Source organism: Amblyraja radiata, chromosome 31, assembly GCF_010909765.2.
Source record: "Amblyraja radiata isolate CabotCenter1 chromosome 31, sAmbRad1.1.pri, whole genome shotgun sequence".
In the NCBI taxonomy this organism is placed as follows: Eukaryota; Metazoa; Chordata; class Chondrichthyes; order Rajiformes; family Rajidae; genus Amblyraja; species Amblyraja radiata.
In genome coordinates, this window is record NC_045986.1 from 15,788,863 (window position 1) to 16,052,063 (window position 263,201).

At 43.4% G+C, this 263,201-nt stretch overlaps 4 protein-coding genes across 5 annotated transcripts; 2 read left to right on the forward strand and 2 right to left on the reverse strand.

The window, feature by feature from the left end:
* Window positions 1–1,317: 1,317 nt before the first annotated feature.
* On the reverse strand, window positions 1,318–19,812 carry ccdc27 (coiled-coil domain containing 27). Its single transcript, XM_033048000.1, has 12 exons — window positions 19,349–19,812; window positions 19,028–19,229; window positions 17,444–17,492; window positions 14,945–15,096; window positions 13,770–13,931; window positions 11,132–11,359; window positions 10,240–10,510; window positions 7,125–7,255; window positions 5,779–5,856; window positions 4,519–4,731; window positions 3,494–3,598; window positions 1,318–1,545 (listed from the first exon to the last, which is right to left on the reverse strand). The coding sequence occupies exons 2-12, from the start codon at window positions 19,160–19,162 to the stop codon at window positions 1,441–1,443; spliced, it is 1,629 nt and encodes a 542-aa protein (XP_032903891.1). The 5' UTR covers window positions 19,163–19,229; window positions 19,349–19,812; the 3' UTR covers window positions 1,318–1,440.
* A 7,180-nt stretch (window positions 19,813–26,992) lies between these two features.
* On the forward strand, window positions 26,993–50,349 carry LOC116990424. Its single transcript, XM_033048078.1, has 13 exons — window positions 26,993–27,588; window positions 28,559–28,696; window positions 31,092–31,272; window positions 33,576–33,823; window positions 36,899–37,073; window positions 38,515–38,615; window positions 39,617–39,706; window positions 42,672–42,800; window positions 43,726–43,848; window positions 44,689–44,853; window positions 47,543–47,710; window positions 49,209–49,369; window positions 50,154–50,349. The coding sequence occupies exons 1-13, from the start codon at window positions 27,495–27,497 to the stop codon at window positions 50,214–50,216; spliced, it is 1,836 nt and encodes a 611-aa protein (XP_032903969.1). The 5' UTR covers window positions 26,993–27,494; the 3' UTR covers window positions 50,217–50,349.
* Window positions 50,350–54,294: 3,945 nt separating this feature from the next.
* On the reverse strand, window positions 54,295–83,419 carry gabrd (gamma-aminobutyric acid type A receptor subunit delta). 2 transcript variants are annotated; one of them, XM_033048017.1, is made up of 9 exons: window positions 83,072–83,419; window positions 69,683–69,795; window positions 69,224–69,291; window positions 65,147–65,367; window positions 63,946–64,028; window positions 63,255–63,389; window positions 59,229–59,381; window positions 57,673–57,884; window positions 54,295–54,828 (listed from the first exon to the last, which is right to left on the reverse strand). In XM_033048017.1, the coding sequence occupies exons 1-9, from the start codon at window positions 83,140–83,142 to the stop codon at window positions 54,529–54,531; spliced, it is 1,356 nt and encodes a 451-aa protein (XP_032903908.1). In that variant the 5' UTR covers window positions 83,143–83,419; the 3' UTR covers window positions 54,295–54,528. The 2 variants fall into 2 exon arrangements, with proteins under 2 accessions (XP_032903908.1, XP_032903907.1); XM_033048016.1 differs by having other exon boundaries at window positions 59,229–59,384.
* A 13,833-nt stretch (window positions 83,420–97,252) lies between these two features.
* On the forward strand, window positions 97,253–229,370 carry cfap74 (cilia and flagella associated protein 74). The gene is made up of 39 exons (XM_033047890.1): window positions 97,253–97,514; window positions 101,633–101,728; window positions 110,737–110,824; window positions 113,612–113,755; window positions 124,133–124,231; window positions 124,751–124,855; window positions 127,381–127,551; window positions 135,068–135,178; window positions 135,782–135,884; window positions 137,674–137,834; window positions 142,558–142,774; window positions 143,965–144,123; window positions 146,140–146,310; window positions 151,703–151,821; window positions 154,274–154,340; window positions 156,609–156,698; window positions 158,049–158,195; window positions 161,584–161,623; window positions 162,985–163,043; window positions 166,953–167,075; window positions 169,662–169,783; window positions 176,978–177,106; window positions 184,611–184,698; window positions 186,948–187,121; window positions 188,919–189,052; window positions 193,253–193,529; window positions 198,199–198,351; window positions 201,466–201,587; window positions 202,621–202,755; window positions 205,286–205,395; window positions 207,150–207,205; window positions 209,864–209,983; window positions 210,513–210,665; window positions 217,877–218,006; window positions 220,032–220,186; window positions 222,356–222,485; window positions 224,557–224,684; window positions 227,746–227,880; window positions 229,046–229,370. The coding sequence occupies exons 2-39, from the start codon at window positions 101,650–101,652 to the stop codon at window positions 229,142–229,144; spliced, it is 4,803 nt and encodes a 1,600-aa protein (XP_032903781.1). The 5' UTR covers window positions 97,253–97,514; window positions 101,633–101,649; the 3' UTR covers window positions 229,145–229,370.
* Window positions 229,371–263,201: the final 33,831 nt, after the last annotated feature.

Genomic DNA, 263,201 nt, shown 5'->3' on the forward strand with positions numbered 1-263,201 from the left:
GTACTGACAACATCCTCGTAAATCTACTCTACACCCTTTTAAAGTTAACAACATCTTTCCATTGTTGCATCCTTTGGCACAGTGGTCAAAACTGAACACAATGCTCCAAACACAACTGTAAAATAAAATCCCAACCTATACTCAATACACTGACTAATGAGGACCAACGTACCTAAAGATTTCTTCACCACGCTATCTACCTATGACACCACTTTCAGGGAACTATGCATATGCGCTCCTAGATCCCTCTGCTCTACAACACTCCCCAGTGCCCTGCCATTCACCGTGAAGATCTGCCCTGACTTGACTTCCCAAAATCCAACACCTCACAGTTATCTGCATCAAACTCCATTAACCATTCCTCAGCCCACTCGCCCGCCCAGTTAATCAAGATCCTGCCGTCATTTTTGATAACCATCTTGGCTATCTATGATGTCACCGACTCTAGTGCCATTTGCAAACTTACTAATTGTGACTTGTACTTTCTCATCCAAATTATTGCTATCAACCACAAACAGCAATGAACAGAGATCCCCGAGGCACACATTAGTCACAGGCCTCCAGTTGGAAAAACAACCTTCCACCATCACCCTCTACTTCCTTCCATTCCTTGCAGTCAGTTAGGTCTTCCTGAATCCCATGTGATTTAACCTCCCAGAACTTCTCAAATGCTTTGCCTCAGTCCATATAGACAATGTCTACAGCTTTGCCCTCATCGACCCCTTGTTCCTTTTGTGCTGAATTCTAAACTGCAGTCTGCAGACATTACTCTTTTGAGCTACTTTATAGGGCTTCTGTTTGGAACTAACACTATTCTCAGTTTAATGCTTGAAGAAGGGTCCCGACCCGAAACGTCATCTATCCATTTTCTCCAGAGATGCTGCCTGATCCGCTGAGTTGCTCCAGTATTTTGTGACTGTTCTCAGTTTTGTTTGATGGTCATTGTTGGGTTGCTTTTCCTTCTGTGTTTTTACACCAGAAAGAAATACACAACTGCAGAGGTTGGCCCATCTGTATTAATACATTTATCGGCAGTTAGTCGATAGTCCTATGTGTCAGAGGTGACAGATAGACATGATCGAAGGATACAAAATTATGAGAATATAGATAGGGTAGACAGTCAGCACCTATTTCCAAGTATGATAATAGATGATGTTTCAGGTCGAGACCCTTCTTCAGACTGGGTCTCAACCCGAAACGTCATCTATGCCTTTTCTCCAGAGATGCTGCCTGACCCACTGAGTTACTCCAGCATTTTGTGTCTATCTTCCATAACAACTGTGTCCACTTCAAATAAAATAATTACAGAAAGCATTGAAAGTTTCAAATAAATGCCACCTTTTATTCTCTTCTTATTTCTTGTTGCTCCGAGTTCATTAATACCCAATGCGATGTTGGGCTTGAGAGAGAGGGAGGGGTGGGTACCTCTGGTAACAGATGTCACAGAGTCATATGGGATTCATCAGTGCTGGAGAAGAGAGGGCGGACCGCTATTTCATGTGCAATCAATAGTCCGTAAAATTCAAGCCGTTCGTCTAGTAATGTCTGAAAAGGGAAACAAGTTAATTATTAATTGTCTCAGGACCATTATCTATTTCCCTTTCCAATTACTCAAAATATTTTTGGAATACAGAGCACAAATCAAGCATTTGCCCTGGATGGAGTGGCTCTGAATGCTTTTCTGACAACGAGCATTTCAGGCATGCCAAGTTACAGAATCAGCAAAGTAAATCAAAAGAATTGGCAGAGTTCAAAGGACTGACAACTCGAAAACAGTGTGAATGTAACCTCATGCACAGGCAAGACAATGCACCCAGGGTGGTGTAACTGAAGCTGAGGACGTTACTGACGCTGGAGACATTTGAGACTGCAGATGCTGGAATCCTGAGCTGGATACAAACTGCTGGAGATGTCACTGACAATTCCCCTCCACAGATGCTGCCTGGCCTGCTGAGTTCCTCCAGCACTTTGTTTGTAACTTAGAATGTAGGTGAAACATGGAGAGAGGAATGTCTCAGAGGATAGAAACAACAAGCTGGAGTAACTCTGCAGGACAGGCAGCATCTCTGGAGAAAAGGAATGTCTGAGTCTGAGAGGATATGGTTCACTCTCCAGACGATCTGGACACATCCTCTACACTTCCAATTCATCCCACCTTTCCCCCCCGCTCAGTCATTCCACCAGCCTTTCCCCCTCTCAGGTTGTTCCACTGGAGTAAATGAAAACAATTTTCCCGTGTTCAGGACTCTTTTCTCCAGCTGTTGCTCACAGCACCATCCAGGTCTGAGTCTGAATCCTGCAGGTTTTGCAACTAACGGAGAGTTGGAATACAGCACTGTTGATTCCTTAACCTGAAGAGGGTGCAGAAAAGATTTACAAGAGATATTGCCAGGTCTCGAGGGCCTGAGCTACAGGGAGAGGTTGAGCAGCCAAGACTTTATTCATTGGATTGCATGGGGACAAGAACGGAACTCACTATCAAAACATGGAGGGGACAGTGACACAATTTTTTGGCGGCCGCGCGCACACACACACGCGCGCGAGGCTTCGGAGGCTCAATCCAGCGCTAAATGCAGCTCAATCGAAGCCTCGCCGGGTTAACTACAGCCCTCTCACCGGGTTAACTACAGCACTGCCTGGACTGATGGGATACTAGCGCTGCTTCTCCGCGCTGGTTTAGCGGCAGGGGAAAGAGGGGGATATTACTTGGAATTGGGCAATTCAATGTTCATACCATTGGGTTGTAGGCTACCCATGCTGACTATGAGGTGCTGTTCCTCCAGTGTAGGTGTGTGGTCTCACTCCAGCAATGAGGGAGGCCCAGGCCAAAAAGGTCGGTCTGGGAATGGGAGTGTGCTCCACCAGTACTCTGGTCTGCAGCCTCTGCACCTTTTGTTTCTTGTGTTAATATCAATCAAACCTACTGCCTTTTCCCCACCAAAGCCTGATCCTCTGCAGCTCCCCATCAACTCCATCGACATTTTACAATGCCTTGGGAAAGCAGCCAACATAATAGCATAACAATCAAGGACCATTTTCACCCCAGTCATTCCCTCTTCTCCCCTCTAGGCAGAGGGGACAACAGCCTGTAAGCAGGCACCACCAGATTCAGGAATAACATCTCACACCACTGTTATCAGACTATTGAACAGTCCTCCCATAAACCATGGTGTGGTCATGATCTTCCAACCTATGTCATGTGAACCGTACACTTTTTCTCTGTAACTGTAATGCTGCAATGCTGTCACATTATATTCGACACTCAGGTGTTTTTCTCCTTCCTCTACCTGTTGTACTCATGCATGGTTTGATTGCACTTGTGCATGGTATGATTTGACTGGACAACACGCAAATGAAAGCCTTTTGATGTATCCCATGACAACAATAAATCAATACCAATATCAATAATGATAAATCTGTTTGTATTGCTGGCATTTAATATCGCCAGAGCCAAATGAAATGTGTCGTGGACTTAGCATCATTTAATTCTTACCTTGAATGCTTTAAGAGTATCATCATCGGTGATCTCTCTGTTAGGTTGTTCAACGCCAGGTGCACTGTAGATAACTTGCACAATTCTACTGATGAATCTTTCCAGCTGCAAGGAAGCATATTCCTAAATGTACATTTATATAGCACTTTTATAGATTGTTGAAAAACGTCCCAAAGTGTTTCACAGGAGCATTACCAGACAACAGTCAACACAAGAAATGACAGTCGCCGGCAGTTGCCTAAAAAATCGCCGTGGGACAGGCCCATAAAGATGATTTTACGATCTTCCCATCTACATCTGTAGTTTTGTTTATTGGTTATTAGGTGTAATAATATTTTCTGTACTCTTTTCTCTGTTGCCCTACTTGTGCATAGTATGACTGGCTGGATACATTCTTCCCTGCATCTTTATACAGGTGACAATAAGTCAAGCTTATTGCCATATGTTAGTAAGTTAGTTAGTTCTGTTTATTGTCACGTGTACAGTGCGGACAAGGGCAACGAAAATCTTGCTTACAGCAGCATCACAGGCACATAGTGTAGGCAATCGCTGCCTTAAAAAGGCTGCCAGCATAATCAGAAACCCACACCACCCTGGCCACACCCTGCCATCGGGAAGAAGTTACAGGAGCCTGAAAACTGTAATGTCCAGGTTCAGGAACAGCTTCTTCCCTACAGCCATCAGGCTATTAAACACTTCAACCTCAAATAACCTCTGAACTACAAAGACTATTATTGTATTATTGCACTGTTGTTTGTTCTATAATTTTGTGAGTATGTGTATATTTACACGCACTGAACTTTCTTTTTCCTTCGTGTTTATTATGTTGCTTACAGTGTAATATGTTTACATATTCTGTTGTGCTGCTGCAAGTAAGAATTTCATTGTTCTATCTGTGACATATGACAATAAAACACTCTTGACTCTCTTGACTCAATGCACAGAAACATGAATTGTACGTAAACTGCATATAATTTCAATAATACATCAATAGCATTGGGTCTGTAAGGGGAGCATGCACGTACCCTGGTGTTGGTTGCTTGCAGGGTCACTTGATGCTCCTGGAGGTTGCGTTGGAGGTTACGGTTCTCTGTCTTGACGGTGTTGTACTCATCCTGTAGCTGCCTGGTCCTTGCCTCTTCCACAGTGGAGCGAAGCTGTAGGTTTCCCGTCTGCTCCCTCAGCTTCACCACTGCCTCCGTTTGCTCCGTTGACCCTGCCTCCAGTTTGACCACCAGCTACGGGTAAGTCAGAAGTTAACTTTTAAAATGATGGAGGTGTCTCTTGCCCATGTCGGCTGTCCATCCCACGTACCACAACTAGGGACTCTCACCCAGTCACTGTTTACAACCAAGGCAATAGTTGTGGTTTCGATGTGATGGAAGCCCCTCTCTCTTGGTACTTCCTGATCACCTTTGAAAAGTTCTGCCCAGATCCCTCAGCAACGACTTGGATAACTAAAGAATTGACAAAAACACCCAGCATGGATAGGATAGGTTCCTGGCAACAACTCCACAGACTCCTGGGAATCTCTGGCTCAACACCACTCAGAGTGGACGAGCATTGATCCATGGGGCCGTTAGTAAATAAAATTATGTGAAGCAGGCAGTCTGAAAATTGTTTCCCAGGATGAAAATGTCAAAGACTAGAAGACATAGCTTTAAGGTGCGAGGGCAAGGTTTAAAGGGAGGCAAGTTTTTTTTTAAGCATTGGTTGGTGTTTGCGGGAACACAATGCCAGGGGTGGTGGTGGAAGCAGATACAACCGTGGCATTGAAGAGGCTTTTAAATGGGCTCATGGATATGCTGGAACGGAAGGATGTGGTGCACGTGCAGGCAGAAGGGATTGATTTAACGTGATGATAGTCGTCACCGACACTGTGGGCCAAAGGGCCTATTCCTGTGCTGTACCGTTTTATTTCTATGTTTTATGTTCTATAATTGGATGGATTTCTGCTGCCTTGGGCTTCAGTCTGGTAAATATATCCAGCATCAAATAACAAAGTGGTTGAGGTCATGCGGAGCAGTAACCTGGTGGCTCTACCCTCGGGGTTAATCGACATCACAAACACGGGCTTGGACCCTGGACTCTACCAGGCAATTCCCAATCCCAGCCGTCCCTGGGGTTGGCCATTCCTGCACTGAGCTCCCAAGTCAACGAGTAATCGTCGGAGTGACCATCACTGTGCAGCCGTAATCACCGATAGCACTGGACTTCAGGAGCTGTGGATATTGTTGGTGTTCCCCACAAGACTGTGAGGGAGTGAAAGGTTTGCAGGAGCTTACCTCCCTGAGCCTGACGTTTTCATTCTGCAGGTCTGTCACCACCCTAAGCTGATTATTTGCCTCCCGCAGACTGGAAAACTGTATGTGGGTTAAAAACGTATTCACTGTTGAAGATCAAATCCCAAACATTTGAATGATTAAAAGATACATCTTGAGAAACTGGCCCTTCGGCCCGCCGAGTCCACACTAAGCACTCATTCACACTAGTTCAATGTTACCCCACTTTCTCATCCACTCCCCAGGGGCAATTTATAGAGAGCCAATTAACCTACAAACCTACAAGTCTTTGCGATGTGTGAGGAAACCCAAGCACCCAAAGGAAACTCACACGATCACAGGGAAAACATGCAAATTCCACACAGGTCAGGATCGATCTGACGCTCTAAGGCAGCAACTTTATCAGCTGCATCACTGTGCCGCTCAAAATTTCAATCGCTCAGATAATTTGTAAATATATTCAGAGAGTCATAAAGTTTTACAGCTTTTGATCTACTTAATTATTATCCCTGCTTATACTCTTCCCATTTGCCTGCATGGGGTTTGTATCCCTCTATGCCTTTCCTAGCCAAGGACTTGTCCATATGCATTTTAAATGTTGTGATTGTATCCTCCTCCACCACCTACTGTGGCAGATTGTTCCAAGTAACCACCACCTTCTGTGTGAAAAACTTGCCTCTTAGAACTACTTTAACCTTCTCCCCTCTCACCTTTAACTCTGCTCTCCACTTCTAGGCCCCTAATGACTGTGACTTTCTACCCAATCTTATACCCTCATTTTTTAACAAACCTCTATAAGATCATCCGTCAGCCTCCTACAGTGGAAATAAACGCAGCCTATCCAATCTCTCCTTTCAGATAAAGCCCTCAATTCTAGGAAATATCCTGGTGAATCACTTCTGCACTGGGGTGGGAGATTGCAACCTTCACGTGGTCCACCCTGTTTCGACTAATGCAATCAACCCGACGTGTACAAACAAATAGATGGAGTGTTTTGGTGTCTACAACTTTAGGCTGTGCATGCCATACGCAAGAAGAAGACTTCTGCACTGTTACCACAAACTGCCTGTAGTGTAGTGACCAGAACTGTACAAACATTCAGATTGCAGCCTGACCAATGTTTTGTATAGCTGCAACATGACATGCCAACTCCTATACTCAAAGGGGGGGGGGGGGGGGGGGGGGGGGGGTGGGGGGAAGGGTGGAAAGAGAGTATTGATCTTGGGGGAGGTTGTGGGTGGTGAGGTTGAGGATGGGATGTTAGGAGGTTGTTCTATCACAAGTTTGTCGACATGATGCCTGGCTTGTTGGCAGCATGAGAACTTAGCACCAGGAGTGACATTCCCCACCTTGCTGGACATGTCCTGTAGCTGAGAACATCTCTCCCTCAGCTCCTTCTGCAGCCTTGCCACTGTCGCCTCTGTGTTCTTCAGCTTATCTTCAGCTAGTGACATTTTTCTGTTCAGCATTATGACTGTCCCTGCAACAAAGTTGCATTTCATTAAAATTGTTCCGATAACACCTTCATCAGCCTGTGGTAGAAGGAGCCGATGGCATCGCGCTGGGCCAGGCTGCTCCTGCTCCACCGTGCTCCCAGAACGCTGGGCCTTAAAGTGGGAAAATAGGAAATTACATCTTGCCTTTGGCCAAGAACAGACATTTCAGAGTCTTGGAAGTGACAAGATGACGCTGGAACATGGCGACTCCCTGTGTGCCGCAAAGTGCAAAGTGCTTCATGGTATCTCTGTACACGTGATAATAATAAACTAATTAATTCTTTTAGAGGCAGACACACACAGAAATAAGAGACATATCAAACTCTGATTCAGAAGTCAATTGACTTCAAATTTCAGGAGATTAACATGCATATTTAATACATCGTTAATTTTGAATGCATATGAGGAATTCCAACCACTCAATTACCCAGCTGATCTATCAAATCTACTAAATGGGTAACTTCTTTCCCATTTATAAGTTCTGGGCCTTTCACTGCGTGTTTCTTGGACTCTGTGTTCTTTGTGTGGATGACATCTCCTCTGTGCAGAAATGTCCCAAGAGGACATAACACTTCAGCACATCAACACTTCAGGCACATGTACATCAATCATTCAAGACCAGCCAGACACGTCATCAATATCATAGGATCTGCCGTGATCTGATAAGCTGCATCCGAGGCTGCAGGTTACTCCAGTCTGAATCCAACATGTTAAAGACACAAAATAATTAGAAAACGCTGGGAACACTCAACAGGTCAGACAACAGCTGGAAGATGCTGAGCCAGAGGTCAGGATGCGCTTCACATCTGATCCCTCACCTTCATTTAAATTGGGTCATAACTTTAATTAAATGGGGAGTAAAGCATTATTATTTATTTCAATATATATTTATATTTTAATTAATGAATAGAACTTTTGCATGCTTAATATTTGCAATTTTAATATTTTTGGTTCGTCATAAAGTCATACAGCACAGAAGCAGACCCTTCAGCCCAACTCGTCCATGCTGACAAAGGTACCCCATCTAAGGTCCCATTGCCCACATTTGGCTCAAATACCTCTAAACCTTTCCTATTCTGGTCCAAATTGCTTTTAAATGCTGTTATTGCTTCAAGTGTTTAATTGCCTCCAACTGTCTCTGATCATCAGTGATGGTTGGGGACAGTGAGATGGTCTGTGACAATTCGAGCCCTTACATGGTCGATCAGATGGAGTTTGACCATCAGATGGTCCCCGGCCACTGGGTCCATCGATTAGCTACACTGGCCTCTGGCAGTGTTTAACAGCAAGCGGCAGGATGCTGCTGCTGCAAAAGCCCAGTTAGTTTACAGTTTAGTTTAGTTTATTGTCACCTATACTGAGGTACAGTGAAAAGCTTTATCCAGTCAGCGGAAAGACAATACATGATTACAATCGAGCCATTTATTGTGTATAGATACATGATAATGGAATAACATTTAGTGCAATGTCAAGCCAACAAAGTCCGATTAAGGATAGTCCGAGGTCATTCATGAGGCAGATAGTAGTTCAGGACTGCTCTCTAGTTGTGGTAGAATGATTCAATTGCCTGATAATAGCTGGGAAGAAATGGTCCCAGAATCTGGAGGTGTGCGTTTTCATACTTCTATACCTTTTGCCTGATGGGAGAGGGGGAGAAGAGGGAGTGGTCCTTGATTGTGCTGCTGGCCTCGCCGAAGCAGCGGGAGGTATAAATGGAGTGAATGGAAGGGAGGTTGGTTTGTGTGATGGTCTGGGCTGCGTCCACAATTCTCTGCAATTTCATGCGGTCTTGGTTGGAGCTATTTCTAAACCACACTGTGATGCATCCTGATAAAATGGTTTCTATGGTGCACCTGTGGAAGTTGGCGAGAGTTATAGGGGACATGCCGAACTTCCCCTATGGATGTTGGATGTTGGTATTGGTTTATTTTGTCCCATGTACAGAGATACAATAAAAAACTTTATCCAATCAATTCATACCAAACATAGAACGTAGCATAGTGCGGTACAGAAAAAGGACCTTAAGCTCATAATGTCCGTGTTAAACAAGATACCGAGTTAAACTCATCTTTTCTGCCTGCATCTGATCCATATCACTTCATTCCCTGCATATCCTTGTGCCTATCTAAAAGCTTCTTAAATGCCAATATTGTATCTGCCTCTATCCCTGGTAGCATGTTTCAGGAACCCACCACCCTTTGTGTAAAAAGCTTGCCCTGCACATTTCCTTTAAAGTTTGTTCCTCTCACCTTAAAGCTATGCCCTTTGGTCTTTGACATTTCTACCCTGGGAGAAAGGTTCTGTCTATCTCATAATTTTATATATTTCTATCAATTAATGTGCTTTATTAATTAATGTATAAATTAGAGTGTTTTATTGTCATATGTACCAAATCGATACAATTATATTCTTACTATAATGGATATGCAGGGAATGGAGGGATATGGATGACGTGCACGCAGATAATATTTGGTCTTGGCATCGTGTTTGGCACGGACATTGTGGGCCAAAGGACCTATTCCTGTGCTGTACTGTTCTATGTTTTATATTCCATCAGGTCTCCCCTCAACTTCCTGCATTCCAGAGAAATCAATTCAAATCTGTCAACCATTCCTTGTAGCCAATACCCTTTGATCCAAGCAGAACAATGACTACAATCAAGCCGCACACAAATATAACAGGTAGTGCAAAGAAAAATCCCCAGAGCGCAGAATACAGTGTTACAGCATTATAATGTTACAGATGCAGAGAAATTGCGGTACATGAATGTGTGCAAGGACCGCAATGAGGTGGGCTGGGCGACCGGGACTGCACTCTATGGGAGGACCATATCGTGGTTTGATGATAGTTGTTGATGTTGGGAGGGTGTGGGCTGGTTGCACAGGTTGGAATCATTGCGGCCTCTTTTTGTCTCTCCACGGATGCTGCCTGACCTGCCTTATACTTGCTGTACTCCCCATCCCGTTACCTGTCGACATGTTGTAGTTCTCTTCCAGTTCTGTCACTGCCTTCTCCAGCTCCTCATTCCTAATCTGCAGCATCTCCACCTTCCCATCATCTGTTGGGAGGGACAACAACTCCTCATCTGCCCATTTTTCCGAGCTGGGGGATTTGGTTGGCTCAGACGAGATGTGCACTTGGGACTCTGTATAATCAACCACATCTTCTCCAACACTCGATGCTCTTTCTTCGTCTTGAATGTTTTCCTCACTTGCGTTCCCCTCTGGTGGTGTGGCAGGCTAAGGAGATTAACAAGTAATGTTATATCAGTATATTTGTATGGGACATTACTTCCTGGACTTTAGGACATTATCCAGTACATGCGGGAAGGATGGAGAGGCTTTGGAGAGGGAGCAGAAGAGGTTTTCCAAAATGCTAATGTAAGCTATAGAAGTGGAGAGAAATACAACTTTTAAAATTCATTTGGACAGATATATGGATGCAAAGGGTTTAGAGGGATATGGGCTAAATGCAGGCAAATGTGACAGGTTAGCATGGACAAGGTGGACCAAAGGACCTGTTTCCATGTTGAATAGCTCTGTGACTAGTTACGTGGCTATTAAACTTTCCGTGACATGCTGAGTCCGACGGTGGTAATGTCCATGTTAGAGCTGTGAAACCTTCTCCTTCTTGGTCTGCTGTAGACAGGACCCCAACCATCTCCTTGCCTCCCGATGTGACCAGTGCCCTTCACCCTTCCACCTCACCAGCCCCAGCCTCTGCCTGATCAGCTGTTAATTCCCACAAGTTCCCACATGTACCCATTCTCACCTCACCTTCCCCACCCCCGTGGGAGGGGGTTGAGGAGGACAGCTGCAGACCAGGGATGACCCTGCCTCGTCATACCAGACACTGCCTACCTCGACGACTGCTTCAAATTCCTGCTGCCTCCCCGAGTCTTCATCCTTCACCACGTCCAGGATGGCGATGCTGACGTCATCTCTCAGAAGTCTGATTTGCAATCCCAGTTGCCAAATCTGGTCCCTTAAATCAGCGATGATCAGGTCTTTCTGTTTACTCTCACCTTTAATCTCGTTCAGTACGTCCAACTCCGACTGCCTGTGCATGTGCTCATGCATCGAATGTACCTCGAATAATTAAGATAAGAGTGAGATGGAAGAAATTGTGGAGCAGGAAACATTTGAGGACACTCGGATTTGGCATTGTTTATAGCCTAGGGATACAAGAGACTGAAGGAGCGTCATGTTCTTTTGTTGTAACATGGCCAGCTCACAGGCAGGTCTATGTCTTTCTTTTGTCTGGTGTGATTATGCTACCCCCCCCCCCCCCCCCCCCCCCCCCCCCCCCCCCCCGGTGTCTGTAACCTTCAACCACCCACACCCTCAACCCCATCCAAGTCCAACTGTTTAACTCCACTTACACATGCCCCCCCCCCCCCCCCCCAACCCTGTTAGTTCCCCTTAGAATCTTATATATTTCATTGAGATCACACCTCATTCTTCCAGACGCCACCTGAGTATGGGGCCCAAAGTGCACAACCTTTAACCCTAGGAAGCAATCCAGTGAGCCTTCCTGCACTACCTGCATACATTAAAACGTCACTTCTTTTATACTCCACACAACTTATAAAGAAGGCCAATATTCCATTAGCCTGTCTAATTCCGTGCTGTATCTGCTTGCTCACTTTCATACATAAGGGCCCTGATCCCTTTTATCTTGATATTTTGTAATTGTTTTAAATAATGATTAAAAAAAAATTTCTTCCTTCCAAAGTGGACACCCTCACATATCCCCACATTATACCCCTTTGCCACCATCTCAAAAATCAACCGCTAGAGGTCTACGGCAGCCTGGGGCTTTTCTGGACCGGGCAATGCTCATAAGAACTAGAGTGCAGACTGGAGTCTGAAAATGGTGCCAAATATGCCGACTTTTGCTTCGGTAAGGCATTACTCTATTGGACTGTTTGTAAGAAAAAAATGTCACTTTGCATTTGGACCTGGGACCATAAAGAACAATTGAACCATTGAAGAGTCAAGAATGTTTAATTATTATATGTACTGGCAATGAAACAATGACATTTGTACTTGTTGCAGCTTCACAGGCCGATTAATGCAATAAATAGCACACAAATTAATACATAATCATCAACAACATTAAATTAATACCATAATTAAACCATAATACTAAGTAACCATAATAATGTAAAACTGATTTCTATAGTGTCACCCTGGACACAATCCACAGACAATCTTGTTGGTGAGGTTGATATTAGAGTTGTTTAGCGTTCAAGAGTTTCATGGTTGCTCAAAGAAGCTTTTTTTTGCATATGGTGGTCATGGTTTGCTTGCCCATCCATGTTCCTCAGTAGGCACAGTACAATCTGATGACCCACCTATCCGTGCACCATTGACCACATGACACACTGTCTCTTCACCCAACTTATTCATGTAAGTTATTCATATAAAAGCAGATTACTTGTAGTTAATCAAGGGGAAGACAGTTTGTTCGGGGCTGGATGTCAGATTGACCTGGTGACTATACTCGTCCAATGGGAAGGGGGATGGGATGGTGAAGAGGAGTTGGTGGGACAGAGGAGATGGCAAGAAGAAAGAGGAAGCAGGGAAGAACTCGACCTGGAAAGGAGATGGGAGAGGCACAAGAGGAAAAGAGGTGGGGAGGGGGGTGGGAAGTTAAGTTAGAGAGAAGGAGTGCAGCAGTGAGGGTTGAGGAGAAAGAGAGGACGAGTGAAGAGGAGGTGAGGAGGGAGGTAATGTGAGAGAGGAGCATCAAAACAGGGGTTATTAAACAAAAAAGAATTATTGGGTACCTGCAGAATTTTCTGTTAAATGAAGAACATGGTTGAACATAAACACGCCCTTAGGCCCATAATGTCCCTGTTGAATATGATGCCAAGCTAACCTAATCTCTTCTGCTTGCACGATCCACATCCATTCATATGCCTACGTAAAAGCTTCTTAAATTCACTACTTGTATCTGCCTCCACCACCATACCTGGCAGCACATGCCAGGCACTTATGCTATCTATGCCTCTCATAATTTTATATGCTTCTGTCAGGTCTCCCTTCATCCTCCAATGCTCCAGAGAAAATAACCCAGGTTTGTCCATCCTCCCCTAAAGACAATGCCCTCTAATCCAGGCAGAATCCTGGTAAACGTCTTCTGCACCCTCTCAAACCCTCCGCATCTTTCCTAAAATTGGACCACCAGAATGCTCGTTGCTTTCAGTCATTAACGATAATCGGGCATGGTAGCAGATACTAAGGAGAGGTTTTTACAGAATTCTGGACTATTTAATCTAATTTAAAGTCCACCGTTGCCATGGAGGAATTTGAAGCCAGAACTTGAATTGTAAATCGAAGTCACTAAGTCACTTGAATGGTAATTTAAACGCTTCACTGTGAATTGAATTTATGTCTGTAGCTGTGCAGGTTGAAGTGGTGAAGTTTTATGCTGCATTCAGCAGACATTGTGAACCATTTTATTTTTGGTCATTCATTGAATATTATGTCTCACCTGTGAATTGTAAATGTCGGCAATAGCTGATTGATTGAGCTGTATTGATAAATGCTCAATCTCGTTCTGCAGCGTTTCAATCTGAAGATCCTTTCTTGCAGACTCAGCTTCGATGTCCGCGATATGCTCGGACTGCTCCTCCAACAGAAATGCACACTTCTCCTGTGATCCCCAAAACAAAACCAGATCAAGTTCTGGGTGAGGGGTAAACTATTTCATCGTTACTTCATTCACTGTAACTACAGGAGGTTTAAAACTAGATAACAAACTAAAGCATCAACTTCAACTCTATTAATTATTAAAAATTGCAAATAATTAATTGGGGGATCAGCATACCCACAACGGAGATGTGTAACATGTCCAACCTGTCCTTGACTTGAGTTTGTGCCAAGTGTCTGACTGGAAATTTATTACCACTGCATTTGTATGGTTAATGTTCCCAGATAGTTTATAAAATTGCAGTTTATTTTCATAGAACAGTATAGCCCAGGAAAAGGCCCTTCGGCCCACGGTGTCTGTGCTGAACCTGATGCCAAGTTAAACTTACCACCCTCTGCTTGCACATGATCCATATCCCTCTATTCCCCGTAATGTCCATGTGCTTATCTAATAGCCTCTTAAATACCGCTATTGTAACTGCCTTCACCGCCGCACCTGGATGGTGTTCTAGACACCCACTATCCTTTGTGCATAAAACAGGAACCCCCTCCCTCCTCCCCCCTCCCCCCACAGTGGGACACTCCACACAGGCAGTGCCTGAGATCAGGAATCCAGCTGACCTTGCAGTCTGACCCTCTTGTTCCTGCATTCACACCGGAATCGTGTCACGTACAATTATGACATAAGAACCTTGGACAGGTACATGGATAGGAAAGGTTTTGGGGTATATGGGCCAGGTGCAGGCAAGCTTGGTTAGGCAACTCGTTCAGCATGGACAAGTTGGGCCGAAGGACCTGTTTCCATGCTGTATAGCTCTGTGATTGTAAGACTTGCCGGTAATTCCTCAACATGAGATGCCTACAACTTTATCAGCATGAACATGATCCCTTTTGTCCAAGGATATAAATTCTAGCACTACATTCCCAAATGTGCCTTGTTTTTGGCCCTTGGTAACTTTGGATCCAATGTAACAAGTTCCTCAATCTTATTGAGATTTAACTAAAGGCTGTGATTACCTTTTCATGCATCATGGAAATGTGCAAAGGAAGATTCTCTTTGGAAATTCCCTGGAAATTTTCATTGCTCCAGTCTGTTTGTATCGAGTTTGGGATCGCTGAGTAACCCACGCGGGACAGTATAGTTAAATCTGTGGCTGCGGACAACATGACTGTTGTAGAAGAGAAAACACATTAAATAATTAATTGGAACATATTGCTGTTTCTAAAAATTATCCCGTACAGTTGGAGGTTCTTGGGATTTTGCACAGTTCATTTTGAACAAGACAAACAGTAGCTCCAGCACCATTTTTGTTTCAGTTTGAGGAGTTCCGATGTTAGACCTTCTAATTCTTACCTTTCACCCAGGATGGCATGGGCGGAATTCATATTCAGAACATTGAACCTTGTGTCCCGACACTTCACATCACTTTGCATCATTAATCACAAGGTTCTCTCACATTGGAACTCTCTCGTTCTTTGGCTTTAATTTCAAACGCCTCTCCCGTGGACTACAGCTAAAACATCTCCACATTAAAGGCCGTCTATTCTTCAATAACGGGGTTTGCCTGCCAAGTTTGGTTTCCAGTTGAGCCAGGCCAGCTCTGTTCTTTGCCCATTTAAATTGGCCCATCTCCAACTTACTGTGTTTTTTCCCCATAGAGTGGTCTATCTCCTTTTCTATAGCTGTTCTAAACAATAGCATGATCCATATTCAGTAAATGTTCCCCCACTGGCACTTGCTTCACCTTTCCTGGATCATTTTCTAGAACTAAATTCAATAATGGCACCTTCAAAGGAGCAGAACCACTCAGATCAGGAAACTCCTCCCCCCCCCCACCACCTCATGTTATTGCTATTCCAGTCTGTATATATATGGTGTAAATTTAGCCTATGTATTATTCACATCTCTGCAACTTTCCTGAAAATTTGCTACTCCGTTTCCTTCCCACTAATCGTCAGTCTACCAAAAATTCATAATCAAGCTTCAACATTCTTTCTTCCAAGCAGATAGATTGTCCTTGATCATTCGAGGACACAATCCCTCTTCAGCATTCTATTCAAGCTGCTTCATGAGAAGAATTTATCAAAAGAGACAAAATAATTTATCGAAAGCGACATAAGAGATTCAGATTCATATTATTCAGATCCAGATGAGTGTATTGTCATTTTCACCAGGGTGCAGTTAAATTACTTGTTCACATGAAGCTCACAAAGGTATACACAGTAATGTTAAATACAATTGATGATACAAATTAATGATAAATAATTCTGAAAGTGCAAGAAAATTCTGAAGTGCAATCAAACATAGAACAATGCAGCACAGGTATGGTCAATCTATACAATGTCTGTACCGAAAATGATGCTGTTAAACTTATCTCCTTTGCCTGCTCATGATTCATATCCGTCCATTACCTTCATATCCTTGTGCCTATCAAAAAGTATCTTAAACACCACTATCGTAACTGCCCCCACCAACAGTCTAGGCACCCATCACCCTTTGTGTTAAACCTTGCTCTGGACATCTCCTTTAAACTTTCCCCTTCCCACCTTAAACCTATAGTCTTTTACTTTTCCCCAATGGAAAAAGGGCTCTGATTGTCTACCCTGTCTATACCTGCAATGGGGTGATCAAGACTGGACACAATACTACAAATGTGGCCTAACCAAAGTCACAGAATAACCAAAAGAGGTAGAGTTAAGAGTAAGAGTATGTGGTAGCATCACCAGGAAGGAATCATGAGAGAGGTGATTGGTTTAGAGTTTGATAGCAGTGGGGAAGAAGCTATTCTTAATTCTGGACATCCAGGCTTTCAAGTTCCTGTATCGTCATCGTAAACATCATAAATATAATTCTAGGATTCACAATTTGCTTTATTCCAATTACACTATATAATGTGCAGCAAAACATAGAATGTTGGAGTAACTCAGTGGGTCAGGCAGCATCAGTTTTCAGTCTGAAGAAATGTCCGACCCAAAACGTCACCTATCCATTTCATCCATAGATGCTGCCCGACCATTGAGTTCCTCCAGCACTTTGTGTTTTGCTCAAGATTCCGGCGTTTGCAGTTCCTTGTGTCGACACCATATAATATGATCTGTAAACTTCTCTGTACTCTGACATAAGGATGTACCATGAGCTCTCAGTATCAGGTTTGAACTCTTGCCTGGGATGCAATGTTCAGACTGGTCACTCTATCCTCAGTCTGATTGCGGCTTCTTGCTTCTTACCAACTTGTGACAACTGTTTTTGGCACTGTTGGTCAAATTTAGATTGACGTCCCCACAAATCTCGTTCTTTGGATAATGACTGCAAGCAAAGACATCGATCACATGCATCTGAACTGAGGAAGATTTTCTATTCAGAGTTGAAAGATTGAGGCAATGTCCTGGTCCACCAATATATTCCCTCTACCTCTCACATAACAGGGTGACATTTCGTAACCATGACTGACAGGTGTGCACTTTGCATTGGCATTGATAATATCATTTCAAGCGAAAAATCTCCCGAACTCTTACCAGCGGGCATACCACCCTTCGTAGGAGGGTTTAGCATCATCCTTTTACCCTGAAAAAAACAGAGCATTCTCAGTGTGATCAACTGAAATCAATTCCCATTCCAACTTGCCCACTAGACTGAAGAAAAATATGAAGAACTATACTGCCACGTGGCCACTGGACCTGAATCGTGGAAATCCATGATCCAATAGCACCATGGGAGCACCTTCACCAGAAAGACTACCCCCCCCCCCCCCCCCCCCCCCCCCCCCCCCCCTTCTCCTGGACACTAAGGGACAGTCAGTGATGGCCCTGTAGATTATGCCCACATAGTGAGAAAAAACATTGATATCTTTCCACCAACTAACAGCCAACTAATAGAGAAAGTATCAATCTTAGTTGCCTGGATTTATCAATGATCATTTGACTGGAATTTTGGTGAACTTGACTTGTTATGGTGAAAACAAATAACCAGTCCCCGCATTCGAGGAATTTTGATGCTATAAATAAGTAGGAAATAAGAAGGCATTGTCTCAAGGAGCATAGAAACATGGTTAATGGATGCACAGAGCATAGAACAGAGCAGCACATGAACAGGCCATTCAGCGCACGGTATCTGCACCAGCCATAATGTCCAATGAAACGAATCCCATCTGCTGTGTCCATAGTCTATAACCCTTCCGTTCCCTGCCCATTCTGATCCTTTTCACTAAGCCAATTATGTATCCAATTGGTTACCTTATCCTGGATAACACTTGATCTAACCTGACATGTGGGACCTTATCAAAGGCCTCACTAAAGTCCAAGGAGACAACTTCTACTGCCCTGCCTTTGTCAGTTCTCTTCAAGCTAATTTGTGAGATGCGGTTTCCGTGCATAAAGCCATGCTGACTATTCCTAACAAGTCCTCATCTTGGGGTGGTGATGGTGGATGAAGATAAGATAGTGCATTTTAGACACTTCTGGATAGACACTTGGATATGTAGACAATGGAGGGATATGGATTATGTGCAGACATTTAAAAGTTGGCATTATGTTCAGCACACACATTGTGGGTCAACGGGCCTGTTCTTGTGCTGTCCATGTTCTATGCAACCATTTTCATGCACTCTCCAATAAATATATTACGTTATTCATTAACAGTTGGTAATTAAGAGTCAACCACATCGCCATGGTCACATACAGGCTAGACCTGGTGAGATATAAGTTTCCTTCCCCGAAGTACCTTTGTGAACCAGTTGGGTCATTTAATTATTATCCTGCCATTGCATTGGTCACTCCACTTTTTATATTTCAAATTTATATATTCAAATTTTAAATAGCCTTTTTTGCCAAGTGGGACTTGACCTTATTGCTCTGAATCAGTGGCCTGGGACTCTGGCTGCTGGTCCAGTTACAAGGTTACTGATTGCTTTAACTAGTGAACGAACAATGGATGCTGTTTACCTGAGGGAAAATGCCATAAGGAGAAAAAGACAATATGATTATTGGAGTGTCATGGGCAAAATGCAGGCAAGTCGGACGTGGAGATGAGCATTTTGGTTGACATGGATAAGTTGGGCCGAAGGATCTGTTTCCATTCTGTATGACTCATGGTAGGCTTACCTTCCTTACAGAAATTGGATCTTCAAGTTTCTTGGTGCCTTTACGAATGGCCTTAATCTGCAACACATCACATTTCTTCACAGTGGTCTTTTCTGGTGGGTGTTCCCTTTTTTGGAGCTCCAAAAATCCCTTCATCTTCGCAAGGATCAGCAGTCTTTTCTTCCCCAGCTGCAGAGTAATTTACCCCGAAACAATGATGAACCTACAAAAAAGTCAGCAGACCCTCAATGATTCAATGATACTTAATTGCCACATGTACCTAGGCACAGTGAAATGCTTTGTTTTTCATACAACCCAGTAAAATTGTGCAGCAGACCTCACCTAAGTAGTACACAAGAGTTGCCACATTTCTGGTGCCGACAAAGTTAGAAAAAGTTAATCGAACAGTTTTATCTTTGCTCACAGCGGTGAACCGGGCCTTCCGTTCAACGTGGCAGCAGGCGGCCACCCGCCAGGTATTACCATCATTGGGAAATGCTCATTTCTGAGCTGGAAAATTGTAGATTCAAATAATTCCTTGGAGGCTTGGGCACTGGTGCAGTACCAAGCAAATGTTGCTTTGTCAGAAGCGGTCTTTAGAGAGGTGAGAAACAAGTATGGATGGGGCACCCCAGTATGTATTGAAGGTGTGGGTTTGTGAACATTAGAAGTGCACTTCACATGCCCTTCCAATAGTGGTCATTCCTGCACATACTCTTCTATCTTCTGAATGAGACAATAGACTTACCCTCTTTCCAGTCAACTAGTGTAGAAGAGAGACAAAGGGAACTGCAGATGCTGGAATCCTGAGTGAAAGAAAAACACATTGCAGAACAAACACGCTGGGTCAAACAGCATCCGTGGGGTAGAAAAGGAATGGTTGACGTTTCGGATCAACACTGTGTATCAGGCTGGAAAATCATGCAAGGTCTTGACCCACTGAGTTCCTCCAGCAGTTTGCTTTTTCTCTCAAGTGGTGTAGAGGATGCATGGTACTACAATGAGGAACATCGGGGGAGCTCTCCCAGAAAATGGACAATCACCAGTATTTTTTAAAACAATGGAGATGATATGACCATGGTTCATTCTTGTGTGGGTTTTGCCATGTTCAATCTTGCAGCTGCCCTTCCTACACCACCAATAACAGTTCAGAAATACTTATTTGGCCACAGAATGCTTTCACATAAGAAAAATGTAGAACTATAACAAAGAAGTACATGGGAGGTTGTGTCTTATACATCTGATTGAGTTTTTAGAAGAAGGTTGATGAGGCAAGGCCATTGACGTCATCTATAGATTTCAGCAAGGTCTTTGGTAAGGTTCTGCATGGCAGGCTGTGCTGGAAGGTTAGATTGCAGTAAATCTAGGGAGAGCTAGCAAACAGGTACAGAATTGGGTTGATAGAAAGAATGAAAGGGTGGTGGTGGAATGTTGTTTTTCAGACTGGAGAACTCTGACTAGTGGTGTGACTCATGGATCGGTGTTGGGCACATTGCTGTTTGTGATTTATATCAACAATGTGGATGAGAATGCACAAGGCATAATTGGTAAGTTTGCAGATGACACTCTGAAGTAGTTGGTATTGCAGACAGTGAAGATGGTTATCAAAAATTAACAATTTTCAATCAAGATCTAGATCCATTGAGTAAGTGGGCTGTGGAATGGCTAATGGCGTTTAATACAGATAAGTGGAAGTAGTTGCACTTTCAGAATTCAGAGCAGGATGGGACTTTCAAAATAAACAGCAGGGCCCAAGGGAGTGTTGTAGAGCAGAGTGGTCTAGGTTTTTGGTGCATTGGCTTTCATCAGTCAGGGAATTGAGCATAGAAGTTAGGATTTTATGTTGATTATACAACATAAGGGAGAATAAGAAGGGATGAGACTTAAGACTTTTGCCTTCCATTACAGTGAGGAGGTGCCTGGTGAACTCACTGTGGTGGATGTTAATTTGTGTTTAATGTGTGTTTTTGTCATTTTTACTATATGTAGGACTGCAAGGGAACAAAATTTCGTTCAGACCACAAGGTCTGAATGACAATAAAGGCTACTTTACTTTAGTTTACTTTATATTGGTGAAGGTAGACAAAACTGCTGGAGAAACTCAGCGTGTGAGGCAGCATCTATGGAGTGAAGGATGCTGCTGTAGCGACACCTGGTGGTGGCTCTGTGTAATCGAACCCTTGCGATTGGCTGGAGAAGTCAAATGAGCGCGGGTGTTTATGCACGGGCTTTTTGATGTAACGGGTCATTCTAGCGCCACGTGTGTAGAACCAACATCATTGTATTTGGCTGTCTTTAGCTACTCGGGTAACTTCTTTATTTTCATTTCCGAAATAAAGAATTTTTGCATACCCACTGTCTCGACTCGCCTAACTGGTAACCTCGACGCATCCAACTGCATTTTTGGCTTCAACATGCAAGCCGCAGCCATCCCCGACGCCCAGCAAAACGCTGTGGGCCTCAAGCTGCCCGTGTTCTGGGCAGAGCAGCCACAGGAGGTCTGGTTTGCACACATAGAGGCTCAGTTCCACCTGCGGAACATCGTAGTCGACTACTAAGCATTTCCACGTGGTCGGGGCTCTCAACCAGGAGACGGCCTCGCGGTTACTGCCGTACTTACAGAACCCACCGGCGCTCGCGAAGTACGACGGCCTCAAGGCCCTGCTCCTCCGTACATTTGGGCTTAGCCGCTGAGACCATGCCGCCTGCCTCCTGCACTTGAACGGACTGGGCGACCGCAAGCCGTCCACCCTGATGAGCGAGATGCTCGCCTTGATGGGCGGCCATCGCTCGTGCCTCCTGTTCGAGCAAGCATTTCTTGAACAAATGCCAGATGACATCGGCTTGATGCTCGCCGGGTCCGACTTCACCGACCCCATGCAGCTCGCAGAACGGGCCGACGAGTTATGGCTCGCGAAGCAACAGAACGGCGGGTCTATAAACCGGGTACCCGTGCCCGCACACCAACCGCCTCGCAGATGCTGTGGAGACGCTCCGCCCACCGCTACCGTCGCAGAGCCCTGGAGACCAGGAAAAGCGCCAGTGGTATTTTGCTGAGGCCCGCCGATGCCGGCCACACTGCACGTTTTTGGGAAACGCCTCGACCGATCATCAGTAAAGGCGATCGTGATCAGCCCAAACATCCGCCTCAATTTGCGCGACCGCCACTCTGGACTACGTTTCCTCGTTGACTCCGGGGCCATCGTGAGCATCCTTCCCCTGACTGGGCTGGACACCTGGGCTGGTAAGCGGGGCCCTGTGCTCATGGCTGTCAACCGCAGTACGATTTGCACCTACGCACGCAGACGCTCTCCGTATCCTTTGACTCCCGCTTATACGAATGGACCTTTACCGTCGTGGACGTCTCGCAACAGCTCCTGGGCGCCAATTTCCTCCGGGCCTTTGCCCTCCTGGTCGACGTGCGGGGTAGGCACATGATTCCATTGGCGGGCCACGGACACGCGGCCCCGCGACCCTCGGCACGCCCCAGCCCGCAGCAGAGCGCGGTGGCTGAGGTTGAGGCCCCCTATGCCTCCCTCCTTGCAGAGTTCCTGGAGCTCCTCACCCCCCGTTTCCGCATGGCGGCCCCCAAGCATGGGGTCGTGCATCATATCCCCACCGTGGGACCCAGTGCACACCCGGGCGCGCCGGCTTCCACCAGACAAGCTGCGCATCGCCAGGAAGGCGTTCCAGCTAATGGAGGACATGGGGATTGTGCTGCGCTCGGACAGCCCGTGGGCATCCCCGTCACACATGGTCCCCAAGATATCTGGGGGGTGGAGACCATGTGGGGATTACAGGCGCCTGAACGCCATTACAACCACGGACCGCTACCCTGTTCCACACATACAAGACTTTTCAGCCCATCTGGAGGGCGCTACCTTTTTTTCCAAGTTAGACCTGGTCCGCGGTTACAATCAAATCCCTGTGCACCCGGACGATGTACCAAAGACCGCAACCATCACGGTTCGGGCTTTTTGCGTGGCTTTGTATGCCTTTTGGTGTAAAAAATGCCGCACAGGTGTTCCAAAGGCTCATGGACATGGTCGGTAGGGGTTTGCACTTCGTTTACATTTACCTCAATGGCATCCTGGTTGCGAGCCGCTCTCAGCAGGAGCACCTGGCGCACCTGCGGACTCTGTTCCAGCGGCTCCAGGACCATGGACTTATCATCAACCCCTCCAAATGCCAGTTTGGCCTCCGCACCATTTCATTCCTGGGGCACAGTGTCACATCTCAGGGCGCCACCCCATTACCCTCTAAAGTGGAGGCCATCCGGCAGTTTCCCCGGCCTCGCACGGTGAAAGGGCTACAGGAGTTTGTCGGGATGGTCAACTTCTACCACCGCTTCGTGCCGGCGGCGGCCAGAATCATGCGCCCCCCCTCCCAGTGCCTCACAGGCAAGCCACGGGAGCTCGTATCGTCCACCGAGGCGGAGGCCGTGTTCGAGGGCTCGAAAGCGGCGCTAGCGGGAGCCACCATGTTGGTACACACGCAGGCCTCAACCTCGACGGCTCTCATGGTGGATGCCTCCGACACGGCTGTGGGCAGGGTGTTGGAACAGCTCATTGACGTCCGCTTTTTTGCATACCCACCGTCTCGACTTGCCAAACTGCCTCACCCGCTGAGTTTCTCCAGCATTTTTGTCTACCTTCGATTTTTCCAGCAGCTGCAATTCTTTCTTAAACATAATATTGGTGAGATCGTATCTGGCGTATTGTATTCAATTTTGGTCACCCTGCCATACGATTATGCTGGATTTGATTTGTCAAGACAGGGATTGCAGGGAGGATTTACGAAAATGTTGTCATAACTCGAAGACGTACTATAGGGAGAGGTTGGGCAGGCTAGGACTTTATTCATAGGAGTGCAGGAGGCTGATGAATGATCATACAGAAATGTATAAAATCATGAGGGGAATAAATAGGGTGAATCCATATAATCTCTTCCCAGGGTAGGTGAATTATGAACCAGAGGGCATAGGTTTAAAGTGAGAGGATAAAGATTTAATAGGAATCCAAGGGGCAATTTTTTCATACAGAGGGTGGTGGGTATATGGAATGAGCTGGTAGAGGAGGTATACATAATAGTACTTAAAAGAACCGTGGACAGGCACAAAAGGTGTGGACCTATATATCTGTGAGACCAAACGCAGGCTCAGCCATCGTTTTGCTGTACACCTTCACTCAGCCACCTAGGCCTACGCAATCCCCCGTTTGCCCTCCCATTCCCACACTGACCTTTCAATCCTGGGCCTCCTCCATTGTCAGAGTGAGGCTCAATGCAAATTGGAGGAACAGCACCTCATATTTCGCTTGTACCGCTCACAACCCAGCGGTATGAATATTGATTTCTCTCATTTCAAGTAACGCTTGCTCCCCTCTCTCTCTCTGTCCCTTCCCAACCTAGTTCTCAGACTAGTTTCACTATCCTCCTGATTCATTTACTGATTGTGTGCCTCGTTGTCACCTTCCCCTCATCCATGAACCATACATTTCCTTGATGCATTAACTGCTTTGATCCATCGTTTTCACACCTAACCCCTTCATATCTCTATGTCTCCCTCTCCCCTGACTCTCAGTTTGAAGAGGGGTCTCGACCCGAAACATCACCCGGATTCCCTCTCTCCAGGGATGCTGCCTGTTGCTCCAGCATTTGTGACCATCTTACATGTAACGTTGAGTGGGATATGAGCATGGCACGGGCAAATGGGACCAGCTGAGGTGGGACATCTTGGTTGCTATGGACAGCTGAGGTGGGACATCTTGGTTGCTATGGACCAAAGGGCCTGATTCCATGCTGTGTGACTATGATTCTAAATTCCGAAGATAGATTTTTTGACCTCCGTACAATATTAACGCGTGTTGTTTTTCTCGATGACTGCCCCTTTAATGCCAATGTACTCACTCACTGAAGTCGCTGCCGCCTGGAGCCAGAGCACCGCTCACCGCAGCCCGGCCTGATGGACAGAGCGGGCGGCCAATCGGAACGCAGAGATTAGGGGGCGGGTCCAACTGGCAGGGACGAGGACCAATCAGAAAAGGAGGGAATCAAGGGAGCGGGCTTCCGGTTCTGCCCACTTACCCGGTCACAAAGGAAACCATAGCGACGCGCGGTAACCCGGCAACGACAGCGGCCGGCGGGCATGCATGCGCGCATGCGCGTGGTCTGGCTGTGGAGGTTGGCCAGATGTGCAGGTTGACCTCAGGTGTACAGGCGGACCTCCAGGTGTGCATGTGGACCTCTGGTGTACAGATGGACGTCTAGGTGTACAGGTTTATCTCCAAATGTATAGGTTTGACCTCCAGGTCTACAGGTGGATCACTATGGGTGTACAGGGTTGACCTATGGGTGTACAGGGTTGACCACCAGATGTACAGGTTGACCTCCAGATGTACAGGTTTGACCTCTGTATGTACTGATGGACCTCCATGTGTACAGGTGAACCTCCAGGTGCACAGGTGAACCTCCCGGTGGACCTCTAGGTGTACAGGTTAGCCTCCAGTTCAGGTGGGCACTCCAGATATTTGGGTTAACGTGGGCACTCCAGACAGAGCTGTAATGGAATGCAGCATCCACTGAGTCCATGGATGGAGTGTCACCTTGTGTGTCCAGGAACCTTGTTGGCCACTGACTGAGAAACCTCATTGGTCTGAGTCATGGTGTTCCTTGATCCAACTCATTGAGTTATTATTTTCTAGAATATAGACATTGTTGCGAAGGCCTGCGGTTATTGCCCGTCCCAAATGGATCTTCAGAAGGTGGAAGTGAGTGGCTTTTTAAAATCTCTCCAGTTCTTCTGCTGCATTTATAAAATTATGAGAGGCATAGATTAGGTAGTCAGAAATTTTTCCCAGGGTGGCAATGCCAAAGACTAGCAGATATAGTTTGTTAGGTGCGAGGGACAAAGTTTAAAGGAGGTGTGTGGGACAATTGTTATTTTTTACACAGAGAGTAGTGGGTGCAAGGAACTTGCTGCCAGGGGTGGTGGTGGAGGCAGATATGATAGTGGTGTTTAAGAGGCTTTTAGATAGGCCTATGGATATGCAAGGAATGGAGGGGGAAGAGTGGTCACATGCAGCCAGAGCTGATTATGCAGCATGTTTTGTCACAGACATTGGGAGCTGAAGAGCATCTTCCTGTGCTGTACTGTTCTGATCTACATTTGAAATTTCATCTGAAATAAAATGGACACTAAAAGTATAACCGAATGAAAGTAAAATGGTGGAAGCATAATTGAGTTTGTTGAAATTAATGATATAACAAAACAAAATACGCTCTTTGTTTTGCTGTGTATTAGCCTCCACATTTTTAAGGAATTTTCAAGGTTCTGTCAGGAAAAGTGTGAGAGGGAAATTGTCAGTTTGAGCAAAATGTTTTTGCCTGAAATTGTGGTAGTTTAAACAGAAATCTGCGTACTGGAAGCACAATCCTCCCAGTGCTACCCTTATTTGTATTAGTGGGAGATCACTGTTGGTTCATCTAATCTCCATTCTTGATATAAATTATGACTTTCCTATCACCTATTGCCAACTGGAGACCATTCAATCCCTATGTTGCAATTAGTATAATACCTAATACGTAGTTAACTAGATACTAGGCAGTCCCACACTTTGTCAATGGTTTTGAGTCTGAAGAAGGGTCTCGACCCAAAACGTCACCCATTCCTTGTCTCCAGAGATGCTGCCTGTCCCGCTGAGTTACTCCAGCATTTTGTGTCTATTGTCAATGGTAGTGTTGGAGATAACCAAACTTGTACTTTAAATTAGTGCAAAGTGATCTTTTGTCTCCACTTGAGATCTGATCTCACCTGAGTGCATGTTGTACCTGCTGCATCACTCAGCACTGAACTCGGGTTACTCTGGGTTCGGGTTTTTACATTGGATGCGAGTCCATAACCCTTTAACCCAGGTGAGAGCATCTGTCACAGCAGATGCATTAGAACGGATGGTTTGCTTTTAGATCAACGCCAATGAATAACCAATGGTAACACGGGACTCACTTCATTCTTTAACTAAAACTCAGAACTTCAGCATAATTGAAGCAAAGCCAGCGATCCTGTGGGCGGTTCAGTTGGGAGACAGGAATGGGTCAGTGTGGAGGCAAGGGGGGAGGGACGGTTAGTGTGGAGGGGTGGAGATGAGAGAGGGAGAGTCAGTGTGGAATGGGGAAGGGTCAGGAGTGAGGGTCAGTGTGGAATGAGTGAGTGAATGAGGTTCATCATAGAGGGAGGGGTTCAGTCTGGAAGTGTCAGTTGGAAGGAGAGGGGATCAGTTTGGATGAGGGAGAAGGGGGTCGAATGGAGGACAAATGGAGGGGAGGTCAATGTGAGCGATAGGGTCCCAGGTCTCCGCCGAGGTCCCCCCGGGTCCCCGTGGGTTCCAGGGACAGACGTTCGGCGGCCGGTCTGTGACGCGGGGAAACGGGCTCCGAATGGTGGTGGCTTTGGAAATCAACGGCAGCGGAGCCGGAGCCGCACACCCCGGCCATGCCCAGCCCCGGGCTCTCCGCCCGCTCCTGCCTGCGCCTCTCTCTCCTCCTGCTCTTTCTGGGCACAGACGCCCCCGACCTCGACCCGCAAGGTGAGCGGACCGGGAGCCGGGTGACTGGGCGCTCGCCGCCCCTTGAACTCCTAGATAGGGTCCCGGCCCCTTCCTCCCTACCCCCCGGCTCAGCTCAGCTCCGCCCGGCTGCCCTAGTCCGCTCGGTGAAGGGACTGGGACTGGGCTGACTGATGTCCCCGGGTTTCATCCTTGCGAAGAGCCGACCCGAGGAAACAGTCTGGTGGGGTGCGGAGTTTTTTTTAGCGTTATAGAGTGAAACAGCGTGGAAACAGGCCCTCCGGGCCAACTTGCCCATATCGGCCAACATGTCTCATCTACATTGGCCAACATGTCTACATCTACATGTCTCACCTGCCTGCGCTTGGTCCACATCCCTCAAAACCTATCCTATCCATGTACCTGTCTAACTGTTTCTTAAATGATGGGATAGTCCCAGCCTCAATTACCTCCTCTGGCAGCTTGTTCTATACACCCACCACCCTTTGTGTGAAAATGTTACCCCTCTGGATTCCTATTAAATCTTTTCCCCTTCACCTTGAACCTATGTCCTCTAGTCTGGGCAAGAGACTCTTTCATTCATCGAGTTACACAGCATGGTAACAGGCCCTTCGGCCCAACCTATCCATGCTGACCAAGATACCCCATCTATTCTAGTCTCACTCGTGCCTGGTCCACATCCCTCTAAACCTTTCCTATACATGTACCTGTCCAACTGTTTCGTGAATGTTGTTATAAGTACCTGCCTCAAATACCTCCTGCGGTAGCTCAAAAACTTAGCGATATGTTTTGCATGTGCGAAGCATATGAATATTGTTGTTGTAATATGTTTGCTGCAATATGTCCTAAGAGGGATGTGAGAGGTGCCAGAGAAATGAAAGTCTTCTGTCTGATGGAACTGTAGGAGTGAAATGTTGGATATTCTGATAAGGTTTACAGGTTTGCACAATTGCGGGAATGAAAATCTAATTACACTAGCTTTGTTTTACAGATCCGTACCAGAATGAATGCAATTACAGGAAGATTTTTTGCCACGAGAAAGCGAATTGTAGGCTGGACGAGGTGACCCAGCTATTTTACTGTCAATGTCTGCCTGGATATACTGGTGATGGAATTAACAACTGCCAGGGTAAGTCTCTTAGTCTATAAAACAAGTAAAGGCCCTTTGGCCCACAATGTCCATCCCGAACATAATGCCGTGATCTATATTCCCTCCATTCCCCGCGTATCATGTGCGTATCTAAAAGTCTCTTGAACACCAGTGTTGTATCTGCCTCCACCACCACCCTTGGCAGTGCATTCCAAGAACCCATCACTCTCTCACACAAAACTTGCCCTGCACATCTCCTTTAAACTTTCCTCCTCTGACCTTATTGCTATTCCCTTTACTTTTTGTAATTACACCCTGGGGGAAAAAGGTTCTGATTGTCTACCCTATCTATGCCTCTCATAATTATATATGTTTCTGTCAGGTCTCATCAACCTTCAATTCTTCAGGAAAAAAAATTACCTTGGTCCAACCCCTCCTTATAGTTAATGCCCTCCAATCCAGCATCGTGGCCCCTCTTGAAAGCTCCTCATCCCTCCTTCTATCGGATCATATCGTAATGGGGTGACCAGAACTGTACGCAATACTGTAAATGAAACCAAGCAGACCATAGTCCTTCTTTACCACTCAATCGACTTACATTGCCACTTTCAGGACAAAATTGCAATTTCAGTTTAGTTTATTGTCACATGTACCGAGGTTTAGTGAAAAGCTTTTTGGTGCATGCTAACCAGTCAGTAGAAAGACAATACATGATTACAATCAATCCATTTACAGTGTATAGATACATGATAAGGGAATAAAGTTTAGTGCAAGGTGTTGTGGTAGCGCTGGTACTGAGATAGTTTGTGCATTGACTACCTTGCATCCACACCAAGCATTTATGGATCTACAACAGCCCATGTTGGCTAAAGAAAGATTTGTACAGAAGTTTTCATGACTTCTGTATGTTATTGTTGGAGTCTTACGAGACTGCGGATGTTGGAATCTGGAGCAAAAATGAAACTGCTGGTGGCACTCAGTGTGTCTGGCAACATATGGGATTTTTATGTTGTTACAATTGAAACTGGGTTGTGACATGAGAATCAAGTTCGTGACGAAGTGAAGTCATGTTATCTAGAGAGCGGGAACAGATGCAGAATGAGAACTATTGAAAGAGAACTACGACACAAAGTGCTGTCTCCGTTCTTTATCTTGGACATGGACTTCAAGGCAACGCACAAAATGTTACAGGGATGATTATTTTGGTCACAGCTCTGGGCGGCTGTTCTCTCCCCCTCCAGAGGATATTCAAGGTTCAAGAGGAATAACTTTAAAACAAGAGAGGAGATGTGCAGAGCAAGTTTTTTTTTACAAAGAGTGTGTGGGTGCCTGGAAAATGCTGCCAGGGGTGGTGGTGGAGACAGATATGATAGTGGCATTTAAGAGGCTTTTAGATAGGCACATGGAAATGCAGGGAATGGAGGGATATCAGAGGAGATTAGTTTAAGTTGGCATGTTCTAATGAAATTCCTACTTGCTGCAGCTTTACAGGCACATTCATGCAACAGCACAACAAAGAAATATACAAATTATCAATGATTGCAGGCAAACTAGACCATGATTGTGCAAGATAAAGTACATAGTGTAAACTTAGTAGTACAAAGTTTAGAATTGTTCATTGTCGAGATAGGGTTGTGGTCAGGGTTGCAGAATGGTTGAGGGGAAGAAGCTGTTCTTGCACCTGGAGGTCACAGTTCTCAGGCACCTGAACCTTCTTCTCGATGGTAGCAGCGAGATGAGAGCATGAACAGGGTATTGTGGGTCTTTGACATTAGCCGTCTTCTTGTAGATTCCTTTGGTGGGGAGGTCAATATCAGACTGGACAACGCCCGTCACATTCTGCAGCCTCTTTCGCTCTTGAGCGTTGGAATTACTGAACCAGGCCGTGATGCAACCAGGTGGTGTTCAAGTCCCACTCTAAACTCAAGACGATAACCCAGGCTCAGGCAATGCTGCACCGTTGCTGTAGAAACAAGGAACTGCAGCTGTTAGTGTACAAAAAAAAGTGTTGAGTGCTGGCGTCCTCATCTCATCTAAAAACCAGCACACCACTAGTCTAAAGAAGGGTTTCGACCCGAAACATCACCTATCCATGTTCTCCAAGGGTGCTGCCTGACCAGCTGAGTTACTCCAATATTTTGTGTCTCTCTCTCCACAGGTGCTGCCGGACCTGCTGGTATTTCCAAGATTTCCTGTTTTATCTACTGACTTTGACCCTGAATCCATAAGACCATTAGCAGAGGGGCAGAAATGTGCCTTCAGCCCGTCGAGTCCGTTCCATTAATCAATAGTGGCTGATCTACCCCAGAGTAGATTCCAGAATAATAAAGCCAGCAAATCTGTCCCTTGTTAATGTTAGTGTAAGGAATGCAAGTGGCATGGTGCCCAACAGTTGAACCTCAGTGTTTGCTTTTGTTTTTGTTTTTGTCTGCAGAACCTTTGGGGCTGATCTCGGTGTCTGATCTGAAAAGCTGCAGCAGCACAGAACTCCAAACCTGCCTGATAACAAAACCCGTTGGAGGAAATGTCACCTTCAGTGTCTCTGCCTCCGGTTACGAACTGGAGCACATTGCTTGGTTTAAATTTTATGCTTCTCAAGGACCAATTTTTCACAGGTATACAGGCTGGAAAAGAGCAGGTGAATAAACCACAAATTTATACCAACTTGTATTTATCATAGGAGACACAAGGAACTGCAGACACTGGCATCTTGAGCAAAACACAAAGTACTGGAGGTAACTCAACAGGTCGGGCAGCATCTTCAGAGGGAATAGACAGGAGATTGTTTTGAATCTGAAGAAGAGTCTCAACCTGAAGCATCATCTGTCCATTCCCTCCACAGATGCTGCCTGACCTGCTGAGTTCCTCCAGCACTTTTTGTTTTGCACTTGACTTACCCCATTGGACAGGATCTCCGATTATAGTCACTGCATGCTATTTTGCAAAGTCTACTCTATCTTTGCCAATGGGCCTGTGATTTATGATGATCTCCATACACTTCTGAAAATTAAAAAAAATGTAAATCTGCAATAATCTGAAAGAAAAAACTACAGATGCTAAAAATATGAAATAGGAACACTCAGCAGGTCAGGCAGCATCAATGGAGGGAATTAGAATGAATATTTTGGGTTGTTGACCTTTCAAAACTGATTTGTGTATCTTCTAACTGGAATATTGAGATGTCACGATCAGAATAATATATTTTCCAGGCGTTATATCTTTAATTTGTAACATTAGCCTTTGCTAATGTTACAAATTAATGCGTTTCTGTAGTTTTTCATGTGCTCTTTAGCTTCTGGTTTGGAAACTGTCATTCTTAAACTCTTGTGTAGAGAAAATAATCTCCCATGAAACTGACACAAATGCTGCCCCCACCATTCAGAAGCTTGAACTATTCAATGATGCCAAATTTAAAACTGCGCTCTTTGCCCAATGCCCAGTGACAAAACAGATACTTGCCTTCAAAACACAAGGAACTGCAGTTGCTGAAATCGTGAACAAATCACAAAGTTCTGGAGGAACTCAGCAGATCAGGCAGCGCCTGTGGAGAGAATGGATAGGAGACGTTTTGGGTCTGAACAAGGGTCCCGACCCAAAACACTGCATTTCCATTCCCTCCGCAGTTTCTGCCTGACCTGCTGAATTTTTCCAGCACTTCGTGTTTTGCTCAGGATATTCATCTTGATTTATCTATTTTATAGCCATGCGCATTCAGGCACGATGTTGAACAATATGTTGAATTTTGGATGCGTGGCTGAGATGTCCTGGGTGTGGGCGAGGAAGGGGGGGGGGGGGGCGAGGGAGGGGTGTGGGGGTGGAGGGTTCCAGAGAGAGTTGTGGCTGCTGGTGTATTTTTAAGTGCACGTTAATGCAGAATGGATTGGGACACGCCCTGCTGCAAAACTGGGGATAGCGAGCTCACTTCAAACCTCAGGGAGCACAAGGACCTGTCAGCAAGGTCGGCTACACCTCCCTGCATTTGGAACCAAGCCCATCCCTAGAGCTCTCTGACCACACGCGGCAGAGCCAAATAGTTTGCCTTACACAGACTGACCTCTGTTCTGCTGACCAGTAACCAGGGGCTTGGGAACTGAAGCTCAGCTACAACAGGACATATGGGGCTGGAGACGAAGCCTGTGCTTTGGGTGCTGTGCCATTGCCCCAGGCACACATTACTTCCTGGTGCAGGCTATGGGTGCTGGGCCTAAGACATGAATGACGATCATTCTACATCTGGGTTAAATTCCACCTCTTGGTGGTCGGCTGGAAAGATGAAACAAAAAGGTTACCCGAAACAAAGAGATAGTTGCAGCAGAGGTAACGATGGTGGGAACAACGGGGGAGAAGTGAAAACGGTGGCCTAAATATCCCTTGAGGCCTGTTCCATCTTAGAACAGTGTGTTTGGATCTTGTATGCTGCTCAAAGGGGTGGAGAGGGAGAAAGAACGGGAAAAAGGGAGAGAAACGGGGGCAGAGAGAGAGAGAGAGAGAGAGAGAGAGAGAAGTTGGGGTAGAGAGAGAGAGAGAGAAAAAGGGGTAGAGAGAGAGAGAGAAGGGGGGCAGAGAGGGAAGGGGGCAGAGAGAGAGAGATAGAGATGGGGCAGAGAGAGAGAGAGATGGGGCAGAGAGAGAGAGAAAGGGGCCAAAGAGAGGGAGTAAGAAAGAGGTATAGTGAAAGATAGGGCAGAGATTCAGGTGAAAGGTACAAGGTGAGAGCAAGTAAAAAATAAGGTTTTAACGTTTCCCTTTGTCGGTGACAGAATTGGCGGCTGAAATGAAGGTTTAATGGGTTAAATGGTTAAAGAAAAGGTAATAGAGAATGTGGGACTGATCAGAGTTACCCAGCCAGCGTTAACTGGTGGGGACCAATGCTTTGTTTCTTGGATGCACATTTGATGCTGACCATCTTCTCCCACAGTTATAGGAGAAGGCTAACTCCGCCTGCTGAGCTTCTTCCTGGGATTCTTCTCAAGAACCACAACCTAGCCCTGGAACTGGTCAATATCAGTGAGGATGATTTCTACCCCAACAAGTTTTGGGTCGAATTTGAAGCTGAGATTTCCAAACGGGTGGACAGTTCCATAGAGGCGTATGATGACCTCCCTTTTGAGTTACTAAATCCATCACGGGTCCGCTACTACTTCATTCTGGACAGCCCTTCAATTGGTAAGAACAATTCTGTCTCTTCCCACCGGGCAACACACGTAGATAGATTGTAAATAAGGTGTATGGTATGCTTGCCTTCATTGGTCGGGACATTGAACATAAGAGTCAGTAAGTAATATTGCAGCTTTATAGGTTTTGGTTTGGCCTCATTTGAAGTATTGTGCATAGTTCTGGTCAACCCATTAGGAATGTCGTGCAAGCTATGGAGAGTGTGCAGAGGAGGTTTACCAGACTGTTGCTGGGATTAGAGAGCAGTAGCTTTGAAGAGAGGTTGGACAAATGTCTGAAAAAGGAGCTCGACCCTTTTTCACACAGAGAGTGGTGAATCTCTGGAACTCTCTGCCACAGAAGGTAGTTGAGGCCAGTTCATTGGCTATATTTAAGAGGGAGTTAGATGTGGCCCTTGTGGCTAAAGGGATCAGGGGGTATGGAGAGAAGGCAGGTACAGGATACTGAGTTGGATGATCAGCCATGATCATATTGAATGGCGCTGCAGGCTCGAAGGGCCGAATGGCGGTGAAGGAGGGGACAGGAGTGGTTGAAGAGAAGAGGGGATGAGGTGCAAGGAAAGGCCTGTGTTACATGGATCATTTCCTAAGCCAGAATGGAACAGCATGTCAAGTATGGGTTTCTGCTTCTAAGATGATCATAAGATTTGATTATCAATCAAGTATCGTGGTAGAATTCAAACCTACAGCAATCCCAGTGTTTTCACATTTTAATCATTCTGTTGAACCGATTGAGCTCAGATGAGGAAGAACAGATCCATTGCCTTGCGTACAAAGGAATGTTTCTGAGGGAGTGAAGGAAGTCATCATGATTTTGTTTCAATTAATTCCGTTTTGTTAAATGTTTAATTTAAGTATCCTTATGTTTCTGGGATTTAGATTATGATTATTTTACTTTTAGACTTTAGAGATACAGCGTGGAAACAGGTCACTCGGCCCACCGAGTCCGCGTCGACCTGCGATCACCCCGTACACTAGCACTATCCTACACACTAGGGACAATGTACAATTTACAGAAGCCAATTAACATACAAACTTGTACGTCTTTGGAGTGTGGGAGGAAACCAGAGCACCCGGGGACAACCCACATGGTCACAGGGAGAACATGCTAATTCCGTACAGACAGCACCCGTAGTCGGGATCGAAACCGGGTCTCTGGCGCTGTAAGGCAGCAACTCTACCGCTGCACCACTGTGCATTTTTACTTATTTTTACTTATATTTTGCTGTCTTAAACATTCAGAGATATTTAAAGCATTTGGCAGGTTTGATAGCTGGTTAATCTTGGGTAGGAGGGAGGTTGTGGGCAAGCGTTGTGGCACACGTGTCCATACTGCATGGTTGAAGGGCTTGTCACTGATCAGGGCTTTGACATTTGGGATCTGGCAGGCTCAGCTGTTTGAGCTTACACCGGAGTTCGGCAAGGCAGTTTCAGACTCTCTTTATAGTTCAGTGGTGAGCAAGGCTGGTTGTGCTCTGGGAGGAACCTGTGAGCCAGTATTTTGCATTGTTGACAATGTTATCCTTTCTTATGTTACTGAGAGGAAGAAGAGAGCTTTAAATATCACATACATCAAATAAAATTGAAAATGGTTAGCAAGGTCTTTTTTACCACATGACTGTCAGGAAATAGGCTAGGAGATTTCAAGTTCGGCCCAACTTGCCCCATCTACACTAGTCCCACCTGCCTGCATTTGCTCCATACCTCTCCAAATCTACCCATCCACGTACCTGTCCAAATGTTTTTGGAACGTTGTGATAGTCCCTGCCTCACCGACCTCCTCTGGCAGCTCCTTCCATACACCCACTGTGTGAAAAAAGTTGCCCCTCAATAGGTTCCTATTAAATCTTTTCCCCCTCACCTTTAAGCCTATGTCCTCTGGTTCTTGATTCCAAGAGTCACCAAAAAATGCAGATGCTGGAAGAATTGCAACAGCCAGCAAAACAAGCGAACAAGGCCAACTTCATAAATTTACCGTAAAACACAAAGTGCTGGAGAGGCTCAGCGGGTCAGGCAGCATCTGCGGAAGCAACGGATAGGTGATATTTCAGGTCAGGACCCTTCTTCAAACTCATGGCACAAGGAAGGTTCCGAACCCAAACCCTCACCTGAGTCTGAAGAAAGATCCCGACTCAAAAGCATTGTCTGTCCGCTCCCTCCACAGATGCTGCCTGTCCCGCTGAGTTGCTCCAGCACTTTGTGTTTTACTCAGGAATCCAGCATCTGCAATTCCTTGTCTCTGTAAAAATTTACTACTGAACAGGACATTGTCCTGACCCATTATCTCTGTTAGACTCAAAGTGCTGGAGTAACTCAGCGGGACAGGCAGCATCTCTGGAGAAAGAGGATGGGTGACGTTTTGTGTTGGGTCCCTTCTTCAGCCTGACATTAGGCTACCATTCAAGTCCAAGAGTGTTAGAGTCTTAACTTGGCCATGAGGACCCGTTGCCCTGGTGACAGCACTGGGTCGGAGTCCAGTTTAGTTTAGGGATACAGGATGGAAACATGCCCTTCGGTCACTGGTATTTAGAATGATGAGAGGGGATCTGATAGAAACTTAAAATTCTTAAGGGATTGGACAGGCTAGATGCAGAAAAAATGTTCCCGATGTTGGGGGAGTCCAGAACCAGGGGTCACAGTTTAAGAATAAGGGGCAGGCTCTTTAGGACTGAGATGAGGAAAAACTTTTTTCACCCATGGAGTTGTGAATCTGCGGAATTCTCTGCCACAGAAGGTAGTTGAGGCCAGTTCATTGGCTATATTTAAGAGGGAGTTAGATGTGGCCCTTGTGGCTAAAGGGATCAGGGGGTATGTTGAGAAGGCAGGGATGGGATACTGAGTTGGATGATCAGCCATGATCATATCGAATGGCGGTGCAGGCTCGAAGGGCCGAGTGGCCTACTCCTGCACCTATTTTCTATGATTCTATGTTTCTAAGGCAATTGGATAAAGTTTATTTACATCTCTCTCATTGAGAAATGGATATATTTGGATATAATAGTGTGAAATATTTGGCAGGACGGGTGTCTTATTTGCCATTAATGAGGGTTTACTTTTTGTCCTTTAGATATTGGACAGTATTTAACAGGAGATATGGTCCGAATGCATATTTCACCCTACTTTGCGATATCGGATACAGCATTTGTTCGCTGGTCACAGGAGTCGTCTAAACTTTCACAGTTTAAAGCGAATGTCAGTGTTTTAGCTGAAGGTGCGGAGGGCATTACAATCAATGGGATCAGGTAAGAGCTAACTGAAGATATTAAAAGCTGGATCAAGATGTACAAATCTATTGGAAACCTTTTATTTAAATCTGCAGCATTCAATTCAAAACAAACTCCAAACTCATTCTGAAAACTCTTGTTTTGTGAATGCTGATTGTTGAACATGTCTGGGTGATCTTTTTCTTGCAGTATGAGCTTTTAAAAACTTTTAGTTTAGTTTAGAGCATGGATAGAGTGTGGAAACAAGCCCTTCGGCCCACCGAGTCCGTGCCGGCCAACAATCACCACACACTAGCACTATCCTACACACACTAGGGACAATTTATAATTTTACTGAAGCCAATTAACTTACAAACCTGTACGTCTTTGGAGTGTGGGAGGAAACCGGAGCACCCGGAGAAAATCACGGGGAGAACGTAAAACTCCGTACAGACTGCACCCGTAGTCAGGATCAAACCCGTGTCTCTGGTGCTGTATGGCAGCAACTCTACCGCTACCGATGTCAAAAATCGTAATACATTATGGCTGTGATTCAGTCCATGAACAGAGCTGTTCTTTATTGTGCTCCCATCAGGATCTTAGTCAAACTAAATGTAAAGGTTGTCACAAAAAAAGCAGAATGCCTTATGCCCATAACTATTGGGTTGCTGTATAATCACACCTTAAATCAGACTCTAGGCTGCTGGGGACACCTCTTGCATGCTGTAAGTAAAGAAGAATTCAAGGGGTTGGCTAACTGGAGATTGTGATTTAGCCTGACCAAATGTTTAATGTCATTTAATGTGGAAAGTGTGAAATTTCCCATAAAGCGGGCATCTGTTAAATAGTGGGAAGAGTTGGATCGAGAGTCAAGAGAATGATACTTTATGAATTATATTTTATCACATGTGACCTGTCACAGTGAGATTCTTTGTTTAGCATGCCATTCACAAAGTATGCAAAGAATCGCCACGTACCGAGCACCGGAAAAATTACAAAGTGTTCAATGTATGATTGTCATATGCACCGGACATAGAACAATGAAATTCTTACCTGTTGCTGCTTAACAAGTCTGTAAATGCAGTAGCACATAGGTAATTACATAATAATTAATAATACAATAAACTAATAACTCTAATACAGGGTAACCATAACAGTGCAAAATTGAAGCCCATAGTGGAACCAAAGACACAGTCCACAATGGTTACTGTGGTGCAGCGTTCAGGATGGTGGCTGGGAAGAAGCTGTTCTTGAACCTGGTGGTCATGGTTTTCCAGCTCCTGTACCATCCTCCTGATGGTAGAGGCAATCATGACCTCGCTCTACCCTTGTATTCAGGTTCAACTGCTGGAGACAAGTATCTTAATCACTTGTTCTTCAGTGAAATACATGTGACAACCTAACAGTATATTATCGCATTTACAATGCTCAACCTATTGCGAACGTTCTACTCCATATATTGTTTATTTACACTTTTCAGGGACGATGAATTTGGCAATGTCCGTACAGTTGTTTATGACTTTACAGAGCAAGTCCCCGGGAAGGTTATGATAGCGCAAAGGCTGTTTAATATCAGAAAAGGTATGGACAACTGGCCGTTCCTGATCATTTCCCTCATTGACGAGGCTGTGCACAGTGTGTGATGTATGCAACCATTGCAACAAGGGGTTAATTGTAGCCTTGTATCGTTAACTTTAGACTTTTAGGCTTTAGAGGTACAGCACGGAAACAGGCCCTTCGGCCCACCAAGTACTGGCCCACCAACGATCAGCCCATCCACTAGCACTATCCTAGAATTAACCCACAAACCTGTACGTCTTTGGAGTGTGGAAGGTAACCAAATCACCCGGAGAAAACCCACATAGTCACAGGCTGAACGTACAAACTCCGTACAGACAGCCCCCAAAGTCAGCATCGAACCTGGGTTTCTGGCGCTATAAGGCAGCAACTATATACTGATGCACCACTGTGCCGCCCCGATGTTGCGTTGCAATTCCTTTCATTGCAATCTTCTGTACATGTTGTAATGATTTAGGCACACAGCTTATGTTAATCTGTGCGGTAATCGATGAGTCTTCCAGACCCAACCAGTCCAGCCCTCACCTGGCCCCCTCCTGGCTCGATCAGCCTCCTGACCCAGAACTCTGCCAACGTGTCACCTTCAACCATCACCCCCATGCCTGCTAACCTACTTTCCCATGCTTGGTTTTTAACTCTCCCCCTTCCTACCCCTGTATCTCCTTCACTCCTACAACCATCTGAGTCATCCACACTCCCCTCCTGACCTTCCCATGGTTCAATCACTCCACCACTGGTTGTATCTTCAGCCGCCCAGACCTTCAGCTCTGGAATTCTCTCCCTGAACCTCGCCCCTCTTTCACAAGGCTTGATTCTCTGCCCTGCAACTCTAGGTTGATGCTTCTGAACGAGTGAAGGCGGGATCGTAAACCAGTGAGAAAAACAAAAACGTTTTCTGCAGTGTTCATTTTAATTTAGTTCCATGTGGCTTGTTTCATAACGAATAATGTAGCTTTCCATAGATGTGATATTACAGATATTCTTACTCTTTTGATGGTCCGCAGACATAACGAAGACGTGTGTGGGGAGCATTAGAAGCATCCACAGCTGTAAATGTAACAAGGGCTTTGAAGGAAATGGTGTTCACTGCATGGGTGAGTATCTGCAGGAGTTATATTAGATGGTATGAGAGAATTATATAGCGTGGTAGGTTTTGTGCTGGGCCCGACTGTTTTAATCCTCCTATCTTGCTCTTTCCTCACCACTCTACAGTTTTATATACCCTTCCCGTTTTTACCCATTCTTTTCACGTCAAGAGGCAAGAGAGTCAATCTTCTCTGCACTCGTTCCAGCTTAATGGCATAGTTCCTACAGCAGGATGACCAAAACTGAACGCAATGCTTGAAATGTGGTCTCACGAGTGTCTTGGACAACTGTAACATAACGTCCGAGCTTCTATACTCAATACCCTGACAGACAAAGGCCAGCGTGCTTCACCAACGTGGCCACTCAGCGTGGACGCAGCCCAGACCATCACGCAAAACCAGCCTCCCTTCTATTGACTCCACTTACACTTCATGCTGACTCAGCCCAGTCCACCAGCACAATCAAGGATGAGTCTCACTCCCTCTTCTCCCCTCTCCCATCAGGCAAGAGGTACAGAAGTGTGAAAATGCACACCTCCAGATTCAGGGACAATTTCTTCTCGGCTGCAATCAGGCAACCGGTCATCCTATCACCAACCAGAGAGTGGTCCTGACCTACCGTCTACCTCATTGGAGACCCTCAGACTATCTTTAATTGGGTTTTACTGGACTTTATCTTGCACTAAACGTTATTCCCTTCATCCTGTATCAGTACATTGTGGACGGCTTGACTGTAATCATGTATAGTCTTTTCACTGACTGGATAGCATGAAACAAAAAGCTTTTCACTTTAACTCGGTACTAGTGACAATAGTAAACAAAACTAAATTAACTAGGCTAGTGTTAGGAGCGTTGTGCCTGTTGTTGGAACTGATGCCTGTTGGCCTGTGATTCAGTTATACTTGTTGTGGACGAGATGCATAGGTCATGTCAACACCATGAATCCCTCAGGGGTATGATGCCGTACCTGTCCCCAGACATATCAACATCTCCAAGGAGTCTAACGTCCATTGTAGGAATCCCTGACTTCAATATTCCTGTAATGTTTCCTGATGTCCTGCCGGGCATTCGGCACACGTTAACTTTATATTTTGCCTCATTCACAACACCCTCCCAAGAAACCCTCCCAAAGACCACCACTCTCTACCCTCTCCCTCTGCATGGAATCCCCCCCCCCCCCCCCCCGCCCCACCCCCACAACCCATGGCAACCCCACTCAATAGCCGGCCAGCCTTCTCCACGCTACCCCTCTGCCCCCCTTGCACGGCACCCACCCAACAGCTATCTCTCTGCACCATCCCCTCTCCCTATCACTCCCACACAACGACCAGCTCTCTGCAACCACTGCCCCCCCCATTCTCCCATCCCACTCCTACCAACAGGTAGTTCTCACTATGCCCCCCCCCCCCCCACAATCCATGGCACTCCGACCCAATGGCCAGTCCGCTTCTCCCCCCCCTCCCCCTCTCATGGCACTCCCACCCAACAGCTAGCCCTCTATAACCCTCTCCTCCACTCTCTTCTCATGGGCTTTCACCAGCACCGTTGACTACTACCTGGTTCCCATCCCCATAGTTTCCCCTCAGGCAGAGTAGTTGCTTTTGCAGCAGCTTTCAGAAGGTCGGCTGTTCGATTTCCCCTCCCTCCCTCCCTCCCTCCCTCCCTCCCTCCCTCCCACTGCTGAGCAGCCTCAGAAACTTTCCCTGAGTTTAATTGTCACCTGACGGACTGATTTCTGGAGTGGATAATTTTCCATAGTCTGGGGTGGACTAGCTCACCAGTGCCGATGCAAAGTGAAACTGCTGTGCAGAAAACAGCCGCCAGATGGTGAAAACAAACCTACTTTTGCTTGCTGTTATTACCGTGAATTGCAATTGCACCGAGATTATCGCACCAAAGCACAGACACAGGCAGTGTGTGTCCTGCTGTTACTGCCCAGGCGAGCCCCTTCCCACCTGCCTCCACCCAGACCCATCTTGTATCCTCAGCCCTCTCCACCCTCATATCAATCGCACGTTTAATTTTAAAATCAGCTCTTCACATCCTCACTGGACATACACACGAGAGTTGGTGAACATAGATCACACAACAGTGTCAAGGGGTGGCATGGTGGATCAGTGTTAGAGTTGGTGCCTCACAGCGCCAGAGACCCAGGTTCGATGCTGCCTACCAGTGCTGCCTGTACGGAATTTTGTACATTTTCCCTGCGACCGTGTGGGTTTTATCCGGGATGCTCCAGTTTCCTCCCGCACTCCAAAGACGTAAAGGTTTTTAGGTTAATTGGCTTCTGTAAGTCGTAAAAAAGATTGTCCCTAGTGTGTGTGTAGGTTAGTGTACGGGGTGATCGCTGGTCGGCGCGGACTCGGTGGGCCGAAGGACCTGTTCCATCCTGTACGTCTAAAGACATGTAAAGTCGCAGTACGGCGCAGGAACAGGCCCTTCAGCCCACAATGTCTGACCCAAACATGATGCCTAGGTAAACTAATCTCCTCTGTCTGCAACTGATCTATGTACTGCCATTCTCTGCATATCCATTAGTCTATTTGAAAGCCTTTTAAGCGGCACTGTCGTCTATGCCTCCTCCACCACCCCTGGCGGCATCTTCCAGTCACCCACCACTCTGTGTAAAAATCAACATGACACCAACATCTGCTTTAAACTTTGTCCCTCGGGCGTTAAAATGACAGAGTCCTGGGAAAGACACAAGACTCCTGCCACAACGGAATGGACTCAACGTTGAGTTTTTCACCTGAAATCGATGTATTTATTTTGAGCCAAAAAGCATTGCAGGAAGTGAAACTGAGTTGGAGAGCAGTTTCCATCTCATTAACTGTTGGAACAGGCTTGAGGGGCTGAATTGCCTGCTAGCTGAACTTGTGATAACTGCTGTAATTCCATGTATAGAATGCATTAGTGAAGTTATCGTGGTTTGAGTTTGAATGTAATTTTGCATTTTTCTTCCTGTATCTTTGAGATATTAATGAATGCTCAGGAAACCTGAGCTCCAACTGCCTCCCGGGCGCTACATGCATTAACATCTACGGCTCGTACAAGTGTCAGTGTGAGAAGGGATTCGATGGAGACGGCATAACTTCCTGCATCGGTGAGGATTCTCATGGGCCTGTTGAAATAGTCACCCTGTCAGTTGTGCCTCGGGTCTGAGCTGATAAGGTGTAGTGCAGCTACAATGTTTTCTCCCCCTCAGTGGGTGGGAAGCATTCCTCGATTCAGTAGTAATCTGTGGTGGAGTGGCTTGGTCCTCTGAGGTTAGGGAAGGGTTAAATCGCAGAGAGATTCCCAATTCCAACTCGGCACAGACAACGAATGCCTCCATTCACTGCATTCTATCGCCCATCCCTTTGTCAGTAGGTCACAGCCTGATGAACAACAGTCCCAGTTTCTCATGTCCCGTGGTTTAACTTAAAAAAAAAAAAAAAAAAATTCTGACGCGGGCTCAGTGTCTACTCACTGTGTGCTCATACCAATTTATACAGTCTGTACGGAGTTTGTACGTTCGCTCTGTAACCACATGGCTGTTCCTCGCACATTCCAAAGACCCATGCCGAACGGCCTGCTTCCAAGCTGTATCTCGAAAACCGAAACTACAGTTTCAAGTTTTAATTGTTTTGTCATTCAGTGGGAATAAAATATTGCAAAGGTATTCAGAATTAGCTGATATGCTTCAAAGTCGAGCCTCGGAAGGTAAGAGGCTATGGACTATTTTTTAGCCTTGATATGGGAAGGGGTGATATCAATGGCCTCCAGATAATGAACGAAAAAAACCTTTTCCTCTCCCTCCATATAAACCACAGCCATATTGGCCAGGGGATGCATGTTGGTGAAGACCAACTCTCGTGGCCATCTCTCCTGGAGACACTCAGCAGCAACCGGTTCATAGGTCAGTGGCAATAAAATTAGAACCAGCATTTTTGTCCACCTTCGATTTTCCAGCATCTGCAGTTCCTTCTTAAACAGTAAATTCTCCATTCTGCATTAAGTGCTGGTTGATTGCTCTGTCCTTTCCACAGACAAAGATGAGTGTGTCACGGAGCAAACCGCCTGCAGCCCCAGCGCCTTCTGCATCAACACCCTGGGCTCCTTCCAGTGCGTTTGCCAGTCTGGACATATCGGTGATGGAGTTCACTGCGTGGGTAAGGAACGCTTTGCCAGTCCCGGAGCTTGTTAATTGCCACGTGTTTGGGTCACTGATCAATGCGGAGATCGTTTAGCCCGTTGGAAGGAGAAAGGGTAGACGAGGCACCACTCCCCACCTTGGCTCCGAGTGGAATCTCACTCAGCCCGATGGTTGAAGGTAACCGGCGAGTTGGAAAGACCTTGCAGAAATAAACTGCAGCATTGTCCCCAGTGAATCTACAGCACGACGGCACAGCTGATAGAGCTGCTGACTCACAGCGCCATCTGGGTTCGATCCTGACCACGGGTGCTAATCCGTATAGAGTTTGCACGTTCTCCCTGTAACCACATGAGTTTGTCCCGGCACATCTCCTTTTAAACTTGGCAACCCTCACTTTAAAGCTGTGCCCACCAACCTCTGCAGGCAAGCGAACTATATGTCTTCTTTACCGCTCAGACCTGCCTGCGACACAGAATCAATGAAGTCTGATTTCTCCACCTTATTCTCTAACCGGTTGAGTTTTGCTTCAGTTACAAAGACGGTTCACTGCATATTTTATTATTAAATGCCTCTAATTTGGAATGATCCATTTTGGGTACAACCACCAGGGGCGATTTCACTCCCTCTGGTTTACTGCTTCTACTTCTTAAAGCTTAATGAGATATTCTAGGCATTTTTAAACTAAGTATCTAGATGTGCACTTATTCTCCAAGGTTTAATAGGCTGTGGAGCATGTGCTGGTAAATGGGATTAGCACCGAGGGTCGGCATGGAATCGGTGGGCCGAAGGGCCTGCTTCTGCGTCCGGACACTGTGAATGCGATGAATAGGAATAGATCTTTCTGTTTATCTGACAGCCACCAGCATCTGGACACCCTGGTCCCCGTGGTCAGTCTGCACGGCATCCTGCGGGTTGCAGAACAAAATGCGGATTCGTATGTGCACGCACCCGGAGAGTGGAATGCGCTGCGAGGGACCCTCGGCTGAGCTGGTGGAATGCGGGATGCTCCGCCCGTGCCCAGGTACGCCACATCGGAATGCCCCTCCCCACGGCAACAGTGCCTTCCTCATAAAATGCTTCCCCACAGCACCACCAGGGCATGCTACTCAGCCACACTGGGGCAGCCGACCAACAGCTTGACCAAAGATAGACACAAAAAGCTGGAGTAACCCAGCGGGTCGGACAGCATGACCAGTCAGCAAGGACTTTACATGGCGAACAAAGGGACAGGGAGGACATTCTTAGGCTCAGGATCTCAGCAGCTGATCTTTGTGGGGGTGAATACAAGTGGAGATGGTGAAGGGCTGGAACAGCAGAGATGTCGGAGGTCGGAGTGGCTGGAGGGGCAAAGCGATGAAATGTTTAAACTCAGCACCTGGCTTGCCTGGGAGTTGGTGCGGGGCAGTGAGTGCCGAGGGTGGTGGCTGAACAGCTCTCAGTTGGGAAACGGGCTGCAGAGTTGTGTTTGGACAAATCTAGGCTTGGTGGAATGAGGGAGGGCAGCAAGTTGAGTGCTGGGACAGTCACCTGGTGGAAAGCAGGACACGGGCAAGAGGCAAGGGTTCCTCCATCCAATTGAGCTGAGGTAGGGATGAGATCAGATGCGGTTAAGAGGTGGGACTGGGTAGCCTTGGCATGCAGGGGCCCAATGCTGGGGTCACGGTTGTGAACAGTCTGGTTCAGTTCCAGAGGTCGAAGGAGAGGGATGGTGGAGGCCTGGGAGGAGGTAATGATGGGGGCAAAGGACAGTGGCTTGGCCAAGGCTCAAACTCAGTCTCTGATCACTGCTGACCAAAGGTCTACACTGGTACCACTAGGATTTTCCCACTTTTTTAATTTTATTTTATTTTTATTGACACGTGCACTGAGGTACAGTGTAAAGCTTTTTTGTTGCGGCCATCCAGTCAGCGGAAAGACCACATGATTACAATCAAGCCAACCAACACCGTAAGTAGGTTTATTGGCCGAGTATTCACACAAGGAATTTGCCTTGGTGCTCCGCCCACAAGTAACAACATGACATACAGTGACAGTTACGAATGACTCAGAAAACACTAAACATTAATAATAATAAAACATTAATGATGAAACACCATTGATCAAGCATGTGAACCAGCTACAGGATAAAGGGGACAGCATTTAGTGCAAAGTAATGTCTGATGTAAGATAGTCTGAGGGTCTCCAATGAGGTAGGTGGTTGCTCAGGACCGCTCTCTAGTTGCTATTAGTATGGTTCAGTTGCCTGGTAACAGCTGGGAAGAAACTGCCTCTGAATCTGGAGGTGTGCGTTTTACCTCTTGTCTGATCGCAGAGGGATGAAAAGGGAGTGTCCGGTGTGAGACTTGTCCTTGATTATTCTGGTGGCCAAGAGATGCCGCTGAAGGCGTGCAGAAATTGCCCCCCCCCCCCCCCCCCCCCCCACTTGGACCGAAGAAATCGAGGGAGGAAGTTACATTTCTGAGTTTTAGCAAAGGTAGCCGGGAGAGGGGATAATGGGGCTGCAAGTAGCAGTGTTGGAATCAATACAGGGAGCTGTTTGTTGATTAGCGATGTGCAGTGATTTAATGGAAGAGTCTCCTTGTCCTGTCACTTATAGGGCTGCACAGGATTTATCAACGGACTTGGTTCTTCTGCAGCTGCGTTTCTCAATGCAGAATCTAGAACAAGATGTTTGTGCGATCCCAGTTCTAAATATACTGTAGATGTTTTCTATATTTAACTTAGCTCAATTCACTGCAGCTTAAGGTCTGATTTTTAAGGGTGATCTACATGAGCAACCTTGGCTCAGATGCAAACACCTACACCGTTGCACAAGGACAAGTCTGAGTCCACAGAGGCTTGTTTACCGGGAACAGGAGTACCAGAACCCCAGGACCCCAGGACCCATGCCCTATGAACCCAAATATCGCCAGTGTTCAACCATTGACTGCTGAACTTTGACCAACTCTCCGGGTGATGGGTCAACATTCAAGCTTTGTCGACCCAATGACCCACAGAAGCAGCTCCACATTTGAAAGTGGCGGGAGAGAATGTTGGGGGTAAAGCTGTGTCTGTGCGTGCTTTGGGGGAAAAAGGGTTTTTGCCTAAATTGTGATTGTGAGTTCCCAGAAATATGATGTGAAATGCAGAGACCACCGGCCTTGGGCACTGACATCAAACAGCAAGCATGTCATGTGTAGTGCAAGCTGAACAAAGTCCTCCTGTACACCAGGCACCAATGTGGGCTGTGGCTTGCTTCAGAATGAGATCTATTTACTTGCCAGAGATGTCAAGGTGTTGAACTTCCTACACATGGGTCCCCGAGTAATGTGCTCGGCATTCACTGATGGTCCAGTTCTCATAGAGTCATACAGCGTGGAAGAAGGCCCTTTGGCCCAACTTGCCCACGCCAACCAACATGCCCCATCTACACTCGTCCCACCTGCCCGCGCTTGGCCCATAATCCTCTAAACCTTTCCTATCCATGTACCTGTCCAAATGTCTCTTAAACGTTATGATAGTACCTGCCCCAACTACCATTTTCTGGCAGCTCGTTCCATACACCCACCACCCTTTGTGTAAAAGAAAGTTACCCCTCTGGTTGCTATTTAATCTCTTCCCCCCCCAACCTCAGTTGTGAACAATGCTGTGAATCCCTCCCCCCCCCCCCCCCCCCCCGTGTGGACACTGCTGGGCGGTTCTGCCGAATGTCACGTTTCTGTGCCCCACAGTGAACGGGAAGTGGTCGGACTGGTCTCCGTGGTCCCCCTGCACGTCCTCCTGCTCCGGCATCAAGAAACGGGTCCGCGTCTGTGACAACCCCACTCCCAGCAACGGTGGCCTCCTCTGCACTGGTTCCTTCGAGCAGGCCATGCCCTGTGAAAGCCCGGACTGCCCAGGTAAGCTGGCAACCTCCTCCGCCCGGCGGAGCCCCGTGTACGAATGGCCTCAACGGGCCCTTTGGCCCACCGATTCCACGTCGACCAGCGATCCCCGCACACTAACACTATCCTACACACTGGGGACAATTTACAATTGTACCAAGCCAGTTGACCTAGGTGCATCTTTGGAGTATGGAAGGAAACCAGAGCACCTGGGAAAAACCACGCAGATCACTGGGAGAATGTACAAACTCCGTACAGACACTGCCCACAGTCAGGGTCAAAAGGCAGCAACTCTACTGCTGCACCACCGTGCAGCCTTTAGTTGCCCTCGGGCTAAGGAAGGCTGCACAAGTCTACATGGGTGCCAGTGACCTGCTGGACAAGTGAACACAGAGCTGATGGGGGAGGGGGCAGGGGTGAGGATGGCTGTGAGTAGCCCGGAGTCAGAAATCTTAACAACACCCTCTATCCGATTGCGTGATCGATGGATGAACCATTTCTGTGCCCGCGGTGTAAGGGATAGGCAGGAAAACCCATGGCGGTTCCCCTGTACATGTGGAGAGAGAGCCGCAGTGTCAGAGCTGCCAGCACCCGGCTGAGTTGTAACACTCCCTCGCCGGTGGTGGGTGGAAGAGCTCTCTGGCTGCTAGTCGCTCAGCGGAATGTGACACGATGCCCAACATCACTGTGTAATGGACACAAAGTGCTGGAGTACCTCAGCGGGTCAGGCAGCATCTCTGGAGAAAAAGGATGGGTTACGTTTCAAGCCGCGACCCGTCTTCAGACCTTTCGGGTCTCGGCCCATAACGTCACCCATTCTTTGTCTCCAGAGATGCTGCCTGACCCGCTGAGGTACTCCAGCACTTTGTATCTATCTTCGGTATAAACCTGTGTCTGCCGTTCCTTCCCAACGTCACTTTAGCCAACTTCACTCTAAACAATCTATCAGCTCCTCGCTGCTCATTCTGGGATCTTGTTCTGTCAAGTCAGCCACTGCCTTACAGGCCTTACAACAATGGCTCCTCATCAAACGGCTGAGACAACAGTGATCTGCTCTGGGAAGTCTGAAAGGCTTTAAAAGGAGTTGGAGATTCAAAGACGCTCCTTTCTCGTGAATAATGCCCCTGTCCCACTTAGGAAACCTGAATGGAAACCTCTGGAGACTTTGCGCCCCACCCAAGGTTTCCGTGCGGTTCCCGGAGGTTTTTGTCAGTCTCCCTACCTGCTTCCACTACCTGCAACCTCTGGCAACCTCCGGGAACCACACAGAAACCTTGGGTGGGGCGCAACGTCTCCAGAGGTTTCCGTTCAGGTTTCCTAAGTGGGACAGGGGCTTTAGTGTAAAACGAGTGACAGTGGTCTGGTGATACAATCATATGCCTGTGTGCAGGATCAGAATCCTCTTCTCCCACCCCTCAGCCCCCCAGCTCTGGTCTCTGGAAACAGCGCAGGGATAAGAGGCAACGCTCCTGATCGAGCACCTTTGATGTTTCTTGTTGCTCTTTGGTTTCAGTCACTGGGTTCTGGGCACCGTGGACACCGTGGAGCCCTTGCCCGGTCAGCTGTGGCATTGCATTCATGAAACGTTCACGGTTCTGCAACGCCGTGTTTTCCAAGAAAGCTACGACTTATTGCCAGGGGCATAATCAAGAGGAAAGGTCGTGCGGCTTTCCGGTAAGGGCCGGCTGCCAATGTTCTGCAGAAGTGTTCCAGCTTGAAACATCCATTCCTGTCCATTTCCCTCCACAGATGCTGCCTGACCCGCTGAGATCCTCCAGCAGTTTGTTTTTATTAATGATCCGCTCGTTCATTCAGTCCAAACGCATTTGGCGCAGGTGTGGTGTGACTGAGATGTGCACTAAAAACCACAGTGAGCATCTAGCAGGCACAGGGTGATGGCTCGTCCTTCACCAGGCACCAAGACCTGATGTGGAAGGAGAGGTTGTGGTGGCGCAATAGAGAGTAACAGCATCTTCAGACTCTCGTGTTGCTACCTTCCATCTTCCAGCCTCTGTCCATTCCTTCCCCCCTGCACACTAACATTATCCTACGCACACACACTGGGGATAATTTACATTTACACCAAGCCAATTAACCTACAAACCTGCACGTTTTTGGAGCGTGGGAGATGAAAAAAACGAAGATCTCGGTGAAAACCCACACAGGCCAAGGGGAAAACATACAAACTCCAGCATCCGTGGTCAGGGTCGAACCCGGGTCTCTGGTGCTGTAAGGCAGTAGCTCTACTGCCGCCCTTGATGCAATGTCTCGATCCAGAACATTGACTGTCCCTCACCCTCCACAGCTCCTTAGTTTTTGTGACATTCAAGAGGAGGCTGTTGTCCTGACACCAGAGTGCCAGATCAGCCACCTCCTCCCGGTAGGCTTTCCCATCGTTGTCGGAGTTCAGGCTATATAGTTTTATGTTCTTTTTCTGATTTTGTTTCTCTTTAAACAGGTTGATTACTGCAAATATCTGACCCAACCTACAGACTCTGTCTTAACAGGAAAATGGACGTAAGGGTGTGTTCACACACTGTTCAGCATTGCCGACCATCTGCTGGTATTTCATATACCTCCAGGGTACAGCACTGCATCCCAGGCTGGATTTTTGTAAATGTATTGTTTATATATTAAACGGCCGCAGTCTTGAAGCATTCTGACTTCTCATTGTTAAGTATTCTGATTCAGATTATTATCTAATAAAAGAGTGAAGATTTGAACCTTTTGTCTCTGTGCGAACTGCTCTCTTAAATTAAGGATTAATCTTGGACCAGTAGAATCATAGTGTCATACAGTGTGGAAACAGGCCCTTCGGCCCAACTTGCCCACACCGTTAATTTGACTCATCTACACTAGTCCCACCTGCCTGCGTTTGGCCCATATCGCTCGAAAAATATCATATCCATGTACCTGACTAAATGTTTTTTAAATGTCGTCATAATACCGTGATAGTCCAGTCAGGATCTTTTCCAGACGGTGCAAATGTCAAAGACTAGAGGGCATAACTTTAAGGTGAGAGGGCAATGTTTAAAGGAGATGTGCTGGAAATGTTGTTTTCCACAGAGAGTGGATGGTGTCTCGATTGCCCTGCCAGCAGTGGTGGTGGAGGCAGATACAATTGTGGTGTTTAAAAGGCTTTTGGATGGGCACTTGGATATGCAGGGAATGGAGAGATATGAATCATTTAGTTTAGTTTAGAGATACAGCACGGAAACAGGCCCTTTGGCCCACCGAGTCCGCGCTGACCAGCGGTCCCCGCACATTGACAGTACCCAACACACACTAGGGACAATTTTGCATATTTTATACCAAGCCGATTAATCTACAAACCTGTACGTCTTTGGAGTGTAGGTGGAAACCAAAGATCTTGGCGAAAACCCACGCATGTCACAGGGTGAACGTACAAATGTCGTACAGACAAATACCCGTAGTCAGGATCAAACCCGTGTCCCTGGTGCTGTAAGGCAGCTCTACCGTTACACAACCGCGCTGCCCTCATGTGTAGGAAGAGATTAGCTGCATCATGTTTGGCATTGACACTGTGGGCCAGAGGGGCTGTTTCTGTGCTGTGCTCCATGTTCTTGTGACCAGATTAAGTTTTCCAGCCAATTTATAGTCTGGATTGGGACAATATTCCAGAGCCATTAATGAGGAGGTGAAAGCAGAATCTATGGAAAATCATTGGACAATCCAACAGTGGCTTTATGAAAGGGAAAACTATTTGATAAATTATTTGCGATTGTATTGAAGAAGGTAAATAAAAGGGAGCCAGATCTGGATTATTTACCATTATTTACAATGTATAAGTGACTTGGATGTAGGGGTTCCAGCGAACTGCACATGGCAGAAGGCCCCGGTGAACCACAGCCATACCCCGACAGCAGGGCCGGCTCGCCCGCTGCGGAACCGGCAGAGGGAAGTCGCCTGGCCTCTGCCCACCCTCGATGACAGGGAACCTGAGAGGATGTGGAGGAAGTCGGCGACGGCGGCAGGTGCTGGACAAAGGGCCGGTAAGAAGGAACCTTAGGTCCTTTAAACTCGGCAGAGGTTTTGAATTAAGTCGTGAAAGTGGGACAGGCCCTTCAGTGGGCTGTTTATAGGTACTAAGTACTTATTGTACATATGTATGGTAATAATCTCACTGATCACTATGCAAAAAAAAGTTTCACTACCTTGGTACACATGATAATAAAGGAACCAATGAACCTCATTGGACAGTGCGTACTATAAACAACTTTGCAGATTAAAGCATGATAGGGAGATCAGCAAATTGTGAGGACTCAAATAGTCTACAAAGGGATAAAGATAGGTTAGGTGAACGGGCAAAATGTTGGCTGATGAAGTATCATGGGGAAACAGGCAAGGTTGTCCATTTCGGGAGGAAGGTTGAAAAAAGCAAATTATTTAAAATTCCTCCAAAATCTCTTTCATATAAAAGGAATGAGATTCCAAAATGGGATCTGGGAGTCAGTGCACAAAACGCAAAGGAATGGCGTGCAGATACTGTAAGTAAGTAGGGAAGGATATTGGAAAGTTAACCTTCATTGTGAGGGGTGTAGAGTTACTGGGGAAGTTCTGATGCAACTACCAAGACCCTGCCTGGAGTACAGTTTTGGTCTCTGCATTTAAGGAAGGATAGAGTTGGAGACAGTGCAGAAAAATGTCTCTGGGGATGAAGGGGTGGATGTGTGAAGAGAGGTTGTGTATGTTGGACCTCCAATACTTATTGGAGTTTTAAAAAAAAAAGGGAAATTATGTTGAGATATGCAAAATTGCTGAGAGCACGTCTCGCCTTCGGTGGGTATTAGAATGAGGAGCATGGTTTCAAATTAAGGGGTTGCCCATTTCAAATTGAATTGAGACAGAGAAATGTATTTTTAGTCGATTGTGGTTCTTTGAAAATGTCTACCCAGAGTTGTGGAGGCGGTCATTGAATGTTTCAAGGCTGAGCTTGACAGAGATTCAAACTTCAAACAAGGGATGTAGGGAGCGTGTGTGAAAGTGGTGCTGAAGCCAAGGGTGGGATGAATGGTGGAGCATCCTCCAGGAGGTGATTAGACAGTCGAGTGCAACACTAATCAGAGTGGAACCCGTTAAAGGTTTAGTTTAGTTTAGGCATTCAGCATGGAAACAGGCCCTTCGGCCCCCAACAACCATTGATCACCCCGTTCACACTAGTTCTAGGTTATCCCACTTTCGCATCCACGCACTGCACATTTGGGAACATTTCTTATGCAGATTTACCCACAAACCTGCACATATGTGGGAGGAAACCAGAGCACCCAGAGGAAACTGACACAGTCATTACCTGAGGTCAGGATGGAACCTGGGTATCTGCCGCTGTGGGGCAGCAGCTCTGCCAACTATGCCATTGAGATGGTTCATTTAACCTAATGGTGTTGAATAACACGTGAACAGGTTTTACTTTTATGATGGATCTGGATTAATTTGGGTGGCAAATCTTAAAATTAAATTATGTCCACGAGTTATCCAACACCATTAAGTAGGTATGTTGCAAAGCCTACCTGAAGCGTCGTTGAAGATCTGCTGCTGAGGGTGTGCGCGATTTTGGCGCCGTTTAGAGGGGGCGGGTTTAAAACGCGATTTTCTCTAAGCTGTTCCAATCGAAAATGTTCAGCCTAGTTAATTATTAACGGGAAATCGCTGGAAGACCCCGTCGCAAAAGCTATTATTAGGTTTAAAGGCCTTGAATAATAGTTATAGTAGTTTAAAAATCAATCTCTAAACCCGCGACCGCCAGCAACCGCAGGGTCTCATAAAGCAAACAACTGAAGTTAGGTTGTATATTTTTACATTAAAAAGGGCTTCTAAAGATCCCTTTATACTAAGTTTAATATTGCGAGTAGCTCAATTTGGGCCCATTATATCCCGCAGTATTTTTCTGGGCATTTGGGGCACAAATCTACCGCAATGTGAACGTTCTAAACCAGCGCGTTCCACAGGGACCCACTGGAAAGCTGATTTAAATGGGCATTTATTTACAGCAATTAAACACTAAATTCCTTCCATTTGGCCTATAAATTAATGTAAATGAGATTTAAAAATCATGTTTTATTGTGAATTATTTGTGAATATTATTTGGACATTTAGGCTATTTAAAAATGTTAATCATTTATTAAGAAATGGATAGATGTTTAGATCTAGTAATTGAAGTCTGAAATTAGCTACAATTAGGTAACTAACTAATTATATGCTTTAATTTCAGGTCATCCAAGTAAGATTATTTTATATTTGTTTCAGAATGCTTCAATCTATGATAACTGAAAATTTCATTCAGTTCTCTTAATTTTTAAGAAAGTTATGGGCTTTTGACTGTTCACGATCACAGCTTTTTTGTTATGTCCATAGAAAATCAATAGGGAACAAGATGCTCATTTCCCAGTATGAAAATGGCCATAACTTTTTAAATACTTGAGATATGAAAGTGAATTAGGTGTCAAATTAAACTTATTTTTATGCTTTATCTGATGGGATAAATTACAGACTTGATTTTTAAAATCTCAAAATTTTGTAACATTGCTACATTAAGTTAAGTGAGCTTTATTATTTCCAAGAACAGACTGTTTGCACCAACGCATTGGATAATTTGATGGTTTAATTCATTTTAAAACATCAAAGGCTGAAACTAATATTCAATGATTTTCAGTACTCAGTCGCTTCAGTCAATAATCACACATTTGTTCATATTTATCAAATTTCCACGACATCCAGAGGCTCTCCGGAGGTTTATCATCACACACGTTCACTGTTCACATGTTGCTGGAGTTCCTGTACAATGTTATAACGGCCTGCTTTACTTTCCACATCGCTTACATGGTGTAGGCAACCCAGTAAATGACATTGACTGCAGCGAAAGCTGCTGGGAAGACGGCTCGTGCGTAGATGTCAATGGTGTCGGAGTCGATCGGCTTGAATATGGACTTCAGCGACAGCTTCTTGTTCAGCGCCGTGCCGCGTGTATGCACTCGTGCCTTTCCGTTCTCAACCTCATCTCCGTGGAGAACCCTGTTGGCCCGGTGCAGTCTGTTAGACATCAGCAGCTCATGGTTCAGCCCTGCCGCTGACAGAGAGAACAGGACGATGGCGTGTTTCCCAGTTGTCTTAAACGCCTGCAATAAAAAGAGAGATGCGCATCTTTCTCAAGTCTTTCATGCCCAAGATGCCGCAAGATGTGTCACTGTCATAATGTAGCCGTCCCCATGGGCTAATATAGCACAGCAAACTCACTCAGAGAGTTGTGGACTTTAGCCCAGACCATCATGCAAACAAACCTCCCTTCCATCCACTCCACCTAAAAGTCACACTGCCTCTGCAAGGCTAGCAGCATAATCAAGGACAGTTCTCACCCCAGTCCTTCATCGAAACATAGAAAATAGGTGCAGGAGTAGGCCATTCGGCCCTTCGAGCCTGCACCGCCATTCAATATGATCATGGCTGATCATCCAACTCAGTATCCTGTACCTGCTTTCTCTCCATACCCCCTGATCCCTTTAGCCACAAGGGCCACATCTAATTCCCTCTTAAATATAGCCAATGAACTGGCCTCAACTACCTTCTGTGGCAGAGAGTTCCAGAGATTCACCACTCTCTTTGTGAAAAATGTTTTTCTCATCTCGGTCCTAAAATATTTCCCCTTTATCCTTAAACTGTGACCCCTTGTCCTGGACTTCATCAGGGCAAGAGGTACAGAAGTGTGAAAATGCATACCTCCAGATTCAGGAACAGTTTCTTCCCAGTTGTTAACAGGCAACTGAACCATCCTATCAACAACTGGAGTATGGCCTGTCCTACCATCTACCTCATTGGAGATCCTTGGGCTATCTTTATCTTGCACTCAACTCATTCCCTTTATCATGTATCTGTACACTGTGCACAGCTTGATTGTAATCGTATATAGTCTTTTTGCTGACTGGATAGCACGCAACAAAAAACCTTTTCACTTTACCTCGGTACCTGCGACAATAACAAACTAAACACAAGCACCACACAGTAAGGACCAGAAAGCTGCTGATTGGGGAGAACAAATATTGAGCCCAGGGCAACGTTCCCTTTGCTCCTCTTCAACACATGCCCTGAATTTAATTCACCAGGGAGAGCAGGCACAGCTCATTTTAACATCATATCCGTGACGGCACTTCTGATAGCGAAGTACTCCCTCGGCACTGTACGATGGACATAGAGCAGTACAGCACAAGAACAGGCCCTTCAGCCCACAATGTCTGTGCTGAAGATTATGTCAAGACCATCTCTTATCTACCTGCATATAATCCATATCCCTTCATTCCCTGCATATGCATTGGCCTATCCAAAAGCCTCTTAAATGCCACTATTGTATCTGTATAAAACTTCACCCCTGGCAGTGTGTTCCAGGCACTCACTACCCTCTGCACTCCTCTTTTAAACTCTCACCCTCTCACACCTCTCACCTTAAAGCTACCGTATGCCCTCTGGTATTTGAGTTATTTAATCTTGGGAAGACGAGTTCTGACTGTCCCCCCAATGTGAATCAGCTGGTGCAACTGAATAATGTCAGCGCTGGAGTTTAGTTGGAATCTCTGGAATGGGACTTGAATGCACAAAGCTGCAATGGAGGGACAAGAGGTCGTGTCACAGCTCAGTCCACATGTGGAGGCAGAATTGCCTCAAGAACATCCAGCACATGTACCACAAGATCCCCTTCACACTGCACTGACAATGTCGACCATCAGTAATGACCAGTCTTCCCCAGTGACTCAGCCTGGTCATTGCCTGTTGCAGCTGAATCACACCAACCACAGAGGGTTCAGAGCCATCCCCTCAATGGGCTGTCTTCATTTTGCAGTTTGAAGTCCCTTCGTCATCCATAATGAAAATATGGGAAACGATCAACAGTACAGCACAGGAACAGGCCCTTCGACCCACAATGTCCGTGCCAAACAATGTGCCACGTTACATTAATCTCCTCTGCTTGCACGTGATCTATATCCCTCCATTCCCGGCACATCCATGAACCTATCTAAACATCTCTTAAACACCACTATCCTATTTGCCTCCATTATCCCTCATAGCAGCACGTTCCAGGCACCCACTATTCTCTGTGTAAAAAAACTTGCCCGACGCATTCCCTTTAAACATTACCCCCCTCTAACTTAAAGTTATGCCCTCTTGTGTTTTGACATTTCCACCCTGAGAAAAAGGTTCTGACTGTCTATCCTTATCTACCCCTCTCATAATTTTTAACTTCTATCAGGTCTCCCTTTAGCCCCTGAAACTCCAGAGAAAACAATCCAAGTTTGTAAAGCCTATCCTTATAGGAAACAATGGCAAGGGTTCCACCCCTCAGCAATTATCCTTTATCCCTAGAGAAATAACCTGCCCAGGAACATGAGCAGCATGTTGCCTTTTGCAACTTACCGGTACTTTCACAGGTAGAGAGCAGGCAGGTGAGCTTACAACCCAGTGGTATGAATATTGATTTCTCTAACTTCTAGTAACCTTTCCCACTCTCTCTCCGTCCCTCCCCCACTCTAGTCGTCCTACTCGTTTCTCTGTCGTCCTGCTTAGTTTCACTGTTTGTATCCATCCGTTATCAGCTTCTCCACAGCCAACAATGGACCATTGTGGGCTCCACCTTTCACCATCATCGTTGCTGGCTTTGATTTGTTCTTTTCATACCTTTCATTCATTTGTTCTTTGTACCTTTTCATACCTCTAGTTTCCCTCTCCCCTGACTCAGTCTGAAGAAGGGTCTCAACCTGAAACGTCACCTATTCCTTTTCTCCAGAGATGCTGCCTGACCCGCTGAGTTACTCCAGCATTTTGTGTCTATCTTAGATGAGCAAGGCAGTTAGACTCCACACCTTCAGGTGAAGAGTTTTATTTTAAGCAAGATTTGATTTCATACTCCACGACAATAAATGTTCACAGCACATTTCATCCTAAGTTGTTGAACGCTCTGTAAAAATATCACCCACCTGTCCAGCTGTTTTATGTGCTTTAATTTTTGCGCGTTGCTTTCTCATGTAATCTGCGTTGAAGTGGGCAAAGGCATACTCAATGAGGGCAGCAAAGACAAAGACGTAACAGATCCAGAAGTACACGTCCAGCGCTTTAATCGCGGACGCCCGGGGTAAGGATTTCCTCGCACTGATCATCAACGTTGTCATGGTCAGCACTGTGGTGATACCTGAAGTAAAGGCACAGGTTGAGTTACAGAGTGACAGTCACAGTGCACGGAAGCAGGCCCTTCAGCCCAACATGTCCATGCTAACCATGATGCACCGTCTGTGCTAATCGCGTTTGCTTGTGTTTGGCCCATATCCCTTTAAACCTTTCCTATTCATGTATTGTCCAAAAGTCTTTTAACCTGTTCATTGCCAAGATTTTTTTTCACTTCTATACTGTGACCCAAGTATACTCGGGGGTTGGCAGTGAACAGATTAAATGTTGTTGTAGTACTGGCCCCAAATTGGCCGCTTGTTCCATACACCCTGTGTGGAAATGCTGCTCCTCAGATTCCTATGAAATATTTCCCCTCTCGGTTTATGCCCACTAGTTCTCGATTCCCGTACCCTGGGCCAAAGTGCTTTCACCCTTCCACTGCCACAGTTTCAGTACACAGGGGAGTCCGGGGTTCTGGAAATTTAATGGCTCAGTTGAAGGATACTTTATTGTCACATGTACCTGGGTACAGTGAAATACTTTGTTTTGCATTCAACCTGATAAGATCATACAGCAGACCTCACCTAGGCAGTCGCCACGTTTCTGGAGCTGGGAAAGTTACAAAGGTTCACCAGACAGTCCTATCTTCTGCCTGCCGCCGCATGTGGCAGCAGGTGGCACCTAACCCTCCCCCCCACGGAAATCCCTTCATTCTTGGTGTGATCCGGCATGTCCCACCTCTGCTATTAGGTAGGAAAGTGGAGCTAAGGCCAGATATCAGAGAAGCAACAATCTTACTGAATGGTGTAGCAGACTCAAGGGGCCGAGAAACCTGCTCCTACACATTTCTTACATTTTTATCTTGGTCGTGGAAAATTATTTTTCACTATTCAAATAGCAAACCTGTAGCCCACCCAAAATACTGCACGAGGTAAACTCTCAAACTTCTGCCCCCAATTCTCTGCTATGCCACAACACAAATGTATAAACTATATGGTCTATGTTTCGTATAGAGGTTTCACAAGCAGTTGTACACCAGGTCCAAAGTGTCCTGGGTAGCTACGCTGGGTGACTCCAAAAGGAAGAACTCAGCGGGTCAGGCAGTATCTGTATGGGAATAGACAGATGACTGAAGGGGTGTCCCGACCCATAATGTCATCTGCCCATTCACTCCACAGAAGCCGGCCAGCCGGCACGCTGAGTTACTTTGTGTTTTGCTCAGGATTCCAGCATCTGCAGTCTCTTTGTGACTTTAAGCATTGGCTCATGGTCTGCAGGGCTGTGGAGATGTCTGCAGGGCTGGGAACTGAATGAAGGTGAAGTGGTAACCTGGCTTTGGAAGGCAAGCATGGAGCTTTGGGTACATCACCTAAGGAGACTCTTGCAGGCACAGCTGACTGACTGATCCAGAAGGACACCCAGGACATCGCCACAAGGAGGATGGAAGGCATGTAGGATTGGATGATGTAAACACCTCTGTTCCTCCTCAAACGGAAACGAAGACTTAGGCGTGGGAATTGGCCTGCTGGAGAAATACAAGAGAGGTTGAGAGTTTGAATGAATCATTTGTGTGAGGATTGATCACCACACGCCCCAGCACAGCTACCTTGTGCCTTTGCTTCTCTGAAGGTGCCAGCCTAATTTCCACTATCAGTATGCGGACATAGGTGCAGCGCAGAGACCACGGCCAAGGGAGTCTCTGCTATGACAGGGCCGGGCAATAGGCAGCAGCTGGGGAAAGGAATGACGGAATTGCACCCAGACCCCGGCATTCACCACTGGACGGGGGGGGGGGGACACACACACACACACACACACACACACACACACACACACACACACACACACACACACACACACACACACACACACACACACACACACACACACACACACACACACACACACACACACACACACACACACACACACACACACACACACACACACACACACACGCGCTTCTACCAATGCGGCTAAAACAGAGATCAAAATGGAAACCTCCCACGTGAAGGTTTTATAATGAGCTTTATTTTTAGAAAGACAAATAGATCAGCATGCTTTACTTAAATATTAAACTGGGGCCCGTTCTGTTTCCACTGCACTGGTCAGGATTTATCTTTCATTCAACATCACCGATCTTTTTTGATCATTGTCGTCCTGTCAGTTGTTGGGGCTTCTCCTGCATAAAATGGCTGCTCCTTTCCAACATTCCCACAGTGACCACAGAGCTATTTAATGGCTGTAAAGCAATTTGGAACATTTGAACGGAGCATAAAAGGTGCTATAAAAGTGCAAGTCTTTCTTTGAGCTCCAAGCCTTCATTGATAAATGATCACTACATCAATCTACACGCCGCACACACAATGTAACAGTGAGGGTGGACCTGCAAGACGAAGGCTTGGCAAGAACAAGAATTACCAGTGCGCCACTGTACCATGAGCCCACCACAGAAAACCATTACTGCTCATCATCAAATTGAACATCTCTGTGTGAACCAGATGTTCAGTGGATGGAATGGCTGGTGAACAGAATTCACAATGCATGTGGCAACCTTCGAATAAAAGATCAAGCATGAAGGCTACTTTATCCTTTGTGCTCCCTGAATCTGACTGTTGATATTTTAACTCAATACTTTACTTCCTCTGGTTTAGCTGGTCAATGTTTTGAGAGGCAGAGTTCAATGATCTGCAGTAAGGATAAAAACTCGACAAAGAACAGAAAATATCCAAAACATCCCCAATAACACTGAAAGCATCAAATTTGATGTCCAACTTCAAGGGTGTTTTCACTGACCCCCAAATGTTAGCAATTAAGAAATCAAATTCTATTATGTGGATATGCCGACCTTAGGACAACCCAGTGGCATTGCCTCACAGCACCAGTGGCCCCCGTTCGATCGTAACTAACCTGGCTTGCAAACATTCTCTTAATCACTTGTTGCGTTAGAAAAACACCCAGGTCCCTTTGAACATCGACACAAGCGAATCTGTCTTTAGCAAAGGCTATTCCCTCTCTTATGTTCATGAGAGGCGAAGGAATTAGAGAGAAATGTAGCAACAGAGTTAACAGGAGCTGGATGCAATAGGAACTATTTAACAGTAAAACTACTGCCGATGATCACTGCTGATTTATATATTTACAGTTTCAGCATGATCTTGGCAATATTAGTAAATCTGAGTCTGAAGAAGGGTCCCGACCCAAAATGTCACCTATTCATGTTCTCATACAGAGATGATGCCTGACCTGCTGAGTTATTTCAGCAATTTGTGTCTTTTTTTTGTAAACCAGCTTCTGCAGTTCCTTGTGTTTCCAATATCAGCAATTACTGCCCACCTCTTACAGTGCTTCAGAAGGTGGTACGGAGTGGCTATCGCAGTAACAGAGAATTAATTCAACTGGCATGGTCCGGATTTTATCCAGACTCAATTCAAACAATGACATGCGCGATGATGATGATGTGCCTGATATTTTGAAGCAGGCATATCTGCATGGAGTGCAGGGCATCTGCCTCAGTTTAATGTTTCATCTGAAATACGACAGCGTTGAGAGTGCCGATCTCTGCCAGTACCACAAGGTGGACTCCATTGCTCACTCAACTAACACTCAAAACCAATAGCATTCTGCTCTGATGAAGGGTCTCGACCTGAAACGTCACCTATCCATTTTCTCCAGAGATGCTGCCTGACCTGCAGAGTAACTCCAGCATTTTGTGTCTATCTTTGGTATAAACCTACATCTGAAGTTCGTTTTTATTACATATTAGCATGCTAGTCAGAGGCCAGACCACTGCCAATCAAGGGAACATCAAAATAAGAATACAAACAGTGAGAACATGAAAGGGACATTTTCGGACTATCGTGGGAAGAGTTATTTGGTGTTGCCAAAGAGAACTTGCTGTAACACCTGTGTAGTTTTTTTTAATACTCATTTGGCACTTTGGCCCAAAATTTGTTGGTTCTGGATCCAAATCCAAAAGCGAGACATGGGGCAGGAGATGAGTGAGGGTGATAATGTGTGTGGACAGCACAAACCAACACTGTCGTTGATTCCTCTTTTATTTTCAGTGGGGAATGATCAACTCTTCAAGGTGACTGCTGCTCTTGTCAGCAGGCAGAGAGGCTTTGTTTTGCCCGTGATGTGCACAGAATTTAAAGCTTCAGGCAATTCTCAGGAGGAAAGAAGGCAACAAGATTCAAAGTCAGAGCTGGAACAGATCATCTCTGAGTTACGGTAAGTTTGGGAAAGGAAGTATAAGTTGTGGCAATTGAAAAATATGCATCAAAAGAACTTTATCATCGTTGCTGAACCCACATGTAGAAAGATCACACAAAATAGCTCGCGCACTTGGCAACATCATTTAGTGTTATTAAAATTCCAATTGCTAACAACCTGTAGTCAGTAGTTAATCTTGTCCTTCAAATTCCACAAACCTTATGCCCCAAGCTTCTAATGAACTGTTGTTCCACATAGTTTAGTTTAGAGATATAGCATGGAAACCAGTCCTTCGGCCCACCGAGTCTGCGACCATACACTAGTTCTATCCTACACACTAGGAATAATTTACAGAAGCTAATTAACCTTCAAACCTGCACATCTTTGGAATGTGGGAGGAAACCGTAGCAACCGGAGAAAACCCACGCAGTCATAGGGAGAACGTACAAATTCCGTTACAAGCAGCACCCGTAGTCAGGATTGAATCCGGGTCTCTGGCACTGTAAGGCAGCAAAGGTACACAAAATTGCTGGAGGAACTCAGCGGGTGCAGCAGCATCTATGGAGCGAAGGAAATAGGCGACGTTTCGGGCCGAAACCCTTCTTCAGACCCTTCTTCAGTCTGAAGAAGGGTTTCGGCCCGAAACGTCGCCTATTTCCTTCGCTCCATAGATGCTGCTGCACCCGCTGAGTTCCTCCAGCAATTTTGTGTACCTTCGATATTCCAGCATCTGCAGTTCCCTTTTGAACACTGTAAGGCAGCAACTCTGCACCTGCGTCATTGTGGTGGCAAAGAAACATAACATTCTGACAGGGTTCCTGGTCCTAATTCTTATGTTATTATGAGCAAAACACAAAGTGCTGAAGTAACTTAGTATCTGTGGAGAGAAAGGATAAGCAATGTTTTGAATTGGGACCCTTCTTTAGATTGAAGTCCCAAAAACTGTTTCTGTTTTGCTCAAGATTCCAGCATCTGCTGTAACTTGTGTATTTTATGTTATTTTGTTAGAGTCACATTTAATCTATAAGCTAAATATAATACGCATTTAATAAAATGCCTGCAGCAAAGATCACAGAGAATGGCAAGGCCAGTGGCCACAATGTCCAAGTGGTTCTCATGCTAAAGACATTTTCACGAGTGGACTTTGCTGAGCTGCTGAAATATCGCATTTGCCACTTACCTGACTTGAAATTCATTTCAGTGACAAAGTAGTAATGGGTTATTGTAAACTGAGCCAGTTGGATTTCGTCCAATCCATGGATCTGGTCCTGATTGTCTGACCACTTATAGACAATATCTTCTGCTGAATAGCCATCTGGAAAAATAAGCATCAAATAAGTTCATGTCTACTCTGCCATTCAATCGTGGCTGATCTATCTTTGCCTCTCAACCCCATTCTCCTGCCTTCTCCCCATAACCTTTGATGCCCGTACTAATCAAGAATCTGGCTTTGTGGAATCTGGATAGGTGACCATTCAGGTCGGGACCCTTCTTTAGACTGAAACATCACACATCCATGTTCTCCAAAGATGCTGCCTGACCTGGTCATGTTCGTAAGTTAAAGGAGCAGAATTAAGCTCATCGGCCCATCAAGTCTACTCTGCCATAGAGATGGGACTGGATAGGAAACACCATTCCCAATACTGTTTAGAAGGGAAAATGCATTGTGACAGCGCCGTGCGTAGGTCTCCTTCCAAATCTTCATCCCATTCCTTCAGTATTCCTGGGACTAAATCATAGATTTCTATGATCTAAAGAAACATTAAATCGTGCAACTCGCCCAAAACAATTCCCATTCAGCATATTGAGACAATTTTGCAGAAACATTAATTCAGAAACAAGTACTATTGCTGAGTTATAAATAAACTCACAGCTCTCAAGGTCCAGCTTGCATTCTTGCTCATCCATCGGGTATTTGGTGAGATCCATGTCACAAGCAACCGTGGATGTAATTCTACCAAAGAAAAGGCAGATTAGACAGTGGATTCTAACCAGTGCTTCATTACAACCACTGCAATGGGATTTTAGAAAATTTGATTCAAATATCAAATTTCAAAAGGTGGTGTCCTAAAACCGAATGTGAAACTGCAATGTACAAGCTTCTACCAGTAGCAATCACCTATTAATTAAAAAGGGACGACAGATGGCACAATGGGCTAAGTGTTCGGCTGACTACCGGAAGGTGGCCGGTTCGAATCCCGCTTGGAGTGCATACTGTCGTTGTGTCCTTGGGCAAGACACTTCACCCACCTTTGCCTGTGTGTGAATGTGTGTGAATGTGTGTGAGTGATTGGTGGTGGTCGGAGGGGCCGTAGGCGCAGAATGGCAGCCACGCTTCCGTCAGTCTGCCCCAGGGCAGCTGTGGCTACAGAAGTAGCTTACCACCACCGAGTGTGACTGAGGAGTGAATGAATAATGCGATGTAAAGCGCCTTGAGTATTAGAAAGGCGCTATATAAATCCCATCCATTATTATTATTATTATTAATTATTTTGTCTGAGCAGCAGTTAAATTGAGTGGACAATGGGAGAAGGGAATTGAAACTGTCCCTCATCAGCACAATAACACTTAATATATTACATAATTAAAAACTTCCTGTTGCAAAGCAGTAAATGATCCCCAGAATGGCAATGGGGACACATTTTTGTAACTTGTAAGTTACAAATAGAACATGAGCTAATAACTTTCACACTACAGCACTCATCCTACATCAGAATTGCTACCAGGGAGCCTTGTTTATGAAATGCAGCCACTTGTGGCACATTCTTGAAATCACATTCACAGGGAATGTGCTGAAACACATTATGTTTTGGTGTGAATTTGTTAATTCACCCTTAAAACTTATTATTGATTTAAAAAAAAAAAGATTCGACAGGTTTATAGATACAGCACGGAAATGGGCTGTATGGGAGGAAACTGGATCATCTGAGAAAACCCACGTGGTCACGGGGAGAACGTACAAACTCCATACAGACAGCACCTGTAGTCAGGATTGAACCCAGGTCACTGGTGCTGTAAGGCAGCAACTCTACCACTGCATCACTGTGCCGCCCCTATATCACTATGGCATACCTGATGCTGTACAGTATGCCTCCATCGGGCTGGAGCCTAATGAGTTTGTTTTCCACCGTCACGTCATGAAACCAGGCTGACTTTGCATTCACAATGTAGGTGTCGGGCAACCACAGCTTGTCCACAAAGCGACTGTCCAAACCCAGGGTCTTGTTTGTGTGGTTGTAAGAGAGACGATCGTCTCTCCAGATCTGGCGCAAGAATACCGTCATTGTGTACTCCTGGGAAAGAGCAGAGTGAAATACTTCAGAAGAGCATTCCTTATCTCAGCCTGGTGCTACACTTTATTACTGCCAGGTCTTAAGAAATTAAGCCACACCTATGAACTTCTGCATGGCGTTGTAGAGTTATAGAGTCACAAAGCACGATAACAGGATCTTCGGCCCAACTTGACCAAGATGCCCCATCGATGTTAGTCCCACCCGCTCATGTTTGGCTCATATCTCTCTAAACCTTTCCTATCCATGTACGTATCTAAATGTATTTTAAATGTTGTTATAGTACCTGCCTCAACTATCTCCTCTGTCAACTTATTCCATATGCCCACCATATATGTTTTATATATTCTCCTTAACACTTGTTCCAGCTATATATATCCATGTGAAGGACCCCAAGGTTGGCATGAACAAGATGGGCCAAAGGGCTTGTTTCCAAGCTGTGACACTAATCTGTTCCACAGAAAGAAGCACTGCACAAGGACAAATGTTTCCTCTCTGAACTTTGCACGTCACAGATAAAATAAACTTTAAATTGCTTGTATTCTTACCATGGAATCACTATGGTCAAACTCCATGATGCAGTTAGGGACAATTTTAACCTATGTAGGGAACCCAAGACTGAACCAAGGCTAAATGTCAAGACTGATTGAGGGGGTAACACATGGAATTGCAGAAGCTGGACTTGAGGAAAACATAAAGTGCTGGAAGGCATTTAAAGACTGCATGGATGAACTACAACAATTGTTCATCCCAGTTTGGCAAAAAAATAAATCAGGGAAGGTAGTGCATCCATGGATAACAAGGGAAATCAGGAATAGTATCAAATCAAAAGATGAAGCGTACAAATTAGCCAGAAAAAGCAGCCTACCAGAGGACTGGGAGAAATTCAGAGACCAGCAGAGGAGGACAAAGGGCTTAATTAGGAAAGGGAAAATAGATTATGAAAGAAAACTGGCAGGGAACATAAAAACTGACTGCAAAAGCTTTTATAGATATGTGAAGAGAAAAAGATTAGTTAAAACAAATGTAGGTACCTTGCAGTCAGAAACGGGTGAATTGATCATGGGGAACAAGGACATGGCAGACCAATTGAATAACTACTTTGGTTCTGTCTTCACTAAGGAAGACATAAATAATCTGCCAGAAATAGCAGGGGACCGGGGGTCAAATGAGATGAAGGAACTGAGTGAAACCCAGGTTAGCCGGGAAGTGGTGTTAGGTAAATTGAATGGATTAAAGGCCGATAAATCCCCAGGCCCAGATAGGCTGCATCCCAGAGTACTTAAGGAAGTAGCCCCAGAAATAGTGGATGCATTAGTGATAATTTTTCAAAACTCTTTAGATTCTGGAGTAGTTCCTGAGGATTGGAGGGTAGCTAATGTAACACCACTTTTTAAAAAGGGAGGGAGAGAGAAAACGGGGAATTACAGACCAGTTAGTCTAACGTCGGTAGTGGGGAAACTGCTAGAATCAGTTATTAAAGATGGGATAGCAGCACATTTGGAAAGTGGTGAAATCATTGGACAAAGTCAGCATGGATTTATGAAGGGTAAATCATGTCTGACGAATCTTATAGAATTTTTTGAGGATGTAACTAGTAGAGTGGATAGGGGAGAACCAGTGGATGTGTTATATCTGGACTTTCAGAAGGCTTTCGACAAGGTCCCACATAAGAGATTAGTATATAAACTTAAAGCACACGGTATTGGGGGTTCAGTATTGATGTGGATAGAGAACTGGCTGGCAGACAGGAAGCAAAGAGTAGGAGTAAACGGGTCCTTTTCACAATGGCAGGCAGTGACTAGTGGGGTACCGCAAGGCTCAGTTCTGGGACCCCAGCTATTTACGATATATATTAATGATTTGGACGAGGGAATTGAATGCAACATCTCCAAGTTTGCGGATGACACGAAGTTGGGGGGCAGTGTTAGCTGTGAGGAGGCTGCAAGGTGACTTGGATAGGCTGGGTGAGTGGGCAAATGCATGGCAGATGCAGTATAATGTGGATAAATGTGAGGTTATCCACTTTGGTGGCAAAAACAGGAAAGTAGATTATTATCTGAATGGTGGCCGATTAGGAAAGGGGGAGATGCAACGAGACCTGGGTGTCATGGTACACCAGTTATTAAAAGTAGGCATGCAGGTGCAGCAGGCAGTGAAGAAGGCGAATGGTATGTTAGCATTCATAGCAAAATGATTTGAGTATAGGAGCAGGGAGGTTCTACTACAGTTGTACAGGGTCTTGGTGAGACCACACCTGGAGTATTTCGTACAGTTTTGGTCTCCTAATCTGAGGAAAGACATTCTTGCCATAGAGGGAGTACAGAGAAGGTTCACCAGACTGATTCCTGGGATGTCAGGACTTTCATATGAAGAAAGACTGGATAGACTCGGTTTGTACTCGCTAGAATTTAGAAGATTGAGGGGGGATCTTATAGAAACGTACAAAATTCTTAAGGGGTTGGACAGCCTAGATGCAGGAAGATTGTTCCCGATGTTGGGGAAGTCCAGAACAAGGGGTCACAGTTTAAGGATAAAGGGGAAATCTTTTAGGACCGAGATGAGGAAAACGTTTTTCACACAGAGAGTGGTGAATCTGTGGAATTCTCTCCCGCAGAATGTAGTTGAGGCCAGTTCATTGGCTATATTTAAGAGGGAGTTAGATGTGGCCCTTGTGGCTAAAGGGATCAGGGGGTATGGAGAGAAGGCAGGTACAGGATACTGAGTTGGATGATCAGCCATGATCATATTGAATGGCGGTGCAGGCTCGAAGGGCCGAATGGCCTACTCCTGCACCTATTTTCTATGTTTCTATGGAGGAACTCAGCAGGCCAGGCAGCATCCGTGAGGGGAATGGACAGACAAAGTGTCGGGTTGGGACCCTTCTTCATACTGATGAATGGTCCCACTGAATTCTGACGAGTTAGAGACTGAGACTAAAAAAATAATCTGCGTCGGTGCTTTAAGGGATGACAGTTGGCCAGAATACGAGGAGTACAATCTCATCCCAAAACCAGAAGACAGACCGAGTTTGTGTGTTTCCAGGTGTAGTGATGTCTACCCTCCAGCAGTACTCGTCTCATTATGTGGAAGCAGCTGTTTCATCAGCTGTTTTATTAGAATGCCATTTCCCCACCAACACAGTTTATATTGAAACTGAAGCATGGTCTATATTATAAGCAGAAATCCAGCCATTATTCATTCTGTGACTGATCATTTAAATGCAGTTTGCTGGGTTTTCATTCCCATCTCCAGAGGCTGAACAATTATCTGCGTCTCGTTTGTCTTTGATAAATAAAAACTGTAATACGTGTATCAGCAAATCATAGCCATTCAAACTGCTGTGAGCTGGTTGTGTAACATTTATTTTAGACGCATATTAGGATGAATGGCCTGTTACAGAGAGAATATTTATGTTGTTTCCCAGCAGGTAACGAGTCCTTTAACGATGCAGCATGCCACAGCGTGAAGCAAGGATTCAGGAGGATCTGAGACATATTTACTTTCATCTGCCTGCCATGTGTATGGGAAACTAATAATGTCTGCCCTGGTCCTATCATTAACTTCTTCATTTCTTGCCTGATATCTTATTTAGGATAAAGTTGAAACTATATATTACCTAAATTCAGATGCAGCTTAGACATAAGACATCAGGTCACCCACAGAGATGAGCCATTAATACTGGGGCTGAAATATTTGTGTTGCACACTTGCTGTTTGTTCGTTCACAATGGCAGAGACTTGTTGCCTTGCATATTCTGCTTCATTATATAATGTTAGTCACCACATGCCAGGCAGAGAATGAACTAAAACTAAATTTAACTTAAAACCGTTTTTGTTAAAACAGAGAAAAGTATTACCATGTTAGCCTCTGATATATGGTCAATGCTGGCTACTTCTATCGCCAATGCCACGTTCAAAGGAGGCCCTGTATAGAAGAAATGCATCACCAAATAAAAGATTAATTATGGATTTTATTCAAATAAATATTAAACACACAGAATGAAACCTACAGAAACTTGCTGTGCTACAACACTAGAGCAAACTGAAAAAAACAGAATACCAGTGAGAATTAGGGTGAACGGGCATACAGAATCAAATGGTAAATATTAAACCTGTACGACAGTGATTACGATGGTTTTATTGTTATCATCTGGGTTCAGTGGCGTAACTGGCAATATTCCACAGTATTGGTCACCCCAACCAACCTTGCTCTTTACTTGTAGTTCACGATTGTTTCCCATTGGTGTTTTTGCTGCTTTATAAACCATAGGAATCAATTATTCTAGTTACCGTTGGCCATGTGGATATGGACTTACCTCCTATTCCTGGTCGGAAATTCCGAGCGTATCCCTTCATCAATTCATCCAGATTTGGCAACCAGGATATTTGTATATCAGTGGTTATGTACTCCCCAAGATCATCCATTGCCCTGTGAACAAATAAATGTACTGAGTAAATTCCAATTCAAAGTATGGCTCCAACATTAATGGCTCATTTGGTAAGGCAGGGTGTGGCTGAGACACAGGTCAGTTAGGTTATGGGTACAGAGCCATACAGGGGAGGTTGATTTCAGTGAAACGGGAGCATTATTTCTGGCCTCACTGCCCCTGAAAACCAGAATTGAGAAAGTCTCCATAATTACTTTCAATTCTGTTATCCTGACTCACCATTCACCCCTGTGTTCATTTACCAATGTTGGTTGCCAATAAAGCGGGCTGTCAATTTAAACAAAGCCTTGATCTTTGACTCTTGCCTGCTTTCGTAATCTCCTCCAGAAAGAACTGCAGATGCTAATTTAACTCGAAGTTAGACACAAAATGCTGGAGTAACTCAGCGGGACAGGCAGCATCTCTGGAGAGAAGGAATGGGTGACGTTTAGGGTCGAGACCCTTCTTCAGATTCTTAGAAGAATGAGTGGTGATCTTTCTAAAATATAACTTCCTCTGAGGATTAGATTGGAGAAATGCTCATGGGAATCTAGGTCTAGAGAACATGGTGTCAATTATATGGTTGTGCCCATTTAAGTGCAATGACGCAGAATTCCTCTCTCATCGCATTGCGAATCTTTGAAATACACTTCAACAGGGAGCTGCTGAGGGTAAGAGTCCTTGGGTATATTTAAGTCTGATGGATAGATTTCAGAACAATAAGATAATCAAACTTTTGGGGAAAAGGGCAGTAAAGTGGATTTTCAGATAAAGGGGTGAAGAGTGACCTTACTGAGGTGTCCTAGGGCATAAGCATTCCAAAACTGGAGGACATAGGTTTCAGATGATAGGGAAGAGATTTGAAAGGGACCGCAGGGGCTATCTTTTCCACTCATAGGGAAGACATATCTGAAATGAGCTGCCAGAGGTGGCTATAGAAGTGGACGCAATTACGACTTTTAAAAGACATTCGGACAGATATATGAATAGAAAGGATTTAGAGGGATATGGGTCAAATGCAAGCAGATAGAATTAGTCCAATGTGCCAAATTGGCTGGCATGGACAAGATGGGCCAAAGGGCCTGTCTCCAAGATTTAGAGCTCTATGATAATAAATTGTTTTTTATAGAGTGTTTTCTATAAACTGAGAGGCTGGTGTGAAGTGGGACACTTTCCGATGTTGAGCAACTGTGTAAAAATATCTTGAATCCAATGTCCAGGCCAGGACTGACACCATAATTGAACTTGAGGCGTCTTCTTGGAGGACGTAGCTTTACGCTGCTTCACTTGTAAGTCAGTGGGACTTCAGAACCCGGTTTAAACTTTACTTCTGGTGGGAACTTGGAAGTTTCAGGTTTAATAACTAATAAACCCATGCAGTGAAGATTCCCCCAATAAAGGCTCATTCACTATGATTTATACAAAAAATAGTGTGAAAATGTATGCAATGTTGACAATAGCATCAATGATAAATATTGATACAAAGCAATATCCAGTCTAAGAAAAGGAAAATTTAAGGAAAATTAAAGATTAAAGTTACACAACATGAACCTTAGATTAAATCAGTTCCTCCAACTTATTGCGGACTCCCCCTTGCCTGTCGGGGATGTTGACTATTTTTTGATGATTAGTCATCCGAGAACTCCTACCTGCTTTATTCTAAATTCAGTAACACTGTTTACCGCAATGAAAAGATAAGCATGTTTCAAGGTGGACAGTGTCGCAGGGGAGGTCAATCCCGTTCCAGACAATCCTTCTACTGCAGTTTCCACAGCTGTCAAATGTCAGAAAGATTAGAGCCCCCTAGCAGTGAGGCAGCAAGCAACTGTGAAATGTCATCGGGCTAGAGATACACCATACAAACCGCACTAACACAGACTGTACAGACCACACTAACACAAACTGTGCAGACTTGCACTAACACAAACTAACACACACTGTACAGACCTCGTGAACACTGTGCCGCTGAGTTACTCCAGCATTTTGTGCTAATCTTCAGTGTAAATGAGCATCGGAAGTTCCTTCCTACACTAACACAAACTGGGCAGTCAACACTAACACACACTGTACAGACTACATTAACACAAACTGTGCAGACCACACTAACACACACTACAGACCACACCAACACGAACTGTACAGACTGCACTAACACAAATTGCAGCTAACACTAACACAATCTGTGCGGACCACATTAACACACACTGTACAGTTACCCCTTCAACATTGATTTTGAAAGAAAAGAAAATGAGAAATGAGTAAAGGGGTAATGGTGACATTTTTTAATTCATTTTTTTCACAGCATTTATGATCCATCCCTAATTACCCTTGTATATAGTTAACATTCACCCACTTTGATGGGTCTGCAATCCACAGAGACACACTCTGTAGAATTCCTGAGCTGCTCTCGAGGGACATAGAGGCACCAAACGGATTTTACAACAATTTGGTATTTTCGTACTGGGACCAGTTTCTTTTCTAATACTTGGTAGACAAAAATGCTGGAGAAACTCTTGGGTGAGGCAGCATCTATGGAGCGAAGGAAATAGGCAACGTTTCGGGTCGAGACCCTTCTTCAGAAGGGTCTCAACCCGAAACGCTGCTATTTCCTTCACTTCATAGATGCTGCCTCACCAGCTGAGTTTCTCCAGCATTTTTGTCTACCTTTGATTTTCCAGCATCTGCAGTTCCTTCTTAAACATCTTTTCTAATACATAAATTCTCTAAAAATGGCAAACACTCCAGTTGTCTAACAGTGATGACCAGTGCACCATATGTCAGCAGCATGTGGTGACACCCACTTTAATTGAATAACAATCTCCCAGAGCGGCTGACTACAGGGAGATTAAATGGGAAACAGCAATTGACATTATAAAATAGTAACCATTAGATGTAATAACAAGTATTATTTTCAATTAACATGCTTGCAGGGATCTTCTTTAGTAGATTAGTTGATTGCAGCAAAATGAGTAAAGGCTAAATACAGAAGGAGATTTACAATGCTTTACCTGATAACAAATGATAGCCTTGGACTATCTTTGATCGGACATTACTGGACTTTATCTTGCACTAACCGTTATTAACTTTCTCATGTATCTGTACACTTTGGATGGCTTGATTAAACATGTATGGTCTTTCCACTGACTGGTTAGCATGCAACTTAGCTTTTCACTGCACCTAACAAATACAACAAACTAAACTCAAATCAATTATGCAATATCTTTAATGTAGTAAAAACATTCCAAGGTACTTTGCAAGAACACAGAACAGGCCCTTTGGCCCACAATGTCCATGCCAAACATGATGCCAAGTTCAACTAATCTCCTCTGCTGCTGGTGATCCATATCTCTCCATTGCCTGCATATCCTCATGCCAATCTAAAATTCTCCTAAATGCCATTATTGTATCTGTTTCCACTACCAACCCTGGCAGCACGTTCCAGGCACCCACCATTCTCAGTGTAAAAAAACTTGCCCTGCACATTTCTATTAAACGTTGCCCTTCTCAACTTACAGTACCGCTCTCTGGTCCTCGGGAAAAAGGGAGTGTTATTAAACAAATGGGCAGATGACCAAAACATTTAGTTACATAAGATAGTTTATCAATAACCTTCCTTCAGGTGGGGGAAAAAAATGTGGAGAACCACAGAGATATGGAATTGGATTTTCAGCGGGATGTTGGGGTGGAAAACGGATGAATTAAGTGGCAGAATTGGAGGTATGGAGATCATGGAAACTTGTGGAGCTGAAGAAATTGTAGAGAGTTTTTTTTGAATAATTTTTTTATTTAGAGAATTTATTTAGAGATACAGCACGGAAACAGGCCCTTTGGCCCACCAATCAACACATTAACACTGGCCTATACATACAAGGGATAATTTTACATTTATACCAAGCCAATTAACCTAGAAAACCTGTACGTCTTTGGAGTGTGGGAGGAAACTGAAGATCTTGGAAAAAACCCATGCGGTCACAGGGAGAACGTACAAATAAGAACCTAGAGTCAGTGTTGGAGCCATTTATGATTAGGCTAGCTACTGTTGGCATATTATATTATTTTGTCTAGATATGTCTTATAGTATTATTTTGGACACTTGGGGGCAGTCATTAGATGCACAGAGGGGTGTATATATATATGGGCATAGTGGACAGGGAGTGGCAGATCAGGCACAGGGGTGGAGAGTATACAGTTTTCACCAGGCTGGGAAGAACAGCTAGCTACAACTTGTATGCAGAATAAGGATTGCCTGGTACATTCATCTCTTTGTTTGTACAACTACTTCAATAAAGAACTAATTAAACTGGAAATAACAACTGGAAAATCTGTTCTATTTGGTCTGCTAAAGATTATTCCCACTTACCTGTGTAGTAATGGCAACGGAATGGTGGGCACTGGAAGTCAGAAATTTGCCATTACAGTCAGGATCGAACCCGGGTCTCTGGCGCTGTAAGGCAGTAGCTCTACCGCTAGGCCACCGTGCCGCCCCAAGATAGGGAGGGGTAGGCCCACACAGTCTTGTAAACAATCATGAGAATTTTAAAATGAGCTTTTGCTAATCAGGATATAATAATAATAATAAATTTTATATTTAATGGGCGCCTTTCATACAAAATCTCAAGGACACCTTACATAGTAAGTATAGTTCAGGTCAATCACAGGGTTTGGAGGCTGGTGGGATCAACGTGCTGCCTTATGTTTTACATGTAAGCAAGTCATGTGGTTAATTTAATGACTACTTCAAGTTTAGAACATGAGCATCGGGTAAAGGAGCACCTGGCTGTCAGGACAGAGTAAATACTCTTATTTGAAGTCTCTGTATCCTATAACAGTTATAAGTGAAACCTGCCAAGCCCCCTGCAGTATCTATCATCATCCATTTGACCAGGCGGGTGAGCAAGGCTTGGTGTGAGTTTGGACATAGTCAACCATGTTACAGATTACTTATTTTTTTACTAGAATGTAGAATGAAGGAGGCCCGTCAAAACCATGCTGAACTGTTAAGTCCAGAGGTAACAAGGTCATGGGTCAAAGGTTCAGGCAGGGGCAGAAAACGTTGACCTTGCTGAACTAGAAAACAGGTAGCTTCAGGGATGGCGTGGTTATAAGGTCTAGAACTAAACGTGGGGTTAAATATGGTGCAAAAGATTTTAACAATCTGATTTAACCTCAAAATATGTTCCCTGAGATTGAGGTTGGATCTGGCAGAATAATGTGGGGTTAGTAGGAGGGTAGTGATTAGGTTTGTGATCAGAAATGAGTCCTTGGGCAGGGAGAGAGGCAATCAATGAAGAGTAGGCACATCTCAACAGATCCATTCTGGAGCCATGTACCAATTGCCTCGGGAGTGACTTAAAATAGGACAACGTGGACTAATTTCTAAGTATTTATGTCAAGTTCAGATTATATTTTTATCATCTTGTGATAGGTTGAAGAGTTAATCTAAATCAAATTTGGTAACAAATTCTTACAATCTGCTTCCGCCAGCTGATGACACAAGGACAACGAGGTACAGATTTCATGCTGAGGGGCGAACTTATAGGAAGAGATGAGGGAAAGAACTGTACTGCCAAAAAGAGAGGTGGTCATGGAGACAAACAAATATTATAAAATAATGTATTTTTAAAATTCATTCTTTATGAGGACATCGCTGCAAAACAACATTATGCATTACAGCTTTATTGCCTGTGTAAAGTCACCAATGGAACATTCTCCTCCCATGGCAAAAGCTGCACACATTACTGATTGGACCTCAGGTTGCAAATCCTTACACAGAAATGTTCCATAGCATAATGTACTGTGTCTGGTTCCTTCGATAGTACAGCAGCCTGTCTCTTCCACAGAACAGGTCACCCTGGAAGGCATTGGTTTTAATACTTATCCTTATAGTTTAATCATTTTTAGACTCGTAGAGTCCTACAATGTGGAGGCAAGTAGTCCATTCTGATCATCGAACACCCATTTACTCTAATCCTACACTAATCCAATTTTATCCTCCTCAGTTTCGCATCGACTCTCCCCAGAGTCTACCGCCCACCTTCACACCACGGCATCTCACAGTGGCTGATTAGATTACCGGCCCACACAACTTTGGGATGTAAAGGAAAAGCAGAATACCCTGAAGAAGCACACATGGTCAGGGAGAATGTGCAAATTCACAAATATAGGGCTGAATGTCAGGACCCGAATCTGGGTCACAGGAGCTGTACCTCTGTCCTGCACACGCACTTGACATTACAATATTTTAAAGTGTGCCATTTTATTTCCCAGAGTAGGTACTTCTTAGCTGTATTTCCAATTATATTGTGACAGTTCATGGTTTATTAATTTAGCTTATAGCTTTCTTAGATCCTTTAAAAAAAAGTGTGGACCCTTTTAAAACTGGCAGATAAATTATTACTGACTAAAAATTCACAAAAATTACTGCATTTCAATAAACAAGCTTGTGAAGTAATAATTGACTGCTGATTCAGTCCTGATGTTCCAGCCAAAGCAGCATTGCATACACAGTCACCTAACTGAAAACAGCCTAATCTGAAATGTAATCAAAGCTAATCAGCAATGAATCAATGGCTTAAGTGAGACACAGGAGCGATGGAAGAACAGGCACAGCTTTCAAACACCTTATGCTGTCCTATGGTCATGATTTGCCTCTTTGGTGAAGGAGGACAAGGTTGGGCGAAAGAGAAAGGGCATCAGGAGAGGGAAGATTAGAGTCATAGAGTCAAAGCGTCATTCAGAATGGATACAGGCCTTTTGGCCCAACTTTCCCATGCCGACCACGATGCCCCTTCTACACCAGTCCCATTTGCCAGTCTTTGACCCATATACCTCTAAACTTTTCCTGTCCAAAAGCCTTTTAAATATTGTTATAGTACCTGCCTCAGCTATCTCCTCTGGCAGCACGTTCCATATACCGACCACCCTCTAATTGAAAAGATTGCCCCTCAGGTTCCTATTAAATCTTTTCCCTCTCCCCTAAAACGTCTGCCCTGGTTCTTGATTCCCCTACTCTGGGTAAAAGATTCTGTGCATTTACCCCATTTATTCCCCTCATGATCTTATACACCACTATAAGATTACCCCTCATCCTCCTGTGCTCCCAGGTATAAAGTTCTGGTCTGCCCAACCTCAGTTGCTCAAATGCTGGCAGTCTCACAACACCACAGACCCAAGTTCAATCCTGATCGCGGGTGCTGTCAGTGCAGAGTTTGCATATTTTCTCTGTGACCGTGTGGGTTTCCTCCGTTTGCTCCAGTTTCCACCCACATCCCAAAGACATGCAGGTTCGTAGGTTAATTGGGTTGTGTTAAAAATGTCCCTAATGTGAGGGGAGTGGATGAGAAAGTGAAATAACATAGAACTAGTGTGAACAGGTGATCGAAGTTTGGTGTGCACTCATTGGGCTGAAGGGCATGCTTCCATGTTGTATCTCGAAACTAAACTAAACATCCTCGTAAAAGAGGACCTTAGAAAAAAGGGAGCCGTACGATAGATTCAGTTATTCACCTGGGTGCAATGAAATTCCTTGTCACATGTTCACAGATCACACAATATGCATAATAATGATAGATACAACAATGAATGCAATGACAATGGCATAAAGGGCCTGTCCCACTTAGGCGATTTTTTCGGTGACTGTCATACTAGCAATGTTACAAAATTTTGAGATTTTAAAAATCAAGTCTGTGATTTATCCCATCAGATAAAGCATAAAAAGAAGTTTAATTTGACACCTAATTCACTTTCATATCTCAAGTATTTAAAAAGTTATGGCCATTTTCATACTGGGAAATGAGCATCTTGTTCCCTATTGATTTTCTATGGACATAACAAAAAAGCTGTGATCGTGAACAGTCAAAAGCCCATAACTTTCTTAAAAATTAAGAGAACTGAATGAAATTTTCAGTTATCATAGATTGAAGCATTCTGAAACAAATATAAAATAATCTTACTTGGATGACCTGAAATTAAAGCATATAATTAGTTAGTTACCTAATTGTAGCTAATTTCAGACTTCAATTACTAGAACTAAACATCTATCCATTTCTTAATAAATGATTAACATTTTTAAATAGCCTAAATGTCCAAATAATATTCACAAATAATTCACAATAAAACATGATTTTTAAATCTCATTTACATTAATTTATAGGCCAAATGGAAGGAATTTAGTGTTTAATTGCTGTAAATAAATGCCCATTTAAATCAGCTTTCCAGTGGGTCCCTGTGGAACGCGCTGGTTTAGAACGTTCACATTGCGGTAGATTTGTGCCTCAAATGCCGAGAAAAATACTGCGCGATATAATGGGCCCAAATTGAGCTACTCGCAATATTAAACTTAGTATAAATGGATCTTTAGAAGCCCTTTTTAATGTAAAAATATACAACCTAACTTCTGCTATTTGCTTTATGAGACCCTGCGGTTGCTGGCGGTCGCGGGTTTAGAGATTGATTTTTAAACTACTATAACTATTATTCAAGGCCTTTAAACCTAATAATAGCTTTTGCGACGGGGTCTTCCAGCGATTTTTCGTTAATAATTAACTAGGCTGAACATTTTCGATTGGAACAGCTTAGAGAAAATCGCGTTTTAAACCCGCCCCCTCTAAACGGCGCCAAAATCGCGCACACCCTCAGCAGCAGATCTTCAACGACGCTTCAGGTAGGCTTTGCAACATACCTAGTCATAGTCATAGCAGGTCGCCAAAAAAACGGCGACTGGACCCCCCGACGACAATGTCTACGACAAGCTACAACAACCTACTACCTAGTTGACGGCAAGCTATGGCAAGCTACCGACAACTGGCGACTCATTAGGACGTCCACCTACGACCACACGTACAACAACCTACGTCCATCCGCGACAAGCTACAACAACTTAAGACAATTCAGTCGCTGGTACCTGTCGCCCGTTGACGTACGTTGATGTAGGTAGTTGCCGATAGAATTCACCGAAGTCAACACCAGCGACAACTTGCGTCACCTGGCGACAACCTACGTCATCCAGGCGACAACCTGCGACAGCACCGACGTCAGGAGAAGTCAAGCTACGCTCATTGGCGTCAAGCCCACTATCGCCAAAATGTTTTGAACATTTCAAAATCCAGCGGTGACCAGAAAAACGCTACGACTCTTTGGGTGACTGAGGAGACATACAAGCGACACCCTGGCGACCATGTGGCTGCAGCCTAGTCGCCTGTTGTCGCCTAAGTGGGACAGGCCCTTAACAGTAGAATGGTGCAAAGATTTTAATGCAATCTAAAGTAATGCACAACAACAATCTCAAAGCGCAATAACAGAATAACCAAATGAGGTAGAGTTAAGAGTAAGAGTATGGGGCAGCACCTCCAGGAAGGGAGTGTGGAAGAGATGAATGGTTCAGGAGTCTGATAGCAGTGGGAAAGAAGCTGTACCAAAAATGTGGACAACTGTGTGTTTAACCTCCTGTATCTTCTCCCAGAAGGTAGAACAGAGAAAATGGAATGGCCAGGGCTGCAGGCATCCTTGACGATCCAGTCCTCTAAATGCAACAGGATTAAGATGGACTGGATGGAGAAAACTGACGAGCCTGTGATGGACTGGGATGTGTTCACCGGGCTCTGCAGATTCAGGCAGTCAAAAACAGACCAGTTGCCATACCAGGCTATGATGTGTTCTGTCAGATACGTTCTACAATGCATCTGTAGAGGTTTGAGAGAATCCTCATGGGCATGCTGAATCTTCTCAGATGCCTAAGAAAGTAAATATACTGCTGTCTTTTCTTGATCACTGCATCAGTGTGAAGGGACCAGGTTGGGTTGCTAGTGCGAAGGATGCCTAGAAATTTGACGCTGTTGACCATATCTACAGCAGCTCTGTTGATGAAGACAGGGTTGTGTTCACTCCCCTGCTTTGTTAGATCAACAAACAACTTTTTCATTTCACTGATATTAAGGGCTAAGTTACTGTTCTGAAGCATGAAGCAAAGTTCCCAATCCTTTTCCTATACTCCGTCTCACTATTGATATTGAACTAGCCAACAGCAGTGGTATCATCGGTGAAATTAAAGATCGAGCTAGTGTCGTACTTGGCCACCCACTCATAGATCTACAGGTAGAGCAGGGAGTGAACTTAATGAAATACAGAAGATAACTCAAGGTTTAATCAATAAAAGTCAGGCAAGTTAGGTTCAACAACTTCCCTATCCCTGAGAGAGAAAGGAATAGAGTTGGAGGTCATCGAATTAACTGGAAGTGGAGGCACATAAAGAGGAAGGCACCTAGGTTGTATAGAAATATGAGAATCTTGTCTAGCGTACATTGAGGAGCCAAAAGGTATATTGTGAATCATTTGATGGAGTGCTCCTATTCATGAAAACCAAATTATCCCAAAGTGAGATTCATCCTTTTTTTGCAGGCTAAACAGGAGCTGTGTGAACTGTCAGAACCCAACAAGAAAATAAAACATGAAATTGAGGAGTGGTTTATACTCTATATCATGGAGTACAGCTTTACCCACAGATCTCACAGCTGTCATTATCATTGCAATACTCACTGCTGTAAAAGTAAGTCACCTCCGAAAGACCATTCTCCATGGCAGCTACTGTACCGGACCACAAAGGCCAGTAAGGAGGTGAAGGAGAACAGAATGGAGATGGAGACCATAGGGAGGGGGCATAGTTTTCTTACGTGTCTGGGACTATACACTTAAGAAACCAAAGCGGTACTGTGAGGTGCAAACTCATCAAGGGGCCTGTGATCACAGGATCTAGTGCAATGGTGCATAATGTTGCCGTGATGTCAGTGACACTAATGGGCACAGAAGAGTTAGACTAGTAGAGGCTGTAGGCAAAACTTTAATATTCCAATGGGTGGTCCTTGTGTCTCTTGGCCTTCTGTAGCTGGGTTATGCTCCTGGACAAGAGCCAATTTCTGTCATTAAATAAGTGAATGGTCGCTGTACAATAGACAACCTCATTGCTTAGAATGTAGAAATGTATAGCACGGGTACAGGTCCTTCGGCCCACAATGTCTGTGCCGAACATTATGCCACAATAAGCTAGTTTCATCTGCCTTCACATGATCCATACCCTGCCCCATTCCCAGCATGTCCATGTGCCTATCTAAAGACCTCTTAAATGACACCAGGTGAGATGTGTGTTTGACATGAGGCAACATGTCAGGCACACTAGAAAAGTTGCATTTGGATGTGCAGGCCAATTTCCTGATAGTTATTAATATAATGTGCAAAATTGTGCATATATGCAGTCATGCAAAACAAAATGAGACCAATCTCTTTGCTAATGCAAATAGAAATATATATATACCCTGTAACTGCGAGTCCCCTTTGATCTCTCCTGACATTGTTTACATGGGATTGAGAATCGTTGTGCCAATGTTGTGGGCACATGCAGAGCTATGTACTCTCAGCACTCCTGGAGGCTGCTCCATCCACTGTTGATGTGGGCTGTGTTTCGGGCATCCCTGTGGAAGCACATGTGCCTGCAGCACACCTTAACCACATGCATAATACCCAGAGCTCAATTTTGAGCTTAATTCTGATCTTCCTTGGATCCATAACACTCAAAAAAACGTACCTGAAGGAATTCCGGCCACTCTATGAATGGAGAAATTACTGCAAAAGGTTAATCTGCCATTTAAAAAAATGTCATAAGCAAAACACAGACTTTGAATGGGGCCTTTGCAATAGTAGACAGATGAAATCGGATCTTTGTCAACTAAAATTTGATTTAATGGTTGAATGTACTTTTGTCCTTGGGTTTTGATGAAGAATTATGAATGGTTCTTCCATAAGCTAAGGTACAATCCTAATTCTCCAACCTCCGCGTTGCAGACATTGGACTCTGAAACGGTTACGCTACAATGCGGAGAAATATATCCTGCACTCCATATCTTTCTCTTTGCTCTATCTTTTGTACTTGAGTTTGGCTTGATTATATTCATGTGTAGTATTATCTGATTTGATTAGATATCTGGCAAACAAAAGCTTTCCATTGTACCTGACAATGATAAACCTAAATCTGAGCATCCCTGGTATACAGGATTGGCACAGAGTGAGGAGATCTGATCATTCATTGGAGCCATAGTTTGAAGATATAACAATCAATGATTTTGCTCTAAGGGTATGGAGATAAGGTTTTAAAACTGAGAATTAATTTCTGAATATGACAAAGACAAGCATCTGATACTCATCTGAGCTGCTCAGTGATTGTTGCATTAAGTCCAAGCAGTCGGTTAGATGCATTATAGTTTGTTTAAACATTAACCATTAAGTGTTTAAAATTAAAATATTCAGAATGCTGACTCCATGGCGAAATCTCAACAGAGAAAATTCAATGTTCTCTGCTGAATTTTGATGATAAAACCAAAATCTAGGCTGCAGTGGAAACAAAACTACGCAGTGGGATGCAACAGTGACCCCCTTTTCCAGCTTAAACGTGTAGATTATGTTAAAAATATCTCCATTGGAAAGTGATAGATCTGCAGGAAAGAGATTAAACGGAGATGTATTCGGAAGACGAAAATGGGTCAAGCGTAATGCGGAAGGGTTAACAAATGTTTGCAAATTGTAAAAGAGAGATTCAATTGGAATAATCCGGGTTTTTTTCACAGCTCTTTGACAAGGCGCAGCTCGGAATCTCAGGATGTACCCGCATCCAACATGCCCAGGTAAAGGAGAGATGGGGCCACAAGGAACTGCAGGTGATGGAATGTTGTGCAAAACAAAAAGTGCTGGAGGAACTCAGCGGGTCGGGTGGGAAATAGACAGACGACGTCTCGGGTCGGGACTCTTCTTCAGAATGATTTGGGAGAGATGGGGTTGTGTGTGCGGGAATGTACACACACTCTGACACTAACGAGAACATGGAATTAGACGCCCCTGTGCGTGGGCTTGTTGCAAAGCTGATTAATTTTGCAGACGCCAGGAACTACAGATATGGGAATCTTGAGCAAAATAAAAAGGGATAACATGCTGGAGGAACTCAGGACGTCAGAAAGCATCTGTGAAGAACACGCTGAAGAAGGGTCCCGACCCGAAACGCCGCCTATCCATGTCCTCCAGAGATGCTGCCTGACCCAGCACTTTGTGTTTCTTTTAATGTAATCGTGCATATGAACAATGAGTTGCCGAGACAATATTTGCATGATTTACCCGCGCGCTCACACTCTTCTCGGAATTAACTCCTTGCCTTTCACTACTAAAAGTTGCTCGGTTCAGCGAATGGATGGGAAGTGGACCGACCTTGTCGGGATGAACGCGAGAACAATCGTGACTTACCGTACAAACTTGTGCTGCTGGTGAAGTAGAAGTAGAAGCAGAGATGTGAGCATTGAAGTGGTAAACTCCATGTCATCTCGCTGAAGTCCGGAGCTGCCGGTGGGTTTTAGCGGAGACTCAGCCTGGGCGCGATGGACCTCGCCGAAAGTGCGAGAAACTGGCGCCTCTCCATCTTGTAGCCTGAGGTAGTCCTCGGCTCGGCTCGCTGGGGGTAAAACACGGTTATCAGCAGACGTGATCGGGTGCCAGCTCTCCCCTCTCCGCACACGCCCGCAATCTGCTCGCTGGAAGCAGCACCAGCTCCTCCCAGTCAGTGCAGCAGCCTCGCCGGGTCCCTGCTGCTGAGGTCCCGAGTGGAGGATGCACCCGCCTACCGCCGCTCAATCCTGCTACCAAATCATTCAACGTTACATAGAACAGCACAGCACGGCCCTTCGGCCCACAATGACCGTGCCGAACATGATGCCGTTAAACTAATCTCCTCTGCCTGTACATTATCCTTCTATTTCCATTCACTACATAACCACGCTCCTATCTGAAAGCTTCTTGAACACCCCCTAGAGTACCTGCCTCCTGCACCATCCACCACCAACTTGCCGCCCGCACATTTCAAAAAGTTGTCCCTTTCACCTTTGAGCTATGCCTCTAGTCTTCGACATTTCCACCCCGGGAAAAAAAGGTTCTGATTGTCTGTGCCTCATCATTGTATATACCTCTAACTTATCTCTCCTCAGCAGATCTTCAGGAAAGCAATCCAAGTTGTCCAACCTCTCCTTTTAACCAATGCCCTCTAATCCAGGCAGCACTCTGTTAAACCTGGTCTGCACCCTCTCCAAAGCCTCATGGGAGAGGGAAACTAGAGGTATGAAAAGGTTCAGAACAAATCAGAGCTGACACCAATGACCAAGGAAAGGTGGAGCCCACAATGGTCCATTGTTGGCTGGGGAAGAGGTGATAATGAAGGGATATATGGGTGCGAACAGTGGAACTAGCAGGATGACTATGGTGGGCGAGGGGCAGAGAGGGAATGCAGAGGTTACTTGACAACTTGTAATCAAAATTTATATCGCTAAGTGGTATCGCTTTAGTCTTCTTCTTCTTCTTCTTCTTCTTCTTGCGTATGCGTGTGCACAGCCTAAAGTTGTAAGACAACTTGTTCTATTTGATCTTATTTGATTGTGCACACCAGGTTGATTGCATTCATCGAAACAGGGTGTCGAAACACAGTCACGTGAAGGTTGCAATCTCCCACCCCATCACTTTAGTGATAAAATCATTTTAGTTTCGAGATACAGGCTCTTCATTTTAGTTTCATTTTCTGTTTTGAGAAGCCAGCCTTTACTATTGTCTTCAAGACTTTAGCACTTGACCCTTCAGCACTGAGAATATTATGTGCCGTTCAGGTCGCCCCATCACAGCATTTTTGTCTACCTTTGATTTTTCCAGCGTCCGCAGTTCTTTCTTAAATATTCCTTTTCCTTTGTGACTTTTTTATTTTATCCATGCTCTGTTGTAGATATCTGCCATTTTGTTTGTAATCTGTGACTTCTGCTATGAAATGCATGGATCTAGAAATTCAAAAGCACCCGTCCTTGTGTGGGCTAAGAAGGCAGACGAACTGCAAGTGGGCTGCAGGCAAGAATGGTATTGTTTTTTTTCTACCCGTCAATCAAATCAGAGCTGGATGGGGGACACTACTGCTGTAGGATAAGTCCAAGGGAAGTGTGGACTAATGGGAAGTGTGGACTAATAGGCAGAGGAACAATAGTGGGAGGTAGGCAATAATGGTGCAGAATTTGTTTTTATTGGCAAATGTACCAGAATACAATGAAAAACATCAAATCATACCATACCGTGCAATCAAACCATACACATGCACGCAAAGAGAAAAATACCAGAGTGTAGAATATAGTGATCCAGCGTTACAGTTACAGAGAAAGTGCAGAGTCCACAATGAGGCAGGATGGAAGATGGAAGATCAGAACTACACCTTAATTTATGAGTGTATTGTTCAATATCTGATAACAGAGGAGCAGAAGCTGTTCCTTAATCTGATAGTACAAGTTTTTGTATTTTCTATCTGATGGGATAGGGGAGAAGAGGGAATAACTGGAGTGAAAATGATCCATCAATATGTTGGCTGCTTACCCGAGCCAATGCAAAGTGTAGGTGGATTCAATGGATATTGTACCATATTCTGCATGGTCACGTTGCGGTATTGCAAAATTGGAGAGGTCTAACAGGGAACCGCGACTGCTACAGCCGACCTGAGACAAGTGGGTCCAGTCAGGAATGTGGGGTTGGGTAACCGGAGAATGTAGACCCACAGGCGGGCCCAGGGGGCAGGATTGGGTTGATATCTGGACTTGTGAAAGGTAGAAAAATATGTAAAGGACATGAAAAATTCACATGCATTTGAGCTCTTTAAGAGCAACCTCAGGCTGGGGATCAGAAATATACAGCAGTCTAAGCACTTTTGGAAGACATGATGATAAGGGTCCTGCTAATCAAATCAGTGGTGGTTTTGGGGACACTGTTGCTAGAAGATAAGTCCCAGTGAAGTGCGGAGTTGCTGTCTAACAGCACCAAAGACCCAGGTTCGATCCTGACTACGGGTGCCGTCTGTACATAGTTTGTACATGCTCACGTGGGTTTTCCCTGGGTGGTCCGGTTTCCTCCCACTCTCCAAAGACGTATGGCTTTAATTGGCTTCGGTAAATATTGTAAATTGTCCCTAGTGTGTAGGATAGTGCTAGTGTGCAAAGATCGCTGGTCAGTGCGGACTCGGTGGGCTAAAGAGCCTGTTTATGCTCTGTATCTCTAAACTAAAGGGTAGCACAGCAGTAGATTTGCTGCCTTACATCGCTTGCAGTGCCGGCGACGTGGGTTCGATCCTGACGACGGGTGCTGTCTGTACAGAGTCTGTACGGTCTGCCAACAGTCATAAAACACAAGATACATGAAACAATGATATTCTTATTTAGAGCACATAATAGGCTTATAAACGCAGTATCCACAGATAATATATAATAAATAAATCAACAAATTAATTGAGGGAATGCAGCGTAGGTTCACGAGGTTAATTCCCGGGATGGCGGGACTATCATATGATGAAAGAATGGAGTGACTGGGCTCCATTCACTGGAATTTAGAATGATGAGAGGGGATCTTATAGAAACATATAACATTATTAAGGGATTGGACACGCTAAATGCAGGAAACTTGTTCCCGATGTTGGGGGAGTCCAGAACCAGGGGCCACAGTTTAAGAATAAGGGGTAGGCCATTTAGAACTGAGATGAGGAAAACGTTTTTCACACAGAGTTGTGAATTTGTGGAATTCTCTGCCTCAGAATGCAGTGGAGGCCGATTCACTGGATGCATTCAAAGGAGAGTTAGATAGAGCTCTTAGGGCTAGCGGAATCAAGGGATACGGAGAGAAGGCAGGAACGGGGTACTGATTGTAGATGATCAACCATGATCACATTGAATGGCGGTACTGGCTCAAAGGGCCGAATGGTCTACTCCTGCACCTATTGCCTATGTATCTGTAATTACCACAATACTAGTTACAAAAAAACCCTCGTCCTTAGTGCAACCAAAGACAGTCCATAAAAGTTCACTGTTATAGGTAAGTGTTGTGTGGTGTTCAAGAGCCTGATGGCTATTGGGAAGAAGCTACAGTTTAGATAGCAGACTTCATTATTATAATTAGTACTTGGCTGATGGCTACACGGATGGATGGCATTGTTAATAGATTCCTCAAATGGTGTGCACTGATCAGACTATAATGGTAAATTTATGTAATACAGAACTCTTTCAAATCAAGCTCTAAATATGATTCTACAGCTCCTCGAGGTGTAGAATCCACCCGTCACACTGTGGAAATAAACAATTATTGACAGTCATATAGCTGCCATAAAGTAAAATCTTTACATTGTACAAAGGAGTGAGTCTTCCTGTATTAGAGATAAAGCATTTGTGTAATTGCCGAACTAAGTGGTGGAAAGAAAAGCAGTCCTTGCAGAAACCTTTCACAAGCCTCGTCTTGCTGTTAACAAAGCCAGAGCTTCCATGGTAGAACTGTCTATGGATCAGAGATCTGACAAAGGTGCGAGAGGCTTACTAGGATATATTCTCTTGGGCTCAGTAAATTCCCCAGACCTGTAGCAAAGAAGCTTTCACAGCAAGTCTAATAGAGAGATCTTACAACATGCAGCCAGCCAACACTCCACCTGGAATGGCTGGAGAGTGGGCAGGAAGAGACTAGGGACTTGTGGAAATTCAGGTAGATAAGGTCCATTGGTCAGTCCTTGGGTAAGTGGTGTGGGTTCTTATGGTACTGAAGCTTGAAATCCAAGACATGTGGGAAGTCTAAACTTCCGATAAGATGGGCAATGATGCAGCTCAGTATTGCCTGGGAAGGAAATAACTAAGGAAATATAATGACCACAGCATAGACGGCTCCTCAGTCTATTAGGTTCTTGTTGGACAATTTCAAAATATTCCTACCTTCGCCTGCGTCTGTCATCCAGAAAATTATGTACTTGGCTAGCTTATCTTTGAATGTCACGGATTGATTTGCTTCTATCAGGTTTTTATGGCAAATTCCACAACAGCCTCGCCACTTGACTTTAGTTGCTTGGATATCCTACAGCTCCTGCTTACAGAGGATGGAGTTACAAACACCGTAGGATGCAGCAGAATCACTTGACCATAATCTTATTTATCTAAGAAAACACCAGTCCAGCTACACATTATTGACTTTGCTATAATCTATTGACATGGATGTTGTTATATTTCAAGGCAATCAGATCCAAGTGGGACAATGGTTGATAAATCACTTGCTTCAGTTTTGCTGATGGGCGAGCAGTGTTAAAATTGATTATGACAGACATATGGCATGGAAACATGCCCCTTGTCCCAACTTGTCCACGTTGACCAAGATGCCCCATCTAGGTTAGTCCAATTTGCTTATATTTGGCCCTTGTCCCTCCAAACCTTTCCTATCCACGTATCTGTCTAAATGTTCCTGAAGGGTCCCGAACCAAAACATTGTCTGTCCATGTTCTCCAGAGATGCTGCCTGACCCACTGAGTTACTCCAGCACTTTGTGTCCTATCTGTCTTTGAAATGTTGTTATTGTACCTGCCTCAACTACTTCCTCTGGCAGCTCATTCCATTATACACATTATCCGCTGTGTTTTAAAAAGCCACCCCTCAGGTTCCTATTAAATCTTTCCCCTCTCACCCTAAAACAATATCCTCTAGTTCTTGATTCCCCATCTTTAGGGAAACGATGGTGCATCTATCCTATCTATTCCCCTCATGATTTTATACACTTCTATAAGGGAGCCTCGTACACTCCAAGGAATAAACTCCTAGCATGCCAAACAAATTCCTTTAAGCTCAGACCCTCGAGTCCTGGCAACATCCTCGTAAATCTTCTCTGCATTCTTGCCAAATTTTAGAATGATTTGCAGTCAGACACTGCAATTCTATCTAAAATATCACCAGGGAAGTGAATGTGCCCGTTTTTGAGCAGATGTATGCCACATCAAATGACTTGCACCATTTATGTTGTCTTTGAAACATCACAGAACAATAATATACCAATTTAGGAGTGTCAGGCCTGGAGGCATGTTGGTGCACTGCACAGCAGCTGAAAGTGAAGATACCCTGTCATCAACAACTAAGAATAATACACAAGAATTTAACAAGCTAGCAGTATTCAGCCAAGCAAAACCTAACATTAATAAAACTAACATTAACAGTTTTGTGAAAGGTTTGCCCCATAATCTACCACTCTTTACTGCTCCTACAGTGTCAGATGTGGTTCCCTGTATGGCACTCCTTATCTCCAAAGCAAATGGATGTTGGTTGAAGTCCCTCTCCAAAGTTTTGAACACCACAATTTATAGCAAAGTCAAAGACAATTTGTGTGTATAAAGAGCCAATTGAAGAAATGCCAATAGGATGCAAACTTGCTTTGGTAATGGAAATCAAAGATTGGCAGGCAAAACTGCACATGAACAATTCTGAGGAACAAGTTTAATCTGCCACTGTTATATTTTTGCAACTAACTTCCACCATATCCACAAATTCAACTTCTGCCTTCTCTCTCCGCTTTCTGGATCTCTCTGTCTCCATCTGCCAATCCACCCCTTCTCACCTGGATCCACGTATCACCTGCCAGCTCTTGCCCCATCCGCCGACTGGTTAGTATGCAACAAAAGCTTTTTACTGTATCTCGGTATAAGTGACAATAAACAAAACTGAACTGAAACTGAACTTTTTTTCCGCCTACAAAATCATGCCTGTCCATTTCCTTCCACAGATGCTGCATGGCCTGCTGAGTTTCCTCACCAGATTGTTTACTTTTTAACTCTATACAGCCAACAAGCTGCCTTCATCAACTTCCTGCAGATGCTACAACCTTTTTTACGTTAGGAGCAATTTATTGTGGCAATTAATGTGCTGATGATCCAAATCCAGGTGAAGGGTCTTGGTCTGAAATGTTGAGTGTCCATTTCCCTCCACAGATATTGCTTGACCCGCTGCGTTGCTGCAGCATCTCGTTCTTTAGCTGCAGATTCCAGCATCTGCCATCTATTGTGTCAACCTCGTCACAGGAAGAACGTGCAAACTCCACACAGACAGCACTCAAGGTCAGGACTGAGGTGGGGATCCAGTATCGAGGCAACTGTTTTACAATCTGTAGAATCAAGGAACTGCAGATGCAGGTTTACACAAAAGGACAGTCCTCCAACAATCAGTCTGAAGAAGGGTCACAAGCCGAAACATCACCTATCCATGTTCTCCAGAGATACTGCCTGACAAGCTGAGTTACCCCGGCACTTTGTGTAATTTTAAAGCCTGAGTCACTCCATTTCCTTAACTTGTTTCCTTGCAGCTGAGAAGGCTGACACAAATACTCTGTACCAGCCCAACAGATGGTCCCCAACAACATTGGCAATGCACTCCAAATTTGGCCATGTGCAGAGCTGTTGGGACAAGTTTGCATTGATAATGATACATTGGGAAAAAGTATGCCCTTTGGCAAACACCCCTTCAGTTTATCTGATTTAACTAACAGATTTTAGGATGATAATCTTTTCAAAATTAGTGTTCAGGTATTTCTATAATCATATTAACTCAATTCTCTGGGCAGCATGATGGCGTAACGGTAGAGCTACTGCCTTTCAGTGCCAGAGATTTTGGGTTCGATCCTGACCACACATGCTTGCCTGTATGGAGTTTGTACATTCTCCCTGTGACCTGCGTGGGTTTTCTCCAAGATTTTTGGTTTCCTCCCTCACTCCAAAAAAGACGTACCGGTTGTAGGTTAATTGGCTTGGTGTAAATGTAAGATTGTCCCTAGTGTGTGTAGGGTAGTGTTAATGTGCGGGGATCGCTGGTCAGTGCGGACTCGGTGGGCTGAAGAGACTGTTTCCGCGCTGTATCTCTAAACTAAATCACCTTCTCTCTAGTACCACCATGCCCACTATTTTGGGGCTTTTCGAGTTTAATTATTCTTAAACCTTCCTCACATTGAGAGGTTTTCGTCCATGCTATCAGTTTCAGATGAAACGGTTACAAACTCCACCATGTAAAATGAGTTTTTGGTGTGTAGTATACATTCTTTAACAACCAACCCCTTGTGTGCAGAATATACTTGTTTTAAACTTTTCCTATTTCTTCAAAATATATAAAATCAATGCACTGGATTTCAAAATGTCACATGTGAATGGACCTTAAATATTTTGTTTTATTTTACGGTATATATTGTTTGATTATTATATTCGGAGGTAACCTGAAACACTGATTCTTGGCTTGGAGAATAGCCATCAAGTTCTGAGTTATGTGGCAGACATCCTATAAGACTTCATTTCATGATCTTACATGACATTGACTGTGAATCAATAATAAAATTACAGGTCAAGGTATGTACACACAATCAAAGCCATCAGTGCACATTGTAAATGATGCAGATTCCACAAGGATGATACTGGCATCTTTGTTACCTTATTACAGTTCAATACATGCCTTTGAACAGGTAGATCACAAGTTGGCCTTATATCACAAGATCACAAATGAGGGAGCTCTGTCACATCAATGGCTCAATCCATGACAGCATAATTTCCCCACAAGTTGAAGGAAAATCACGAGGAAATAAATAGTTTAAGAAACTCACCCTCTGAGTTTCTCCCGCATTTTTGTCTACCAAGGAAATTAATAGTGGTACTTTCATTGGTTTAAAGGTTGGGGTTTTGATCTGTCAAATTCCTGCCCTAAATTTTGAAATTATTTCTCCTAAGCTGTATTATTCCACATGAATAAAGCCCAGTGGAAGACTGGGATTCATGCTGGGTCAAATTCAAACACCACATTGTAAATGCTGGTGGCATCTTTGTTACCGTATTACAGGTTTGTCCAATGGCTTTAACTACACTAAACAGAGTATAGTAAGCACAAAGACCAAAAATAGCACACTGCTCCAGAGAAATGTGAAAGGTGTCAATCAGTGTCAAGTGACTCCGAGAGCACTCTAAGCTCAACACATACAGGACCAATTAGCTTGATGACATACCACTCTCCAAGATAAACATTCACTCCATCCATCATCACTCCATCTACTGTGACTTCAAATCTACATAATGCACTGCAGTCACTGTCCAAGGCTATTTTGTCAACACCTCCCACTGCAACTATCACTGACAGAATAAAAGGACAACAGATGCATTGGAACATCACCAACTGCAGGTTCACCTCTAAGTCGCATGCTTTCCCCACTTGGATATGAGTTGTCATTCCATCAAGATCATCAGTGAGTTCCTCCCCGAGGAACTCCCTCCCTGACAGCACTGTCATACAATCATACAGTATGGAAACATGCCCTTCAGTCCAACTCGTCCATGGCAACTAAGATGCTCCATCTAAGCTAGTCCCATTTGCTTGCATTATGCCTGTATCCCTCTAAAAATGTCCTATCTATATATCTGTCCATGTGTCTTTTAAATGCTGTTATAGTGCCTTCCTCAACTACCACCTCCAGCAACTCATTCCAAATACCTACCGACCCTCTGAGTGAAACCGTTGCCCCTCAAGTTCTTATTAAATCAAGACCCGTTCACAAACCTGTCCTTTGGATCTCAATTCCACTACCCTGGGTAAAAGACACTATGAGTTCACCCTATCTAATCCCCTCATGATTTTCTACACCTCTGTAAGATCATCCCTCAGCCTCCTAAACTCCCAGGAATATAGTCCCAACCTGCACAACATTTACCTATAGCTCAGGCCCTCGCGTCCTAAAAACACCTTTGTAGATCTTCTCTGCACCTTTTCCAGCTTAATGACATCAAACGTGGGAGCACTTTCACCAAGTGTCTCACTGCCACCTTTTCACAGCTAGCTAGGGATGGGTAATATGCCTTATCAAAGACCATATCCTCTAAACACATAAATAACATTCCATTATGCTCAACTGGAATGAGCTATGTGCTCAACTGGAATAAATATCAGAGTGAGAATGTTGTAAACATGCTTGTAGTGGGAGGAAAACAATATAAAATGCAATCAAGCTGAGGACAAACAGGATTATAGACAAACCATACTACAAGACCTATTATTTATTTACAGTTATGAGTAATTTGAGTACAATTATGACAGCACTTTGGTCAATTATTCCAGGGAATTGTATAAAGTACTTTAATCAAATTAATTGCAATGTGAAAGAGTCTTTGGAATATGTTAATAAAATGATTGTAAGAAGAACTAAGATAATCTGATGCACAATGCTTGAAACTGCAGTCGGCTATGATTAAAGGTACCCAATGGCTATTCCAACTAATGATATTTTCAGTGTAAATTGAAGAGCCATTGGCTGTTCCTCCCCACAATCATTTATTTGATAGGAATCATAAGAATAATTGTGATTCATATCTTCCAACAAGAATGTTTCACTGAAGAATGATTTGAGCAATTATAAAAAAAATGAACACATTAGTAAATGTAATCTTATTCATCCATCTTATTGGTTTCTTTCTACACTTCCCAAATTAAATAATAACCAAAATTCAACAATATTCATCATGCATTGTGTTTCTGCTGACTGGATAGCATGCAACAAAAGCATTTCACTGTACGTTGGTACATGTGACAATAAACTAAACCAAAACTGAGTACTTCCATGGTTGCAAAACACTGTTGGGATGTCCTGCGTTGTGAGAAGCAAACAGAAGCCTGGACCTTGCCTTCATGGAAATCTTCAAGATCACCCAACCCAACATATTACTTCCTCAAGCTCCTCTTGCACTAGAGCCCATGACCCTCTACTCCCTCAGATAGTACAATGTAGTTTCTACCACACAGGCACAGTGGCCTAGGTTCAATCCTGATCTCTGTTCTGTCCAAGTGGAGTTTGCAAATGGTGGTGTGAGTTAGCAGCTTCAAGTTCCTGGCCATTAACATCGCGGGTGACCCGTCCTGGGCCACAACACATAGATGTAATCAAGAAAGCGAAACGCCAGCCCTTGTACTTTCTTAGAAGTGGAAAGAGATTCGGCATCTTACCCAATACTCCAACAAACAACTACAGAAGCACTGTAGAAAGTATTCTAATGGGCATACCAAACCCCACCTTCAAAAGCATCTACCCGAGGTCCTGTGTCAAGTTCACATCGATCAACATGGATCCCCAACATCTGGGCCATACCTGCTTATTGCAGCAACGATCATACAGAAGGTATATAAGCCTTAAGTCCTACATCACCAGGTTCAGGAATAACCACTTCTCTATAGCTTTCAGAACCAACCTGCACAACGTTCATCCAACCTCAACAACAAAACAATATGGACCACCATGGCCTTGTTTTCTAAGTGTATTTTTGCGCTAATAATTGTTTTTTTTCATGGACATTTTTTTACCATCTTGCAGAATTTGTGTAATTTATGTAAGATTTGTATTTTTGTGTGTTGTCTATGTGCCCGTGATGCTGCCGCAAAAAGGATTTTCACTTTACCTGTACCTCAATGTACTTAATCCAAATTGACTCCTTTTCACCCCAGATACTCTGGTTTCTTCTCACAACCTGGAATGGCTATGTCTTTTGGTAGGTTAATTGGCCATTGTCAATTGCCCCTAATGTATGTGGCAGAATCTGAGAGGAGTTGTGGGGAGAGTAAAAAAAGTATCAGTGTAAGTGGATGCTTGTTGGTCAGTTGGACTCTTGGTGCTAAGGGGCAAATTTCTCGTTGTTTGACACTAACATTGAAGAATTTTGGAGGAAAGTTTGGGCGGAAAATATATTTTCAAAAGAACTCATTGCATTTGACACAAAATCACAACCACAAATGGGATTAGCATGGAACGGCATCATGGTTCAAGATGGCCGAAAGGCCTGTTTCTGCACTGTACAATTCTATGAAACTATAAACAGGGCTTCAACTTGCTTCCAAGAATGTAATTAGTTTTTGACCGGTTTTGACTGTGCAAACTCTGATCAGATCAGAGAATGCACATCAACTTCAGAGCGACATCTTGGAGCTACATTTTACTCTCCAGCACAACATTGTGTGGGGGACTTGAAATTAAAATTGCAATGGCAATTTCTGCTTTTAAAATCAAGATGACAGAAGAAGGAAATTTCAGCTGTAAGATAAACTGCAAAACTGAAAGGAAGTACTGTATTTGAGTCCAAGTGTTCTGTGTTTGAAGACAACAGAATAGTTGAAAGCATTCTGAGCCTTTGATGCAGTAAATTCAAAATGAATCACTTCAACAGTTGATGGCATGAAATTATGCAAAATAGTTGTTTTCGGTTAGATTATATGGTTAACTGTCAAATCGTTTCTGTCAAGACTTTTTTTCCAGTGGATTAGTGACTTTGTGCATATCTAATATAGTGCTGGAGATTGCAGGTTCAATCCTTTTATTCATGCCAAGTTCGCTAATCGAGAACAGAGTTGATTGTGAAGACAAAAGAAATGGCAGATGCTGGAATCTTGAGCAAAATACACTGCTGGAGGAACTCAGTGGGACAGGCAGCATCTGTGGAGGAAAAGGACAGGCAACGTATTGAGTCGAGACCCTTCTTTAGACTGAATTTCTTTGTACATTCATTATACATTTTCATACAACTACTTCCATTAATGCACCAAACTCCTCAGAGTTAAATGGAAAATTTGTCTTTCCGAAGTTCAAATAGTGTTGTGGAGGCTTGTCTATTGTGACACTACCTGCTTTGAGACCCAGAGTTGATTGTGATGCTACGTATACGAGAGAGCCCTGCCCACGCTAACAAGCTGAGATCACAAACAAAGATTAGTCATTTGGTGAGATGCTGAAGAAGAAGAATTAATTTTGTTTGTCGTGAAACAATTTTGTACAAATTTTACAATTTATGACAGCTGAATCTCATCATGCAGAACACAGCTGACATCCTTAAGAAGCCAAATTTTCTTTGTGCCCATTTCACTTTTCCAATCACAAAGTACTGTTGATGCTGGATATGTGAGATCTTATTCCAGGCCTATAATGCCAGTTTAGTGTTGGGAAAGTGTTCAAATCAGTAAACAGTTTTGTAAACATAAGTCCTCTAGCAACCTTGCACAACACTGGCATCCCACAATAATGTTTCACAATGATGCACTGGAAAACTGGAACCACTACGAAAATCTTGTAGACCACTGTTGAGTGAAGGCACAATGACGAAATTCACCAATGCCTTCAGTCTATCACCAAAGCCTTTGGCCCACTGAGGGCAATGATGTTTGAAGATTAAGGCCTTAACACTCACAGCATACCAAGCAGCAGTGATCCCTGCCCTCTAGCGTGCTTCGCAGTCACTTCATGGCACAAGAAAAAAAGCCATTTCTTCACACTCTTCGAAATCCAAGGTCATTGGCCTCAGCCAGGCTAGTAGCGAGACAGCAGTTCTACCCACTGTGCTGCTGTGCCATCCCTTTTCCAGTCAGTCAGTATCCAGTCAGGATACTATCTGCAGTGCACCTGTAGATTTGTTAGAGTCGTTGGTGACATGCGGGATCACTTTAAACAACCTCATCTTAAGGATAAGGGGGAAATCCTTTAAAACCGAGATGAGAAGAACTTTTTTCACACAGAGAGTGGTGAATCTCTGGAACTCCCTGCCACAGAGGGTAGTCGAGGCCAGTTCATTGGCTATATTTAAGAGGGAGTTAGATGTGGCCCTTGTGGCTAAGGGGATCAGAGGGTATGGAGAGAAGGCAGGTACGGGATACTGAGTTGGATGATCAGCCATGATCATATTGAATGGCGGTGCAGGCTCGAAGGGCCGAATGGCCTACTCCTGCACCTAATTTCTATGTTTCTATCCACCCCCTTAGAACCCACAAGTGCAAGTAATCCTCTGAGGAAATAGATGACTTAGTTATTAGTTTTTAGTTTTACAGATACATCATGGAAACAGGTCCTTCAGCCCACTGAGTCCACACCGGCATTCGATTAGCTGTACATCAGTTCTATGTTATCTCACTTTCAACATCTTACACACTAGGGGAAATTTACCAAAAACAATTAATCTACGAGTCTTTGCAATGTGGGAGGAAACTAGAGAACCTGGGGAAAATTCACATGGTCACAGGGATAACGTACAAGCTCCGTACAGACAGCACCTGTAGTCAGGATCGACCCCGGGTCTCTGGCGCTGTAAGGCAGCAACTGTACCGCTGCACCACTATGCCACCAGCTTAAAAGGTTTTTAGATAGGCATGTGGATATGCAGTAGGGGTATGGATCACGTGCAGGCAGGGGAGATTATTTTGGCATTACAGACATAAAAAGCTGGAGTAACTCAGCGGGTTAGACAGCATCTCTGGAGAAAAAGAACAGGTTATGTTTTGGGTATCTTGGCATTATGTTTGGCACAGACATTGTGGGCTGAAGGGCTGTTCTTGAGCTGTACTGTAGGTTGCAAGAAGGGGTTTAGACAAATACCTGCCATATCTCTGGTCTGTATTTAGAATGAACCAAGACCTGGGTGGTATCTCAAACATCAACTCAGAGAGCAGATCAATAATGCTCCCCTGAGTCCTGGGCTGCTGCTGAGGGGTGAAACGGGAGAGTTCAGGTGAAGGAAGTTTAGGCAAGGAACTTCAAGTCAATTTCTCCCAGGTATTCACTCACCCAGGGGCAGGGGAGGGAGCAGCTATGGCGCTGCTGGAGGGGCTGGGATCTCCCCTTAGTGCTGAGCCTGCTCCAGGGGCCTCGGCCAACAGCATTGCAGGGTGGGAACTTGCTGCGCACGACTTACGTCGTGGGGTTTGTGTTGGAGCGGACGCCATCTGAATGTAGCTTTGCTGCGGCGGCGGCGGCGCGGGTTGTTGTTGTAACCGTCGCCCTGGCTGAGCAGCGGCGTCGCCCTGGCAACGGGGCACGCGGGGACTGGCGATCGCGGACAGCGGTGAGTAGAGGGGGAGAGGGGGGGGGGGGGAGGGGGAGAGAGGGGGGAGGAGAGAGAGGGGGGGGGGGGGGGGGAGAGGGGGGGGGAGAGGGGGGGGGAGAGAGAGAGGGGGAGAGAGAGGGGGAGAGAGGGGGGGGGGAGAGGAGGGGGAGAGAGGGGGGAGTGAGGGGGGACAGAGGGAGAAGAGGTGGAGATAGGGTAGTGGGAGAGAGGGAGATGGAGGGAGGGGGTGGGGGGGAGAAGAAGGGATTGGGGGAGAGGAGAGAACCAAGAGGGAGAAAGAGGGGGCAGAGCTAAGAGGGTGGAGTGGGAATGAGAGAGGGAAGGAGGAAAGGAGAAAGAGGAGGGAGGGGGAGAGAGGGAGGGGAGGGGGGGGGGGGGGGAGAGAAAGAGGGAGAAGGAGAGATTGGGGGAAAGATGAGAACCAAGAGAGAGGGAAAGGGTGGGCTGAGCCTAGAGGGATGGAGAAGAGGAAAAGGAGGGATCGAGTGCTTGGGGCAGCGGGAGAGGGAGAGAGAGGGAGGAGAGAGGGAGAGAGGGAAAGAGGAAGAGAGAGAAAGGGGGGGGGGGGGGGGGGGGAGGGGGGGGGGGGGGGGGGAGGGAGGGAGGGAGGGAGAGATATGGGGGCTTTTCCCACAAAGAGTGGTAGTTGAAATACACAGGCTGAGAGTGGTGAAAGCAGTGGTGAAAGCAGAGTTGTGACAGCATTTAAGAGATATTTGGATATGTTTGAATTGCCTAGGCAATGAAGGCAAAGGGGCAATTGCTAGAAGGTGGGTGTCTGACGACGTGGTGGGCTGAATTGCCAATTTCTAAGCTGCTTGTCGCTGTGACTCTCTGTGCTAATTCCTGAGATGCGAGGGTTGTCCTATAATGATGATTTAGATTTGTATGCTTTGAAGTTTATAAGATTGAGGGGTGATCTTATTAAAGATATATCAAACCTACATGACAGGCATGACAGGTTAGACACTGAGACGTTTCCACTAATGGGAGAATCTTGATCGAGGGGACATTGTTTCAAAATTAGGGAACAGTCATTTTGAACTGACATACTTTGAAACTTCCCGCAGAGAAAGACTAGTCAAAGAAATGTCGAGTGTGAAGGTCTGTGGAACCGACCGTGCCCTCCATAATGTTTGGGACAAAAACCCATCATTTATGTATTTGCCTTTGTACTTTGAGATTTGTAATAGAAAAAAAAAATCACATGTAGTTAAAGTGTACATTGTCAGATTTCAATAAAGGCTTTTTTTATACATTTTGGTTTCACCTTGTAGAAATTACAGCAGTGTTTATACACAATCCCCCCATTTCAGGGCACCATTATGTTTGGGACACAGCAATGTCATGTACATGAAAGTAGTCATGTTTAGTATTTTGTTGCATGTCCTTTGCATGCGATGACTGTTTGAAGTCTGCGATTCATGGACATCATCAGTTGCTGGGTGTAGAAACATAGAAACATAGAAAATAGGTGCTGGAGGAGGCCATTCGGCCCCTTGAGCCGGCACCGCCATTCATTGCGAGCATGGCTGATCGCCCCAATCAATAACCCGTGCCTGCCTTCTCCCCATATCCATTGATTCCACTAGCCCCTAGAGCTCTATCTAACTCTCTCTTAAATCCATCCAGTGATTTGGCCTCCACTGACCTCTGTGGCAGGGAATTCTACAAATTCACAACTCTCTGGGTGAAAAAGGTTTTTTCTCACCTCAGTCTTAAATGGCCTCCCCTTTATTCTAAGACTGTGGCCCCTGGTTCAGGACTCACCCAACATTGGGAACATATTTCCTGCATCTAGCTTGTCCAGTCCTTGAATGCAATATTTATGCTTTAAATTGGATTAGCTATGAATAAGGTTAGGCTAAATTACATTCCTAATTACATTCCACAGTAGAGCCTGGGTCTGATCAACAGGTGCAGCACATGAATGATCTTAGTGTATTCAAGTATGGAAATCAGATTATAATCAAGCACTTGGCCCATGTTGACCAACCTGGGTCTCACTGCACACCTGGTACTACTTCTTACCCTGACTCCAGTTGCATACCTTCTCTCATTCCTGACCTTGAATCCAGCCTTTTCCTGCCCCCTATTCTAGCCTGATCACAGCTGCTAGGTTCCCAGTGCTGAACACTCCCATTGTCCCAGCTTTGACTGCACACCTAGTTCTATTCCAGACCTTGACTCTGGATGCACACTTGGCCTTGCTCCTAAGCCCCTCTGCACTGACAATATATCTGGCCCACATATAATTTTTGTTCCAATGCTCCCCATTCCCAATTACTTTTACATTGAAGTGATTGAAATCCAAGTGAAGTTTAAATGGCATCAGAAAAATAAAACATCTGGAATGGATGATATTCATTACGTGGTTGGTGGAGTCAGTATCAGCACAATTACTATATTAAACTTTGAATCTTCAGATGTCCTGGTTTAAGCTAAAACTAAAGACAAATAATAACCTCCTCACACATTCCCCTGCAAGTATCTCTGTCACTCCTTTAAAATATGCCCCTTCTTTGAACAAGCTCTTAAACATCGCAATAAAATCTGAATCAATTTCCATCTGATTAAACTCCTTGACGATGTTCATCTAAGTGTTCAATTAATAAAACAATGAGATTGGGGACATATCTATTCAACCTGTCAAAGGAATTTTGGGGGGGGGGGGTTAAAAATAGTCAGTGAGGTAAACAAACATAATAGTTGAGTGGCAAATGACAATAGTGCTACCTTCCCAATATTTAACTGAAGGAAATAATGGGTTATCTGGGCTGTATGTTGTGACATGCATCCTGACACCTTGCATGTCATTTTTATATCACACTTATCCCATCTCCCTGGATATTCTGGATTAATAAATTAAGGTTTTGTCAACTAATTACAAATCAGGCTAATGACAAATCAATAACATTAGCCAACTCCGAAACACGAAGCGTTGAGCATTGAGATGCAGACATCACGGACAACTGGCCTCAGTTCCCCGCTCACATCTGGCAGTGCTCTTCGTCTGAACCAGGGGCTGCGGAGTGTTTTTGGAAGTGGGGGACTGAGCATTCATTGATCACTGGCCTTGGGGGTAGCGGGGGAGTGGAGCGACCGAGTGGGGGTAGAGACTTTTTGAAATTTGATGTATTAAATCATGTTTTAGTGCATGTAGGAGTATGATTTCAATGTTTTTTGTTTTAAGTATTTTTAAGAGGTAACTTTTTAAGGGGTAAATTTTTCCACACAAAGGGTGGTGGGTGTATGGAACAAGCTGCCAGAGGAGATAGTTGAGGCAGGGACTATCCCAACATTGGAGAAACAGTTAGACGGATACATGGAGAGGACAGGTTTGGAGGGATATGAACCAAAAGCAGGTAGTGTAGCTGGGACATGTTGGCTTTTGTGGGCAAGTTGGGCCGAAAGACCTAATCCTTATTCTTAAACTGTGTGACCCCTGGCTCTGATCTTCCCCAACATCGGGAACATTTTTTCCTGCAATTACAGTAAGTGAAAATCTAGCATGCAAGCAGGATGCTTTCTCCAATCAACCCCATTTGAAGGCCACTATCTTCCATTGCTTCCACCCATTGTTTGGAACCTACTTCCAGCAGCCACTGGTTGTCCTCCAGGATGCACCGAGCCATAGCCTGGTCAATGCCAGTCACCAGGGCAAATTCGGCACAGAGACTCTCACGGCAGCGGCGCAATGCATCCCACGAATGCCCAGGACTGCCAGACCCGCAAACACTCGCCAGCCCTGGCTCCCCGTCTGTATCTGCCCCTGCCGCCCCATCCCTCCCTCCGCCCTGGCTCTCCAACACCCATGCAGTGGCGATGCAGTTGATATTAGTTTTGAAATTTTCGTTGATCACAGAATTTCTCACGACAGAGCCTGAGAAATCCTGCGTCAGAGTGTGAGAATTTGGCAAAATGCGTGATTCTCACACTCAATGCATGAGAGTTGGCAGCCCTGAGGTTAGGCAAGAACAAATTGGAATTTTTTTTTTTTAATGCACCTCATGTATTTTGGAAAAGCCCATTATCATTGTTAGCTCTTGGAATATCACATAAAATTGATGACTGAGATTCTATGACTCTAAAATTGAGGAAACATTTATTTGCAGACTTCAGATGTGACAATATGGAGGAGGAACACAATTTTCAAAATGAAAATGAAGAAGAAGAATCAAAGTTGGATTCAGAGCAAGAGGTTAATCAAGGTAAAAAGAACATTAAACCGGAAAGACAAGGATCTGGAGATACTGGTTTATAAAACAAACACAAAGTGTTGGAGTAACACAGCGGGTCAAACATCATCTCTGTAGGGCATGGATAGGTGGTGTTTTGTGTCAGGTCCATTCTTCAGATGTAATTTTAATTTGCTTTAAAAAGTAACATAATGGTGATATGCAGCCATTTAGAACTGAGATGAGGAGAAACCTTTTCACACAGAGAGTTGTGAATTTGTGGAATTCTCTGCCTCAGAATGTAGTGGAGGCTGATTCACTGGATGCATTCAAAGAGACGTATGCCCCTGTCCCACTTAGGAAACCTGAACGGAAACCTCTGGAGACTTTGCGCCCCACCCAAGGTTTCCGTGCGGTTCCCGGAGGTTGCAGGTGGTTGCCGGAGGTTGCAGGTGGTGGAAGCAGGTAGGGAGACTGACAAAAACCTCCAGGAACCGCACGGAAACCTTGGGTGGGGCGCAAAGTCTCCAGAGGTTTCTGTTCAGGTTTCCTAAGTGGGACAGGGGCATTAGATAGTGCCTTTGGGGCTAGCGGAATCAAAAGGTATGGGGAGAAGGCAGGCACCGGTTACTGTTTGTGGATCATCAGCCATGATCATAATGAATGGCAGTGCTGGCTCGAAGGGCCGAATGGCCTCCTCCTGCACCTATTTTCTATGTTTCTAAAATCACTGTAGGTGTAAATAGGCTGTTCTATCTGTAATCCATCATTGACATGAACACCCATTAGAATGAACAGCTACTTCTTGAAAATCTTCATAGCTATTGGGGGCAAATTGATGGTACAATGGTGGCTTCCTGTGGTATTATTGATCCACACATCCAAAACATTGATGACGATTTTGAACAGGTGAAAACTCAACATTGTTTTTTTCCAACTTCGTAACCTTTAAAAAAATGGTTCTTTCTTACTCTGCCCATTACCAATCCTCACTGCACAAGGGTGGATTATGTACAAAAATATGCACTGGTATTTTGTTTTAAAATCCCTTGTATGGCACCTTCTTGAAGAACTGAAAGTCAAAATCCACCGTATCAACAGTTTGCCCTTATTTTGCCATTTGCAATCCCAGGAAATTCTAACCGATTTGCCAAGTATGATTTCTCTTTCATTGTTCCAATCTGCCCGTTCTTCGCTTGTTTTCCAAATGCTTTGTTACCTTTCCTTGATAATGGATCGTTGGCATCTGTCCATCTGCGAGAGTTGATGGTGCAGCTATGATGTTGTCCTGCTTAGAAAGGGGAATGTTTCATCTGTGGTTGCATTTCCTGCAGGAGCTGACTTGGCCTATCCTTGACATGCTACCCTCCCACAGACTCCATTGGTGAAGTTGTCTCTGACCCTTGGATTGAGGAGAGTGTTGCTGCTGCCATTGACCATTTAGTGGCATTGGCTCGTGGCCTCCAGGATCCACCCACATGTTGTTGTGGTGCTTCACACCAGCCTGGAATCCTTTCCCCACCTTCCCCAGTCCACAACAACTGCTTCCCAGTTTCAGTGCCAATGTTAAAATTTGTCATATCTCTTATAATCGTATCCTTGTAGCGAAGCATTGGTCTGACTCTTGACCTCCGTGTATTGGTGACCCCCCCGTATAACACATCTTTGGGGATCCTTGATAATAGATTCCAGCATTTTCTCTCCAACTGATGTCAGCCTAAACGGGTTCCTCATTTCCTCTCTCCGCCCTTCCTTCAATTAGATTTACATTTGTCACCTTTCAATCTGTGTGAACCATTCTAGGATGAATATAATGTATGAAGATGCTAGCCAACACACTTCATCCTTCAAAACCCAAAGATGCAAGTTTAGATCCTGGTTTTATCAGTTTCCACTCTCAGCAATTATGCCAAGTCTAGTTTTTCACAAATGCTAATTTCTTTGAGCTCCTTATTTACTCTGAATCTGGTGTTCTCCATGAGTTTTTGCATCTGCTTTTCATGAATGCAAAACATTTGTCTAATTTCCCTGCCATGCTCTTATTCCCTGATATACTGTATTTGCCTCAGTCTGTAAGGCATCAATATTACCTTCAGCTAATACCCTGTAATTTATCTTGATATAGCATTGGAAGCTTGTACAGACTGTTTTTGTTTCCCGCTGGCTTATTCCTATATTCTACTTTCCCTTTCTTTAACAATGCCTTTTCTTCCATTGCTGAGATATGAACTTTTACCATTCCTTCAGTTTGTTTCTTTGTTTCAGCAACATTATTAGCCTTTGTCTTTGAACAAATGCCATCTTTACCGTTTATTGATAGAACCAGTTTTACTGTGGGCAATCCTTTGCTTTAAAGGGGCTTATTACTTGTATTAATTCATCAACTCATTCAAAGTTAGCCATTGCTTCTTTACCGTTTAATGCTTTTTTTTCATAACCTACAACAGTATCACATCAAAGGGATCTGAAGAAGTGTCTTGACCCAAAACACCACCCATTCCTTCTCTCCTGAGATGCTGCCTGTCCCGTTGGCTTTGCTATACTTCCTCTGCAAGTAATCGTTAAATCCTGGAGGTGGCAATAATTAACCCTTAAGAAGGACAGCAGATTGCACATTCTCCCCATTTATAAGTCCTCCCTGGGTATTCAAGTTCCTCCCATATCTTGGTTATTACGTTAATTGAGTACTGTAAATTCCCCCTAGTAGCTGATGGGAAAACCAGGGAGTATTAGTAGAGTGTGAGAGGGTAGGTTACAGGAACATAAATGGCAGAATGGGGTGCTTTGGGAAGGCACAGACTAAATGAACTGAATGGATCCCTTCTATGTTGCAACAAAATATGGAAATAAGATTAGAAAGCATGATAAAACATTTAAGATTATATACTGTATACGCTGAGAGTTTTATGTGTAAACTTGATGTTGTTATGTGGCAGTAACACATTCAAATGATGCCTTTACTGCTCTATATGTCCATGTAAATACCTTGTAAATATTATAATAAAGTAATTATACCAGCTATAACATAATTCTAACTAATTCAAGGTATGTTGCTACCACTGTGGATACCGCTGTGTCATAGAGATTTAGAGCACAGAAGTAAGCTTTTTGACCAAGCATGTCCATGCAAACCTTGTGCACTAATCCCATTTGCTTGCATTAGGACCTTGTGGGAGTGGCGGCGCCTAACGGCAGCGGCTCGACTACAGTCGTCTGTCTTTTTTTTTTTTTTTTTGTCTTGTTAAATGTATGTCTTTGAGTCAGTTTTTATTTATTTTTTAGCTGTGTATATGTGGGGGGTGGTGGGGGGGGCTGTGAGGGAAACCGTTAATCTCTTCCCTGTGCGGGGACCCGACTATTCCCTGTCGGGTCTTGGATGTCGTTGGGACTAACATCGTGGAGCTGGCGGCGACCTCCGGCCGGGACTAACCTGAGGGTTCCAGTTGCAGAGCCTGCGGAACTGACATCGCGGAGCTGGCCAACTTCGGAGCGGGAAGAGCTGTGGTGGCGTGCGGCTGCGACCCGACTTTTGGAGTTCGGAGGCACCGGCCGCAGACCCGGTGGACGGGAACATCGGGAGCTCGCAGGTCCCTGGTGGGAGACTGCTTTTCCGAGCTCCGCAACGGCGACTTCTCCCGCTGGAATCGCGGGTTTAAGGACATGGAGCCGGGGCCTAACATCGCCCGGCGTGGCTTAAACGGCCTCAGGACTTACCATCGCCCGCCGGGGGCTTTAACATCGGAGCCCCAGTTCGCCTCGACACTGCAGTTGGACTGCTGGACCGCGGGAGAAGGAACAAAGGGAAGAGATTAAGACCTTGCCTTCCATCACAGTGAGGAGATGTTGGAGACTCACTGTGATGGATGTTTATGTAAATTGTGTTAAGTGTGGATCTTGGATTGTTTTGTAATGTAAAAAACTAGAAATGGAATTTTGTTCAAACCTAGGTTTGAATGACAATAAATAGTATTCTATTCTATTCTATTCTATTCTATTCTATTCTATTCTATTCTATTCTATTCTATTCTATTCTATGTCTATCCATGCATTGCCTGTTTAAGTATCTGTCTAAATGCCTCTTAATATCCAATTCCACCACCTCCTCCTCCGGTAGCACGTTCCAGGATATCAAACACTCTCCATGTATTAATGTCATTGAAAGTATTATTCCATGTGGTTCAGGTACGTTGGCCTTGAGAATCAGCAGCTTTCCACGAATACCTAATAAATAAATATTTCAACAAGGGAAGATTTGGTAACCTCATTATATTTTTGTTTATTGAAAGTGATTTAAATCTAAAAAATGAAACAAATTAAAGTCAATTGTGGGATGTGTGGGCTGCCGGTCATTATAATTTGTGTATCTATATCTGCTCTTGCATAACTGTATCTCATCTTTTATTCCTTTTCTTGAATGTATACTGTGTGATTTTTCAGCATAGAATTCTAAATCAGTTCCTGGAATGTAACTTAGTCCTGTGTTCTGAAAGACACATTCATATTACACAGTTACAGAGAATGCTGGCTCAGTTAAGTTTGTTGCCTGAAAATGATTGATATTGTCACAGAGAAGGAAAGACGATAAAGCATCAAAAAACAAAATCTAGCACACTCTGTCTCTGACTTCTTTCATCATCACTTGCTGTTCTCTGAAGTTGGATGAATCAAATTTTAAAAATCCACATCCTTCTCATGTTGAACAAGAGCAAAATATTGTTTGTGATTCAGTGCATTTTGGGGCAGTTGTCCAAACTTCAGAGATAGTAATGAAGAGGTTTATCAGAAAAACGATGTGGCTGAGGGACTTAAGGTATGTGGAGAACCTGGGATTGTTTGAAGAAGGGTCTCGACCCGAAACGTCACCCATTCCTTCTCTCCAGAGATGCTGCCTGTCCTGCTGAGTTACTCCAGCATTTATTGTCTACCTGGGATTATTTTAGTTTAGTTTAGTTTAGAGATACAGGCCCTTTGGCCCACTGAGTCTGCGCCAACCAGCGATCACCCATACACTAGCTCTATCCTACACACTAGGGACCATGTACAGAAGCCAATTAACCTACAAACCTGTGTACATCTTTGGAGCGTGGGAGGAAACCGGAGCACCCGGAGAAACCCACAAGGTCAAAGGGAGAACGTATAAACGCCGTACAGACAGCACCCACAGTCGCGATTGAACCTGTACAGCAATTCTACCATTGCGCCATTGTACCATCTCAAATATTCACACAATGCAATGGCGAATAGTACATTAATGAAATAGGTTTTTGCTTTCCATGTAACTAGAAGAAAATATAATTGGATCAGTCTGAAGAAGGGTCCTGAACCAAAACGCTGTCTATCTATTTTCCTCCACTGATGCATTCTGACCCACTGAGTTCCTCAGCACTTTGATTTTTTTAAATCTAATTGGATGTAGCCCTTTTACTTTCAACATAGTCACAGATATATCCAAACATTTTAAAATTAAACTTAGCAGCAGCAGAAATATTTTAGGCAACGTAATTACTTAAGAAGATCCCAGACGTTGACTTTACCTTTGTCCTCATAAGGTCATAAGGAATAGGAGTAGAATTAGGCCATTCGGTCCATCAAGTCTACTCTGCCATTCCCCTGCCTTCTCCCCATAACCTCGGACATGCGTACTAATCAAGAATCTATCAATCAATGCCTTAAAAATATCCATTGACTTGGCCTCCACAGCCTTCTGTGGCAAAGAATTCCACAGATTCACCACCATTAAGAAATGCTCCTAATAAGTAAACCTCCTCTGGGCCCTCTCCAGAGCCAGCACATTCTTCCTCAGATATAGTGCCCATAATTGCTCATAATATTCCAAATGTGGCCTTACCAGCGCCTTATAGCGCCTCAACATATACAAGCCCTCTTGAAATAAATGCTAGCATTCAGTTTGCTTTCTTTATTACCGATTCGACTTGCTGGTTAACTTTTTGGGAATCCTGCACCACCACTCCCATGTCCCTTTGCACGTCCAATTTCTGGATTCTCATGCCTTTATTCCTACTACCAAATGCATGACTCCACACTTTGCTACACTATATTCCATTTGCCGCTTCTCTGCCCACTCTCCCAACCTGTCCAAGTCCTTCTGCGGGGTCCTTGCTTTCTCTACACTACTTGCTCCTCCACCTATTTTCATATCATCTGCAAACTTTGCCACAAAGCCTTCAATCCCTTCCTCCAAATCATTAATATACAATGAAGAGTAGCGGACCCAGCACCTTGCGAAACTCTTCAAATAATTCCAGCAAATTTGTCAAGCAAGACCTCCTTTCACAAAGCCATGCTGACTTTGGCCTATTTCATCGTGAACTTCGAAGTACTCCATAACCTCATCCTTTATAATGGACTCTAAAATCTTACCAACCACCGAAATCAGACTAACCAGCCTATAGTTCCCTTGTACTGTCCTCGCACTGCATGTTAAAATATCTGCAACCTCCGCGTTTATAAATTCCAGGCCAGGCTGAAGCGAAATACAAAACATTGGAAGCGATTTTTACCGAATGTTGGGCAAAGTCGAACCGCCTCCAATTCAGCACTGACAGCATTTTGGGTCAGAACCTCAGTCTCGAAGACAAGTGCTGTGGACAGACCCGTGGGTAGTGTAGCAAGTCTGGGTCTGAATATGGTTTAAATGCAGGAGAGTAGGTGGAATAACAGAGGGGGAGCAGTGAGGGAGAGTCTCACAGAACTCCCATCGGAGAGAGGAAGAGAACATCTACTAATTAGGCATAACCTTGAGGAGATTTTGCAGTGGAGCAATGAAATGGAGACTCAAGAAACTGCAGGTGCTGGAATCCTGAGCAAAAATTCAATACTCAGAAGAACTCAACGGGTCAGGCAGGGATAGACAACTTTTGAGTCGGGACCCATCTTCATACTCAATGTGGCACTATGGCTTCCCAATAAGCAAAATGGAATGGACGGGACCTGGTGCAGGTAGCCCCACTATATTGTCCAGAGGAGGGTGGCGAAAGTCAATCAAGCTAATGTTTGCTGAGTCATTAGTAAGTACAAGGAAGGCTCTTGAAACGTGGCGATCATCCTCCACAAGTTCAAAGGAGTAATGGAGGTTGGTTTGTTTCTGTTGCTTTACTTTCCCATTCCTCCCAGAAACTATAGCTTCTTCCAAATCCTCCCACTCTCACTTTTAACTTGAATATCTCTGTCATTTCTTACCCATGCCCTTTCTGAGATAAGTGACAGAATTGGTTTTGAAAGAATGTAGTCCCACTATTAGCTGGTACTAAATACAGTAATCATAACTGACAGCAGTGCACTTCCTTGATCTATTGCCATAGTTGTTTAACTGTAGTTACTGCTTTTTGCAGTAAATATGACCTGCTTTCATTACTGCTTTGACTGTTTTGTTACCAAATGTCATTTTATTACATAACTATTAACAGCTAATGACTGAAGAAGTATATTTATAACTGATTTATTTGTTGTAATCAAGTGACCATAAACATAGAGGACATTTACAAATCTATAATAGAAAACATTAAAAAAATAGGAAAAACATAATAAATTTAATTTGGAAATGGAAATGTCAAATTCTAAGGAGCGATGTAGGTTTTCAAACTGCTTCATATACAGTATTTTAATTTGGACATTTATCACAAAATTTGATATTATCAAAGAATTGATATTTTTTAAATGAAACATGCAATTTCATATTTGCAAGATGTTTTAATAGGTATTTGTATAAAATATTTATTTTATAGGATGGGTGTAAATGGATATATTGATAGAACTATATGTTAGGGGAATAGTATTTACTAGACTAAGTGGGAGCCAGCTCCCAGCATCACATGGGAGGGCTGGTCCCCCAATGCAATATTCCACCTCTCCACCAATTCCAATATTGGTGGCCAGTGGGGGGGGGGGGGGGGCTTTCTGGAGCGCTAGTATGGGTGTTGTGCGCTGAAGAGACTGGTTTCCAGAGGGCTAGTATGGATATTTTGGGCCGAATGGATTCTTGGGCTGGCGGTTCAGTCACTCAAGCCTGTTGTGCTGGCAGCTCACTCACTCACGGCTGGTGGGCTGGCAGTTGACACGGCTATTCCTTGAAATTACATTTCAAGCAGGGTGCAAGGCCACCAAATTCAAGTGCAGTTTCATACCACTTCAAGCAGGGTGCAAGGCCACCAAATTCAAGTGCAGTTTCATACCATTTCAAGCAGGGTGCAAGGCCACTAAATACAGCGAGTCGTACCTCTCCCTCCCCCATCTTGCAGAGACTGATCCACGCCCACACTTCCGGGTTTTATAGCCCCTCCCCCTCCCACCAGAAGGGGCGTGATTGTGTGGAGAGAGAATCTCAACATTTTTTAAACACTAATAACTCTTTTATTTTTCATCGATGGGAATAATCCTCTTGTCCTGCGCAGCGAAGGGGGACTGAGTAAGATGGCCAAAAATCACAGCCATAAGTGGCAGCGTTTTTTCTAAAATCATTATACAGAGCAACAGGAAGTGGTCAAGATGAGACTTTTGGTAATATAGATGTTGAGGCTTTGGGATAACATGATTTCACAAGTCAACAATGCAATTAATTGAGTATTCAGATTTCTACTGTGCGGCTGAGCTAAAGAAGAGCAAAATATTTGAATAATTAATCTAAGCTTTAACATCTAGGAAAAAAATAATCTTCAAAAAAAAAAAAAATGCTTTTGAAGATTTAACATACCATCAATCTTCAAATATGTATTGTTATTTTAAATTTCCAGATTGGATGAAACATGGCTTCAGGAATGTTTGTGTTCATACAATAAATATTGCAAACAGCTTTCAAAACTATCTTTGCCTGTTCTATTTAGCCAGACTCTTGTATGGTACTTTAAAAAGGCAAAATGGAAAATTCAACAGCGGTGTATACCTTAGTAACATGGCAGATGTGGTGTATCAATAGATGTCATGGAGAAATTACTGTGTAAGCCAAAACATTTTTTTATCACTTGTCCACTTAAAGGTTTCAACTTTCTATCTGATAAATGTTTTCTATTTTTGTTTTGGTGGAGGAATGGACGAGCAGCTTTGTGAACAATATGAGGCAATGATGGAAAGTGACGATGAAATTCAATCTGAAGATGACTTCGAAATTTCTCGGTGAGTTGGTGTAATTTCACTGAATGCTGCGCAAAGGGCTTCACATGAATTAGCATGGGCAGGAAAATGGAATTGATCTAATTATGTGCCACAATTTCATAGAATCATTCAGCACAGAAACAGGCCCTCTTGGTCAACCATGTCCTTATCCACGCTAATTCAGTTTAGTGGTAAAATGATGTGATGGTCTTACCTCAATTATGCTCCTTTGACTTTGAATACCTGATCATGAAATGCTGTCCCTTTTATCTTATGTGAGAATTCACCTCTACCATCTTGTTAGCCTCTAATCCTCTGCTGCCCCTGTCCCATACGTCTTGGTGGCAGGTCAGATCTGCTTTCATGAGGATAAACTCTCAGAAAATGGCCAGCCTGGATGGACTCCTTGGGTGTGTTCTGAAATTATGCACCAACCGACCGGCCACAGACTTCACCAACATCTTAAACTTCTTACTTCAACAGTCAATTATCCACATCTGTTGCAAGGAAACCTTCATCATTCCAGTCCCCAAGAAAAAATAAAGTGACCTGTCTCAATGACTACTGCCCAGAAAATCTAACATTGACCATAATGAAGTTCTTTGAAAGACTGGTATAGCTCACATCTGCATCCGTCTCTCAGACAATTGAGACCCCTTACAATTTACGTTTAGTAAAAATATGTCTTCAGAGGATGTCGAGTTCCTTCCACTACATTCAGCTCTGGATCACCTTGACAATAAGAATACCAGCGTCAGGATGCCATTCATTGACTACAGCTCAGCCTTCAACACCATAAATCCATAAACACCATAATAAGCTCATCTCTAAACTCCTGGACCTCCTTTTATATCTGGTTTCTGGATGTCATGACTGGTAAAGTTCAGTTGATTAGAATCTGTTACAATACTTCTGCTACCCTGATCCTCAACACTGGTGCCCCCTCAAGGTTGTGTGCTCAGCCCTTTTCTTGTACACCCTGTACACCCAGGTCTGTGTGGCCAAGTATAGCGCAAACTACTTCTTTATGTTTGACAATGACACCAGTGCTGTCAGCCAGATTAACTCTAATGAGACAGAGTACAAGAAAAACATCACAAACCTTGTGACATAGTCTCATAACAACAAGGACACCCCTAACTTCAGCAAGATTAAAGAGATGTTTGTTGACTTATGGATGCAGCGGGGTGTGAAAACAACCCTGTCTTCATCAATGGAACTGCTGTACAGATTATCCACTTCTTCAAGTTCCTCAACATCCATATCACTCGCAACATAACTTGGTCCCTTCGCATTGTTGTGGCGATCAAGAAAGTATATTTGTGTATTTAGTTTCTTGGGAGTCCAAGAAGATTTGGCATTTGCATGTTATAGAAAGTGTTCTGATGGGATGCATCTCACTACTATGCTCTTGACTGCCTGAACCTGCAGAGAATGGTGAACACAGCCCAGTTCATCACAGACTCATCACTTCCTTCCCTCCAGTCCACCTTCATTGTGCATTACATCAGGATGGCTGGAAGTATCGTCAAGAACCCCTGTCACCCTGTCAATTCCCTTTTCTTTCTTCTATCTTTTGGGAGAAGATACAGGAGCATGAAAGCCCAAACATCCAGACTGAAAAACAGCTTATTTTCCATTACTTTTCGACCGCTGAACTAATCACCACTTTCACATCTCCTTTTCGAAGGTGCTGGCACATATACTCTGATTCTTAACTCTATCTCATTCTGTTCTTCCATTATTGCCCTTTAGTATTTTTTTTGCACGTTCAGATCATACTGCAATGTATCTGCACTATATGATTCTATGACTATCATCACTGCGGCTATACTGTTTGTTCTGTCAACTTAATGTGAACAATGTGAATGTCATTACACCTCGTGTATATGACAATAAACTAATCTAAATCTGATTTTATTATCCATCACTAATTTTTCTTCAGAAGGTGAACGACAGGCAGTCATGATGAAGATGCTTCCATAGATTGGCAGGAGTTCCAGGATTTAGAGCCAGTTACAATTAAGGAAATATGTTATATTTCCAAAACCAGCCTGGTGTGTGGTTCGAAGGGAACCCTACGGATGCCGATGTTCCATACAGTAACGATCATCCGGTGGTTATTGAAATCAAACATAACTAGTGTAAAAACCTCCACAATGTGCATTTACCCTGAAATAGTGTCCATAAGTAACCTTTCCTCTACTGGCCATCAGCCGTTGTCATATTATGACTTAAGGGGATTTCAGGGTAGAGAAAAAAACTTAAAGGAAAATAGAGAAATAGAGATTTAGGAAGTGAATTCCAGAGCTTTGATTCTAAGCCCCTGAAGGCATGGCCATTTGTGGTAGGATGACAACATTTCTGAATGAACAACCAGAATAGAGTTAAAGTTTAAAATAGGAATGGCCCTGGTGGCAAAGAGAAACAGGAGTTCTCCTGGGTTCTTGGGCATCCATTTACAGCCTCCGTAAACTGAGAGCACAGGGTTTCTTTTTTGCTAACATAACGTTGGACCTTTTTATCCAAAGCTAATTATCAGACTGGCAGATACAACCACCTGCCATGCTTGCACATTTTGTTTGAATTAGTTAATATTAGGGTTGGATCTGGTCTGTTGAACTGAGATCCATGAGTTAACAGACTCCATTGCAAGGGACAATTGAGGTTTTTGTTTACTTGTAGCATTTCTACTTTTCAAACCCATGTTTGATGTATTATACTGCCAACTGAGTTAGTTGATGACAAAATTTGGCACGCTGTGCCTTGATTGAGAATTAATAACATAATTTATTATCTTCTTTTGAGGGAGGAAAGTGAAGAGGAAGTTGATTCTTCACATAAGAAAGGGTGGAGCTACTATGAGAAGAGAGAGATTCGAAAACGCCGGAGAATTGCGAAGGAACTTGAATTTCTACTTTTGGAAAAAGATTTGGAAGTCAAAAAAATAAGGTATTTTGCAGTTTCAATAGAGGGCGGCTAGCAGTAGAGCTACTGCCTTACAGCGCCAGAGACTCGGGTCGATCCTGACTACGGTTGCTTGTCCGTACAGAGTTTGTACGTTGACCCCCTGACCTGCATGGGCTTTCTTCGAGATATTCGGTTTCCTCCCACACTCCAAAGACGTACGGTTTGTAGGTTAATTGGCTTGGTATAAAAAAATGTAGAAGTTGTTCCCTGGTATGTGGAGGGTAGTGTTGGTATGCTGGGATCGCTGGTCGGTCGGTGCGCACTCAGCGGGCTGAAGGGCCTGTTTCTGCACGGTATCTCTAAATGAAACTAAACTAAACTAAACTGAGTCTTCCAGAATTTTAATATTTAATATTTTTAGGATTAGAACAAACATTGGAATAGCTATCTACATATGGGTGTAATTAATGGTGAGAATTTTCCTTACACTTTCAAAGTTAAATATGGGCATGAAGGGGTGCTCCATAATACATTAATTTTTGCCTTATCCAAATTGAAAATCATTGATGGCACTATGTCAGGATATGTGACTGGGGGTTAAGCTACATTGCCAATTAGCTGTCTGCAGGTAAAGAACATTCAACTCATATTGGTGAAAGAAAATCAGGGAATGTAACTGATGTCTTTCTCAGAGAAGAAGATTTGACTGAGCACAACCAATGTCTTTTTCATGCTTCTGCCACTTATTTTACTTGCCTTCATGCCAAGATTTAATTTACGGTGGGTGATGTACAGTTCAACTGTTTTCCATTTTCAATAAAACATGTCAAAAGTGAGGCCTGCTTGATGTAAAATATTTTCCTCAGTTTGCAATTTGAGAATTTATGGAAAAATATAGGGATACCCAATGTGCCAAACACAGAGTGTTGACACTGACAAATCACTTCGCTGAACGCCCAATATCAGAAACGCAACAGATAGTTCCGCAGGCAAGACTGAAGCAAATATTGAAAATGATTATTGAACTTTAATATCTTGCTGCAATGTAATCAAGATTCTGCACTGGTTCCTTCCATGGATGAAAATGGCATGTGTGTGTGGTCCCTTGTGGTGGCTTGTTTCTTTTGTGACTGCTCGTTCTTACAACACAGTGATGAATGTATGAGATATACAAAATCATGAGGGGCATAAGTTCATAAGTTATAGGAGCAGAATTAGGCCATTCGGCCCATCAAGTCAACTCCGCTATTCAATCATGGTTGATCTATCTTTCCCTCTCAACCCCATTCTCCTGCCTTCTCCCCATAACCCTTGACACCCTTACTAATCAAGAATCTGTCAATGTCTGCTTTAAAAATATCCATTGACTTGGCCTCCACAGCCGTCTGTGGCAATGAATTCCGCAGATTCACTACCCTCTGACTAAAGAAATCCCTCCTTATCTCCTTTCTAAAGGTATGTCCTTTTATTCTGAAGCTTTGGCCACTTGTCCTAGACTCTCGCACTAGTAGAAACATCCTCTTCACATCCACTCTATCCACGCCTTTCACTATTGGTGAATGAATGAATAAAGTAAACGCTCACTGTCCTTTTCCCATTTTTAGGGGATTTTAAAACTAACTGGCATTGGCTTATGGTTAGAGTGGAGAGATCTAAGAGGGACCTTGGGGCCAACCTTTTCACTCAGAGGGTGGCCTCTATCGGGAATGGTTGCCAGAGCAAGCTACAGAAGAGGATACAGTTATGACTTTCAAAAGATATTTGGATAGATATATGGATAGGAAGAATTTAGAGGGCAATGGGCCAAATGCAAGCACGGAGACTAGCTAACATGGTCAGCATTGATTGCAGCAGTATGTACTGAATGTATTGGTTATCACAATAGAGTCCGTCAACCATCAAACTTCAACCTTTAACACTTTAAAAGAATGCTGCATTAACCTTTCAAGCAATCTCACCTTTTTATGTCAATTTTATTATGTTGAAATGCGCCTACTCGCAATAACTCTGGTCATTTATTTATTTAACATTTAGCGTTTAGAGATACAGTGTGGCAATGGGTCCTTCGGCCCACCATCCAAACCAATCATCGATCTCCCATGTACTAGTTCTATGTTATCCAACTCACATTAATGTGCCAGTGGGATTCTTCCAATTAATGCGCCAGACGTGCTTGAGATTTGCATCACCTATACACCTCTAAGTGGTTTAGGTTTAGGTTAAGCTGAAAAGGCGATATACATCACTTGGAAAACACACATGCAATTGAATTTCTAGACCACGGTACTAAATTTCCTACTAGAATTACTTGCTGCATCCCGCCACACTTCATTTCCAGCATGTTTCCATGGCTCTTATATTTTGCAGAACCATGGGCCCAGTAAAGCTCAGAGATATTCAGAGTCATTTAAACACTGTTTAAAAGCATTTACTTAATGAAACAGCAAATAAAAGAAAAATACGCCCTTCAGTTCAGTACATTCTTACTCAGTCCCTGGGCATATTGCTGAGGTCAGGAATAGCGTGTGGGAGATCAGAAGGGCTAATATGCAACCTCCAGCTCATTCGGGATCCCTGTGTTACAGTGGACAAGTACAGAAAGGAGTCCACCTGTTTACTGTGGCTAGCTAATGGTCCGCTGCAGAATGGATGGATCCTCTTAAAGTCAAGCATCTAATTTGGCATCAACTTTATCCTTAACAGAGATTCTGGATGGGCTATTATTTAAAGATAATGAACAAATGAAGGTCCACCTTTATCAGATTGGATTCTAGGATTGTATATATTCAATTTAATTTTAGCCTTAACAGAGATTCTAGGTGGGCTATTATTTAAGGATAATGAACAAATGAAGTTCCATCTTTATTGTATTGGATTCCATGATTGTATATATTCAATTCTAAGGCAGCGGCAATGACAATTATCACCCAGCTCGACTCCACTTGATTTATTCACTAGATATGAAGGAGCAAATGTGTTTTAGACAACCAAATGTTCATTTTTATACAAATAAAATATTAGTGAAGATTGAAATTAAACAAATCTATCAATACTTCCATGATGGTCTCAACAAAATTGTTTTCCCTTAAATAATGCGGCACTTTTTTATTCTGTGGCATCTTGCTGTTTGGCAGCTCATTTGCAGATGGGTTGTTACGAGGTTGGGAATGATCTATGGCAGTAATTAGAGCATCTCACTAAGGAATTCTGACACTTTATTGCTTCATTGCTCTTTAAGCTGTTCAGATTCCTATAAAATAATTCCAGGATTAGAACTGTCTCTGCCAACCCTGCCATTCGTGTTCCATTATAAGGCTCATCGTTTTTTTCCTTCATTTCAGCCAATTACGAATAGATGTGTTAATGTGGATATTTATTGATATTTATCTAATATGAATTAGTATTTGATTGCTTGTCAGACCATAGTCCAGTTTACTTGTTGCTAAAACACAGATTGCTGGAGGAACTCAGCGGGTCAGGCAGTATCTGTGGAGTTCCACCCGCTGATTCCTCCAGCAGTCTGCTGTTTTGCTCAAGATTCTAGCAACTGCAGTCTCTTGTGTCTCCGGTCTATTTGTAGATTGTTTACATGTCTGCTAACTGCATTCAAGTTTAGTTTATTACGTGTTTACGAAATAGTTTTCAGCAGTGCTGTTTTTTGTAGACAAGGACGTGCTGGTAAGCAGATCAATTAAAAATTCGGCTACATTTATCAACAATTTTTCCATCTATGTGCCCACTCTTCTCCATTGGTTTTGTGACCCATCAACTAATTTAATAAACTAATAACTACAAAGTATAAAATCAACTTTTTAGTTAAGTAAAAAGTAAAGCTCAAGAAAATCTACTCTTTAACATTTTAGAGGTGAGTGTATTCTGTACCATCAAGAGAAACTCTGCTTTTCTGCTGTATCTTCTTAAGATCTCATTTCTGTAAGAGAAAATGCAATTTGCCTGAGATTTGCAGCAAGTATCAGATGCCATGTTTGCTACACTAATGATACACTCTCACTCTTCCTCATCACAAGAATCATCACATCTAATGTGATCAGTTCAATAACTTCAATAATGAAAATGAGCTAAGGTTATGCATTGTGATATAAAATGATAATAAATGCAGATTAGGTAACAATATGGGTCTCGTGCTAATTTTGGCTGCTTAAGGTTTACGACTGAGTAATGAGTTGCCAACATCACGTTGACAGTCATTACATGTCCTTCACTTTTAGCTCAAACTATAATTATTCTAATTAGGCATCTGCGATCCCTGGCAACAAAATGCATTTTTGGTGTAGAAATTTATGTAACTTCTTGGCAAAGCAGTTCCTAAAGATAAGTATTTTTTGATGTAGCCATAAAGGATAAGAAGGCACATAATATAGAATATAGAAACAGGCCATTTGGCCCATGATGTCTGTGGCAACCATGATGCCAAATTAAATTAACCCCTTCTGCCCATACATGATCGATATCCCATTCCTTGCATTAAAAATCCTTGCATCTTAAATATCACTATAATATATAATATTTAAAGCTATGGCCTTTAGCCTTTGACATTCCTGCCCTCTGACTGCCTACCCTGTCTATACCTCTCATGATTTTATAAACTTCTGAGGTACTTTTATTTAGAACATAGAACAGTACAGCACAAGAACAGGCCATTCGGTCCACAATGTCTGTGCCAATTGTTGGTGTTTTCCCGGAAGCCATACTTTGCTTTGGTAACTTCTATCATATATTTCAGGAAAAATCCTCGAGAAACATTCAATTGTTCAGAATTTAAATTAAAAAATATATTTGGCTCAAATATCAAACTGGGATCAAATATGATGGAGGTTGAAAGAAGCTGACAGGTTTTGTTGGGTTCAAAGCACATATTACCTCCAGCAAAGAATGAGATTCGTAGAGTAATGCACTACGGAAACAGGCCCCTCAGCCCAACTAGTCCATGCCGATTAAGATGCTCCATTTCCATTTCCCCACGTCTAGTTCATTTCTCTCTAAACATTCTCTACCCATTTACCTGTCCAAATGTATTTTAATGTATCTGCCTCAACTACCTCCTCTGGCAGCTCATTCCATATACACAACACCCTCTGTGTGTAAAAAGTTGCCACACTGGTTCCTATTAGATCTTTCCCAACCCACCTTAAACCTAGTTTAAATCTTAAATCGAGTTCTCCATTCCCCTATCCTGGAAAAAAAAGATGCATAGGGTGCATTCACCCTATCTATGCACCTCATGGATGTATACACCTCCATAGGATCACCCCTCAGCCTCCTGCTCTCCAAGGAATAAAGTCCTAGTCTGTCCAATCTGTCCCCATAGTTCAGGGCCTTGAGTCCTGGCAACGTACTCATAAATCTTCTCTGCACTCTTTCCAGCTTAATGGCATATTTCCTAGCGACCAGAACTGAACACAACAACCCAAGTGCAACCTCACCAACCTCATGTATAACTATAACATAATTTCCCAACTTCTATACTCAGTTCCTTGACTGATTAAGTGCCAAAAGCATTCTTTATTATCCTATCCACCTGAGGCACCACTTTTAGGAAACCATATGCTTGTACTCCTTGGTAGACACAAATGCTGGAGTAATTCAGCAGGACAAGCAGCATCACTGGAGAGAAGGAATGGGTGATGTTTCGGGTCAGTCTGAAGAAGGGTCTTGACCCGAAATTATTAGAGGCACAGATAGGATAAACAGTCTGAACCTTTTTTCCAGGATGAGAATGTCAAGGATCTAAGGGCATTGCTTTAAGGTCAGGGGGGTAAAATATAAAGGAGACATGTGGGCAAGTTTTTTTAGAGTGGTGGATGCCTGGAACATGCTGCCGGTGGTGGTGGTAGAGGCAGATACAACAATGGCGTTTAAAAGGCATTTAGATAAGCATGTGGTTATGCAGGGAGTGGATGGATAGGAATCACAAGCAGGTAGAGGAGATTAGTTTAACTTGGCATGGCATTCGGCACAGATATTCTTGGCTGAAGAGCCTGTTGCTGGGCGGTACTGGTCTATGTTCCATAGAGAGAAGCAATTTCTACTGGAATGTGTTCACATTCTCTTCCTCAAAATGTATTTAATAATAATAATAATAATAATAATAATAATAATAATAATAATAATAATAATAATAATAATAATAATAATAATAATAATAATAATAATATTAATAAATGAATTATTATAATTACAATTATTATAATTTTAAGTACAATAATTAATGTAAATAATTAATTTTGTCAATTTCTATAGCAATCCCATTGACAGTGTAAGATCGTCATGAATTATATTATCCAGTTCTGCTTTGCTGCATATTTATATGTGCATATACCCATGTGTTGATTAAGGTACATTTTCAAAGAGAAGCAGAAATTGATAACAGGTTCAGGTGGCATCTGTGGTAAGAGAAACAGTGTTAACATTTCAGGTCAAAGACCTGCCCTCTGAATAAATCAGAACAAGCAATATCTTGGAAGGCAGCATTATCCAGAAAGCCAAGTGGACCAGCCACATAATATACCATGGTTGCAAGAGCAGGTCAGAAGCTGGATACCCTGCCATGAGTGACTGACCTCCTGACATTCCAAGGCCATTTCTCCATTTAGAAGACATAAACAGGAGTGTGATGGAAAGCTATCCTGGATGAGTACAGCGCCAATAACTCACAAGAAGTTCAACTCTACCAACAAGAAGGCAGCAGGCACTTGGGAATCCCACCACCTACAGGTTCTCTTCTCAGTCACCATACCATTCTGACCTGGAAACGTATCACCAGTCCTTTCTCATTGCTACCTCTAGATACCGATAATCCTCTCCAGCCGCACTGAGAGAGGGCCTTCCCCAGAAGAACTGCTGCAGTTCAGAAAGGAGGTGGCACATCACCACTTTCTCAAGAGCAACAAGGGTTATCAGTGCTGGTCCAGTCAGTGAAGCCCATGGACTGAAAATAGTTTATTTTAGATAAAAGAGCACAAAGTAGATTGCAGGAGAGATTTGATGACAAAGGACAGCAGGATTCCTGGATGTTTTGGTAATTATTTAGATGTTAGGCAACACTATGAAGGTACTTGCCAGTGTTAGAATCAAGGTTGAAAAATTACCAAACAACCCAAAGTTGAGATTTTTCAACTTGTTTTTCCAGAATAAGTAAGGTTTTGTTTAACTTTGTGTGTTATCAAATGTATGAAGCACAGAGCCTTGAGGTACAGCTACGGAATCATTTTGACAGATCTCAATTTCACAGACCTCATGCCTGACAAAATCTGCTTGGGGCTATATTAGAATGTTTACATAATGGAAGCTGGTAAATCCCATCACAGCTGAAAGATTTTGATAGTTACTGAGAGTGATGATGCCTCTGGGGCTCAGCAGCTGAATATTTTAGTTTCAAATTAATAGTGAAACATTAAATTATGCAGTTTTGATAATGGTTTCCATTAGAATCATATTGTCCTTTTTATTTTTGAATAACTTTCCAGTAATAATTTTGTTATGGTAAATTGTAAAGATTGTTCTACATGTGGTACATTAAGGTATGTTAAAGCTTTTATGCCTTGTTGGCACTTTTCTTACAAATGTCTTAAATGTTCCAAGTAGAGCTGTTTTTAAATTAACTTCTTCCATTTAGTCCATTAGCTTTCTGGTTTGTCTCCTCTTTGTGGGAAATTTTATACGTAAGTGATAAGTAAGTAAATATAGTGGAGGTCAATTAAAGGCTAATTATTTTCATGGAGGGAAGTCAACCTAGAAAATAAAAATCATGCTTCACCGCGGATTTTTTCGAATAAGATGATTTTAAATGACCTAGATTGGTGGATGGCAACGTTCATCCTACCAAGAGCAAGGGAAATTAGCAGAAAATAGAAAATAGAATATAGAGCACAGGAACAAGTGCTTCAGTCCACAATGTCCATGCCAAACATGATACGAAGTGTAACTAATATGATCCATATCCCTCCTTCCTCTGCATATGCAAATGCCTATTTAAAGGCCCCTTAAATGCCCCTCTCATACCTGCTTACACTACAACTGCTGGCACCCAAACCCCCACCACTCTCTGTGTAAAATAAATCGCCTCGCACATCTCCCTTAAACTTTGACCCTCTCACCTAAAATGTATGCCCTTTAATCTTTGACATTTCCACCATGGACAGAAAGGTTCTGGCTGTCTACCCAATCTATTCCTTCCATATTTGGAGAAACTTCTCTCAGGTTTCTCGCCCCTCCCCAGGGAGAACTGACTGAAGTATATCAATTTTCTTTTCGATTAATGCTTTTGTTCATACTGTGCTAGTTGTTTATTAACTAGTGTCCTTCCTGATTCTTTCTGCTTTATAAGCATAACTTTCAGCCAAGGAGGCAAGTGTGATAAGCACTGTGCATATTTGCCAATGAACCCTCTACAGATGACACATTAAACAGCTCAAGCAGCTTCACAGATGTTTCCTCTGTTCAATAATAAACATTTGCTGGCAGGGCATAATGGCCAATATTGAGGTCCTTGTGAGCGTAAACATAATTAACCTTGGGCTTATGGTGATAGAAATGCAACTTGGAAGGAGCAGATACAGCATCAGAATGGATGACAATTATCTCCTAAACAGGGCTTGTGTGAGAAGCTGAGACAGATAGAAGAAAATATCACTCCATCAATATACAGATGTTTTCTCTTTTTACAAGACCAAAGAAAATATGTTATGAAAAACTCACGCATTAGTTTTATTAGATTCTAAGGTCTTAATATGGTTATGGTTAAATTTAACTTTTTATGCAAACAAAACGAATGGAATGTCATTTTTAGGTAAATAATTGTTTTGATTTTCCTAATATGTTAGTGACAATGGCGTGTACTGTCATGAAGAGACCAAGGCCAGGAGGGTTTGTTTAGCAAGTTCCAACGCTTGGTGCTTATCTGAAATCTCTCCCTTTGCAATTTTAATGAGATTTCAAGAAAGTGGGATAATGTTTCCATTTATATTCCATTTTACATGAAAAGGTTGTTTACTAATGATTTTTAATTATTTGTTTCCTATAGGGGCAAACTTGAAAGCCTTGGTTGATTTGAAAAGCAGTCATAGTGCCTGAAAGTCTAACCATTGAGCTTCCAATAAGACCAACAACAACAGGGAAATTTAAGTGATACTAGATCAAGTGGGGTGGGGGGGAGCTGTGGTGTCACGCACACACTAACCACCCCCACACACACACTAACTACCCCCCACACACCCCACACACACTAACCAACCCCCTCGATATTATAATAATATTATTCATTGGCTCCTTTTACCCCATACCCACCCTATCCACTGATGCATAGCCCCCAACTCGCAGGCACGTCTAGAGAGGGAGTGGGGTAAAGAGTGAGGGCAGAGAGAAGAGAGGGGGCAGAGACAGAGAGAGGTGCATAGATAGAAAGAAAGGGGCAGAGACAGAGAGAAATGGACAGAGACAGAGGGGGGAGAGAGGGGGGAAGGGAGGGGGAGAGATTGGGGGAAGGGAGGGGATGGGGGGGATGGGAGGGAGGAGGGGTGGGGGGGTGGGATGGGGAGGGGCAGGTGGGGGAGGGGGTGGTGGGGAGGGGGAGGGGATCGAGGGGAGGGATTGGAGGGTAGGGAGGGTGGGGGAGGGGGCAGAGGGGGAGAGGGGAAGAGGGGAGGGGAGAGGGGGGGAGAGGGAGCGAGAGAGAGGAGGGAGAGAGCGGAGGGGGAGAGAGGAGAGGGGGGAGAGGGGGGAGGGGGTGGGTAGAGGAGAGAGAGAAGGGGAGAGAGGGGAGGGTAGTGGAAAGGGGGGACAGAGAGGGGAGGAGAGAGAGAGAGGAGGGAGAGAGAGGGGAGGAGGAGAGAGGGGAGGAGGAGAGAGAGGGGAGGGAGAGTGGAGGGGGGAGAGAGAGGAGGGGAGTGGGGCGCCAGCTCACGGGGGAGCTGGAGCTCACGGGGGGGGGGGGGCGGCAGCAGCTCACGGGAGGACATCACTCGCAGCACAGACGCAGCACGCAGAACCCACAGCACGCAGAGCCATTGTGACGTCATCAGCCAAAGCCGCTCGGTTTCTATTTTCAAAGACATTTCAGATTTGTGAACATTTTCATAAATAACTCGAGAAATAAAGCATGAATTTTTCAGATAAGACAATTTTGGACTCCACGGGATAAAGTTTGGACTTCACGGGTTCGCGCGTCGTTTTTTCGAGTAGATGTGATCACACACAAACAAATAAGTACACACACACACACACACACACACACACACACACACACACACACACACACACACACACACACACACACACACACACACACACACACACACACATCCATCCAAGATCAGAGTTTTATAGTTATAAAAGGATGATAACTGTTCGTGGCTCTGAAAGTTCTGTGTAGCAGGTCACTGGAATGTTTTCTAATTTCAGAGAAGAACTGAAAGAATGTCGCAGGAGAATGGAAACTTTAGAGACAGAGAGAGATAAAGTGGAAAAAGATATTGAAGAACAACAAACTGCTAACAATATGTAAGCCTGAGGTTTCCTAACTGTGGGAATCATTTTTTTCAACATCCTGTTCTCTCTTTCTCTCTCATATATATTTTAACTGATGAATAGGATGTTTTTATGAAAAACAGCGTATCAGCAGTGTCCTAGGAGACACAAGAATGTTGGAATCTTGAGCAAAAAGCAAAGTGCTGGAAGAACTCCAGGGTGGCATGGTGGCGGGTACAGCGGTAGAGTTGCTGCCTGTTTTTTGGTTTCCTCCAATATTCTAAAGACCTGTCAGTTGGTAGATGAATTGGTCACTGTGAATTGCCACTGGCATGTAAGGGAGGCTAGAATCTGGTGAGTGGGGGCAGTGGGGGAGCTGTTAGGAATGTGGCATTCACACAGAGCTTATGTAGGGGTTGGTGGTCAACAGAGGCTTGGTGGGCTGAAGGGCCTGTTTCCATGCTGTATCACTCTCTAACCATGACTATACCAATTCTTGCTTTCAGACATCATGAGTTTGCTGATCATTAATGTTATTGATTGTTTTCTCAGGGCTGCTTTGTTTCGCCTTCGAACACAACACCGACGGCTGTGTGAAGAACTTCGAGAGGAGGAGGATATTTATTCCAAAATTAATTTGATATTGCAAGAGAATGAGTAAGTTATTGGGTGAAAACAGAAAAATACAGATGCTGGAAATAAAATGAGACAAGATTGGAAATACAGAGTAGTCAAGCAGCATCTGTGGGAAGAGTATCTTTCAGCTGATGACCTTCCATCAGAACCTTCTGTTAATACTGTTTCTTAGTTAGGGGGGTTAGTTGAGGGGGTGGGGGGGAATAAAGGGGATTAGTGTAAATGGGTGATTGACGGCGGGTGCAAAAAACAAACTGGGAGAACTCAGTTGGTCAGGCAGGATCTGAGGGGGGAAATGGACAGTCAGCGTTGAGGGTCAAGACCTTCATCTAGACTGATGACTGGCACAGGCTATGCTGTAACAAGCTATGAACCTAGAACTCTATAACAATGCAGCATTGGGAACATCTCAGACCTGAAACGTTAACTCAGTTAACTCTGTTTTCCTTTCCACAGATGCTGCCAGACCTACTGTGTGTTTCCAGCATCTGTTTTTATTGCTTATCTTTCCTCGGCTTTTTGCCAATGATCTTAAATCTATCTCCTTTTTGCTACTGCCCATCTGACCCTGCAAAGTATTCTCCTCACATATTTCATGATTCTGCATTTACTATTTATTGTATGATAGCACAGTTATAACTATTATTATTTTAAATTAAGTTAAAATAATGTTGTTTTAACGTAATTAAATGAACTGAATTATTTTTTACATAAATATGTAGTGAATCTGATAACATATTTAGATTGTTTGCGATTTGTCCGTTGGCTTAGAGATAAATACAGCTATTAGTCCCCTGAGTCAGGTAGGATTTGTAAGCTGTATCATGACTTGTCCTACATTTCATCGAGATTTTTTTAGCTGGCAATCTGTTGATTCTGAAGTAGGTTAGTTGAAATTTAATACTGAAGCTGTGATTTTGTCAGTTCTCCTTTCTGATTTCTTGGGATATCCAATCATATTAATAACAGCATATAATCCTCCAACACTTTCACCACCTCGGACGGCCACATCTTCCCATCTCCACTCCTTTCTGCTTCCCAAGGAGGCCGTTCCCTCCGCAACTCCCTGGTCAACTCGTCCCTTCCCACCCAAACCACCCCCTCCCCAGGTACTTTCCCCTGCAACTGCAGGAGATGCAACACCTGTTCCTTTACCTCTCCCCTCGACTCCATCCAAGGACCCCAACAGTCTTTTCAGGTGAGGCAGAGGATCACTTGCACCTCCTCCAACCTCAACTACTGCATCCGCTGTTCCAGGTGTCAACTTCTGTACATTGGCGAGAACAAGCGCAGGCTCGGCGATCGTTTCGCTGAACACCTCTGCTCAGTCCGCCTTAACCTACCTTATCTCCCGGTTGCTCAGCACTTTAACTCCCCCTCCCATTCCCAATCTGACCTCTCTGTCCTGGACCTCCTCCATTGTCAGAGTGAGGCCCAGCGCAAATTGGAGGAACAGCACCTTCTATTTCACTTGGGTAGCTTACACCCCAGCGATATGAACATTGATTTCTCTAACTTCAAACAGCCCTTGCTTTCCCGCTCTCTCCATCCCCTCCCTCTTCCCAGTTCGCCTACCAGTCTTAGTGTTTCTGACTACGTTCTATCTCTGTCCCTCCCACTCCCCTGACATCAGTCTGAAGAAGGGCCTCGACCCGAAACGTCACCCATTCCTTCTCTCCAGAGATGCTGCGTATCCCGCTCAGTTACTCCAGCATTTTGTGTCTACCTTCGATTTAAACTAGCATCTGCAGTTCTTTCCTACACATATTATTTATCCATTCTGGAACATTTTCTTCTGTATTCTGAGCAAAGTATTGGAGATTTTAACAAAAATTGAAGGCACAGAATTTGGTGTGCTCTGCTATTTGGAAGCTTAAAATCTCAAAATTCTTTCTATAAACAAATCGAAGGCTCATAATCCCCTCATTTTACACTAACTGTAATGAACGGTACAAAATCCGTTGCCATTCCTGAGCTCGAAGGAATGGAATAAACATCATTGAAGGCTCTTTCTCTTCACAATGTATATACCATGTGTTTATTTACTTGCTTCAATGCCAATGAAATGTAGGTAAAGCTGTGGGATATATTAATATCAATCCTTAAGCTGAAAATAATCTTCAGACTAACAAAATTATGATTTCATCCTCTGCACTTATATTTCTACTTTAATCTGGTTATTGTTAACCATTTCAGTAGTTTGCTTCATGGTTTAAGTGATAATTGTAGCCTTTGGTCCACAAGCCTAGTTCTTTTATAATCACTAAATTAAATGATTTAATCATATTAATTTAATTAATTTTATTACCAAATCATACATTTCAAAGTTTGGTTTACTTGACCTAACATATTTCATGGTTCATGCAGCCTATTTGTTTTTGTGGCAAAGTACAAGATGGATAAATTATTATTTTATGATGGCAATGGCATGATGTTATTTAAGTGGTATACGTTGACCATGGATGACCAGCATGACATTTCCTTTTTAAAAGTTAGGAAACTTTTGTTCAGATCTGGTTTACAGAGTCTTTTTCTCCCTATTTCAGGCGTGAAGTCTTCCAAGTTGAACTTGAGCAAGCAAAATTATTGAAACTCCATGAAGAACATAAGAAAGACGAGGAGGAATATGAAATATATGAGGCAAAGCAAAGGCTGGAAACCAAAGAGGCAGCTATTTTACAAGCAGAGCAAAGGATAAAAAAAACAGCAATCAAAAAGTTGGTGAAACTTCAATCAGAAATCTACTTTAGTCTTTTGTCATTTTCTAAACAGATCGTGAATTGCTCTGGTACTTTTAAGCACCATTCTCTGCACCATTTAGTATTCATGTGAACAATCAAAATGCCTCAATAATGGCTGACAGCAAAGTAGCACTTAATGTAAAAATGTGTAGTTGTCACACTTCAGGAAGAATGTGGGAGCAATAATGAGAGTGCACAAGAGATTAATCAGGTGATTGCCTGGAAGGGAGGGCTTTACGCAAAAAGAGAGGTTAGATAGAATGTTTTTTTTTCATTGGAGCTTTGGAGGTTGATCGGTGGCCTTATGGAGGATTATAAAATGATGAGGGGTATAGATAGGATAGATAGTCAGAATCATTTTCCCAAAGCAGGGGAATCTAGAGCTGGAGGCCACAGGTGAGAGGTGAGATGTCCAAAGGAGATTGAATGGTAAGTTTTTCACATAGAGAGTGGCTGTTATATGAAATAAGCTGCCAGAGGAGGTAGTGGATGCTGATACAATTTCAACTGTAAAAAAGTATTTGGACAGGTACTTAGATATGAAAGATGGAGAGGGATATGAACCTGATGTAGGCAAATGCAATAAGTGTAAGTAAATGTCATGGTCAGTCTTGACAAGGAGGCTGAAAGGGTCATTTTCTATTTGATTTTATGATCCGTATTGTTCCATTTTCAAAATGGAACGCACATAATATATTGCACATTTACTGTTTGTCCACATCAATCAATTTCTAACCTGTGATTTTCTTCAGTGTTATCAGAAAATATTAAGCATTGGCCAAATATTGAAATGTTCCATGCACAGTATGTTCATGGTGATCTTAGGTAGACAAAAATGCTGGAGAAACTCAGCAGGTGAGGCAGCATCTCTGGAGCGAAGGAATAGGTGACGTTTTGGGTCGAGACCCTTCTTCATGATGATCTTACTCATTTTAATGGATCATTTGTATCATCATTTGTGACATTTCTTTATGCATGTCTGATGGATAAGATTCCTTTGCTGAGAATACACATTTCTATTTTTTTTTTTTACCAGGACTTGAGGGCCTGAGCAAAAGGATGAGGTTAGGCAGGCTAGAACCTTATCCTTAGAGTGCAGGAGACTGTGTGGTGATCTTATCAAAGTGTACAAAATCACGAGGGGAATTGATAAGGTGAATGCACAGAGTCTTTTTCCTAGGTTAGGGAAATCAGAAACTAGACGGCCTAGGTTTCAGGTGAAAGGAGAAAAATGGAATAGGAACTTAAAGGGCAACTTGTTCACACAGAGGGTGGTAGGTTTATGGATCGAGCTGCCAGAACAATTAGTTGAGGCAGGTACAATAAGAATATTTATGACCATTGCGCAGATACATAGATAGAAAAGGTTTTGAGGGATATGGCTTAAACGTGGGCAAATTGGACTAGCTTAGATAAAGCATCTATGATTCTTTGCCTTTATCTTGTGCCAAGCCAGTTGAAGCACTCAAACAGAAATTGTATGGATTTAGTATCAGCAGGAGACAATTGAAGAAGTAGTAACTAGTTGGGCTGAGCATCCTTTTCTTCATTCCACCACCTTTTGTTGTTTCAGTTTCATTTACAACCTGGTCATTTGGAAATGATTGAGAACAGATGGAATGACACTGCAGGTTAACATCCAACCTATAAATCTGGGAGACATATGTTTAAATCCACTTTCAACATTACACTAAAGAGAGTCTGAAGTAGGGTCTCGACCCAAAACGTCGTCTATTACTTTTCTCCAGAGATGCTGCCTGATCCGCTGAGTTACTCCAACATTTTGTGTCTACCTTCACTCTAAAGAGAAAACTGGGGAGGGGATAGTTTGGGTGAGAAAGGATGATTGAAGCACGTAGTAGTGGAAGGAGTGGCCACTACGGAAAGTGGAAAAGGGGTGGGGATGGAAGAGTGGCTGGTGGTGAATCAACGTGATCGCAGCAACAGTCACCTCCCTACAACTCCTCTCTCACATTCATTAAGGGATCCCAGCAACCCTTCCAGGGGAGACAGAGGTTCACATTCACCTCCTGTAACCTCATCTACTGCATTCAGTGCTCCCGATGTGGACTCCTTTACATCGGCAACGGCAAATATATATTCAGCAATTATTTTGCTGAACACTCCGTTTGGTTTGCCTTAGCCTAATGGATATCACATTTGTGAACCATTTTAACTCCCTTTCCCATTCCCATACCAACTATTCTGATGTGGGCCTCCTCCAATGCCAAAATGAGACCACACTCTGTTTGGAGGAACAATGCCTCATATTCCGTTTGTGTAGCTTACAGCCCAACGGTATGAACATTGAATGCTTCAATTTCACGTAATACCCCCCCCCCCCCCACCTTATTTCCCCCCCACCTTCCCTGTGCCCCACCAGGTACACACCCATTTGTTCAACTATTCCCCTTTCCCCCATCCTTTTCCACCTATATCACTCCCTCTAGCTTTCCATTTCTCTTCTCTCCTTATCTTACACCCTATGTCTCCTTTTTATCTCTAGCTTTTGTTCACCCATTTGCCAATCAAAACCACCCCTCATCTGTATCCACCATCACTTGCCAGGCTTTGTCCACCCCCCACCTCTCTTCCAGCTTTCTCCCCTGCACAATAATCAGTCTGAAGAAGGGTCTTGACCCAAAACGTCACCTACCCATGTCCTATAGAGATGCATGACCTGCTGAGTTACTCCAGCACTCTAGCGTTTTTTTAGGTAAACAAGCATTTGCAGTTCCATGTGTCTATAGTCCCTATCAAAGTATACAGCAGTCTCAGTATACAGATCAGCTACAGAAATGAGCCGAAGAATGGCAGATGGAGTTTCATCAGAAGCAAGTCTGAGGTCTTGTATTTTGGTAGGTTGAATGGAAGGGAAAAGTATATAGTTAATGGCAAGACACTTAACAGCATTGATGTATTCGTGATCTTGGTGTCCAAGTTAATAGCTACCTGACAATGTCAACACTATCAGATAGAGTGGTAAAGAAGGCATATGGTATGGTTGCCTTCTCTGGTTGGGGCATTGGGTATAAGAGTCAGAAAGTCACGTTGTAACTTTAAGGGATTTTGTTTCAGCTGCATTTGGAGTATTGTGTGCAGGTCTGCCCAATTACAGGAAGGATGTAGAGGCTTTGGAGAGAGTGCAGAAGATGTGTACCAAATAATTGCCTACATTAAAGGGCATTAGCTATAAGGCGAGGTTGGACAAACTATGTTTGTTTTCTCTGGAGCATTGGAGTTTGAGACGAGACTGATAGATGTTTAAAAAAATGAGAGGCATAGATACAATAGACAGTCAGAACCTGTTTCCCTGGGTGGAAATGTCAAATACTCACGTGCACAGGTTTAAGGCAAGAGAGACAAAGTTTAAAGATGTGGAGGTCAAGTTTTTTACACAGAGGGTGGTGGGTGCCTGGAATGTGCTGTGAAGAGTGGTGTTAGAGGCAGATGAGAACATGGCACTTCAGAGGCATTTGGATAGATATATTGATCTGCAGGGAATGGAGGGATTATGGATCATGTGCATGGAGAAGCGATTTGTTTAATTTGGCATCCTGTTTGACACATACATTGTGGGCCAAAGGGCCTGTTTGTCATTCATTGAGTAGATTCAAGGCAGAGATTGAAAGGTTATCAGATTCAGGGAGAAGTCAGGAGAATGGGGTTGAGAAGGTAGATTAGATCAGCCATGATCGATTGGCTGAGCAGACTCGATGGACTGAATGGCCTAATTCAGCTCCTATGTCTTATAATCTTAAGGGAATAAAAGCATATAGACATAGTGCATGAAGGGTCACTGCAGTAAAAGATCAGCAGTTGGATTGCAGAACTGGAATGGGGGTCTGAATGTCCAGTCCTGTTTCTATTTCTTATGTTCTTATCAACCTAAGATCAGCATTAAAATATATAATACATAAACTAGAATCTGTACATATATTTATTCCAAATAGATTAATACAGCTCAGGAATTATCATCAGTTAAAATCTTCCTTCATTGAACTCAGGAGATTATAGTTTATTGAAAGCAGATGGATAGATGTGGGAGGAAATCTCCAAACACGGCAGCTACAGATTGAATCATCGCATGGTTGCAACACAGAAGGAGGGCAATTGGCACATTGTGACCATGCAAGCTCTCTACCAACCTAACTCACTGGTTCCGCCCACCCCTAGTCCCCAACTCTGTGGTTGTGCAAATCAGCATTTATGCACCCAATTAACTCTTGAAGGCCACGTTGGAACCTGCCTTCACCGCATCTCATAGTCATAGAGTCTTATAGCATGGAAACAGGCCCTTCAGCTCAACTTGTCTACACCAGCCAACATATCTCACCGACACTAGTCCTACCTGCCTGCATTAAGCCCATATCCCACTAAACCTGTCCTATCCAAATACCTGTCTAAATGTTTCTTAAACGTTGCAATAGTATCTGCCTCAACTACCTCCTCCGGCAGCTCATTTCATGCACCCACCACCCTTTGAGTTAAAGAGTTACCCTTCAGGTTCGTATTCCTATCTTCCCCCCCTCACCTTAAACCATGTCCTCTGGCACTTGATTCCCCAACTCTGGGCAAGAGACTCTGTGCATCTACCCGATCTATTCCTCTCATGATTTCTACACTACATAAAGGAAATATTTTTCTTAGGTTTTTATTTATCTCCCCCTTTATACCTGTGATCCTTCCACCAATGGGAAATTCATAGCCATTCAGTCGGCAGTGGCGCAGTGGTGGTGTTGCTGCCTTACCGCACCAGAGACCTGGGTTCGATCCTGACTATATGTGCTGTCTGCTTACAGCCCAGTGGTATGAATATTGATTTATCTGACTTCAGGTAGCCCCCGTATTCCCTCTCTCTCTATCCCTCTCCCACCCAAGTCGCACCAGCTTCTCGTTTTCACCCAACAAACAGCTAACAATGGCCTGTTTCCTTTATCATCGTTACTTTTTTGCATACCTTTTATTAGTTATTCTTTATCTCTCTACATCATCGTCTATATCTCTCCTTTCCCTTATCCCTAACCAGTCTGAAGAAGGGTCTCGACCTGAAACGCCACCCATTTCTTCTCTCCAGAGATGCTGCCTGTCCCGCTGAGTTACTCCGGCTTTTTGTGTCTATCTTCGGAGTTTCTACGTTCTCTCTGTGACCGCGTGGGTTTTCTCCAGGTGCTCCAGTTTCCACCCACACTCCCCACAAAGACGTACAGTTTTGTAGACTAATTGGTTTTGTTAAAACTGTAAATTGTCCCTAGTGTGTAGGTTAGTGTTAGTGTATGGGGATTGCTGGTCGGCGCAGACTCGGTGTGCCGAAGGGCCTGTTTCCGCACTGTGTGTCTAACGTCTGTCCAGAATTCTCTTTTTTTTTTCAATATTATCAAATCTTCTCTCAGCCTTATCCAAAGAAAGTGTTCCGAACCTCTGTGAACTATCTTTGTAATTGTACCTCCCTTATCCCCGGAACCAGTCTCACAAATCTTTTCTGGATCTTCTGTGATGACGTTTTACCCTTAATATTCCAAATACATTTTCATATTCCTTTACAGCATGGGGAACCCAGAGACTTCCTACGAGGCCATGGAGAGAACATGCAAACTTTGCTCAGGAAAAACCCCCCACAAAGTGCTGGAGTAACTCAGTGGGTCAGGCAGCATCACCTGAAGGATATGGATAGGAGTCCTGACCCGAAACATCAGCAATGCATGTCTTGCAGAGATGATGCCTGACCTGCTGAATTAGTTCAGCATTTTGTGTATTTTTTTGTAAACCAGCATCTCATTGAAACCTACAAAATAATGAAAGGCCAAGATTGAATGGATATGGTGAGGTTGTCCTTCTACACTAATCTAATTTGCCCACATTAGTACCATAGCCTTCTAAACCTTAAGTGCCTTTCAACGTAGTAATTGTATTTGATTCTACCACTCGCCTGGCAACATAACTGAACCCACTTCCTCCTCCTGCATCCAAAGAGCATTGAAAGATTATGGTTAGTGCCACCTTACTTGGTGAAGAGAGATGGAGTGTACAGTACTGATTTTTATTCTTAATTCGCCTAATTTTTCCGTGAACCGCCATTTGACTGTGTACCTATGGAACTCTTATCGATTCCCATTAACGTTGGTAGCTAATGTTTGCTCATTTGCATTCCTTCTTTTTCATTTTAATTTCTCCTCAGATACTTTTGCACTCAGCCTGCTTCTTGACGCAGTTTTCTATTTATGGGCTAAATCAGGAAATGTTTGTATTTTCAAAGTAATTTTGTTGCCTTTCCAACTGGCCTTCCAGCCAAACTCAGCAAGAAATGTTATAAATAACAATTCCTCCTGTCTGTAAGCAGATGAACCACAAAGCACCCAAGGAGGATCCTCTCTCAGAGGTCGGAAGAGTCCATCTGCTTACAAAAAATGTTACCCTCTGGGATTTAGGAATAAGCAGCAAACCTAATAACTATCCTATAAAAGTAGATGATTCTTTACAAAGAAGCACTGGCACAGTCTAATTATATATTTTTACATCAGGATTATTTACCGTCCCCTCCCTTTCCCCTCCCTTCTGTGCCCTTCTACCCATATCTCTCCCTCAGGCTTTACATTTCACTCCCTCAGGCTTTACATTTCACTCCTCTTCTTCGCTAACCTAATTTTGTATTATTACATCAGGAGTCTCCTGATACTAGTACATTTAGTAACAGTTGGAGATGATATTAATTTCTATAGTCAAAACAAAATTGATTGTCAGTAAGTAGGCCATTGGTTATGCATCTTCCTCGATTTCTGTCTCCTGATGAAAATTAGGCAAAGCAAAAATCAGATTGTCACCTTACCACCACGTGTTATTGATGCCACTGTTTTCAGCTTATTAAAATTAAAAAAAATGTAATTCCTTAATGAGTCATTGCAATATATGGAAGCACAACCAGAATTACATTTCATTGTTATTCATTCTCTTTTGTCATGTACAAAACAGGTTCTGTACAGATTCAAGAGAAAAGTGGAAAAAACCCACAAGCAACACAGAAAGCACAATACACTGAGGAAAAGACAGGGATCATGTTGGGAGATGTGTTAGATAGCTATGCTTCTAAGTAATATGTTGGTTTCAAGAGCAAAACACAAAATGCTGGAGGAACTCAGGGGGTCAGGCAACATCTGTGGGGGGAATGGCTTCCCGGGATGGTAACCTTTTCGGCAAAGGCGAGAGATGAAAAGGAGATGAAAGAGTGTCAGATAAGGAGAGAAGAAGAGGAGTGAAATGCAAAGATGGAAGGAGTGAGAAAGGAAAATTGCGTTGATAATTGCACGAAATTGTTCTCCAATGATTCCCAGGACAGTAAATAATCTTCATGGAAGGTATAGGTGACTGTATTATATTGTATTGCATTACTGTAATATACTATATAATATAATGTACTATATTATATAATATAATGTACTATATTATATTGTATCAATTATATTGCTGATATTTATTATCTTCTATCCATGAACAGGAAACCTGTGAGCGATCTTAAAGATCGAGAACTGGAGCATAAGAAGGCAGTCGAGAATGCTAAAAAGTATAACCAGAAGGCAATGCAGTTTCTGAAAGAATCTATGGCTAGGTAAAACTGCAAGGCGGACTTGATAAAACAGAATACTCTTTATATTTATAAGAATTCTATATTAAGTCATTTTGCTCTTTCCAATACTCGAAAATGGGAGATTTTAAAATGGAATGATCCCAATTATTTCTTATTATTATCTTTAGTGTTCACATTTATTGTTATTATTTCATTTTGTCTCATCATGTTCTGGTCTGAATGCTCTGAATCTTTCATTTGAATTGCAGATTTAGAGATATCCTGCAGAATTCTCTTGCATTCTGCAATGATTCTATTTCACTGGAGGCATAAATTAATTATTACCTTCTCAAACATGGAAAAATATAAATGTGTTCATTTAGCTGTTATGATATAATTCACTTAAAGCAACCCAGGCTGAAATCCATCAAAACCGCTGTGGAATCAGAAACTGGACGATTTAATAATAAGCTCTGGGATTTCATAATTGCGGAATAGTTGATTTATTATTGGGCATTTTTGTGATCATTGCTCCTGCCAGAAATGGTACAGAGCAGGTTAAACACTAAAAAGTAATAAAAGCTGTATATATAGAAGTTGATCTAAAAATTAACTGAATAAAAATCGGGGTGTTTCTTAATGTAGAGTTCGTCAAGAACAAACTGATAAAGAACTGAAGACAAGGGAAGACCTGGATAAAAGGATGCAAAGTGTATTGTCACTGAAGAAGAACATTGCGTTTGACCAAGTAAATGGGGCTTTAATTGCTATCTTTATAAAGAAATCTAATGTGCAGTATTTTTATTAATTGATACGTTAAATCATAGAGCAATCAAAAATCAAGATGATATGGTGTTGTGCCATACCTGAATTAATTAGAATAGTTTTATGCATGTTTCCAAAAGCAATGGGTTCCAATCTCATTCGACCCATCAAAGTGAACATCAGGTATTTCTCGCAGAGAATATGGGAATTATGCATGGATTGCAGTGGATACAGTTATGTAACAGAGTTCTGGAATATTTCCAATTGATCAAAGGAATTAAAAAAAAGAAATAATAACAACTGAAAACTGTAGAAGAAAGAAGATTTATATGATCAATATTGTTTTAGTTACTTTCACATTTGTTTAAATTTCTTCTGAGTATTTATCGATGAGCAAAGGTTAAGGCTGATTCGAATGCACTTACATTTTATAATTTATTCAAGATACCCAGCCTCTGCCCTGCTCTTTTAACTATGGTATTTATGTTTCTGCTCCATACTGACCCCAAGGATATTGATGGCAGGTAATTTGGCAATGGCAGTATCTGATATTTGGTGGTTACTTGCTACTAATCAGGCCATGCCTAAGTGTTGTCTGGGTCCTGTTGCATGCAGGCATGGGCTGCTTCGTTTGGCAAGAAGTGATGAGTAGAATTGAATATTGTTCAATCATCACTGAACATCCCCATTCTAACTTTAAGAAGGAAGATAGAGCATTGATGAAGCATATGAAGATGGATGGTTGATGAAGCAGATGAAGATGGCTGGGTCAAGAAAATACTCTTACAGAACTCCTGCAGTGATTCTTGGAGCAGTGAGGAGTTATATCTGACAATCACAACCATCCTCCTATAGGTGAGGTTGTTTGATCAGGAAGTCCATAGGCCAATTGTAGACTGAGGCCACAAGGCCAAGGCCCTTATTTGGCCTTATGGTGCTGAAAACTGAGCAGCAGTCTATGAATAGCATCTTGACATAGTTTTTCTTATTGACAAGATGATCTAGAGCTGAATGTATTGCAAGAAAGATGGCGTTGCTCATAGACCTATCTTTACTGTACGCAGTTGCAGGCATCAAGATTATCCAGAAAACCAGTGCATATTACCAGTGGGCCTTGACCAGTCTTTCAAAGCATTTTGCTGCACTTAATTTTAAGTCTACTGGGCAGTAGTCATTTAGATGGGTCACTTTATCTTTCTCGGGAACTGGAATGATAGAGGTTTCCTTGAAGCAGATGGGAACAGGAGACTGTTCAAAATGAGAGGTTGAGGATGTTGGGGAAGATTATAGCCGGGTCAATTGGAGCACGATTTCAGAAACCACCCTGGAACACCATCCAGGCCAGCTGATTTAGGGGTAGTAATGAAATGCATGAAACCTGGCGAATGCCCCCCAGTACCAAAATGATTGCTCTTACCAATTTCCTGTCTGAGACAGCTACCTCAAATCAGGACCTTGTATCTCATTTGTCCTATGGATAAGTTCACAAAATGGTGTTCCTATCATGGAGACACAAGGACGTGCAGATGATGGAATCTTGAGCAAATTAAAAGGCTCCTCATCTGTGGAGGGAAAGGATTGTCGCCACCCGAAACGTCATCTGTCCAATCCCTCCAAAGATGGTGCCTGACTCATTGAGTTCCTCCAGACCTTTGTTCAAGTGTTCAGATCATGTTTTGTCTTGCAGCAGAAGTACACTGAGTGCAGGTTGCAACTTTTTCTGCTTTCATAATTAGTAAGTTTCTGCATAAAATTAAATGTCTCTCACTAAGGAAAATCAACGAGCAATACAGCTGAAGATGAAAGCTCGGGCTGCCAGTGAAAGACAAAAGGAGAAAGAGAAAGAGAAAGGAATCAAGGTCTTAGAAAGTGGATTTGCCCAACAATTTCTGATCCATCAAAAGCACCAGCAAGAAGTGGACAAAAGAAAACAGTGAGTATCTGATCGTTCAACAAACACAGTTATCCCTTTGTAGACAAAAATGCTGGAGAAACTCAGCGGGTGAGGCAGCGTCTATGGAGCGAAGGAAATAGGCAACGTTTCGGGTCGACCCGAAACGTTGCCTATTTCCTTCGCTCCATAGATGCTGCCTCACCCACCGAGTTTCTCCAGCATTTTTTGTCTACCTTCGATTTTCCAGCATCTGCAGTTCCTTCTTGAACAACCGGTTATCCCATTCTTACTTTGCAATTTGGTGAGGATTTCCACTTTTCTGTTAAAAATATAAATCAGTAACTGCCAGGAATACATATAAGTATTTTGAGATTATTTAATACCTTTATGTATTCTCTAGGTTTTCAAACTGGTGGTTTCTCCAAAGTGGAAATAATAATAAGTTTAAAAAGAGTATTAAAAAGAAAATACTTAAAATTTGAGTTTGAAACATTACAACAGAGAGTGGGGGATGGAACCCAACAGAGAGAAATCTCTCTGTAGCAAGGCTCAGCAAATGGAGTATGTGCACCTCTGATATCAAAACTGGTGGTCACATCAGTATGTGAGCAGATGTGTTAGATTTTAGGAAGGATACAGAAAATAGTGCATGGAACAGCAAACAGCAAACTGGCACACTAAACTGTTGCAAATTGATGCAGTCTATTTGAAAACATCTCCATGCAATAAACAGAAATATATAAGTAAAATACTGTAGACATTGGATATCTGAAACAAATACAAAAAAGTGTTGCAAATGTTTGTTAAGCCATGCAGCATCCATAAATTGAGAAAATTAGTTAATGTTTCATTTCAAAGAACTTTTACTGTAACTCAAAGTGCAAATAGCATAACAGAAAATGCAGCAACACCTTCCAAGGAAAGCAGAGGGATTTCTCCTGCAAAATCTCAGGAGGTAGAGGACAGTTGCTTGTATATTCCATATATAAAAGCAATCATGATCATTCGTGGCAGTGCAATCTGCAGGTGTGGTTCATGCAAACAGTATCCATTCACTTCACTTTGCGAGAAATCTCGTTGATGCTTAATACAGGTGGCATACTTTGACCAATGTATAGGGCTGTGCGAACTGAAAATAAAAATCAATGATCTGGAAGGACATTCATTGCAACTATTCAAATGGCAAGAAATTCATTTTAATGTGCAGCCTGTCTTCATTGTTGGCGTATCTGTGCATGAATAGAATGGGACTGTGAGGAAGAGATTGATTGAATTGATTGATTGAATGCCTTTATTGTCATTCAGACCTTACGGTCTGAACGAAATTTTGTGCCTGCAGTCATACATACAATCATACAATAATAACAACAATAAACACAAATTAACACCACCACAGTGAGTCCTCCAAGCACCTCACTGTGGTGGAGGCAAAAATCTTAGGGCTGCAGTCTCTTCCCTCCTCTTCTCCCTCTGCGCTGAGGCGATACCCCACCGGGCGATGGTAAATCAGTCCCGCGGCTCACCGAACCCCGCAACGGGCCGGCTCAAACATCGCGGCCCGGGGTGGTCAAAGCTGCCGCCCTCCAGTCCAGCGGACGCAGCCACTGGCCCGCAGCTGAACCCCGGACCCAGGTCACCGCCGCCAGAACGCCGTCCCAGCCACCGGAGCACCGTTCCAGCCCCGAGCCGGATCGCCCTCACGTGAGTGCCGTTCCTCCCTCCAGCTGGGCCGCTCCGATGGGAGTGCCGTTCCACCCTCGGGCTGGGCCGCTCCGATGGGAGTGCCGTTCCTCCCTCGAGCTGGGCCACTCCGACGGGAGTGCCGTTCCTCCCTCGGGCTGGGCCACTCCGACGGGAGTGCCGTTCCTCCCTCGGGCTGGGCCACTCCGACAGGAGTGCCGTTCCACCCTCGGGCTGGGCCCACTCCGACGGGAGTGCCGTTCTCCCTCGGGCTGGGCCACTCCGATGGAGTGCCGTTCCTCCCTCGGGCTGGGCCCTCCGACGGGAGTGCCGGTTCCACCCTCGGGCTGGGCCACTCCGACGGGAGTGCCGTTCCTCCCTCGGGCTGGGCCACTCCGACGGGAGTGCCGTTCCTCCCTCGGGCTTGGCCACTCCGACGGGAGTGCCCAGCCCCTCACGAGAGAGTCTCGGCCCCTCGCCAGGCCGTCCTCACGGGAGCGCAGTTCCAGCCCGAGCTGGGCCGCCCTCACGGAGCGAACCCAGGGCGAGTCCGGACAGGCTGCCATCCGGAGTCCCGAGGTGTCGCCAGCTCCGCCATAGGCTCAGCGCAGACGGAGGCAGAGAGGGGGGATACGACGAAAAAGTCGTATTCCCCCCAAGGGAGAGACAGCAAACCCCGTTTCAACCCCCCACCCCCCCCCCCCCCACATAAACACAACCTAAAAACCAAAAACACAACTAGACAAAACGAAAAAAAACAACACAAAAAAGTAAAAACAAACGGACTGCAGGCGAGCCGCAGCCGTTCCCAGCGCCGCCACATCCGGTTATAGAGGGGGGATAGAGGGGGGATAAGCATTCCCCAAAGTTATTTAATTAAATGACTTTATTTGAGGCCACCTTGCAGCTTTTAGCAGCCAGACAGTGAACTACATTCCTTGTTCATCTTTGCAGCAGTTTCCTTTGCTTTAGAATGCTAAACCTAACACTAGTAAAAAAAATAGAATTTTACATGTAAGCTGAAAAAAATCTCTGTCCTTATATTGGCTTAAGGTAATTCCTATTTTATAAGTTAACTGATTACTTGTGAATTTAATTAAACCGCTATCAACTAATTTGAACTATAAACAGACTACACTACAACCCACTGTTTAATACCAGTATCATGCAATCTGTTCCAATTGTCTTTGAAATAATCCACATATGGAGACACACACTGGGTCTGACATATGAACACAGTGTTTAGCGAGCTTACAAACTCTGTGCATTTGTACTAAAAATAGTTTCTCAACTGAGAGAAATGAATATTAATAGGACGCACAAACCCAAATAATGAGCCTGGAATGCAGCTATGGTAAAACCATATCTGTTTCATGCTGTTTCACTTGGGGATAGAATGTGGAACTATACATAATTGAGGAGTAAGAGAGATTCAGTGCTACACTTCAGTAGTTTCATCCTTTATATTTTCAGCTTCATTAGTGTATGTATTTGCAACTGTTCAGGTTTGGTTTAAATCTCACCAACATTAGGACAGAGACTACCCCTGAATGGGATTATTTCATTTATTCCTGGTCTGTTCATGCGAACGTAAAAGTTTAAAAACTGAATTTCTGTTGCACTTTTAACAAGATTCCTTTTTCCTTCATAATCTAGACTTTTAAAAGTGAATTTGACAATCCGATTCAGCAGTGCCACAGATTTAGATTTCAAATCCCTCCATAGTCTTTTCCTTGCCTATCTCTGTAATCTACCCCAATCCTATAATCCTTCAGAACTGTACTATTCGGGTTCTGGTGTCTTGAGCATTCCCAAATGTAACCATTCCACCACTAACAGCCTTTAGAACCCCAGGAGTTTCTTTACTAAACCCGTCCACCTTTCCATCTCTCCCCTTTTAATACACTCCACAAAACCTCCACATTGCCTTGATTATGATGACATGCTTTCATATCTCCTTTTATGACGATGTCATATTTTATTGGGTAAAACGCCTGTGAAGTTTTCATTGATGTTTTTCGTAATTAAAAGCATTTTTTGCAACAACAGCAACGTGGTTAACATTATATGGATGGACTTTCGGACAGTATTTGATGGAGTGCCACATAACAAACTTATCAACCATGTGATGATGGTCAAGGGGCTATACTTTGTTCATCTTTGTAGAAGTTAACCCCTTGCATTAGAATGACACAAGTTATATTTGCAAATCATTTTACATGTAAACCCTTAACCTTTCCGGTCTGCTTATAACTGATAGTAGTTACCATTTTATAAATTAACTCATTACTTGTGAATTTAATTAAATCACAATTAATTAAAATTTTAATCTAATCTAGAAATAGACCACACTACAACCCATTCCTTGATACAATGTAATGTGAAGGGTACAATTATAAAAGAGGGTAAAGAGCATCCCAAATCTGTTTGTATGTGTAAACAAATGCTTGAAACTGCTAGGATAGGTTGAGAAAGTAATTTAAATGAAACATTTGGGTTTGTTTTTTACTACAGTCTGAGTACAAAAGCAAGGAGTTCTGTTTCATCTACTTCTGGTGCGTGCGTTACAGAAAGAGTGAAGCAACTTGCTGCCTTACTAGATTTACATGCTCTGGCTGATAAGAATCCAATCCAAGACTGCACGTGTGCAGAGAAGTCATCATGAGAGTTCAGCTCTAATGAAATAGGATAATTATCAAACCATGCCCATACTGGAAAATTCCTAAGTAAGGAGTTTTGTTTAATTATAGGGTACAGTGATGATGCCGCGGTTAGGTTACTGGACCAGACAAACAGCTCAGAGACCAGAGTTCAAATCTCACCATTGCCGAGTGGAATTGCAATTCAGTTAGTAGTCTGGACCTCACTATAAAAAAAAGAAAATACAACTACTGGAATGTATCTTTATAAGAATCTATCTGGTTCAGTGACGCCATTCAGAGAAGGAAACCTACCAGCCTTACTGGGCTGCTTTCAATGCCACACAGGATGGACCAGTGAGACAAAGTGACGTGTTTTCATGCTGTTGTTTTGGATGTACTCTATACTGGAGATCTGACATATCCTCATGATGTTTGGACAGGGAATTTGCGGAGCAGCAGAAATTTTTGAAGGCAGACATTATGGCTAAGATCCTTAGAGAGGAAAGCAACATGGAAAGGAAGAGGCAAGTCAGTTCAATATTATTCGCAGAAAAATCAAAGAAGCAATATAATGTTTCAGGGGTATGGAAACCAAAAAAGAAACTGCAGGAATTCCTGGAGAAAACCTATGAAAAGAACTATCTTGCCGTCAATGAAGTAAGTAAAATAGGTCAGTTGGTAGACAATGAAGTTAATCACACTATGTTTATTTGTTTGCAAGCAAAGGTTTCCATCCGAGTAAATCATGTCACTAAGTTAAATGTTTTAACTGGTTAATTGCACCAGCCGCTACAAAATTACTGACAAATCAGTACATTCAACTCAATTCGCATGCTCGTGGGATAGGCCCTTTACATTTGCTGTCTGACTGTGCTGAATAAAATGTTGCATACTGGAAAACGCATTAAGCAATATTTTCAGAATTGAGTTGAATATAAAAAAAACCTCAATAATCATGACATTAGGTAATGGCATTCAGTTAAGTGTGCATTTAATCTGGAAGCTCAGGAATAAGAATACATATTACATCCCAGTTATCATTCAAACCTTACATTGAGCAGGCAGTTTTCTTCACAGATACACCCCCCCCCCCTTTCCTGTAACCCCCACCTTCAGTCCACACCCACTTCTTCAACCATTCCTCTCCCCTTTATCCCCCCCCCCCCCTCAAGTCCCCCTCCACCTATATTCCTCCCTATGGCTCCATGTCATTCCTCTTCACTCCTTATCTGAAATTCTTTGGTCTCCTTTTCATCTTTAGCCTTTGTGCACCCATCTGCAATCTAAACTCCCTTCACCTGTATCCATCTGCCACTTGCCAGACTTTGTCACGCCCCAGCCTTTTCTCCAGCTTTCTTCATCCCACTACTACAACCAATCTGATGAAGCGTCCTGACCTGAAACATTACCTATCCATATACTCCAAAGATGCTGCCTGACGTGCTGAGTTACTCCAGTGCTTTATGTTTTATTTAGGATTCCAGCATCTGCAGTTGCTCACATCTCTGCATTGTTCCTGTGAGTTGGGTCACTGTAGTTGTTATGGAACCTCAAGGACTGTTGGTCTCTTCCACCTTACTATGATCTAGTTGTTACCCAGTGCATGATTGGTGTTTTCCTTTGCATGTAGGTTCATAGGAATAGATTTTCAAGTAGCTGCCAGTTGTGGAACCATGCCACAGACCCAATCACGAACAATTAGTGTAGAATAGAGTTAGCTACCGATATCTATCCTGCTTTAGCTGCTTTCTTACATGACAGTCTTGTAGATGTAGGAGCATAATTATCAAACTCTACTGTGATCAATCACACAGAATAAGCTTTAATCAATGTGTTTCTATTGTAAGTCAAAAGGATACCGATCTGCATCGCCAGAATCAGATGAAGAAGAAACTGCCACAGATCAAACCCTAGATTATCAGATGCAAGACAACTACGAGGAGGATGAAAGTCTTAATCAGCCTGAATTTTCTGGACTTTGGGTTTATGATCAGAAACAATGCAAGGTAAAAAAGGAGAATCCTTGTTCAGACAGAAAATTTAAATTTAACTTTCCACTTAAATTATACCTCGTAAAGGACGGCCTTTAGCATCTAAGCATAGTCTAAACTATCTGTGATAGTGGTGCGCAGAACTGCCACATGAATGACCTTTCTATCAGGCATCGTGTCCTAATACACTGATACCACTTGATAGGATAGATGGGAAACACTCGAATTCTACTGCTTATTTTTCCAGTTGCGTAATAATCTACAATTATGACTTGTGAAAGGACATTCTGCACATTAAATGTTCTGATCAATCATTTCCTCCCTTTTTCTTCGATTACTTCATTTGTTTTTTACTTGAGATATTAGTTTTAAAATTCAGAAATACAGATTCAGAAATAATTTTGAGATGTTAATGAGAAGGACTTTGATTACAATTCATTGTTATTTATTAAGCTATACCAAATATGAATGAAATATATAAATGCTTCACCTGCAATAAAATTAAGAACAGTTGAAATTGATATAACCCAATTAAATGGTGTCCTGGAATTTATGGATTGTGAATTTAATTGAATTAAAAGATACAAGGTGGAAACAGGTCCTTCAGCCCACGAGTCCACTCTGACTATCAGTCACCTGTTCACACTAATTCCAAGTTATCCCACTTTCACATCCACTCCCTACACCCGAGGGGCAAACTACAGAGGCCAATTAACCTACATACCCCGCTTTGGGTCTTCTTGAAATTCATAATAAGATTAGCTTTGATGTGAAATCATTGGCATTTTAAACTGATATGCCTGTGGACAAAATGATGATGTTTAGATATACTGTATAGTCTGCTGTACTTGAACAATTTATTAAATATCTTCAAATCACTGTGCTGACTTAATGCATCATATTTGACTCGGGTGTCTGTATTTTCAACATAACTGTTGTCAAAGTGCGATCAACCCGAAATGAGAATATTTTTACCCGAGAGTCAAGCGTGTTCAATTGTCATATACAATATACCCTATGGTTCTCCTGTTTTTTTGGGTTAGTTTAGTTTATTATTGTCATGTGTACCGAAGTACAGTGAAGAGCTTTTGCTTGCTCACTATTCAATCAAAGAAAAGACTCTACATGAATACAATCAAATTATCCACAGTGGATTGTCACCTTGTCGTGGTGGAGAAACTTGTGCGGACCTGAGATCCTGAGAGCGATGCCGTCTGGAGCTATGCTCCTGGTAGGGCCACCCATAGTGGTAAGGTCGAGGGGGGAGGTCTCTGACAAAGAGCAATCCAACCAAAACCACAAGGGTGGAACAGGCGGAAGACGTTGGCTGACCTTAGTGGAGCCTCACAACGGCTGGGAAGGCAGCAGCAGAAAAGGGTCTCCGGTCGTCTTGGACTCCATGCCACTGAATCCTGACCCGGGTCTGTCTGTGCACCAGTCTCCCCACGTTAAACAAATTCACGCACAGGTGTTCTCTATATAGGGAATAGCACCCTGGAGACACCCATGGTCAGCCATGACCGAAGGGGGCCTAAGAATCCACAGCGCAAAGATAAAGAATAAAGGGTACAACATTTAGGGGGATTAACATTATGGAAATATATTAGCATCAACTGAATCTTGTTTTAAAGGTTTAAAAAAAGAAACCATGAGTGGTCTGAGGTGTTGCTGCCTTACAGAGCTAGACACCTGGGTTCAATCCTGACTAATGGTACGGTCTGTATGGACTTTGTAATTCTCCCCGTGATCGCATGAGTTTTCTCTGGGTGCTCCAGTTTCCTCCCACACTCCAAAGACGTGCAGGTTTGAGGCTTAATTGGCGTCAGTAAAATTGTAAATTGTCCCTAGTTCATAGGATAGCGTTAGAGTACGGGGTGATTGCTGGTTGGCGCAGGCTCGGTCAGCTGAAGAGCCTGTTTCTACATTGCATCTCTAAAGTCTAGAGTAAAGTCTAAAGTATGATGAATATACAAGCTTCAAATTTTCGGATGTTGTTGCCACCTGTTGATTTCCTTCCTATGTCATGTTAAGGATGAACCCATCAACAAACATCTCATCACAGGGGCCTCTAAAATGGAGCAAGCAATTTTTGAACGACAACTGGAGAGACAGAGAAATGGGATCATGAAGAAACAAGTGGCCGCTGGCCGCGAATTCAAAGGTTGTCCTTTCTATAGCAAGCCCGGTGTCGTTCACTTTGAGGTGGGTGTTACAGAGTCAACGCAAATCCTTTAAAATAAAATAAAATAAAATGCAGACACTGGGGATCTAAAATAAAAACAGAGATTGCTGAAAATACTTAGCAGAATAAGTTCTATTGAATTGTGTTTGACCTGAAATGCTGTTTGCCTTCCTACTATGCGGGCTGACATGCCGTGTATTTCCAGCATTTTCTGTTTTATAATGTCAGGAGCTGGAGAGCTGGTTGAGAGTAGTGGACCAGTCGGGGCTTCCCGGCAAGTTCAAGGCATGGATTTACCAGCATGGTATCCTGCCAAGGATACTCTGGCCACTGCTTGTCTACGAAGTCCCAATATCCATCGTAGAGAGATTGGAGAGGAAAGTCAGCAGCTTTCTCAGAAGGTGGCTGGGACTGCCCAGGAGCCTTAGCAGCATCGCCCTTTACGGAAATAACACCAAGCTCCAGCTGCCCCTGAAGTCCCTGGAGGAGGAGTTCAAGGTGACTCGGGCCAGAGAGGTGCTGATGTACAGGGACTCCAGCGACCCCAAGGTGGCTCAAGCAGGGGTGGAGGTGAAAACTGGGAGGAAGTGGAGAGCCGGCGAAGCCGTGCTGCAAGCAGAGTTCCGGATACGCCACAGAGTCCTGGTGGGAGCAGTGACTCGGGGAAGAGCAGACCTGGGAATCTTCCCATCTCCCCAGTTTGACAAGGCCAAGGGGAAGGAGAGGCGCAGGCTGGTCCAGGAGGAAGTGAGGGCAGTGGTGGAGGAGGAGAGGTGTACCAGAGCAGTTGGATTGAGGCAGCAGGGAGCCTGGACAAGGTGGGAGCAGGCCATGGACCGAAAAGTCACATGGACTGAGCTCTGGCAGGCTGAACCACAGCGCATCAAGTTCCTGGTCCAGGCAGTGTATGATGTCCTGCCCAGCCCATCGAACCTCTTCATCTGGGGCAAAGCAGAATCTCCAGATTGCCCGCAATGCTCAGGCAAGGGGACGTTGGAACACATCCTAAGCTGTTGCCCAAAGTCTCTTGGGCAGGGCCGGTACACATGGCATCACGACCAGGTTCTCAAACCCATTGCAGAAGCCATCAGCATGGGAATCAGCAGCAGCAGACGAGAACGCCCCACCACCCAGATGATCACCTTCGTGAAGGCCGGAGTGCAGCTGCCAAGAACCACAGCAGCCAGGAATCAGTCAGGAATCCTGGCGACTGCGCAGGACTGGCAGCTTTCTGTAGACCTGGTGAAACAGCTGAAGTTTCCACAGCACATTGCCACGACCACCCCGAGGCCAGATATCCTCCTGGTCTCAGAGGCGACCAAAAACATCGTCTTGTTGGAACTGACAGTACCGTGGGAGGACCGTCTGGAGGAGGCCCACGAGAGGAAGATGGCCAAGTATGAAGAGCTGGTCATAGACTGCCGTAAGCAGGGCTGGAAGGCAAGGTGTATGCCCATCGAGGTTGGCTGCAGAGGTTTTGCAGGACAATCGCTCTACAAAGCCTTGAATGCACTGGGCATCAACGGAGTGGCAAGGAGAAGGGCCATCAAGAACACCACAGAGGCAGCGGAGAAGGCATCAAGATGGCTCTGGATCAGGAGAGGAGGTCCATGGGGAGGAGCGAATGCCACCTGAACACAAGTCGTGGTCTGATCAACCACGGCTGGGTCGCCTGGGTGAGGGTGTCTGATGTTGAAAGACCCGAAACACCCAATGACCCCAGGTTACATCACTGATGATGTGTTCAGGAGCATCTATCGATGTATTTGTATCAATCACTATAAATTAGTTTATACAAATAAATAATATTTAATTATCATTTAATAAAATTAAATAATAATTTTATTAAAATTAAATAACAATTTCATTATTTAAATTAAAGGATTGATTTAAATGAATTTAGTTATTTATTTAAATTAAACAGTTTATACAAATAATTATTTAATTATACTGACAACAAAGTAATCATTTGATTATTAATTAAATGATTGATGCTCATTTAATTATTAAATAACTAATAATTGTAGGTTCATAAACATAGTTGTGTGTTTTACAACTAAAAACACTTGTAAGTTCAGCTACAAGGTGTTGTTGGCTGATAGTTGTAGGTACAGAAAAAATATAAATATTCACTTCATTAACTTCATTCATATGGAAGAGCAAAAATGTAAAGAAATAGGACATCTTTGTTCAAAAACAGAGTGTATTTTATAATGGGAAGGAGAATGCTATCAAAAGCTATTCTAAGAATTACAAAGGTTCTGTTTTGCATCGCTGAGATTCATAAACCTGAACCTCCATCCTTTCCAGCTGCCCTAAAAAATCAATTGATTTAAATCTGAGTTCTTATCCCAGACCTCTTGGGCACTCATGCTCTTCACACTCAATATCGCACCATACAGTGTCTATCCACCAAGCTGGCCTTTCTTGGCTGCTTGAATCAGCCGGAAAAAGCATATCGACTCGAAATGTTGCCCATCCATTCCCTCCTCAGACGCTGCTGACCTGCTGAGATCCTCCAGCACTTTATGTACTGCTCAAGATTCCATCATCTGCAGTTCCATGTATCTCCTACATTGGCTGCCCCTTTCTGACAATGGCGCGTAGTTTGCTTGACTTTGTGTTACACCTACAATCACCTCAGCTGTGCACAGCCCTGCATGATAAAAAATTAAATCTCAAGAGCGTGTCATAATGTGTTGAATGTTCATAATGTTGCATCAAAAAAATAATAGCAATTTAGTGGATTTTGCTCCTTTGCAACATGGTGATAAGTAAAACAATATCAGCAATAAAAAGACTGATCCGTCTGAAAATAATCAGTCTGAAGAAGGGTTTCGGCCCGAAACTTTGCCTATTTCCTTCGCTCCATAGATGCTGCAGCACCCGCTGAGTTTCTCCAGCATTTTTGTGTACCTTCAGCAATAAAAAGTATTGAGCACAGCTCAGCATTCACTCAGGGAACATGGCTGCTATCCCAGTTTCTTTTTTTGGTTGAGTTGGCTGCCTTCTATTGACTCCTGCTAATTTTGTTTATGTGGATGCACTGCTGGTGATTTTCTGCCAGTCTGCGACTTCATGCTGATGTACCTTCTTCCAATTATCACTTCCCTGGCAATCTCATTTCTCACTGTTCATTTGATCAGTTCAGTAAGTTTCACAACATTTTTCTTTGCATCACGTCTTTGTGGATAATGTAGATTGGGGGCACTTTATTTATTTTGGAGTCTGAATATAGAGCTAGAGAACATCAGTATAACATTAACAAGCACGAGGAAATGCATTAGATTGGAAGAATATTTTCTTCTGTGGACTGGTGAATGACCTTCCAATTAAAATATTTTAATGGTATGTCAGTAAGTGCTAAATAAACCTCTTGCATCCTGAGCTGTTTGAGCTGCGCAAACATTACACCGAGAACAACAATTAGAAATGTCCAAAGATTTTACACAAGTTATGGATCCAAAAAATACACTCTCCCTTGAAGGTTTATTCCCGCAGTGTAATTAATTCCCTCATCAAGATATCAAAGTACATTTCGGTTAACCCTGATATCTTTATTATACAATGGACCAAAAGAAAACAGAGTTACATTTCTTTAGCACTATTCACATTCTCAGGACATTCCAAAGTGCTTTATAGATCATGAAATCCTCATGTATTGTAGGATTAAACCAGACACTCTGAGTTAGAACCATAGAACATAGAAAAATAGGTGCAGGAGTAGCCCATTCGGCACTTTGAGCCAGCACCGCCATTCAATATGATCATGGCTGATCATTTAAAATCAGTACCCCATTCCTGCTTTTTCCCATAGCTCTTGATTCCTTTAACTCTAAGAGCTAAATCTAACTATCTTGAAAACATTCAGTGAATTGGCCTCCTCTGCCTTCTGTGGCAGAGAATTCCACAGATTCACAACTCTCTGGGTGATAAAGTTGTTCCTCATCTCAGTCCTAAATGGCCTACCCCTTATTCTTGAACTGTGACCCCCTGGTTCTGGACTCCCCCAACATCGGGAACATTTTTCCTGCATCTAGCCTGTCCAATCCTTTAAGAATTTTATATGTTTCTATAAGATCCCCTCTCATCCTTTTAAATTCCAGTGAATACAAGCCCAGTCGACCCATTCTTTCATCATATGTCAGTCCCGCCATCCCAGGAATTAATCTGGTGAAACTACACTACACTCCCTCAATAGCAAGAATGTCCTCCTCAAATTGGGAGACCAAAATTGCACACAATACTCCAGGTGCAATCTCACCTGGGTCCTAAACAACTGCAGTGGGACTTCTTTGCTTCTCAACTCAAATCCTCTCGCATTGAAGGCCAACATGCCATTTGCTTTCTTCACTGCCTGCTGTACCTGCATGATTACTTTCAGTGTTCAAAAGGGAACTGCAGATGCTGGAATATCGAAGGTACACAAAATTGCTGGGGAAACTCAGCGGGTGACTGATGTACACACCCAGGTCTTGTTGCACATACCCTTTTCCCAATCTGACTCCATTCAGATAATAATCTGCCTTACTGTTCTTGCCACCAAAGTGGATAACCTCAGTTCATATCTTGCAGATGTCTGTTCTATTTTGCCCATTTTAATTTGTATCCTGTGCTCCTACTGAGGTGTAAGATCCTCGATTCAAGCAGGTGAGCATATATTCATTCAAATGTTTTAAGAAAGTAAAAGGAAAATGATGTCCATGTTCACGTAAAGCTGGAAATTTACCAACATTGTTTACTTCACACCTAAAGTTACTCTCTTTTCTCTACAAAAGTCTCAGAATGACACCTAAAGCACAAAGAGTCGATAAAGTAGGATTACAGGGGTTATGGGGAGAAGGCATCAGAATGGGGTGGAGAGGGAAAGATAGATCAGCCATGATGGCCCGAATAGCCTAATTCTGCTCCTGGAACTTATGAACTGACCCACTGAGTAACTCAGAGGGTCAGGCAGCATCTCAGGAGGACATGGATATGTGACATTTCGGGTTGGGACCCTTCTTCAGACTGTTTATAAAATAATTGGATTTTGTAGATTTTATGGTATGGATTAGATTCAGTACAATTTAATTTGAACTGCAGAATAATAATGACAAGTTTCATAAGCAATTTCAATTCAACTTGTGTCCAAAGTTATCAATCCAAAAATTGTTATGAGCGAAGTAACCCTGGTCCTAACGCAGATCAGATGATGTGTCCTTGTACCTTACAAGATGCTGACAGTTATTCAGGCTTACCTTATCCTACATCTTGTACTGTAAATTCAGATGTCTTTTGATTTTCTTATTGATGTCCCGCAACAGCCCACCCAGCATGTTGAAAATCACAGCTTTTTGTTTGGTTACAGTTTAGTGTACAACATTAATTGATACAAAATGGTAACAATCATATTATTGGTGTAAATTTTAGAACTTTGATGTTGGAAAAACATACAAGAAAAGAGTGACGCTAATAAATGCTTCATATGGCATCACCTACTGTAAACTGATTGACATCAGTGATCACATAAAAGACTTCATTGAAATAGAGTGAGTATTAGATAAAACTAAGAGAATGTCTCATCACTTTCAAGCAGAGATATGAAATTAAGACTATTTTTGAGACAAAATTGTAATAGTGCTGCCAAAGGAAGTAGTTGAGGCAGGTACAATAACAGGTGAGAAAAGTTTGTTTCTCACCTCAGTCTTAAATGGCCTCCCCTTTATTCTAAGACTGAGGCCCCTGGTTCTGGATTTCCTTTCCATAGATGCTGCCTAGCCATCTGGGTGTTCCCAGCACTGTGTGTTGCCATCAGATCGAGTGAGCCTCATGTGCCATTATGATTACGTCCCTTCACATTAAGATTAAAATCATCCTCTTTATCCCAGCATGAAATGTATTATTGATTTAAGTCTAGATGGTTATAGCATGACGCCATTAAAGTGTAATAGAGCTTTTAAAGGTGAAAGTAAACCAACAGATTTCACAAGTGATTTTTTTAATGGAAATATCTCATTTATGAAAATATGAAGGTCTTATGTATTTCTGTGTAGCATGCTCTTGTTGTTGTGATTGTGTTGATCCTATTGCTGAGATACAAGTTCACCTCTTCATAGGCACAGTTTAAGCTGCCTGAAAGCAGTTCTGCAAATAAGATCCATATACTTACTGAAGTGCTGGTTGATGGAGGCGTCTCAGTTTCTCGATGGTAACTTCTAAGATTTGCAGTTCATTGCTTCATATGTTTCAGATATAATTAATTAATAATTACCAATTAAATTGAGTAAAGCTCCATTAATGGTTTGTGTTTGCAGAACCATAGTCAATAAATTGGAATCTGAGGTAGGTGCCCTTGCTGCCAGATACTCCAGGGATGAGTAGAAATAAGGAACTGCAGATAGCCACAAAATGCTGGAGTAACTCAGCGAGACAGGCAGCATCTTTGGATAGAAGGAATGGGTGAGGTTTTGGGTCGAGACCCTTCTTCAGACTGACCCGAAACATCACCCATTCCTTCTCTCCAGTGATGCTGCCTGTTCTTCAAACTGAGAGTCAGAGGAGAGGGAGACCCTGAGATATGGAATGGTAAGGTGTGAAAATGCGAGTCTGGTTTAAAACGTGGTCGTTGTGTTGGAGAGCATTGGAGCAGTTGAAATGTGTAGGAAGGAACTGCAGATGTTCATTTACCAAGGAAATACACAAAATGCTGGAGTAACTTAGCGAGTCAGGCAGACGAGTTATTCCAGCATTTTGAGTCTCTCCAGGGATGAGTGTAGGGCCAGGGATATAATGTCTGCCATGGACCTATTGTGAACCTTCACTCATCCCTGGAGAGACATAAAATGCTGGAGTATCTCGGTGGGTCAGGCAACATCTCTGGCGAACATGGATAAGTGACATTTCAGGTCTCCTTCAGTCTGAAGAAGGGTCCCGACCCGAAACGTCACCTGTCCATATTCTCTAAGGATGCTGCTTGGTAAACCACCATGTGAAGGAAGGAACAGGAGCATGGTGAGCTGGGTGGCGGGGGGAAATGTGTGCACACAGGGGTAGAAGTGTACAGAGGAAAGAGAGGGAGGGTAGGGGAAGTATTACTTGAAACTGGAGGAAACGTTCAAGCTAGTTGTCCAACCCATCCAGCATCCCGATTATTTGTTTCAGTAATTGTCGATCATTTCAAAGGTTGCTGCTCCTTCCTTGTGGCAGTGTGACCGACCTGGCACAGGTTTCTTATAACCTACTCAAACACACATCAAAGTAAATCAACAAATCAATTAACACTGACAACCATTTCTAAATTGCTTTCAGAAACTGTGTGACAACTAGCGAATGTTTACTGGTGATTTGTGTGGATGGAATGGGCAGAGAATGTATAACATCATAGGTGTGGGAAAGGTACGGAGTGGTATTGGCCATGGGTTCCAGCACAGAATGAATGCTTGTAATTGGATCACAAGGAACTACAGATGCTGGAATTGTGAGAAAGACACACAGTGTTAGAGGAACTCAGCAGGTCAGGCGGCATCTGTGGAGAGAATCGACAGATGATGTTTCAGGATGGGAGCCTTCTTCAGATTTCAGTCTGATCCCTCCACAGATGCTCCCTGACCTGCTGAGTTCCTCCAGCACGTTGTTTTTTGCTCCAGGTTGTAATTAAGAGCAGATTTACAATGATGTCTACAGACATGGAAGTTAAGTGGGTGTAAGCTGGGGGAGGTTAATATTTATAGCACTGCCCAATGACATTCACATCCCCATTATTTTTGTAATAAACCACATGCACCTCTGTGCATCATTGCATCAGGGAAAACTTGTTTGGCTATCTTCATAGCCATGATCACAGTGGAAAGAATTTGAAAGCTGAGAAAAAGTTAACAAGAGTGTTCACCTTTGTTCTTAAAGCCAATTATTTAATATTGGTTTGAAACACACTTTTTTGTTTTTCATTGTGATGAAACATATTTATTAAAGCTTCCCAATGTATCACATTTTTACTCCTAGATTCAAGCCTCCTGGCCCAGTTTCAGCTGGTATGTCCTGTGAGATGACAGTAATTTTCAAACCCATGGTAAGAAGTAATGTGCATTTAATATGTATATTAAATAAGTTGCATTCATCAGTCATAGTAAAACGAATCACTGGAATGTTTTCTCCAGGTAAGTTCATAACTAATTCTATTCTGTGACGTTGTTCGAAACATTCCTCCAGAAATGCCCCAACTGAAAGCATTTATCATTAAGCAGGTCACAAACATATTGTTGAATTTGTTACTCTGTGTGACATGAAGTAAGAGTGTGAGGACAGTGCCAATAATACATGTACGGGGTATCGATAAGCCTTATGACATTCACAGAGTATATGTTTATAGGAAAATAATTTCTTGTGGAGATGCTCAATTGTTTTGATTTGTTTTTTATTGGTTTGACTTTAATGGATTTAGAGACCGATTTATCCATAAAACTAATCCAAAATGTTCTGTTTACCTTGTGAAATGTTTCCTTTCTGTTCAATTACTAAATGTAGGACTAACTAACTACACATATTAGGTATGTTGCAAAGCCTACCTGAAGCGTCGTTGAAAATCTGTCGCTGCAAGTGTGCGCGATTTTGGCGCCGTTTAGAGGGGGCGGGTTTAAAACGCGATTTTCTCTAGGCTGTTCAAATCGAAGATGTTCAGCCTAGTTAATTATTAACGAAAAATCGCTGGAAGACCCCGTCGCAAAAGCTATTATTAGGTTTAAAGGCCTTGAATAATAGTTATAGTAGTTTAAAAATCAATCTCTAAACCCGCGACCGCCAGCAACCGCAGGGTCTCATAAAGCAAATAGCAGAAGTTAGGTTGTATATTTTTACATTAAAAAGGGCTTCTAAAGATCCCTTTATACAAAGTTTAATATTGCGAGTAGCTCAATTTGGGCCCATTATATCCCGCAGTATTTTTCTGGGCATTTGGGGCACAAATCTACCGCAATGTGAACGTTCTAAACCAGCGCGTTCCACAGGGACCCACTGGAAAGCTGATTTAAATGGGCATTTATTTACAGCAATTAAACACTAAATTCCTTCCATTTGGCCTATAAATTAATGTAAATGAGATTTAAAAATCATGTTTTATTGTGAATTATTTGTGAATATTATTTGGACATTTAGGCTATTTAAAAATGTTAATCATTTATTAAGAAATGGATAGATGTTTAGATCTAGTAATTGAAGTCTGAAATTAGCTACAATTAGGTAACTAACTAATTATATGCTTTAATTTCAGGTCATCCAAGTAAGATTATTTTATATTTGTTTCAGAATGCTTCAATCTATGATAACTGAAAATTTCATTCAGTTCTCTTAATTTTTAAGAAAGTTATGGGCTTTTGACTGTTCACGATCACAGCTTTTTTGTTATGTCCATAGAAAATCAATAGGGAACAAGATGCTCATTTCCCAGTATGAAAATGGCCATAACTTTTTAAATACTTGAGATATGAAAGTGAATTAGGTGTCAAATTAAACTTATTTTTATGCTTTATCTGATGGGATAAATTACAGACTTGATTTTTAAAATCTCAAAATTTTGTAACATTGCTACACATATGTTAAATGATCTTTGAACACATTATATAAAAGAACATTAAAAGAAAGAATTAATATTGGAAGACATGGAAATAGCCACATAGATTAAGAACGTAATTTGGTATATTTGTGCAGTGATGAACTGTGACAGCAATTCAAATAATTTCTATAATTGTTTTTAAATAATTTAAGATTGTGATGGCAACTGTCCCAATTAAGACTTGCATATAGCAAGTTAGTGATTAAATGTACCTTTAAACTAAATTGCATTATCTAATTTATCTCATCCTGTGTTTATATTTTGCCAGACACATCTTTGAAATGTTCTAAAGCATTGAATTAAATTGGAAGACTTTTTTATGCTTCAGAGAATTTGAGCATATCAGGCAAAGTCTTCCATGAAGAACAAAATAGTTTATTTGTTTAATTTCCCTGCCATTTCCTTTTCTTCTTGCTTCCACCCACAAAGGTAGCCACATTAACAGTTGCTGATTTTTTTTCTCTCTGCATGTTTCTATATATACACACACACACACACACACAACAGGAAACGTGGGTACTGACATGATTTAGCAGACAGGTGAGGAGAGAAGGCAGGAAAAGCTAGTGACAAAAACTGACAGCAACAGATTTAAAAAGAAACATAAATGTTTAAAGAGGGGAATGGAAAAATATTTTTTAAAGTAGCAGTTGTTGGAGAAAACAGTTAAATAAAAAATGAGAATGTATAAATCTATGAGGAATCTATTTATTTTATGTTTGAACACAGCAAAATACAGATCTTGAAGGAGAAATAATGTTCCGGACTCAAACAGGATCCTTTACCGTTCCGCTTAAATGCACGACTAAAAAATGTGACGTAAGTTTCGGCACAAAATATTTGCTTCTATATCATGTTGTTTATAGCGTTTAAGACAGAGGAACTTTTCACACATTATTTTGTCGAACCATGGCCGGTTGGCATTCAGAAACTGTAGTGTCTGTCCCTGGATATCTCACTGAGAAGTTCTCGCCAGGGTGGCACGTGCAGCCACATACCTGCTTACCTCGTAACACATCCACTGGGACATCCACTTTATCTGAGAAAGACTAGTATAACAGCATCAGCATTATTCTGCCTGAACTTAGGACACAATACAATAGAGTTCAGGAACAGATCCTTCGGCCCACTATGCCATGATGCCAAATTAAACATAACCCATCTGCCTAAACCTGGTCCATATCTCTCTATTCCCTGCCTGCTCATATGCCTATATAAATTATATTTAAACATTCCTATCATATCTGTTGCCCTGGCGGCATATTCCAGGCACCTACCATTCTCTGTGTAAAAAAAACAAATTGCCTCTCACATTTCCTTTCAACCTCCCCCTCTTACCTTAAACCTGCGTCGTCCGGTATTTGACATTTCCACCCTGGGGGAAAAACTCTGAATATCTAAGTATGTCTTTCATAATTTTATATATTTCCATCAGGTTGCTCAGCCTCTGATGCTTCAGAGAAAACAATGAATTTGTCCATTCTCTTCTTATAGCTAATATTTCAGCTAACATTCTGGTAAACCTCTTGCACATCCTCTCTAAAGCCTCTATATCCTTCCTATATTGTGGTGAACAGAAATGTAGCCTAACCATAGTTTTATACAGTTGCAACATGACTTCCCAATTTTTAAAATCGATAAACTCCAGCATGCCACACCTTCTTTTCCACCCTATCCACATGCTCCATTTCAGGAAGCTATGAACTATAATATTCCTGCCTGTTTTTCTATTAGACATACTATTAGATTTACTCAAACCTCTCCTCGATCACTTCATCTGCTGACTTACTGCTCTGGTTCCCACACCCCAGCCTTTCTAGTTTAAACCCTCCCAAATTGTGACCAGCAAGCCTCTCTGCCTGGATATCTGTGTATCAAGCAGTCATATGACAATAGGACATACATACATTTCTAGTTTATATCTCAAAATGTCTCGGCCTCTCAAAAGTGGAGGGAAAACAATGGGTAAATATATTTTTTCCAAGCCACATTCACTGTATTGGCAGGTAAAAGGTGTTAAATTACATTGAATATAGCACAACATTGCGGTTTACTGTGTTATCTTACAGTGTTATCTTGAGTCTGCATTTAAAGGAATATATTTATATATACTTTGTAAAGTGCTGTTTGAGCATGGATTGAAGAATTACTTTTTATTGGTTCATGCAGCTTTCTGTGGATAGAACATTTGTTGATTTTGGGCCTCAAGTTGTGGGTGAAACGAGTACACAAACTATAACTCTGACCAATCGTGGTGCGCAGGGCAGTCTATTTGAGTTTCTGCAAATGGATTTCATTTCATCGGCATCAACAGAGGTAAGCATCCTCAGTCTGAAGAAGGGTCTCGACCTGAAACGTCACCCATTCCTTCTCTCCAGAGATGCTGCCTGTCCCGCTGAGTTACTCCAGCATTTTGTGTCAATCTCAGGTGATATAAAAGTTCCTTCAATGTCTGGCTGCCATACCAAGTGTCAAAAGAATGATGCCGATCAGTTTGTTAACATCAAACAAAACATAGAACAGTACAGAACGGGGAACAGGCCCTTCAGCCCACACTGTCTGTGCTCAAAATGATGTCACACTAAACTAATCTCCTCTGCCTGCACGTGATCAATATCCATCCATTCCCTGAATATTCACTCGCTTGTCTAAAAACCTCTTTAGACTTCAGAGATGCAGCACGTAAATAGGCCATTCGGCCCACTGAGTTCTCACCCCATACACTAGCACTAACCTACGTACTGGGGCGAATTTACAATTTTACAGAAACCAATTAACCTACAAACCTCCACGTCTTTGGAGTGTGGGAGAAAACAGGAGCACCTGGAGAAAACTCACACGGTCACATAGAGAACGTACAAACTCCATACAGACAGCACCCGTAGTCAGGATTGAACCTGGGTCCTTGGCGCTTTAAGGCGGCAACTCTACCGCTGCGCCACTATGCCGCTAAATCACTATCATCGTACCTACTTCCATCATCACCCTCTGTTCCATGTCCCTCTATTTTCCACCTATTCATGTGCCTGTCTAAATTACTCTTAAACATTACGATGCGGCGCATTCAAGGCACCCACCACACTCTGTGTAAAAAAAAAACTTGGTACGTTCCTCCCATTTAAACTTTCTGTGCTTGTCTAACTTGTTCTTCACCACTGCTAATCCAGGCAGCATTCTGGTAAACCTCTTCTGCACCCTCTCCAATGCCTCCACATCCTCCTGCAATGGGGTGACCAGAACTGCACACAATACGCCAGATGCAGCCTAACTAAAGTTTTGTAAAGCTGCAACCTGACTTCCTGACTCTGATGATGGTTTGAATTGCTTTTGAATGTACGCAAAGTGATATTTATTGATTCATTTCAGAAGCTTGAATGTAAACCTCATTTGGTGATACTGAATAGTTGGTAACAGATGTAGAAAAACATGCAGCCATGGCTTCACCATGAATGTAGAACTCGTTCTGGTATCGCTGGACCTGTCCTTTACTGACTTTGAATGCATTTGGTGTAAATATCAGGGGAAAGATATTACTGTGACAAATATTTATAATTAAGTTGGAGTCAAACTTTATCCTCCATCAAAGTACTTCTGTTGTGCTAATGGGTGAACATCAAACATTCCCATACCAGACAGTTCACAGTCTTGTAACAGGCAAACAAGATGATGATCACAAGGAGATATTTTGTCAATTAATTGTCACTGCTGTGATTTTTTGGATTATAAAGAAATGAGTGATCAGAGAAAAGTTGAGCAACTGTTTGAGTTATAGAAATGCAGTACATTCTAGTAATGAATTCTAGCTCAGGCCAGATGGAGTGAAAGATTTGAGATATTTGCAAGTGAACTACAAGTAGAATGTGGAGAGAAAGAGAAATGGGTGGTGTACAGGAATATATATGGCAATATATATTAAGAGTTAAAGCTGTCAAGTTCAGAGATACAGTGCAGAAAAAGGGCCTTTGCCCCACCGAGTCCATGCCGACCCCGTACACTAATACTATCCTAAACACGAGGGATCATTTACAAATCTTACCCAAGCCAATTAACCTACAAACCTGTACATCTTTGGGATGTGGGAGAAAACCACCGTGCTGCCCTTAAATTAAGCTGTTACACAATACAGATAATGGTAAAGTAGAACATTGTTGTGAGATTTTACATCATACTTTTGGTTTTTTTCAAGTAAGATCATAACCATTTATTTCTATACAAGTTACTTTACTTGTAGCATTGTAACAGGAAAGCTTCATACCTTTGCTGCTTTTTTGAGACGATTGAACCTCTTCCCCAGTACTTAGCTTACTCAAGATGTTCTGCATTGACTTTTTCATCCAGGTCTGGATCATGCCCAGGGAATGTAAAATGGGCTCCAGAGAACACTAACTCCTTAATAATAATAATAATGGATGGGATTTATATAGCGCCTTTCTAATACTCAAGGCGCTTTACATCGCATTATTCATTCACTCCTCAGTCACACTCGGTGGTGGTAAGCTACTTCTGTAGCCACAGCTGCCCTGGGGCAGACTGACGGAAGCGTGGCTGCCAATCTGCGCCTACGGCCCCTCCGACCACCACCAATCACTCACACACATTCACACACAGGCAAAGGTGGGTGAAGTGTCTTGCCCAAGGACACAACGACAGTATGCACTCCAAGCGGGATTCGAACCGGCTACCTTCCGGTTGCCAGCCGAACACTTAGCCCATTGTGCCATCTGTTGTCCTTCCTTGTTTCTTTTCACTGCACTTCTTTGGGGATGCACTGAAAACTGAGGGAAACACAGCAAATTATTTGACCGTGAAATATAAAAGCAGTAAGGCAAGTTCGCTTGAAGAGAAGCAGACACATTTCAAACAGGCCTGGAAGACAATTATTCATATCCTAGCAAGAATTAAATGTTTGCCTGATGAGAAATTATTAACCAGTTAGACTTTACTCATGGAAACTTAGAACAGTAAGAGGTGATCTGTTAAAGCATATAAGATTTAAAGGTAGCTCAGCAGGGTGAATGTTTAGATGATATTTTCTACATTGAGGGAATCCAGAACTATAGGGCATGGTTTCTGAATAAGAATGGGCCATTTGAAATGATGATCAGAAGGAATTTCTTCTTTTGTGGGCTCATGAATCTTTTGACTTCTGAAGCTTAGAGAATTATGGGGCTGTCCCACTGTATGAGCTAATTCAAGAGCTCTCCCGATTTTAAAATAAAATCAAACTCGTGGAAACATGTAGAATGTACGTAGCGGGTACGTCGGAGCTCGGGATGTCTCTTAGCGGCTCATAACGCTAACGGCAGGCACTCGGGAAACGCGGTAAGCTCGGGAATACTCGTGAAGATTTTTCAACATGTTGAAAAATGTCCATGAGAGCCCCGAGTACCTACGAGCGGCTATTACCGTAATTCTCCGAGTTCGAATCAGAGGAAACTCGGGAGAACTCTTGAATTAGCTCATACAGTGGGACAGCCCCATTACCGAGCATGAGTTCTTGAATGCAATGAATACTGAAATAGGTTTTTGTTTTATGGTTGGTAATGGATTATGGAGAACAAGTAGTAAACTAGAGTTAATGTTAAGATCAGGTCAGATTAGCCATAAATGTCAGGGCAAGCTTGGGTGGTGATATGCCTTGACTTACAGATCTGTTCATACTTACACTGACTATTATATAATCTGCCTTTATTTGTTTTTTTAGCTCAAAGGTGAATTGACCAGTCCAGCATCGCGTAAAAAAAGTAAGTTGTATGGTTCTGAAATGGTTTTTATATGACCAACCTTCTTCATGAAAGAATTTCACCAATCATTTGATTAGTGAACAGGAAACTCTTGCACACCAAAGCTACTAGCTACCTGCAATGGGACTGATCTGCACACACTACATGTTCTATGCTGCTCTCTCGGTGCACTATTGTATTCACAAGGACAGTGAAAGGCATGAGCTTCGATTGCAGGAGCAGGGCCAGTGTGGTTACTGGAGTTTTTTTTTAAAAGGTGCTGGAGGAACACAGCAGGCCAGACAGCATCTGTAGAGGGAAATGGACAGATGACGTTTCAGGTCGGGACCCTTCTTCAGATAAATGGAGTAGTGGGGAGAAAGCTGGAAAACATCTTAATGAAGAAACAAATAATTGCAGATGCTGGTTAATACACAAAAGGACACAACGTGCTGGATTAACTCAGCAGGTCAGGCAGAATCTCTGGAAAACATGGATATGTGACATTTTGGATCGAGATCCATCATCAGACTTAGTCTTAAGCTCTTGTTATTTTCCAGCATTCTCCCTCTACTCTGATCTTAGCTTATCCAGTTGTCTGCCCTTTACTCCAATCAGCACATCTTTATGAGTCAAGAAAGAGAATGTTTCATTCGAACGAAGAAATTCTTACCTGCTGTAGCTCTGCAGGCCCAATAACGCATTCATAAATATATAATAATCTATAGTACATTAAATGAGTAATAGTACATAACCAGACCACCATAGTGCAAAACCAATGCCCGTGGTCAAACCAAGATAAAATCCACTGTAAATCATGGTTGCTGAGGTAATGGTTACTGTTGTCCAGTGTGGTGCAAGAGCATGATAGTTGATGAGAAGGTTGCTGAGGTAATGGTTACTGCTGTCCAGTGTGGTGCAACAGCATGATAGTTGATAGTTGATGAGAAGAAGTTATTCACCAATGTCGCTACATTTTCTTTTTGAAAAAAAGAGGGCTTGCAGTTACAGTATGTGGCATCTTTCATGTCTCTTTTTAGGACAACCAAAAGCACTGGATAGCCACATCTTTACATGGAGATTTACACTATACACAGACTCCATGTGTAATCAAACCAAGGAACAATGTATTTTTAATGTGTCTTTTCTGTTTTTCACTTTTTATCAATTTAGAAACAAATTCCAGATTTTGGTTGTTTTGGTTTATGAACTTATTAATGTTTCTAGTTAACGACTTGCATTGTTTCCTCTGCAACACATTTACTGTAGATGCTCACTATGCTCGCTCTTCTCTAGAATGCATTACTTCATATGTATTTATATGGATCACTTACAAACACTATTTAAGACTAATACCCTCCCATATTTATTTGAATTTCCAGACCAGGAAAACGATTTGTTTGAGATTGATCTAGTTTACAATGAGATCAAAATTGGCCAGGTAGGTTCAGTCATAATGAACTGAATGAGATTAACTGAATTCTCACGTATTTGAGTGGATTTCTACGCTGGAGGGAGGTAGTGGGATTTACCTTCAGCAAGCACAATTTAAAGCAGAGTCTGGATATTTATTGAAAACACAATTAAAAAGAAGGTAAGTGATCTTGCAAGTCATTTAAAAAAATCAATTGCAGGGAAACTGAGCATTAAAGTAATGAAAGTACAGAGTCAGAGCTAAACTGATAAAAATCATTAACTTGGCCTCGAAAAAGAATAGAACACCCAGTACATCTGCACAATGGGAAGCATTCAAAGTAGAAACTGTAAGAGTTCAGGGCCAGTATGTCCCTGTAAGGATAAAAGCCAAGGGAAGACACAAAATGCTGGAGTAACTCAGCAGCATCTCTTGAGAGATGGAATGGGTGACATTTCAGGTCGAGACCCTTCTTCAGTCTATATTATGTGCAGTTCTGCATAATATGAGTATTGTGTGCAGTTCTGATTTGGGGCAAGGGGTTAGTAATTCAGAGGGGTTCCTTTTTCACCCAGAGTTTGAGAGTATCTGGAGTATTTGAGAGTATCTGGAGTACACAGAGTGGTGGAAGCACAGTTGCTGACAGCATTTATCAGCATAGATGAACAGTTGGATCACCTCGGCATTAAAAGCTCTGGGCCAAATGCTGAAGGTTGGGAGTGATTATGAACAGATCCCACTGATTGGCATGGACATGTTAGGCCGAATTACCTGGTTCATTGCTGTATGACTCCACAGCTCTGTCTATTACTTGTACATGGTGAAAGGATTGGTAAGATATCCTGATTATTTGGCCAAATGGAATAAGAATAGGAGTTCCAATATTGTATGAAAGATTGCTTTATGTTCATGTTAAACTTTCAACCAAAGATCTAGTGATGGAGAATGAACCAGACCCATAAGCAAGATCAAAATAGGTAATAATGACTATAATATAACATTTTAAATAATAATTGAGACATTCAAAGGCATGAAAGGTAAAGATTAGAAAAGGAATTATTTGAAAAGGCTGATAGCAGGACCAACATAAAATAAAATGAATGGACATGATATAGAACAACAATGGAAAATATTTAACACCATGTCTACCAACAATAGATATTATATTATAAAAAGAATAAACTATTATCCATTGAGGCAACAATTAGGTACTGAAAGAGTACTCTACATCACCTTGTAGATGGAGAGTACAGGACAAGGAGAATATAAATAGACTCGGAGAGAAATGAACAAAATGAAAGCAAAAAGGACCATTCAAATTAAATTATTCAGAACATGAAACAAAATAAAGAAAGTCAGATCGCAACAGGGTGGCAAAAACAAATAACATAGTCATACAGTGTGGTAACAGGCCGTTCATCCCAACTTGACCACACTGACCAACATGTCCAATCTACACTAGCCCCACTTACCTGCATTTGGCCCATATCCTTCTAAACTCATCCTATCCATGTACCTATCTAACTGCTTCTTAAACGTTGCAATAGTCCCTGCCTCAACTACCTCCTCCAGCAGCTCATTCCACCATCCTTTGCGTGAAAGTTACCCCTCAGATTTCTATAAAATCTTTCTCCTTTCACCTTAAACCTATGCCCTCTGGTTCTCGATTTCCCCACTCTGGGTAAGAGACTGTGCATCTGCCCGATCTAGTCCTCTCATCATTTTATACACCTTTATAAGATCACCACTCATCCTCCTGCATTCCAGGAAATAGAGTCCCAGTCTGCTCAATCTCTGCTTATAGCTCAGACCCTCGAAGCCTGGCAACATCTTTGTAAATCTTCTCTGCGCTATTTCCAATTTGACAATATCTTTCCTACAACATGATGCGCTGAACTGAACACAATTCTCTGAATGTGGCCTCACCAACGTCGTATATATCTGCAACATGACATCCCAACTTCTATACTCAATACTTTGACTGATGAAGGCCAATCTGCCAAAAGCCTTTTTGACCATCCCATTTACATGTGATGCCACCTTCAGGGAACTTGGAGAGAATAAATCTCTATTCCAGCCAAATCTTACATGGAGTTTGAAAGAATCTAGAGGTGAGTTGGCAGAAGCATTGTTACGTGTATTTAATCATGTTTTAGCAGAAGCTGCTGTTCTTGAGGACTGGTAGTGAACACACGTCAAGGTTTGAAAGATAGTGGACAGATCTATAATTGAAAGAGGCTGAAGGGGAATCCTGAAGTCCATTGCTGGAATTGCAACCTAGATTCATATTTTCAATTTATAATCTAAAGTACAATTTTAAAGTTAGTAGAAAGTGCCAAGTGGGAGGGATGCTCAACAATGGGGAATATCAAAACCCAAAATACAAGTGGCATTTAAAAAAAGTTTTACTTTTTGAGATATAGCTGGAAAATATAATAATAATATATTTTATTTATGGGCGCCTTTCAAGAGTCTCAAGGACACTGTTGTAACCTGCAGCACTGTCACTCTGGAATGATCGACAATTAAATCTAGATGTGCCACGTAGTTATATTTGAGCAGATAACTACACTTTACACAAGATGAGTTTACCCTGTTTGAAGAAGGATCTCGACCTTATCAGTGTTCTTCTGAGATGCTGCTTGACCTGCTGAGCTATTCTAGCATTTTGTGTTTTTCTTTGGTAAACCAGCATCTGCAAATCCTTGTTTTTACATTACTCTGTTTTATGTAAGTGTCCCTGCAGGCATATTTGACAAATTCTCTGTTCTTTAATGTACCTATATGCGTTTATTCCTTCAAAAAATAAGCCAACAGCCCAACATGCTCTATGCTTATGCCAAGGCATTTAGCATGTCATGATATCAGCATTCGACATTGTAATGTGGTTCGAGCTGAGCCCGTTCCCCGTGATTATGCATCATTTGATGCAGGCGAAATGAGGGCGGAGCAACAAATATTAGCAATTAGTGGCAAGGGAAAACAGTCACGGATGACTGACAGCTCTAAGAAGCACCAGGTTTTCATGCAGAGTATGTGAAGAACAGTAATTCAATGCCAAGGGAAAGATGGCCAAGCACGCTGTGTGGCCGACCCTCCAGCTTCACCATCTGCTTCTGGCCCTCTACCTCCCACAGTGCCCACAGCAGACTCTTTTTATGACACAACAAGCTGGGAGATGGTCGATCTGCTAAGGTTTAAACCATCACATGCCTCCCTGTTCTGCAAGAGGGAGGGAGTGTGTTTCTGCAGATGAGAGCCGGACCTGATTGTGAATGAACCTGAGATCATTTCCATTTCTGATAGAAATACCAAGACTACCATGATCGCCTGGAACAATCGTGATCACCTGATTTTTTCTCCAAATTGTCCAATGTTGTAATTTTATTATTTTAGGATCTTATAATTAATTTCTACCAGTTCATTGGTTATGCGAATTAAACAAGAACAGGCCATTTGGCCCACGATGTTCTATAGAGATAGCCATAGAGTTACAGCACTGTAATTTGCGGTAACATGCTCAACCTGTCCATGCCAACTAAATCTCATTGTTCAAATAATGCAGTAATTGGAGTAAAGGTTCCTTATCTATGCATCTGGTTTTCATTGGAGTAAGGCTTTATTGTGCTGTGTGTGCATGATGGTTACCTAAGAATAAAATGTAGTACTTTAGAAATGTATTTAACAAACTTGAGTCAGGTCAATTTGACCTTTCCCCTAAAGGGTCTTGCGAAGGATTGACAACAAAGGGTGTATAAGAACATCAATAATAACATGAATATTTGTTGTTAATTTTTCGCAATTGCTTGCAATACCAATGATGATAAATGGATTGTATTCTATCAAGTAATACCTGAAATCTCCAAATTACCTTTGTAGCTAGCTTTTGTTGCTGGAATTCATCAAGTGTCCTTCTGTTTTATTGAATTCTTTTAGGTCTCCAAGGACATGATTGAACCATTTTCTTCAATCAAATTACCAATAATCTTTCTGCCTACAGTCCCTGGTACTGCACAGGCAGAATTTGAGCTTGTATTTGCTTATGGAGCCTACAGAAATGTAAGTCATGTCATCAAAAGCAGCAGTTTAGTTGCCTACTTGGCTCACCATGTCTCTGAATCAAAAGGCAGTGCATTCAATTTCCACAATGGACAGACATATTTTCTAGGTTCTCATTGAAATGTGGCCTTTCACCTATGCTCCAATATATTAGAAGCTTGCATAAATTTAGTGCCTTGAATATTCCATAAATATAGTGCCTTGAATGTAATGAACATTTCTCAGCGCATCCTAAAAAATACACTCAATTCCTTAAACCAAGGGACTGTGGACTAGTTCATATTATTATTCCAGGATTAGATGATTATTTTCTGTTAGCCAGAGTGCCTTGTGTAACTCCATGGCTATTACTAATGGGAATACTGTGGAGTATTTTAAACATGAGATTTCTCCAACCCTTCCTCCACTCAGTATCTGGAGTAATGCAATAATTCTCCATTCAGATGCGCAGCCATTGAATCTATTGAAGGCTAAGATCAATAGATGTTGTTGTGTCCTGGAGTCACCACTAGAGGGCTCTGTCTCGCAATGAATGTTTCCTCAGGAAGGGTCCCTGGGGGATCTTCAGGGCTTGAGGGCAGCCATGTTTGGCTTGTATAAATACACTTCGGTTTCTGGACACCAAGTGCAGTTTGTGAATTATTTAGCCCTGGAATACAACAGATGTCTATGGGCCAACAAGAAAAATGGGAATTGGGAGGGAAAGTGGAATTGAGGTCGAGGATCAGTGGTGATTTGTTGAATGATGGAGCAGACTTGTTGAACCATATGGCTTATTCTTCCTGCTAGTCGCCATGTTCATGTGTTCACTCTTCTGCCCAAGGTGTTCTGGTTTCCCAGAATTATCCAGTACTAACTCCCAGACTATGGGTGATTACAAAATTCACTCTTTTGTTTTCCTAAGAAAATTGTGCCAAGTTAATCTTTATTAGTTTAGGCCCTTAATTTCTACTAGTTCATGCAAATGATACAGAAACAGGTCATTTGGCCCACAGTGACGGTGCCGAACATGGTGCTAATTTAAACTTAAACAAAGAACATATTATGAAGGAATATGATTGAGTCAACAGGCAAATTGGAGGAACAGAACCTCCTATTTCACTTGGGTAGTTTATAACCCAGCGGTATGAACATTGAAATCTCTAATTTTACTAACTTCTACTTACACTCCCCTCTCCTCCCCCATTTCCCCTTCCCCCACCCTAGGTGTTTTACCAGACCCACAGTTCTCCACATTGTTTCCCTCTTGAGATCACACCTTCCCTACTTCCCTAGCCAACAATGGGCTGATTAGGCACCATCCTGCCCAAAGATCATATAGCTCTGCTATAAGATCTTTGATCCTGTCTGAGGTCGTTTGTGGCCAGCCTTGATTGGTCCTATCAGGACCGTCCTGATCTTTTCTCGCCTCCAGCTCTTCATCCCCCCCTCCCCCATACTCCCTGTAGACTTTCTTGAGCAGGCAGATAGGTCTGACCCAAAACATCACCCACCCTTTTTCTCCAGCATCTGCAGTTCCTTGTTTCTACTGTGTAAAAAAAAAGCCTCACATATTGAGTGAGGAGTATTTGCATATGGAGTATTTGTCATATTATGAAGTGATGGATTCTTGAGTTGCTGTCCTCTCAGAGCCACTGCAAACTCAATTTTGTGCATAGTTTATGATAAATGAAATATTATAAATAAACAGGTATCCTTACCTGTATTATACTGGTGGATTCTGGCCATGAATATTGAAGATTGAAAAGACTAGGCTTGTATTCACTGTAGTTTAGAAGGATGAGGGGATGTCTTATAGAAATGTATAAAATTGTAAAAGGACTGGACAAGCTAGATGCAGGAAAAATGTTCTCAATGTTGGGCGAGTCCAGAACCAGGGGCCACAGTCTTAGAATAAAGGGGAGGCCATTCAAGACTGAGGTGAGAAAAAACGTTTTCACCCAGAGAGTTGTGAATTTGTGGAATTCCCTGCCACAGAGGGCAGTGGAGGGCAAATCACTGGATGGATTTAAGAGAGAGTTAGATAGAGCTCTAGGGGCTAGTGGAATCAAGGGGTATGGGGAGAAGGCAGGCATGGGTTATTGATCACAATGAATGGCGGTGCTGGCTCGAAGGGCCGAATGACCTCCTCCTGCACCTATTTTCTATGTTTCTATGTTTCTAATACTTCATATGTCTGGTATTTTTATTCTTTCTAGCTGTAATAAGTAAGACTCGGGAATATTGATGGGCTGCTGTAGCCATCCATTTAGGTCTCCTTAAGAAACTATATCAGATCCTTGTGATTGCCCTTTAGCTGGTACACTGGCTATGTAAGCTGAAGGATTTCTTCTAGCACCAGCTGTCAAAAAGTGAACAAAATAGGGCAGATCACAAGCAAATATTCATTGTCACAGAACGAAAATATATAAGAAGAATTTGAATATTTGTGTAACAAAATTCTCTTTGATTTACATGATACAATATTACACCATGAACTCCACCACTAAACAATAGCATGCTTGGAAGTATTGCAACTATTTAATTAAGCACAGCAGGTAATGCAGATTAACCCTGATGGTTTATTTATTCTGCTCCTAAAAATAGATCGCAATTAAAGTTCAAGCAGAGGCCATTGACGTACCAGTCTGGATTTCGAATCCTAATATAGACTTGAAAATCTGCATGTATGACCGGCTTTATCAAGATGGCATTCGTGTTCACAACAGGTATGCTGATTGGAAAGAGAAATAGCCCTTCATAGCAGAATGCTCTTGACGTAAAGACAGTGAAGTGAAACGCAACGTGAATCTGCAAAGGTGATCAGTAGTAATTCATGTATAGCAGATAGTTCAGAACCATATGCCTGGTAAAGGTCATTTTAAGATAAACAACATTATCTTACTGTGTCACAACATGGAAAGAGGCCAATGAACCCATTATAGTTATAGACATAGGACATACAGCATGGAAACAAGCCATTTTGTGTCACATCCACGTTGACGCATCTGCACTAATCCCATTTCCCAGCACTTGGCCCGTACCCTTCCCACCCAAAGTTCACTTCTTAAATACTGTCAGCAACTCAGCTTCCATGACTCTCTCAGGCAGTGCATTAGTGGTACTCAACATTCTCTGGGTGAAAAGGTATCTCTCAAATCCTTCTCGAATCTTTTCTCCCTTATCCTAAATATATGTCCTCTTTTCTACCTCTGTTATGGAGAAGCGTTTCCTGTCATCTACCCTATATATACTTTTCATAATTTTGTATACATCACTCATGTCCCCTCTTCTCCATGGGAGAATGGACCTACCTTCTTCTCCAGTCTATAAATCAAATGCTCCATCCCAGGCAATATGCTGGTGAATCTGCTCTGCACCCTCTCCGGAGCAATCACATGTTATCTGTAGGGAGTTTGCATGTTTTCCCTATGCCCACGGGGGTTACCTCCGGGTGCTCCAGTTTCTTCCCACACTCCAAAGATGTGCAGGTTTTCAGGTAAATTGTCCCTAGTGTGTAGGATAGAACTAGTGTGCAGGTGATCGCTGATTGGCGTGGATCGGTGGGCCGTAGGGCCTGTTTCCACATTGTATCTCTAAACCAAACATCCTTCCAATTGTGTGACACCTTAAACTGCAGACGGTTCTTCAGCTGATGTCTGACCAAAATTTGATAAACCTGGAGCATAACCTCCGTGTTCTTAATGCCCTGACTAATGAAGGCCAGTATCCCATATGCCTTCTTTAACACGTTATTTACTTGTGCTGCCATTTTCAAGAATCTATGCACTTGTCTAAGGTCCCTCTGTTCATCAGTGCTCCCTATGACTTTCCCATTCCTGTTGTATTTCCTGGCCTCAATACTGCTCCCAAAATCCATCATCTCACATTTATCTGGATTAAACTCCATCTGCCATGTATCAGCTGATTTCACCAATTTATCAACACCTCAACCGTTTTTACACAGGGCTCATCTTTGTACATGTTTTTGTTTTTAATGTTAATCTTTGCTTCCGGTTTATCTGCATGTTGAGGATGCGGAAGGTCATCAAACGCATATATTTTATCCCCTGCTCAACATTACAAGTAATCCAGTCAATATCAGATTGCTCTTTGTGGGAATCTGCCACACATAAGAGTGTTTGTGAGAAGTACTATATTAGGGCAAGTAAAATCAAAAAGATGCCAGATGCTGGAAAGTTGAAATAAAAATACATAATGCTGGAAATATTGAGCAGGTCAAGTTGTTTTGTGGAAAGAAAATGAATGTTTCGTCAAAAATTCTTCATCAGAACTTTAAATGCAAGTGTTGCTTTTTTTGCTATCTGTAAAATACACCATATACTGCAGGTAACCTTGAGCCATTAGATAAGTTCAGACACTTTTTTGGTCATCCCTTTTTATAGAATCAAGAACACTGCCATGAGAAATGACACTATAATTACTGTGGAAGTTGTGATGGACCCCTTGGCTTTGTCAGGCAGCTGGTACTATCTGTGAAAAAAATGAAATATTTTTGTCAAAGCATACTAATCCTTTGCTTTTAGCAGCACAAAGGTTAAGAATTGAACATTCCGAAGAATTTACTTATTTCACTTGCCACAGAAGTTGCAGATACAACAGCAATATTTACAGTGTCAGTGGTATCTCAACAGACACGTGAGCAGGCAGCAGGTGGATACTGACCAGATGCAGGCTGATAGGGTTAGTTTAATGTGGCATCATGGTCAGCATAGATGTGGTGGACCGAATGGCCTGTGCTCTGCTGATCTATGTCTGACCCGCTGATAAAGTCCATCATCTCCTGCTCTATTTTCATCAAAGTTATTAACGTTGACGCTTTAAAAAAAATAATCAACAAACATAAAATTCCTTTTCACCTATTCCTATTCCTTTTTTCCTGACCCACTGAGTTACTCGCAGCATGGTCGACACGTGGTCCTAGGAGGTCTAAAGAGGTCACTGGAACTCTCCTTCATGCTTGAGGGAATTTCCCGGATACTCGTGGCCGCAACTAGGTCGCGGAAAATGTTTCAGCATGTTGAAAAATTTTCCGCGAGTAAAATTTGGTCAGCATGGGTCTTTTTAACTCGTAGACCATTGGAGTGGGGTCGCTATTTAGTTACAAACAGTCGATGGCAGACGTAGGGGATCTCCTTCGCTGACCGTGTATTTTGATTAGCTAATTGGAGTTTTCAGGACCAAGAAAAACCTACTTGTAGGTAAAATGCCCGCTAAACTTTATTATACTTCTTAAAAGTGTCTCCACTCCTTTCCCCCCCCCCCCTTCTCCCCCCCTTCTCCCCCCCTCTCTCCAACCACCCCTCCCCCCGCGCTCTCTGAAGAACTTACCATACACTGCAGCTGTCATTTACCTTCCTCTTCATCGCGGGTGTGAATTTCAGACAGCGCTCCCCCGCTTTCACTGGTCTCCACCTTTGCGATGTGTTTGTGTGCGTGCGGTCGGTTGATCCAGCTCGCGTTTTCAACGAGGGCTGATCCGGCTCGAAGCTTTCCAGGCGAGTGCCCTCGAGCTTGAAGGTCGAAGACACTCTTCTTAACTCACGGATTAGGTCGCCGCAGTGGGACAGCCCCTTTACACACATCTTTAGTGTGTTCCTGGTGAAAAAGGGGATGGTTCATTTGGTGCATTAGTTGCACACAATGCCACTGACGTCACGTGACGTGCCAGCCGTGCCTCTGACAGTTGTCAGATCAGCTGGTAATTTCTTGCGGCTATAGGCGGTTTGAGTGTTTGGAACTTATTAATAATTTAAGCCATTTAAATCATCCACCCAGCTTACCCTTGAGCAAAACTGCAAAATGAAGGTGGCACCACTCAACCTCGGTTGGAGTGAAAGCCAAATTTCATGTTAATGTCATTCAGACGTACCATATGATTGTGATTAGTGGGAAAGGATTACGTCTAGAGAGGATGAACCATATTTTTTTCTTGCACTTGCTCTGGAATTTCTCACTGTTGTCATTTATTTGCCTCTCTTGCTGCTTCATATCTAATCAGCAACTTGACTAGTCTGAGAACTCTTGTATTAAAGGATAACCGTACAAGAAGAAAACTCACCAACTGCCACAACAGATCAACAATAGTTCTCACTGACTCTCCAGAAGGGAAGAGTCCAAACCTAAAATGTCACCAATTATTTTTCTCCAGAGATGCGGCCTAACCAGCTGAGTTGTGTCAGCACTTTGTGTCTATCATTGGTATAAAACAGCATCTGCAGTTCTTTGTTTCTACTGTAAAAAAACTTCCCTCACACATTAACGAGTTAAGAGTATTCACACTGGAGTATTTGTCACAGGTAATTGCAGTCATATTTCGAATAATCTGTTCTCTCCAACTCAGAGCAACCTGCTGGATTTATAACTCATCTATTAAGTTATGTATCCACTCCCACCACTATCAGCATACTGCAGCTACTGTATATAGGGTGCACAGCAGGCACTCACCAAGTTTTGTGATAGCACCTCTCAGTCGTTCCCTAGCCCTAACCCTCCAGCATCTGGCAGGAGAAGGACAGCAGACCCCTGGGATACAGCCCCTGCAGATTTCCCTCCAAGACATACAGGATCCCTGTTGAGACATATCCCTCACTGCCTCTGGAATCCTCACTTAATGGAATTAATAGAACAGTCTCATCGCAGGAGCCGCAGCCAACATCAGCTTTTAAAAGATGCCAAGGATGAGGAACAGCCTTGCAGTGGTGTTCATATCCTGAGAATGAATAAAACCACCTCAAGACCCATTCATTCCTCCCTTACATTAGGGACAGCACAGTGGCGCAGCTGGTAGAACTGCTTCCACTTGGTGCCAGAGACCCAGGCGAGAGACCTCGTGACCTCAGGTGCTATCTGTGTGTAGTTTGTGATCATATGGGTTTCATGTAATTTCTCCCTGTGATCATGTGGGTTTCCTCTGGGTGCTCCAGTTTTCGCCCACATCCCTGCAGCTTTGTAGATTAATTGGCCTCTGTAAATGTACCCTAGTGTGTAGGATAGAACTAATGAATGGGTGATCTGGGTGGGCCGAAGGGCCTGTTTCCATGTTGTATCTCTAAAATCAAAACAAAACTAATTATTACTAATTTTGCAGATTATATTTTACATTTATATTTGGGGCTATTGAATGTTTGGTGACTGGTTTTACTTTAATACTACTCGGGCATCTATGCTGTATAGATATTTATAGCAAGCAGAAAGTCATTACCGTGGCAGCAAAGATTGTTTTGATAGGTGAGAGACCCTCCCAAAACACCCCTAATCACCATTGCCCAGACGAGCAGGCCAGTAGCAGTTAATGGCATGTGTATAATGGGGCTAAGTACCTGATGAATGGCACAGATAAGTATCAGTGTCTTGTGTATTTGTGAATCTGATGTTCACGTCCTGTGAGTGGTGTGAACATTGTTGGCCTTGCATTAGCAGCTTGTGCTGCCTTCACTGCAGAGAACAGCTGGCAATGGAAAGCAGGTCAATTATCTTCAACAAATTCATCCACAGCGCTCACATTTAAAGTTTAGAGTTTATAGATACAGCGTGGAAACAGCCCCTTCGGCCCATCGAGTCTGTGACGACTAATGATCACCCATACACCAGTTCTATCCTACACACTACGGACAATTTACTGAAGCCAATTAACCTCCAGACCTGCATGTTTTGAAATGTGAGTGGAAACCGGAGCACCCGAAGAAAACCCACGCAGTCGTGGGGAGAATGTGCAAACTCCACACAGACAGCACCCGTCGTTAGGATTGAACCCGTGTCTTTGCCGCTGTAAGTGCAGCAACTCTACCGCTGCCCCACTGTGCGGCCCTACAAACTCCAGGCATTACCTGCATGTTACCTGCTCGTAATTTGTTTTGTCTTCAATTTTATCCTCCTATTTGATTTGCTAAATAATCATACGTACCTACAGTATATTTAATTTTACCCCTTGGAATGCAGGGAATCCTTGGAATGCAAGGATTTTATTCCTTGGAGTGCAGGAAGTGAATGGTGTATAAAAGCATGTGGGAAGTAGATAGGATGAATACCACAAACTTTTTTCCCAAGGGTAGGTTAATCAAGAACTAGAGGGCATAGGTTTAATGTGAGAAGGGAGAGATTGAATAGGAAGTTGAGGAGCATATGGAAGGAGCTGTCAGAGGAAGTAGTTAAGGGGGTACAATGACATTTAAAAGACATTTGGACAGTCTTCTTCTTCTTGTCGAGTCCACACACAAGATTAGAAGTTGTTCAGCCAGAGCTGAGCTGAACACATTTCTCGGCATCTGTATGCAACAGTGTCTTTCTTGCGCTTCTTGTGCTTCTTGCGCGCGATGGTGGAAAGTTTGGTGGAAACAGGGCCGCGACGTGAACGCTCTTTCCTTGACCCCATTTGGACAGTTACATGGATGGAAAAGGTTTAGAGGGATATAGACCACACACGGGCAAATGCAACTAGCTTAGATAGGGCTTCTTGGTCTACATGGATGAGTCGGGCCGAACGGCTAGTTTGCGTGCTTCAATGTTCAGAAAAAAATAAGCCTCCTAAGTTATTGTACATGTACTCTTTAAAGTTTAAATATTTTGCTTTTAGAATTCACTAAATCCCCAATCCACACTCTTGCATTAAATCATACGCAAGTTAAATTGCAGTGTTTTATATACTCTGAAATTGTGCAGCAGTGTATACTTTTAAATATTATGTCTCATAGCCTATGGCTAAAACAACCAATCATATCACTTATAAATTTCTCTAATTTTTAATTGTTAAAGACATTATAAAATTGCCATTATCCATTTATGTAGCCTAATGTCTATATTTATTATAGTCAAAGTGTTTCATAATGTAAAGTTCATGCAATTATGATAATCATTGCCTCAGGTTGTCAGTAAGAAATGTGAAGACTCGTCCAAGCGCAGTTATCAATTTTTCTGTATGTGTGTGTGTTGGTTAGTGGTGAGCGAGTGAATGTATGTGTGTGTGTTATTGCCGTGTATGTGTGTCTGTGTGAGTGTGTCTGTGTGTGTGTTGGTTGATGAGTATGCATGTGTTGATTGGTGGGTGGGTGAGTGGGTGTGCGCTGTGTTTCATCCTAAGAAATGCCTGGTTTTGCTCCCTTTCGACTTTGAAACATGTGTAAAATACCTTACAATCTCCTAGTAAGGTATTAGTGCGTTACAGTGAAGTCATTGCCGTATTATAGAATGTACAGCAAGTCAAATTGTGTTCAAAAGACTTCCATAAATAGCAGAATGATGATGATCAGAGGCAAAACACAAAGTGCTGGAGAACCTTTAGTGGATCAGGCAGCAACTGAGGAAGGAATGGACAGATGATGATCAGATAATGCTTTTGGATGATCCTGACGAAGCAATAAGAAATGCCTCAACCAATTTATGAACTACACTATAGTACTTTGTTCCATTTAATTAACTTGGTTAAATTTATATTTGAAGCAAAAAACAAACTGCTGAAAGATCTCAGCAGTTCAGGCTGCTTCTATGGAGACAGGGATAGTCGACGTTTCAGGTCAAAACCTTGCATTAGGTCTGAAAATGCAGAGGGAAGATTGCCAATATGTGGAAGTGAGAGGGTGGGGCGAAGGGGACAGGGGAGGCTGATAGGTGGAACCAGAGGGAAACAAAGCGAAATACAACATTGGGGAGGGGGGGGGGAGATGATGAGCCTAGGTAACAGGGACATTGGGGGAGTTGGGAGGCAGGGGGAAGGGATGGTAATATTAGGCAAAGGGAGCGACCATGGGTGGATGGGTGAAAGTGGAAATAGAGTACAGAGGCAGTGGGGTACCTGAAATTGGAAAACTCAAAGTTTGTAGCATTGAGTGCGGTCTACCCAAGTGAAATGTGAGGTACACGTCTTGTGTCTACATTGGTATTTGACTTGTGTTTTGTTTTTCCAGGGATTCCATAGCACACCAGGTGAAGTTTGTAGTGAGCGAAGAGTTGAAAAATCATTTGGAATTTTTACCTAAAAGTGGTTATATCCAAGCGCACTCCAGTTTAAGTTTTCAACTCAAATTTGTGCCAAGGTAAGTCTTTATCACATTAGTGAACACAAGGTGAGCCATATAACGGAATAAAAGCTACTGTACTAGAGGGGTGCATACACAAAACATGGGCAACAGTTTTAGAGATTTGCCAACAACTTGTATTATTCTTCAAACATAACAAATCGTCTGAGGCAATTCATGGAAAGAATGGAGTGCACTGAAGAGTAAAGACGTGCATGTGGTGTTAAGGTATGGGTGCTTAAGAACTGAGGTCGAAAACCTGACTGGAAAGGTGGGTTGAAAACAAAAGTGGAGCTATGTGGAAGGATGGAGGGAACTGCGGCAAACCCTGGTACAATTCAATGGTGATGGGGTCAAGTGCAGATAGAAAGGCAAAGAATTGTCGAGGACTTGATAACGCCAGTGGATCAGATGGTAATAAGGGCGAATGGGGCATGCTTCCCTTCACCAATCATGATACTTAGTATAAAAGTTGGGAAGTTATATTCCAGCTGCGTAAAACTAGTTCAGTCATATTTGCAGTTTTGTGTGCAGTTTTGGTTGCCAGACTACAGGAAGGATGTGAAAGCATTGGAGAAGGTGCGAAAATTCACCGGGATATGGCCTGGGTTGGAGAGTAATAGCTGTAAAGAGGGCGATGGAAACATTTGGATTGTTTTCTCTGGCGTATTGGAAGCTGAGGGATGACCTGATGGACGTTTATAAAATTATGAGAGGCATTGATAAGATAGATAGTCAGTCTTTTTCCTCAGAGTAGAGGGCATAGATTTCATGTAAGCTTGAGAAAGCTTATAGGAGATTTTTTTTTAAAAGGTGTCTGGAATGTGTGGCCATGGGAAAGGAGGGTAGAAGCCAATATATTTAAGAGGCATTTAGCAGACACATAAACAGGTACAGAATTAAGGAATAATGACCACCTGCCAGCAAATGGGGTTAAGAAGGAACTGCAGATGCCGGAAAATCGAAGGTACACAAAAATGCTGGAGAAACTCAGCTGGTGCAGCAGCATCTATGGAGCGAAGGAGATAGGCAACGTTTTGGGCCGAAACGTTGCCTATCTCCTTCGCTCCATAGATGCTGCTGCACCCGCTGAGTTTCTCCAGCATTTTTGTGTACCAGCAAATGGGGTTAGTTTGGATTAGCATCAAGGTCGACACAGACACGGTGGGAAAAGGGGCCTGTTCCTGTCCTGTATATTCTATAATTGACAAATTGCTGTTGAGAGTGTAAAATAGAAGGTTTACAATAGCAACTGTAATCTGTGAATGACTTGTGGTTAACTAAGAGATGCAAGCAAGTGAAGTACCCCACAGAAAAATAAAACGGCAGAGAAAAGAAATGATACAAGTAATAACTGAATTGTGAATTTGGATATAATGTTCATCAGCTGACTCAAAGACAAATAATGTACCATGAAAACTATTTTGCTTTGTCTTAATTTATTCACATTCTTTCTTTTAACATTAAAAATAGATTAAAAGGAAAAACATAAAATGCAGATACATTATGATCCGAGTTTATCATTTCCTGTGCAGAATTATAAGTGATTTTCTGTGGACTTCAAGACTGTAGTTTTGTGTAATTTATTATACATGGAAAATTAATTACTAAGCAAATGTAAATAAATGAAATACTTAATTTAGATTTATAGTGAGGTTGTACTTAGCTACAAGTACTATTTCTCAGAGGGTTGCATTTGCAAATCAATGAGAATTTAAAGTTCTCCTTTGATCAGTAACACAGATTTCTTCTTCGAGTCCGTTGCAATCTCAGATGTCGTTGTGCCAGTATCTGGCGCAGGTCACAGCTGGTCGGGTCGGTTCAGCCAGGTCCTGGGGGCTGCACTGGGGGGCGTCGTCACACTCCAGTAGGTGGGACATTGTCTGTACTGCTCCACAGCTGCATGTGTCTTCTGCCTGGTAGTTCCATGCTTTCATAAGTGCTTTGCACCTCCCCTGCTCCACTCGTAATCTGTTGAGGGTCTTCCAGGTTGGCCAGGGGAGGTCGTGCCCGCTGGCGAGGCATTCAGTCGGAGTGATTCCTCTCTCCACCCAGTCGTGGGCTCGTGTGTTGAGCTGGTTCCATTCATCTTTCCAGATGTTGGTCCTTGCTGTTTCTTTGGTTGTCTGGAGAGGTGGGACTGTCTGCAAGAAACTGGCTCTGGATTTCAGTCGGGGTGGAGGTGCTGTGTGTCCGTGCAGGGGGTGCCTGGTATCGACCTCCTGTGCTCTGATATGGGGGGGGGGGGGGCAATACCAGCTAGGGCGTAGAGGCACGGGACTGACGTTGTCTTTATGCATCCCGTGATAATGCGGCAGGTGTCGTTGAGGGCTGTGTCAACCAGTTTGGTGTGGTGGGAGCGGCTCCAGCTTGAGCACGCGTATTCAGCTGTGGAGAAGCACAGGGCTAGGGCAGTTGCACGGATGGTTGGTGGATCAGCGCCCCACTTTGAGTTTACCAGTTTGCGCAGGATGTTGTTGCGAGTGTTGACCTTGGCTTTGGTGTTCTGAAGGTGGGTTTTGAAAGAGAGTGTCCTGTCGAGTGTGACTCCGAGGTACACGGGGTGGAAGTGGTTGGAGAGTTTGTGGCCATCCCATGAGACGCTCAGTTGTTTTCCTGCATCTCGATTTTTAAGATGGAAGCTGCATAGTTGGGTTTTTGATGGGTTGGGTTTCAGGTGGTTGTTATTGTAGTAGGTTGTCATCTCAAACACTGAATGGTATAATCTGATATTATTACCACCAGTAGGCCAATATCTGTATACTTACCCAAGCAATCTACTAGATGACGATGCCGAAGCGCCACAGACACTCGCCCTCCTCGGGGCCTGCACTGTCAATAGCCTCAATCAATATTGAAGGCTTCTCCAGATGCAAGGCAGACATACTAGCGACAGCGGCCAAACGCTTCGACATAGTGTGCATGCAGGAAACCCACACCGGCCCTACACAACACCGACCAGCCATCCCTGGAATGAAGCTGGTGGCCGAGATCCGACACAGACAGTATGGGTCAGCTGTATTCAGCAGACCAAACCTCGCGATCGAAGAGGTCTGCACCCACACCACCGAAGGGCAAATGGAAACCATCACAGTTGCCCTCCCAAACATCTCTGTCACATCAGTGTATAAACCCCCCCAAAGTCCGTTCCTCCACGCTGAACTGCCAGACAGATGCAAGAGGAAAAACCACATTAGCATTGGGGACTTCAATGCCCATATCTCATTGTGGGGCTATGAAGTGAACAATCAAGATGGAGATGAAGTCGAAACCTGGCTCGAGTCGAAACACCTGACCCTGATCCATGACGCCAAACTGCCAAAATCTTTCCACAGTGCCAGATGGAAACGAGGATATAACCCAGACCTTGTTTGTGTGAGCAGCGAACTATCATCCAGAGCTGTGAAAGAGGTCCTGGACCCTATCCCCCATACGCAACACCGGCCAATCACCATAACCATCCGATCCGCTCTCCAAGCAACAACCGTCCCCTTCCGCAGAAGGTTCAATCTGCGGAAGGCCGACTGGCTGTCATTCCAACAGGAGATCGAAGACTCCATCCCCAGCATTCCATCACACCCCAACAACTATACCATGTTCACAGAACTGCTGAAAAGGTCAGCCAGGCGACATATACCAAGAGGATGCCAGACCGAGTACATCCCCGGGCTGTCGGAAACATCCAGCGATCTACTGAAAGCCTATCACAGGGCATACCACGAGGACCCTTTCTCCTCCACCACCATGGAACTCGGAGAGACCCTGTTGAACACAGTCGGGGAGGACCGAAGGCAAGTCTGGAAGGAGTTGATAGAAAACACCAACTAAACGACAAGAAGAGCAAATGGAAAGCCCAAAAGAATGGCCTACCACAAGGCAGCGTACTGGCCCCCCTCCTCTTCAACATCTACACCAACAACCAACCACTTCCCCCACAATGCCGCCGCTTCATCTATGCTGATGACCTCTGCATCACCACCCAACAGGAGAACTTCCAGAAGATCGAGTCTGTCCTGGAAAGCGCCCTCCAAGAGTAACACAGATGAAAGTAATGAAGCTGCTGTACAGATACATTGGAATCATCTGCAACTATGAGAAGAAATCACCATAGAATATAGAACAGTACAGCACAGGAACAGGCCCTTTGGCCCACAATGTCTGTGCTGAACATGGTGCAAAGTTAAACTAATTCCTCTGCCTGCATATGTAATGTCACTCCATTCCCTGTATTTCCATGTACCTGTCTAAATGCCACTTAAATGCCACTATTATATCTGCCTCCATCACCACCCCTGGCACTATGTTCCAGGCACAGCACTCAGTGTAAAAAAAGACTTTTCCCGCACATCTCCTATAAACTTTGCCCCTCTCATCTTAAAGCAATGCCCTCTAGTCTTTGGCATTTCTACCCTGGGAAAAAGGTTTGGACTGTCTACCCTATGTTCACCTCCCATAATTTACTACACTTCTATCAAGTCTCCCCTCAGCCTTTGATGCTCCAGTTTTGTCCAAGCACTCCTTATAATTAATACCCTTTAATCCAAGCAGCATTCTGCTCAACTCTTCTGTTCCCTCTCCAAAGCCTTCACATCCTTCCTACAAGGGGGCAACTCGAACTGCACACTATAATGCTTTTAAATAAATTCCCATTGTTTACTGCAGTATACGATTATTTTTGTGGCTTTCAGAATAGTTTCTCTGCCCAAAATCTCTGCGATTCTTGCAGATCAACAGGCTCAATGTCACTTGACACAACCAACACCCCACATTCACCACTCACAACCCTCCCGTGAATGTACCAGGCCTCAGGTATTGTCCAAATGCGCAGTAGAACCTAAGTTCCCAGCCATGGACCACCATGAGTGAGTGCCTTTAGACTGCTAGTGCTGTCAAAGATTCACTTCGCTGGTTCCAATTTTAAAGCAATAAGTTTATTTAAAAATTTGGCTTAGGCTGCAGATCAGTTAAAACTAATTGTGATTAATTGTAAAAATTAACAGAATATCTTCACGTGATAAAGATCACATCCAATTAAAAGGAGTCACAAGGAGCTGTAAATGCTACAATCTGGAGGAGAAGGCAAAGTACTGGAGGAACTCAACGGGTCAGGCAGCATCTGTGCAGGGAATGGATAGACAGTGTTTCGGGTCGGCACCCTTCTTCAGACTGATTGTAGTAGTGGAGAGAAAGCTGGAAAAGGGAAGTGGGGGCAAAACAAACCCTAGCATCTGATAAATGGATTTGTGTGGGATTTGTTTGGCAGATGTGCAGAGGAAGTGACAAAGCGTGGAGGTGAAAAGGAGACAAAAAGGCGTCAGATAAGGAGAAGAGAGGAGTGAAATGTAAAACAAAAGAACTGTGCTCCACTCAGCAGTTGTAGGGATATCTGGGACACAACCGAGCCAATGATTATCTGCAAGCCATCAACTTGAGGCAACTCAGTCCCTGAGCTGAGCCCTTTCACTTGTGAAAAAGAGTGTCCAATTTTGAATTTATTTCTTCAAACAACACTTCAGAGTTTATTTTTAATTTGCTTAAAACTGAAATAAAATGTGTCAGAATTAAATTCAGATCATTAAATCCTTTAGCATCAAAGCTTGTATCAGGCAACTAACTGCAAAGGGCAGCTTCTTTCCAATGTCAGAAATCCCTGCAGAAGCCAAAACGTTTTGGGTTCAAGTGCCTTTCTAGATAATTGGGTATCAACATTTAGACACAACCTGGGCTCTTCTGGAGGAGAGATACCTCTCCAAGGTACGTTTCTGCAATCTGTTTGATGCCTCGCCATCAACTTGATGAAAGACGCTCTTTGGTCTGCCTGAAACTTTTTGGTCTCCCAGCACAGCGAGATGTCCAACTTCCTCCAGCAGCTCATGCCATATAACTATCACATTCTCTGTGAAAATCTTACCCCTCAGATCTCCTTTCAATTTCTGCCCTCTCACCTTAAAGCTATGGCATCTCATTTTAGACTTGAGGAAAAAGACTGGCCATAATATATTTATGCCCCTTCATAATATTATAAACCTCTATAAGGTCACCACTCATTCTCCTATGTTCCAATGAGGATATCTAATCTCTCGTTATAAATATATCCCTCCATTCTAGTCAAGATCCAAGTGAATTACTTATGCATTCTTTCTAATGTTACCACAATCGTAGTTTAAGTTTAGGTTTATTATTGTCACATGTACCGAGGTACGGTGGAAAGCTTTGCTTTACATGCTATCCAATCAGATCAGATAATACTATTCATAGATACAAGCAAGTATAATAGAAAGAGCAAAGGGTAAGATGCAAAGTGCAGAACATAGTTCTCAGCATTGTATCGCACCAGTTCCACAGACGAAGTCCAATGTCCGTAATGGGATAGAGGTGAATCAGACTGTACCCCAGCTTCAGAAGCCCGATAACAGAGGGGAAGTAGCTGTTCCTGAGTTTGATGATACATGCTTTTGAGTTGGTGACTAGAACTGTGCATAATACTGCAGTCCATTTTTGCCAATATTTTGTACATCTACAACATGACATGTAAGGTGATAGTATACAGTTAATGGAAAAAATCCTTAACAGCATTATTGTATAGAGGATCTTAGGGTCCAAGTCCACACCTCCCTGAAAGTGGTAATACGTGGAGATAGAGACGTAAAGAAGGCACATGTTATGCCTGCCTTCATTGATCAGAGCATTGAATATAAAAGTAAAGTCAAAATACATCTTTATAGGACTTTGGTTAGGCTGCAATTGGCGTATTGCAAACAGTTCTATTCACCCCATTACAGGAAGGGTATGGAGGCTTTGGAGAAGATGCAGAAGAGATTACCTAATTGCTGCCTGGATTAGAGGACATTGGCTATAAGAAGAGGTTGGACAAACTTGAAATGTTTTCTCTGGAGCATTGAAGGCTGAGGGGAGACATAGTTAGGGTAGACAGTATAACTTTTTTCACAGGCTGGAAATGTCAACGACTAGAGGGCATAACTTTAAAGTGAAAGGAGCAAAGTTTAACGGAGATATGCAGGGCATGTTTATTACACAGAGAGCAGTGGGTGCCTGGGTTGGTGGTGGAGGCAGGTGCAATAGTGGCATTTAAGGGGCATTTAGATAGGCACATGAATATGCAGAGAATTGATCATGTGCAGGCAAATGACATTAGTTTATCTTGGCATTATGTTTGAGACAGACATTGTGGGCCGAAAAGTCTGTTCCTGTGCTGCATTATGTTCTATGACATCTCAACTCTATATCAAGAATACCCACCAGTCTCACCACTTTCAGTGATCAATGGGCTTGCAACCCAGGGTCCCTCTGTACATGAACATTCCAGTGGCCCCTGCCAATTTGTAAGGTGATAGTATACAGTTAATGGAAAAAATCCTTAACAGCATTATTGTATAGAGGATCTTAGGGTCCCGCTCCACTGCACATGTCCTGTTGATATTCGATGCCCTAAAAATTATTACCTCAAACCGGATTAAATTCCATTTAAAAAAAGATTTGTTATGTATTGTATGTATTTCAGACAATCTTTACCTGAAGATGCTCGGATTTACTTTTATCAGGAAAACCTGGTCCTGGAGGCTCCAATGGACATTTGGGTGGCAAATCAGGTTAATATATTTTTCTCATATGATAAAATAGTATCTAATTGAAAGTTAAATGTTTGTTTTCTTCTGATTAAATAATGAGGTGATTTATACATGTTTGATTAATTACAATCATCATAACCACAGCAATGGTAGAAACGAACAGTAGCTTTGTATGGCCCCAAGCTTACAGAAAGGATTATGAGTTTCAAGGCCCAAATTAACCCTGCAGTGAAGTAGGCAAAGTTTCCTGTTTCATCCTTCGTAATCTGGCTAAACATTAATCGTGTTGGGATGAAACACCAAGAAAAGGTGTTCCAATTAAAACATATAAGCCTTGTCTCTTAAATATACTGTGTTATTACTTATCCAACACACAAGCAATAACCCCAAAGGTAGACACAAAATGCTGGAGTAACTCAACGTGCTTGTCTGAAGAAGGGTTCCGACAGAAAATGTCACCTACATTTCTCCAGAGATGCTGCCTGACCGCTGAGTTACTCCAGCATTTGGTGTCTATCTTCAGTGTAACCCAGCATCTGCAGTTCCTTCCTACACAAGCAGTGACCTCACTTCCTTGTGCACACACAGTTCACATACCTCTTTACAAACTGACCAGCCCATTCCAGAAGATTGTCATGAAAGGTGGACTGTCACCAGGTCCAAATTATCTTGTGTTTATTTCAATGGGCGTGAAATCAGATGCCCAATGAAGGCAGTAATCTGCCCATGTCCTCTGCTGCAGCCGGTAACAGAATGTGCAAAATATTTCCCTTTCCTTCTTAGAGTTGATTTAGAAAATTTTATCTTGGTGCTTCAAGAACTTTAAACACTGCCAGTTTATACCCACCTGCTCTGACCCAATCTTGCACAGACAATTAAAACTCTATGAATTACTATGAAGGTCAGCACAGTGGCACATATGCAGTGTTGTGCCTGGATTCGACTTAAAGGTGTTTAAGAAGGAACTGCAGATGCTGGAAAATCGAAGGTACACAAAAATGCTGGAGAAACTCAGCGGGTGCAGCAGCATCTATGGAGCGAAGGAAATAGGCAACGTTTCGGCCCGAAACGTTGCCTATTTCCTTCGCTCCATAGATGCTGCTGCACCCGCTGAGTTTCTCCAGCATTTTTGTGTACCTTCGACTCAAAGGTGCTGTCTGTACTTTCTCCCTGTGACCTCGTGGGTTTCACATTCCAAAGACATGCAGGTTTGTGGGGTAATTAGCTTCTGTAAATTGTCCGCAGTGCGTAGGATTATCATTGGTGAACGCGGACTCCGTGGGCAGAAGGGCCTGTTTCCACGCTGTAGCGTAGGTGCACACTTAAAAGCACATTTCCCAGTGCTGGCTGCAGATTTCAACTTTAAAAGGTCAAAATGTGAGAATGTAAATATTCTCCTATGTGCAACCAGAAAAATATCACCTCTCTCTGGCACTATCTTTTTTGACTATCCAACCCACACGAATATTTTTTTTTCTACTTATCTTAACAAACTTGCAATCGTCTATCAGATCACCTTCACCGCTCTGCTGAACCCAGCTTCACTTTCTCTGGAATCTCCAACTCAGGCTATCTTATCCTTGCTATTGTTGTACAAGTGCACTGTGATGTTTACTTATTTGATGCCAGCTCTCAAGTTTATCTCCTGCTCCATGTGGAAGCAGTGTTGTAGTCTTTGGGTCATACCTCATGAAGACAAGCCATTTGGCCACCTGTCCATATTAATCCCATCTTCCAGCACTTGGCCTGTAACCTTCTATGCGTGAGCCACTCAAGTGCTCAATGAGACAGTTCTTAAATGTTGTCAGCGATTTTGCTTCCACCACTCTCTGACAGTGTGTTCCAGGGACTTACCACTCTCTGGGTGAAAAATAGGTCTCCCTCAGATCCCTTCTAAATCTCTTACCGCTTATTCTAAATCTATGTCCTCACATTTTATTCACTTATGTACTCCATTGCAGAAAAACAAAATTTCAGATTTTATATTGAAGCCAAGAGAGAAATATTTTGAAGGATATCCTTTTCTAACAATTAATCAAAGTAAGTTAGTTTCAGACTTCTTGAGGGCACATCAGCAGCATTACCCTTTGAGACTCCATTTTTAACCAGTAACTAAACTTGTAATATAAAAACTTTGATGTATATTTATTTTCTCTTGGTTTCTTGTGTTTTCAGCATTTTGACACACTCATTGTTTTCAAGGGAATATAGTTTTAAAGATTGTAAATACCACTACTCAAAGTTTTCTCCATTATGTACTTTTTTTTTAGATTAGATTAATTCCATTCACAGTTCATGCTGTTGTCACCAGCTCAGACATTCAGATTCACCAGAAAACAATTGACTTTGGTCCTTGTTCAGTTTACGAGACTGTTTTGACAACTGTCCAGCTCACTAACAAATCCATCCTGAGCCAAGAGTTTGGATTTGTTGATGTTCCTGAGGTAAGTGAGGTGCTGCTGAATTTCTCTCCCTTCGAGATGATGCTTAACGGTAAACGGAATGTGATCTAAAAATGCTGCACATACTGCAGGTAGAGACTTGGTCTCCTCATTGCTGGCTCCTCTTTGTTCAGGAAAACCTTACGGGATCTCATTAAAATTACTGCCAGATTTGAATGATATCATTGCTACCAGATCTGCCAGGTGGCACAGTGGCGCAGCAGTAGATTTGCTGCCTTACAGCGCCAAAGACCCGGGTTCGATCCTTTCTATGGGTGTTGTTTGTACAGAGTTTGTACTTTCTCCCTGTGACCACCTGGGTTACATCCTGCACTTCAAAGACGTGCAGGTTTGTAGGTTAATTGGCTTTGATTAAAAAAAAATTAAATTGTCCCTAGTGTGTAGGATAATGCTAGTGGATGGGGTGATTGCTGGTCAGCATGGTCTCGTGGGCCAAAGGGCCTGTTTCCGCTCTGCAGCTCTAAAGTCCAAAGTGTAAATCTGTACATCTGAAGACGTTCCCTGCTGGCTTGCAGAGAGTGTCTATCCTACCTGCTCAGAACACTAAATAGAACGTGCAGGAAGAGATCCCTTGGCTAAGATCCACAAACCATTCCTAGGGCTGAATCCATTGTAGGACTTGTTGTATGCAAAGGTAACCGCAAACCATAAGACGCAGGCGCAGAATTAGGCCATTCAGCCCATCAAGTCTGCTGTGCCAGTAAATCAAAGCTGATCTATTTTCACTGACTATCCCATTCTCCTGCCTTCTCCCCGTAACCTTTCCATTGTTGTTGGTATATTCAACGCAATCTATTTCTGTTGTAAGTCCACACCATACCTGGCATAGAGTGCAGATATGCAAAAATTGTAAAGGAATATAAATATAGGACATAGAACATAGGACATAGGATAGTAGAGTTGCTGCCTTACAGCGAAAGCAGCGCCAGAGAACCGGGTTCAATCCTGACTACGGGTGCTGTCTGTACGGAGTTTGTACGTCCTCCCCGTGACCTGCGTGGGTTTTCTCCGAGATCTTCGGTTTCCTCCCACACTCCAAAGACATACAGGTTTGTAGGTTAATTGGTAAATGTAAAAATTGTCCCTAGTGGGTGTAGGATAGTGTTAATATTCGGGGATCGCTGGTTGGCGCTGAGCAGGTGGGCTGAAGGGCCTGTTCCCGCCCTGTATCTCTAAACTAAACTAAACTAAATATAGCACAGCAACGGACTTTCGGCCCACAATGCCCATGCTGAATACAATGCTAAATTAAACTAATCTCGTCTTCATGTGATCCATGTTTCTTCATTCCTTCCATATCTATATGCCTGTCTAAAAGCCTCTTAAATGCCACTTGTGTATCTGCCTCCACCGCCATCCCTGGCAGCGCGTTTCAGGCATACACACCCTATATAAAAAACTTGCCCTGCACACATCTCCGTTAATCTTTGCCCATGTTAATAATCCAAGATCTGCATAAACTCTGAATGTATAATATTAAATGTAGCAGCATGATTTTTTGCAATTGCTTTAATTAACTATTAGCTAATGACCTTCAGCAGTGATCAGTTGTGGGTAATGCTTATATTCTGAATGACTGCATATACTTGCCTGTTGGCAGATATATCCAAATATAGTTCTGATTAACGAAACCACGCATTAAATTACTTTGCATTTGTCAAAACACAGATCTACAAACCCCCACAAGCAAACTGCTGTCCTCAGCTGACTATATGTTAAATCTGACACCTGAATGCTGGAAGTTGGTTTGGTGACGGGTTTTTTCTCTGTACCTTACAGTATGTAGATGTACAACCCAACCATGGCTTTGGTGTACTCCTCCCTCTCGAGACTCTGAATTTGGACATCATGTTCAAAGCGAAGCAAGCCAGAGAGTACAACTTTGAGCTGATTTGCAAATCTGAAATCAACAGGTAACGGTTCATGTGGAATATCTGCTTTTAAGCAGAACTGGTGTAAAACGATGCGACTTTTTAAACGTTTCGCAGCAAAGATCGTTCTTATAAGATAGCCCTCTGCCTGCAACCTAAAATATAAAGGCAGAATATCTCCCCAATTTAACATTACCCATATACAGGCAGAATATCTTCCCAATTAAACAATTGTTACTGTATTTAATCTGCAACAAAAGAATAACACACACTGTGAGGATGATGTTAAACATTTAATACCTTTATGAAAAGAAACAAAAAAGTTATTTGTGGCATGGTGAGAGTTATGACTATTTATTCCGCTAATAATGCTAAATATAGACCACAATGCACACTGTAACACAGGACAATCCACGGTGGAGCTTATGCTACCAGCCTGTAAACTGGTCTAAAGCATGGATTCATGGAACACTGATGGCAATAACTAAAGGCATATTTAACCCTATACAAGGAAGCATATTTCAACTATCTTGTGTGGGGAAAGCAAGATTACCAAGTTCAGGTTTTCCATTTATATATTATTTTGCACATCCTCACACTACCGCATTGTGCGAATGAATTACATTTTGCCTGTAGTCATCCATACTGTGAAACAAAAGGGGCGGTCAAATTTTAAAAATGAGGTCAATAAATTGTTGGCGTTATGAATGATGGTCGGGATCCCAGTAAATGTTTACTCTACTTTCTGTCAGGTCTCTGTGATTACAATGATACCTTACTACCACGTTCCACCCATTTGTATTATCATACCCCAATCTTCTCTTCCCACTGGACTCACGTGGTTTATACTCTATATTGGCTCCAACTCCCTTACGACTGTACTATTGGTTCACATTCCATCCCTTTGCCAAATTAAACTCTCGCCAACAGCATAAACAAACCTCCCTGAAAGGAGAGTGTTGCCTTTTCAGTTCAGATGCTACTCCTAGTCTCATGTTCTGTGGAAGTGTTCCCTTGATCAAGTACCTAAACTCTGCTTCCTGCACCCCTCCTTCAACAATACAATATTTTGACCTATTTCTATATTCATAAGCACATGGCACGGGTAGTAATCCAGAGATTAAAACCCTGGAGGTCCTTCTCTTTAACCTTCTACCTAACTCCCTCAATTCACCGAAGATAGACACAAAATGCTGGAGTAACTCAGCAGGTCAGTCAGGATCTCTGGAGAAAAGGAATAGGTGACGTTTCAGGTTGAGACCCTTCACATTCATCTTACAGGAACTCATCCCTTTTCTACCAATATATATACCAAGACCTTGGTATATATATTGGCTAATCACCCTCCGCTCTTAGAATTCCCTGCAGATGTTCTGCGATACCATTGACCTTGGCACCATGGAATAAGCATAATATTTAGGAGGCTTGCTATCTGCTCCCTCCACTATTGCGTCCTCTATAGTTTGACTTGTCTTTTTTTCTTTCCTGCTGTTCAGCTAAGACAAACATTTTACTGCAGACTTAGCCTTTGTGGCGTACCCTTGAGAAGCCATCCCATCTAAAGATGTATAACTGTTTGTGAGGGGGACAGCCACAGGAGACTCTTGCACTATCACCTACAACTCTTCCTGGTAGTCCCCGTCACTTTTCTGCCAGTGCCTCTCTGTTGAGTCTCTGGAATTCCAGTCCGCAGCAGGTGATAAAAGCTAGAGCATTCAAAGTATTTAAAATGGAAATGGATAAATATTTGATGGATCGAGGAACAGAGGGGTATGGAGAAATGGCACAGATAGTTGATAGCCTATATCGATCAGCTGTGATCATGTTTAATGACGAAACTGGCATGAAGGGCCTGATGCCCAGTCTGCCGTGAATCTGGTGTGAGCAGTTTGCGAAACGTGCTCTCCACAATATCCTCAGCATTGCCAATGTTGCACAATGAGTCCATCAGTAAACCTCCCTGCACAGGAGGAGCTGCAGTTGGACACCCTCCCCACTGATGTGATCACGAGGAACACTGGAGTTTTCCCACCTTTCCCACATTGTACAGGAAGACCATTCAATAGTCTCAACATCTCCAGCCACACGCTATGATCACCTAGTCATTTATCTTCCTGCATGTCTCAGTGAGTTTATGATATGCCCAATGTAGTTAAGTTGGAAGCACATTTGATGCGAGCTTCTGTATGTTCCCACACACACGTGCATTGTTGGAGTGGTACATGCCCAATGGTATTTAAGATATTTTTTGTTAACTGTGACCAGCCCTGCAAGGTCATTGAACTCTTCACAGCATTGAGACCAGTTTCTTGGGGCACAGTGATCTGTCCTGGCATTGCCCTCATTTCAGTCCCGGCAGCCTCCCATGTCACCCAGTGTGCAGGTCCACTCTGGGCATCCAGTTTTGTACCAAATGCTTGTGGTTCATGTTGGTGACATTGTGAGCCCACCACAGTGACTGTGACTGCTATAGTGAGCCCACCAGTGACTGTGTGAGTACTATCGTGAGTCCGCCACAGTGATATGTGACCACTATGGTGAGCCCATGATGTGATGTATGACTACTATAATGACCACATCACGATAATGCCTGACCACTATAATGAGCCCACCACAGTGACTGTGTGACTACTATAGTGAGCCCACCTCAGTGACTGTGTGACCACTATAGTGAGCCCACAGTGATGTGTAACTTCTATAGTGAGACTTAAGGACCTGTCCCACTTTCACAACCTAATTCACGACTTTCTTTACTCGTGGACATTTTTCATCATGCTAGAAAAACGCCCCGACCTACTTGATGCCACGAGTACCTACGACTAGCATCACAACCTACCTACGACCTCCTACGACCTTGTGACGACCATGCTGAGAGTATGAGTCAAGGGCAAACTCGGCAGAGGTCGTGAATTAGGTCGTGAAAGTGAGACAGGCCCTTAACTATATTGAGCCCACCACAGTGATGTGTGATGACTATATTGAGCCCACCAGGGTGACTGTGCCTACTATTCTTCCCAGTGCTGTAGACGTGACATGAGGCAACAGTTAGATACAAGTTTGTAGGAAGGAATTGCAGATACGGGTTTACACCGAAGAGGGACACAAAATGCTGGAGCAACTCAGCAGAACAAGCAGTATCTCTGGAGAGAAGGAATGGGGGACGTTTTGGGTTGAGACCCTTCCTCTAGACTAGTTAGATACAGGTCTGGCTATGAAGAAGATAAGATAGCAGCTGGCACATGGAATTCTCATCTTGAATAACAACCTGAAACCCAAGTGATAGTTTTTCTTCCACTTGGATCTGTTATAAACCAGAGCCCCAAATCACTTGGATTTATGTACAAGGTGGATGTGATCATTTTTCTTCAGAATAGAAAAGCTAAGGTTATTTTGTATTCTGTTTGCATATTTTTTGCAGGTGATGTCCTTCTTTATAGGTCATCATCCTATGAAAGAGAGAGTAGGCAATGTTTTCCCAGCTCTCTTTCCCAGAAACTGGCTGTGTTTCACCACTGGCTGTGAACAGCATGAAGTAGCCACTGCCGTTTGCCATTTGCTGGAGATTTGCTCCAATGCAGCAGGTTCCTCCAGATGGCCCCACTGACATTGGATGCTCAAGCCTGGACTTGCGGAGAGAATCAACATTTTAATACCTAAACCACAGTTTGATACCACTCCAGCAGATGAAAGCATATTTTCTAGTTCAAATATCATTTTGAATCATCGACCATTTGATTGTTTTTTACTCAAGATTCCAACATCTGCAGTCTCCTGTGCCATCATAAAATTCTGATGAAGGAATCATAGAAACATAAAACATAGAAACATAGAAAATAGGTGCAGGAGTAGGCCATTCGGCCCTTCGAGCCTGCACCGCCATTCAATATGACCATGGATGATCATCCAACTCAGTATCCTGTACCTGCCTTCTCTCCATACCCCCTGATCCCTTTAGCCACAAGGGCCACATCTAACTCCCTCTTAAATATAGCCAATTAACTGGCCTCAACTACCTTCTGTGGCAGAGAATTCCAGAGATTCACCACTCTCTGTGTGAAAAATGTTTTCCTCATCTCGGTCCTAAAAGATTTCCCCCTTATCCTTAAACTGTGACCCCTTGTTCTGGACTTCCCCAACATCGGGAACAATCTTCCTGCATCTAGCCTGTCCATCATTGATAATTTGATGCCATTAAAGAATAGTAACAGATGTTTTCTGACCATGCTTTGTTTTATTTTTTAGGAACTTCAAGATTTCCTGTAAAGCTATAGGTGTTCGCCCTCCGCTGCACTTATCCCATTCAGTGGTTCACTTTGCTGCCACGGCTTTGAACGACATGGCCACAGTGACTCTCTACGTGGTGAATTCACACACCAGCCGGAACGAGTTTACTCATCCTGTACCCAGGATCGGAACTGGAGAAATCGCTCTCGTGGGACCAACAATGTTTGAATTCATCGTTCCCGAATCATCCTCTCTGACTATCGTGCCCGCCGTTGGGACAGTGAAGCCGGGACAGGTCAGAGATTCTATGCAGGGCTTCACGCCTCCGAGATGGGAATTTTACCATGATAGGAAGTTTGTAATTTGCATTATAAAGTTCCATCATTTGGGTGGTGAAGCTAATGGCCAGTTTCTTTTCTGTGCAACCATCCACTTCCTTAGGCTGTTCTCTGCTCCTCCTTGACAGCACGTGGAAGGAGATTATTCATGTCATCATTAGCAATGCATAGACAACTTTGGTCTGTTTCTGCCCTTCTTGTTGTCTACCGGGCTAAATCCCAGAAGGGTTTTTAATGATGCTACGCGCCAGTAAGGCGTACCAACACACCAAAATAGTTAAAAATTAGATTGTTGCATCTTTAATATTACAAAAAGTTTACTAAAGTTTAGGAAATAAAATGTATTCATTAAAGTATTAGTCATGCCCTTAACCAGCTTAAGCAGTTTACAGGATGATGATCCCCCTTAGGCAGCAAAAGCCAGGAATGATACTGTACTGTATGTGACCAGTACCTTTTATCTACTGCTAAATCTTTCCCCTACCAACAAACGTTGTGTCTTAAGCACCTCACAATACATAGACCCAGTCATTGTCTCAGGCTGATGCAAACCTTTTTATTTTTAATGCTGATTTATGCTTTCACTCTCCATCCATCCACCCATTCTGTTTGTGCCATTAGTTAATAAACAAAAGGACACAACGTGCTAGAGTAACTCTCCAGAAATGCTGCCTGACCTGCTCAGTTACTTCAGCACTGGGTATCTATCTGCTTTTTGCCGTGGTCTGCTTTGGTTCTCTTATTAATGACCTCCTGCTTAGCCTCTCATTTACCATTCTCCAAAAGTTTCAATCATTACCCAACACTAGACTGACCTCCGGCCTTGCCATCATCCTTACTTCCTTTGACCAATATTGGCTCCAAATCCACAAAGTTTTTGGCCGGACTCTGTACCTAAGACTGTAATCTGCAAACTTTTCTGGTCCTGTAATCTTCTCCTCCTCCTGATTCTGGCCTTCATTTCACCATTAACAACTGTGCTTCAATCAATTGAACACTTCTCAATCTCTTCAAGTCAAGTCAAGTCAAGTTTATTCGTCACATACACATACGAGATGTGCAGTGAAATGAAAAGTGGCAATGCTCACGGACTTTGTGCATAAAGACAAACAAACAAACAACCAAACAAACTACAAACAGAATCACATATTCTTTTACATGTTAAATATTGTGGGCGGAAGGAAAAAGGTTCAGTAAAGTTAGTCCCTGATGAGATAGGAGTTTACAGTCCGAATGGCCTATGGGAAGAAACTCCTTCTCAATCTCTCCGTTCTCACAGCATGGCAACGGAGGCGTTTGCCTGACCGTAGCAGCTGGAACAGTCCGTTGCAGGGGTGGAAGGGGTCTCCCATGATTTTATTGGCTCTGGAGTTGCACCACCGGATGTATAGTTCCTGCAGGGGGGCGAGTGAAGTTCCCATAGTGCGTTCGGCCGAACGCACTACTCTCTGCAGAGCCTTCTTGTCCTGGGCAGAGCAATTCCCAAACCAGATGATAATATTTCCAGACAAGATGCTTTCCACAGCAGCTGAGTAGAAGCACTGGAGGATCCTCGAATTTCCTCAATTGCCTGAGGTGGTAAAGGCGCTGCCTTGCCTTACTCACGAGTGCTGCGGCGTGTGATGTCCATGTCACATCCTCAGAGATGTGGACTCCCAGATATTTAAAACAGCTCACCCTATCCACAGTATCCCCATTTATTCTCAATGGTGTGTACGTCCTCGGATGATGTGCCCTCCTAAAGTCCACGATCAGCTCCTTAGTTTTTTTGATGTTCAAGAGGAGGCTGTTGGCCTGACACCAGAGTGCTAGATCAGCCACCTCCTCCCGGTAGGCCTCCTCATCGTTGTCTGAGATCAGGCCCACCACCACAGTGTCATCAGCAAACTTAATCTTCTCCTCCTTTAAACACCTTTAAAAAAGGAACCGCCCTATGATTTATCAAGCTTTAGCTTAGTACGTATGATCTTTGAATGGTAAAACCTTGGGATATTTTCTATCGTTTAAGGCAGATCTATCATTATCACCCTATTCATAAACCTGCGGAATAGATAACTGAATGTATACATCCCCGTGGATTTCTGGAGAAGAAGGCAAAGCTACAGCTCAAAAACCTGTCCCTTCACACTGGGATTTGGATTTAGTCCCAAACTAAACAAAATGACTCAGGTTATGTACAGGTAAGAGGTCAGCTGATTGTAGAAAGTGGCAAAGTTCACCAGACAAAAGAGGTGCTTTGTTGAAGTTGGAGTTAGTTTAAGTCATGGTTCCGAGTCAAAAGAACATTACCGTGCATTCACCTACAACAATAGTTTGCATTTATTTAGGACCTGAATGAAATGTTCCAAAAGCGCAGCAGCACTGTCAAACAAAATTCAACCTGTACAAGGGATATAATATGAGTGACCAAAGACTTAATCAAAGAACATCTTATAGATGGAAAGAGAGATAAATAGGGAAGGAATTCTAGAGAGGGCCCAGGCAGTTGAAGGTACGAAAAGAAAAGAAAGAACTGCAAATGCAGGTTTATATCAAAGATAGACACAAAGTTCTGGAGTAACTCAGCAGGTCAAGTATTATCTCTGGAGAAAAAGGATGGATAACGTTTTGGGTTGGGGCCCTTTCCAGACTGTCCTTTTTCTCCAGATATGAGAAAGGATATGAGTTACTCCAGCACTTTGTGTACAACAAGAAATGATGGACCAATTAAAGTCATGTGCAAACATGTAAATTAAGAGCAGGAGTAACTTGCTCAGCTCCTAAAACCTGCTCTGCATTCAGTAAGGTCTATTGATCTGATCACAATCTCAACTCTGCAATCCATCTACCCCCAGCACCTCCTGCTTATGGAGTATGCCTTTGCCTTAAAAAGACACATTTTCTACCACCACTTGAGGACGAGTTCAAAAGATTTGCAACCTTTTGAGAGAAACCATATATTATCTTACTGGGTCTTAAGGGCAAAACCTCTTAATTTTAAGCAGCGATCCCTTTTGTTAGTCCCACAAGACAAAAAATCCTCCCCACATAACATGGTCAAGATCCTTAAATCCTGTCTCTCTCTTCTGAGCTTCAGTGGATACGAGCTCAGCCTGTCCAACATTTCCCACCTTTCTACATTCAGTCCTGTTTATAAACCAGCATCTGCAGTTCCTGGTGTCTCCTTTAAACCTTCTCTGAACTGCTTCCAACAAATTAACATCCTTCCTTTGATATGTAGACCAACTATACACCAGATGTTGGCTCAACAGTGCCCTAGATAACTGAAAGATAACCTCCCTACTTTTGCATTCAGTTGCCCTAACAATGAATGATAGCACAAAATTGCTGGGGAAACTCAGCGGGTGCAGCAGCATCTATGGAGCGAAGGAAATAGGCGACGTTTCGGGCCGAAACCCTTCTTCAGACTGGCCTGAAACCGGCCCGAAACGTCGCCAATTTCCTTCGCTCCATAGATGCTGCTGCACCCGCTGAGTTTCCCCAGCAATTTTGTGTACCTTCGATCTTCCAGCATCTGCAGTTCCTTTTTGAACAATGAATGATTGTTCCCCGGGCACTTTCCGTTGCAACCGCAAGAAATGCAACACCTGTCCCTTCACCTCCCCCCTCGACTCCATTCAAGGTCCCAAGCAGTCGTTCCAGGTGCGACAAAGGTTCACCTGTATCTCCTCCAACCTCATCTACTGCATCCGCTGCTCTAGATGTCAGCTAATTTACATCGGTGAGACCAAGCGTAGGTTGGGCGACCGTTTCGCCGAACACCTCCGCTCGGTCCGCCTTAACCTACATGACCTCCCGGTGGCTCAGCACTTCAACTCCCCCTCCCATTCCCAATCCGACCTCTCTGTCCTGGGTCTCCTCCATTGCCAGAGTGAGCAACAGCGGAAATTGGAGGAACAGCACCTCATATTCCGTCTGGGGTCCTTGCGCCCCTATGGCATCAACATTGAATTCCCCCAATTTGGCTAGCCTGTGCTGTCCCCTCCCCTTCCTTCACCCTCTAGCTGTCTCCTCCCACCCTCCCATCCGCCCGCCCTCGGGCTCCTCCTCTTCCCCTTTTTCCTTCTTTCTTTCCCCACCCCCCATCAGTCTGAAGAAGGGTTTCGGCCCGAAACGTCGCCTATTTCCTCCGCTCCATAGATGCTGCTGCACCCGCTGAGTTCCTCCAGCAATTTTGTGTACCAATGATAGCATTCTGTTTGTTTTCCAACTTACTTTCCTCACCTACATACTACCCTTACATGAATGACGCACTGGGACTCCATCACATCACAGTGACTGCCATCTCTCAATATTAAGTAAAATATTTCCATATTTTTCCTGCCAAAATCAACAGTTACATACTGTTTTTCAGTATATGTTTGTCAGATAATTTCCCCTTCAGTTCAGTTTCCCGTTCTACATCAATTATACCTCTTTCTGTCTTCTTCTTTACTTAATTTTCTGCTTTGTGTCATCAATAAAGTTAGTGATCATCCAAGTCACATTTAGAACCTGTGAGGCACTTCCAGACATTAGACTGTTTTTACATACCAATAAATCTCATTTTATTTTTATTTTATTTTCATTAAATTGTGTTTATGTCTGCCACCTTAACATGTTATCTTTGCTTTCCATAAACCATAGAAATGCAAAGTGGTCTTAACGTTTAAGCCGATGCTCTCAGACCTGGAGGTCCAAGAGGAAGCTGTACGAATGTTGTGTCAGGCGGAGGAAACCAGGAAGATTTTGGAGAAACTGGAAATGGAGAGTATTATAAAATCAGAGCTGGACATATTAGTAAGAATACTTAAACAACTAATTTTATTGCCACTTGACACTCATCTTCTAAATGTTAACATTAGTGGCAGCCATTGGTGATCGCCACACAACTGCTCTGCACCTTAAAGTCTTGTTGCTTCATTCGGACTGGAAAAATTAAACAGGGGTTATTGGAGGGTAGATAGACACAAAATGCTGGAGTAACTCAGCGGGTCAGGCAGCAACTCTGGAGAAAAGGAAGAGGTGAGGTTTTGGGTCGGAACCCTTCTTCAGACATCCCTTTCTCCTTATTGAAAGGTAGCTTTGTTCTCACCGATGGCCTGCATTCTGTGACCAGTTGCAGGCCAGCCGCACTCACAGGAGTTCTCCAGGTTTTGTTCAATTGATGTTATTCACACTCCACAATGTGACTCAATGAGGCTCCAATGTTTAATTTTAGTTTAGTTTAGTTTTATTATTGTCACGTGTACAGTGAAAATCTTTTTTGGTTGCGTGCTTTCCAGTCAGTGGAAATACTACACATGATTACAATCAAGCAGTCCACAGTGTACAGGATGAAGGGTATAGCGTTTAGCGCAACAGAAAGCCCGATTAAACATAGTCCAAGGGTCTCCAATGAGGTAGGACCGCTCTCTGATTGATAGGATGGTTCAGTTGCCTGATAACAGCTGGGAAGAAACAGTCCCTGAATCTGGAGGTATGCATTTTCACACTTCTGTACCTTTTGCCTGAAGGGAGTGGGGTGAATAGGGAGTGTCCGGGGTGAGACTCATCCTTGATTCTGCTGGGGGCCTTGTCGAGGCAGCCTGATGTGTAGATGAGGTCAATTGAAGGGTGGTTGGTGTACGAGATGGTCTGAACTACATCTACAACTCATTGTAATTTCTTGCAGTCTTATAACCATATAACCATATAACAATTACAGCACGGAAACAGGCCATCTCGGCCCTACAAGTCCGTGCCGAACAACTTTTTACCCTTAGTCCCACCTGCCTGCACTCATACCGTAACCCTCCATTCCCTTCTCATCCATATGCCTATCCAATTTATTATTAAATGATACCAACGAACCTGCCTCCACCACGTCCACTGGAAGCTCATTCCACACCGCTACCACTCTCTGAGTAAAGAAGTTCCCCCTCATGTTACCCCTAAACTTCTGTCCCTTAATTCTGAAGTCATGTCCTCTTGTTTGAATCTTCCCTATTCTCAAAGGGAAAAGCTGGTCCACATCAACTCTGTCTATCCCTCTCATCATTTTAAAGACCTCTATCAAGTCCCCCCTTAACCTTCTGCGCTCCAGAGAATAAAGACCTAACTTATTCAACCTTTCTCTGTAACTTAGTTGTTGAAACCCAGGCAACATTCTAGTAAATCTCCTTTGTACTCTCTCTATTTTGTTGACATCCTTCCTATAATTGGGCGACCAAAATTGTACACCATACTCCAGATTTGGTCTCACCAATGCCTTGTACAATTTTAACATTACATCCCAGCTTCTATACTCAATGCTCTGATTTATAAAGGCTAACATACCAAAAGCTTTCTTTACCACCCTATCTATATGAGATTCCACCTTCAAGGAACTATGCACGGTTATTCCCAGATCCCTCTGTTCAACTGTATTCTTCAATTCCCTACCATTTACCATGTACGTCCTATTTTGATTTGTCCTGCCAAGGTGTAGCACCTCACATTTATCAGCATTAAACTCCATCAGCCACCTTTCAGCCCATTCTTCCAAATGGCCTAAATCACTCTGTAGACTTTGGAAATCCTCTTCATTATCCACAACACCCCCTATCTTGGTATCATCTGCATACTTACTAATCCAATTTACCACACCTTCATCCAGATCATTGATGTACATGACAAACAACAAAGGACCCAACACCGATCCCTGAGGCACCCCACTAGTCACCTGCCTCCAACCCGACAAACAACCATCCACCATTACCCTCTGGCTTATCCCATTCAGCCACTGTTGAATCCATCTTGCTACTCCTGCATTTATACCCAACAGTTGAACCTTCTTAACCAACCTCCCATGAGGAACCTTGTCAAAGGCCTTACTAAAGTCCATATAGACAACATCCACTGCTTTACCCTCATCAATTTCCCTAGTAACCTCTTCAAAAAATTCAAGAAGATTAGTCAAACATGACCTTCCAGGCACAAATCCATGCTGACTGTTCCTAATCAGACCCTGTTTATCCAGATGCTTATATATATTATCTCTAAGTATCTTTTCCATTAATTTGCCCACCACTGAAGTCAAACTAACAGGCCTATAATTGCTAGGTTTACTCTTAGAACCCTTTTTAAACAATGGAACAACATGCGCAGTACGCCAATCCTCGGGGACTATTCCCGTTTCTAATGACATTTGAAATATTTCTGTCATAGCCCCGGCTATTTCTACACTAACTTCCCTCAATGTCCTAGGGAATATCCTGTCAGGACCTGGAGACTTATCCACTTTTATATTTTTCAAAAGTGTCAGTACTTCTTTTACTTTGAAACTCATAGTATCCATAGCTACTCTACTAGTTTCCCTTACCTCACATAATTCAATATCCTTCTCCTTGGTGAATACCGAAGAAAAGAAATTGTTCAATATCTCCCCCATCTCTTTTGGCTCTGCAGATAGCTGTCCACTCTGTCTCTCCAATGGACCAATTTTATCCCTCGTTATCCTTTTACTATTAATATAGCGTGTAAGTAGTTCTTGATTATATTGCCATATTTCCCAGGGCAGTGTGAAGTGTAGATGTGGAGTCGATTGCGGAGGGGGGTTGGGGGCTGCTTTATGCGATGAATGGGGGCTGCATTCACAATTTCTTGCGGTCTTGTGCATCATAATAAGATGATTTCTATGATGTACCTGTGGAAATTGGTAAGAGTCTTTGGAGATATGCTGGATCTCCTTATTCTTCTGAGGAAGTAAAGAAAGAAAATTGTCAGAAGATTGTCATGTTTGAAAAATATGCCCAGTTCTTTGATCCTCAATGTGTAAGTAGCATAGTTTCTGCAATTCCAATCAATACAATCACCACTCGTTCCACTCAATGAAAGATGTGTGAGTCAGGGAAAGTAACTGGCATAAACCCGTGCCCTTTGTTTGCTCGACAGAAGAAAAAGAAAACACCATCAAAAAGGGATTTAAAAGATCGCAGTCCAAATGGCTCTAGACAATCAATTAGAGAGGTCATCAGTCCATTCAAACCTCCAGATCCATCAGACATCGCTGTTGAGTAAGTGAAACTACCCGTTGCCTGGCCCATGTCCGTTTATGAAGCGACAGGTAGTTTTATGAAGATTTCCACCTGGCGTCGAGCTTCAGCTGTAGATGCACAGATGGAAATTCAGATGTATCGGTCTTGACTTTCTATTCAATAACAGAAACTTCAGTTGATCCTAAATTGGCAGTTTGCATTACCAGTTCTTGTTGGTACCTGAAGTTGCCAATTTAACACAATTACTTCTCATTTGGAAAATAAAATCCATTATTCTCTTCATTACGTTCCATTAAAAAAATCAGTTGCATGGATCATGCACAGAGCAGTTATTTTAGGTCCAATCTCCAAGTGTCCACCTTGGCTACCTTGAATGCCAGCCATGCAGGAGGGATTCTGAGACCTCCTGTGAGAGATTAAGAGGGGTGGGTGGGGGGTTGGAGGGGAAGACTGATCTATGGATGCTGGTGGTACACTATCAATTCCCCCTGCTGCTTGCTGGTTGCTTGTGCAATTGGAATGTCCTGGTTACTGCTGAACGACAGCTGCATCCTTATAGTTAGACCCCCTGACCCCGTCAGTTCCCAGCACAGTCAGCTGTGAAGGACCAGCAAGTATCCAGCCTATGATTGAGCCGCGCTATTGATTTGGTACAGCAAATTCAACCCCATGGCTATTACTCACCTACTAAGAGTTCATATTCATGCAAAACGTTCAAATGTTTATACTAAATTTCTCATATCTTTGATTAAAAACTATTTGTTAGAAATGCACTTTTCTTACAAAGTAAAAATGGAATCAGTAATCACATGCATAACATTTATAATTGAAACGTTAATAAGTTAGTGACAATGATATTGGTATATTCAAATCATAATTTTATGTGGAATTTGTTACATATTCTAACTTGAATTCTAGAATTAAAAGTGCTGCTTGCACATTATACGGCACGATCCAGATGTACTTGATGACATCTGTAACATTTTGGCAGCCCTTAATTTGTATTCAAAAGCTAAACGTTTTTCTCAAATGCCCTGTCGTACTATTTCAGTTCTGGTGATTACAATGCTGCTCTCGGTTCATTGCTGAGGAGTTTCAATGGAGACTTCCATAGTTTTGCCATTCCCTGTTTTATTATGGATGGAGTTGCAACAAGCCATAAAAAGGAAGGTCCCCCTCCTTATAGGTAAGATAACATCAATAGTATTGCTCTTATTAAACATTGTCTTTGTTTTATCCTTTCTGCACTCAATTGTATTATTTTGTCTTCAAGTTAATTCTTCCTTATTCTTGTTTTTTGATGTTATCAAAAATGTTGTATTCCTTGGAGTTACATTATGTAATTGATTTTTTAAAGAGTTTTAATGGTCTCATAGAACATAGAACAGTATAGCACAGGAACAGGCCCTTCAGCCCACAATGTCTGTGCTGACCATGACCATGATGCCAACTCTTATCTGCCAACACTTAATCCATACCCCTTCATTTCTGTATATCCAAAAGCCACTTAATAGCCACTATCATATCTACCTCCCACCACCACCCCTGGCATCATGTTCCAGGCAACCATCACCCTCTGTGTAGAAACAGTTGTCTTACACATCTCCTCTAAACTGTGTCCTCTTACCTTAAAGGTCTGCCCTCTAGATGTTGACATTTCCATCCTGCAAACAAAGGTTCTGATGTCTATCCTATCTATGCCATCAAGCAAATGTAAAGATGAAGGAATGTCTTTAAACTTATTCCACCATCTGTATTTTTCAGCAAATAATTCCATACCTGTAATAGGGTGTTAAAGTTAGTTTCTGTGCCAGCATCAATTTACCATGTGAGCACTAACATTACAGACATTTCAGCTATTTACTGTATGTGCAATGGTATTCATATTGTATCAGCAGCAATGAAAATGTTACTTCTAGGTAATTAAAGTTAAATTATTTGCCATCAATGGCTTAAGACTTCCAAAGTTAATCTTCATTTATATATTTCATTCTAATATTATAAAGTGTAACCAACATTGTAAAACAAATATTTGAAACCGTTTTTATGGATCCAAAAGATATGACTTATTTTCCATAAGCAGACAGACTGGATACTTTCTACATAGTTACAATTGAGCTTTGGTCAGTTCCGTGTGTGTGATGCCGATGATTCCTCCTCATATATTGCTTTTATATCACAACAGACTGATAATTGTCTTTCATTTTGCAAAAGGCAATCGTAACAGGTAAAACGTCCTGCCACCAACAATACTTCTTAAATTATCCACAACATTTCCTCAAAGGAATGAAAAATAATTGAATGCGCTAGGATTCTGTACGTGATAATAGATTGATTGAAAGACACGGCATAGAAACAGGCCCTTCGGCCCACCGAGTGCACACCGACCATTGATTACCCGTTCACACTAGTTCTATATTATCCCACTTTCTCATCCTCTCCCTACACACTAGGAGAAATTCACAGAGGCCGAATTACCTATAAATCCACACATGTTGGGGTGTGGGAAGAAGCTGGAGCAACCGGAGAAAATCCATGCTTTCACAGAGAGAACATGCAAGCTCCGCATAGATAGCACCTGAGGTCAGGATCTCTGGCATTGTGAGGCAGCAGCTCTACAAGCTGCGCCACTGTGCTGCCCTAAAGAATCATATGTTGTCATTGAAAAGTTAGTACTCCAAGAAATGTTGAACTTGCTGAGATAGTGACTCAATTAAGACAAAATACTAAACATCAATGATAACCCACTTGTTAAACATCTAGGCCAAGGTGATTCTGAGTTTCAAACCAAACATCTCTAGTTGTGCGTCTCCCACCATGTTCAATTAGTAGGTGTCAGCTCAACAAAAAAATTAGATCTACATAAAAAATGATTGCTTTGCTGCTATTTTAGGAAAGAGAAATGTTAGGCTTTTCCTGTTAGCTACTCAAGGACTAAAGCTAAAGGCTGGCTTTATGTGGATGCAGGTGAATAGCAGATAGAGTAGAGATATTTTCAATGGTCATCCGCTCCAGTAATCTGCCCAGTGGCATAAATAAAATAAGAAATCCTATGGTGAGAGCAGCTGGTAGCATCTGCCCACATATTCCTACCCCATTTTTTTCAGAAGAGAAAAACATTGAACAAGAAAGGGTGGCTCATGAAGGAATAGATTTATAAAGCAGCATGGTTTTTGAGTTTGTAATAAAATATATCAGTTTTCAATACCAATAATGGTTATGATAGTCAAATATTGATCAATTTCTAATAATCTTATTAATCAGCAGTAATTGCTACCTTGAACTCTATTTCCGTTAGTGATCTCATGCCCATCCTGTTGATGTCATTTTGAACATTAAACTCCCTTGCAGAGAGATGCAACAGAATAACAAGTGATGTATAAATATGTTGCACGATATACAAATATGTGATTTATAAATATATTGTAAATATGTTGAATACTTAAAACAGTCTTCCTCCAAGTATTAAGCTTAATTTTATCTGCTATTATTTGAAATAACAGATAAATGTTATTTTTGTGAAAAATACATTTTGAGGTAGGTTTTTGGTTTTGAAATAAAACTTGGGCTGTTTCTTTAGCTGATCATTGCTGAATGTTTACCTACGTAGTCAGTTAACAGTCTATGCTTTGTTTTTTAATGATTTTGTGTTTAATGATTAAGTGATGCTTAATTTAAAAGCAACAATAACTATTAATATGTTTATGTGTTTGCAGCATTCACAACACCCTGTATCTGGAGGTTAATTGCCCCACAGTTAACCCACCACTTGTACTTGTTTTGTGTAACAAACAGAATATTGTGCACTTTGGAGAGAGTGCAGTAGGTAAATATTTCATGAAACCAATTATATATTTAATTTAATTCATTTGTAAATGTAATCAGACATGACCTACACGTTCATTGGTTAAACACATGGCACCCTACAAAACTAAGCCACATCTTACAAGACAGTCTCAGCTCAATGATCCAGCCCTTGCTCTGTACTGTTGGCTAACAACAAGGCTGGCAGTAGAAATGTTCCACTGATGATCATATCCCAGATTATGAAAGCAAAAAAGTTAAGCTTCAGGCTTAATTAAGCTTCAGACAAAAAATTCAGCTTCAGTATCTCCATTTCAGGAAAGGTTCTAATCACTCAAAACAAGCGAATAACCTCACTGGCATGTGAAATTGGTAAGCCTGTGCTGAACATTTTCTCAAGCATCGGCCAACATAAGTTAGAGATACAAAAGAACTGAGTTTGGTAGTCCCACTTGACCAGTATTGGATGTGGTTCCTGGATCCTACCATTTCTGCAGCTGAAGGCACTTGACACTTTGACAAAGTAGACAAAATTGCTGGAGAAACTCAGCGGGTGCGGCAGCATCTATGGAGTGAAGGAAATAGGCAACGTTTCAGGCCGAAACGTTGCCTATTTCCTTCACTCCATAGATGCTGCCACACCCGCTGAGTTTCTCCAGCAATTTTGTCTACCTTCGATTTTCCAGCATCTGCAGTTCCTTCTTGAACACTTTGACAAGGTAACTATCAAGGTCCGATTTTCTTTCACTCTCCAGAAACTAATTACAGATTTACATCAAACGCTAATCAATTAATGCGATGACTGGTTTGTTGATGGGATCTTAGTTATGTTTTCCAATTATCAGAAACATTTGAATTGAGTTGTCCATATTGTTTTAGATAAACATTCAAGTATTAGATATCTGTTCTAGGATATTACTGATAATTAATTAATTAAAACTCTATAAAGACAAGTTGTAGATATGGTTTGTTCTACATAAAAGGAATAATATGGATGGAAAGCAGTAATCAGGGTAACTGGCATTGTCAATGCCACTTGCATGTCAGGTAGAAATGTATTTTATTATCAGAATAGGACACATGTCCATGATAGTCCTGTAAATGACCTGAATGCTCAAAATAATTAGGATCTACAGCAATCTAACTCACCATTCTTCCAACCTTCTCCCTATTTTCCTACAATATGTCTGAAGAAGGGTCCTGCCCCAAAACACGACTGTCCTTGTTCTCCAGAGATGCTGCCTAATCTCCAGCACTTACTCCGACACTTTGTGTGTGTTTTGGGGGATCTACAGTCATGGATTTAGATATCAACCAGTACAGGAATATTGTGGGTCCTCCCCTGCTGCATAATGAGGTCATGCTAACAACCCAATAATTCCCAGTGATTATTTTGGAGAAAGTAATTAATCAAAAGAGAAAATATGAAGAGATAAATTGTCTCACATAATTTTATGGTCGACACTAATGCCTACATCCAGATAGTTGTGTTAGCTGTGTGCTGCTGAACAAAATCCACACTTGAACCAGTAATGACAAACAGTTCTCTATGTAACCATACTTCCACATGTAACCATATAAACATCATTCAAGGATAAATTAGAATTAATTGGGAACAGTTTAAAGGGTTGCACCAATAGCTTTTGGCATCAGTTGTTTTCAATGTCGCCTCTAGTTAGTAATTCACATTAAACCTGTACAAAGATAGGACTAGTGTTTCCTCACAGATAAATTATTGTTTAAATCTATACAATATATTTAATGCTTTTATTATAGGACAAAGAGTGCTCAAAAAAGTATTGATTCAGAATATTTCTCAAGATGATCTGGGTGTATCCTTTCACTGTAATGTACTCCAAGAATTCTAAGGGTCTTGTGAAGGTACAGGTTACTCTTAACAATGGGCCCAACCTTGAGTACTGTTTTTATTTATATCTCCTCATTTGTTTCTTTAAGTTAAATGTAATTACAAATGGAGATGTGTAAATAATGTAATCCATGGTTTCTCCTATTGCTGACATTATGATAGAGGAGGGGCCATTCAGACCATTGTACTAATACAAGCTCACAGAATGATCTATTCCTCACATCTGCTTCCCTGTGACCTCCTTCCCTCGTACAGCTCGCTGATTCTCTGACCAATCACCTACACAAAGAGTAAATCACAGGAGCCAGTTAACCTCGACCCGAAATGTCACCCATTCCTACTCTCCAGAGATGCTGCCTGTCCCACTGAGCTACTCCAGCTTTCTGTGTCTATCTTCGGTTTAAATCAGCACCTGCAGTTCCTTCTTACACCACCTACCAACCAACCTGCCTTTGGGACCTGGTCATGGAATGACACATCTGGTCACAGAAGGACTCTGCTCGGAGCGCGCAGCAGGTTAGGATTGAAGCTGGGTCCCTGAAGCTATGAGGCAGCTGCAATGCCTACAGAACATCGTGCCACCCTGTCAATACTTCATGTTAACGACTATTCAGATGCTTGAGTGGAGGAAGGAACTGCAGATGCTGGTTTGCACCGAAGATAGACACAAAATGCTGGAGTAACTCAGTGGAAGAGGCAGCATCCCCGGATAGAAGGAAAGGGCGATATTTCGGGTCTGAAGAAGGGTCTCGACCTGAAACATCACCCATTCCTTCCATCAGAGATGCTGCCTGTTCTGCTGAATTACTCCAGCATTTTGTATCTATCTGCTTGAGTGGAGATCAGAGGCATTTATCTTCCTTTTATGCCCTGCGTACAAAGTAATGGGTTTCCTCCACTTACCTGGTCTAGCAGAATCTTAATGAACAATTGTCATCTGGGAATCATTAGTCATGCTTGTTTAAAACATGTTGTTAATTGCTTTACCTCTCCAAGTTGCTAATTATGTGTTAGTTTTGCCCTAGTCACTCCATGTTATTAGACTGGGGCCCTGCACTAGAATGTAGACTAACAATCTGATGTGGGCTGACACAAGGTTAGCAAAGCATTTATCTGGATCTCATAGATTTCCTGGCCTGCTGCTTTGGTCAGAGGCATGAAAGAGAAGGATCTTGGCTTCTCCCTAACAACTGATCCAAGACATAAGCAAGAATTTGGGGCAGCACAGTGGCGCAGTGGTAGAGTTGCTGCTTTGCAAGAGGCCCAGGTTTGATCCTGACTACTGGTGCTGTCTGAATGAAGTTTGTACGTTCTCCCTGTGACCAAGTGCGTATTCTGCGGGTGTTCCAGTTTCCTCCCACATTCCAAAGACATATAGGTTAATTGGCTTCTGTAGAAGGATAAATGGAATTGTAAAACAATAAAATGAGGTGGAAAGGGTAACAGGACATCTGTTTATCTGCAATAGGGTGGCATTGAGCTGTGTTCATTGAACTGTGGCTTTCCGAGGTGCATGATTTATAACTGTTATTGATTGATTGATTGATAGAATTTATTGCCACACAACCAGGGTCGGAGGAATTTTGGGTTGTCAGCAGCGGTACAATAATAAAGAACACACAACTACAATAAAAATAACACAAACATCCACCACAGCATTCATCACTGTGGTGGAAGGCACAGAACTTGGCCAGACCTCCTCCATTTCCCCCCGTGGTCGGGACCTCCACCCTCCGCAGCCATTGCTGCGGGCGTCCAGATGGTAAAGGACAAAGTCAAAGGCAAGGTAAGTCCAGGATTGGCTCTTCCCCACCGGAGACCGCGGCTTCAGGTTGGTGTAGGCCGCAGGCCGGCGGTCGAAGATTTAAGGTTCCCGCTGCGCTGCGCCGCAGCCAGAAGCACCATTCTGAAGAAGGAAAATGCTTGAGTGCCTGCAACAGTAAACATCAAAGGGAAATACTCTACATAACGTTCAGATGAATGCTAGATTTCTCCCAGCAATCGCTGTTTTTGACGCATTAAATAGTCTTGATTGCCTTGTTAAATCTTTGTGGCGTGTTTTAAAGTTTTCTTTGACACTTTGGTAAAATTGTAAATTGTTCCTAATGTGTCGTGTACAGGGCAATCACTGGTCGGTGCGATCTCTGTTTCCGCGCTTATTTTTTGCTAATGTCTACAATTCTAAATTGAAAAGAAAATTTTATGAATGTAATTGTGATAACTACTTGGTATTCATAATGCAGAAATAAGTCAGTTGTTTCGACAGCTCTGCTGGAGTTTATTTTGCACATGAACCTCCTCTCACCCCTTCAACCTTCCCCAAAACCATGACCCATAAATCCTTTCTCCTACTGCATTTTATCAAACGTCCTTTAAAACCTCTCTTGCCTCATCCACTGCATGCAGCAGGAAAATTCCACATCTGCACTGCTCTCATCAGGAAAGAGTTTCATCTTTAATGGATTTAGTAATGGCCATATATTTTGGACATTACCGTACGTTAATTATTTCTATCGATTGTGTAACATCGTGAGCCAAAATATCACTACTAGATTAATTTAACCCTTTGTCTCCAGTTTTCTGTGGTCTTATGCAAGTTGAGCCTTAACTCACAATATTACAGATGAAATCAACTGTCCTGGATCCTGAAGGCTCCTTCCAGCTGTTAAGTTGTCTTCAAGCTCTTCCGCCAGGAGAATTTCACAATCTTGTGTTTTCCTTCACGCCAACGGAGAGCAAAATGGTGAAACATTTTTTAAACATGTATTTTGTTTACATTGAGTTTACAAAACAGTGGATTAATGATGTATTTAAATTATGAACAGTGGGATCCTTATTGCAGTGTGTTAAAAGCAAGGAACCATGCTGACATTTACTGAGGTAATGGAGGTTCTTTTACAGCAAGGAGTTAGTTAGAAACGCAAACTGCAACAATAATATTCTGAAGAAGAATCATTTATGTTTCTTAGATGCTCCTAGATGCTGCCTCACCCGCTGAGTTCCTCCAGCATTTTTGTCTACCTATCATTTATGTTATGTTACTTTAGCTTATGTTGTTGCTAATATCTCTAATGAGAGTAAAGGTCGGTTTTATTCCTGATGATTTACTGAATGTGGATGCAAAACTTTTCCTTTTGCCTCTGTCTACCTTTAGATGTTTCTTTTTCATTTTAAATATGAAATTCAGTGTGTCTACTTCAGAGAGTTAAAGGATGAAATATCACAGTCACTAATACAGCTTCTAGTTAAAAAAGCCTATCATCTTTTCACAGTTCTATGAATCCATGGAAATCAGCACTGCTAAGGCAAACCTTTCCCTGATCCTGAAGGGATATGGTGTAGACCCAGTAGTGACATGCTCTCTGGAAAAAGTATTGGATATGGGATATGTTCTTGCAAATCAAAGAAGAACAGTAACATTCCAGGTGAGTGCTGGTGATTGTAAGTATGCCCAAATGAAGGGTACCAACCCCAAACGCCAACTGTTTATTTCCTTCCACAAATGCTGCTCGGCCCGTTGAGCTCCTCCATCAGATTGTTTGTGGCCAAGGAAGGTGGTATTTCTTTGCTGGAATACAATGCTATCATTCATGAGCTATGAAGGTGACGCCAGATAAGGTCACAGAATCAAAGGATGATTCCTGCATAGGAGGAGGTCAATCTGTCCATCAGGACTCTAATGGTTCTTATCAGAGTGACCCAGATAGTCCTTGCATCCACCCCACACCCTCCCTATCCCTGTTCTCTCCCCGAATCCCTGCCCATTCTTTCTTTTCACATCATTATCCTGTTCCCTTTTGGAGATTATCCTTGAATATTTCACCACCCTATCGTTGGTCATACATTCCCAACCACACTGTGTAAAAGATGTTACATTTCGATCTTTTATTTGTCTCGTTTATTCAGCGTCTCTTGTTCTTGACACCACCACTGGGATGTTTCCTCAATCTACGCCCTTCACGATTTTAAATAACTCACAGGATCTCCTCACAACCTCAGTGCCAAGAATAACCCCAGCTTTTCCAAACTCTCATAAGTTCATAAGTCATAGGAAGATAAGTCGGCCATTTGGCCCATTGAATCTACACCACTATTCAATCAATTGTTGATCTATCTTCCCCATTCTCCTGCCTTCTCCCCATAACCTTTGACACCCTTACCAATCAAGTATCTGTCAATCTCTGCCTTAAAAATACCCAATGACTTGGCCTCCACAGCCATAGGTGGCAATGAATTCCAAAGACACACTACCCTCTGACTAAAGAAATTCCTCCTCATCTCCTTTCTAAAGGTACGTCCTTTTATTCTGAAGCGATGTCCTCTGTTTCTAGACTAGTGGAAACATCACGACTTTCCATATCGTTGAAGTCTCTGATTTCTGAATTCATTTAGATACATTTCTCTGCACCCCCTTTGAAACCCTCGCATTTTTGCTAATACATGAGCCCAGAATTGGACACATTGCTCCACTAGTAGTCAAACCAGTATGTTATAAAGATCTACCATCTTGCTCATGCACTCCATGCATCTATGTATAAAGCCCAGGTTCATCTAGGCTATTGGTTAAACCCCTTTTTCAACCTCCCCAGCCACTTTGAACAAACATGCACATGCACTACCATATCACTCTGTTCTGGTGCCCCTCTTAGATTTGTTCTATTTCCAAATTGTAACACTTCACATTTCTCAGCATTAAGTTTAATCAGCCACCCATCTGCCAGCCTATTCCACCAGTCTATCTCCATCTTTGAAGTTTGTTATGATCCTGCTCACAGTTCGCAGGGCATACAATGTCTGTAGGGCTCCATGCATTGCAGTCACTGACAGGAACCTCAGCCAATTTCTTCCACCCCATCCAAGGATATGGAGAATAATAGTAAGATTAAACGAGAACTTACCAGTTTGAAGTTTGATCTGTATTTTACGAGGAGTTACGATGAGGGATTACGTGAAGAACCCGCTTAGCACGCATGCGCGGCATACTTCAAAGCAGCGGTGTGGAATCACAGATAGACACAGTTATTGAAGTAAACATAGTAAAGAAAAGGAGACATCAGTTTAACATTTTGACCCATATTAATGAGGGTGGGAGCGGAGGGCACGTAATCCCTCATCGTAACGCCTCATAAAATACAGATCAAACTTCAAACTGGTAAGTTCTCGTTTAATCTTACTATTTTACTTCGGAGTTACGTGAGTGACTACGTGAAGACTTCAAAGCTCTGTGATTTCAAACCGTGTAACAGGTATTATTTCACGCACTGCCGAAGTCCTTGAGGGAGGAAGTGTGTTATCGTAATCAACCAATGAATCTGTTTGTAGAAAAACACAATGGTATTTTTTAACAATAACAACAAAGAAATTAAATTGCTCCCCTGGGCTTAAATTAAATATTTGCAGTCTGTAAAATCTTTTCTGCAAATAAAACAGGTTTTGCCAACGGCTTATTATAAAATTTCTGAACGGTCTTTCCCCCGACCATCCTGCTGTAGCCAGGATGTGGTCTATAGGCACGTCCATTCTTTTAGCCGTTGACGTGGATGCTGCCCTGGTGGAATAAAATTTGTACATGTTAGTGTTTATTCCAGCAGCTTTTAGCACCTGCTTGAGCCATTTCGAAATGGTTTGGCTCGTCACCCGACCATAAGGTTATTTATGACTGACCCACAAGGCTTTTCATCTCCCTCGAATATTTTGGTTGTGTCTATGTAGGATAGTAGGTGGGTCATGGCACATAACCGTGGTTCTGGCGGGTAGGCCCGGAATTCCACGACTGGATTAGGTGTTCCTGGTCTGCTCTGTTTGATCAGTCCCTGGATAACGACAGAGATCTGGTCTGGAGCTGTGAGCATGCTGTCCAGTCGCAATAGGTGTAGTGACTGGACCCTCTGTGCAGATACAAGTGCCATCAACATGAGTGTTTTGAGCATAGATTTGTTCCAGGTTGAGGGATCTGGCTGGTGGCTATCCCCTTAGGTATGTCAGGACCACACTGACATCCCATATATGGGTGTACCTTGGTCTAGGGGGTTAGAGTTGTAAATACCCTTCATTAGTTTGACCACCAGCGGGTGGGACCCCATGGCCTGTTGTCCTGGAGCTTGTTTTAAATAGACAGGCAGGGCACTTCTAGCTGTGTTGATGGCTCTGTAGCTGAGTCCTTCATCGTGGTGAAGGTTCACCAGGAATTCCAGTACGTTGGTAACTGTAGCGGTTGAGTAGGTGGTCCCTGTATCCAAGCAGTACTTCTCCCATTTTTTGATGCTGGACAAGTGCTGTTTTTAGTGGATGTTCGGAGGGATGCTGACATGGTGTCGACGGTTTGTTCTGATAATCCCAGCCCCAGAAGTGGTTTGTGCAGAATCTGCAACCCAGGAGTTTGATTTGTTCATGGCACGGGTGGCTTGTGCCCGACACTGGGTGTTAATAACTCTGGGTCACTGGGGAATACCATCGGAGTTTCAACAACCATGTCATGGAGTATTGGGAACCATGGCTGTGTAGGCCAGTTGGGTACTATCAAAATAACCTGAAGCAGAGTCTATTTGTACTGTGCGTAGTCCCCGACTGATGAGGCAGAAGGGAGGAAATGCATAGAAGAAGAATTTCCCCAATCCAGCGCGAATGCATCTACCGCTGCTGCCTCAGGGTCTGGTTCCCAAGCGACATACATAGGTACCTGGTGATTTAGCCTTGATGCAAATAAACCGATATCTGGCGTGCCATATTGCATGATAACTTTTGCAAATTTTTTGGGGTTTAACATCCATTCAATGTTGTCATTAAATTTACGTGACCTGGTGTCTGCCACTGTATTTAGCTTACCTGGCAGGTAAGTTGCTGATAGCCAAATATGTCTTTCGACACACAATTGCCAAATTGTGTTGACCAACTTGTCGCATGATACCGATTTTATGCCGCCTATATGGTTAATGTAGGCCACCACCGTAGTATTATCTATTTGTAACCGTACATGCAAGTGATGCATATTTGTGCATATGCTTTTAAACCATAAAAGTCACCCAACATCTCTAGATAATTAATACCCAGTGTAAGTGGTAACGATGACTCTGGGTTAGTCCATCTACTACTTGTGCTGGATATAGAGTTAGTTGCTCCCCAGCCTTGAGCACTGGCATTTGTTTGGATAACTAACGTAGGGTTAGTGATGATAATAGGGCTGAAACTATGCCAAACGTTTTTTGCCCAACACTGTAGTTCTGATATTGCTTCAGTGGGAAACGTTATGACACGATCATAATGACCTGTGTGTCGTTTTGGTGCCTGTACCTTTGCTCTTTGTAAGTTTTGACAGTGCAAAGGTCCGAATCATTAAATTGTTGCATGATTGTGCCAATTCAACTGTTTTGTCTCTTGCCAATGTTACAGTCACGTAGACTGAATTAATTGTGAAGCCCAAGTAGTCCATGATTGTGGATGGCTTCAACTTAGATTTATTTGGATGTAAGACAATCCCAGGGTTTCGAATAACTGTTTGGTAGCTGATACAGCTAACATAGTCAATTCCATGGTCTTGCCTATTATTTAAGATATCATCAAGATATGCCATGACAATATGTTTTTGTCTTCTGAATATTGTCAGAGCTGGTTTTGGTATCTTGGTGAATAATCTATGGCTGATGTGAACCCATTGGGTAACGCTTTAAACTGCCATAGCTGCCCCATCCAGGTAAATTTCAGGTATCTGCGATGATCCTTGTGAATGGTACTAAATAGTAAACATCTTTAAGGTCAATGCTTGCCATGAAGTATCCTTTGGAAATTAGTTGTTTGGCAGTAACAACCGTTTCCATTTTGAAATGTATATACTTAACAAACATATTCAGTGAAGTTAAGTCAATGATGATGCGACATACACCATCTTTTTTGGGTTTAGTGAATATATTTGATATGAATTCCAAGGGTTCATGTTTTCCCATGATACCCTTTGTAATTAGTCTCACCAGTTCAGCTTGTCCCTCTTGTTTCTCTAACGGAGAGGGAAAAATACCCTCTGGGTATTGTTGAACTGGTGGCAATTTTTCTAGTATGAATTGTATTTTTTATCCACTAATGCCATTGAGTATATACTGATCACTCGTGATAGACTCCCGTGCTTCTTAAAACAGGTGTAATCTCCCCCCTGTTAGTATTAAGCCCCTATTTTCTATATGCTGGTAGGAACCAGACCCACCTACCTCCATGGTTATGGGTATTGTTCTGTTTCCTGCCGGTCCAACGAGTCTTGCACGTCGTTTGACGTGGCAGTGATGTTGAGGGGTGGCGCATTTTCCATGGGGTCCACTATGGGCCCTGGTCTAAAGAAGACTTCCGGGGATAGAATGCGAACCCCGAGCTTTACACCAGTCCCATATGGTAGACGTCGACTGATGGACGCGATGGGGTGCTGCTGCTTAGGAATTATTGTTTTCTAAAGCCTTATTGACCACCTCTCCTGTAGGGGCCTGTTGGAGAGGTGGTTAATGCTGGCCGCTAGTTTGGCCTTTAACGGCCTCCTGCACGTGGGGTTGCCACGTAGCGGTCCACCACACCTAGCAGCTCTTCCTTTTCCTGCACCCCTTGCATATTCCCGAGATCTTCAGCCATCGTCCCCTCTTCTTGACCAGCCCAGTCCTGGTCACCAAAGCTACCCTCGGGTAAGGAGGAAGCAATGGACAGTGCAGGGAGGGAGTGCCTGAACTCCCCCCTGCGAGAGCGCCCCTCACGAAGCGCGTCTCGCTGGAGCTCCTGCTCCAGGCGCCGCTCCAAGCGGCTCAGGCGGCTGTCTTTCCCCCGGGCGGGTGGAGAGACGTCCCCGTCTGACAAGTCGGAAGCCACCGGCCGGACGCCTCTTCCGTGGCTTTACTTCCAGCCCGTTGCTCAGGCGCTAGTGGGCTGGGCTCGGGCGCGGTGTCGGGGAATAGCGGAGCGCCCGGTAAGCGGTCCTACCGCCTTGTTGCTGCCCCCCCCCCCCCAGATGGAACGCTCCTCCGTGGAGTCGAGCAGGGAACAGGTCTTTTCAGGCGGCTGTCTTACCCCCCGTGCGGGTGGAGAGACGTCCCCGTTCGACAAGTCGAACCCACTGGTCGGACGCCTCTTCGTTGGCTTGCTTCCAGCGCGGTGTCGGGGGATAGCGGAGCGCCGGGTAAGCGGTCCTACCGCCTTGTTGCTGCCCCCCCCCCCCCCAGATGGAACGCTCCTCCGTGGAGTCGAGCGGGGGACAGGTTTGTTCTAGAGCCTTTCTTCTCTGCCTGACAGCAAAAGGCTCCCTGTGAAAGAAAAACCCGACCTCAGAGCTTACCTGACGGTCCGTTCTTTCACCCCGTAGCGGGAGCGCCTGACTCCCGATGTGCCGCTGTTGCACTGCTGAACGTAATGCGGCGCATGCGTGCTGAGCGGGTTCTTCACGTAGTCACTCACGTGACTCCGAAGTAAAATCATGGATTCTGCACTGCTGTTGCAGCTGATGTTGGCCAAAAAGCCACAGCCAAACATGATTGCTTCCAAATATGGTGCCAGTACTTCGGAAAGGAACTTCTGGAATTATTGAGGTCAAATTGGCATTGTATAATTAAAGTTACTATGAACCATTATTAAAAAAAAAACATATAGCAAATTCTACAATGAAAACTTGGTCTCACAATTTGTTTGTCAGTTGAACTGAGCTTAAAATTCTTAAATCATTTTTGTTCCTGTCGACAATTATTATTGTTAATTACATTATTGTTGCTACTCTGCACATTTTCCCTATATCATTCAATTAGCCTTACCCTGAACTCAGAACCAGGTGCTCTGCATTGTGCTCTATTTCAAAAGTAATGGCAAAATGAGGATAAGAGCTATCATAGACAATGGTGGTCAAAAATTATAGCAGGGTAGAGGAATCAAAAATTATAGGTTTAAGGTGAACAGGAATTCTAGATTTAATAAGATTGATTTTAAGGGGCAACTTTTTCACTTATAGGCTGGGAGGTTATATGGAACCAGCTGCCAGAGGAGGTAGTTGAACTAGTACTATAACTGCATTGAAAAGATACTTGGACAGGTGCATGAATTGGAAAAATTTAGTGGGAAATGGTCCAAACCATGGCAAATAGTTCTAGCTTAGATGGGACATTGTGGTCAGCATGGACAAGTTGGCTGAAGGGCCTGTTTCTGTGCTGTATGTCCCTATAGAATGAAATGTTAGAATTGATTTGACAAATTTTCATGTTACATTCAGATTGCAAATTCATTATAACTATCGTGTTACATTCCATTTTAATATAACCTGTCAAACACAACATTCAATAGTTATTCAGCACTATTAAGTGAGTATTTATCATCAAAGCAATTATTGATTTAACATGAATTGACTGCAACGGTCTATCTGGGCAAGAATACCTGAAAGCATTGGCAGACCAACAGACAACATTGTCAAGATGTTGTAAGTGAAGTTAAATAAAAAAAATTAAATTTACTGACTCCGGGCACCACAGCTGCCTTTAGGGACATCAGTCAAACAGTGGAAGTGATTCTAGGGGGCATTTCCTGGATCATAGAAATGAAATGCTCTCACTGATATTCCCTGGAAACCGTGTCTGATGAATGTACATTTTACATTTACTATGATTTTATTAATATCTTATTTTTCCAGTTGCAAAATGCTACAAGGCTTAACGTTATGTTTGATGTAAAGCTGGAAAGTCTGTCTTACACAAAGCACAAAGACCAGCAAAAGTTACCACCATTCTTGACATCAAATGAAATACCTGATGATTTAGTAGGTGAGTACTTTTTACTTACTTTAATTATGCAAAACCACTTCAATCCAGAAATGTTATATCCAAACATTTCATTCAATCCCATGTGTGTGTATTATATTTTGTAAACGTCACCTGCTGAAGACAGAAGCTGATGGATGTGAGAGAGAACCTCATCGCAACTGATTCAGTACCGCACCACTCCTATGTTCAATTTTGACACTCATTACATGCATTCTGATCCACCTTGGGCATCATCTCAACAAGTGCTGTCCTGTCCCTGTACAGCACCTTGTCCAGAACAACTGTGGTGACTCTCCATCCTAATCCCGTTTGCCTGCATTAGATCCATATCGCTCTACTTCTCTCAAAGCATCTGTCAAAATGCCTTTAAAACATTGTAATTGTATCTGCCTCCACCATGGTGGTGCTGCGGTAGAGTTGCTGCCTTACAGTGGCAGGTCCCTGGGTTCGATCCTGATTGCAGGTACTGCCTGTATGGAATGTGTACGTGGCCTGCGTGGGTTTTCTTCAGGAGCTCCGGTTTCCTCCCACACTCCAAAGGCATCCACATTAATTGGCTTGGTAAATATTGTAAATTGTCCCTAATGTGTAGGATAGTGTTAGTGTGCGGGGATCGCTGGTCGGCGCGAACGTGGTGTGCTAAAGGGCCTGGTTACTTGCTGTATCTCTAAACTAAATTAAACTAAACCTCCTCACCTATGTATTCCCAAAAGTGCATACTTTTCAACAATGAAGCTCCGATCAACTAATTCAGCACAGGCAGAACATCAGGCCTGCCATTTCACCAAGTGATATGCCTCACCATTTCCCTTAGATATATTTCTGATGTACAACTGAGATACTTTACCCTGTGAACTTTACTTAGCCTGATGTCTGACGGCATCTGCCATTCCTAAGTGTTTTGTGCTCACCATCATCGTTACTTCTCCTGTATACATCAATTTCAAAATACAGATCATTATTTATAACTCCTGCACGCCATTTTTAATCATCCTTCAAAGAGCGGTGCTTAGACCAACTACTCTCCAACTTTCATCAAACATGCGATATCTCTTCCACTATTTGTAAACTGCTGAGTAAAGCACAGGGATCCAGAACTACAAGTACATTTTCCCCTGAAAATGGCATAGCAGGTAGATAGGGTGGCGAAGACTGCTTTTGGCACTGGGCTTCAATTAGTCCTTGAATTGTGTAGAAAAGTTGGGACTTTATGCTACAGTGTAAAATACATTGTAAACTTGTCGTTTTGTATTCAATTTTAGTTGCCCTGCTATGGGAAGGATACTACTAAGCTGGAAAGAGTGCAGAGAAGAATTATGAGGATGTTGCCAGGACATGAATGAAGGGGAGAGGTTGGGCAGGTTAGGACTTTATTCTTTGGAGCACTGGAGACTGAGGGCTGATCTTCAAGAGGTGTACAAAATTATCAGGGGTATAGATAGGGTGAATTTGTAGGTTAGACAAGCTCCTTGGGTAGTTGAATCAAGAATAAGAAACCATAGGATTAAGGTGAGAGGGGAAATATTTAATAAGAAGCTGAGGGGCCACCTTTTCCCACAGAGGGTAACAGGTATATGGAATGAGCAACCAGAAGAAGTAGTTGAAGCAGGTACAACAATCACGTTTAAGACACTTGGACAGATAGGAAAGGTTTAGAGGGATATGGGCCAAACACGGGCAAATGAGAATAGCTTTGTCAGCATGGATGAGTTGGGCCGAGGATCCTGGTTCCATATGTATGACTATGATTTGATTGCTTTCTAGGTTGTTCAGGCAGAGGTCACAAGGTTAGAATATGATAAATTGGAGATGTGGTCCACAATCATATCATACTTCTGCAGTGCTGGTCCTCAACAACTTTTCCTTCTTCCTGTAATCTTGCTGGTATTTCAGTGAGGTTGAATAATCTCTAAAGTGATCGAGTGTTTCCTGAGTGTGTCGTGTCGGTGGAGCATGTGAACAAAGCGTAACAAACTGAAATAGGATGGCAAAGATGTAATTCTCCTCATTTATATATTCTGCCAGGTACTCAGAACTATGGTGGTCAGAGTGTCTTCAGTGTTTCCCCGATCAAAGGCTGCATTGAAGCAATGCAGACTCAAGAATTTGAAGTGACATTCAGCCCAGACCACGAAGGTTTTTGTTACTCAGATGTCATGCATGTGGAGCTGTTTGACAAGGTAACTGGGTGCTTCTTATTCCAGCACATGGTTAAAGGCAAAATTGCTTCTATAATTATCTTTGCGGTAAAATCATGACAGAATCGTATTGCATAGAAACAGGCTCTCTTGCCCATCTTGTTCAAGGTGACCATGGTGCCTCTCTACGCCAATCCCATTTGCCCACATCCCTCTACACCTTTCCTATCCAAGGGTGTCAAAGCGTACAAGGAGAAGTCAGGAGAATGGGGTTGAGAGGGAAAAATACATCAGCCATGATCGAATGGAGGAGCAGACTCGATGGGCTGAATGACCTAATTCTGCCCCTGTGTCTTATGGTCTACTTGCCAGAACACCTTTAAAACTTGTAACTGTATCTGCCTCCTGCACCTCCTCTGGAAGTTTGTTTCAGGAATTCAACACCCACCATATGTAAAACAATATCCCTCCAATCTCCTTTAAATGTCTCCCCTCACCTTAAATCTGTGGCCTCCAGTCTTAAACTCCCCTGCCCTGGGATAAAAACGCTCTATCAATCTTATTTCTACTTTTTATGACAGCCCTCCATTCCAGGCAACATCCTGGGGAATCTCTTCTTATGCCACCACACACTTCATGTAGCATAGTGGCCAGAACAGTACAGCACACTATACACAGGCCCCGACTGATAAAGGCCAGCATGCTAAAAGACTTCTCCACCACCCTGTCTACCTGTGGCACCACTTACTGTAGCTTACACTCAGGTGATTCCATTGAGCATATTGTTTGCATGTGATACCAAACTCCTTAAACTTGCATTCTCTTCCAAAGTCCATGAGAAGAAATTACTAGTGCTTGAGCAAAATAGATTCAAAGATGTTTCTAAAACTTCCTTGAAGAACAGCAACATCTCCACCCACTCTTGGGGAACCCTGGTCTATGTCCACACCATGCTGCCAAACCCCAAGGCAGAAAGCTCCTGGGATGTGCCAAGGAGCCGAACAAGGACGGACCCAACGCATTGCTGCGAATAATGACCCGCCAGGTCAAAGGGAACAGCGTCCCGGTGGGCCAGTGGGTTGCCCGCGGCTACATGTGGCAACGGGCCTGGTTTGCCGCTGCGGAGAAGGACCCGGCAGGCCACTGCCTGCAGGGGAAGTTTGGAAGTAGCCGAGCTCGGCCCCAAAGACCAGAGAGTCAAGGAGGAGGGAGCCGCTGGCGACGACAGACGGGAGGAGTGGGGCTGGTAGGAGAGAGACTGGGCTATTGCTTCCAGCGCCTTCAGGACACAAAGATGGTCGGGCGAGGAGGGGGACATCGATTCACGGTCTGAGCCATCAAAGGCAATGGGCGAGGTTGTGCAGCAACCTGGGGTTTACCTGGGCTTACCTGGATCAGGGGCATACCAGTACATCCAGCATGTGGACCGGACCTTGGACTGGACTTTGGATCCTTTCTTTTGTAAATGGTGTCCAAATATGGTAACTTGTACACGTACTGTATATGCTATGCAAAAATCATTTTACTGTGTAGTGCATATGTGACAATAAAGAACCATTGAACCTTTATCCCCTCTTGTGCCAAAGTCTATGGGTCCCATGTGGGTCTCATCAGTCACTTCACAACTGCAGAGACAAAATATTTTCATCAATCCTGATGAAAATCTGTTGCAAATATAATTAAGCTTTTATTACTATCAGTGCATTCCAAACCTCACATCTATTCGCATGCACGGTGTGTGAGTGATAGTGGCAGCACTTGCTTAGACTTTACACTTTACTTTACATTTTAGACTTAGAGATACAGCGTGGAAACAGGTCTTCCAGCCGACCGAGTCCGCGCCGACCAGCGATCAGCCCGTACACTAGAACTATCCGACACACTAGGGACAATTTATAATTTTAACAAAGCCATTTAATCTACAAACCTATACATCTTTGGAGTGTAGGAAGAAACCGGAGCACCCGGAGAAAACCAACTCGGTCACAGGGAGAACGTACAAACTCCATACACACAGCCCCCATAGTCAGGATTGAACCCCCGGTCTGTGACACTGTAAGGCAGCAACTCTACCTCTTTGCCAATGTTGCCCCCACCCCTACACTGTGCCCCCGTTAATTAACATTTTGAGCAGGTGCCAGAAATAGCAGCAGTGCATCTTCTGCATCGAGGAAATTTCAAAACATTTGTTGATTATCCATCCTTTCACAGGTCAGCCACTCGATCCAGCTGAAGGGAGCTGCAAGGGAACATCTGATGTTCGTTGAAGGTGGAGACCCAATAGATGTTTCAGTGGAATCTCTAAGTATCTTACCAAGTTATGAGCAAGTGGATGTAACAGGTAGGACATATATATGATGCTGCACTATTGTCAACTGAGGGAAGGATTGTTGTTGTCCAAGAGCAGCTTCTTCGCAGTAACCTTCAGGCTCGAGAGCACTACACAACACTAACCATTAACTACCATCTTCTATGGACAGTGTCTTTGGTTGCACAGCAGACTTCCGTTTGGTACTGTTATGGTTGCCTGGTATTACCGTTGGTTATTGTATATTTAAGTGTGTGTTATAACATCATCTTGAAGCCGCGGTCTCCAGTCGGGAAGCACCGATTCGGGACTTACCTTCCAGACGAGAGGGCCTGTACATCTGGCCGACTGCGGAGGTTTGTGGCCCCGACCACGGGGGAAAATGGAGGAGGACTGACTGAACTTTGTGCCTTCCACCACAGTGATGAATGCTGTGGTGGATGTTTTTGTGTTAAATTTTTAATGTGTATTGTGTGTTCTTTTTTTATTGTACAGCTGCTGGCAAGTTCATTTCACTGCACTTCATTGTGAATGTGATGAATACATCTGACTATCGACTATTGATAACATTACAGGCCTGTTAAGCTGCAGCAAATAAGAAATTATTTGTTGTGTCCAGTACATATAACAATGAAACACTCTTGACACAAACTCCAACTGTCAATTATCTATATATCTACCTATTTCCCAAGGCAGTCAAAATTATTAAGTCCAAATGTGCCCATTCCATCCAAACATATTCCAATTGTCCATTATGTTCAAATCAACAACCAGAGAGCAGTCCTGAGCTATTATCTATCTCATTGGACTATCCTTGATTGGACTTTACTGGACTATATCTTGCACTAAACAGTATTCATGTTATACCCTTTATCATGTATTTGTACACTGTGGATAGCTCAATTGTAATCAGATGCAGTTTAATGTGGATAAATGTGAGGTTATCCACTTTGGTGGCAAGAACAGGATGGCAGATTATTATCTGAATGGTGTCAAGTTAGGAAAAGGGTAGGTGCAACGAGACCTGGATGTGCTTGTACATCAGTCACTGAAAGAAATCATGCAGGTACAGCATCCAGTGAAGAAAGCTAATGACATGTTGGCCTTCATTGCGAGAGGATTTGAGTTTAGGAGCAAAGAAGCCCTACTGCAGTTGTATAGGGCCCAGGTGAGATCGCACCTGGAGAATTGTGTGCAATTTTGGCCTCCTAATTTGAGGAAGGACATTCTTGCTATTGAGGGAGTGCAGCGTAGGTTCTCGAGGTTAATTCCAGCAATGGCTAGATTGTCATATGTTGAAAGAATGGAGCGACTGGGTTTGTATACACTGGAATTTAGAAGGATGCGAGGGGATCTTGTTGAAGCATAAAAGATTATTAAGGGATTGAACACGTTAGAGGCAGGAAACAGGTTCCCGATGTTGGGGGAGTCCAGAACCAGGGACCACAGTTTAAGAATAAGGGGTAGGCCATTTAGAATGTAGATGAGGAAAAACTTTTTCACCCAGAGAGTTTTGATTCTGTGGAATTCTCTGCCTCGGAAGGCAGTGGAGGTCGATTCTCTGGATGCTTTCAAGAGAGAGCTCTTAAAGATAGCGAAGTCAAGGGATATGGGGAGAAGGCAGGAACGGGGTACTGTGCGGATGAATGATCAACCATGATCACAGTGAATGGCGGCACTAGCTCGAAGGGCCTAATGGCCTACTCCTGCACCTATTGTCTATTGTCTTTCTGCTGACTGGCTAGCACATAACAAAAGCTATTTACTGTACCTTGTACACATGACCATTAACTGAACTCAACTCAACTCAACTCAAATGGACAGGATCATTGGACTATTGGAATATCACCTCTTGAGCTAGATCCACCTTCAATGAGATTGAGGCTGACCTGCGGCCATTTACCTACCTATTCCTCATTTTTGCAGTTAACAAGAATCTATCAATATCATATTTAACATTAACAATTAATTCAGTATCAATTGTCACTTCCAATTTTTTTTCCCACCCACTGCATGTAGAAGTGTTCGTAACTTCACAAAATAGACTTTCTGTGGGTTTTTTCTGGAACTTTCATCTGTAACTTCCTGCAATTGTGGTATACAGATGTCCATCGGCCATTGAAATCGCTCCTGCTCACTCTGAAAAGCACCAAGTCTGACAATAAATACAGCACTGCATTGAGAGAATTTCAGGTAGGATGCATCCGATCAACCCAACTTGCTGGAAAAAAGGTAATGGTTTCACATTTCTTTGAAAATTATAGATGTGTAACAAATTGTATTTTGAAAGTTATTGTAAGTATTTAAAGTTGGGAATGGTAAATTAGACCAGAATTTACTGGGAAGTTAGATGGTAAGTTCAATACATATATTACATGGCGATAATGGCACAGTGGCCTCCTGGTTAGAGCTTCTGTCTCACAGTGCTAGAGACTCAGGTTCGATCCTGACCTTGGATGCTGTCTGCGTGGAGTTTGCACGTTCTTCCTGTGACTGAGTGGTTTTCATCCAGGTGCTTCCCACATGCCAAGAACGTGCAAGTTTGTAGGTTAATTGGTCCCGTAAATTGCGCCTTACGTGTAGGGAGTGGATGCAACAGTGGGATAACAGAATCAGTGGTGAACAGATGATCGATGTTCGGCTTGGACCCAGTGGGCCATGACGTATCTCTAAACTAAAGTGTGAGAACAAACTCATGGGTTGTGGTGAGGAAGAGGTCCCACAATTGTGAATCGTGTTTGAACAGCGAATAATTAGCCTCATAAACATGGGAGTTTGGCCTGTAACCTTCAACATCCGTGTACCTGTCCAAATGTCTTTTCAATATTGTTAATGTGCCATGCTCTGGCAACCCGTTTTCGTCCCAACAAGTCCATGCCGAGCAGCGATCCCCATAGACTAGCACAATCCTACACCCACTAGGGACAATTTACAATTATACCAAGCCAATTAACTCACAAACCTGTACGTCTTTGAAGTGTGGGAGGAAATCCCAGAGAAAACCCACACAGGTCACAAGGAGAACGTACAAACTTTGCACAAACAGTAGGTATCTTACAAGACTTACCTTCAGCGGCACTGCAGTTCTGACACTGGCCGTGTGCGCGACTTTGGTGCCTCGGGGGGGGGGAGATTTTCTCCTGCCTGCCTGAGTTTTATTTTCTCGGGGTGTGAGCTTATGCTGAAGATTTGTTCCGACTGCCAGTCTGTGAATTTTTTATTTTAAATTGCTGGACAATTTCAGCGCTGCAGTAAAATAAAAATTAGCTTCTAATGCCGTGAACGCCGACAATGGGGACGGATTTCAGGTACGGGACAGCTAAAGGAAAGCCGTTTATTTTACCTATAAACGTGCTTCTTAGGATGACCTTAATCCACATTTTACGTTGCGAAAAGGTGATTTAGGCCCCATATGAACCGGCAGTGTTTTTCCTGCCGATATGGGGTTTAAATTCACCGCAACTGCAACCGCAACGTTCCAAACGATCGCGTTCCACAAAATCCCACTCGCAAGATGATTTAAATGGCCATTAATTTACGGGAATTAAACATAAAATTCCTTCCATTTGGCCTATAAATTCATGACAATGAGATTTAAAAATCATGTTATATTGTGAATTCTTGTGTGAATGTTATTTGGACTATTTAAAAATGTTAATCTTTTCTTAAGAAATGGATAGATGTTTAGATCTAGTAATTGAATTTTGTAATTAGCTACAATTGGGTAACTAACTAATTATATGCTTTAATTTCAGGACATCCAAGTAAGATTGTTTCATATTTGTTTCATAATGCTTCAATCTATAATAACTGAAAATTTCTTTCAGTTCTCTTAATATTTAAGAAAGTTATGGGCTTTTGACTGTCCCCGATCACAGCTTTTGTTTTAAGTCAATGGAAAAACAATAGGGAACAAGATGCTAATTTCCGAGTATGTAAATGGCCATAACTTTTTTAATATTGAAGATATGAGAGTGAATTAGGTGTCAAATTAAACTTCTTTTTATGCTTTATCTGATGGGATAAATTGCAGACTTGATTTTTAAAATCTCAAAATTTTGTAACATTGCTACAGACAGCCCCCACACGATCGAACATGGATCTCTGTTGCTGTAAGGCAGCAATTCTACCACTGCGCCACTGTCTGTCAGTGGAGTTAATTCCATCCCATCTAAGTATCTTGTACTAATGCAGTATTAGTCAATGTTAGGAAAGTGAAACCTCTGAATCCTATAATCCTCTTGCTCTTACACCATTCTGTAATTTGCTTACATATCTGGCACCATATTGCCCATTGATTATTGGTATTACCTCAGCAAAGTGATCGCCCTTTTCATATTCCTGAATTGCACCCATGATGCATCATTGGATGATCCCATCAGGATACCCTCTCTAACGGGGAGCACGATGGCACAGCTGGTAGAGCTGCTGCCTCACAACGCCAGTGAATGCCGTTCAATCCTGATCTTGGTTGCTGTCTGTGTGGAATTTGCACATTCTCCCTGTGATTGCATGGGTTTCCTCCAGATGCTCTGGTTTTTTCCCACATCACAAAGACGTGCGGGTTGGTGGGTTAATTAACTATTCAAAATCAATTTCTCATGGTTTCATATAAAGTGACAGTTAACATTATATTTATAGATGATCTAATTCAGGAGTAACATTGCATTAAATTAAATGAAATACACTATCTCGGTAAAGTGGCTGATATGAATATTTGGTCCATAATCATATCACTGAGCTTGATGTGTGGATATTGGCTTGAAGATGCATTGGGATGCCCTAGGTTTGTGGAGGGGCCTTGGAAATGAAAGACCTTCCTAATATCACAAAATTAGTGCTCAAAAATAAAGATCAACCCTAATTCAACGATTCAATAGTTTAGTTATGGTCAAGTGTATAGAGATAGTGAAATGTTTGCTCAAAATGCTATTCAGTCAAATTATACTGTAATACGTACAATAGATCCTCTTCGGCAACAGCATGCAGTGAGTCGCCATGTTCCAGCGCTATCTTGCAACTTCACAGCTCAGTTAGAAAAGTTGGAGTAACTCAGTAGGTCAAGCAACATCTCTGGAGGACATGAATAGGTGACGTTTCAGGAAGAGAGTCCTTGACCCGTCACCTATCCCTTGTTCTCCAGAGATGCTGCCTGGATTGCTGAGTTACTCCAGCACTTTGTTTCCTTTTGTGTATTGGCCACTATCCGCAGTTCTTTGTTTCTACGTTTCCAGAAAATTGAGTTCTTTCATTTAAAAATATCTGCCACAAATGGGTGTTGTTGCCTTTGCAGAGTGTTGAGTTTGTCATTGACTACCCACAATCCGTTCAGGTGAAGGGCTTCACCATTGAGCCGGCCAGAGGTATTGTGGAAGCTGGCAACACAAAGACCGTCAGTGTCACCTGGACTCCCCCTGCTGGGCATGATGTAAGTTGTCACACTGTGACTTCCAATGTCCTGCATAAAATTCAGATTCAACATAAACTCAACAGTTCAGATAGCAGTTCAACAATTTGACAACATTACTGACTGATTTCTTTAAGACTTTCAAAAATAAATTATTAAATTAAAGAATGTGGTGCTGTTAGTTTATTAAATTCCACACTGTAAACTGAAGTTTTATATTTAATTAAATCTATTTAATGATACATAGAAACATAGAAATTAGGTGCAGGAGTAGGCCATTCGGCCCTTCGAGCCTGCACCGCCATTCAATATGATCATGGCTGAACGTTGAATAAGGTACATAATAACAAATAGAAACCACCTGATTTTACCAGCAAGCATGCCATTATTTTGATCAGAGTCCTGTGAAATACAAATTGAGGTATCCTGGTTGACACGGGCAAGTTCATAAGTCATAGTAGCATAATTAGGCCATTCGGCCCCTCGACTTTACACCGCCATTCAATCATGGCTGATCTACCTTTCCCTCTGAACACCATTCCGCTGCCTTCTCCCAAATAACGCTTACTAATCAAGAATTTGTCAATCACTGCCTTAAAGATACCTAATGACTAGGCCTCCACAGCTGTCTGGGCAATGAATTCCACAGATTTACCGCCCACTGACTAAAGATATTGCTCCTCACCTCCTTTCTAAAGCTATATCCTTTCATTCTCAGGCTATGCCCTCGGGTCCTAATTGGGCCAAGGGGCTTATTTCTCTGCTGTTTGACTCTATAACTATATCTTTCTACTTGCAATAGGATCTGTCCCCAAGTTCATTGATTAAATTTAGCCGGTCAGCCATCGGATCCCGACCTTGTGAGACACTTTGAAACTCATCCAACTATTGCCATAACACACATTGTGAAAAAAGTTCAACCAAGTATCTAATCTTCCCCCCGCATTTACCCCGCGTGAACCTCTATAAAACTTTTTGATGATCCATGTAATTCGACCAGAGAAGAATACTTTTGTGAAGAAGTTTCATTTTTATTGCGCCTGCTAAAATTGAATTCATCGTACTACCATTTCTAGATTAGGTATATTGAAAAGAAAGCTATTCAATGTTATGGTTTTAAATGCAAACTAATAATATATTTTGACTGCAGATTTTTCAGTAAGACTTTAAAAATTTTGTTTTTCAGGCACTTCAGATAATCTCAGCCACGGTTAAAATGGCCATCAAAGGAGACATAGCGGAACACTACCAGATCATCCTGATGGCCATGGTTATTGTAACTTAAGATAAAAAGTTGGGAGGATTTACAGAGAAGGCTTCTTGTATATAAGAGGGTTTATACATTGTCGAAAGGACTGACTATTTTAAAACCAGATTTTTAAGCTTTACGGAGATGGAATCAGACTAAAACTAGACTTTGTTTGGTGCTCCACACCATTAGCTGATTTTGTTTTATATTGGCACTCTCCTGTAATAAGGAAGCTCTGTAAGTAAAGGTTTTCTCATCTAAACGTGTTCTGAAGAGTATGTTCAGTTTGAATTATTTGTCTGCTATTCCAAATTCTTTCATTCTCACCAAAGACTTAGAACATAGAACATAACACCCGTCGTTAGGCCCACAATGTCTGAGCCGAACATGATCTGCAGTCACCACTTCTGCTTGTAAATCCCTCCATTGCCTGCTGATCTAAAAGCCTCTTAAATGTCGCTATCATATCTGCTTCCACCACCACTCCTAGCAGTGTGTTCTAGATACCCACTACAATCTGGAATCATGTATAGTCTTTCTGTCCACTGCTTTTCACTGTACCTCGGTACACGTGACAATAAACTAAACTCTGAGGAAAAAAATATGTCCAACACATCTTCTTTAAACTTTACCCCTCTCACCTTTAAACCGCACCCTCTAGTCTTTAACATTTCCACCCTAGGAAAAATATGTTGACTGTCCACCTTAAGTATGCCTATCATATTTTGATATCATAATCATAATCATAATTGTAATTTATTATCCAAGTAGGTTTTGCAACATACGAGGAATTTGGTTTGTCATGCAGTCATACCAAAAAAGCAGAAGACACACAACTACATAAAAATTTGACATCGCCATCCACCACAGCGGCTCCTCCACATTCCTCACTGTGATGGAAGACAATAAAGTCTTATCTTCCTTCCTCCTTTTCTCCCGCGGTCGAGGCAGTCGAACCATCCTCAGTCGGGGCTATCAAAGCTCCCGTAGCCGGCGATCAAAGCTCCCGCGATCGGGGCCGTCGAAGCTCCTGCGGCTTGGAGCGCTTGAAGTCACATGACTGGCACAGTATCCAGCAATAACTGAAATCATTTGTTCACATCCCCCAATAAACAATTATTAAAATGATCTGTTCTACTGGGTAATGCTGACCATAACAGTGCAATTCCAAGTAGGTAATGCAACCTATGCAAAGTCCATCATGGTTTGATGCTAAGGTAGGGTTTGTGGTTAGGATAGTGTGGTGTGGTTCAAGAACCTGAATGTTGACACATCAGTGGAGCGCTGGCTATTCTCTCTTTGTTTCACAAGTTATCACAGAGCCATAACATCTGCAGCAGAATGAGCAGCAGACAATTGTGAGAGCAGATTGTAGCCATGGATGTGATGCACACAGCAGCAGCAAGCTTCAGGCTAACCGATCCTTCCAAGGTACCGGAGAGACATCTGCTATATCCCCAAGTCTGCAGTGCAGAGCTGAAGCATGCAAACAACAAACTAATTTGCAGATCAAGCAGCCTTGTCACTTTCCTCATGGAGTTGAGGGATAACTGCGGAGGGTGTGTTGACTACGTTACAGAGTAGCCTGGAGTACGTGGCACCACTGTTGATCATCAGGGTTGTTCAACCACTCCATGAACTGGGGGCTTTCCACTCAATTTAACATTCAGCTGGTGTCTGGCTAGATCCATATCTACGTCAATGGCCATCATCCAAGAAGAAACTTAAGCAACAGCTTTCAGTGCACATTATTTAAATGAAAATAATCCGTGAGTGTGTTTGTTTTTGGGACAAGAACCTGATCTTGGCATCGGCTGTTGAACAAAGATCGCAGCCAGGGGAGGAAGCACCTTGGGGTGGAACATGAGCTTGTTTACTGTTCTGCAGCCACCCTAAAAGCTATGTCTTAAAAGATTAATTGGATGTAAATAATTAAAAACAGCAAAATTATTTTTAAATTAATATATTTTTTGAGACAAGGAGAAACCTGAGCTGGCTGGGGGTTTTCTATGAAGCATCATGTAATGTGCAGCAAGTTTGGTGCACTGTGACATTGTCCACATGATTCGTTAAAGTCATAGCAGAAACGGGCCCTTTGGCCCAACTTGCCCACATCGACCAATTTGCCTACCTGAGCTAGTCCCATTTGCCTGCAATTGGCCCATATCTTAGTTTAGTTTTAGTTTAGAGATATAACAGGCCCTTCGGCCCACCAAGTCCGCACCGACCAGCGTTCCCTGCACATTAACACAAGCCTACACACACTAGGGACAATTTACACTTATAGCAAATATACAAACCCAAGCCAAATAACCTACAAACCTGTACGTCTTTGGATTCACAGTCAGGATCGAAACCGGGTCTCCGGCGCTGCAAGCTCTATAAGGCAGGAACTTTACCGCTGTGCCACCGTGCAGCCCATTCCTGTCCATATACCTATCCAAATGTCTTTTAAGCTGCTATTTTGATTGAGGGATCAGTGAGAACTACTGCCCTGAAATCTGAAATAATATGTGCAATTCCGTAATGGTTCAGTGCTGGGGCTGCTTCTCTTCACGTTGTATATTAATGATTTGGATAAGGGGATTAGAGGCTTTGTGGCCAAGTTTTCAGATGGTGCTAAGATAGGTGGAGGGGCAGGTAGTATAGAGGAAGCAAGGACTCTGTAGAAATAATTAGACAGTTTAGGAGAGTGGGCAGAGAAGTGGCAGGTGAAATTCAGTATAGCAAAGTGTGAAGTTATGCATTTTGGTAATAAGAATAAAGGTGTAGATCATTTTCTAAATGGAGAGAGAATCCAGAAATCAGAGGTGCAAAGGGACTTGGGAGTGCTGGTGCAAGACTCCCAAAAAGTTAATTTGCAAGTCAAATCGGCAGTAAGGAAGGCAAATTCATTGCTAACATTTATATCAAGAGGACTGGAATACAAAAACAGAGATGTAATGCTGGAGCTCTTTTGGAGTACTGTGAGCAAACTTGGGCTCCATATCTGAGGAAGGATGTGCTGGCTCTAGACAGGGTCCAGAGGAGGTTCACAAGAATGATTCCAGGAATGAGTGGGTTAGCATAAGATGTGCGTTTGACAGCACTGGGCCTCTACTCGCTGGAGTTTAGAAGGATGAGGGGGACCTCATTGAAATTTAGAGAGCAATGAAAGGCATAGATAGCGTGTATGTGGAAAGGATGTTTCTGCTGGTGGGAGAGTCTAGGACCAGAGGTCATGGCCTCAGAATTATAGGACGCTCTTTTAGAAAAATGAGGAGGAACAGAGGGTAGTTAATCTGTGGAATTTATTGACACAGAGGGTGGTGGAGGCCATCAATGGATATTTTTAAGGCAGAGATAGACAAATTCTTGATTTGAACAGGTGTCAAGGGTCATGCGGAGAAGGCAAGAAAATGGGATGAGGAGGCAGAGGTCAGCCATGATTGAATGGCGAAGTGGACATGATGGGCCGAATGGCCTAATTCTACTCCTATAACTTGTGAACGTGATTCTACTCCTATAACTTCATCAAACTGCCCTCTGACCATAACCATTCACACAAGATCATGGAAAATGTGGTTTGCCTGCAGCTCCGCACAAGACTGCAAGAAATCGCGGAGAGTTGTGAAGGTGGCCCAGTCCATCACACAAAGCAGCCTCCCCACCCCATCACCTCCATCTCTACTTCATGCTGTAAAACGATAATTAAGATAGGGAGGCTGGTTTTACTTTGATCACAAGATTTTGGTTGGTTTAAAGACTGTGACTTCTACATGAGAATTTGATGCAAGAACAACTCCACAGCAGTGGTATAAATTCCACTGACTGAGGTTCTCTGCTCCCTTGCCAATCTATTGATCACTCTTTTAAAGGGTGTTTCCTGAGGGAACAATGCCCCAGAACAATTGAAGCTGAAATCTCAGGTGATAAAGTATGACTGATTTTCCAGTTGATTCCATTTGGAATTTCACAGCGCTATAATATGACCTTAACTGGGTTTTATTTTAACTAGACAGCCAGTTAACCATTGCATACAGTGCCATATGGAACAGTTTGAGGTTTACTGTAAACTCATTAATTCAAGCATAATATTAATCTTTTAAAATCTTCCATCTATTCTTGCAGTTCCACATTCTTTTCAAAATCAAAAGAGTAAATAAATCAACGACAAACAGATCCCATCGGTGGAAGGGTTGAGAGCCACAGAGTACAGAGGTAACGTGATAGGTAACAGATCCCAAGGAGATGGGAGGAGAAACCTGATCAAGGCAGGGGTCGGCAAACTTGTTCTGCATAGAAACATAGAAAATAAGTGCAGGAGGAGGGCATTCGGCCCTTCGAGCCAGCACTGCTATTCATTGTGATCATGGCTGATCGTCCCCAATCAATAACCTGTGCCTGCCTTCTCCCCATATCCCTTGATTCCACTAGCCCCTAGATCTCTATTTAACTCTCTCTTAAATTCATCCAGTGATTTGGCCTCCACTGCCCTCTGTGGCAGGGAATTCCACAAATTCACAACTCTCTGGGCGAAAAAGTCTAAAATGGCCTCCCCTTTATTCTAAGACTGTGGACCCTGGTTCTGGACTCGCCCAACATTGGGAACATTTTTCCTGCATCTAGCTTGTCGAGTCCTTTAATAATTTTATATGTTTCTATAAGGTTCCCACCTCATCCTTCTAAACTCCAGTGAATACAAGCCTAGTCTTTTCAATCTTTCCTCGTATGACAATCCCGCCATCATAGGGGCCAGGACGCATGTCTGTGAGCGGATAGTGGGCCACATCTATCACGTGTACACATGGATCCCGCCTCCATCTCGCCCCGGATGGCAGGCATCAAATCACGTGTTCACAGAATGTAGACAAAATGCTGGAGAAACTCAGCAGGTGAGGCAGCTTCATGCAATCCTTGCATTTCTCACCCACTGTGTATCTCCAGCATTTTTGTCGACCTTTGATTTTCCCAGCATCTGCAGTTCTTTCTTAAACGTGTTCACAGAAGGTGCGCGGCCGTGCCGGCGGCTTTGCGCAGGATGCGGTACAGCCAGAGCTTGGCCGCGCTCGGCGTTCAGCGGGCCGGATGAAAAAATATCCACCTGCGGGCCGGATGATTTTGGGTTACGGAATGCGGCCCGGGGGTCGTAGGTTGCCGACCCCTGAAGTAAGTAGTCCTGATCTGCAATGCTCTGCCCGAGAGGCTGATGGAAGCATAAACTGTTTTGGCTTCCTGTAAAAAATTGGATCAGTACCTTAAAGAAGGCTGCAGGGTTGTTAGGAAGGAGGCAGACATGGGCAAAGGGCAGTTTAGTCTCAGGGGGTGGAGGGTTCTCATCTTGCTGTGAGGATTCTAGGATTGTATCATTGTATAATTCTGAACTGTATGTGGAGTTTAAACCTTGTGATAACTCGATGGGTGACTGTTTAAAGGCCTTGCATTATTTTTGTCATAATAGAACCTGGATACATATTGTAACTGATTATTGAATTGGATTAAACACCCCAAGTAGGAGTTTGAATTTGAGGAATAACATTCATGCTTTGCTTTGATTTATAAATATTTAAGATACAATGGAATAATCCCAGTGCCACCTAGAGGCAAGCCAGCCAAGGTAAGACATTGCAGATAGTCCAATAAAAAAATGTCTTTAAGGAACCAAGATAATTTATAGCTGTGCTCAGATTTGAGTTATTTAGTGTGATGTGACAGGATTATGTATCACATGGTTTTTTTGCTCTGATTGAGAGAGTTAACTTTAACTAACATTGCAATGGTAGAGACTCAATAGGACAGTGAATTAAGTAGCACTCCCATGCAGGTTATTGCAGCCACTAGGCCTTGAGTTCTGTCTGGAACTTCACTGTAAATATTTGTTGTTAATGACAGCAGGTTGACGATTCATATTCAGCATTACCCGTAGCACTGACACATTACAAGCCCAGCGTCACTGTCTGAACACCTGGCCTGAATTAAGAACTCTTGTGTGACATGGTCATAGGGGATAAGCTGTGCTGAGCCTCCAGCTGCCGACTCCACCGGTTCAAATGGATGTTTAAGGAATTTAGAGCTTTTCACAGACTCACTAACATCACTCATGAAGTCAGAGACATAGTCAGACAACATGGAAACAGGCTCTTTTGCCAACTCATCTATGTTGACCAAGATGCTCCATCTAAGCTAGTCCCAATTACCTGCATATGGCCCATACCCCTCTAAACCTTTCCTATCCATGTACCTGTCCAAGTGTCCTGGAAATGCTATTATTATACCTGACTAGACAACTATCTCTGTTCCAAATACATATCAACTATGTGAAAAGTTCACCTCAGGTTCCTATTAATTTTTTCCCCTCACATATTAAATGTTTGCCCCCTAGTTCTTGATTCCCCTACTCTGGGTATTAGCCCTGTCTATTCTTTCCATGATTTTATACACCTCTATAAGATCACACCCCAGTCTCCTGCACTCCAAGGAATAAAGCTCTAACCTGCTCAACCTCTGCCAAGAGCTACGGCCCTTAAGTCCTGGCACTATCCTTGTAAATCCTCTCAAGAGTCAAGAGAGCCAAGATTATTGTCTTATGTCCCAGATAGAACAATGAAATTGTTCCTCTCTGTACCCTTTCCAGTTTAGTGGCATATTTTCAACAACAGGGTAACTAAAACTGAACACAATACTCCAAGTGCAGCCTCACCAATGTCTTGAATAACGGTAACATATCATATCGACTTCTACACTCAATTTCCTGACTAATGAAGGCCAGCCAACAAACTCCTCCGCTATATTAACTTCCTGTGATGTTACTTTCAGGGAACTACCGATATGTGTTGTACTCAGTCAATAGATCACCACTCCATAGGCCTTTAATCGTAGCAGGTCGCAGAAAAACCGGCGACTGGATCCCCCTTCGACATAAAAATTGAAATAGAATCATTACTTTAACAACAACAAAAAATGAAGTCAGCACCAGCGACAACCTATGTTAACCTGGCGACAACTACGACAGCACCTACGTCAGGAGAAGTCAAGCTACGCTCATTGTTATCAAACCCACTGTCGCTGACTGTCTCCGAAAATTTTTCAACATGTTGAAAATCCAGCAGTGACCAGAAAGACGCTACGACTCTTTGGGCGATTGAGGAGACTACTCGCGACCGTACAGGCGACACGCTGGCGACCATGTGGCGACAGCCTAATTGCATGTAGTCGCCTAAAAAATAGCCTAAGTGGGACAGGCCCTTTAACTCAAGTATGGAACGCGCTGCCAGGATGGTGGCGGAGACAGATACGATAGTGCCGTTTAAGAGGCTTTTCGATAGGTACATGGATATGCAGCGAATGGAAGATATAGATCACGTGCATGTTATCTTGGCATCATGCTGGGCGTGATGAAGGGCCTGTTCCTAAGCTGCATGGTTCAATGCTCAATGCTAACTCACTGCAGTTTGATGAATTTTAAGATTGTTGAACATGTCATACTTCTTGCCCAACAGTAGGTTGCAGGTTTCAGAGGAGACAGGAACAAGGAGGCTGTGAGAGGGGAAGATTACTGAAAAAATGATTTGCATTTCTATGGCAGTATTCACACCTCTTCCAAAATGTTCAAAAGCACTCAGCCAATCAGAACTCACATTTAATGTAGGAACCTACTTTAGGACTTCCTGTATTCTGTAAAATTTAATCCGAATTTCCGGCTGTTGAATAAATATCCCAGCAGGTCTGTGGCTGAATTTGCAGCCAAGATAGCATTCATTGTGGTGGATGGAAGTCAAGGAATATCCCTGTTGCAAGCATGGCTCTCCCAGCCTCTCGGCGATGTGTACAAAAGCAAAAAACTGCACTTGTTGGAAATCTGAAACAAACAACAGGTCAGGCAGCAACTGCGGAGAGAGAATCTGAGTTACCGAGTTGATCGTGAGTCGCTTTGGGCATCAAGGCCACAGGAAACTCTGCCGTTGACTGCTGTCACCCCCAATTTCTACGTGTGTGGTCATCAACCTAGTTGTTAAAGGTAATACTGACAATGAGGTATTGATTTATCTGACATCAAGTAACCTTTGCAACCCTCTCTCTCTGTCCCTACCCCACCCAAGTCATTGTACGAGCTACAAAGTCATCTTGTTAAGTCTCATTGTCTGTAACTCGTCTAGGTTTTCACCTAGATCACAGCTAACATTGGCCGGTCTACTTTATCATCGTAACTTTTTTTGCATGTCTTTCATTCATTTGTTTTATATCTCTCTGTATTACCGAAAGTCGCCTATTCCTTTTCTCCAGAGATGCCGTCTGATCTGCTGAGTTACTCCAACTTTTTGTGTCTATCTGCATCTGCAGTTCTTTCCTACACATGAGTTTTTTTCCCTCTTTATTTTAAATAATTTTAGTGCTTTAATTCATTTACAGATGTTAAATGTTTTCAATGTTTTATTTGTTTGAATATCTTTTGTTTTAGGTTTATTTAAGATTGGAATTGTGTTGGTTTATCACTGTCACATGCGGTGATACACAATGAAAATCTTTGTCTATGTGCTATCAAGGCAGATTGTACTATGCACGAATGCAACAGGTAGTTCCAAATACAAAATTAAACAGAGTGCAGAATATAATGTTTCAGCTACAGAGAAAGTGCAGCTAAAAAAAGTGCAAGGTGTGCCATAACGTAGATTGGAAGATCAGGAATTAATCTTCAGCATATGAGAGGTCTGTGCAAGAATCTGATAGCAGCTGGGCTGCTTTCACAATTCTCTGCAATTGTGGTCTTGGGCAGAGCAGTTGCCATACCCAGCTGTGATGCATCTGGATAGGATGCTTTCCATGGTGTTCAAGAAGGAACTGCAGATGCTGGAAGATCGAAGTACACAAAAATGCTGGAGAAACTCAGTGGGTGCAGCAGCATCTATGGAGCGAAGGAAATAGGCGACGTTTCGGGCCGAAACCCTTCTTCCATGCTTTCCATGGTGCTGCTGTGGAAATTGGTGAGAGTCATTGACTGCAAGGTGAATGCCAAATAGTCTTCTGAGAAGGTAGAGGTATTGCATGCTCTCTTCAGCGTACTGCCTTTGTAGTTATGCCAGGGTAAATTCTTGGCAATATTGACACCTAGGAACTTGTAGCTTTCAATCATCTCTGCTTCGGCACCATTGATGCAAAGTGGAGTGTACTTCACCCTGCTTCCTGTATCCAAGATTCAGCAGTGAATTACCACAGAAGAACACTGTGGCCCAAGCCTTAGATTTTCTGCCCAATATGCAATGTTTCACTGGGCTGTGTTGTGGGCAGTTGCATCGTTTCAGGTGACACGTTGTGAATTCACCTTGCAGTCAAAGACTGTACTTTTCCACTGTCACCTTACACCACATGGCACATCAAAACTCACTGAAACTAAGTTTAATTACACTCACTTTACAAGGTTGTAGTTCACTGAGTAAAACTGCTGCCAACGATTTCGCAAAAGTAGTCATAAGTTTAATGGGCACTACAGAACATTCCCCCTGGTGAAGGAAAAGTACTGGGAAAGTAGCCGGACTCAAATAAGCTCAGCGCAGCAAGTATAGTTCTAACTGTAATAAACTGGAAAGAGTGCAGAGAAGATTTACAGTGATGATACCAGAACTCGAGGGTCTGACCTACATGGAGCGGTTGGACAGGCTAGGACTTTATTCTGTGCAGGAGGCTGAGGGATGATCTTACAGAGTTGTATAAAATCATGAGGGGTATAGACAGGGTGGATGCAGAGTCTTTTCCCAGGATAGGGAATCAATAACCAGAAGGCATAGGTTTAAGGTGAGAGGGAAAAGATTTAATAGGATCCCGAGGGGCCACTTTTCCATACAAAGGGTGGTGGATATATGAAAATAGCTGCCATGGAAAGTAATTGAGGCAGATACAATAACAACATTTAAAAAGCACTTTGGCAGATACATGGATATGAAAGGTTTAGAGGGGATATAGGCAAAGCATGGGCAAATGGGACTAGCTGAGATGGAGCACCGTGGTCAACATGCGCAAGTTGGGCCAAAGGGGCTGGTTTTGTGCTATATGACTTGAAACAAGAGTTTAAAGCAAGCCTGCTGGGTGTACTTTATCCTGGATTATTTCTGCAGTGACCCTGAACATGTTTAACTGATCCAATAATTCTAAAGTCATTTTATCAAATGATTTTACACCAGCTCCCCACTGAGTGTGATAACTGAAAGTTGTTTCTAAGCAGGTTTCGTTAAATCTGGCATCCTGTGATAGAACTGGTTAAAGTGAAGGGGGACGCTGGATGAAAGTGTAAAATGGTATCAGCACCAGAGATCATTTAAGCAGGTACTTTCTAAAGCTCAGCTAGGGTTTATTTTAGTCAGAAAGCAAGTACTTACAGGAGGGATAACATTCTTAGCTAGTGAAGGGAGTAAAAGATGAAATGGAATTAAGATAAATGGCTAAATGTGTAAGAAGGAACTGCAGATGCTGGTTAAAACCGAAGATAAACACAAAAAGCTGGAGTAACTCAGCGGGACAGGCAGCATCTATGGAGAGAAGGAATGGGTGACGTTTCGGGTCGAGACCCTTCTTCAGACGTACACTGCTGTAAAGATGAATGGTGGGATTGTGCAAACTTTAAAAACATTCAAAGGATGTTTCAAACACTTATAAAGAGGGTACTATCAGATATGATAGAAGCAGGCAGTAAGAGTTGCACAGGCATATTTAAACGGAAATAGCTGGAGTAAACATTAGTCCCTCAGAAGATGAGTCTGGGCATGGAAACAGAGAAGTGGCATTTTGAATTTCTCTTCCTGGTTTAAGACACTAAAAGTTTCTTAACAATAATGGATAATCAAAGAGCTAAAAGATGAGGAGCACAAAGCAAGTGTGCAGAAAGGAACTGCAGATGCTGGTTTGTACTGAAGATAGACAATAAGTGCTGGAGTAACTCAGCAGGTCAGGCAGCAATTCTGGAGAAAAAAAGATGGGTTATGTTTCGGGTTGGGACCCTTCTTCAGGCCAAAAGAAAGTCCCGATCCGAAACGCCACTCATCCAACTGGGACCGACCGTGAAGCTCCGGAGACAGAGCCAGGATTCACCATCACGAAGCTGACTGACTTTGGGGCTGTGGTGACGCTGCGGCGGGGGCTCGACTTCGGTGCCCGGTGGACGACAACATCGGGAGCTCGCAGGTCCCAGGTTAGTGACCGATTCTCCGGAGCTCCCGCAACAACAGCTTCGTCCGCTGGACTGGAGGGTGGCGGCTTCGTCCCCCCCGGGCCGCGGAGTTTGAACCGGCCCGTTCGCAGAGCTCGGATTCAGCCGCGGGACTTACCATCACCCGGCGGGGGGGCCCAACATCGAAAGCCTGGATCTCCTCAACGCAGAGAGAAAACAAGGAAGGAAGAGACAAGGACTTTAAGGCTTTTGCCTTCCATCACAATGAGGAGGTGCCTGGTAGACTCACTGTGGTGGATGTTAAACTGTGTTCATTGTGTGTTCTGTTATTTTATTTTCTGTCATGACTGCAAGGTACGCAATTTTGTTCAAACTAAAAGTTTGAATGACAATAAAGGAAACTTTATACTTTATGGTGAGTGTGAGCACACAGTGTGACAGGTAGTGAGTGTGAGCACATAGTGTGATAGGGATTGAGTGTGAGTACACAGTGACAGGTAGTGAGTGTGAGTGCATAGTGTGACAGGGAGCGAGTGTGAGCACACAGAACGGCAGGAGATGAGTGTGACAGGGGTGTGAGCGCACAGTGTGATCGGAAGTGGGTGTGACAGGGCGTGGGGATGAGCACACGGTGACCAGGTGTGTGAGCGCAGTGTGACGGGGAGTGAGCACACGGTATCCTGGAGTGGGTGTGAACACACAGTGTGAGCAGACGTGGGTGTGAGTTAGTGCAGTTAAGTTCACCTCTCACACATTGCTATCCAATTGGATGAGGCTCAATCAACTGATGACACAAGCAACTGCAGATGTTGGCATCTTAAGCAAAACACAAAGTGCTGGATGAACTCAGCGGGTCAGACAGCGTCTGTGGGGAGGATGGACAGACAACGTTCCAAGTCGGGACCTTTCACCAGACTAGTTGAACTGCAAACTCAACCAACTGTTCCCTGCGTGGCTGTGAGAGTTAAAACAACTGTTGAACATGCTGTAAAACCAGCGATTGCATGTGTAACGAGGTTAAAGAACAAATAATTAAAATAAATAGGATTCCGACCTCCATTACTTCATAGCAATAAATATTTTTTGCTTGTGATTTGACCAATCAACGTTCAGAGCTCCAATCATCCGTGACAGAGTTGTACACATTCCTTCCCAGGGATTGGTCAGCTGTAGAAATATTTTTCTCACCCTCTGATGTTTATGGCCATACTTCAGTTTTACCAGTAAGAGTAAGAATTTATTACATGAAGTTTGAGCTCTTTGTTGTGCACTTGTAATAATGTTCCCACAAAGGTCACCTCTGTCTCAATGTTTCAAGGTATTTCTTGTTACGTTCCTGACCCTGTCATAGAGTCATACAGAAGATAGACACAAAGTGCTGGAGTAGCTCAGCGGGTCAGGCAGCATCTCTGGAGAAAAAAGGATGGGTGACGTTTCTGGTCGGGACCGTTCTTCAGACCCGACCCAACCCAGGTCCTGACCCGAAACGGCACCCATCCTTTTTCTCCAGAGATGCTGCCTGACCCGCTGAGCTACTCCAGCACTTTGTGTCAATATTCAGTATAAACCAGCAGTTCCTTTCTACCCATAGAGTCATACAGCATGGAAACAAGCCCTCAGCCCATACTGCCCATGGCAACCAAAATGCGCCATCTACACTTGTCCCACCTGCCCATATTTGGCCCATACCCCTCTAAACCTTTCCTATCCATGGACTTGGCCAAATATCTTTTAGTATTGACCTCAATTACCTCCTCTGACAGCTTGTTCCATATATCCTCCACCTCTGTGTGAAAATGTTGCCTCTCAGGTTTCCCCTCTCACCTTAATCATATGACTGCTGCTTCTTGATTCCCCTACGCTGGGTAAAATACTCCATGCATTCACGCAATCTATTCTCCTCATGATCTTGTACACCTCTATAAGATCATTCTTCATCCTCCTGTGCTCCAGGGAATAAAGTCCAAGCATGCCCAACTTCTCCTTATAGCTCAGGCCCTTGACTCCTGGCAACATCCTTGTAAATCTTCTGTCCCTCAGGAAACTCCTGTGCATTCCCAACTACCACACCCCACCCCCCTGCCGTCTTCCCTATGAAGGTCAGGGATAGGAACGTGACAAGAAATGTCACCTATGGGTAAATATCTCACTCATTAGGACAGTTGTATTTCTCAGACTGAATTTATCAAAAGTTCCCGGTTCAGTAGATCCTTCTATGTGTAGGAAGGAACTGCAGATGATGGCTTAGACCAAAGATACACACAAAAAGCTGGAGTAAATCAGCGGGTCAGACAGCATCTCTGGAGAAAAGGAATAGGTGACGATAAGGGTCTCGACTCAAAATGTCATCCATTCCTTTTCTCCAGATGCTGTCTGACCCGCTGAGAAACTCTGGCTTTTTGTGTCTATCTTCTTCAGTTCTAGTTTAGTTTTAGTTTTAGAGATACAGCATGGAAACAGGCCCTTCATCCCACCGAGTCTGCTCCAACCAATGATCACACGTATACTAGTTATTTGTTAGTTTCTCATCCACTCCCTATACGCTAGTGGCAATTTACAGAAGCCATTTAATGTATAAACCCGTAGGTTTTTGGAGTGTGGGAGGAAACTGGAGCGCCCGGAGAAATCCCACACGGTCACATGAGTACGTACAAACTCCAATCAAACAGCACCCATGGACAGGATCGAACCCGGGTCTCTGGTGTTGTAGGGCAGAAACTCTACTGCTGCGCCACTGTGCCACCCTTGAATAATACTCTCTTCATTCCAGAATCATGGCAAGTGGCAGAATGTAGGCCACAGGCCTGCGAGATGATGCTCAGCTCACATTGAACAGTAAAAGTGCAGGATGTGGGTAGAACTCCCCACACAGGGAGGGCAGTCTCCAAAGACCAGCAGAGATGGGCAAATGTTCCAACAGGTTAGGAAAGTTGGCAAGAAGGGTGATAAAAGTTTGGGATACAAAGCGGCCTTCCCCTGAGTTGCCAATGTTACAACAACTTCCATTTCCATAGCACCTAGAGCACGATGCCCCCTCTGTTTCAACAAAACCACCCTCGCTTTTCTAAACTCCAGAGGATACGGATGGGTTGAGAGTCAGTTCTTGGACTCTTCATTGCCATGTCATGTTTTGACGGTACATATGGTGCAGTATTTGCATGGAGCATACAAATTACTGAACTACAAATAATCAAGGCGTGGAAAATCCGTGTCTGTAAAAATAGTCACTGGCCAGCTCACTGTTAGCTCACGGGAAATGGAAAGATACTAAATCAAGATGAAAAAGTGCTGCTGATAAATATGGAGCTGTGAGCATTTCAATGATGCCCATGGTCAGGACGGAACAACCTCCACACCAGACTTCTCATCATGGGTCAAGCTTCAACTAATGTCTTTCCTTATCTGGAGGTACTTTCTGAATGCACTCGGTTCCATAGATACAGGGAAGTGGACATGTCGTGGGGTGACGCCTGTATGGTCGTGAGTCGTGGCCCAAAGAGTCAAACCTTTTTCTGGTCGCCGCTGGATTTTTGACATGTTGAACATTCTTGGCGACTGCTACAACTATGACGGGTGCCGGCAGTCGCCGAAAATATTGCGTAAGTGGGACAGGCCCTTAAGACATTTTAGTGACATTGACCAAAACAGGCAATTATGTCACAAATACAGTTGCAGTCCCTTCGGATCCCATCAGCCGCTCCTTTCTTTACACCTACATGCTCTAAGGGGCAGTTTACAGCAGCCTATTAACACCAGCATGTCTTTGAGAAGTGGGAGGAAATCAGGGCACCCAATGTAAATTCGTATGTTTACAGGAAAGCGTGCAATGTGAACACAGACCGGACCTAAGGTCAGGGAGAGACAGCAGTACTACCTGCTACAACCGCTCACCAAACAACACTGCCATCAACTCTGACTGTCGGCACTGACTTAATCACAAAGCAAACAAAGCCTGCCAGCCTGCTACTGACTGTGCCTTACATCAGTGAGAGACGGGCAGACCATGGCACCATTTAGTTAAACGGTGAAACATGCCAACTTTTGTTTCAAATATTAACCATTCAGTAACGATGGGGCAGTTTCTAGATGTGAATTTAAAGCCCTCTTTCAAACAGAGGAATTGCATTTGGTCACAATTAGTCTCTGTCAAATATATTTGTGGAAAAGTCCTTTCCTGGGCACCCTCATTGTGTTATTAAATCAGCAACAAGGAACTGCAGATGTCGGTTAATACACAAAAGGAGCAACTCTGGAGAACATGGCCAGGTATTGTTTCAGCTCGAGACCCTTCTTCACAATCTGAGTTGCTCCAGCACTTGGTGTCCTTTTGCGGCACAAAATCACTCATGTACTGCCTATAGTGGCACGCTCGTTCCTGAAAGGTTGTGCAAGATCGGAGCGTTGTCTCGACATTTGAAACTGCTGATGAAATGTGTCTTAAAGAAATGTGCACGTTTGTGATGAGGACACAGATTACTGCGTCAAAACCTCTGCAATGGACTGTTGCAAAACTCTGCGAGTGTCACAACAGCATGGCGATGCTTCTGGGCCCCCACCACCTGCTCAGCCAAACTAGTTTTGCCTGTATCGCCCACATCTCAAAAACGTAAAATATATACATGATATCTCCAAAATATATCCAAAAAATATGTACCAGTATTAATCGTGGTCCAAGGTCACACAAAGCAACCGAGTACAGGGATTCAATTTAATGCAGCAACGCACCAGCCAGTGAGAGGTGGTTGGTACGCGGTACAGAAGGAGTAGATTGGGGCTGGAGGGTTGCAGTGTGAGTGGTACACGTTCAATGACTAAATCACCAGGACAAGCTGAGTACAGGAGACCGAGGGCTGCGTCAAGGTTAGTTTACTTTGGTTTAAAGATACAGCATGGAAACAGGCCCACCGAGTCCACGGTGACCATCGATCACCCGTTCGAAGATAGGCACAAAATGCTGGAGTAACTCAGCGGGACAGACAGCATCTCTGGAGGGAAGGAATGGGTGATGTTTCGGGTCGAGATCCTTCTTCAGACAGATCCAGTTCCACGTTATCCCACTTTCTTATCCATTCCCTACAAGGGGAAATTTACAGGAAAACCTAAAAACCCGCACATCTTTGGGATGTGGGAGGTAACCGGACCACCTGGAGGAGACCCGTATGGTTACAGGGAGAACATGCAAACTCCACACATCAGGATCGGACCCAGGTCTCTGTCGCTGTGTGGCAGCAGCTCTACCCGCTGCACCACTGTGCCACCAGTAAGATGATCAGAGAAAATTTGGCTCCATGATGGAGAAACTGCTAAACAGAGCAGTAAACTCAGGGCCAGACTTAGCGTCAGAGGCCAGTGAAAAACAGAAAGCTCCTCCAAAAAGCTGATGATTTGGACTTCCGAATTTGTTCTACATAAAATAGGTAAAGTTGTATAAAGTTATGAAAAGCATAGTTAAGGTGAACGGGTACAGTGTTTTCCCCAAGGTAGGAGGGAGTCTAAAACTAGAGGGCACAGGTCACAAAGTGTGAGGGGAAAGATTTAAAAGGGACGCAAAGGGTACCTTTTCACACGGAGAGTCGTGGGTATGGAGAACAAGCTCGGAGGGAGTTGTAGATACAACCTTTAAAAGACATTTGGACAGGCACTTGGAAAATACAAGGTGTGGAGGGATACGGGCCAAACACAGGAAAATAGACGTAGACATCTTGGTCAACAAGATGGGCCGATGGGCATGTACCCATGCTGTTTAAGTCTATTCTGCTATTCTGCAGAACTCTATTCCACTAAGAAGAGGCAGTGATTTTCTGAGATATATGTTCTGAGGACATGGGTTTAAGGTGAAAGGGGAAATATTTAATAGGAACCTGAGGGGCAATATTTTCCACACAGAGGGTAGTGTGTTTATGAAACTAAATAGATAAATAAACCAGATGAGGCAGTTGAGGCAGGTACTATAACAACATTTCAAAGACATTTGGAAAGGTACATGGATAGGAAAGGTTTAGAGGGATATGGGCCAAATGAGGAAGGTGGGACTAGCGTCGATGGGGCATCTTGGTTGGCATGGGTAAGTTGGGCCAAAAGGATTTTTCTGTGTTGTATGACTCAGTGACTCTGTGACTCTAGATGCACACAGTCACATAGTTCAGGCTGAAGGGACTGAAGTGTTGAAATCTTCCTTTGGAGCCAAGTAGGAGACAAGATATTGTTTGTCCTTATTGAGGATGGCAGCAAGGCTAAGACAGACAGATATTGGCAGGTGAGTCTGTCATAATGGTTGGGAGCATACAACCATCCTCGTGGTGTTTGACGTTGTACCTGCTGTAAAACTCCAGCTCCCACTGAACTCCGTTCCTGCTTTTCCTCAGGGTGCCAACCGGAGCCTGACACTGCGGCCATGCCTGAGGACAACTGATAACCATCCCGTGGACTGACAGCTTCCTGCAGGAGCTATTTTTAAAGTATGTGTAATTAAATGTTCCAACCTGTCGGCAGATAAGGACTGGAGGTACCGATTTATGTTTATCTGGGAACCACACACCCTGCCTCTCGCAAGACTAACTACACAAGGTTGTTTTGAAAACCATAAGGAGAGGGGGGGAAAAAATTAAGGAAAAAAAAATTTGCGCAATGCTTTGATGTTGATAGAACCATGGTGTGTGCCTGGGGGTGTTCTGAATCTTAGAATTCACTTTGACCTTGCCAAAGAAATACGTTTCTTTTTCATGCATCATATCACTTATTCACCTGTTCTCAATGAGGCTCTGAAACAAAACTTGCATTTGTATAGCATCGCTATTGTACCGAACATGTATCGAGGTGTTTCGCAGGAGTAGCATCAAACACACATCGGCCCCAAGCCACAGGTATTAGGATCGGTGACCTAAAGCTCAGTCAAGGGAAGGTTATGCGGGGTAACCAAAAGGAAGTGCTGGAAGAACTCGGCAGGTCAGGCGACATCTGTGGAAAGAAAAGCATTTCACTTTTCCAGATCAGAGACCCTTCATTAGGCAATCGGACGTGTGAAGTGTGGCATTGTGCAAATTTAAACCAGCGCCAGGTGTACTCAGTGAATGACAATAATAATAATAATAATAATAATGGATGGGATTTATATAGCGCTTTTCTAATACTCAAGGCGCTTTACATCGCATTATTCATTCACTCCTCAGTCACACTCGGTGGTGGTAAGCTACTTCTGTAGCCACAGCTGCCCTGGGGCAGACTGACGGAAGCGTGGCTGCCAATCTGCGCCTACGGCCCCTCCGACCACCACCAATCACTCACACACATTCACACACATTCACACACAGGCAAAGGTGGGTGAAGTGTCTTGCCCAAGGACACAACGACAGTATGCACTCCAAGCGGGATTCGAACCGGCTACCTTCCGGTTGCCAGCCGAACACTTAGCCCATTGTGCCATCTGTCGTCCCCCAATGACAATGCCCTGGAGAATGAGAGCAAAACCTCAGGGTACAAGTATATACCGTATTTTTACGAGGATGTTGCCAGGACCTCAGGGCCTGAGCTATAGGGGGAGGTTGAGCAGGCTCATGGGCCTGTCCCACTTAGGCAACTTTTTAGGCGAGTGTAGGAGACTCTGCGCTTGCCACATGGTCGCCACATGTTCGCTGATGGTCTCTGGCGAGTCTCCTTCATGCTCGCGAGGAGTTGCTGCATTCTGGGAACTAGTTGCGGCCTCAGTATGGTCATCGCAAATTTTTCAACATGTGAACAAAATCGATAATCCTGTAGTCATAGGTGCAGTTGTAGTGGGGTCGCCATGTGGATATGGGTAGTCGAGGTATTCGTAGGTAGTTTTAGTTAATCGCCTTTGCTGACCGGTCATTTTCATTGGCTCATTGGGGGGAAAAAAACGTAAGCAGGAGTTTTCAGAACCAAGGATAACCGACCGGTAATGTTAAATGTCCGCCGAACTTCACAGCTGTGTATCTCTGGCTTATTAAAAGTTGATTGGCTTCTTAAATGTTGTCTCTACTCCTTCTCCCCCCCCTTCTCCCCCTCTCCCCCCCTCTCTCCCCCCTTCTCCCCTTTTTTAAAGGACTTATCGTACACTGTGCTAGCCATCATCCTGCAGTGTGTGTCTGTATCACCTTGGCTTTGTACCGTGTGAATTTCAGACAGGACTCCCCCGCTTGCCCTGGCCCCCGCCTTTGCGATGAGTGTGTGTGATAGTCGCCGGCAGTCCGCTGAAAAATCGCCTAAGTGGGACGGGCCCGTCAGACGTTATTCCTTGGTGCGCAGGAGGACGAGGGCTGATCTTATAGAGGTGTGTAAAATCATCAGGGGAGTAGATAGGGTAAATGCACAGTCAGTTACCCAGAGTAGGGGAATCAAGAACCAGAGGTCATAGGTTTATGGTGAGAGGAGAAAGATTTAATAGGAACCGGAGGGGCATTTTTTTCACACAGAGGGAGGTGAGTATATGCAACAAGGTGCCAGAAGAGGTAGTTGAGGCAGGTACAATAACAACATTTTAAAAACATCTGGACAGGTACATCGATAGGAAAGGTTTAGAGGAATATGGGCCAAATGCAGGCAGGTGGGATTAGTGTAGATGGGGCATCTTGGTCAGCATGGGCAAGTTGGGCCAAAGGGCCTGGTTCCATGCTCTCTGACTCTCTGACTATATAGTTCCCTGAAAGTAGCAGACAGGGAAATAAGGTGTTGAGGAAGACATATGGCATCCTTGGCTTCCTTGTATGCGGCAATTAATGCAAGTTACAGCTGACCAAGATGTTGGCGAGAACACACTTGGAAATGTGTGCACAACTCTGGTCAACATACTGGAAGAAGGATATGACTAAGCTAGAGAAGGTGCAGTGCAGATTTACAAGAATGTTTCCAGGATTGGAAAGCTTGAGTTATAGGGAGAGATTGGATAGGTGGGGAGTGTTTTTTGCTGGAATGAAGGAAGCTTCATTTGGACAGATACATGGATAGAAAAGTTTAGATGATCTGGATCAAATGCAGGCAAATGAGACGAGGCCAGCAAAGCACATTGGCCGGCATAGACTAGTTGGGCTGAAGGGCCTCTTTCGTCGCCAAAATGCTCCACCTGTTGTGAGGTTAGAGAGGTGATGTTATTTAAGGAGGGAATTCTGAGCAGTTGACTCCCGGCCATCAATAGTGGCACTGATGAATTTTATGGTTATAGAGAGACTGGAATCATTCGAAAATCCCCAAATCTTCACTTCCAGTTTCAATGAGATGAAGCAGTGTTTACATTTGAGACTGATTTTCTTTCTTATTCCAGATTTATTTAGTAGGTGAATTTCAATTGCCCTTTCATACTGGTCCAGTGGTGTAACATGTAAGTGATCCGTGCACCACTATAATGGTTCCTGCTCACTGTATGCATTGACAATTGGGGAGTGGAGACGGTGGAGAATGCAGCGGCTGGGTTCATTGTTCACCAACAGGTCAGTTTGTTCCGTGACATCTGCCCTAAAGAATGCCTCTATCTGGTGGAAAACAGAATGATCCATTTGCCTCGCAGAATGGAAAATTCTTCTCATTCTTCTGCCGCCCATATTTTCCTACCTTGAGGGTTGTGAAGCCACGACAAGGCTTTCCAGGCATTGCACATCAGCATCTTGAATTTATGCATCTGGACTGTTCTCAAATCGGCTGCGAGTTAAAACCTTGTGATTAAATCTCCTCTATCACAAACAGGCAGACTAAACGATATCAGATTTCTGTAAAGACTCCTTGTCTCCTTGGTGTGAGTTCCCTGAAAGTGGCATCGCAGGTAGATAGTGTTTGAAGAAGACTTTTGGCATGCTAGCCTTCATCAGTCGGGGCACTGAGGACAGCATTTGTGGTGTTATGTACCATTGTACAAGACATTAATAAAGAAGCACTTGGAGTATTTGCTCAGCTTTGATCATCCTGCTGCAGGAAAGGAGCCACTAAACTAGAAAGAGCACAGCGAAGATACAATTACTAAATTTAAAAGACATTTGGACAGATACACAGACGGGAGAGGTTCAGAGGTATATGGGCCAAATGCGGGAAATGGGACTAGCTTAGATGGGGCATCATGGGCGGTGTGGAGAAAGTTGGGCTGAAGGGCCTGTTTCCATGCTGTATGAAGTGTCTATAATGAAAACAAGAAAAAAGGCAATAAAAGGAAGAAAGCAAAAGATTTGGGATGAGAACAATGGCAACAAGGAAGAGGGAATAATGGGCGAGGGGAAAGAAAAGGATTTTATTTTCTTTGGATTTAGTTTTAGGTTTAGGTTTAATATTGTCACATGTGCCGGGCACAGTGCATGCCATCCACACAGAGCAGATAATACTCTACACAAATACAGTCAAGCCAAACTCAAGTACAATAGGTAGAGCAACGGGAAATATACAGAATGCAGAATAGTTCTCAGTATTGTAACGCACCAGTTCCAGAGACAAAGTCCAATGTCCACAATGTGGTAAAGTGAATCGGACAGTACTCTAGCTTACGGAAGGACCCTTCAAAAACCTATTCCTGAGCCTGATGGTACTTCAAGCTTCCGTATATTCTGTTCGATGGGAGCGGGAAGAAGGAGGAATGACCAAGGTGCAAGAAATCTTTGATTATGTTGTCTGCTTTTCCAAGGTAGCATGAAGTTTAGAGAGAGTCAGTGGTTAGGAGTTTGGTCTGTGTGATGAACTGGGTTACATCCTCATGTCTCTGTAATTCTTGTAGTTTTAAGCAGAGCTGTTCCCAAACCAAGTTGTCTTGGAACCTGACAGTATGGTTTCTATGGTGAACCCGCAGAAGTCATAAGAATAAGTGTTGACATGCTGAATTTCCTCAGTCTCCTAAGGAAGTAGAGGTATTGTATCTTCTTGGCTGATACTCCAGATCATTGGTAATATATACGCCAAGGAACTTGAAGCTCTCAACCATTTTCATTCTGGCACCATTGATGCCAATTGGGGCATGTACCCTTCCATGTTTCTTGAAGTCGATAACTAGCTCCTTTGTTTTGCTGACACTGAGGGAGGCATTGGCCTGACGCCATCTTACTAAGTTCACTATCTCCTTCCTGTCTCATCATTGTTTGTGATCCAGCCCACCCCAATGTTGTCATCTGCAAACTTATAGATGGAGTTAGAGCTGAATTTGGACGCAGAGTCTTGGGTGTATAAGTCGAGAGAGAGAGTGAGAGAGGAACTCTCTCTCCCATGTTGTCCTCCGTCGCTGCTCCACCACTGTATGCCGCGTCCGGTCCACGTGCATGGCATCTTGGTGTGGCGCCCTGTCCAGCTAAGCCTCAGGCTGTTGTCCCGCTATGGGGCTTGCCGGGACTCTTTACTCTGTTTTAATTGCTACCATCACCTCTTCTGCCAGCTCCAAACATTTGTGAACCAGAGTCTCCCTGCCTTTCTCAGGACTGCACCCTACATTTATAAAGAAGGCATCAAGGAACAACGAGTGCTGGTCTGGGTCAGTATCGCCCATCCACTAGCCAGGAGGATTCTGCCATGTTTAGCCGTTGTCTTAGCAGCCACCAGAGTGCAATCCAGATAGCCTGTGAAACCCGGAGTAACTCAGCGGGACAGGCAGCATCTCTGGAGAGAAAGAAGGATGATGTTTCGGGTCAAGACTCTTCTTCAGACTAGTCTGAGGAAAGGGAAATGAGAGATATAAATGGTGATCTAGAGAGATATAGAACAAATGAATGCAAAATAGTAACGATGATAAAGGAATCAGGCCATTGTTAGCTGTTTGCTAGGTGAGAACGGGAACCTGGTGCAACCTGGGTGGGGAAGGGATGGAGAGAGAGGGAGTGCAGGGGTTACTTGAAGTTAGAGAAATCAAAAGTCATGCCACTGGTTTGTAAGCTGCCCAAGCGAAATATGAGATGCTCTTCCTCCAATTTGCGATTCGCCTCACTCTGACAATGGAGGAGACCTAGGACAGAAAGGTCTGTGGAGGAATGGGAAGGGGAATTAATGAGTTCGGCAACCAGGATATCAGGTCGGTCCAGGTGGACTGAATGGAGGTAGTCAGGAAACGATCGGGCAGTCTATGTTTGGTCTCGCCATTGTATAAGTCCACATCTTGAACAACGGATACAGTAGATGAGTTTGGAGGAGGTACAAGTGAACCCCTGCCTAACCTCAAAGGACTGTCGGGATCCCTGGACAGAGTCGAGGGAGGAGGTATAGGGACAGGGGTTGCATGGGGAAGGCACCTGGGGAGGGGGTTGTTTGGGTGGGAAGGGATGAGTTAACCGGGGAGTTGCGGAGGGAACGGTCTCTGCGGAAGGCGGAAAGGGGTGGAGATGGGAAGATGTGACCCGTTGGAGGTGGCGAAAATGCCAGAGGATTATGGGGTGTACAATCAGAGGAATCTTATTTATTAGAATATCTAATGCATAAAAAAGATAACGTCATTCCACGGAGTACTATGAGACACTGTCCTTTGTACAACATTCTGACCCACTAGGTGTGGCACTTGGTGTAAAAGCTGAAGTCACGGTGGTGCAGAGAGTCAAGAGGCTTCAAGTTCGTGGACGTGCATATCTCTGAAGATCTATCCTGGGCCCCCGGCACATTGTTGCAATCACAGAGAAAGCCCATTAACGCCTATGTGTAGAAACAAAGAACCGCAGATAGTGGTTAATACACAAAAGGACACAAAGTGTTGGAGTAACTCAGCAGGTTAGGCAGCATCTTCAGAACTTTACCTACCCACGTTCTGCAGAGAAGCTGCCTAACCTGCTGAGTTACTCCGGCACGTTGTGACCTTTAGTGCCCTTTTATCATCAACACCTCTACTTCCTTAGAAAATTGAGGAGATTTGGCAATAGAAACAAGGAACTGCAGATGCTGTTTTACACAAAAGGACACAAAGTGCTGGAGTAACTCAGCAGATCAGGCAGCATCTCTGGAGAATGTGGATAGGTGATGTTTCTCACAGCTCTCTCTCAGCTTCCCACCTACCCACCCATAGAATCTATACATTCTCCAGCGATGCTGCCTGACCCATTGAGTTACTCCAGCACTTTGTCTCCTTTTGAGGAGATTTGACATAAAGCCAAATATGTCTTTGAACTTTATTGAGTGCACGGTAGAGTGCATACCTTCATGGTCACCTGGATAGGTCCAACGTCCAGATACAAAGGCGTCTGCAGAAAGTGATGGACATTGCCTGGTCCATCATCAGCACCAACCTCCCCTTCATCAAAGGGATCTATCGGAAGCCCTGCCTGAAAAAGGTAGCTAACATAATCAAAGACCCACACCACACTGGCCACGTCCTCACCTCACCTCTGCCAGCAGGAAAGAAGGTACAGGAGCCTGAGAATCATGACCTCCAGGTTCAAGAACAGCTTCTACTTGCAACCATCAGGCTCTAGAGCAACGGTTCCCAACCTCGTGGGAGGAGCCATCTTGGGGAACGGCTGCTAACCAGCAGCCATGCGTTTAACTCACTTTTTTTTGGAGTTTTAGTAAGTCCTGTCCTTTGTCTGTTGGAGAATGGACTTTTTAATGTGGGGGGGAAGGAGGTAATTATACTTCTCGGTCCCTACCTGGTCGGTGAGGCAGCTTTTTCTCCGGGCTGCCCCGTCGATCCGTCCTCGTGGCCTACCAGCAGGCGTGGAGCACCGTTTCCTGGCAGGGACCGCCCAGCACCTCAGCTTCGGCGGCGGCACAGCGATGGAGCGCTATCGCGGAGCGGAGCGGGCGATGCCTTGCCTGGGTCGCCGCGCTGGATCGACGCGCTGGAGCTTCGGTGAGCTGTGACCGCCGAGATCAACACCTCCGGGCTGCGGGTCTGCGGAGCGGGCGGCGCCGACTCTAATATCGGGAGCCTGGGAGCTCCAAACCGGCGCGGCCTTGTCGGCTTCGGAAGCTGCGGTCCCCAGTCAGGAAGCGGCCGTTCCAGGTGGCCCAGCCGCTGAGAGGACTCTCCCGACGCCGGGGCAACACCACCCGGTGAGAACGGCCAGGAACATCAGGCCTCCGTAGAGGCAATAGCGGTGGCCTCAATAGGCCTGACTTTGGGTGAACTGGGGATGGGGACTGGACATTGTGCCTTCCCCCACAGTGGTATCCATTGTGGGGGGATGATTTTTTTGTGTGTAAGTAAACATGTTAGCCTGTGTCCAAGATGGCTGTCGGAAGGGAGAGTGGACGCTGGCGCGCTTTAGCTGCCGCTGCTCTCTCTTCACATTGTGTTTTTGATTTTTTGTCTTTGGATTGAATTCTGTTTTTAATTTGTGTTTTGGTGATGTCTTTATTATTTATTTTATTCCGATTATATGTTTTATTATTCGTGTTAATCTCTGTAAGGTGTCCTTGAGATTTTTGAAAGGCGCCCCCAAATAAAATTTATTATTTTTATTATTAACCTGGGGTAAACTTCGCCTATCCAGGAGGTACATTTGTTGATTCTGGATTTGTACATATTTTTTCTCATTGACTGACTGTGTTTGGTTCTTGTATACCGGTATCTGTTCATCATCAGTTGTTCATAAATAAGTGAAATAACATTGTTATGTGCTATTAAATTTGCCTGGGGTAAACGGGGCAAAAAAGGTTGGGAACCCCTGCTCTAGAGCCACAAGGCACAGCCATGACTACAACTCGACCTAATTAACTGTGATCTTCCATGGACTTTGTTCTGATTGCACCACGTAATTCGGTTTGCACTGGTTACCCAGTGCAGATACACCACCGATTTTCCAGCGCCTTTAATTCTAGAGCCTTCTGGATTGTCCGTTTCATCGGACCAGCAGAGGTCACGAAATAATAATTCATGATGATAATAATGCCGGTTGTTGTCTCTGCTTGACGCGTTGATTTATCCAGAGAACAAGGAGGACGGAGATGGGAGATGCGAGACTCCAGTCGCCGGCAAACCCAGCTCAGCTGCTCAGCTGCAATCAGCTGCTGTTCAGGGACCACGTTGCTACAATCTCTGTTTGTCCCCGAGCCGGGACCACACTCTTGATCTATAATCAGGCAACTCACAGCCCCGAGGCTCAGACACGCTCACAATTAGGTTTTTTGTTGAACATGAAATAAAAGATTCCACAGATATTTCAAAGGCATAGGGATGATGGGGAGTAATGTGCGGTCTGCAGCGTTCTGGAAGCCCGAACAACAGGAGATTCAACCAGAGCTGAACAGGGTGATGCGCTGATGATGAAAATGGGGAATTAATATTTTACTAAAGAGAAGTCCAATAATATACTGCTGATTTGAATAAATTACAGAATTTAAATAGAGCTTCAATTGGATGACAAACTTGAACGGTTAATGCACCTTTCAAACCTTCTGTACATTGTAAAGTGCTTTATAATAAAGTAAGAAACAATCTGCAGGAGGAACCCAGCAGGTCAGGTGCGAGAGGGAGAACATTTTGTGTCTGATTCAAAATGTCAACAGTTTCTTTCCAATGACTGTAATTTTAACCGGATTAAAGGAGGTGCCAGACCATCGGTTACCAGAAAATTGGTGGTGTTCCTGAATTCCTGATCATTTATTGCATTATTGATGATTATATATGTATTAGTTGTGTTGCATTAATGTGCCTCTAGAGCTACAGCAAGTAGGAATTTCATAGCTCCGTTCCCAGTACGAATAACAATTAAACACTCTCTTCTCTCGATTATTGAGTTAAATTCTTAAAAGAAGAAAATGCCTGCTTGCCTCAAGCATCTGAGGAGAAGTGAACGCACCTGTACGGATGTTTGTTCCATGCCCCAAGCTATTCCTGGGAACACAAACAAGAGAATAGACATGCTGGAGTAACTCAGTGTGTCAGGCAGCATCTCTGGAGAAGATGTTTAGGGTCAGGACCCTTCTTCAGACCAGCTGGGAATACCAGCTCTCCGATGCAAAACGGGAAATAGTGCAGGGCATTTTGATGCAAAAGAACTGAAGCTCTGACAAATTAAAATGTTGAAACTCGGAACAATATTAACCCACCCAAGCCCTAAATTAATCTGCAGATCTGAGCGCTCATAGCACCAGACAGAGATGGTGAGAATGGCAGCCTACAGTTACTGTTCAAAAGGGAACTGCAGATGCTGGAATATCGAAGGTACACAAAATGCTGGGGAAACTCAGCGGGTGCAGCAGCATCTATGGAGCGAAGGAAATAGGCGACGTTTCGGGCCGAAACCCTTCTTCAGGCCTGTACCAGCCTACAGTTACTGACTGTTTGACAGCCTCAGTGATTTAATTATTATCACGTGTGCCAAGATTCAGTGAAAAACATTTTTTGCATACAGGTCATCAAGATAATCACCACATATTAGCACAATACCCCAGTTAGTACAGAATGTATGGAACCGCAAACTGAGTCTATATGCAAGAGTCGTCACTTTGGCGCTATTTTACAGTCATAGCTGCGGCTGGCTACAAAGACCCGTTGCACCCATCGCCTCCATTCTGGGCATCGCTTGAGCCATCGTCCCTCTCCTGCACAACCCTCTTCAGCCTTTGTTCCCGGGTGGGGGGGGGGGGGGAGGAGCTTCCCACAGCCGACCTTGAGGGTGCAGAAGATTTGTTTTACCGGGCCCTTTGTACAGTGTCCGCCACAGTCTCCCTCCACCCTCCTCTCCGATCACACATCTTAACCTGGCAAGGGAAACTGAATATCCGGCCAAGACTCAACCCGCAGTGTGAGTGAAGAACTGGAGGCCTGAATGGAGACACATTGGTAAAACGAGAATGGGGAGAAAAGCAGCATTTACCAATCTTGCAGCAAGATTAAACGTTTTACAGAAACTGATGACCAAGGTGCAGCATCATAACTCCGGGCAGCAGGGTGGTGCAGTGGTAGAGAGTTGCTGCCTTATGGGCCTATAGGCGACCGCTGGTGACTAGGCTGTTGCCACATGGTTGCCGGGGTGTCGCCTGTACGGTTGTGAGTCGTCTTCTCAGTCTCCCAAAGAGTTGTAGAGTCTTTCTGGTCGCCGCTGGATTTTCAACATGTTGACAAATTTTCGGAGGCAGTCGGCGACAGTAGGTTTGACGCCTATGAGCGTAGCTTGACTTCTGCTTCTTAGTTGTCGCCAGGTTAACGTAGGTTGTCGCCGGAGCTGTCTTCGTTATTTGTTGTTGTTAAAGTAATGATTCTATTTCAAATTTTATGTCGAAGGGGGGGGGTCCAGTCGCCGGTATTTCAGCGACCTGCTACGATTATGACTGTCGCCGGCAGTCGCCTAAAAATACCCTAAATGGGACAGGCCCTTTACAGCGCCAGAGACATGGGCTCAATCTTAATTGCGGGTGCCTCTGCAAGTAGTTTGTACTTTCTCCCTGTGACCCAGTTTTCTCCGGGTGCTCCGGTTTCCTCCCACACTCTAATGATGTATAGGTTTGTGGGTTAATTGGCATCTGTCAATTGCCCCATGTATGTTGGATAGAACTAGTGCACGAGTGGTCGCTGATCTGCATGAATTCAGTGGGCTGAAGGGCCTGCTTCCATGCTGTATCTGTATAAAACTAACAAAGTCTAAAACTGGAATGCAAACTGCGACCATAACAAAGAGGAAATCCAAATAGCATGGGATTCAACCAGAGCTGATCCAGATGATGAGCTGATAATGAAAATGAGGAATGAGTATTTTACTAAAGAGAAGTCAAATAATATACCACTGATTTGAATAAAGTCCAGAATTTGAATAATGCTTCAATCATATGACTAACTTAAATTGTTAAAGCATCTTTCAATACTTCTGGATATCCCAAAGTGCTTTATAATAAAGTAAGAAACAACTCGGGGGGGGGGGGGGGGGGGGGGGGGGAGCGAGAAATGTTGATGTTCTGAGTCTGATCCAAAATGGCAACAGTTTATTTCCATCTGCAAGATGTTACTTGACCCCAGAGTTCCTTCAGCTGAGTGTTTGTTGCTTCAGATACCAGCATCACAGGGCGGCCCAGTGGCGCAGCGGCAGAGTTGCTGCCTTACAGCGCCAGACCACTGGGTTCAATCCTGACTACGGGTGTTCTCTGTACGGAGTTTGCACGTTCTCCCCGTGACCGCGTGGGATTTCTCCTGGTGCTCCGGTTTCCTCCCACATTGCAAAGACGTGCAGGGTTGTAGGCTAATTAGCTTCTATAAATTGTCCCTGGTGTGTAGGAACTACAGGTGCTGGTTTATATCGAAGATAGACACAAAATGCTGGAGTAACTCAGTGGGTCAGGCAAAATCTCTGGAGAAATGGAATAGGTCAGTCTGTAGTTGGGAAAAGGGTTCCGATCCGAAACATCACATATTCCTTCTCTCCAGAGATGCTGCCTGACCCGCTGAGATGCTGCCTGACCCGCTGAGCTACTCCAGCATTTTGTGTCTATTTGGGCTGGAAACTTGAAGGTGTTTCATTGGCCACCCAGGGACTGATAAACTGTGGCCAAGATTCACAGAGACAAAATGGATGTTTCTTTGTGCCAAAACCCCAGCAAGGTCACTCCACCATCTGCCGGCTGATTCAACAACAATTGAATCTCAGCTCCCAGGTCCAATCTATTCATGAAATTACACTGAATTAACTCCAGCGACAAGTTCTATTTATATAGTGTAGACAGGAACTGCAGATGCTGGTTGACACCGAAGATAGACACAAAACGTTGGAGTAATTCAGCGGGACAGGCAGCATCACTGGAGAGAAGGAATGGGTGACATTTCAGGTCGAGACTCTTCATCAGACTTCAGCCTTATATAGCACCTTGCTTCGAGAAATGTTCCCACAGGAGATTCTTGCAGGGAAGAGGGGTGGAGATCCAGAGGTATCCAGAAAGGAATTCCAGACATTGGGAGCTGGGCAGCTTAAAGTACGACCATTGGTGGAGTAACAACAGGTGGGGATGCTCTAGGGGCCATAATTAGAGGAGTCTGTGAAGGTGGTAGTGCTGGAGGAGGTTACAGAGAGGGAAGCATTTGAAAACTAGAGTTCTACAATCAGGATGCATCCTACCTAGTTCCTCCCGCACGGTATTTTCAGTCACCTGCGTCAGCAATGACGGACAACCTACTTCAGGCAAATACCTTTTACAAACTTTAATTTGCTGCACCACACCCCACTTCCCCAATCTGTCTGCTCTACATTTCATAACTCACTCATTATTTTGTTTACATTCTCGACATCTAACTCACTGCATTGACCAAACAAGGTTGCTTACAGTTTGTCACCTTGTTTTACCTTATCAGGAACTTCCCCCCCTCCCACCCCCCTTCCTTCGTACAGCTTATTAAGATTATTTTCTCTTCTTTCCAGTTCTGATGTAGAACCTAAAACGTCAGCCGTGTTTCTCTTCCCACAGATGCTGCCTGACCTGCTGAGTGTTTCTTGTATTTCCTGTTTTCAATTTAGATTCTCAGCATCCTCGGTATTTTGATTTCTTCTTCCCCATGCCAGTTGCCAGTTGCCAGCATCAAGGAGGGTTTTGAGCCACAAGAGGGGCTGAGCGAGGTGAATATCTGTCTGTCTGAGAATCCACACAACCTCTGATAGGCTTCACTGTGACAGAACATGAATGGCTTTGCGTTTAAGAAGGAACTGCAGATGCTGGAAAATCAAAGGTACCCAAAAACGCTGGAGAAACTCAGCGGGTGCAGCCTGCATCCGCTGAGTTTCTCCAGCATTTTTGTGTAGCTTTGCGTTTAATTCTCTTCTTCACAGTTATGTAGGCCCATCAAGGTCAACCTTCAGATATTGATCCAAAGTCCAAGGATTGGGGACTTTCTCAATTCCAGTGTGTAATGTATACAGACCCAAACATTTCTTGCAGCAAACAATGAGACTTTTAAGGTATATTTCTCGTCCATTTTTACCATGCAGAAGACAATGGAAGTTAGAGCACTGAGGCGAATGTTTTGTGAAGTGTTGGACCATATATAAATTACCAAAGAGAAGGTATTAGAGGTCTTTATTCAGGTGCATTCTTGGACCTTGCGGGAAGCCAGGGAGGAAATTGCACGGATCTTTGCAGAGATATTTGCATCATTTTTATCCACAGATGAAGTTCCAGAGGACTGGAGGGAGGACAACATATTTAGGAAGGGTAGCGAGCCAGGCAACTAATGGTGAGCCTGACATCGGTGGTGGGTAAGTTACGGGAGAGGATTCTGAGGGGTAGGATCTACCTGCATTTGGACAGATAGGTTGTTTAAGAAGGAACTGCAGATGCTGGAAATTCGAAGGTAGACAAAAATGCTGGAGAAACTCAGCAGGGTGCAGCAGCATCTATGGAGCGAAGGAAATAGGCAACGTTTCGTGCCGAAACGTTGCCTATTTCCTTCGCTCCATAGAGGCTGCTGCACCCTGCTGAGTTTCTCCAACATTTTTGTCTACCTTTTGGACAGATAGGGACCGATTTTTGATAGTCAGCACAGCTTTGTACATGGGAACTCATACCTCGCTAATCGGTTGGGTTTTTCGAGGAGGTCACCTGGAGGATTGATGAGGGCAGGGGAGGTGGAAGATATCCACATGGACTTTGGCAAGGCCTTTTTGTTTGGTGAGCTGTGGCTCTCCAAAGGTCGCTGGGTGTGATGTTGCACCGTCTATTGGGATTACGAACTGCGTCACACACACCGTCCCTGATTAGCAGCAGTGGCACGAGCACATGGTCACCAAGACAACATGACTCACTGGTCATAAAGTGATTGAGACGTGACTCTGACAAACCTCTACGTGACAGCATCAGTGATCAGTGTGACTAGAGGCAGGAGCTCATCGGATCCACACACTTTAATCTGCTGGAATCTCTGGTGATCAACGTGACTCATCCCAATCACCTACTCGCCATGACCAGGTGCCACACATGCCTCGAATCTTCACGGTTCCTGGAAATGCGCAGCGCATGTGGCATTTGCACGTATTTTTCTTAACTCTTGAGTTAATTATCAAGGGTCGCCTTTGCATAATATTTGCAGAATGGATTCAAGGCACAATGAACAAACTGACCATTTATTCACTCAAGGAAGTGGTGAAACATTCTGTCCCCAGCCCACTCCTCCCACACGGGTCACGAGCAGTCCCTTTATGTCTGACGGCTGGTACTGACCTCCCCTGTAATCAGAGCGATTTGTGTACAAAAGCACTGATTATACCTCGTTCATTCCTCTGACTGTTTCAAGCAGTTAGGTGACTGTTTAACCTAAATGAAGTCATTTCAATTCACCAAGGTGTGTTGCACAGCAACCAAAGAACAAATGTTTAGTGAAAGTATCACCACGTTTAAGAAACATTTAGACAGGTTCATGGATAGGATACGTTTAGAGGGATATGGGCCAAACGCAGGCTGGTGGGACGAGTGTAGATGGGGTTTGTTGGTCGGCGTGGGCAAGTTGGGCCAAAGGGCCAGTATCCAATCTGCAAGACTCTATGAAAGTGGAGAGGAAACAGAAACAATTTCTACCCGTCAAACGCTGAGAACAAAGCAGGGTGAGTGGAAGATGCATTGACTAAATGACCAGGTCGTAATTGGCCGTCTCCCACCTGGGCCACAAATATACACAACAGCTTTACAAAACCTGCCGATTTCACCAAAGTTGAAAGAAAGTTTGAGTTTCCCTGATATATCTTCTCTGCCCTGGTACCGTCTATGTTGAACAAGAAATTGCAACCGGAGCAACAAGTTGGAATGGGCTCAGGAGATGCAGCTCGACGTGTTGCCTGATAGTGGGGTTCAGGTGGTGAAGACCTTTCACAGAGCGTGCTTCCACAGGGTGAACAATGTCTATGGAAGACAGAAGCATGGTTGCCAGTTCCCGGCGTTGTCTCACATGGCAGAGACTCCCAACGGGCGAACGTCGCTGCCATTCCCTGGCTGCAGGCCCACCTCGTATGCTGGAAAACCAGGAACCTCCCCATGGGGAGTGGGGGGCCTCAGCCGAGACTCATCCCCTGCTCAACCCAGGGACCGGAAATTGGAGCAAAGGGTGGAGAAAGTCAGCAATGTGGCAGACGTTAGGTAAAAGGCCAGCAAGATGAACCGGGGATCTTACCTTCCACGCCCTCCAGGAGTACCCCTGGGGCACGATGGCTGAATGGTGGGCAGACGAGGAGAGGGACAACAGTTCACAGGGCGATCTGAGTTCATGGTGACGGCTGCAATGGACCTTCATGGATAACTGCAGCTGGGACTTTGATCACCAAACCCTGGCGGCTCTTCCACCTGAACCCAGTGGGGGTCTGTTGCTACGCATTCTGTACTTCTGTACAAATTTGTACTTTTTTACAGCAATAATCCCATCAAATCTGTATGCAAAAAATAGAATTTCACCATACCTCGGCACATGTGATAATAAAGAACCATTGAACCATTGAAAGTAAACTCTGATTTGATTAAAAGCGACTATAGCAATTTTACAATAAATAAAAGGATGTTGTTACTGACAAGGTGCTAAAGAGGGCAAAATGGTTTGGGATTGATGGAAGATATTCAGCGATCCTGTAGACAATGGGAGATAAAATATCAAAACCCTGGAGACGAGTGGGTGTTTGTTTCCCATTAGGCCTGAACACTTCCCAATGATGTAGAGCCCGTCAGACACAGGGCCCTGTGCGGACAATCGTGTGATGCGACCAGTGAAGGGGTTGGTGGAAGTCTTGTTGCAAATCTCCTTAAATTACGAGAAGGCACTCGCTGCCTTTGGCAGGCATGAAGGTGGATAAACCCCCAGCACTGACTGCTACAGGAGTCAAAGGAAAAGATTGCTGGGAATGTGGCTGCGATTTTCAAATCTTCGATGATAGACACAAAAAGCTGACCTGTGTCAGCGGGACTGGCAGCATCTCTGGAGAAAAGGAATAGGTGACATTTCAGGTCAATAGACAATGAACAGTAGACAATAGGTGCAGGAGTAGGCCATTCGGCCCTTCGAGCCAGCACCGCCATTCACTGTGATCATGGCTGATCATCCACAATCAGTACCCCGTTCCTGCTCCTCCCCATATCCCTTGACTCCGCTATCTTTAAGAG

What these genes read in the sequence shown, in the direction of transcription:
- ccdc27 (XM_033048000.1), bottom strand. Translation starts at nt 19,162, where the DNA reads ATGAAGGGATTTTTGGAGCTCCAAAAAAGGGAACACCCACCAGAAAAG. An exon ending in TTTCCATGATGCATGAAAAG is followed by an intron (nt 13,932 to 14,944) that starts GTAATCACAGCC and finishes TGGGGATCACAG; the next exon opens with GAGAAGTGTGCATTTCTGTT. An exon ending in GAACTACAACATGTCGACAG is followed by an intron (nt 7,256 to 10,239) that starts GTAACGGGATGG and finishes ACTTTGTTGCAG; the next exon opens with GGACAGTCATAATGCTGAAC.
- LOC116990424 (XM_033048078.1), top strand. Translation starts at nt 27,495, where the DNA reads ATGCCCAGCCCCGGGCTCTCCGCCCGCTCCTGCCTGCGCCTCTCTCTC. An exon ending in CCCCGACCTCGACCCGCAAG is followed by an intron (nt 27,589 to 28,558) that starts GTGAGCGGACCG and finishes TTTGTTTTACAG; the next exon opens with ATCCGTACCAGAATGAATGC. An exon ending in AAAGGTCGTGCGGCTTTCCG is followed by an intron (nt 49,370 to 50,153) that starts GTAAGGGCCGGC and finishes CTCTTTAAACAG; the next exon opens with GTTGATTACTGCAAATATCT.
- gabrd (XM_033048016.1), bottom strand. Translation starts at nt 83,142, where the DNA reads ATGGAGTTTACCACTTCAATGCTCACATCTCTGCTTCTACTTCTACTT. An exon ending in TTTCCGACCAGGAATAGGAG is followed by an intron (nt 69,292 to 69,682) that starts GTAAGTCCATAT and finishes TCTTCTATACAG; the next exon opens with GGCCTCCTTTGAACGTGGCA. An exon ending in CACATAAAACAGCTGGACAG is followed by an intron (nt 54,829 to 57,672) that starts GTGGGTGATATT and finishes TTTTTATTGCAG; the next exon opens with GCGTTTAAGACAACTGGGAA.
- cfap74 (XM_033047890.1), top strand. Translation starts at nt 101,650, where the DNA reads ATGGAGGAGGAACACAATTTTCAAAATGAAAATGAAGAAGAAGAATCA. An exon ending in TTGATATTGCAAGAGAATGA is followed by an intron (nt 124,856 to 127,380) that starts GTAAGTTATTGG and finishes TCCCTATTTCAG; the next exon opens with GCGTGAAGTCTTCCAAGTTG. An exon ending in CCGGTGTCGTTCACTTTGAG is followed by an intron (nt 146,311 to 151,702) that starts GTGGGTGTTACA and finishes TGTAAATTTTAG; the next exon opens with AACTTTGATGTTGGAAAAAC.